Below are 288,358 nucleotides of genomic sequence, written 5' to 3'. Positions count from 1 at the left end.
CTAGAGAAAACCCGCATGCAGCAATGAAGACCCAATGCAGCCAAAAATAAATAAATAAATAAATAAAAACTAAATTATTAAAAAAAGACAGTAAGAAGCTACATTATAAAGATTTATCTGCTATACATTTATTCTGAATTATCATATTTTCCTAAAGGGTAAAATTATATTGGTATTCCTAAATGTAGACTTCAGAAATAAACCTATATATATATATGAAACATACATTGACAACTGTCAGAATATGACTTTGGACAAAATTGCAAATACAATTCAGTGGACAACAGTCTTTCAACAAATTATACTGAAACAATTGAATATCCATATGCAAATAATGAACTTAAATCAATTTCTGACATATACAAACATTTATTCAAAAAGACATAAATGTGAACCTAGGTCTATACTATTCCAGAAGTTTGGGTTAGCCAAATCCTTCTTAGATATGATTCTAAAAGCAGGATGCATAAAGAAATGACAAACAGTAATTTATCAAAATTTAAAAATTCTTTGAAAATATTAAATTTTATCTTTGAAAGACACCCTTAGATATTATTCTAAAACCAGAAACCATTAAAAAATGATAAATTGTGACATATGAAAATTTAAAAATCCTTTGAAAATATTAATGAATGAAAAGCCAAGGCAGAAACTGGGGGAAAAACATTTACTAAGCATATATCTGTTAATGGATTTACATCTAGAATATATATTGAAACCTAATAAGAACTTTCACAACCTAATAAGAAATAAACAAAAGAGTATAATAGATACATCATCAAAGAAGACATGCAGATAAAAACAAATACGTGAAAAGATGTTCCACTTCACTAGACCCTAGGGAAATGCACATTAACATCATATTGGAATATATATTAGAATGACTACAATTAAACAGCCTGCAACACTAGTGTTGGCAAAGATGTGGAGAAATTGGAATTCTCTGATTTCTCTTTTAAGAATGTAAAACATTATAACTACTTAGGAAGATAGTTTAGCAGTTTCTAAAAAAGTTAAGCATACACTTAGCATGTAACCCAGTCACTCTAAATCCTAGATATTTAATCAACATTAAAAAAATGTATATTGACTTTGGATCAAAATGATGGAGAAGGAAGATGTGGAACTCAACTCCCCCAATGAACACATCAAAAATACATCTACACTACATGAGGAACAATTCTCACTGGAATTTAGCTGGAAACTGGCAGAAAGACTCTTGTACAATGAAAGCTGTAAGATTCCACATGGAATCAGGTAAGAAGGAAAAAGAAGTAATCAAGTCAGGACTTGTTCCACTGGGAAGGAACTCAAAGGGAAAGGGAGAATACATGAGTGGAGATCTGCCCTGGAGAGAAAGTTGTTTGAGCCACATATCGGGCACCCCAGTCCTGGGATCTGACACAGGGAAGACAAGTTGGAAGGCTAATGGGACTAATAGAGGGGCTGTGGGAAGCCTGGACTCTGCTCACAAGGAGTGTACAAGTGCTGGCTTGCTCTTGAGACTGGGAGAAGACAGCAGATTGAGGACTGCACCAGTGGCTGCCTGGTTTCATGTGATTGTCCATTGTGTGCCCCAGCTTGAGCCAGATATGACGTGATAAAACATAGAGAAAACTGAAAATTGCCCACCAAAAAGCTATTGGAACTAATAATGAATTCACTAAAGTTCAGGATATGAGATTAATATATCAACACATAAATCTGTTGCTTTTCTATACACTAATAATGAATATCAGAAAGAGAAAGCAAAAAAATTCCCATTTAAAATTGCATCAAGAAGCCACCACAATGAGAAGCCCACCCACTGTGAATGAAGAGTAGCCCCCACTTGCTGCAACTAGAGAAAGCCTGCACACAGCATTGAAGACCCAGCACAACTAAAAAATGAATAAATAATTAAAAAAAAATAAAAAACAAAAATAAAAACCAATCAACCAACAACAACAACAAAAAAACCCAAAAAATTGCATCAAAAAGAATAAAACACCAAGGAAAAGTTAACCAGAAAGGTGAAAGATCTATGCTCTGAAAAATATAAAACACTGATGAAATAAATTGAAGATAGTAGAAAGAAATAGAAAGATATCTTGTGTTCTTGGAAGAATTAAAATTTTCAGTGTCCACAGTACCCAAAGTAATCTACAGATTTAATGCAATCCCTATCAAAACACCCACAACTTTTTTCATAGAACTACAACAAAATATCCTAAAATTTACATGGAGCCACAAAAGACCCCAAATTGCCAAAGCAATCTTGAGAAAGAAGAACAAAGCTAAAGGATCATGTTCCCTGACTTCAGGCTATACTGCAAAGCTATAGTAATCAAAACAGCATGGTACTGGCATTAAAAAAAAACAAATAGATCAATGGAATAGAATAGAAAGCCCAGAAATAAACCAATTTGCCTATGGTCAATTAATCTATAACACAGAAGGAAGAATATACAATATAGAAACAATTTTCTCTTCAATAAGTGGTGCTGGGAAAACTGGACAGATACATGTAAAAGCATGAGATTAGAACATTTCCATGCACCATATATAAAAATAAACTCAAAAGGGATTAAAGACCCAAATGGAAGACCTGAAACCATAAAACTCCTAGAAAAGAACATAGAGAGAACACTCTTTACATAAATCATAGCAATGTTTTGTGTGTATCTCTTTCCTAAAGCAAAAGAAGTAAAAGCAAAAATAAATAAATGGGGTCTAATTAAACTTAAAAGCTTTTGCACAGCAAAGAAAACTGTCAACAAACCAAAAAGATAACCTACTGAATGGGAGAAAATATTTGCAAATGACATGACTGAATACATAAAATATCCAAAATACATAAACAGCTCATACAACTCAATATCAAAGGAATAAACAAACGGATTTAAAAAGGGGAAATAAATAAATAAATAAATAAATAAATAAATAAATAAAGCAAAAAGGGACAGAAGTCCTGAACAGACCATTTTCCAAAGAAGAAATAAAAGATATCCAACAGGTACATGAATAAATGCTCAACATTACTAATCAACAGGGAAATACAAATCAAAACCACAATGAGATATCATCTCATACTTGTCAGAATGGCTTATCAAAACGTCCACAAATAATAAGTGTTGGCAAGGATGTGGAGAAAAGGGAATTCTCATACACCATTGGTGTCAATGTAAATTTGTGCAGCCACTATAGAAAACAGTATGGAGGTTCCTCAAAAAACTAAAATTAGAACTACCATATGATCCAGAAATTCCACTCCTGGATTTATACCCAAAAAACCCCAAAACACTAACTCAAAAAACTACATTTGCTCCAGTGTTCATAGAAGCTATATTTACAATAGCCAAGATACAGAAGCAACGCAAGTGTCTATGAACAGATGAATGGATAAAGAAGATGTGGTGTGTGTATATGGGTGTGTGTTTGTGTGTGTATACGATAGAATATTTCTTAGCTATGAAAAGGGAAATTTTGTCATTTGCAACAATTTGGATGGACCTAAAGGGTACTACACTTAGTGAAATAAGTCAGACAGAGAAAGACAAATATTGAATGCTATCACTTATATGTGGAATCTAAAAAATAACACAAATGAGTGTATAATAAAATAGACTCACAGATAGAGAGAACAAACTAGTGGATACCACTGAAGAGAGGGAAAGGGGTAGCGGTAGGATAGGGGTGTGTGGTTAAGAGATACTAACTGCTATGGATAAAATAGATAAGCAACAAGGATATATTTTACAGCACAAGGAAATATAGCTATTATTTTGTAATATCTTTAAATGGAATATAACCTATAAAAATATTGAATCACTATGGTGTACACCTAAAACTAATATAACATTGTCAATGAACTATATTTCAATTTAAAAAATGTATTTGATTAAAAAGTCTTGTCCAGGAATATTCAGACTAGCTTTATTCATAAAATTATTAAAAACTTTACACAACCCAATGTTTGTCAACAGGGGAAGAAACCCATCGTGTCATATGCACACAATGGAAGCCTATTCAACCATAAAGAAACAATCAATACATACAAATGAATAATTCTTGAAATAATTAAGTTTAGTGAAAGAAGCCAGAGACCCCCCCGATATATATATGTCTCTTTTGTATTTTTGTATAATTTCACTTTTATAAAATTTCAGAAAATACAGACTAATCTATAGTAACAGCACATCGGTGGTTTCTTGGGACAAGGGAATAAAGGCAGAGATGGGAAGCAGAGAAGAATTACAAACCAACAAAAGGAAACTTTCAGGTGTAATGAATATGTTCACTGTCTTGCTTATGATGGGTTCACAGGTGGCTATACATGTCAGAGTGTGAGAAATTGCTCACTTTGAAGTCATTTTATTTCAATTACACATTGATACAGTCATAAAATTAGAACTAAAGAGTTGCCCCTCTCCAAAGGATAAACAAGCTTAAAGGGGGATTCACAATTTTGCATTCTAACTCTAGATCTTAACCTTGTAACAACTGAACCATATCACTATATTCCCCTACAGTCATGGGAAAAAACAATGAGTACTTTTCTGGCACCCTTTAAGCCATGGGTTCCTAGCAAATCACTCTTGAAAGACAGAAACCTCAAACCTGAAGTGAACACTTGCTTCTTACAGCCCTTTTCATTTATCATTGTCCACTCACACCAGGCAATGCAGGGGATGGGTATAGCATTATGTAGACGGCTACAAGTGCTTTCTTCTCAAAATACATCCTTATGGTCCTGTGACTGGAACGAAAATGAAAAGGCAATTGCTGTGACACTTATTTTTCTCTCAGGATGTCTGGACAAAAAAAACAGGCTCTGCCCATCTTGGAGACTGTCTAGACATACTTGTACTGCAATTCACTCTAAAGGTTAAAAAAAATACAAGTCTCATGTTTTTCATTGTTTCTACTGCTTCCAAGATTACAGTAAGTCAACAAGGCAGCTTCCAAGCTTACTAGATTTATTTAAGTAAGAAGTCCATGGCATTATCGTCCTTTGAACCTCTAATGAGATTTTAGCAGATGGGATCTAATTTATAACAAGGACCTACACCCTGGATAATGAAACATAGCCTATTAAGAACTTACATAAACAAGGGCTATAATGCAATGCCAAAACAAATTATTCTGGTATGTTTTTTAAAATACAAGGGGCTTCTTCAAATATCATCAGGAATAAGTCATTCAGTGTTTCAGGTTCATACATCAACGCTGTTGCTGTCACTATGAAAAATTGGGCTTTTTGTTTACTTAAAATTTGAAATGCCATGATTTGGTATGTGAAAAATGAGGCAGAAAAATGAATGTCCTCCTGCTTGTGAAAGATGGGGATTTTATTAGAGCAAAGTAGGGAGGAGGAGAGGGCACTCATCTGCATTGGTAACACAGTGTTTACACAGGAAGAAATATAACAATGGGCAGGTCACTGGGGACAAGGGGGGCAGAATCACTTCCGGAGCTGATGACAACAGGAGCCAAGAATACAGCCTGAACCCAGAGCTGAACCACCTCTTGGTCCCTATACACACGTAGTGAATAAATGCATCATGAAGTAAGACTCATATTTCATAGCAGCATGAGACTCCCCAGTTAGAATGCATCTGTTAATAATAAAAATTTCCCTTCTGGAATGAGAGTTTAATAGGTCTTGTTCATGTCTTAAATAGGAGATCACAGCAATAAATCAGCATTATGATTTTAGTAGGTAGTAACATATGAAATAGAATATATTATTTCTGGCATTTAATTTGGTCAAAATTAAGTTAACATATTCACCCAAAGGGACAGATCGATAAAGGAATAATTATAAGCATACAATCCTAAGAAACTGTGTACATCATGCACTCTGAAAGTACCAATAAATTTAACATACATATTATCTTTGTTGCTGTAATGAAAAAATATTGAGTTATTTTTGCAACTTCAGAAGCCAAGTGTCTGTTTCAAATAAAATTTATCAAAGTAAAGTTTACAAAAAAAAAATAAAATTTAAACACTTACTGTGTTTTACATGTATTAATTTATTCCATCATTGAATTTCATTAGTTATAACATATGAGAATATTCAGTAAACTTTTTAAAGATAAACATTTCCATTTATGGTTTCAGAGAGTCATTTTAATTTTTGATTTGTATGTCAATTCAATTAAATGATTCCCACTGCCCCCCCATCTACTATACACACACATACAAAGACACACACATAGTTATTTATACATGAGTATCAATATTATCAAGACAATTCACCTGATAAAAATGCATATGAATACAGATAATATACACATAAATATGTACTTATGAAACACAAATATACAGGTAAAACAATTTTAAGAGCCATTAGAAGTAAGTTCTATATCTGACTTGTCTTTTATTTGCACCCATACTTAATCCAATATATTGCAAAAAGTAGGTTCTTACTAAATATTCATTGAATTAATGAGACTAAATCAGTGAAAGAATTAAATAATTGGCACTATTAAAGACAATGTTGGCAGACAGTTTGATGTGCCAGGCTCATAACCTAGGTAAGCATACTTAGAACACCCTCTTTTCAGAGAGGAATATTCAATTTATACTACAAGTCACAGATCATGTGCACTGAATTCCATGCATCCTTGTTGATTCTAGGTTTCTGTAAAGTACTCTTTACTGAATTCAGGACTTGTATTTACATTCTGATATTATTGTGTGGGTGGGTGTGTTTTTTAACAGTATTGGCTATGGGATTTTACCAAATGCTTTGTGGAACATATACTGATGTGTCATGGCATTTTCCACTAATCAGCTTATCTAGGGAATTACAGTAACAATTTAGTTACTGAGGAACCATTACTCTCCTTGATGTATATTCCTTGTTCATGATATATTATCTGTTCACTATATGTTTATTATGTTATTTTCCATATTTTTATTTACAATTATTTTATTTTCTAAGAAGAATGTCTGATGAAGCAAAACACATGTAGTTTTATAAAACTGTCCCAGGACCAATATTTAAAATAGTTAAAGCATACCAGATATATAATAAATTATTTTTTCATTTGCTAAGAAAAAATTACATAAACCTTTAGGAAAAAGTAAGTCATATCATAGCTTTAATGTTTTGTGCCAGTCAAATTTACATGCTATTATGTTTAGAATATTAATATATTTCATTTGGTTAAATAAATTAGGTAATTACCACACTGCTCTAATTACTATAGTTTTATAATATGTCTTACTGTATGGTGGTATAAGTCCTCCAACTTTATTCTTTTTCTTAAAGATTCCCTTGACTATTCTGGAGTCTTTGCATGGCTATGTAAAGTTGCTAATCTAATAAATAGTTACTGCAAAAGAAAAGAAAACAAAAGGGATTACAGATCTTCTTTGACTTACAATGGGTAGGTCTCAAAACTCATGGTAAATTGAAAATAGTGTAAATCAAAATGAATTTGACACCTAACCTGCTGAATAGCACGGCTTAGCTTAGTCTACCTTAAACATGCTCAGAACACTTACATTAAACCACGGTTGGGCTAATCATCTAACACAAAGCCTATTTTTTTAATAAAGTGTTGAATACCTCATGTAATTTATTGACTTCTGTACTGAAAGTAAAAGACAGAATGGTTGTATGGGTACAGATCGGTTGCAGGTGTGTGGGGTGTTTACACTCGTGATGGTGTGGCCGACTAGGAGTGGTGGCTGCTGCCCCTGCCCAGCATCACAAGAGAGTATCACACCTAATAATGCTAGCCCAGGAAAAGATCAAAATTCAAAGCACAGTTGCTACTAAATGTGTGTCGCTTTCACATCATGGTAAAGTAAAAAAATCATAAGCTGAACCATCTTAAGTCAGGAACCATCTGTATGTTGAAATTACATATTACATATATGTAACATATTAACGTAAAGAGAATTGTCATCTTTATAATATGGAATCTGACATTTCATGAATAAGATATATTCCTCCATTTATTTAGATCTTCTTCAATTTCCCTGAGCAATGCTTTTTTTTTTTTCATCTTTACCACTGGAGGCTTTACTAAAATAAAACAACTTAAACAAATGATTAGCCTTAATAACTGAGCAGCATAAAATATAAAAGCTGGGCAATGCTTTTTTCATTTTCTTGTGGAGGTCTTATAAATTTTATGTTAGATTTATTCCAAGATATTTATGTTTGTCAATTCAATTTTAAATGATATTGTCTACAATGCAAACACTATACACAGAAAAGCTGGAGTAGACATACTGTCAGACAAAGAAGACTTTAAATCATTATATTAAAATGAGAGATGTGATAACGACACAAGGTTAAGACCAATGTATCATATAACAACACTAAGATTGTGAACAATTAATATATGCAAAAATAAAGAAATGAGAAAGAGAGAAGGAGAGACAGAGAGAAACTCTATTTAATGCCAGCAGTTATCCAAAGAGTTAAAACTGGTTTGAATCTTCCTTTCTTTTTCCTTCCTTCTTTTCTCCCTCCCGCCCTCAATTCTTTCTTTCTCTCTTAACTTTTCAACAATTAATTGACTTTTGGCTTTTGGGGTCCTCTTATTTTCTTGTCCAGTCAACAACTCATTTTAAGTTTATGTTTTTAATATTTTTATCCAACATTTCAGCTATTTGTAGAAAAAGCTTTCTCAGTGTGTCTGTCTACAATAAGCAAAGACAAAAATGGATCTTTCTTTGTCACTTCAATAAAATATGAATCTAAGTTGGAAGGGTTTGTTGTAAGCTTACATGATAACTAAAAGGAAAGCTAGGGAAGTGAGTTCCTGGATTTTCCTCATGAATTTGACACTTACAAGGTGAAAAATTTCTGAATAATAGAAATGGTAAACAAATAATGTTCCTAAGCCAGATGTTTAAGATGGATTACACACTGTGAAGTTATCAGAAACAAATAATAGTTTAATATTAACATAAAAGTTTTTACTATTTTAGCTTTTAATGTGTTCATATTATGGATAAACTGGATTATGCTTTGCCATTAAAAAAAAAACAACTTGTTTTTAAGAAGTCCATCTCTAGGCCAAAATCCATCTTTCAGGCTGAACCATAGGCAATCGCGGGGCTTTCCCAGCAGGCCTCATGAGTGGAAGCTGCCCTCACCTCACCAGACTTGGTATACAATCAGTGTATGCAGTTTTCAAGAGGGAGCTGCAGTCAAGATCTCAGCACTCTTAGGCTAGCCATGCTCATGGGCAAATCTGAATTCCTACCCCAGGCACCTCCTACTGAAGAGCTCATTTTTGGCTGTAACTTTGCAGAGACCTCTGTATTAGGGGGCCTTGACTGAAGCATCTTTCCCACATCTGTAATCTACATTGCATGTCATCTGATCACTGGCATGTACCATTTTGTGGGAGAAAATGGAACACTGGGAAGCCGGCAGCTTTCTCTTTTGCCTCTTGCCTTCTCTATCACAGTAAGAAAATAAAGGCTTGTCACATTCAGTTGGACTCATTATGCTAAACTGACCACCTATAAAGCAGGCAGCTTGAAAGTTTTGCTTACATTACTTTTATTGAACTATTGTAGATACATTTCTTAATGATAATATGCCTTAGTAATGCTTAATTCAAGTTTACATGCCATCAGTACTTTAATATAAACTCTTCAGCAGAATAAATGCTACACAAAATGTTATTGAATGTTTTATTTAAATGAGCTAATGAATGTTGTATACATAAAATATTATATTCTACCATTATTATCATGTAGAATGATGCAGAAAGAATGAATTTGATCACAGGCATGAACAAAAAGAATATGTATAATCAAAATATGTTATAAGATACAAACAGGAATTTTTAAAATTGATAATATATTGCTGTATCATTCTTGAGACTGCTTAATAAGGTCAGTGAGCAATCACTGAGATAAGAGGATGGAATAACTATTAACTTTTCCCATTATTGAGGAAGTGGCTGGGACACAATATAGGGTGTTTATACAGTTTTTTATTTGTTCACATCATTTACTAGTCTAGTACTATATCCTTCAGTACTCAATAAAATATTTAATTAACCAAACATACTCTTTAGCAATATATGAAATGCAAAATAGTTTATGATAACACTAGTGCAAACATAAATGTAAGCACATATTTAAGAAGGGCATCATGTTTTGAAAACAAATTCAAAAAGCCAGATTCCTAGCAAAGGATTAAATGTCATTGATTCTAATACTGATTTGATAAGATTCATTCCCCAACTAACAAGAAATGTGATTGTACTAGAGCTAATAATTAAGAACAAATACCCAATGTTTATATTTTAGGTGTGAGAAATCATGGAGCTAGTAGAAAATTCTCAAGCTCTTTTCATTCAGAATGAAAAGCAGTTAAATCACTTAAATGCTGAACATCTTTGTTTTTCTTATACTGTTATGTATGACACGTGAAATAAGCCAAATCTGATTACTGGCACACCTTGTTTTGTGCTTCATTTTATTGCTCTTAGCAAATATTGTGTTTTTTACAAATTGAAGGGCTTTTTAAAAAAAAATTTTATTGGAGTATAGTTAATTTACAATGCTGTGTTGCTTTCTGCTGTATAGCACAGTGAATCAGTTATACATATACATATATCCATTCTTTTTTAGATTCTTTTCTCATATAGGCCATTACAGAGTATTGAGTAGAGTTCCCTGTGCTATGCAGTAGGTCCTTAATAGTTATCTATTTTATATATAGTAGTGTGTATGTGTCAATCCCAATCTCCCAATGTATCCCTCCCCCCATTTCCCCCTCGGTAACCATAGATTGTTTTCTATCTATCTCTGTAACTCTATTTCTGTTTTGTAAATAAGTTCAACAAATTGAACATTTTTGGCAACCTTGCGTCAAGCAAGTCTATTAGCACTATTTTTCCAATAGCGTCAGCTCATTTCATGTCTCTGCTACGTTTTGGTAATTCTGGCAATATTTCAAACTTTTGTATTATTATTATGTTTGTTATGGTGATCTGTGATCAATGATCTTTGATGTTACTCTTGTAATTTTTTGTTTGTTTTTGTACTTTTAAATTAAAGTATGTACATTGTGTTTTAGACATAATGCTATTGCATTCTTAATAGACTACAGTGTAGTGTAAACATAACTTTTATATTCACTGGAACACCAAGAAATTTGTGACTTGCTTTATTGTGGTGATCTGGAACTGACCCTGCAATATCTTAAAGCTATGCCCAAAAAGTTTTTGTGTGAAGTGACAGCATTACTGTAAGTTATGTACATATTTTATATGTACTTTCTGTGTAGTTGCAAAGTACTTCTCTGGAATTATTATCATGTGGTATTCTTTTGTTCCAGCAAGCAGCATTACCATAGGGCTTTTGTCACTGGTTTCCTTGCTCATTTATTTTGTATGGCAAATCTCAAGTTAGCTGTGAATCCAGGTACATTATTTTTCCCTTAAGCACTATAAGTTTATGAGTTATAATTCAGATTGCTTAACATATTTTGAATGCTTTCAATTTTAGACTTTCAACGGATCTAGAAATGTATTTCATTTGTTTACACATTTTATAAGAAGAGATAAGCCTGTAGCTCTTAAATATCATTCTCAAATTTAGACAATTTGTCATCAAAGCTTGTATTACTGTCAGCACAATAGGCTTGGGTTATTAAAAAATGGGTTTTTTTCAATTTTCTGATAATGTCCAAACTAAAGTATCTTTGCTCTAGTCCTAAATAGCTATACTGCCAGATTAAACAAACACTGTGATTCATTTGGATTGTGTCAATGATTCTTGTTTATTCCTTTAGCATGCTGGAAACTAAGCATTTGGGAACTTGCTAATAAGGCAGTGTATATCTGATTGAATTCTGCTGTTGTTTTGTTTGTTAATCAGAGGCACTTTGAAATCCTCAGTTTAAAATAAAACTTTAACCAAATTGGAGAAGAGAATCAAATACATAATACACTTTCCTTTAATCACTGTTCTCTTTTAGGAGCTTAGTTTGGTATCTTTAGTTCTGTAAAATGAACACACTGCCATTTTGTCATTAAATATCTTTGTGGAGCGTTAGTCTATTTCATATGTTTAGTCAATAAGACACCTCAAGATACATTTGAAAAGTGCATTAAAACATGTCTCAGTTGAAGGGCAATTACATAAAATCAAAAGCAATTTATTAAATACAATTTTATTAGTTTTGATGAATTATTATTATTTGTTGATACTAAATATTTTTAAGATTATGTGAATGACAAAGTTTGGAAGATTCTTATAGAGGAAATAAACAGCTTGTGTTTAAGCAATCTAAAATAATATTTGAAATTTAATGTAGGTTTTCCTTGGGACCAGGAATTCTGTAGCCTTTCAGAAGAGTGGTCCTGAGAGCACACAATCCTTTACATTTGGTTCCAACAAGTAGCCTCTTAGTACCATAGCCTCTTATTGATTTCCTTCTTCCTTGTCTCACTCCTCTTTTATTTTTGCTTCCCTGGTTTTGTATTTCCTAATAGAGGAATAGAATCTAAGTTTATGTCTTAGTTCTGATTTTTGGAAGAGTCAAAGAATTTGTTTTCAAAGCCCTTTTTCTATTCTAACATTCTCTTTCAAGGAACAATATTTCCAGGGTAGAAAATTTTAATTTCAAAGGTTTGTCATGATGTTACATCTTCTAAGCCAGGGGTCCCCAATCCCTGGGCCATGGACAGGTACTGGTCCACAGCCTGTTAGGAACCAGGCCTCAAAGCAGGAAGTGAGTTGCAGATGAGGGAGCAAAGCTTCATCTGCTGCTCTCCATCACTCCCTGTTGCTTGCATAATTGCCTGAACCATCCCTCCCTGCCCCCTGTTTGCAGAACAACTATCTTCCATGAAACCAGTCCCTGGTGCCAAAAAGGTTGGAGATTGCTGTTCTAAGCAACATCGATGCTACATAACCAATATAACCAGTATCTCAGAATCAATTATTATTAAAAATTCAGACTTCAATCACAAGGTTTCTATATATTTAGAATTCTGAGGGAATTCACTTTGGCATCACCTTAATGCTAAGACATTTAATTACACATTTGGAACAAAAATTTATTTTGCTCTACCTCATTAAACTGAATAATTATATATTTTCAAACAATAATTGCATGAAGTCTTCAACAGAAAGGAAAATTATTTGGAAATTACATTTTTGAAAATGACAGTGACATGAAATAAGTTTAAAGGGGCTTCTCAGGACTAAGTTAATAAGCACATTCAGCTTTATAATACATACCAACATTTAATCTTTAAAACTGCTGATATTTGGGCAACTAAACTTTAAAAAATAGTGTTGGCCATCATTGGTAAATTTTATAATAAATCACTTATATATAAAATATTCAGCATATGCTGGGCTGTGCAAACTGGCAACTGCTCAAAGTAAAATTTGCCCAATGTTTTAGGGTTATTTCCTTTAATTAATACCAAAATTGGTATTTGATGTTTGTGTATGCTTAAAAACCTACAGAAATAGGTGCAAACTCATTTCATTTCAAAGAAGTGTTCTACTGTCTCTGTGGAATTCTGGAATTTAAATGCAAACCTCTGAGGCTAAACAACTATGTTTCCAATTATGGAGTTTTACCATGACATGTGAGCACACATTTAAAAAAAATAATCAATATAAAGTTCTTTCTTTGTTGTCAAATAAGAAACAGTAAATTAATTTTGCCTTTGAATTATGTGGAATTGAATTATACAAGAAAATCTTGGCAATGTTCCTTCTTTTAATTAATGTTTTGTCAGATCATCAATCTTACTTTCTCCCTGTGTGTTAATACTCAATTTGTTTAGTATTTACTTAAGCCCACATCTCTTTCCTAAAGAAGAATTCTTATCTAGTTAGTTAAGATGTCTCTAAGCAGCATAACAAAAGCAGTGGGGATAATTTCCCACTGTATTTAACAACAAAATGAAGTGCCCAGTTCTTCATTTTGAAATCCAGAATGCTTTTTTTTTTAATGAATTAGATTAGAAGCCTACACATAAGTTTTACAGGTAAATATAATCTGTAGCACAATGCATGTTATTTGGAAAAATAATAATCTTAATATAATAAAAGTGTGTTTAATAGCATCTTTACACCTCTGAGGCAATATTATTTTTCCTTCAGAAATACAGACTGAGATGACTATGTTCTCAATTTGATCATAAAACTGAAAAAAAAAAAAAAACCAAAAACAATGTGTTTTATCCTCTGATCATTGGCTTTGCCCATTTCAGAAGCTTTATGCTGAACACATTAGAAGGTGCAATTACCTCATGGATCAGTGACTACTAAGCTGATATGCCATTGATTTTCTAAACCATGAGGTGAGGCAGAGCAGAGCTGAAGTGGCTCAAAATGTCTTAGCCCTGTTAGGTCTTTTTCCCCACATCTTTGCTGCCTCTATGCAGGGAAGAATCAAATGGGTAGAAAAGATTTTAGGAATATCTAGTCTACAATAAGCAGAGAAGAAAAATTTTCAAGTGTTAATTATGATGTAAAATTATAATTGTTTTTACTGAATTGCCTATTAGCAAATGATATGGACAAAGACTTAAGCATGAGCTGGGCTGCAAATAGGAATGAATGAACTCAGCAGAAAATATACTCTTAGTCTCTCAATTAAAACTCTGGAATTCAATGATTCAACATGATAAATTCCAAACTGACTTAGTATTTGAATAGTCACGTAGTATATGCTAATCCTTATAAGAGACAATTTTAAGTGCTAACACACATGCACACATAAAGAAGAGCAAAATGTAGAAAACTCAGAAGACAAATAAATTTAAATTTATATTTAAATAGATCAAGATAAAGGTAGGAATTATGACCAATGTTGTGGAAAGGATCACCTAAGTGAGTTCAATCCAGAGCTCAGCAAACTCTTCAAGTTTCATCTCTGAAACAAACTGAAGCAGTTTTCAGATATCTACTATTCTGGCTTTGAGGGTTTATTGGTAAATTAATCAGAATTGTAAATCTGTCACACACACACAAATATTTTTGGAGACATAGTGGTGATAAGTTTTATGAATGACTACCACTGACATTTTAATTTTTGTACATTAATATTATTTTCAGAATATCACAAAGATAGTTAAAACCAAAATCAAAGATTATCTGAAGAAGAAAGAAAAAAAAGAAGTAGGAAATGAAGGAGGGGGGAAGGAAGGAAGGAGAAAAGAAAGGAAGGAAGAAAGGAAGGAAGGAAGGAAAAAAGAAAGACACTATCATAAATAAAAATCCATATTTATCTATTAAAAAGTGTTTAGGGAGATGTTTCCTAACAAAGATTGCAGCTATTGAACACATCCTTCATAATGTCAGCACAGCAAAACTAATCTTTTTAGCACTTTTGATAGAGGGAACAGCATAAAGTTAAGGCCATCTTTCCCTTAGAGGAGAAAGGGTAATATTTGAGTAAATATTTGAGAAGTAGTATGTTACAGGGAGAAAGAGAAAAGACTAGAGTGAATACCATGTGGGTTTGAATCCCAGTTCAAGGACATGTTAATCATGTGACCTTTTCAAGTTACTTAATCCTTTTATGTGTCTTTTCCCCCCACAAGATAGGGATACTGTTTTTAATTTTCTAGAGAATTGCTGTGAGTGTGAGTTACAGAGCTCTTAGAACAGTGTCTGGTTTGGAGCAGACACTATATAAATACTAGAAAATAATATTATTTTTAATGAAATATCAAGGATGCAAATACGAACTCTGTAAACTAGATAGCGCCTGTTTGAAAACATTCTTCTTTCCTCAGATTTTGAGACACAAGCAAGTCTTCTCTCTTGTTATCATCCTATGTTTGTCTTCATCCTTATAGGCACTGTTTCTGACTTCCACAGTTGTCCCATAAATCTACTTGAAATCCTCCTCTTGATTTTGGCCAGTTCTGAGTTTACCTTCCCTAACACAAACCCTTTACATTCAAAGGGCCTCAATGTACCTTATGGCATGGGTGATGTCTATATAGTTTTATCCACTGCCCCCTTTGGCACTGTCTGCTTAAGTTGGTAGCCTTGCATATGATGACCTTTGCTAACAAAGTTTACCACTTGCTGAATATGCCAGCAAAGTCATTACTTGTAACTGCGCAAGCTTCTTCATAGACTGGTGTTGGTTAGAATCACTTTAGAGGCTTGTGTCTGGATTCCACACTGTAGACTGGGAAAACTCCCTAAGTCACCCTCACCACCTCTCTAGAATGTTTACCAAAATAAGTACCACAGACTAGGTACTTGAACACTTTTAAATGAATTAGGGGGGATAGACTGAGATTATGTTTTATATTCTGTCTTTGAATTCATAAGATATTTAGGTAAGACTATTTTAGGATGATTTTAATTCAAAATTATGACTCAATAAAAGTTTAAGTAACAAAATATATATATTTTATTATCTGGAAAAAGTGGCTCTATAAATAATAATTTACTCAAATACTTTAAATAACCAATATACTAGATTAATAGTACCCATTATGCTATCATTTTTCTGGTTTAGAAAATAATGATTTCTGTATTTCTCCACACATGATTGAAACTGAAACCTAATTGACAAATCAAATTTCTTAACATTTTCATTCCTGTTTTTGAGACTCTTAGGAACTATTTTCTTTTTGTCAGAGTTGAATGATCAGTAAATTATCCTCTGTTTTATCAGTTTTAAGAACTATAATTGGTAATGGTGCTTAAAACTTATAGGGGTACAAAAATAATAAAGCAAGACATTGTCAGAGGAAACAACAGTTTTTATTTTTATATATAATTGGTCACTAATTCCTGCAATCTCTTTTTAATTATGTTGAGAGTCTATGCCTTTCTCTCACTATATCCACTTTCTTGTTATTACATCCCCTTGTCTATGAGAGAACTGCAATTTCAACCAAATACAAATATGGCTGAAAAATAGATTCTCAGGCTAGTTAAAGGTAAAAGGTAAAAATAATGTGCTATAAAGACACTGTGAGAATGGGGAATTTTTACTAATCTATATTTAGCCTAGAAAATGCCAACAACTATTCTTTTTTAGAAGCTGACATAAAATTGATCTTTATGAGCAAAATGAGCAAAAAAATCAATAAAACTTGTCAGCATCTATCTGAATATTAGTGTATAACAAAATATATGCTTCTGCTGCATTTTTAATTTAATATTGCCATTCCTTCCAGTTTCATTTATTCTGTAAAAATGTAATATATTATTCACACACTTTCTAAGATAGCTTTTATAATGTCATGCTAATTCACTGAAGTCATTCAGTATGGAATAGTGCAATTATAATAATGGCAATAATTTGTACATCTAGATGCCATTGTGCTTGAGAGTCTAAAGGTATACTCATTTGTCCAGACATGGTATCTAAGTCGGCATGCGCATAGGAGTCATGCAATGAAATACTTGAGACCCATTTTCCTTTCTCTGCTGGAAAAATCTGTAAGGGAGAGATTGCACTTAAATCATGTGTGGCATGTAGGAATATAATTAGCTTTATGTGAAAATCTAGCCATGAAAATAGAATGCATTATTTGAAAACAGCAAAACAAAGAAATAATGACAAAAACACTTTTATTTTTCTTCACATTTAATGAGTGCTTTGTTATTGTTTTGAAGTCATAATTCCAAAAGTAATTTAACTAACCTAATAAATGCTCTAGTAACAATGGTTTCAGAACAAGTATTTTTTTTTCCATTGGAGTAAGGATTAGAATTCTGAAACTCTGTTAAATATATACTATGTTTTGAACAACTAAGTAAATGTATCTTCGATCATGAGTCAATTTCTTATGGTAAGAGAAAGAAGTGACAAATAAGGAAAGGAGGAAGGCTAGAATGAATGCTGTAATGCTGCATTTAATGCAAGTATCAATGCAAACTTATGGTTCTAAAATACATACGGGGGCAGAGATTCAGAAATAATATAAATATGTGTGAATACATGGGTTAATTATTATATTGAATTGTATGAATGTTAATTTCTTAGTTTTTTTAATTGTACCATGTTTTTGCCACATGCTAACATAAAGGGGAATCAGGTGAAGTGAATATGGGACTCTGTGCTATTTGTGCAACTTTTCTATAAGTGTAAAATTAAGATATAAAAAGGAGATAAAAGTAGTGGAGGTTACTTTCAAGCCTAATAAGTCTTACTTCAATATTTATTCTCTTCTTAATATGAAAGTTGATTGTAATAACTAAAAGAACAGTCTGAGACTTAGGGATTAATTTTCATTTAGGCAATAGCTCAATTTTGGGATGTCACAGGTTAACTCTACAATAAAAGGTAAACTGAAAAGAACAAGGGAGAAGAGAGTCACAAAAGGAGGGCTTTTTAAAATGTCTTACCACTGAAGGAAGGGAACTCTAAATATATCATATATATTCGTATATTATTTGTAGGGTTAGAAGTTTAAGCAGACTATAATAAATAATGCTATCTTTGTTGCTATAACAATTTGAAAACTTACTATCTTTCTTGAATACATAATTTCATACTTAATACATTTAAATAAATTATTTATTATTATATTTATTATAAACAGTATAAAAATGTATTTAAAGTTTTATAGCATATCTCAAGCACGCTTGATAATCTTTTTAAAAGCAGAGTAATATTACTTAGCATTTGTATTTCATTCTTCATGTAAGTCCTTTCTAAACATTAGGTTATTTATTCATAACAACCCTAAAGAGCAAACATAAAAATACTAAGGCAGAAATCTTAAAATACCTGTGCAGGGTTATAGAAGAGGTGGTATTCTAGTTCTAAGAGAGAATCAAATTTCCCTGTGCCTTGTAGCTTCTTCTACTTTCTCCCTATCATGTTATTTTTCAGTGGAGGGTTATGTGATGACATATATTTCATCACTGTTTTCTCATAATTTTGAAACATTGATAATTAATAATAATTATTACCATGAAGCAGACAATTCTTTAGTGACAGGTCTAATGCAATATGTCTGTGAAATGTGAAATTACAACCAAGTTATTTTCTTCAGGTATGCATTTTTAGATATGAAGGTATGGAGATTTCATTATGGAAAAATGAATGTGAAATATTTCATCTCCTTAACTACAACATTCAATTACTGTAGTTCTCTACTAAAAGCCATTCATTCATGATGAAAGAAAAACGGGGTCAATAAATATTCAAAAAAGGTTAACAGATACATGATTTTAAAGTACTTTGAAAATATAAATTGCTTTTAAAATATCAAATATTAGAACATATATTATAATTTTCTCCATGCAGAATTTTATAACAAAAACAAATTAATATTTAGGAAGACTAGGAGGAAATTTTCAATTTCAAGAGGTCTTATATTAAAGACGTTAAGTGAGAGTGAGGGCTAGATAAACAAAATGATCATTTGCACACACAATAGTCCTAATTTAACATTAAATTTACATGGTGACAAAATAGACCTAATTTAACATTAAATTTACATGAAATCTTATGATGTTAAGGGAATTATGAAAATTATTTGGCCAAAGTTGGGGATTTTATGACAATTTCAAGTGTAATAAAACATCCCACTTTGCAGAACAATATATAGAGGTAGTATGATGTGGCATATACTTCAGGAAAATTCACTCAATATCCATTTAGCCCTATGTCCCAGATGTCTCCTACTATAACAGTTGCAATGCTGCTACCACTATTTCCCAATCTGCATTGCAATGAGGAAAAGTCATGCAATATATATATACCATTACACACGTAAAAATAAGCAGGTGTTCTAGTCTCATTCTCCCTTCCTCCTACCTGGAAAATAGGTATAATGCCTGGGTAGTCAGCATCTATCTTGTGTACATGAGGACAAAGACCTTATGTAAAGAGAATACAACTGAATATAGGAAGAATTTGAGTTCTTAAAAGCATAATTAAGCTGTCACAAATCCTATACTATATTTTTGATATATAAGAAAAAAAAAACTTATTGATTGTTTACGTCAATGGAGTATGTTTTTCTATTCCTTGCACCGGATTGTAATTCTCCCCGACACACATGGCCTTAGGGGAGAGAAAGCCCATGTCTGATTCATCTTTGCTTAAGAGTCCCTGGCACAGAGAAGATATTCAGACATTGCTAAACAACTGTCGATGTAAGGTGTTGGCAATAGAGGCAACAGGACTCTTCCAGAGGGAACAGAGTACTTGGCACTTTACCCAGTTAGAATTCAAGCACAGTAATAAATCAGGGATTCATTCATTCTTTTACTCACTCAGCATTTATTTGGCACTATATTATTAGCACCATGCTATAGGAAGGGCAGCAACCTAAGGCCAATAAGCGTGTTTTAGTGAGTAAAGTTTTATTGAATACAATCACATTTGTTTGTTTACTTGTTGCCTATGGATGCCATGATGCTACAACAGCAGAATTTAATAGTTGTGATAGTGATCCTGTGGTCACAAATCCTAAAATGCTGCATACTGCTTATCCCTTTAAAAACACAGTTTACCAATCACTGAGCTAGAGGACAGAAGTGAGCAAAATGAAGAAGAAATGATTGCAGCATTCAAGGAGCTTAAGTATAGAGCAGTAGTTAGAAATACCAATGGACAATTTATATACATATATATTAATATATATATTAGTGCTAAGATAGCTAGATAGATGCACTAGTAATGGGAGAGCACATGCAAAAAATACTGTCTGAATGTGAGATTTAACAAAAGATGCCTGGAAGAGAAGTCTCCTGAACTGCAGGGAGAATAGTTAACACTAAAAATTGTGGAAAGTGAGTTTCTTGGGGAGAGAGAACGTGAGGATAGAGGCAAAAAACAGGACAAAGTGAACAGGAAATTATAAGCATTATTTTTTTTAGCATGGGATTTGTGAGGTGTGAAATATAAGAGGATGAAGGAGACAGAAACAGGGGCTGTGCTCTCAAGAGCCCTATATAGTTATACCTAGAAACTTGGAATTTATCCTGAAAGTAATTTAAACAAGCCAAAATTTAAAAAAAATTTTGGCTGCAGAGCAGATTTATTTATTACTATTTTTTGGAGGGTGCAGAGTCAAGATAAGAGATAGGTAAAGGAATGATAGAAGTGGGATGGCTTCTAACTGAATTTTGCTTCTAATTTATCTTCTTGTTCACCTTCTTAATCATTTTTGTATCCCAAATATCCAACACTGTATTGCATACTTTAGGAACACAATAATATTTCTTTAATCAAATTGATAAAGAAACAACATTAGGTACTAAGTAAAATAGGAAGCAGTAAAAGTAATTTTAAGTATTTAAAATTTTAATTTAATTAATTAAAATTAATTTTAATTTTGCTTAGAAGAAAGTAATGTGAATTGAAGAAATAGTGCGGGATTGTGAGTGTCAGAAAGAAAGTTCAAACTCTAAGCATCATTCTTGGTAACAGTGGCTATCTGATTACTCATAGGTGGTACTTTTTCACTGGAGTCTGAAAATGTAATAAAATTGTTATGACACCAATGTAAAAAATTTAGTATTCTCAAAATCTATAATAGAAAATATTGATGTAAGATGAAGAAATAAGATTTTTTTTCCAAGTTACACATTTAGAAGTAAAAACCAGAAATGTGAATTCTGATTTGCTACTCTAAATCAAACACGATTCTTACTAATTAGTGGAGCACATTGGATTATAAGGAAGAATCAGCTAAAATAGTGTCATATCTATGGGGGATTTACACTTGACATAAAACAGATATAATAAAAATTGAAAGAAAAAGAAGCAACTTCCCAAATATCATTTATTGAGGAGACTGTCTTTTTCCCCATTGTGTGTTCTTGGCATCTTTGTTGAAGAAAAGTGAGGTGCTATCTCATTGTGGTTTTGATTTGCATTTCCCTAATGATTAGAGATGTTGAGCATATTTCATGTGTCCATTGGTCATCTGTATGTCTTCTTTGGAAAATGGTCTATTTAGGTCCTCTGCTCATTTTTCAGTTGGGTTATTTGGTTTCTTAATGTTGAGTTGTATGAGTTCTTTGTATATTTTGGATATTATCTCCTTATCAGATGTATCATTTCCAATATCTTCTCCCTGAATGAAATATGAATCAGCCATGAGAAAGAAGGAAATTCTGCCATTTGTGACAATATTGCTGAACTGGGAGGACATTATTCTAAGTGAAACACCTCAGAGAGAAAAAGACAAATACTGTATGATCTCAATTAGATTTGAAATCTAAAAAAAAAACGCTGAATTCATAAAAGCAGGTAGTAGAACAGTGGTTACGAGGGACTGGGAGCATGGGGGAAATGTAGGTAATGTTTCTCAAATGGCACAAATTTGCAGTTATGGAAGATGAATAAATCTAAAGACCTAATGTACAAACATGATGATTGTACTTAAAAATACTGTATTGAACACTGAAAATATGCTCAGAAGTGTACATTTCAAGCAACTTGTCACAAACAAACAAAATGGTAAATATGTGAGATGATATGTTAATTAATTTAACTATGGTAATCACTTCACTATATATATATCAAATCAATATGTTGTACAACATATATACAATTTTTATTTAAAAAGAAAAACAGAAAACAAGGAGCTTTTATAATTGAAAAAATGAATGCATCATATTTGGAAATTTTACATGTATTTGCCTCAAATTCTGATTCTACCCTAACGAAAAAAATGAATGGAAAAATGATAAGCCTGAAATTGAAGACTTGTCATAAGCTAGCAAACCTGCTTTTAGATACTAAAGTTTTTCAAATGAATGCAAATTTTATAGCAATCAAATACTGGAGTGATGAAAGAGGAGGTTCTAAGAAGAAAGAGTGTATTGTATTCTGAGACAGCTTATTATTACCTGTAATATCTAGGAGGAAAAAGTTAAACAATGAAAGAGGGACATTCCTGGTGGTCCAGTGGTTAAGATTTTGCCTTCCAATGTAGGGGGTGGGGGTTTGATCCTTGATCAGGGAGCTAAGATCGCACATACCTCGCAGCCAGAAAACCAAGACATAAAACAGAAGCAATATTGTAACAAATTCGATAAAGACTTTAAAAATGGTCCACATCAAAAATAATCTTAAAAAAAATGGAAATATTAAAAGTGAATATTAAAACTGCAAATAAATGTGTCAAGGCCTCAGAAAAATGATGAAATAAAATTACTATCCAACATGTAAACTAGAAGAAAGATTCTAATAATAATAATAATAAACTTATTTATATTTCCAAATGCCAATTCCCTAGACAGGAAGGGACTTAGACAAGTTATCTAGTCTTCTGCCTATTCATAAGTCTTTAGATCAAAATGGAATATTCATTTTGGTTACCTGGATTAATACTTTAAAATAATAGCTAAAGAAGTAGAAAATTAGCTTGGGCTAGACAAAGAATTGTGGATGTTTGTATACATTTTTCCATAATCTTGGTTAAAAGAATTGTGTAAAATTACTCAAGTTTCAGGATTAGTTATTGGGATAGCATGAAAGTGATACAGATAACTGATCCAAAAAGCACAATGTATCTGGGGTGTAAAATTTCTATATAAAGATCCCTTCAAGACTCTGATGAGTTGTTAGGCTTGATAAGAATTATTGGAGCCTGGGCATCAGAAAGAACACTTTCACAAATATTACTTTGCATTCTTCTCTTATAATAGAGTTCGATGGAGTTAATACCACAGGATTAATTAAAGATACAGAGTCTGGGTAACAAAAGTTTTATACCTGTATTTGTGAATATTGAGTGAAAGTACAATTATTCTTATAATATGGCAAGATTTTTTTCATATTCATTTCCTGTTGCAGGACTTTATGATTCATTTTAAGTGTTCTAAGAAGTGTTGTAAGTTCCACTGTTACCAAAGATGCTTTCTTTAAAAAAAAAAAAAAAAAAAAGCAACACTGTTCTGACTACATATGGGGAAATAAAAAAGTATCAAGTGATCTTCAGGAAATGGTCAACACATTTAGAACTCTAGTCCTTTGAGCTGCATGGATTTTTCATTATTATTATTATTATTATCTCCTTTTTTAAATAGTTTTTCATATTACATTTTTTTATGTAGGTGTACCTACATTCATCTTAAAAATACTAAAAGCCTGAAATTAAATGAGGAGAAAAAAATAGGAGGGAAAATCCAGGTAGGGGGATTGGGAAGGGGAACCAAGACAAAATGTATCCTTAGTTGTGACTTACTCCAACCTAAGTTTATACCCCTCACTTGTTCCTTGCTTCCTTCAATGCATCCTATATGTCACAGTCATTCTACTGCTTCTTAAGCTTCTCTGTAGTGAAAGTTGTCCCACCTAATAAGTATTTTCCATAGACTATCCAAATAAATGAAAAAAATAAATCAAAGAATAATCCTTTTAACTCTATATGTAATAGCTAGAATGAAGCAAAGAAGAAAGGAAGTGGAAAGGAGGATGGAAGAGAGAAAAGAAGGAAAGAAGTGAATAAGGAGAGAACCTGGCAATACACTATAATTATTCCTTCATTTATATCTCTGAAAAAGTAAAAGCCATATAGTTCCTCTTTTCTTCTCAAATTTTATCTGCTTAGTTTTTTCATCCCTCTTTATCATGACTTCATTGACTAGTACAGCCTTTCTTCATTTCTCTATTCTCTGCTATCTGTCTGCATTGATAATAGACTCGGTTAATATCCTTTCCAATTGCTTTAAACCAAAAAAGAGATTGGAGCATTTATTTCAGTTTCCCTCTAATGCTAGAAAATGTGTGAACATGTAGTGGTTACTTAAGTATCACATTAATTTGCTATTTCATGTCCCTCTTTTTTTTTGAGAAGTGAATCATATAGATCTCCATTACAGCCAATGGTTTAATTACCAATACTCACCTATTAAATAGCTTAGGGTTGTAATTATTAGCAAAACTGTCACACTATTTTTTTTTCAAACTTCATGCTTCCTCTTGTGAAAGTAATTTGCTCTTACAACCAGGTACAAACAATAATTTGAGATCAAGATCTTAAATGGACCACCATTTTAGTCATACACTACCCTAGGCAAATTTGTCCTTTGGGATATTAAAAAATAAATAAACTTTATAAATCTCACAAAGTCTATATTTTTCAGACTTGTCATTGTTGGTAGGCCTGCTATTTTGTCACAAGTTTAAAGACTACTAAGTTGTTTAAAAATCATTTTGGTGGGTCTTAAATATTCAAAGGTAAATCAGCCAGTCTAACTGCTTCACTTTTACCTCTGTCTTCATGATAGACTCATAGATGTGTCTGAAATTATTTAGTTCATCTATATGCAAATACACATGGACCATCTTCCTAGTATGTTACAACAGAGAAAGCAATTGAAATGATACAGAGTGATTTTACTCATTCAAAACTTTGGTTTAAAGAAATAGGTATTGATTTTTTTATATAAAAATCTTAATATTTCTTGAATCTAAGTATAATGATTTATAAACATGCAGTCAGTTTATATAAAATGAATAACATCACTCAATAACTAAATATGTTTTATCAAGATCCTCTGCATTTAATATAAACCAAAATATTTATTATATCTTTAATAGCTTTGTCCTTGCCCTGACACTGAAAACCTCACAAAATATTATCAATACAGAAAGAGTAGACAAATTGTAGTTATAAATATAATATTCTAGTACCACTGTGTTATATTCTTTTTAAAAGAGAGCTTAAAGTAGGAAATATGTGATGCTAAACTAAGTAGTCTCAGCAATTATAGGTAGTCACTCTTGTAGCATTAACTGTTAGTTATTCTCATTCCAACATCTGCATAAAGAGTTGCTGCTAAAAAGATGCTGTCCATCCAGGGAAAGCACTTTCCAGTCCTACTCCATTCCTATCTCCTTTGAATGTAGGTAGGACTATGTAACTAGTTCCCTAGAAAAGCACTGGAGTGGAAGTGACGAGTAGCACTAAAGCACACTTTCAGGAGCAATAAAGTAGCGCTTTCAGTGCTACTTTTAGGAGGTCCTAATAAATGGTAAAAGAATACAGAGCAAGGATACTGGATCAGTCCAAGAATACTGGATCCATGATTTACCATATTGAGACAAAATTCATGCCGAATAACGAAAATCATATTTAGTTACTGTGAGAGTGAAATATAAACCTCTATTCTATAAATCAACTGAAATGTTGGGATTTGTTTTATGCAGCAGGTAGCATATTTTAAAAAATCACATACATAATTCTACCACTGCAATTTCCATAAAGTTCAATAAAGCAAAAAATTAATTTAGAATGTTCTGAATAGTTATTGAATAAACTCCTGCACAGAGTACTGATAAACTGAGAAAAGAAGTATGTCCCTCTCAAATTAATAACTAAATAATGAAACATTAGAGGCATTCACATAGTCACCAAGCATTGAAATTCATATTATCTCAATATTACATAAAATTATTCTAGAAATATAGACAATTTAGTAATAAGGAAATAGAATTATAGCATTCAATCATTACAAAAATACAGACATATTATGTCTTGGTGATACAATTGAATAACAATAAAAAATGAAATGATTAAATTACAAACATCATAGGATGCACTGAATGTTGAGTAAATTGACCAGATACAACAAATGTGAAAAAGGCAATAGTATTAATAATCAAGCAATAATAAATAAAAAACAATAAAATAAAAGCAGTTGATTTATGGAATATTATTAATAATATATGTAGAGAAATTGTATGAAAATAATCATAAAATTACAATTAATTTTTGAAAGTGTCCCAAAAGTCACAAGCTTATGTTGGAAATCCAAGATTTGACACAAATGAAACTGTTCATAGTGCATATAGGATAATATATTTTTTCTGTATTTTATTTAATTTATACATTGAATTCATTAATCTAATTTATAACTTAATGCCCTTTCTTGCATGATTATAAAAGTCCTTATATAAGTTATAGAATAATATACTTTTGCATTCAATTCTTGCATCTGTTGGTATGTAAGATTTGACTATAGATTTAATTCCTATGTCAGAAATCTGTCAGGTTTTAGTATTAGCATTAAATGTCTTTCATAAAATAAAGAGCAATCTTGAGAAAGAAAAAAAGAGCTGGAGGAATCAGGCTGCCTAACTTCAGACTATACTAGAAAGCTACAGTCACCAAAACAGTATGGTACTGGCACAAAAACAGACATATAGATCAATGAAAGAGGATAGAAAGCCCAGAAATAAACCCATGCACCTATGGCCAATTAATCTATGATAAAGAAGGCAAGAATATACAATGGAGAAAAGACAGTCTCTTCAATAAATGTTGCTGGGAAAATTGGACAGTGACATGTAAAAGAATGAAATTAGAACACTTCCTAAAACCAAGCACATGTAAAAGAAATGAAATTAGAATACTCTTTAACACCATACACAAAAACTCAAAATGGATTAAAGATCTACATGTAAGACTGAATACTATAAAACTCTTAAAGGAAAATATAGACAGAACATTCTTTGACAAAAATCTCAGCAATATGTTTTTCAATCCACCTCCTAGAATAATGGAAATAAAAAGAAAAAATTTAAAATGGGACCAAATTAAACTCAAAACCTTTTGCACAGCACAGAAAACCATAAATAGAATGAAGAGACAACCCATAGAGTGGGAGAAAATATTTGCAAACAATGCAACTGACAAGGGATTATACTCCAAAATTTACAAATAGCTCATGTGGCTCAATATTTTAAAAAACCCAAACAAGCCAAACAAAATGGGCAGAAGACCTAAATAGACATTTCTCCAAAGAAGACATACATAAGACCAAGAGGTACATGAAAAGATGCTCAACATTGCTAATTATTAGAGAAATACAAACCGAAACAATAATGAGATATCATTTCATACCAGTCAGAATGGCCATCATCAAAAAGTCTACAAACAATAAATGCTGGAGAGGGTATGGAGAAAGGGAACACTCCCACATTGTTGGTGTGAATGTAAATTGGTACAGCCATTAGCCACTATGGAGAACAGTATGGAAGTTCCTTAAAAAACTATATAGAGCTACCATATAACCCAGCAATCCCACTCCTAAGCATCTATCCAAAGAAAAACATGGTTCGAGAAGATATGTGCACCCCAGTGTTTATTGCAGTGCTGTTTACAATAGCCAAGACATGGAAGCAACCTAAATATCCATCAGCAGATGAATGGATAAATAAGATGTGGCCATATATACAATGGAATATCACTCAACAACGAAAAAGAATGAAATAATGCCATTTACAGAAACATGGATGGACCTGGAGATTATCATGCTAAGTGAAGTAAGTCAGACAGAAAGAGAAAAATATCATGATATTGCTTATATGTGGAATCTAAAAAAAGAAAAAAAAAAAGGTGATACAAATGAACTTATTTACAAAGCAGAAACAGACTCACAGATTTAGAGAATGGACTTATGGTTACTGGCGGAAGGGCCAAGGGGATAGATTGGGAGTTGGGAATTGAAATGTATACACTGCTATATTTAAAATAGATAACCAACAAGAACCTACTGTATAGAATAAGGAACTCTACTCAATATTCTGTAATAACCTAACTGGGAAAAGAATTTGAAAGAGAATAGATACATGTATATGTATAACTGAATCACTCTGATGTATACCTGAAACTAACACAACATTGTTAATCAACTATACTCCAATATAAAATTAAAAAAAAACTTACAAAACATACAATTAACCATTTCAAATTGTACAATTCAGTGGCACTTAGTATATTCACAATGTTGTTTAGTTTAAAATTGTTCATTACCTCAGTAAAACACACTGTACCTATTTAGTAATCACTCCTCATTTCTCTTTCCACCCATGCCCTGGTAATCTCTAATCTGCTTTTGTCTCTATGGATTTGCCCATTCTGAATATATTACATAAAAGAATAATATATGTCCTTTTGAGTCTGGATTCCTTTATTTAACAAAATGCTTTCATGATTCATCCTTGTTGTAGCATATATCAATACTTTGTTCCTTGTGATGGCTGAATAATAGGCCATTGTCTGAATACTACAGATGCATAATATGATGTATTTATCCCAGCCATCAATTAATGAACATTGTTTCCACCTTTTGGTTATCATCAGTATTGCTGCTATAAATGTTCCAGTATAAGTTTCAGTGTGGATGTATATTTTTATTTCTCTTGGGTCTAAATCTTGGAGTGGGATTGCTCTGTCATATGCTATTTCTACATTTACCTTTTTGAGAAGCCACCAAAATATTTTCCACAGTGGATGCTCCATTTTACAATCCCACTAGCAATGTATTGGGATTCCTATTTCTCTAAATCCTCGCCAATGCTTTTTTTTTTTTTTTTTTCAGGCATAGTCATGGGTACCTGTGTGACAGGTACATATGTTCTTTTATTTTTTTTAAAGAAATTTTATTGAGATACACTTAACATACAATAAACTGCATATATTTAGAGTGTACAATTTGGTATTCCAATCTCACAATTCATTCTTCCCCAACACTCCCTGCTTTCCCCACTTGGTGTCCATATGTTTGTTCTCTACATCTGGGTCTCTATTTCTGCCTTGCAAATGGGTTGATTTGTCCCATTTTTCTATATTTCACATATATGTGTTAATATATAATATTTGTTTTTCTGTCTCTGACTCACTGCACTCTGTATGACAGTCTCTATGTACATCCATGTATCTAAAAATGTCTCAGTTTCATTCCCTTTACAGCTGAGTAATATTCCATTGTATATATGTACCACATCTTCTTTATCCATTCATCTGTTGATGGGCATTTAGGTTGTTTCCATGTCCTGGCTATTGTAAATAGTGTGGCAATGAACATTGGAGTGCATGTGTCTTTTTGAATCATGCTGTTCTCTGGGTATATGCCCAGCAATGGGATTGCTGGGTCATATGGTAATTCTATTTTTAGTTTTGCAAGGAACCTCCATACTGTTCTCCATAGTGGCTGTATCAATTTACATTCCCACCAACAGTGCAAGAGTGGTCCTTTATCTCCACATCCTCTCCAGCATTTACTGTTTTTAGATTTTCTGATGATGCCCATTCTAATCTGTGTGAGGTGATAACGTCGTTTTGATTTGCATTTCTCTAATAATTAGTGATGTTGAGTAGCTTTTCGTGTGCTTCTTGGCCATCCATATGTCTTCTGTGGAGAAATGCCTATTCAGGTCGTCTTCCCATTTTTTGATTGGGTTGTTTGTTTTTTTGATATTGAGCTGGATGAACTGTTTATATATTTTGGAGATTAATCCTTTGTCTGTTGATTCATTTGCAAATATTTTCTCCCATTCTGAGGGTTGTCTTTTGGTCTTGCTTATAGTTTCCTTTGCTGTGCAGAAGCTTTGAAGTTCCATTAGGTCCCACTTATTTATTTTTGTTTTTATTAACATTACTCTAGAGGGTGGATCAAAAAAAGATCTCACTGTGATTTATATTGAAGAGTGTTCTTCCTATGTTTTCCTCTAGGAATTTTATAGTGTCTGGCCTTACATTAAGGTCTTTAACCCATTTTGAGTTTATTTTTGTGAATGGTGTTAAAGACTGTTCTAATTTCATTCTTTTACATGTAGCTGTCCAGCTTTCCCAGCACCATTTATTGAAGAGGCTGCCTTTTCCCCATTGTATATCCTTGCCTCCTTTTTCATAGATTAGTTGACCATAGTTTATCTCTGGGCTTTCTATCCTGTTCCATTGATCTATATTTCTGTTCTTGTGCAAGTACCATACTGTCTTGATCACTGTAGCCTTGTAGTATAGCCTGAAGTCAGGAAGCCTGATTCCACCAACTCCGTCTTTCTTTCTCAAGATTGCTTTGGCTATTCGGGGTCTTTTGCGTTTCTATACAACTCATAAAATTTCTTGCTCTAGTTCTGTGAAAAATGCCATTGGTGATTTGATCAGGATTGCATTGAATCTGTAAATTGCTTTTGGTAGTATAGTCATTTTCACAATGTTGATTCTTCCAATCCAAGAACATGGTCTGTCCCCCCACCTGTTTGTGTCATCTTTGATTTCTTTCATTAGTGTCTTATAGTTTTCTGAGTACAGGTCTTTTACCTCCTTGGTTAGGTTTATTCCTAGGTACTTGATTCTTTTTGTTGCAAATGGGATTGTTTCCTTAATTTCTCTTTCTGATCTTTCATTGTTAGTGTATAGAAATGCAAGAGATTTCTGTGTGTTAATTTTGTATCCTGCAACTTGACCAAATTCATTGATTAGCTCAAGTAGTTTTTTGGTGGCATCTTTAGGATTTTCTATGTATAGTAACATGTCATCTGCGAACAGTGACAGTTTTACTTCTTCTTTTCTAATTTGGAGTCCTTTTATTTCTTTTTCTTCTCTGATTGCTGTGGCAAGGACTTCCAAAACTATGTTGAATAGTAGTGGTGAGAGTGGACATCCTTGTCTTGTTCCTGATCTTAGAGGGAATGCTTCCAGTGTTTCACCATTGAGAATGATGTTTGCTGTGGGTTTGTCATATATGGCCTTTCTTATGTAGAGGCAGATTCCCTCTATTCCCGCTTTCTGGAGAGTTTTTATCATAGATCAGTGTTGAATTTTGTCAAAAACTTTTTCTGCATCTATGGAGATGATCATGTGGTTTTTATCCTTCAATTTGTTAATATGGTGTATCACATTGATTGATTTGTGTATATTGAAGAATCCTTGCATTCCAGGGATAAACCCCACTTGATCATGGTGTATGATCCTTTTAATGTGTTGTTGGATTCTGTTGGCTAGAATTTGGTTGAAGATTTTTGCATATAAATTCATCAGTGATACTGGACTGTAATTTTCTTTTCTTGTAGTATCTTTGTCTGGTTTTGGTACCAGGGTGATGGTGGCCTCATAGAATGAGTTTGGGAGTGTTCCTTCCTCTGCAATATTTTGGAAGCACTTGAGAAGGATGGGTGTTAGCTATTCTCTAAATGTTTGATAAAATTCACCTGTGAAGCCTCCTGGTCCTGGACATTTGTTTCTTGGGAGATTTTTAATCACAGTTTCAATTTCATTACTTGTGATTGATCTGTTCATATTTTCTATGTCTTCCTGATTCAGTCTTGGAAGGTTATATCTTTCTAAGAATCTGTCCATTTCATCCAGGTTATCCATTTTATTGGCATATAGTTGCTTGTAGTACTCTCTTATGGTGCTTTGTATTTCTGCAGTGTCTGTTGTAACTTCTCCTGTTTCATTTCTAATTTTATTGATTTGAGTCCTCTCCCTCTTTTTCTTGATAAGTCTTGATAGAGGTTTTTCAATTTTATTTATTTTCTGAACAAACTAGCTTTTAGTTTTATTGATTTTTGCTATTGTTTTCTTTGTTTCTATTTCTATTATTTCTGCTCTGATCTTTATGCTTTCTCTCTGTCTACTAACTTTGGGTTTTGTTTGCTCTTCTTTCTCTACTATCTTTAGTTGTAAGGTTAGATTGTTTATTTGAGATTTTTCTTGTTTCTTGAGGCAGGACTGTATTGCTATAAACTAGCCTCAGAACTGCCTTTGCTGCATCCCATAGGTTTTGGATTGCTGTGTTTTCATTGTTATTTGTCTCTAGGTTTTTTTTTTTTTTTTTTTTATTTCCTCTTTGATTTCTTCAGTGATCTCTTGGTTATTTAGTACCATGTTGTTTAGCCTCCATGTGTTTGTGCTTTTTACAGTTTTTTTTCCTGTAATTGATTTCTAATCTCATAGCATTGTGTTTGGAAAAGATGCATGAAAAGATTTCAATATTCTTAAATTTACCAAGGCTTGATTGGTAACCCAAAATGTGATCTTTCCTGGAGAATGTTCTGTGTGCAATTGAGAAGAACATGTAATGTGCTGTTTTTGGATGTATATTCTTATAGATACCTATTAAATTTAGCTGGTTTATCATTTTATTTAAAGCTTGTGTTTCATTATTAATTTTCCATCTGGACGATCCATCCATTGGTGTAAGCGGGGTGTTAAAGTCCCCCACTATTACTGTGTTACTGTTGATTTCCTCTTTCATAGTTGTTAGCATTTGCCTTATGTATTGAGGTGCTCCTATATTGGGTGCATATATATTTATAATTGTTATCTCTTCTTCTTGGATAGATGCCTCAATCTTTATGTAGTGTCCTTTTTTGTCTCTTGTAACATTTTTTATTTTAAAGTCTATTTTATTTGAAATGAGTATCACTACTCCAGCTTTCTTTTAATTTCCATTTGCATGGAATATCTTTTTCCATCCCCTCACTTTCAGTCTGTATGTGTCCTTAGGGCTGAAGTGAGTCTCTTGTAGACAGCACATATATGGGTCCTGTTTTTGTATGCATTCAGCCAGTCTGTGTTTTGTGGTTGGTGCACTTAGTCCATTTACATTCAAGGTAATTATCGATATGTATGTTCCCATTACCATTTTCTGAATTGTTTTGTTGTTGTTTCTGTAGGTCCTTTTCTTCTCTTATGTTTCCTGTTTAGAGAAGTTCCTTTAACTTTTGTTGTAGGGCTGGTTTGGTGGTGCTGAATTCTCTTAGCTGTTGCTTGTCTGTAAAGCTTTCGATTTCTCCATCGAATCTGAATGAGATCCTTGCTGGGTAGAGTATTCTTGATTGTAGGTTCTTCCCTTTCACCACTTTAAGTATATCATGCCACTCCCTTATGGCTTGCAGAGTTTCTGCTGAGAAATCAGCTGTTAACCTGATGGGAGTTCCCTTGTATGCTATTTGTTGTTTTTCCCTTGTTGCTTTTAATAACTTTTCTCTGTCTTTAATTTTGTCAGTTTGACTACTATATGTCTTGACGTGTTTCTCCTTGGGTTTATCCTGCCTGGGACTCTCTGCACTTCCTGGACTTGGGTAGCTATTTCCTTTCCCATGTTAGGGAAGTTTTCAACTATAATCTCTTCCAATATTTTCTTGGGTCCTTTCTCTCTCTCTTCTCCTTCTGGGACTGCTATAATGTGAATGTTGGTGTGTTTAACATTGTCCCAGAGGTCTCTTAGGCTGTCTTCAGTTCTTTTCATTCTTTTTTCTTTATTCTTTTCTGCATCAGTGCTTATCACCATTTTGTCTTCCAGGTCACTTATTCGTCCTTCTGCCTCATTTAATCTGCTATTGGTTCCTTCTAGTGTATTTTTCATTTCCATTATTGTGTTGTATATCTCTGTTTGTTCTTTAATTCTTCTAGGTCTTTGGTAAATTTTTTTTGCAACTTTTCAATCTTTGCATCCAATCTTTTTTCAAAGTCCTGGATCATCTTCACCATCATTATTCTGAATTCCTTTTCATGAAGGGTTCTGATCTCTTCTTCATATAGTTGTTTTTCTGACGTTTTATCTTGTCCCTTCATCTGGTACAAAGTCTTGCCTTTTCATTTTCTCTGTCTTTCTGTGGCTGTGGTTTTCAGTTCCACAAGATGAAATACTGTTGATACTGCTTGATTCTGCTCTCTGCCCTCTTGTGGAGGAAGCTGTCTAGGAGGTTCATGGGTGCTTCCTGATGGGAGGGACTGATGGTGGGTTGGGCTGGGTGGACAGAGCTCAGTAAAACTTTAATCTGATTTGGTGGGTGGAGCTCAGTGAATCTTTAATCTGCTTGTCTGCCAATGGGTGGGGCTGTGTTCCCACATTGTTGGTTGTTTGGCCTGAGGCTACCCTGCACTGGAGCTTACAGGCTCTTTGGTGGGGCTAATGGTAGACTCTGGGAGGGCTCACAGCAATGAGTACTTCCCAGAACCCCTTTCGCCAGTGCCCCTCTCTCTTCAGTGTGCCACATCTGCCCCCACCTCTGCAGACAACCTTCCAACACCAGCAGGTAGGTCTGCTTCAGTCTCCTATGGGGTCACTGCTCCTTCTCCCTGGGTCCTGGTGAGCACATTTTTTGTGTGCCCTCCAAGAGTGGAGTCTCCATTTCCCCCAGTCCTGTGGAGGTCCGGCGATCAAATCCTGCTGGCTTTCAAAGTCTGATTCTCTGGGGATTCCTCCTCCTGTTACTGGACCCCCAGGTTGGGAAGCCTGACGTGGGGCTCATAACCCTCACTTTAGTTGGTGGACTTCTGCAGTATAACTGTTCTCCAGTTTGTAAGTCACAAACCCAACATTTATGGGATTTGATTTTAACGTGATTGCACCCCTGCTACCATCTCATTGTGGCTTCTCCTTTGTTTCTGGATGTGGTGTGTTTTTTTTTTTTTGGTGAGTTCCAGTGTCTTTCTGTTGATGATTGTTCAGCAGTTAGTTGTAATTCTGGTGCTCCTGCAAGAGGGAGTAAGCACATGTCCTCCTACTGTGCCATCTTGATTGTTGTCTCCAATCTTGTTGTTTTAATTTTTGATTAAAGCCATTCCAGAGGATGTAAAGTGATATCTCATGTGGTTTTGATTTGCATTTCCATAATGTCCAATGATCTTAAACAGTATTTTATGCTCTTGACCATTTGTGTATCTTCTTTGGAGAAATGTCTCTCCAGGTCCTTTATATACTTTTAAATAGGATTGTCTTTTTTTGATGACTTGTAAGAGTTCTTTATATAGTGTGGACACTAAACTTTTATCAGATGTACAATTTGAGAATAGTTCCTCCATTCCATCAGTTATCTTTTCACTTTCTTCATAATGTCCTTTGATGTATAATTTTTAAAATTTTTTTATGAAGTTCAGTTTATTTTTTTCTTTGGTTCCTTCTGGTTTTGGTGTCAAATCTAAACTCATTGCCAGATTCTCAGTGACAAAATTTATCCCTAGTTTCTTCTAATAGTTTATTACAATTTTAACTCATATTTTTGTTGTGATTTATTTTGTTTTTTTCTATAGAGTTAAATTAAGCTCCAATTTTTTTTTTATGTGATTATTCACTTATTCCAGCACTGTTGAAGAGACAACTCCTTCCCTTAGTGAATGGTCTTGGTTCTCATGTCAAAAATCAATGGACCATAGATTTAATTCTGGACTCTAAATTTTATTCTGCTAGTCTTTATGTATGCCTACAACAATACCACATTGCTTTGATTACAGTAGCTTTGCAAGAAGCTTTGAAATCAGGAAGTGTGGGTCATCTGACCATTTTTCATGTCAATATTGTTTTGGTTACCCAAGGCCCCTTGTAGTTTCATATGAAAGCAAGTATCCAGCTTTTCCATCTTTGCAAAATATACTATTGGAAGATTGCATTGAATCTGTAGGCAGTTTGGGGTATATTGCCATCTTAATAATATTCAGACTTCTATTGCATGAATAAGGGATGCCTTTCAACATGAATTGCTTTCAACAATGATTTGTAGCTTTCAGTGTACAAGCATCTTACCTTCTTGGTTAAGTTTATTCCTAAGCACTATATTCTTTTGGATGCTATTATAAATGAAATTTTTGATTTTAATTTATGTTTCATTTTTTCATTGACAGCATATAGGAAAAGGACTGACCCTGCAACTTTGCAGAATATGATTATTAGCTTTAGTAGTTTATGTATAGGTTTGGGAGTATGTTTGTGGTTGTGGGTGAGAAGTTCTATAAGATTTTCTATATGTAGAATTATGTCATCTTGAGAATAAAAATAGTTTTATTTTTTTCTTTCCACTGTGGACCTCATTTCTTTTACTAGACTATTTGCTCTTGCTAGAACTTCCAGTACAATATGGAATAGTTGTGGTGATAGTGGCCATACTTTTCTTTTTCCCGATCTTAGAGGGAAAGAGTTCAGGTTTTCATAAATGTGATGTCAACTGTGTGTTTTTGATAAATGCTCTTTATCATGTTAAGAAAGCTCCATCTATTCCTAGTTTGTTGAATGATTTTTTTATGATAAATGAATTTTGAAAAATACTTTTTCTTCATTTGTTGAGATAATCATGGGATTTTTTCCCCTTATTCTATTAAAGTGGTGTGTTATATTGATTGGATTTCTTATGTTGAATGGCCTTTGTTTTCCTGGGATAAATCATACTTGTTTAGGTTGTATCACTCTTTTAATGTACTGTTAAATTTAATTTGCTATTATTTTGTTGAGGACTGTTGTATTTATATTAACAAGAAGTAATGATTATCATTTTATTACTTTGTATATCAGAGTAATTCTGGACTCATAGAATGTGTTAAAGAGTGTTCCCTCCTCTTTTATTTTTTGGGAAGAGTTTGAGTAGGATTGGGGTTAATTTTTCTTTATAGTTTGGTAGACTTCATCACTCAGTGAAGCTATCTGGTTGTGGACTTTGTTTGGAGATTTTTAATTACTTAATCTCTTTACCTGTTATAGGCATGTTTAGATTTTCTATTTGAGTCCAATTTGGTCATTTGTATGTTTCTAAGAATTTTTCTATCATCTAGATTATTTATTTTTATAAAAATTTTGTGATAGTATTCTCTTATGATCCTTTCAGTTTTTATAGGGTCATAGTATTGCCACTGTATTCATTTCTGATATTAGTTATTATATATTCTTTCTCTTTTTTTCTCCAGTTTTACTAAGAACTTATCAATTTTGTTTATCTAAAAAAAAAAAAAACCCCAACATTTAGTTTCATGTTTATTTCCATAGTTTTTCTAGTCTCAATTTGTTTACCTTGATCTTTATTATCTCCTTCCTTCCACTTGCTTTGTATTTACTTTGCTATTATTTTTCAAGTCCCCTAAGGTAAAACAAAAAAAATAGGTTACTGATTTAAAATATTTCTTCTTTTTTAATGTAGGCATTTATAGCTATACATTTCTCTCTGAACATTGCTTTTGTTGCATCTTATAAATTTTGGTGTGTTGTGATGTTGTTTTCCTGCATCTCAAAGTATTTTCTAATTCAGCTAGTGATTTCTTCTTTGACCCATTGTTTTTAAAATGATGTTGTTTAATTATCACATATTTTCCAGTTTTCCTCCTGCTGTTAATTTCTACTTTCATTCCATTGTGGTCATAAAACATACTTTGTATGATTTCAATCTTTTAAAATACATTTGAGAATTGTTTTATTGCCTAACATATGGTCTATCTTGGAAAACATTGCATGTGTGCTTGAGATGAATATATATTTTTCTGTTGCTGTGTGGAGTGTTCTGTGTGTATATTAGGTATAGTTGGTTTATAGTGTTGATCAAGGCCCCAATTTCTTTTTGATGTTCTGTGTAAATGTTCTATTCATTATTGAAAGTATGGTATTGAAATCTACAACAGTTTTTGTAGAATGGACTATTTCTCTTTTCAATTGTGCCAATGATTTTTTCGGTGTCCATAATAAGGTTTTACTGGAACACAGCCATATTCATTTAATATACTGTCTATGGCTGTTTTTGTACTGCAACAATTGACTTCAGAAACTGAGACAAAGATTGTACGGGCTTCAAAGTTTAAAATATTCACTATCTGGGCCTTTACTGAACAGGTTTACCGGAAAAGAATGGCAGAACCCCTAGAAAGACAGGAATTAATATAGGATTTTTCACACAAATTTTCCTTTTTACTTATATATTTGTAATTGATCATGAAAAAGCCCAGATATTTAACATAAAAAAGTGCTCTTTTGGTTTATAGGAGATTTTTTCAAATGGAAGAATATAAAGTCATCATGTTTATTGGTCATGCTACAATCAATGAGAAAAATATGGTAAAAAAAAAAGAAAAATGAGAACTATTAGGAGAACTATTAGGAACAGGTGGACTTGATCCTATGATTGCATAAATGACCTAAAATGGAAAATTTGAATTTGTGAGTAATTATGTCAATCAATTAAATTAGTTTAAAAAACTTCTATCTAATATGTGAACATTTGTTAAATCCAAATACTCATTCATGACAATATATATTAATACACTAAAACCACAAGAGAACTTCTTTAAAAAGATAAAGTTATTTTCTAAAATCTATCCAAGCATAATATTTAATTGTAAAACAGAATTCCTTTAAAGAAGTTAACAAGATATAAATTCACATTTGCTGATACTTCTATTCAGTATGTGTAAGCATCATGGATAGTAAAATAAAGCAGGATAAACAAAGATGTAAAGTTTAAAAGAAAAACAAATTTCAAATTTCCATTATTCAGTGATCAAATAACTAGATAAACCAAAAACTAAAATAAAAGTAAGCAAACTAATGAATATGATTCATACACAGAATTCAATAGCATTACATGTACTAGATACATAAAGTAGCAAATATAATTTTTGAAAAAAATCTAAACAATATAAATTAAAAGATACTTAGGATGCATATGTGTACAATATTTATTAAGAAAATTATAAAACTTTCATTAAAGATGTAAAAGAAGACATTGAAAAATGGAGACAAGTACCATATTCAAGAATGGACAACTGTAAATAACAGGAAAATATGAATTAATCCTGAATTAATTCTGTGAATTATACACAAGTCACACTATTTGGCAAGGGATAATTCTCTGGAACAATCCAAATTTCTCTGATATGAGAGCTTTTTTCTAGGTGATAAAATTCTTGTTTAACTGCACTTTGATTAATACATATGCAGTGTATATATTGGTATCAAAGAACAAGTGGTCTGACTGGTCTGACTTGGGTCTTGGGAAATTCAAAGAATGATACATGGCATAGTTATTCAATTATTCTGATAATACCCTGAAACTGCCTTTCACACACACACAAAGAAAAATAGGGTCCTTATAGACTAATTCCTAACTATGCAGGTAGTTAGGAGCATTTGAGATTCCTAGAAAATAATAAATTCAAAATTTCTTTATGTACAATTTCAATTTTTAAAGAGCCAAACAGAAGATCAGGTAAAGAAGAAAAATTTTGTTAAGTGTTTTTGTTAGTGAAATTTTCAGACTTATACTCATGTGTTCATTGGGTATGATTGTATCTTGTCCTAATTTTACCTCCACATTTCCCATGATAATTGTCATGATTAAGATTAGGCCCACATGCCCTCCATTTCTTTCCTTTTGTTCTCATCTGGAGTTGTTGCTATATTGACAATTATATAGATAATCAAAATGAACTAAACAGAGTCTCTGGATTATCAAATGGATAAAGAATGTTACAAATGTAAATGCATGAGAGAAATTCTGGCTGTTAGCTACATACAACTCCAATTTTTTGTCTGGGGATTTACCAACTGTCTAGCAGCAGTAGTCACTGAAAACTCTACATTTGTGCCTATTTTTCAAGTTTCTCACTGTTCTCTGCTCTGGGGGTAGGGGTGAATAAAACATTATACATTTTCCAAACAGTTTGTATTTTAATCAAAAAGATGGTATAAAATTTATGATTTGTCCTTAGCCATTATTTGTTTGCCAACTATTCCCTTCATTGTAAAATACAATCAAGTTTCCTGTTTAAAAGAAATATATGCAAGAGACAACATCAATGTGGGGGGTTCCTTAGAGGGATAAGAATTTCATGCCTAGGTTTATTCTGTTTTTTACTTATGTTCACTCAGAGAATAGGAGCACATAATATTTGACATCATTTTCAGATCAAAAGATAATACTGGACATTTCAATTATAAGCAATCATTACAAGGATGAATTAAAGTATTTAAAATTTAAATGGAGTAAAGCAAATTTGTAATCTCTGAGTTAAGTTATTTTTGCAATATAATTTATGAAGAAAGTTACTTATAATTCAAGCTATGGATAGAAAACAATCTTATCTAATTGTCTGGATATGATGACTTTATCTTTGATTATACTTCTTATCTGTATCAATAAGAAAAGCAAGAACATAATCCTCCAAACCATCATTTCATGACTTCTCTTATGCTTTTAAATTAGATATTTTCCTCAGTAATATATAAGCTAACCCTCGTCTTTCTTTTTTTACCTACTCTCATTTCAGTTTCTTGAAATGCTAATTATTTGAAATGAAATAAAAGAAATAATCTTTTTTTTCCTTTAAGAATTACTCAGGATAAAGAAATTTCTAAAGCTCAGCGATATCTTTATTAAAAAAAGATTTGTAATTTTAATTTTCAACAGACTAAAATGTTATAATTCAATGTAAAAATATTGCTAACAAACTGATTATTCTATATAATCATATTACTTGGAAATTGCCCTACATATACTCAAAATTAAGTAAATTATATATTTATTCAATCATTGTAACACTCCTGTAATGTCTAAAACCTAGTTTAATAGTAATGTTCATGTTTCATATGCTGCTTTTTGTCCTTGAAAAACAAAACATTTATGTATTTTTTATTTACTATGTCCACAGTGTAAGCATGCATGGTATAACATTCTCAACACTCCCATGAAAGTAATCATAGAAATATTTTTTACAAAAATAAAATGCTGTTACCTACATTGAAAATGAAAACCATCTGGAAACCGTAGCACATGTGTGGAGATTTCTTAATAATTTTATCGTCAAGTCAGAAGCCCTTTCTAAAGTAATCTATCATGTTCTTCTCCCTCTGAAGCAAAATTAAACAAACTATCTCAAGGGAAGAAACATTTTATATCTTATTCACTGTCAGTATTTAAATACAAGATATGAGATTTTAAAGATTGTTTCCCCGCTATGGGAACTATTTTCTTAGTGAGAAACATCATTTCTATTCCTCTCCCCTACATACTATCAGCTCTCCTTCCACTTCACCCCTTCAGAGGGTACAATGCTAAGCATCATGCATGACAATAAGGAGAGAGAGAGAGAAAGGAGGAAGTTCTTTTATACTGACACTTCATTCAGAGGAGGAGGGATGGTCCCTCCAACACTATGTTGTTGAGAAAGAACTTCAAACTCCATCAGATTCTCTAGGCAAGTTTTTTTTTAATTGAATGAAAGATTCTTTAACTTCTATAGTGCTTTACAATTTTCAAAAATTTAACACACATGATTTCATAGAATCCCATAATAACCCTCTTTTACCTCTTATTCCTATATTGCCCTTCCCCCCTTCGTTCTCCCCACTGGTTGGATATTACATATTTAACCACTAGATGTACAAACCTGGGTTCAGAAGAAGCAGGTTATGAGTGTTCACATGTATATGTTGGTGGTGAACAGGGTTGAAGAATAGGCAATAGAATATTTAGATGAAAACACACAATCCCATCCTTATTTGATCCCTATTGCCCAACCTAGTACTAGCAAACTGTACCAGAAATTGAAAAGTCAATCCTCACATGCATATAGAACCAAAGGGAACCCAGATAGCCAAAACAATATTGAAAAAATAAAAAAAATATATATTGGAAGATTCACACACCCAACTTCAAAACTTACTATTAAGCTGTAGTAATCAAAACAGTGTGATATTAGTATACGCATACATATGGTTATATACAATAGAATAGAATCCAAAGTCCAGTTATAAAACCAAACATAAATGGTCAGTTGATTTAAATTTCATTAATTTTCATAGGTAGGTGACAAAATTTTCTTCTTTTAAACTATTACAAATGCAAATATCATTCTTAACCTAAAGGCTGTATAAAAATAGGTGAAGAACTATAGTTTGCTGATCCCAAAAGGCAGTCTTTTTCTCTCAAATTCACTTCATTCTCTGATTTGATAAACTCCAAAAAATTATTCAGGTGATTTTCTCTAGTTTAAATATTTGGTTCATCCTAGTGATGATGAAAAATTACATCCATAAGTTACTACTCTTCCTGTAAATTACTTATTAACTAGAACAGTATTTTCTTTCATTTTGCTTACCACCCTGTTACTTCACCAGCTCTGTCACTCAATAGTCCAAGTTATAATCCTATAGATTTTTATGTTCTTCTAATATGTTTAATGTTTTCAGGGAACATGAATTCCAGAAATTCCTATACCATTGCTTGTAAAAATGTAGGCACTATGAAAATAGGAGTTATAAAAATGATTAATTCAGATTATCTTTCCACTAATAGCTTCATAAAAAATACTTTATTACCAATGGATTCTTTTCTATTCTAATAACTAAAGAAAACAGAAAGTCACTGAGGACTGAGACAACTAAGAAAGTCCATATTCAAAAAGTTCCATTGTGGAAGAACAGATACTTTTATTTTGGTCACATATGTAACACCTGCACTTAGAGGCTTCACATAAAGTGATCAAAATGTTTACTGCAATGATTAATTTGACACTGCTTGTTTTTGCAATTACATCTCCCAAATGCCAGAATAGGTGAGAAAAGATATATCAATAAGAGTAAAATTTGCTACAGACTTTTAAAGAAGACATGATCATTAACTTAAGGGTGGATAAGGAAAAAATACCTGAAGAGTACCTAGCTGTCTCTTATAGGCTCTGGTGGAAAGAGAATTAAAGCCTACTAAGGGAAAGTATAAATCAAAGTATCATTGGGTTTGTTCAAGAATAAAATAAGGATTTTCTACAAAGTAGCTATTCATCCAAGAAGCAAAGCATATCTTAGAGACCACAATAATTATTATAACCTTACTGTCTAAGAAAGAAATACCTACATTACAGTGAGGTAAACTGAGTCACAGAATTGCATAAATTGTTTTTGTGCTGGTTGTTGTCTTTTGCCTTTGCCCTTGCCAGAGACATCATTCTTTACAGCAAATGAGCGGTCATAAATTCATTGATCAATTAAACACATTTATTTCCTCCATTTTAACAGAAACTTCACGGCACTCCCAGAGGGACTATTTTTACAGCTGTGTTACTTCTTTTAATGAATAAATTATGAAGTTATCAAAGAAAGTCATACAATGTAACAGCAAAACAAAATATTGTAATTTTAAACCACTAGTATTACCAATGCTATTTTTAAGATAGGAAATTCACGTATTAACAACAGTGTAAAACATGATTAATTAGAGAATTGTGGTTAAATCACTGATAGGGCAAACCACATACACCTGACCTGCTCCAGAGAAACACTTGATTGCATGTGCAGCAAGGAGGTGCATAGAGAATAAAATGTTCCCTAGTGATTAGAGTATTAAGACCATTCCTTCATGCTTGAGTAGAAGACAATGACCATGCAGGCAAACAACTGAGAGATTGACTCAGTCTCCAAATAATGTTTGAATCAACTTTTCTCATTACTAATTACATAATAACTTTTATAACAAATATAACCTCACAACCATAAAATTCATAGCTAAAGAATGACCAGAATAAGTGTACATATATAAGCAACTGGAGATTCAAATGTTAGGTGCCAATTGCCAAATGCATTACATTTGATTTCATGCTATTTTTGAATTTTACTTTATGAAATTTTATATGCAACTATTTCACATGGAAGGCAGTAAAACTCACAGTAGAAAATAAATGCAATTTAGGCCTGTCTAAAAATGATGGAGAATTTTACTACTTCAAGTTATTAATTTTAAGATTCACAGTGGTAATCAAATGCAAATTCTGTGATTAAAAACAGTTATCAATTTGAAATACTTATATATAATAAGAAAAGAAATATATGTGCTATTGGTATAAGTGAGAGTGATAAAGAGAGAAAATGCAAGTGTGCAAAGAGTTCAGACAATCTGTATACTAATGTGGGTTACCTGAAGAGTAGAGAATAATCAGGAAAAGGACAAGGCTTATGAAATACATAAATCAGCTGAGTTAGTGTTTCCTGAAACAGGATATTACACTATAGAATTGGGGAATGTAAGAATATAATTTTTTTTAAACTACCCAATTGAACATGAAGGAAGAAATACACGAGTCAATAAAACAAACAACAGCATAAATTTTCTAAATATGTCATTGGTTAGAGACCAAGAATGTATTCCCTTTAAGAAATAATGAAGAAAATGCATCAATAAAATAGATGAATAGTGATAGGAAACATAATAAGTTGGAGAGAGAACACATAAAGAAGACTATCATTCCTGTAAGTATGAGATAAATTATTAAAATTCCAGGTTACAATTGAGATGTTACTGCAACATATTTTTCTTAAAAAAAAAAAGCATTTCGAAGGGACTAGTTTATTAAAAGAAAAGGCACAATGTTAAATCAACAGTAGAGAATGTATAGTCAATTAAGTGAGAATTGGTCCAGAAAGCCAATATAAGATAGATAAAAGATGAAACTAAGACAACAATCTCTGGACTTTGCTCAGTAATGAGAGAGATTCATACTAAGAAAATAGGAAAGTCTCAAGATGAAACTAAAAAGTGAGGGACAATTGGCAAGAATGTAGAAAGTCAAAATGCTCTTCCCATGTTTGTCTAGAAATTGCTCAGCTGAGAGCTTCCTGACAGATCTGGGAGGGGTGGAAACATTACTGCCTCGATCATCTTAGTTATTCTGTTTTGTATATAAGTGGGGGAGATTGACCGAAGAAAAAATATGCACTGTAGTTTCTCAGTTTTTCTAGGAGGACATCCAAAAAACTGAAGGATCAGTCTCAAGCATGTAGGAGTCAGGTGCCAGAGTTTGAACATGTGTTAGTAAAGTCATCTTAAATCTCATCCAGCCTCACTCTTCTTGTGAGTGATCCCAGAGTAATAGTTGTCTGCATAGATTCTTATTTATTGCAATGACTCCATGTCATAGTAACTTAAAAAATGCTATTCTGTCAAATCTCTGAAAAATACACAAGCTCACTGTTTTAAGAGCTATCCAATTAAGGAAAACATATGATAATCTTAATGAAAAAGAGCAATGGCAGGTTGAGACATAGGGTAGAAAGGATAAATGACAAGATTTGTTTTTCCATTATCCTTTCTTCAAGTTCTCCCAAAACTGGAGAAAAATGAGGAAACAAAAAACAGAGTCCCTACATTATCCCATTTATCCACATAACAAGTTAATTAGATGAATGCTATGATCTTCATTTTATACAAACAGTAACTGGGACTAACAGAATCTATAGTAGCTTATCCATTGTTTGCTAGTAAATGGTAGAACTGGGGTTGAAACCCTGGTGATTCTGCTAGTGCTTGATTTGATTAGGATGTTATTAAATCCGGAGGGACACAGACCAAAGCCTAATGGTTAAAAGCAATGACTTTGAAGCCATATTGCATGGTGTGTAACCCTGATCAGCCAATTCCAGCTGTGTAACTTGGCAACTTTCCAAACCTCTGTTGGTATCTTACTTTCTCATCTTTAAAATGGGCATAATTGAGCAATTCTTAAAGAGTTTTTATGAGCATTACATGAATTATTGTTTATAAAAATTAAGAAGAATGCCAAGCACACAAGTTCTGTATATGTTTGTTAAGTAACTTTTTATCTTCTTAGCTGCAGGAGGAATATTTGCATATGCTGATAAACAATGCTGAGAATCTTGCTCTAAACACTTCGTTGGGCTGCACTGTATACACTAAATTCTTCTTGATTTTTTTTTTTTTCATTTTTTGACCAGCTGCCATATGGTGCCAAATGCAAATACATAGGAGGTCATTAGGAATTTGAAACAAGTGTTTTAGGCACAATTTAAAACAGGACCACTTTTGTGGAAACTTTGACACTGTAAATAAGCAATTGGAAGTTGATAAATGTTTTATAGCATGGTAGTTTTGCTCATCCTCTTCTGGTTATTCCTACAGTTGACAGATTGTGCATGGATGATGAAACAAAATACTAACAAAAGGGATATTCCTTGTCCAGGTGTCTGTGATGTTGAAATATCCCCTGTGAGTGCTAAGAAAAGTTTGTGAATCACGTTTAAGATTCAAATAGTGTCACATTCATCAGATGTCCCAATATCCCTTCCTGTTCCATATTTCTCAGGGACTTCTTTATCTTTTGGGATTACTCTACCATTCTAATTTCTTCTTTATATAGAAGAGCAAATCATATGATATTACCATCATTGGATTATGTACATACTTGAGATGACAAAAGTAAAGATTGAACAAAAGCTGATGAGTGTAGAGTCAAATTATATAATTAGTATTGTCAAGCTGCATCCCTAATTTTAATTATGATCCCCCAAATGATAAAGAAATCTCTTATGTTTCTGAAACCAGGTAATCCCTTGTTGTCTCCTAGTTATATATTCCATTAACATCCTCCCTCCATGATCTTTCAAACACCTTTAAGAAAAATAAGAAAAAGATGTGTGACTTCAGGGAAGGTTTCACCATGATCATTTTTTAACATATGATTGCTGTCATCAAGGCCCATGTCTATTTCAGAGGAGTGGTTACCTTACAATATTGAGTCTGCAAAACATCCTACTTCATTAGTTCTGGCCAAGAGAAAGACCTGTTTCATTAGTCAGAGGAATTAACTCATCCATCATATAAAGTAACATAAAAACTGGACCTCTACTGCCACTCTTTCTTTTACAAATAATAATTTTTCCCTCTAATGTTCTCTATCCTATATTGATAAACAATTTTTTTTTACATCATTTTGCAGTTGATTCATGAAGAGCTCTGTCTTGCTATAACAAAATTGACTTTTAAAAAAGAAATGACTTTTATGGAAATATGAAATATGTGATGCCTTGATTAACATTTTACATAAAATTTTACTCTTTTTGTTATGCACCAATACTTTGCATTGAAACTTCAGTGAACTTTCTAAAAGGATATATATTATTCCATGTAAATGCTATTTCCTTAATCCTCACTTTACTTTGTTGTAAAATCTGATATAAAATAGTTTATATTTCAGTTAGTTGTGAAAACATGCATATAAAACCCCTAGCATAATGTCTGCATAGAGTAAATGTTCAAAACATTAAATATTGACTAAATATATTAAATAATTATAATTTTCTATCTAAAAATAATACCAGTATATACTTATTGTAGAAAAATTAATAATACAGAAAACTTCAGTGAAGGATATATACCTATGATTTCTTTAGAGATAAACACAGTTAACATTTTTTATGTTGCCATCTTGGATTTATTTTGTGGGAAGGTATGTATGTGTTTAGCTCTGTGTATTTATACTGACACAAATATGTGTCTATGTGTGCATATACCTGGCTAAAGTTATAACTATGTATACAGATACAAGTTATTTAATTAAGTTAAGATCATATGTTATTAACAAAAAATACAAGTTAAACATATATTTGAGTAAGCATTGTATCATGAAAATTTACATCATACCTAAATATTTTGAAAAATGTAATTTAGATGTCTGCATATTATTCCCATGATGTGGATGTATGAAAATCTATTAACTCAATGTCCTATTACTACCTGTGTATTTTATTTGCATTATTAAATGTTACAATTAACTATGCATTGGAATCATTTGCATATGAATTACTTGTAGGACTTCCCTGGTGGCAGTGGTTAACACGTGTTTGAGCCCTGCTCCAGGAGGATCCTACATGCCGCGGAGCAACTAAGCCCGTTCACCACAACTACTGAGCTTGTGCTCTAGAGCCCACGAGCCACAACTACTGAAGCTCGTGTGCCTAGAGCTTGTGCCCAACAACAAAAAGAAGCCACCACAATGAGAAGCCCATGCACCACAAGGAAGAGTAGCCCCTGCTCTCCGCAACTACAGAAAGCCTGTGTGCAGCAAAAAAGACCCAACGCAGCCAATAAAAAAATAAATAAATAAATAAATAAATAAAAAATAAATTACTTGTAAAATACCTTTTATTCATTAAATTCTTTTTCTGAAAGTATGTGGATACTAAAAGTTTTTTTAATTAATTTTTCTGGAGAGGAGTTTATATCAGTTTTAATAGATCTTTTTCAGAGTGAAAATGGGTTTTGGGGGATCATTTATTTCAAAACTACAATTTCACAGTTCAGGTGAGTAATCATCATATGTGTAAGAGCCTTGATCATAGTTACACTGATAGCAAGTACATGATTCACACATATATCTATTCTGATGACTCCCAGGACATTATGTGATCTGAACAATATCCTCCAAGAATAATTCAATGCTATTTAAGCAAATCCATATGGCCCTTCTACTTTCCTGAATTTGACCATAAGTGAAATTATCTTTATTTTTAACTTTTAGTTCAGGTAGATACATATTTTTACTTCTTCAGTCACATGTAAAATTGTTATTTCCTATTTCAAATGGGCTTGCTTTAGAAGATTACTTTCCAATCCCCTCAGAGGACCTGGTTTCAAGTGATTTAACTTCTGGTTATGAGCATTTCCTCCCACTAGATAAGTGTCATTGCCCAGAAGTAACAACTGTCTAATTATCACTATCAATTATGCCAGTGGAAGCAGACAAAGTTCTACTGATTATATAATTTCAGAACTGTTATTTTACCTTTCTAATGTGCTTCAGGGTAATGGTCAATGGCCATATCTTACTTTTTTTGCCCTAGTTCTAGCAGTATGGTTTAAACATCGGAGAAAAGCAATACATATTTGTTAAAAGAAATGGAATTAATTTTGTGAGGAGGATTTTGTTTATTACCAAATTCAAAGTTAAATTAAAACACAAATCAAATGTTTTTGTTTTATAGATACATTTTTAGATTAGACTAAAATAAAATTGACAATGAAATTAAAAACAAAAATAATGTATACTGCTACTGTTTGCAATTTATTCAATTTATTTATTCAACCCTCAGTTTATTCATAAAATATCTTTTTGCATGTGCAGAAGCCAAAAGTTAAACAGGGGTACATATAGTGTTCATGCATTTGAAGACAAGCTTTGATTTTAATGCTTAATAAGATGACATATTTGATGACTCAAGGCTATTCAAAAGAAGATGCCTGAAAAAAAATCTTGAACCAACTTTCTAAGTATATTTATTAATTAATATCAATATTGGTATTGGTACTTTAGTATATTGAATCCAAGGTCCTTTCATTTTTGATTTTCCCATATCCCCACCTTCTCCTTGACATTGCCTCCTCTCTAACTTTTGATATATGGGCATTGTTTTTATGTCAATCTTAATAAAATCATGGTGAGAAACATTGAAATAAAATTTGAATAGTCCTCTCAACTTAATCTATTCTGTAAAATAGTACTTTTATATTCAACAGCAGTCAACATAGCTTTTCTTTTTCTTTTCCCTTTTGGATTATTAAATCATTTATTTTCTGGATTGCATTTTTAGAGGTCTTGGCAGTAAAGATATATCACGACACCATGAATAGCCTTTGAGGAGACAACAGTTGTTACATCTTCCAATATATCACAAAAAGAATGGAATGTATTCAGCTATAGCTACTGTATAGAGTTAAATAAACTTTATATTAAACCTATTTATTTTTCAGTGATTTAGTTAGGCTTTTTTAAACACAATAACTTTCTTTCCATTTTTATTTTTCTTAGGCTCTAAATTGCACCCAGAATGTTTTAAAAGATAAATCAAAAGATACAATTTATCTCATATTTAAAGATAATAAAATTTACTCTGAGTTGAAAAAATAAACATATTTTGTTTATTTAATGTGGACCAAAATGACAGGTACATTTACAGAAAGCTGATAGAAATATCAGACATATTTATAAAACTGATATAGGAAATATAACCATTAAGGCTTGAATAAACTGTGCTAATCCAAAATGGACTTTAGCTTAAAGCATTACAGTTTTCCTCTTTTGAAATCGATCAAAGATCATCTAAGGCAATTTAATTTCCCTGAGAATTTAAAATTCTGGGTGTTGTATTTGTCAAGAAGCTCAGAGTATCTAGAGTTTTCTCTCTATCAAATCAAAAGTGCATTACTGCTATTCTTTGTTTGAGGAGAGCATACCTTCTTGGATTTTTACTGTTTTCAAGGCTATATTGTTGATTCTGTTATCATAAAGTACTCTGATACGTGGGCACAGCATTCCATAAGTTAATAAATAATAATGCTTGGCTAACCAGAGACACCAGAGCTTCTCTGCAGCATTTATTTCCTAGATTACATTTTCAGCACCCTCCTTTCATTATTTTAGATGCTATTTTAATTAAGTGGCAAATACTAAGAGGCAGGTGATTTTCCAGGGTGATGGCAAGGCCCCCTATCTATCAGTATTTTATCCTAGAATTTCAAAGTGATTACCATTTGAACTTGCATAGCAAGAAAGAAAGAACTGATGCAATTACAAAGAAGCAGATGCTGACTGCTCTTAGCATTGCAGCTGTGACAGTAATAAGACAAACTAAATCCATTCCCTTTCATAGCCATAACTTGATACACAAACTTTTGTATTATATAAACAAAATAAGAAGATACTAGGCTCATGTATAGGTATAAAACATGACTACCGATCCAAATTCTTGATTTGAGTGGTAGGTTGTATTATTAATGAAATAGTTGCACTGAACTTCTTCAACAATAGGCAGAATGTAGTAAGTTCTCACATACATGCACTTAACTGATGTTGGCAAAAATACACTGAAAATTACTGGGCATAATTTTCAATCAAAATAAATCCCAGATAAAACATCCAATACATTGTTTAAAAATGAATGTAAAAAATCGAAATCAATGAAATACTTAGCAATAAATTTAACTAAGGTGGTAAAATGTCTCTACTCTGAAAACTACAAGATATTAATGAGAGAAATTAAAGACACAAATAAATGAAAAGTTATCCTGTATTCATGGATTGCAAGAATTAATATTTGTTAAAATGTTTACAACCAAAAGCTATCTATAGATTCAATGCAATTTTATCAAGTTTCCAATGACATTTTTTAAAGAAGTAGAAAAAAATTCATAAAATTTATATGGAATCACAAAAGACCCTGAATAGCCAAAGAAATCCTCAGAAAGAAGAACAATGCAGGAGGCATCACACTTTCTGATTTCAAGCTATACATAGTTATCAAATAGTATGACTCTGGCATAAAAACAGACAAATAGACTAATGTAACAGAATCAAGAGCCCATAAATAACACCAAGCATATACAGTCAACTGATATGTGACAAGGGAGGCAAGAATACTCGGTGGAGAAAAAGCAGTCTCTTCAATAAATGGTGCTGGGATAATCAGATAGTCACATATAAGGGAATGAAACTAGACCCATATATTATACCACTCAAAAAAATTAACTCAAAATTAAAGACTTAAATGTAAGACCTGAAACCATGAAACTCCTAGAAGAAAATATAGGAATTAAGCTTCTTGACATGAGTTTTGGTAATGATTTTTTTGGATATGACACCAAAAGCCCAAGCAAGTGGGACAACATCAAACTAAAAAGCTCCTGTAGAACAAAAGAAACCATTAACAAAGTAAAAAGACAACCTACAGAATGAGAAAAAATATTTGCAAACCATATATCTGCTAAGGGGTTAATATCCAAAATATATAAAGAACTCCTACAACACTAGAGCAAAACAAAAACAAAAACAAACATCAATAACAACAAATAATCTAACTGAAAATGGACAGATGAACTGAAAAGAAGATAAACAAATGGCCAGTAGGCATATAAAAAGGTGCTCAACATTACTAATAATCAGGGAAATGCAAATAAAAACCACAAGAGATATCGCCTTATTCCTGTTAGAATGGCCATCATCAAAAATACAAGTGATAACAAATGCCAGCATGGATGTGAAGAAAAGGAAACCCTGTGCACTGTTGGTGTGATTACAAACTGGTACAGCCACTAGGAAAAATAGTATGGAGGATATGTACAAAATTTAAAATAGAACTACCCTATGATTTAGCAATTCTGCTCATGGGAGTATATCCAAAGGAAATGAAAAAACTAACTCAAAAAGATAGTAGCAGTATTGAAAATAGCCAAGAGATGGAAACAACTTAAGTGTCTATGGGTGAATCAATGGATGAAGAATTGTGGTATACAATGGAATATTATTCAGCCTTAAAAACAGAGAAAATCCCATCATTTCCAACAACATAGATGAAACTTGAAGCCATTGTGCTAAGTGAAATGTCAGACAGAGATATAAAAATACTGTATGACTTCTCTTATATGTGGAATTAAAAAAAGACAAAAAATTAAAACCCAGAAAATAAAACAAACTGAACTCATAGAAAAAGAGATCAGACTTGCAGTTGCCAGGTACAGAGGATGGGGTAAGAGTATATCAGAGGAAGGTGGTCAAAAGGTATAAACTTCCATTTACAAGATAAACAAGGACTAGGGATGTAATGTATAATATAACATGATGACTATAGTTAATATTGCTGTATGATATATAGAAAATGTAAGAGTATAATCCTATGAGTTCTTATCATAAGGAGAAAATTTTTTCCTTTTTCCTTTTTTTCTTCTTTTCTTTCTATTGTATCTATATGAGAACATGGATTTTTGCTGAATCGTTTGGTAATCATTTCATAATATATATAAATCAAATGATCATGCTGTATGCCTTAAAATTATACAGTGATATGCCAATTACTTCTCAGTAAAACTGGAAAATACTGTAGATTTTAGCTAAGTTATAACATTTGAGTGTTTGGGCCTCATTAAAAGTGGTTGTATTTTTAAATGATGTAAGGAGATGGTACAAATTTCACCATTCTATTACAAAAAAAACCTGAAGTGGAAAGATAGAAGGAATTTTCATTACTTGTGGTAATAAAGCCTAATTGCAGGAAAACAAAACAAAGGAATGCAAAAATCAGTATTTTCTGTCTTTAAGTTAGGCCAATAATACATGTTATGCAAGAGATGTGAGTAACCTGTCAAAATCAAATGTCAGTCATAAAAACAAGAAAATATTTATCCTACATGAGTATGCCAAATGGAAAAGCACTGTATTTCATTAGAGTAAGTGACGTGATCAAGACTAAATCTTTTTCAAATCTGAAATAAAGTAGGGCTTATCTTCACAATTTAGGTAAAAATCTAAGTAATGAAGGTACCTTAGTGCATCAAAGCAGTGGCTTGCCATTGACTTAAAAAAACTGTTAGTCTCTATAGTTGTTTTATGCCTAAGGAATGACTTAGTTAATACATAATTGTTCAAATTCTATGATAATTATTTCTGATCATTTTCCCACCTGCTTTTAGAATAGATTGCCACTCAGATCATTGCTAAATTTTATTATTCTTTAATTTTAATACCATTTGGGTTAGATCTAGGAATCTGATGAAGCATTGTAGCTACATAATATTCTATTTTGTATATGATAAATATATTATAGAAATTGTGCCCTATTGATGGAATTGATGGAAATGATAAAAATGATAGACTATTGTTTTCAATACTCTGTAAATTATAATTAAAATATAATTATAATTATATCTGCACAAATAATTTTTGTGCAGATGTAATATATAATTACATCTGCACAAATAATATGAATGTTACTTTGTGAGCTGGCAGGTATATAGGGACAATAAATTCCCCAAAGTGAGACTGTTGTCATGTAGGTAAACAAATGCCTTTTTAACATTTTGATATATTTTTCCAAAGTATGCTGCACAGGCATTATACCATTTTATACTCACCCCCAAAATTAGTGAGAAAGGATATATCCCACAATCTTGCCAACAAGTATATTGTCAAAGTTGGTATTTCTTTCAACCTATTAGATGAAAATGGCATCTCAGTGTATTGATAGTTTAATTTGTATTTTTCTGAGTGAGTGTGAGCACTTTTTGTTTTAGAACCATTTATCTTTATTTCTCTGTGTAATGTCCATGTATGTCCTTTCCTCCTTTTTTTTCTTTCTATTGGATTTTGAGTTTTTCTTATTCATTTCCTGGAGTCTTGTGTATATTAGGCCTTAGCTCTTTTGTCTGTGATGAGCTGCCAATATTTTTCGCCAGTGTATCATTAATCTTTTCATTTACTTACAGTATTTCGCTTTTTAGATTTTTAGTGTGGTAAACTTTATCATTCTTTAACTTATGATTTCCAGGTTTTGTGCTGCATTTTAAAAATGCTTATAGTGTTCCAATTTTTTTGTTCTTTTCTCCCCCAAAATATGTACCCACATTTACTTCTGGTAGTTTTATTATTTCATATTTTTAATTTAAGTTTTAATCCATTTGGAATTTATCCTGATGTACAATTTGGTGAAGTAATAAACAAAATTTATCTTTTCCATATGACTAACCAGATGTCTAAATATCATTTATTCAAAAAGTCTAATTTTATGCTGTAGACTTGAGACAGACCTTTATTGCATACTAAAACACTATGTATAATTGGGTCTGTTTCTGGATTTTCTATTCTGTTCAATTTTTTTTTCTCTCTGTTCATGTGCCAAATTCAAATTTCAACTATTGAAGATTTATAACATGTTTAGGGAAGGCTATTCCACTCTCTTTACTCTTTTTTTTTCAAAGCCTTTCCTAATATTCTTATTTATTTTATAATTTATACATTAGGAGCTGTCCACTTCATGAAAATAAAAGTATTTATTTCATTACAGTAACACACTTAGCATATTATTGTGTTTAAGAGCACAGACTATAAATTAAATCCCATTTCAATCTCATCACTTATACTGTCTAGCAAGTTATTTAACTTCTCTGTGCCTCAGTTTGCATACCTATAAATAGTGATGGCAAGAATACTATCTATCTTTTGGGCTTATTTGGAGGATTACACAAGTTAATATATGTTAAAATCATAAATTTTGCCTAAAACATAAGAATATAAATTCAATTATAGGTATTATTATTAATTGTATTAATATTAAAATTATGAATTAATATTGGTAAACACACACACACATACTTGCATTTGTACTTTATCTGTTTTTTCTTAAGCAGCTCTATTGTACCTAGAAGCTGATATCTCTGTGCTTCATTTTTATAGACTCCAAAAGGATAGTAATGTACCCAAGATAAGCAGAAATCAGATCATTGGCCCTGTGGGTCACCATGTTTTAGAAAACAAGTCTAACTTTAGTCCCTGGAGGAGATGCTCCAAAAATTTTTTTTGAAGGTCTCATTGATGATGGAGTGGTGGAAGTCTTGGTTACCAGGCCTTATATGAAATGTCTTTATTTTCTATCCAACCTGTTCAATAAAACGTAAGATGTGAGCTCTGCTTATCACAGTCACTGAGAGTTCAAAGCTAAAACTACAGTAGTACTATTAGTACAGGCAAAACCCAGCTGCCTTCAGTTTTAGAGTCACAAATATTGTTCTGTTCAACAATACCTGAAAAGATATGATACCATCTCTGCCAGGCTTGTGATTACAGACAGAGCTGCACCTGTGCTCTTCCACGCTGATGTTCCAGAAAACTCTCCACTATTTAGCTAAGATGGCCTCTATGGACCACATCTTTTCTGAGGCCCAAGAGATGGGCACATACATATTCTGCAATGAGAAGCATGTGTCTTTGAGGTATTCATGGTCCAACATATGATGAAGATAAAGTCCTCTGTTAGTTGCTCAAATAGCCTCTTTATCTTTCCTGTTAGATTTTGCTTAAATGAGATCTTCAGCTCTTTTGAGTTCAGAATTAAATGTCTGATGCATGCAACTAACTGAAGCAGCTACTAGCCTATAGCCAAGTATACCATACAACGTACTTATCGCCAGTTTGAAAATGCTGCTTAGCTGGCATTTATTGCCTAAGGCTACATCTCAGATTTTAACAGTAGAAACAAAGAGCACAAGCATATAAGTCTGCCTCATGACTACAAAATACTTCCAAGAGTTTAGAGTTTAAAGGGTAAAATCATGTATTGTTCACTGCAAAAGAGTCTTCATATTTTGTGCTTCCAAATGGATTTCCTTTTATAACACTGTTCTGGTTTTAATTTATCTACCAAATCTTCAGGAGTAGAGTCTACCCCTACAAAGTGTGAAAGAAGGAACAGAATGTATGCTACTTACTAACTGATTTATTTGAAAGAAGAAGAGGAAACAGACAAAAGCTACCTTAATACACCAATTATGTCCCCTCAAAATTTAACAATTAGATATGTCACTCTGGATGTCTTGTACTATAAATTTCTGAATTCTGTTTGGTTTCAAAGTTATTCTAATCTCATAAGAATATTTTTGTATTCCCTGGAAGATTTTGAGGAAGAATTAAATTGTGCCTTTGTTGAATGTTTGGTTGTCATTGTAAAATTATTTGGAATTGGTAATTTTGTACATTTGTATAAAATGCATAAAGGGCATAATACCTGAAAAATTAAAGTATTTCCTCCATTTGAGCACAGTGTTCTTTTTGTTAATGTACTCATTTTCTCTTGCCTCAGTGACTTTTTTCTCTTAATATGTTCTTTGCTAAGAGAGAGAAGTTAAAACCTTCTACTGTGATTATGATTTACAGAATTTTCATTATAAATATCAATTTTTAAATTTCTGCATTTTAAGGTTATACTATTAGGTATCTATAAATTTAAGGATATTACATTTTCTTTCTAAGGTTAAGCATTTATCTTTATATTGTGACTATCTTTACCTCTAGGAAAGTGTTTTTGCTTTAATATATATCTTGTCATAAATTTTATTTTGCTAGTATTATCCAGTTATCTTTTTTTCTTTCCCTTTAATAACAAAGTTTCAGAGCTCTCAGATGTTAGGTGTGTCTCTTTAAATAATAGAGGACTAGATTTTTAAAACCCAATTTCAAGATTGTTGTTGTTTTTATCAGCTCTTTTATTTCACTTAAAGTAATTGTCATTATTCACACATTTAAATTTGTTGCTTATATGTTATTTTATCTCTAATTTTTTCATGTTTTCTGTCTCATTTTAAAATTTCTACTGTAGTTTGAATTGGCCATTTTTTTCTTATTTCATAGTTTTCTACCAGTTTTCATGTGATATGTTCTACTTCTTTTCTTACAATGAGTACTCAAAATTTTAGCATATATATTTACACAAATAAATCCAAAATAAATCAATAATTGCTCTGAAAAAGTGATTCTTCGGAGAAAAAAGCTGACTCAAGATATGGTACAGAAAATGTAAAAGATAGTTCTTAAATCTCTTGTCATAACAGAAAGTAAGAAAACACTTAAAGAGTACTAAATTATATCAGAAGGACTCAGGAATCAAAGTGAGGTGACCCTACACTGAGCAAAGATAAGACAATTTAATCATCAGTAAGAATAACAACTGCAACAAATCTAAATGTTTCAAATGTGTGTTAATGCATGAGTTTATAGTGATACTAAAAGAAAAAATCACCTTAGGATGATACTAACTTTTTTATCTCTTTATTTTGAAAACTGATATCATTTTTTTCTGCCTTTCCTATAAAGGAGCACCTTAGAGTAATCGAATAGTTGATGATACCAAATAATTTCTCTTTGTAATTTTGTGTATAACAAAAATGAATTTCAGAATTAGAATATCATAATTTTGCATTCCATTAAAAATGGATCTAATATTCATTGTTTGCTAATATCACAAAAATGAGACCACCTTTTGAAATCAGAAGAGCAGTTTGAACTGAACTTGTCAAATTACTAGTCTTAAGGTCTATTTACCAACGTACAGAAATTACACAAGACAGAGAACCTATTAGATATGTTAAATGGCAGCATGGGAATGTAATTAACAAAATCCAACCCTTGGAAATTCTGTGAAATATATAGATATATCAACCAGCTGCAATGCTTGAGCCTTCTTTGAATATTTGTTTGAGCAAATAAAATGTTAAAAAGTATGACAAGGGAATTTGGACATGTATTGAGTATTTACTGATAATTATTGTTCTATTTTAAAATAATATACTGATGGTTTAAAGAATTCTTATATCTTAAAATATTGTCTGGATTGAATGACATAGATACTAGGATTCATTTCAAATTAATCTAACAGGGGATTTCTTTTGGAAGAGAGAATAAGTCAAACAAGATCAGCCATGCTTTCTTTGATCCTTGCTGAAACAACGCTAAATATATGAGTTTGTACTGATATTTTTCCATTTTAGAATAGTATGAGGTTGTTCATGATAAAAAGCTTTTAGATGTTTAAAGATTAATCTTCATGTTAAGTCATTTTTTCATTTGTTTACACACTGGAAATTTCTTTAGTCAGAGTTTATTGACAACTCCCTTAGTCTTTTTTTTTTGTTGAAGATTTTTTTCACGCTCAATCTAAAGATAATTTCCCTCTTTTTGGTAATAATACATGGAAAGGAGAAATGAGAAAAATGTTATCTCCCTCCTTCTTTACCATCTTCAGTCTGCCCTGAATAAAGTTCATTCCTCAGAGGGTTAACTCCTCCCATCCTCCTGGGTTGCTTCATCCAGCTGCCATCCTAAATTGTGGTATTTTGTTCAAGTCAGAAGCAGAGTAGTTTACTGTGTATTACACAGTAGAATTTAAGTACTCCACTAGAATTTAAGTTCTATGAGAAGGAAAGGTTTTTTTTCATCTTTTTCTGAAACATCTCTCTACCAGTTAGAAAAGAGCTTGCGATATTATGAACAACAAAAAATTGAAGGTGAGAATAAATGAATGAATGAATAATGAATGAATAAACTTTGTTATATGGGAAAATTTTACCTAAAGCCATTTATAGAAACCTCTTTAGTGACAGCAGTATCAAAATTTTGTTTTTATTATTTCCTTATAAATGAATAAAAGCATAAAAATGCACCAAAGACTATTTCTAATTAAATATTATCATTGTGAGATAAATAATGCAGTTAATATTATCATTCAAGACTTCCTAGTACTTGTGTTATTTTCTTTTAAAGAAATAAGACACTGTACAGTTATTTTTAAAAACTTTAAAATTAGAAAGAGTAATATGATCTATGCCAGACATTCTGCATGAAATACAACCACAAATTCATGCCTGATTTAGTGAGTGAAGAATGCCATTTTCTCAAGCATCACTGTGATTCATGAACCATGGAAAAATAACAAAAATAGCTTTGGAGAGGAACACAAAGGAATTTTATCTTTATCATAAGTTTGATAGGGATATTTAAGTCCCAGACATATGGTAATGTTTAGGGAGAAGAAAACTCATTTAAGTTATTATGATTTCCATAAGCAGAAATGCTTGGAATATTTTTAGGGAAAATGAATTTCTGCCAATCCATCAGAGTTTTAAACTCTGGTAACTGAGATTGCTTTCCTTTACATTACTTGAAATATATTTCCTGAAAATTATTAGTATTTGATAATTCCTTTTGATGCCATTGAAACAGTGAGCAGGGCAAAAATATTTCAGTCAGGAAAACTGAAAGAGAGAAACCAGGACAAAACATTTGTGAAATAGTACTTCATTGTTTTTAAAAACAGAAATTAAAAGCTTCCTGAGACCATATCTATACAGTTATTATAATCAATTTTGATAATTTTGAAATTAATCACTGAATAAGTGATGGATGTACCATCAACTGTAAACAACCTAAAAATCCCATCAACCATGCTGCAGTCAATTAAACTGTTGTGCATAAACGCAGCAAGGAAGACTTTCCAATGCTTCAGTCTCAGACTATTCATGAGTGTAATAGACCATGCTATTTCAATGCAAAATGCAGTCAGCTCTTTATTATCCTCACTAATGGTGCAGATAATCCAAAGTGTTAGATAATCCCCAAACCATTTATTGTGGCATAGAAATAGACCTTTTAAGGTTAAAAAAATCCTTTTTAAAATTGAGGTTGATTTATCCACTGAGAGTGAGACACATCTGAGACCTTTCTGCCCTTGCAGCTAGCAGACAGGAATGAAGGTTCCCCCAGCTCTCTACTAATACTCCAACTTTTAGTCCACATTTTTATTCAGTGAGGCATTATTTTGCAATGCTTTCATAGCTAGGTTGCTGATTCCTTTATTCCTTCCTTCCTTGCTTCCTTCCTTCCTTTTCTCCTTTTAATTTCTTTCTTTCTAACAAGTTGCCAAATAAGAGGTATGTGTTTTCATGAAAAGTAATGGATTCAAATTTCTTATAAGATATGCCATCTTGCACTTGCACTAAATAACACTAACTTTTGAATTGTGGTTTAAGAAAAAAATGTTACATTCGTTCTTTCATTACCATTCTTCCATAATACTCTTCTCTATGTGTTAACATTTCCCTTCATCTAATTGGCACTCAATAAATCTGCATTACAGTATTTAAAATTTAACAGCAGAATATGTATTCATTATAAGTATCCCTCCTTACAGAAGCATGAAGAATGAGAGGGGCACTACAAATTCTGTCATAAGAAAAGTTAACTGAGAAAACAGGGGGCCAAGAGAAAGTAAACTAGCTGAAGGTCAAGAAGGGAGCAGAAGAAGCAACTGAGAGGTGTTTTTTCCCCTCCCTTTTTTTTTTAATATGCTGTCTTATTCTTAATAGATGAATCCTAGAATCTTCTGCATAATGTTAGATAATACCATAGAATGTCTACATGAGTTTGAATTTAATTCTACAGTCCTGCTTCTCTTGTGCTCTCCCATCCTCAAAATAGTAAATTCAGGCTTAAAATTTGCTTGGCATTTTTTAAAACTAGTTTGTTTCCTAAACAGAAAGTCATGGACTGTAGGAAAAGACAGCTTAAGAAGTTTACTTGTTTCCTGAGGTATATCAGCTGGGGATTTCAAATTAATACTGGAAAGCACATTAAAAATCTTAATTGTTGAATAGAGAACATTTATTTCTCATTTTGTTTCTTTGTGACCACAGAGAAATATGTATTGAAAATTACATTTTCCATTAAATTATATCTACAGTGTTATGCCCAATTGCATGCTTCCTTATTCTACAGTCAGAGAGAACAATTAGAAATTTGTGTCTACAGTTACTCAATTTTTTATTACAAGTCAGTGCTTAAAAAAGGGAGTTCTATCTGGGACACTATTAAAATGAGGCTTAGTATAACTAAAATGACCACACGCTCAAGAAAAGTTACATTGATCTTTAGGAAACTCATTGACATCAACTAATAATGGTGTTTAAATCATGAAAGATGTGCACAGGAGATAAAGCTTAATATATACTGACAATTTTACTAATGCTTAATTTTATAACAAATTCAAACCCAAATAAAATCATAAACACAATTTTTAAACTGTAAAGAAATTGTATTTTAAAGTATTTATTGAACAAACTTTTAAAAATTGGCTACTACCCTCATCAAAATAGCAAATATCTTTTTCTGTCCTTTTATAAAAGAAGTTCTCTTGCCCCCTACATATAGTAGGAAAATGGGAACATAGTCCTTCAAGACACTTCCTACTGCCATCTCATAGTCAAACATGTAGTATCATTCATTTTTAGGTAATATTAGATTGAACTGTACAAAATCATCAATATTTGACCATTTCTTTTTTTTTTTTTTTTACCTAAAGAAGCTTGAAAGCTTTGTGTAGGTGAACATGTGGTAAAAGTCTTTTTTTAGCATTATAACATTAGAAAGTAAGACTATTACTTTTAAAAGGGAAAGTCATGAATAATAATAGATAACATTTATTGAGAGTTTACCATGAACCAGGAATTTTTTCACTACCTTTCTTCATTGCCACTGCTGTCCTAGTGGGTAAACATTATTGTTGTCCCTGTTTTACTGATCAAAATAATTGGTTATCAGAGTCTTTAAGTAACATGACCTAGATTACAAAGCTATAAGTGAGAGGTAGTGTAAAGTTTTTTACCTCATGCTCTTTTTTCTATTATGATATAGAAACATTTTCTGTATTTTTCCTCTAAATGAGAAGCCATGTTTCATAATGATGTTAACCTATGTTTTATTTCACATAAGAAATAAAGAAAACACATTCTCCCTAGGACATGGAAGTCCCTAACATGTTCCTGCTCCCTCAAAAGAACCAGAACTTAATATTTGCATGGAAAGCCATTTTCATTGTTATGTAAACACCATTTCCCTTTTATTTAAGGTGCCAAAAGAAACTGGTTGGAATTAGCAGGTACCAAAGACTAGGGTATTGTAAGATAGAAGAAAGGACTGAGAAAAGGGAACTTCATCATTCTGTAGAGTTAGGGCATCTCTGGAAGGGATGGATGGCTGAGATCAGAAGTCAGGGGAGGACAATTGTTTAAAGGAGAGGGACCAAAGAAGAGCAGGAGAATGGAATTTGGAGGTGGGAGTGTTCATAAGGGGCATCTTCCACATGTCTAGGAAGCATTAGGCCACTTTCTAAAGGCCTAGGCACCATGGAAGTGCCTTTGTGTGATAGAACAGAGCTCTGGGATGCAAAAACCAGTTAGACATTTAAAGTAAAGTAGTGCTTTAAATTTATCTGGGCCCTTTGTCATTCCCATTCAGCAATGACAGTGGCTGAAATAGTATTCTAAACATTCATGTTGTTAAGCCTACTTGATTATCATTTAATATATATCCGGTTGCAACTGTATTTCAGGCTACTTGGAGGCAAAGAGGATCTACTACTGATAATATTTAGTTGGAGGATATGTAAAGATAATACCTCCTGAAAAGATAGCTAGAGGAAAAGGAATTGAGTAGAAGGAGGGTTTACATGAAGCTAATTGCTTCCTGTGATTCTATTTACTCCTAGTGTCTCTTGTATTGCTAATTCTCTTACCAGCCAAACTTTCAGGTAGTGTTGTGTTAATTTAAAATTGCCTTTTCTACCTGCTCACCTCCCACTCTCTGAACCACCCTTTAGAATTTGGCTACCATAACTAATGTAACCCCTAAAAACACTCTTGCAAAGTAATAATTTTTTGTTACTAAATCTAAATGGTCACTTCAATTGTTATCTTTCTTGAATACTCAACAGCATTGACAACTCTCCTTATTGGAGTACTCTCTTACCTGAATCTGATAATAACTAAGTCTTCCAGTTCACATTTCTGATGCAACTCCTTTTCCTGTCCTTCTTGGCTTGTTTCTCACCCTTTTCTTTTCTCTTTTGTTTTCGACTTTCCTTGGCAAATTTCATCAAGCCCTTGATGAGTACATTTTGTCTATACATTTCCAGCTAAACATTTAAACATCTTCACTGGATGCCCCATGACCACCTTAACTTTAATTGATCTAGAAGAAAACTCATTATGTTCTCCAAAAAAATCTGTTCCTCTTAATGTGTTTTCATAAGCAGAATGATAGTAATCCTACCCAACTAAACAAACAAAAAATACACAAAATGCTGGCAGCCAGGTTTGACTTACATCTCTCCTTGTATCCCTTCAGTAACCAAGTTCTATAATTTTTTTTTTGCTAAATAGTTCTCCAATTTTCAACAACCCTACTAATTTAGATAACTGACATCCTTCACTTGAAGCACTTCAACAGTTTTCCTCTAATAAACTCTTTCCCTCACCAATTCAATCTCCATACTGTGTACAGAGTGATACCTCCAAAAACATACACTTGAATTGCTCTTTTTTAAAAAGCTGTTCACTGGCTTCCCATCACTCAACTGCTGACATTCAAATATGGTATAATCTGTCTCTTATTTACCTTTCCACTCATTTATTTAACATTATCCCATCTTCCATATTTAACATTTATCAGTTATTTAAAAATGCCACTGTTTCATCCTGGTTTATGGTACATGCTGTTTCCTCTCTCTAGCATACTTGCCCTCTGTCTCTGAACCCATCCACTTAGTGCTTGAAATACAGGTCTCCTCTTAGGTGTCATTTATTCTAGGATAGCATCCAAAATCCAATCTCATTTAGACCAAGTCTAGCCTAGATTAGAGGCTCCTTCAGTGTTATCTCATATTATCTACTTCCTTTAAACCCATCACACAATATTTTAGCTATCTCTTTATCTTTCTTTCTTCTCTTAGCTTCTAATGAAAAGTACATAGGGAATGGAGCTTTTATTATTTATCATTGTTTTGCTTGATCTTAGGAAAGTGCTAAAACATGGTGAGTGTTCAATAAATATGTGTCAAATGAGTAATTAATCTTTAGATTTAGATTTAGATTTAGGTAAGCAGCATCAGGTAATTTACTTCCTGAAAAAAAAAAAAAAGGAAGTATTTAGCCTGTGTTAAAGTTGATCAAATTCCTGTTTTCCTTTTAAGTGAATAAAAGAAAATTCCATGTTGCTGAAGGGTGAGGATTATGCCTACCTCTCTCTATGGTTTCTATAATATCAGCCTATCAATGAGTATAGATTGAATCAAATAAACAATTGTAAAATAAATAAATTGGTGCATGAATCATAAAAATTATATAAATAAAATCAAGGAAATATGTCATTTTCCCTGGATGTCCAAAAAATACCCCATTATGCCTAGTATATTATAAAATTGGCAATCTGCTTCCCTGAGTGATTTCCAGGCAACTGAATGAAGGAATCACCAATTATTACTAGATAAACTTAAGGATGAAACTTCAAAATGTAAAGCTGCAAAAATAGACTATAAGATTTATGGTTAAGATAATATTTCATATTGGAATCTTTGAATTCCAATTAAGTCTATAAAAACGTACAGAAAAAAAAGGCTAGTCTACACAGAATGATTTTTCTGCTGAATGTGTAGGCAGAAATACAGATGAGTTTTTAAAAAAGGACAGCCATGAATTTTTAGTTGGATCAGCAGCAGTTAAAAGCACTTAAAGACTTATGTATATATTCATCACACACACAGCCTCCAAATCTACATGTAACTGGTAGTAAAGTTATAATCACAGCAGCAAGAATCAAGAAATTCAAGTGCAAAGATAAACCATAATTTATACCATTGAATTTTCACTTCCTTTACCTGGTTCCATCTAAAATTCTTCCCAAGGATCTTAAGTCAAAGCTCTACCTGAGGTAACCTAAGATCCTCTGTAATCACTCAGGCAAAGTAGAGTCCCCAAGACCACAGAAGTGTATACCAATCTTTCACAGCAACATAATGTGCAGCGCTGTGTACTCAGGTGGAAAAAATCTATTTAAAATTGTATTACACAACTACCGCAAGTATACCTACTCAAAATTGAAGCTAGTTTTGTCATAGCTTGCTCACTGTAGATGTTATTTTCTTTAGCAATAATATTTAGAAATGCATTTGTGGTTATTAAAACAAGTGATAATATGCATACAACCATCACAGTAAAATCACTGGAAAATTGTTAAATGTGTTAAGAAACAAAATTCAACTGAGTAAATTATAAAGATCTTATTGGCTTTATTCAACAGTTCATGAATCAGGTAGCATTCCATTTAGCAGACAGAAATGAGCTCCAAAGAGCTGTACAAAGATGAAGGACTTTTAGAGGCAGAAGGGGGTGGGAACAAGAAAGTTATACTAGCAAAAAGTGGGTTGGTTGTGGCAAGGTCACTTCCTTTAGGGGATGGTATGTGGTCTGTTGGACAGATTACCTTACTAGGGCTGACCAAGTGATTCCTGATTGACTAATTTAAGATTCTATTTCTAGAAGAGACCAAAACTGTAATTATGTCCTTAGTTTGGTGATGTGGGCTTACCATAAGTGACTTCATTTGGGGTCTTTTGTCTTGCTTTTAACAAATTGTTCTTTAGGGTAGAAATCATATGAATTTATTTCATAAAAAAGTCATTATTCCAGTAAGACAAAAGTTTAAAGAAATTATAGCTGTCTTTTCTCCCCACACTTAATCATATTAGCAATCTAAGTAAAACCTTTTAAGTGCTTTCTGAAGTTATTGATTCTCCTTGTAAAAAAATCTATCTGAACTGTATCATAGAGTCATTAGTAGGTAATGTTATGCCTCACAAATTATATACTGGTAGAATTTACTGGTGAGGTAAGAGGATCAGAACTCATTGCCTATTCGCTTGACTAATTGTTGCTACTGTGTGCATTTTAGTGCATGCAGTTTCTGCAAAACAGTTTCTAATGAGGCCATTAGTCTTTTTCTTATATTATTCCCCTAATTCCTTCTATATTCTTTAAAACCCTAATCAGCAAAATCATTTACAAAACCACTTTATAAAGTAAAACAGTTAACTGCAATGTGGTATCAGTGGACTTAAGCATTATACCTTTAATATGTGTATATTATACCACTCAAAGGGAGTCAACTCCATATATTTTTTCAGTAAATAATAATAATGGTCTTAATAAGGTAATATGTATATTTGATGAGTTTTTAATGTAAAGCATATTTCCTAATATAGAAAATATACCAAAAGCCATCTTTCAGTACTAGTAATTATCTTCCCTAAAATCTGTTAAGAGCAGGAGCTTCCAAGTGAATGCTAATGAATTATGCATCAATGATTGTTTTTCAGGAAAATTCCACACATTCAAAAGAGTTAATATGGAATATGAAATAGACATGCAAATTAACTGTGGCAAGGCATTAAAAGTATATAAATGCTGGCCAAAATGGTTAAGTATTCCCAATGAAAGGGGATAACAGCAATTTAACAGATTTAAATTCTAGGCCCAAGGGTAACAAAAATATAGATCAAAATAGGATGATTCTAGCTAAAATTTTCAGAGCAATCATTGTTTTTATAGACTGATACTATACAACTAGTACTTCTAGGACCTAATGCTATTATCAACAAAATAATAGAAGTCTAGAGCCAATGTAAAACTCACATAAGCACTTTATATTTTAAATAACACAAAATGTTTATAATCTTAGGTATTACACTTTCATTTCAATAATACTGAACCTTCAATTTGCTTTAAAATATTCCAGTGGGAAAATTTCTATGAATATTTAAGTGTTCATTAGATATGTTGACTCTAAATTTCTCCTCTACATACTGAAATTCTAAATGATTCAAGCTGAATATCTGTAAACCCAAATATTGTATGTGAGTGTGTGCATATATGTGGATCTCAATATAATACAAAGTAATACAACTGCATTCTGCTCCAATTGCTCCAATAATTAATAAATAATGACTGAATTCTAAATCTGTGTCTAGAGTCCAGATCTTTTTTTCTGAACTTTAGTATGCATGCTCTCTATCTAGATGCCTCAACCATCTTTAACTTAACATATGAATGGCCCCTTAAGTGGACTCCTCACTTCCACGCTTCTTTTGTTCCTATACACAATTTTTCATTTGTACATTTGTTTGTACAATAACACCTACATTCCCTATCTTAGTCAAGACCATATTGGATTTGTCCTTGGACACTGTCCAGTCTTATTTCCCATAACTCAGCTACAAACTATTTTATGCCTCAGTTTTTTCACAAGTGTTCTTCCACCTTGCATGGAATGCTAGCCTCTTTCCTGCTTGTCTCCTGATAAATAATTATGCATTATCAAGTTAAATTAGGGTCACCTTTTATACAGCATCTTGCCTGATACACCACTCTCAGACACAGTACTATTTTGCATGTACTATTAAATTAAATATTTACATATCTCACTCATATTAGCCTGTCAGCTATCAGGATTTAATATTTCCAGAATATTCTCTAATTTATGTCTTGTTAGTAATACAACACATGTCTACCTATCTATATTCTATCACTTCTTTTAGGAAAGGGAGAAAACAAAAATCCTGATAAAAATAGGACATAACATTTTTGGAAACATTTAAATTCCATTTTTAAATATGGAATATCCCACTATATGGCTATACCACATTTTTTTTTCATCCATTCATCAGTTAATGGACATTTAGGCTGTTTCCACTTTTTTGTTTTTGTTAATAATGCTGCTGTGCAAGATTTTGTGCAACATATTTTCAATTCTCTTGGGTATATCCCTAGGAGTAAAGTTGTGGGTGATATGATAACTGTATGTTTAACTTTTTGAGGAACTGCCAAACTATTTTCCACAACAGCACTATTTTATATTTGCACCTACAAAGTATGAGGCACCTAGTCATCTTCCTGAACATTTGTTATTTTTCATTGTTTTCATTATAGACATCCTAATGGGTGTGAAATATGCAAAACATGGGTAAACTCTGAAAAAATTATGCTAAGTGAAAGAAACCAGACACAAATGCCACATTTTGTATGATCCTATTATGTAAAATGTCCAGAATAGATAAACCCATAGAGACAGAAAGTAGATTAGCAGTTCCAAGGGACTGGAGGTCATGACTGATAACAGTTATGGTGTTTCTTTTTGGGTAATAAAAATATTCTGGAAGAGAATAGTGGTGATGATTGCACAACCTTGTGAATGTAGTTAAAGTTACTAATTATACCATTTAAAATAGTGATTTTTAGTTATTTGAAATTCTATATTACATGAATTATATCTCAATAAAACATAGAAAGAATCATGCATACAAAGTGGAAAAAAAATAAAAGAAAAATTTTCCCCTCATTCCCAGTGTCTTCGGTAAGGAAATAAGATAGAGATAAAAAAGGAATATAGCAAGATTTGTGTCATGGTCACAATATTTCTGAGTTTCAAAAGCTCATAATGAAGGAGTTATTTGCTCCATGTTCTGATTGAAATCCTGGGGGAAGATTAGCAGAATGGTGAGTCCTCATCTAGGAAGAGGACCCAGAGTAGATGCAACCTTGAGAGCAAGAGCATGCAGAGCTAGGCCCTGAACTAACCTTCACTTCTATGTAGTGTGACACCAAGTTGAGAGAAGTCCTCCATGGGTCCTGATAGAGCAAGAATCATAGTGACTTCACAGAAGGCACTTGAGGGACAGAGACTCTCTCAGCAGCTGGATGGAGAACATGATCAAGACTCAGAGGTGTCCACAGTGCCAGTAAGATGTAAAAGGGAAACAAATGTCCAGAGTTGCATAAACCTAGACCAAGCCTAAAGAGAGACCAGACTGCATAATATACATTTCAATCTCAATGCCGATTTATCCCCTAATATTCAAGCTAAATACTTAAACAGTATAAAAATTTATGATATGAATGCCATCAAAATAAAGAATGACCTTGTGATAAAGGGTCATTGTTGTGACTTAAGCAGCCAAAAACAGGACACTCAAGGATATGAAAACCAAGACATTTGGACAAAAAAAAAAAAAAAAAAAAAAAAAGAAGTCCTTTTTATTTAAATATTCACATTCTGAGGATAGATAGACTTTAATAAATTAAACTAAATCTTGTTGTTCTTTATCTACCATCCTTATCACTAGGCAATAAATTTTGGGGGTTGAGAAAAGAGATTGGTGAGGCTTCCTTTACCTGCTTAGCTATCAACTAGGAGAAGAGCATTTCCAAAAGAGAGTGAATATGTAAGTGTTCAGCTTATGATTCTGATCCAAACCTATTCTCCTCTGACATGTACATTCCATTAGGTTGGATCTAACTGTATGTATGTCTTTCTAACTCCTTATTCAGTGAATTCATATTGGTAGCTTGAAATTAGCTACCATCCTTTATGAACACAGGTACTATTTTGGATAAGAGATTTTATATAGAATGCCTCAAAAACTCATCTCTTAACCAAAACATATTAACTAATCTAAAGAGGTAAGGGATTAACCCAAGAATATCTTTGTTAACCCAAGAAAATTTTGTTTTGTTTTCTCCTCTATTCTTCAACTCATGAAGAAAATTGGAGTAATCTTATCAAATAAGCTATATTTTCACTGTCCATCTAAGTACATTCTGGATGATTTATTTTCAGCTATACATCAAAGAAATAAATGTCACATTCAAGGAGTTTAAATGAAGTATGTAAGCAAACAATCACTACTAGGGAAAAAGATTTCTGAACCAAGACATTCAACATTTGTGGTAAAATCTCATAACTATTATACTACGATAGATAGATACATATATATATAGATAGGCATGTATATACATACATTCACACGTAAATTTACACACGTGTATATGTGTGTGTGTGTGTGTGCATGTATAAATGCACATACACCTAGATCTACTATCTTTCCTGCAATTAAATGTAACTATTTTTCCTGAATATTTTTCTAGGGCAATATTTATAAGTCTTCCATTTTTCACTTTAGATGGAAAGGAAAAATCTCCCCAAATCGTAATATCAAAGCTAAACATCACTAATGTTTTGGTACACAGTCTTACTAATTCCTCCCTCCCTTCCTTTCTTCCTTCCTTCCTCACTTTCTTTCTCTTTCTCCTTTTCTCTCAATATATGCTGCTATTCATACTGTTTACCAATATCTTTTTCATTTACTGACTAAATATGGAGCTAAATTCATATGAATTTAAAGCTAAATACATATTAATTCAGATGGATCTATATATGTGTGAATTTTAAAATGCATCATACTTTTTAAAGTTTAGGATGTAAAATAATATTAAGCCAAACCTTATATGATAGTCCTATAGGCTGCTTCTATTTTAAATTATTAGATAATACTCAAGGGCATCCTTGTATGTATGTCTGTGTAAATTTATTCAGATATTATTCTGAGAAAAAGTTTTAAGAAGTAAAATGCTCAGAAAAAATATCTGCAATTTAAATACTTCTAGCCAATTGCAATAAGGTTGAAACTATTTTTCATGAGTAATACATGACAATGCTCTATTCTAATATATTTGTAATAACTGCTTAACATTTCAAGTCCGTTGAAAGCTATTCAATTTTAGTAACAATTTTAAAAAATAAAAAAATAAAGGCACCAATGATAGATATTTCCTCTTCTACATGTTCAAATATGTATTGACTATTCATTATAAAAGTATATGAGAGTTATTCAAGAAATGCTATATTGGTGGACATAGATTACTTCCAATTTGTTGCTGTTATAAATTTATAGTAATAATTATCCTTGTGTTTAAGTCTTTATGTAATTTTCAGTTTTTATATTAAGCGTGAACTCCTAAAGATGGTATTGTCTGGTCAAATGGTGCATACTTTGAAAATAACTGACATAGGTAAATATGAACATTTATACATACACATATATTACTATGATCCTATTTGTCCTCCACAAAATTTTATCAACTCACACATTCATTAGTAGAATATGATTACCCTTTTGCCCATATCCTCATCAAACACTTACCCTGAAATTACTGCCACTTTTAATTTTCTGATACATAGTAACATAACTATTATATGAGTTTTAAAAAAGTTATTTATAAGATATGAATTTTGACATCACTCCTTCAACTGAAATGTTTATATTCTCTATATTTTTAATTATTCCTAAATCTGCTATGTCCAAAATGAAAAAGATGTTTAGAAAACTCAATTATATTTTTATTCTACTTTTTTATTGTAGTTAATGATATATGTTTTATATAATTGAGACTGAATAAATTTTTCCATTACAGGTTGAACACTTCAATAAAATAATACCACTTATTTCCAGCAATGCTATTACATTCTATTGTGTATTCTATATTGATATTAAAACATCTGCTTATTTTATGTTTACATTTTCCTGGCTTATCTTTGCTTATATTGAGTACTTTGTAATATGAGAGCATTTGAGTAGAGTTTTCAGTTTTAAAGACCTCATTAATCTTTATTTCATGATAGATTAGCTAATTAATATTTCTATAAGCTGATTTTTATTTGTTTTCTTATTTTTGCTACATATATTAAATATTTTTCTTATTCTAGCAAGTTTAGAGTGCATTTTTACTTATTATATAATGAATTGTATTTAAATATTTTCACATAAAAATTAGTATGATTTTTTAAATAATTCTGAGTCCTTTATTTAGATTATTTCAAAAGAGTTTGAACATGTTCTTTAGTAAGTCATATCCCTTGCACCCATTTATGGAAAGTAAATGAGTTTTTAAAAAAATCTGAGTATGTATTTGTATTATATTCATACACAAATTACATATTAGTTGGTATAGAATTATTATATAACCACTGAAAACTCTCAAAACTCTATGGATATTATTTTATTTCAATCTGATATATAATATTTACTAGGAGAAATCTACATTTAGAGAATTATATTTGCTTTGTAATTTAGCTCTTTGTTTCCTAACAGATTGCATTAAACTAAATATATTTAACAGGCCTATCTACACAATGGTCACATTTCTTTATTTTTCCCAATAATAATGGCAGCTTACTTAATGAGCTTTTCTACGTGTTTAGCACTAAAGACTTTTTCTCTATTAAGTCATTTCATCATCCTAACAAGTGTGGAAGGTAAATAATAGCATCTTTATTTTCAGGTGAAAAGAACAGTGGCATGGGAGAGCTCAAGTCACTTGGATCAAAGTTCACCTAACATGTAAACATGCCTGAATATGACTCCTAGTACCAGGTTCCTTCTGATGCTTTTCCCTCATGAAGAGTCATGTATTTCTTCATATCAGCTTTGTAAGGCCATCATATTTTTAATTAGCATTTATTGTTATGTTTCTGTTCTTTTATTTATGTACATTAACATTTTGGGGTCTATCTACTCTCATCACAGTGGTTGCCTTAATCTTTCGGTTCTCTGTATTTGGACTGGTAAAAGCTTTCTAGGCTTTATATCACCAGTGAAACCACTTGATGTGGTCATTATTACTCTGCATATCTTAGTGTCATTTAAAATTCTTGTATAGACTCAACACCTTATAATATTTGTCATTAACCTCATCATTTCCCTTTTTTGTTCTGATCTTAGTCTTTTATCCATTGTTTCAGAGCCACTGCTTTTTCTTAACTTCCTTGATGCAAAAAAGAGCATGTAATGTCTTTCTAAAATAATTTATTTCTTTTTTTTCTTGTATGTAATGTTGATCTTCTTTTCTGTTCTAAATTATTATCAAGGATTTCATGCTGTACATAACTTTTTCAGCTTTTTAATTGGCCATAGAATAATGAAGGTTGAATCTTTTAGTTTATCTTCGTGACTAATCTGGACCTTGTTAAAGGACCTTCCTTACTAACTAAGGTTGATGTAGATGTGTTGTACTCACTAATTTAGAATCATTTGGTAAAACCAAAGGATTTGAGAAAGTAGGCACAGGTATTCTTTCTGTTGTCATTGCCAACTAGGGCAAACATTTTGGAAGCTGATTTGGACATAAATATACCAGTTACACTAGCAATTCAACACTCTAAGAAGACGCAGTACTTTGCCATGCTTCAAATGGAAGGATATTTATCATAGCATTGTTTTCAATATCATCAGTGTATAAATAAAAATGAATCTATCTAAATAGGGCTAATTAAATTAATCATAGTACAGTTTTAAATTGGAATGCTATGTAGTCTTTAAAGCAAATGATTCACAACTATCTCTCCTGATTTGGAAATATCACTAAAATATGGTGTTAACTGGAAAGCAGGTGGCACAATAATATGTATTTTGTTTTAAAATAATATACACATCTCTGATTGGAAAGATCAGTAAGTTGGTAAAGGAAATGTAGCTTTCATTCTATTTTTTTGTTTCAGTCTAAATTACTTTATTCCATTCCTATTTTTTACTATTTGCTCCTATTAATTTAAAAATAAACAGAAAAGTCTATATTTAATATGGACTATATTAAATTTAAATATATTTAATTTAAATATATTTAATGTTGCATTCCTAAATAAATTTAAGGACTAATAAGGACTAATAAAATGTTTAAATAAATTTAGTTTCCCCAGTTCATGAGCTGACCTTTCAAATACATAAAGACTGCTGTTTTTTCCCACAAGGAATATATTCCAGTTTTTATTGGATGAAAATAAACAGAAATAGAAGTATACGGACATGGGGAATATAAAAGTATATATGTTATTCATTATGAAGAAAATAGAGTGACAATCATTGGCAAAGGTAACAGCATGCAATAAAGAAGATTACAAAATTTAAATCTTGGGATCATGTTTCTTTTCTTTATCCACTATAATGAGGAACACAATCTATGAATATGAAAATGATTAATAGTTTTGAAATATTAGCTGTCTGAATAGCTCCTGGCTCTTGGAAATGATATGATAAGTGGTTCAAAGCTGAGGACAAGGAAGCTAAAGTAAAGTAAGAATGCTTATGAAAATTTAGGTATAGTATCTTGAATTTAGCTTAAAGATGGCTAATCTCATGCAGAAAGGCAGTTTCAAAAATGTGCCGTTAATTTACTGTTAATGGCTATGGTAGTTTGACTTTTATTTATTTCCCCTTCAATATCATAAAATAGGTGGTTTCTTTCTTCAGAAATAAGCTTCTTGGCAATTTTACTATTAATGATTTTATTCAAGATAGGCAAATCTTTTATCAGCCATCCCCTTTACAAAATCAGAACTGTCATAAATTAATTAATGGTAGACATTTGAGTAGTTTCTACTTATGAATAAACCTGCTATGAACATTTCATGTTCAAGTTTGTATGTTTGTTTGTTTGTTGTAACAGACACAAGTTTTCAATTCCTTTGGGTATATACCTAGTAATGGAAGAACCTAAACATAGAAAGCTAATATTATCAGATATATAGGGATACATTGATAATAATACAATAATTAATTATAGGGGAATTTAGCAGCCCATTTACAACAAAGGACAGTTCATCCAGACAAAAAATTAATAAGGAAATAGTGGCCTGAAATGACACATTAAACCAGTTGGACTTAATTGATATCTATAGGTCTTCATACAAAAACAGCAGAATACACATTCTTTTCAAGTGCACATGAAACTTTCTCCAGAGTAGATAGCATGTTAGGCCACAAAAAAGTCTAAACAAATTGAAGAGGATTAAAGTTAAATCAAGATATTTTTCAAACCACAATGGTTTGAAACTAGAAATCAACTAGGAAGAAAAATGGAGAAAACACAGACATGTGGAGACTAAACAACATTCTACTAAGACACCAATGGGTCAATGACAAAATCAAAGAGGAAATCATAAAATACCTTGAGATAAATAAAAATGGGAACACAACTTTCCAAAATCTATGCGATACAGCAAAGTCAGTTCCAAGAGGGATGTCTGCAGCAATATAAACTAAATTGGAAGGCAAGACGTAAAATTATATTTGCAGATGGCATGATACTGTGAGACTGTGCATAAAAAACCCTAGTCTCCATGAAAACCTATTAGACCTAATAAATGATTCAGTAAAGTTGCAGGATATAAGGTTAATACAAAGAAACCTGTTGCTTTTCTATACACTAAAAATGAACTATCAGAAAGAGAAAGCAAGAAAATAATCCTGTTTAAAATCACACAAAAAGAATGAAATACCTAGGAATAAACTTAACCAACGAGGGCAACGAGCTAAACTTTTAAAAAATGTAAGATATTCTATTTGTAGTTTTTTAAGGAACCTCCAAATTGTTTTCCATAGTGGCTGTACCAACTTACATTCCCACCAACAGTGCAAGAGAGCTCCCTTTTCTACACACCCTCTCCAACATTTGTTGTTTCCAGATTTTGTGATGATGGCCATTCTGATCAGTGTGAGGTGATACCTCATTGTGGCTTTGACTTGCATTTCTCTGATGATTAATGATGTTGAGCATCTTTTCATGTGTTTGTTGGCCATCTGTATGTCTTCTTTGGAGAAATGTCTATTTAGGTCTTCTGCCCATTTGTGGATTGGGTTATTTGCTTTTTTGGTATTAAGCTTCAAGAGCTGCTTGTATATTTTGGAGGTTAATCCTTTGTCCATTGTTTCATAGGCAATTATTTTTTCCCATTCTGAGGGATGCCTTTTCGTCTTGTTTATGGTTTCTTTTCCTGTGCAAAAGCTTTTAAGTTTCATTAGGCCCCATTTGTTTATTCTTGATTTTATGTCCATGATTCTAGGAGGTGGGTCAAAAAGGATCTTGCTTTGATGTATGTCATAGAGTGTTCTGCCTATGTTTTCCTCTAGGAGTTTTATAGTGTCTGGCCTTACAGTAATCTCACTACTGGGCATATACCCAAAGAAAACCATAATCCCAAAAGAAACTTGTACCATAATGTTTATTGCAGCACTATTTACAATAGCCAGGACATGGAAGCAACCGAAATGCCCATCAACAAATGAATGGATAAAGAAGATGTGGCATATATATACAATGGACTATTACTCAGCTATAAAAAGGAATGAGATGGAGCTATATGTAATAAGGTGGATAGAACTACAATCTGTCATACAGAGTGAAGTAAGTCAGAAAGAAAAAGACAAATATTGTATGCTAACTCACATATATGGAATCTAAAAATGGTACTGATGAACCCAGTGACAAGAACAAGCATGCAAGTGCAGAGAATGGACTGGAGAACTCGAGGTATGGGAGGGGGCGGGGGGTGAAGGGGAAGCTGAGATGAAGTGAGAGAGTAGCACAGACATATATATACTACCAACTGTAAAACAGATAGTCAGTGGGAAGTTGTTGTATAACAAAGGGAGTTCAACTCGAGGATGGATGATGCCTTAGAGGACAGGGGCAGGGAGGGTGGGGGGGACTCGAGGGGGGGAGTCAAGGAAGGGAGGGAATACGGGTATATGTGTATAAAAACAGTTGATTGAAATGGTGTACCCCCAAAAAATGATAAATAAATAAATAAAATTAAAAAAAAGTAAGATATTGATGAAGGAAATTGAAGATGATACAAAGAAATGAAACGATACCTCATGTTAATTGATTAGAAGTATTAATATTATTAAAATGTTCATACTACCCAAAGCAATCTATTGATGTAATGTAATTCATATCAAAATACCCATGATATTTTTCATGAAACTAGAATAAATAATCCTAAACTTTATATGGAACTACAAACAGCTAATGAAATCTTGAGAAAAAAAGAAAAGCTCCCAAATAGGTAATGAAATCTTGATTAAAAAAAACAAAGTTGGATATGTCAGTGTCCCTGAGTTCAGACTATACTACGAACGTACAGTCATTAAAACATCGGAGGAGAATCAAGATGGCGGAGTAGGAGGACGTGAGCTCACTCCCTCTTGCAAGAACACCAGAATTACAACTAACTGCTGAACAACCATCAACAGAAAGACACTGGAACTCACCAAAAAAAAAAAACCACCCCACATCCAGAGACAAAGGAGAAGCTGCAATGAGACAGTAGGAGGGGCACCATCGTGTTAAAATCAAATCCCATAAATGCTGGGTGGGTGACTCACAAGCTGGAGAAGAGTTATACTGCAGAAGCCCTGAGGGTTCTGAGCCCCATGTCAGGCTTCCTAACCTGGGGGTCCAGTAACAGAAGGAGGAATCCCCAGAGAATCAGACACTGAAAGCCAGTGGGATTTGATTGCAGGACCTCCACAGGACTGGGGAAAATGGAGACTCCACTCTTGGAGGGCACACAAAAAAGTGTGCTCACGAGGACCTAGGAGGAAGGAGCAGTGACCCCATAGGAGACTGAACCAGACCTATGTGCTGGTGTTGGAGGGTTGCCTGCAGAGGTGGGGGGCAGCTGTGGCTCACCGAGGAGACAGGGACACTGGCAGCAGGGGTTCTGAGAAGTGCTCATTGGCGTGAGCCCTTCCAGAGTCCACCATTAGCTCCACCAAAGAGCCTGTAAGCTCCAGTGCTGGATTGCCTCAGGCCAAAGGACCACCAGGGTAGGAGCACAGCCCCAACCATTGGCAGACAAGCAGATTAAAGTTTCACTCAGCTCCACCCACCAAATCAGATTAAAGTTTTACTGAGCTCCACCCACCCAGCCCAACCCACCATTAGTCCCTCCCATCAGCAAGCACCCATGAGCCTCCTAGACAGCTTCCTCCACAAGAGGGCAGAGAGCAGAATCAAGCAGTATCAGCAGTATTTCATCTTGTGGAACTGGAAACCACAGCCACAGAAAGACAGAGAAAATGAAAAGGCAAAAGACTTTCTACCAGATGTAGGGACAAGATAAAACACCAGAAAAACAACTAATTGAAGAGGAGATAGACACTCTTCTGGAAAAACAATTCAGAATAATGATGGTGAAGATGATCCAGGACTTTGAAAAAGGATTGGATGCAAAGATCAAAAGGTTGCAAGAAAAGTTTACCAAAGACCTAGAAGAATTAAAGAACAAACAAACAGAGATATGCAACACAATAACTGAAATGAAAAAAACACTAGAAGGAACCAATAGCAGATTAAATGAGGCAAAAGGATGAATAAGTGACCTGAAAGACAGAATGGTGATAAGCACTGATGCAGAAAAGAATAAAGAAAAAAGAATGAAAAGAACTGAAGACAGCCTAAGAGACCTCTGGGAAAATGTTAAACGCACCAATATTCACATTATAGGAGTCCCAGAAGGAGAAGAGAGAGAGAAAGGACCTGAGAAAATACTGGAAGAGATTATAGTTGAAAACTTCCCTAACATGGGAAAGGAAATAGCTACCCAAGTCCAGGAATTTCAGAGAGTCCCAGGCAGGATAAACCCAAGGAGAAACATGCCAAGACATATAGTAGTCAAATTGACAAAATTAAAGACAGAGAAAAGTTATTAAAAGCAACAAGGGAAAAATGAAAAATAATGTACAAGGGAACTCCCATCAGGTTAACAGCTGATTTCTCAGCAGAAACTCTGCAAGCCAAAAGGACGTGGCACGATATATGTAAAGTTATGACAGGGAAGAACCTACAACCAAGAATACTCTACCCAGCAAGGATCTCATTCAGATTCGAGGGAGAAATAAAAAGCTTTACAGACAAGCAAAAGCTAAGAGAATTCAGCACCACCAAACCAGCCCTACAACAAATGCTAAAGGAACTTCTCTAAGCAGGAACCATAAGAGAAGAAAAGGACCTACAGAAACAACAACAAAACAATTCAGAAAATGGTACTAGGAACATACATATCGATAATTACCTTGAATGTAAATGGACTAAGTGCACCAACCACAAAACACAGACTGGCTGAATGCATACAAAAACAAGACCCATATATATGCTGTCTGCAAGAGACCCACTTCAGACCTAGGGACACATACAGACTGAAAGTGAGGGGATGGAAAAGAATATTTCATGCAAATGGAAATCAAAAGAAAGCTGGAGTAGTGACACTCATATCAGATAAAATAGACTTTAAAATAAAAAATGTTACAAGAGACAAGAAAGAACACTACATAAGGATTGAGGGATCAATCCAAGAAGAAGAGATAACAATTATAAATATGTATGCACCCAACATAGGAGCACCTCAATACATAAGGCAAATACTAACAACTATAAAAGAGGAAATCAACAGTAACACAATCATAGTGGAGGACTTTAACACCCCACTTACACCTATGGACGGATCATCCAGACAGAAAATTAATAAGGAAACACAAGCTTTAAATGACACAATAAATCATCTGGATTTAATCAATATCTATAGGACATTACATCCAAAAACAGCAGATTACTCATTCTTCTCAAGTGCACATGGAACATTCTCCAGGATAGATCACATTTTGGGTCATAAATCAAGCCTTGGTAAATCCAAGAAAATTAAAATTGCATCAAGCATCTTTTCTGACTACAATGCTATGAGATTAGAAATCAATTACAGGAAAAAAACTGTAAAAAACATAAACATATGGAGGCTAAACAATATGCTTCTAAATAACCAACAGATCACTGAAGAAATCAAAGAGGAAATCAAAAAATACCTAGAGAAAAATGACAATGAAAACACACCAATCCAAAACCTATGGGATGCAGCAAAGGCAGTTCTTAGAGGGAAGTTTATAGCGATACAATCCTACCTCAAGAAACAAGAAAAATCCCAAATAAACAATCTAAACTTACACCTAAAGAAACTAGAGTAAGAAGAGCAAACAAAACCCAAAGTTAGTAGACAGAGAGAAATCATAAAGATCAGAGCAGAAATAAATGAAATAGAGACAAAGAAAACAATAGCAAAAATCAATAAAACGAAAAGTTGGTTCTTTCAGAAGATAAATAAAATTGATAAACCTCTAGCAAGACTTATCAAGAAAAAGAGGGAGAGGACTCAAATAAATAAAATTAGAAAGGAAACAGGAGAAGTTACAGTGGACACCACAGAAATAAAAAGCACCATAAGAAATTACTAGAAGCAACTATATGCCAATAAAATGGACAATCTGGATGAAATGGACAGATTCTTAGAAAGGGATAACCTTCCAAGACTGAATCAGGAAGACATAGAAAATATGAACAAACCAATCACAAGTAATGAAATTGAAACTGTGATTAAAAATCTCCCAACAAACAAAAGTCCAGGACCAGATGGATTCACAGGTGAATTTTATCAAAATTTAGAGAAGAGCTAACAACCATCCTTCTCAAATTCTTCCAAAAAATTGCAGAGGAAGGAACATTCCCAGACTCATTTTATGAAGCCACTATCACGCTGATACTAAAACCAGACAAAGATACTACAAAAAAAGAAAACTACAGACCAATATCACTGATGAATTTAGATGCAAAAATCCTCAACAAAATACTAGCCAACAGAATCCAACAACACATTAAAAGGATCATCCACCATGATCAAGTGGGGTTTATCCCTGAAATGCAAGGATTCCTCAATATACACAAATCAATCAATGTGATACACCATATTAACAAATTGAAGGATAAAAACCACATGATCATCTCCATAGATGCAGAAAAAGCTTTTGACAAAATTCAACACCCATTTATGATAAAAACTCTCCAGAAGGTGGGCATAGAGGGAACCTACTTCAAAATAATAAAGGCCATATATGACAAACCCACAGCAAACTTCATTCTCAATGATGAAAAACTGGAAGCTTTCCCTTTAAGATCAAGAACAAGACAAGGATGTCCACTCTCACCACTACTATTCAACATAGTTTTGGAAGTCCTTGCCACAGCAATCAGAGAAGAAAAAGAAATAAAAGGAATCCAAATTGGAAAAGAAGAAGTAAAACTGTCACTGTTCACAGATGACTTACTATACATAGAAAATCCTAAAGATGCCACCAGAAAACTACTTGAGCTAATCAATGAATTTGGTAAAGTTGCAGGATACAAAATTAACACACAGAAATCTCTTGCATTTCTATACACCAACAATGAAAGATCAGAAAGAGAAATTAAAACATTATAATGTTGACACAAAAATAGACATGTGGATCAGTGGAACATAATAGAGAGCCCAGAAACAAACCCTCACATATTTGGTCAATTAATCTATGACAAAACAGGCAAAAATATACAACGGGGAAAATACACTTGATTCAAGAAGTGGTGTGAGGAAAACCAGACAACCCTATGTAAGGAATTAAATTAGAACATTTTCTCACACCATACACAAAAACAAATTTAAAATGGATTAAAGTCCTAAATATAGGACTGGAAATCATAAAATTCCTAGAAAAAAACATTACATAGGCAATGCACTCACTCTTTTACAGAAGGCTTAGCAATATTTTTTGGATCTGTCTTCTCTGGCAAAGGAAACAAAAGGAAAAATTAACAAATGGGACCTAATTATATTAAAATCTTTTACACAGAAACTGTAACCATCAAAAAAAGAAAAGACAGCCTACTGAATGGGAGAAAATATTTGCAAATGATATGCCTGATAAGTGGTTAATATCCAAAATATATAAACAGCTCATACAACACAATATCATAGGAGCAAACAACATGATGTAACAAATCAACATAACTATGAACAAAAACAGACTCAGATATAGAGAACAGACTTGTGGTTGCTGGGGGGGTGGGGGGGTGGCAGTGTAGGGGAGGGAAGGAATGGGAGTTTGGGATTAGCAGAGGAAAACTATTATATATAGGATGAATAAACAACAAAGTCCTACTGTATAACACAGGTAACTATATTCAATATCCTATGATAAACCAGAATATGAAAAAGAATATATAAATATACAACTGAGTCACTTTACTGTACAGAAGAAATTAACACAACATTGTAAATCAAGTATACATCAATAAAATCTTTTAAAAAAAGAAAAAGGAAAGAAAAAATAGGTGTTTTTCCAGAGAAGACATACAGATATCCAACAGGCACGTGAAAAGATGCTCAACATCACTTATCACCAGGGAAACTCACACCAAAACCACAAGATTATCACTTCACAATTGTCTGAATGGCTATCGTCAAAAAGACAACAAATAACAACTGTTGGTGAAAAGGTGGATTAAAGGGAAGCTTAGTACACTGTTGGCTGTAATGTAAATTGGTGTAGAATCAATGAAAAACAGTATAGAGGTTTCTCAAAAAAATAAAACCAGAACTACCATATTATCCAACAATTCCCTTCCCAGATATTTAGGAATGAAATGAAAGAAGAAAATGAAAACACTAATTCTAAAAGATATATGCTCCCTAATGTTTATCTCAGCATTAGTTACAATAGTCAAATAAGTACCCATCAGCAGAATACATAAAGAAGATGTGCTATATATGGAATATTACTCTCATTAAAAAATTAAATGTTGCCATTTGCAACAACATGAAAGGATATGGAGTGTATTATGCTTAGTGAAATAAATCAGACAGAGAAATGCAAATATGTATGTTTTCAATTACTTGTGGAATCTGAAAAAAATTTAAAAATGAGTGAATATTACAAAACAGAAAGAGACTCACAGAGTTGGAGAACAAACTAGTGGTTACCAGTGAGAAGGGCGATGAGGGGGATGGGCAAGATAGGGGTAGGGTATTAAGAGGTACAACTTCTATGTATAAAACAAATAAGATACAAGATTGCAATGTACAGCACAAGGAATATAGCCCATATTTTATAACTTTAAATGGAATATAATCCATAAAATTTTTGAATTGCTATATTGTATACTTGAAACTAATATACTATTGTAAATCAACTATATGCAATTTTTTTAAAAAGAGGGAAGAGGTATCTGTGGCCATTGAAGCAATTCAAGAAGTGAGAATTATTTGATTATACAAAATATATTTCATTCCTAGGTGGTAAAGTAAAAAAAAATAATATGTAGGTGAGAGGGTAATAATAGAATTGTATGTCTGTGCATTTCCTCTCTCTTTTATCATTGTGTATTTTCATATTTGTTAAAGGATATTTAACATGACAAAATTTATAACTTTTTATCATTTTACATAATGCAAAATTTTTACTATAACTTTATTTGCTTTAGAGCTGTGATTCTCAACTCTGACTTTACACTGTAATCATACTTAAAACTCCTAATACAGCCATATTCTCCTAGACCAATTAAGTCAGAATCTTTGCGAGTGAGACTCAGGTATCAGTATTTATAATGTTCCCTCTGTTGATCCAATGTGCAGCTACACAGTTCTGGGTATATTTCTAAATTTAAATCATTTTTTTAATAACTGTATCTCTGTGGTAAAACAAGATTTATCTGAAATTCATTAATTTCCCCAATTTTCCTTTAGCTTCATTTTCTTTGTTTAAATGCAATGGTATTTTAATCAAGTTTTTCTAAAGCAGTATTCTTTCTGTATCTTTATCTAACTACCTGCCTATCTATCTCTATTTTTGTATCTCTTTATGTTTAGATTACTCTCTACAACGTAAATAGATCTTGTTGGAGATTGTCTTCAAGTGTTAGGATTTCTGTGTGAATTTTTAAGTTTATGCACTGTTTTTCTATTGTTTGACATTGTTTAATACACATTCTTCATTTTTACAAAAATCAAAGTTTTATTTCTGAAGTCATATTAAATGATTTCAGTTTCATATTATTTGTTGTTTGATAATTTGGCACATCTAAATGTACAGTTATGGTTATCATTTAAAATATTAAATATTCACTTACAAATGATTGGAAATATTTTATTATAAGTATTAGACAATAAAATATCTGTCTACAATTTGGTGACTGGTTTTTATGTGCATGGAACTACAACAAGGCAATGGATATTTGCAGCTTAAATTTAACAGTTTGCAGCTTGCAATGGTGAAAAAATATGTATCTATGATGTTATTCTTAAATGGGTACACATCAAGGCTAAAAGAAGGAAATGAATATCCGTAATTAAATTTTTATATGTTATATCTTGCAATGGTGAAATAAATATCTGTCAATGACACGAATGTTAAATGGCTGTGTGTCAGAATCTGAAGCACAGAAATTAATATCCTCAATTAAATGTCTATATGTTGTATACGATTTTGACACAGAAATTCCTTACAACTTGAAATCCCTTTAAGAGTTTTTCTATCTTAGAAAAGATTAGAAGTGTATATTTGCCCTTTCTAAAAACATGGTAAGGGTGGAGCACTGAGAGAATTTAATTTACAGAAAGTCTGCAATTTTTAAACAGTAAATGACCCATGAGTCACTTCACATCTCCTTTAAAATTTTAATTTCCTAATACACTAAAAAGTTGAATCCCTTTTCCCTCTCATTTTTAGTCTTCTTTATCAATCGTCTTTAGCCACTTTCATTTTATTAAAAGTTAATAGGTAAAGAAATAACTAAGTATAATCATAAAATTAAGGATTCTATGCAAGAAAATTAATCAAGTTATAATGAAAAAATACTGGCATTTTAGCTTATTATATACATGCTTTATGTATAGTGTCAATGCTGTGAAAATAAATCAAAATTTTCTAAAAATATCTTGCTTATGTAGATAAATATTATACAATTCCGAATATTTTTAGGACTGCAGAGAAGTCCATCTCCCAGAGAACTCTAACTAGAGGACACTTCAAAGAATGTAGTCATAGGGTCACAATGCTGAAATTCATTTAGAGACTCTCTTTAGTAAGTACTTTTTCAAAATGATGTCTGTTTTGGAAATATGAAAATAGCGAAGAGTAAACTCAGTGATCATACCTTATTTAAGATTCTTCTGAAAATTCTGTAATATTTATTAACTATGAGAAATATGGATAGAAACTAAAGTTTTGGTGGTAAGCACACTGCAGTGTATACAGAAGTGGAAATATAATACTGTACACATGAAATATATAATGTCAAAAACCAATGTTACCTCAAAAATAAATTAAAAAATGTCAATTGTGACTATAATATTTAAATGGTAAGACTAAGCAGGTATGACAAGCTAATCCCAGAAATAATGAAATTTTATTATCTGCTGATTCTATATAGGAAACACACTCTTTAATAAATATAGATTATAAATTGTTATTTCTTCTCATGTGGTTTTCACAATAGAAATACATGGGTGAGTCAAAAATTATCCACACTCTGGTTGTAGAATTCATTTTAATTAACTTTTAGAAAAGACAAATACAAAAGTTTTCAACATAATCTCCTTGCTTTTCAATATACTTTGACCATTTTTCAACAGGCTTTCCTATTCCCTCATTAAAAAAATGTTTTAGGTTGAGCTGCGAGCCACAAATGCACCGCTGTCTTCACTTCTTCATCAGAAGTGAATCTTCGTCTTCGTAAGGCCGCTTTCAGGAGACCAATCAGGGGAAAGTCCAATGGAGCAAGATCAGGACTATAGGGAGGATGCTTTAACACCTCAAAACAATGTTTTTGAAGTCAACATTGTGGGCAGACGTGTGCAGACGTACATTGTCATGCAAGGTCACAACGCCCTTGGATAGCAGTCCTCTGCATTTAATCCGAAGTTTAGGCTTCAGCTCTTCAATAAGCATCTCACTATAATGAGCACTGTTGATTATTGAACGATTTTCCTGATAATGTTCCAATACTGGCCCTTGAGAATCCCAGAAAATGGTAAGCATCAATTTTCCAGCTAATGGTTGAAATTTTTGAAATTTTTCTTGATCAGCGATTGAGGATGTTTCCATTCCATACTCTGCTGTTTACTCTCAGGCTCATAGTGATGAATCCATGTCTTCTCACCAGTAATGATTCTCTTTAAGAAAGTTTCACCTTCCTTAGACTACCAGTCCAAATTTTGTTTGCAGATATCCAAATGTTTCTGTTAATGCTCTTTAATGAGTTGTTTCGGTACCCATCTTGCACAAACTTTTCGAAACCTAAGCCTGTTGTGTGTGGATTACTTCATTTTGAGGTGTTTAAGCATCCTCCCTATAGTCCTGATCTTGCTCCATTGAACTTTCACCTGTTTGGTCTCCTGAAAGCAGCCCTACGAGGATGTAGATTTACTTCTGATGAAGAAGTGAAGACAGCAGCACATTCATGTCTTGCAGTTCAGCCTAAAATTTTTTTTAATGAGGGAATATGAATGCCTGTTGACAGATGGTCAAAGTGCATTGATAAGCAAGGACATTATGTCAAAAAATGATGTATTTGTCTTTTCTAAAACTTAATCAAAATAAATGATACAGCCAGAGTGTGGATAATTTTTGACTTACCCTCATATAAATCTATGCAGCTTTATTTTAGTATATAGATAATACATACATATGCCTAGCATCAACTTTCTACAAATTTTGTTTTGTTAACTTACATGAAAATCAGCATTTTCAAATTCTAGTTGCCACTCACCAAATCACTTTTCCCTCAAGATTTCTCCATTTTGATGACAAGTCAAGCTGTTACACTATGCTTTCATCAAGCAGTGTCTGCACACGTATCCTGGCAACCACATGCTGTGGTTGCATTGACTCCTTGAAGCACAGGATGAGAAGGAACTTGCTAAGGTCAAGAAACAAGTTTTAAGAAAAAACTACCATAAATAATTTCTGAGTTGCTTTTGAGCCAGTAGCATTCTCACAAGCTGAGTCAATAAACTCTTAATTTTAAAGACATTTGCATTTACCACCCTAAATAAGAATGTTAGATTAAAAAAAGAAATGGGTTTTGGTTCTATGATAATGTAATACAGATCCAGACCCAAATATGGACACTACAAAATTCATTAATTGGATATTTCTTTATTCTAGCTTGGAGAGTGTTTCCATTTTCATGGTTTCTGTAACAAAATGTATCTGAACACTGAAAATATGGAATAATTTGAACACATTGACTAGTTTGTATATGCTGAGCATGCTAAAAAAAACAAAAACAAAAAACCCCCACAACTCTTCTTATTTATTTTAATTACCCCTGGCATCCACTCTGGACAGACTGACCTCTCAATTGCATCAATGATGATGAAAACTATCCAGTACCAATTACCATAAAAGTCATACACCTTCTCTAACTTGCTGCTTACAAGCTGAACGGGGTTAGTAAGAGGCACCTAAAAGCCTTCAATGGTCCATTTTCTATTTTCTATCAATTTAAAACACTAAAACATGTCCCAAATACTCAGCTAGACACATTTTTTATGTTATCACTCTAACCTCTGAACATGCAAACATACAGTGATCACATAAAAATTGCAAATGTTAATTAATATTTAGAAAACATATTTCAATGTACCAGAACACAAGAAAAAAAAGAATTAAAACATCTAAAGAAATTAGAAAAAGAACAGAATAAAATCAAAGAAACAAGAGAGGATATAAGGATAGAAATCAATGATAGAAAATAAAAATAATAGCAAAGATTAAAAAAAGAGAGTAAATGTAGTTGAAGATTGTTTAAGTTTTTGTGTTATTTTGACAAGACTGATGATGAAAAAATACAGAACAAATGAAGATAAAATTACTGTTACAAGGGAGATTTAAAATACAACACTGTAAAATTTATATGTTAATAAATTTGGTTAGTTGCAATGGATACATTTCTTGCAAACAAAATACCAAAACTAGAGAAAGAATAAATAGAAACCTGTAATGCATGGACTTACATGGCACTAATTTTATTTTATTTTTTATTGGAATATAATTGCTTTACACTCTTTTTTTTTTAGTAATTAAAGACTTCTGTTGAACTCTACTACTATTCCACATGTTAACATGGACATATTTTTCTATTCCTTTTTTAAAGTTGAACTATGGTTAATATACAATATTATGTTACTTTTGGGTGTATTACATACTGATTTGAAATTTGCATGAATTATGAAATGATCACTGTGATAAGGCTAGGAACCATCTGTCCCCATACACAGTTATTACAGTATTATTGACCATATTTCTTATGCTATATATTGCAACATTGTGGATTATTTATTTTCTAACTGGTGGTTTATACCTTTTAATCCCCTTCACCTATTTTGCTCCCCCACCCTTCACTCATCTGGCAACCACACTTTGTTCTCTTTATCTACAAATCTGTTTTTGTTTTGCTTTTTAGATTTCACATATATGTGAGAGTACACAGCATTGTATTTCTCTGTCTGATTTATTTCACTTAGCATGATACCCTGCAGAGCTATCCACATTATTGCAAATGGCATAATTTCATTTTTATGGCAGAGTAATATTCCATTGTGTGTGTGTGTGTGTGTGTACACATCATTTATACTTGTTCACCTATCAATAGATGCTTAGGTTGCTTCCACATCTTGGCTACAGTAAACGATGCTGCAGTGAACACTGGTGTGCATTTTCTTTTCAAATAAATGTTTCCTTTTTTTATTTTTTGTATAAATACACATGTGAAATTGCTGGATCATATGGCAGTTCTATTTTTAATCTTTTGAGGCACATCTATACCATTTTACATATGGGCTACACCAATTTACAATCCCACCTTTTCTCCCCATCTTTGCCAATCTTTGATATTTGTTGTTTTTATGATGATAGCCCTCTGACAGATAAGAGATAGTCTCTCACAGTGGTTTTGATTTACATTTTCCTGACTATTACTGATGTTGAGTATTTTTTAAATGTTTTTGTTGGCCATCTGTATATATTCATGTGAAAAATGTCTATTCAGGGCCATTGCCCATTTTTAATTGGGGTTGTTTTTTATCTTGAGTTGTGTAAGTTCTTTGTATATTTTGGATTCTAACCACTTATCAGATATACTGTTTGCAAATATCTTCTCTCATTCAGTAGGCTGCCTTTTCATTTTGTTAATAATTTCCTTTGTCATACAAAAGCTTTTTAGTTTGACGTGGTCCCATTTGTTTATTTTTGTTTTTGTTGCTCTTGCCTGAGGAAACAGACCCCAAAATATTGCTAAGACCCATGTGAAAAAGCTTACTATCTATGATTTCTTCTAGGACTATTATGATTTCAGGTGTAATGTTTAAGTCTTTAATACATTTTGAGTTTATTTTGTATATGGTATGAAAAATATTCCAGTTCAGTTCTTATATGTGTAGCTGTCCAGTTTTCCCAACACCATTTGTTGAAGATACTATCTTTTCTCTATTGCATATTCATGCCTCCTTTGTCATAGATTAATTAACTTATTAATTGACCTTGAATAAGCATGGGTTTATTGCTGGTGTCTCCATTCTGTTCCACTGATCTATGCATCTGTTTCTGTGCCAGTACCATACTGTCTTGATTACTGAAGATTTTTAGTATAGTTTGAAATCAGAGAGTGCAGGACTTCCAGCTTTATTCTTCTTTCTCAAGATTACTTTGGCTATTCAGTGTTTTTACTGCATACACATTTTAGAATTATTTATTCTAATTCTATGAAAAAATGCCATGGGTATTTTGATAGAAATTGAATTTTTTTCTGTAGATTGCTTTGGGTGGTTTAAAAAATTTAAAAAGTATTAATCTTAAAATCCATGAGCATGGTATGTATTTCCATTTATTTGTGTCATCTTCAATTACTTTCACCAATGTCTTATAGTTTTTAGAGTACAAGCCTTTCATCTTCTTTATTAAATTTATTCCCAGGCATTTTATTCTCTATAGTGTAACTGTAAGTAGAATTGTTTTCTTCATTCTATTTTTGATAGTTAATAGTGTATAGAAATTCAACATATCGATATATTAATCTGTATCCTGAAACTTGACTGATTCATTTATTAGTTCTATTAGTTTTGGCTGGAGTCTTCAGAGTTTTCTATATATAGTATGATGTCATTTGCAAATAGTGACAGTTTTACTTCTTCCTTTCCAGTTTGAATGACTTTTATCTCTTTTTCTTGTCTTATCACTGTGTGGCTAGTGCTTCCAAAACTATGTTGAATAAAAGTGGCAACAATGGGCATCCTTGTTTTGTTCATAATCTTAGAGAAAATGCTTGCAGCTTTTCACCATTCAGTATAGTATGTTCCTTTTATACCTACTTTGTTGAGAGATTTTTTTAAATCATAAATAGATGTTGAATTTCAGCAAATGGTTTTCTTGCATCTATTAAGATGATCATATTGTTTTTTCCCCTTATTTTGTTAATGTGGTGTGTCACATTGTCTGCAGATATTGGGAAACATCCTTGCATTCCTTGAATAAATACCATTTGTTCTTGGTGTATGACTCTTTTAATATATTGTTGAATTTGGTTTACTGATATTTTGTTGAGGATTTTTGCATCCATACCATCAGCCTGTAATTTCCTTTTTTGTGTGTGTGGTGTCTTTGTTTTTGTTATCAGTGTTATGTTGGCCTTGTGAAATGAGTTTGGAAGTGTTTCTTCTTTTTTAATTTTTCAAATATGAGAAGAATAGGTTTTAACTCTTCTTTAAATGTTTTTTAGAATTCACTGTGAAGCCATCTGGTCCTGGACTTTTGTTTGTTTGGAGTTTTGTTTTATCACTGATTCAATATATTTACTGGTAATCAGTCTGTTCATATTTTCTATTTTTTTCCCAATTCAGTCTTAGCAGAGTGTAACTTTCTAGGAATTTATCCATTTCTTCTAGGTTTCCATTTTATTAGCATATAATTGTAGTAATCTATCATGGTCCTTCATATTTCTGCAGAGTTGATTGTAATTTCTCTTTCATTTCTGATTTCAGTAATTTGGGCTCTCTCGTTTTTCTCTGATGAGTCTGACTAAAGGTTTATCAATCTTGTTTATTTTTTTCAAAGAATTCACTTAGTTTCATTGATATTTTCTATTTTTTGCCTCTATTTCATTTATTTCTATTCTGATATTTATTATTATTCATCTACTAACTTTAGATTCTATTTGTTCTTTTTTGCAGTTCCTTTAAATGTAAATTTAGGTTGTTTTAGATTTTTCTTGTTTCCTGAGGTAGACTTATATGGCTATAAACTTTGTTCTTAGAACTGCTTTCACTGTATCTAATAGAATTTGGATTTTTTTACATTTTAATTTGTTTCCATATTTTAAAATTCCCTCTTTGATTTCTTCAATGATCCATTGATTGTTTAATAGCATGTTGTTTAGACTCCACATGTTTGTGTTTTTGTAGATTTTTTCTTGTAGTTGACTTCCAGTCTCTTAGCATTATGCTTGGAAAAGATGTTTAATGTGATTTCCGTTTTTAAAAAATAAATTTATTTATTTATTTATTTATTTATTTATTTATTTATTTATTGGCTGAGTTGGGTTTTCACTGCTGTGCATGGGCTTTCTCTAGTTGCAGCAATTGGGGGCTATTCTTTGCTGTGGTGCGCAGGCTTCTTATTGTGGAACACGGGCTCTAGGTGCATACATTTCAGTAGTTGCAGCATGTGGGATCAATAGTTGTGGCTTGCAGGTTCTAGAGTGCAGACTCAGTAGTTGTGGTGCACAGGCTTAGTTGCTCTGCGCCATGTGGGATCTTCCCAGATCAGGGCTTGAACCTGTGTCCCCTGCATTGGTAGGTGGATTCTTAACCACTGAGCCATCAGGGAAGTCCACTTAATATGATTTCAATCTTAAATATATTAAGACTTGTTTTGTGGCCTAACATATTATCATTATGAAGAATCTTCCATGTGCACTTGACAGAATGCATCATTTTTCTTTTTTTTGGATTGAATGTTCTGTATCTATTAAGTGGATCTGGTCTAATATGTCATTTAAGGTCAATGTTTCCATATTAACTTTCTGTTCTGATGATCTAACTATTGATGTAAGTGTACGATTACTATTATTTATTGCCACCTACTTCTCCCTTTATTTGTATTAATATTTTCTTTACATATTTTGGTGGTCCTACACCTAAAGGTGCGTATATTTAAATTCTTGTTGCATTGATCCCTGCATCATTATGTAATGTCCTTCGTCGTCTCTTGTTACAGCCTTTGTTAAAGTTTATTTTGTCTAATATAAGTATTGCCATCTTTTCATTTCCATTTGCATGGAATATCCTTTATCTTCTCTTCACTTTCAATCTGTATATCTTTAGATCTAAAATGAGTCTTTTGTAGGCAGTATGTGTGTGTGTATATATATATGTGTGTGTGTATTTGTTTTGTTTTTGTATCCAATTCATCACTCTATGTTTTTTGATTGGAGCATTTAATTACATTAAAAATAATTATTGATAGGTGTGTACTTTTTGCCATTTTGTTACTTGCTTTCTGGTTGTTCTTGCAGTTCTTTTTTGTTTCTTTCTTCTTCTTTTGCTCGCTCCCTTGTGATCTGATGAATATTTTTAGTGTTATATTTGAATTCCTTTCTCTTTTTAGTCTGAATATATATTATAGATTTTTGGTTTGTGATTAACCTGAGATTTATATATAACAACTTATATATGTGTGATTATTTTAAGTTGATCTCAAGTTTGAATGTGTTCTAACAAAACTATGTTTTACTTCCCCCCACATTTTATATTTTTAATATCATATTTTACATTTTTTTGTTTCATGTATCTCTTAACTGCTTATAGTGGATATAGATGATTTTACTACTCCTATTAACTTTACATCTACTACCTTTACTGTATATTCGCCTTTAACAATGAGATTTTTCCTTTCATAATTTTTATATTTCTAGTTAGTATTTTTTTCTTTTTTCTTTTTTCTCTTTAGAAAATATCCTTTATCATTTCTTGTAAAGTTGGTTTAGTGGTAATGAACTCTTTCAGCTTTTGTCTGTATAACTCTTCAAATTTCTTTCATATCTGAATAATAACCTTGTCAGCTAATGCATTCTTGGTTGTAAGTGTTTTCTTTCATCACTTTGAATGTATTGTGCCACTCCCTTTTGGTCTGCTAAGTTTCCACTGAAAAGTCAGTGGAAAGTTCTCTTGCATGTAACTAGTTGAATTTCCCTTGCTACATTTAGATTCTTTCTCTTTAATTGTTTCTATTTTAATTACAATGTGTCTTGGTGTGGACCTCTTCAGGTTCATTTTATTAGGGAAGCTTTCAGATATTATTTCTTCAATAATTTCTCTGTCACTTTCTCTTTTTTTTCCTTCTAGGACCCCTATAATGTGAATATTAGTACCATTAATGTCCCAGGTGAATCTTAAGCTATTCTTACTTTTTAAAAATTATTAATTTTTTTCTGTTCAGCTTGGGTGATTTCAACAACTCTGTCTTCCATGTTGCTGACTTGTTCCTCTGTGTGAACTAACCTATTAATTCCTTCTAGTGTATATTTATTTATTTTATTCTTCAGCTGTTTGGTTGTACTTCAAATTTTCTCTTTGTTGAAATTCTCATAGTGTTCATCCATTCTTCTCCCAAGTTCAATGAACATCTTTATGATCACTACCTTGAACTTTTTATCAGGTAGATTGCTTATCTCCACTTCATTTATTTCTTCATCTGAAATATTGTCCTGCTCCTTAGTTTGGAATATATTCCTCTGTTTCCTCATTTTGCCTAATGTTCTGTGTTTGTTTCTATGTGTTAGATCAGTTGGTTATATTTCCCAATCTTAGAGAAATGGCCTGATATAGGAGACATCCTAGAGGGCTCAGTAGTACCCTATATTCACCAGAGCTACATTCTCTAGGTATGCCCCTTATGCAGGTTCCATGCACCCTTCTGTTGTGGCAGGGCTAACTATTGTGGGAGTGCTGGTAGGCAGGTCTGGGACCAGATCCAGTTGGCTACAAGGCTTTCCCTTGAGTGGTGACTGTAGGTCCACTGGAGGGTGGGGTATGATTCCCATGGAGTTGGCTACACAGCACAGAGATTGTAGGGCTGCTATTGGCCCACTGGTGGTTGGACTGGGTCTCCACATGGCTCTCTGTGCAGCCAGTGTAGGCTTGGGGCTGGCGTCCAGCCACGGAGAACAGGGGCTGTACATTCCCATATACTGTCTGCATGGACTGGTGGGGTTAAGGAATGGTGTCAGCCCACTTGAGAGTGGAGCTGGGACACTCACAGCTGTCTGCACAGCTTCATGGGGATTGTGGCTGCTGCCAGCCCAGTGGTGAACAGTAAGCCCTCAGGGCTAATAGGCTGCAAGGATTTTCAAATGGTTCTTCTCAGTGCCAGTGTTATCACAGTAGAACAAGCTCCTAAATGTGGACTTCTGCCTGCATCTCCATCCCCATGGAGGTTTTCAGTTGCCTCCTTATTCCCGGGGAGACTCTCCAATATCAGTAAGTGGGTATGACCTTGACTTCTTTCAAGTTATTGACTGTGTGCTGGAGTGTTTGAGAGTAATGTGCACCCTTCTGTTTCCTTTAGCCCTCTGGCTCTCCTGAACATAAACTCCACTGGTTTTCAAAGCCAGGTATTATAGGGCTTCTCTTCCCAGTGCAGGACCTACCCAGGTTGGGGAGCTGGATGTGGGGCTTGGACCCCCTCACTCCCTGGTTGGGGGCCTCTATGATTGTGATAGTCTTCCAGTTTGTGAGCCACAGACCAAGGATATGGGTCCTGACTAGACCACATCTTCACCCCTCCTACTCTTCTTGTGGTTCCTTCTTTATGTTGTGCTTAGTTGTGGAATTCTTTTCTGTTAAGTCTTCAGGTCATTCTCATGGATTATTGCTCTATAAGTAGTTGTAATTTTGGTGTGTCCATGGGAGTAGGTAAGTTCAAGGTCTTCCTACTCCATCATCTTGGCCATCTCCCCTTTTCTTTTCTTATACAATTGATCTTTATAAACACTATTTTCTCAATAGAAACTGAATTTGTAAGTATGTGAGAAAATAACAATTTTATCTATTTTGAATTTTGCACAGTATATAAAAGTGATTTTATATTCTGAAACCTGTACTTAGTCATAGATAATGATACAGTGTTCTTTTAAGATTTCAGGCAGAACTTAAGTAAATGTTGTATATATATAGATTATTTATATATATATATTTAAATATCAATGTATATATTTCTATGTATATAATTGTTTCTATGTATTTGTGCATCCTTATTATGTATGCATTTATTTATATATGTGATAAATACATCACATACAATAAACATATAGAAACAATTATATAAAATATAGAAAATTAATGGAAAATAAATATATAATGTTATATTAATAATTATAAAGTAAGTTTTAAAATATACTAATTGTGGCAGCCTTGATAATATAATTAGTGAATGATGCAGCTGCTGCACTTTGAAATCCATCACCACCGTTTTGCAAGCACACACACTCTATGGTCTCTCCCAGCCAAGACTCAGTGCAATAGAGATATGAGGGCAGACCTGGTTCAGGCACAAGCAAATTTCTCTAATGACCAACTCTGCCTTGAAGACTTCCCAGTGGGTTTGCCAAAATGCCTTAGACTTCACAACAGTTTAGGATATTTCCATCTAACTTTCTTTCTTCTCTGGCATTTAGGGTCAGACATTCACTGGACTCTCCGCCTGTCCAGCTCCCTTTTTATTTTCTCTCACATAGCCATTTCCTTTAATGAAATTCTAACATATTTAATCGTGTATTGGTGTTGGCTTCTCAGGGGAACTGGGCTAAAACAAATTGTACAATCTATCATGTACCACTAATTTATGTTAATCATTATCAAAACACAATCTGGGTTACTTCCAAGAAAATCCATAAGAAAAGGATCAGTAAATGTGTTTTAATAAGTTTTTAATGCATTTCAAAAAAGTTACTTGTGAATACAAAAAAGCTTGTACACTTAAGGAACATTTACAATAGGCTCTAGCATTAGTCTGAAGTTTATCTTTAGTGATATTTGGTACCAATAAGTATGGATTGTTTTTGTAGGCCATCTTCTAATAATTACAATATATTCTTAATTTTAAAAACTATAAAATTAACTGGATATCCAATAAAAAGAAATTTAAAATCACCAATATTCTTTAAATGGCAAGACAATTCTTATTATCATATAATATTCTTTTGAAGTTTGGGAGATTATAATTGCCTTTAAAAATCTGTTGAAATTTAAAGAATTTATCAGAATAATGCACATATGTTTAATTTTTTCCCAACATTTGTGTTGTGCACATATGTGTGTGTGCAGGATTATATAGCTTTATGCCTTGGAGACATGGAAGCATATGGCTTTGTAAGTTGATTTTATTTTTCACTGAATACATTGTAATGATTAGTGCATTATTCTTAAACAACATTATTAAATTACACAAAGTATGCTATCAATTTTATTTAACCAATGTTCTAATGTATGATTTTTAAATGATTTAAATATTATTAGGTTTAAATATTTGAGTAAATCAATAGTTACTTCCATAAGACACACTTTTAGCAGTAGAATTCCTAAATAAAAAATATACTCATTAAAAATGCAAATCAAAAGTACACTTAGGTACCATCTCACACCAGTCAAAATGGCTATCATTAAAAAGTCTACAAAAAACAAATGCAGCAGAGGGTGTAGAGAAAAGGGAACCCTCCTACACTGTTGGTGGGAATGTAAGTTGGGTACAGCCACTGTGGAAAACAGTATGGAGGTTCCTCAGAAAACTAAAAATAGAATTACCATATGATCCATCAATCCCACTTCTGGGAATCTACCTGGACAAAACTATAATTCAAAAAGATACATGCATCTCTATGTTCATAGCAGCATTATTCACAATAGCCAAAACTGGAAACAATCTAAATGCCTATCGACAGATGAATGGTTAAATATGAGATACATATATACAACGGAATACTACTCAGCCATTAAAAAGAATGCAATAATGTCATTTGTAGTAACATGGATGCAACTAGAGACTATCATACTAAGTAAAGTCAGAAAGAAAGACAAATACCGTCTGAAACCACTTGTATGTGGAATCTAAAATATGGCACAAATGAACCTATTTATAAAACAGAAACAGACTCATAGACAAACAGACTTGTGGTTGCCAAGTAGGAGGGAGGGAGCAAAAGGGATGGACTAGGAGTTTGGGGTTGGTAGATGCCAACTATTACATTTAGAATGGATAGCACAGGGAACTATATTTAATATCCTGTGGTAAGCCATAATGGAAAACAATATAAAAAAGAATGTACGTATGTGTATAACTGAGTAACTTTGCTGTACAGCAGAGATTGGCACAACTTTGTAAATCAACTATACTTCAATAAAAAATAAATGAATAGAAAAATACTCATAAAAATATATAGACAAATAGCTCTAAAAAAGAAAATAAAGTATCTGTTTATCTGAGCTTTCAATGTCACTAACTATAATTTATCTTAGTCTGTAATTAATTGAAGGTAAAATGTTATTTTATTATGTATTTTATTGAATTATAGGGAGGTTTACTGAATCTCTCCCTGTCCCTATAATTGCTTTTGTTTTCTTTTGAGAATTGTCTTTGTACTATGTTTGCCCATTTTCTACATTAATAAGTTGAATTGCATTCATGGATTTAGAAGAAATAACCTATTCTTGCCTTTCTGGGATAAATTCCCTTGTCTGTAACATATTGCTGAATTATATTTGTTAGGATTTTATAAACTTAACATCAATAAATTAGATATAATTTTTACTACTTTAATATTTATTTTTACAATGTTTTGGTATTAGTCATATTCTGGCTATGTGAAAAATAGTTTATACCTTGAAAGGATTAAATTTTAGCTTGTATACATCTCTGCAATTTTCTCAGCCTGGACTTTTATGGAAAGTATCATGTTAATTATTCCATTGATTTCATCCTTTTTAGGATGAAATTTTAGCATATATTACCATAGATTTAAGTAGTCTGATTTTTATTTCTAATTTCAGGTTAATTTCCAACTATGGGTTCCAATTGTACTAATCAGAAAATTTCTATGTATTCAAATGATTTCCAAGCAACAACAACAAAAAAAGTATAAATTTTAGACTACTAAGAGTGAATTAAAAGGTGGCATTTAAAGGGAACTCTCCTGCACTGTTGGTGGGAATGTAAGTTGGTACAGCCACTATGGAAAACAATTTGGAGGTTCCTTAAAAAACTACAAATAGAACTACCATATGATCCAGTAATCCCACTCCTGGGCATATACCCAAAGAAAACCATAATCCCAAAAGAAACTTGTACCATCATGTTTATTGCAGCACTATTTACAATAGCCAGGACATGGAAGCAACCTAAATGCCCATCAACAAATGAATGGATACAGAAGATGTGGCATATATATACAATGGAATATTACTCAGCTATAAAAAGGGATGAGATGGAGCTATATGTAATGAGGTGGATAGACCCAGAGTCTGTCATACAGAGTGAAGTAAGTCAGAAAGATAAGGACAAATATTGTATGCTAACTCACATATATGGAATCTGAAAATGGTACTGGTGAACTCAGTGACAAGAATAAGGATGCAGATACAGAGAATGGACTGGAGAACTCGAGGTTTGGGAGGGGGTGGGGGGTGAAGGGGAAACTGAGACGAAGCGAGAGAGTAGCACAGACATATATATACTACCAACTGTAAAAGAGTCAGTGGGAAGTTGTTGTATAACAAAGGGAGTCCAGCTCGAGGATGGAAGATGCCTTGGAGGACTGGGGCAGGGAGGGTGGGGGGACTCGAGGGGGGGGTCAGGGAAGGGAGGGACTACGGGGATGTGTGTATGGAAACAGATGATTGAACCTGGTGTACCCCCAAAAAATAAATAAATAAATAAATAAATAAATAAATAAATAAATAAAAGGTGGCATTTGATTTAAAAAATTAAAGAGATATTTAATCTCATTGCTTGTAAATATTTGACACATAATAAGATTACTTTATTCTTTTGTGTAACAACATCCAATTTTAAAATGAGTGATATAACAGAAGCAGAGATTTCCTCTTGGTTTTGCTTCTCATTTATTATATCATATAAGTTATTTTATTATAATTTACTTTTATAATATAAAAGAACTAAACATGTATTTTCTAAAGTGTTTTATAGTTGTGCAATTCCCAAAGTTGACTATCCCTAATTTTACAGTGAAATGTAAAAGTAGAAGAATGTTCCAGATATAGATCTGTGTCATTTGTACTGATATGATATTGAAGGCGTGGTGTAACAAATTCTTTGGGGAAAGCATACAAAAAAGAATGGAGGTGTGCCTAGTATTCAGTAATGTTCACACTTATGGAAAGGAAAAAAAGTGATGGGAGGGCTTCCCAGGTGGTGCAGTGGTTGAGAGTCTTCCTGCCAATGCAGAGTTCACGGGTTCAATCCCAGCTCCAGGAAGATCCCACATGCCACGGAGCAACTAAGCCCATGTGCCAAAAAAAAAAAAAAAAAAAAAAAAAAAAGTGATGGGAAACTAGCAACAGAGAGAAAATACTTATATATTTGATTTGATGCAGTATTAATGACATTGGTAGAGTTTAAAGTTCACTTTGAAACATATTTCTAATAAAGATGGATTATTTTTATTGAAGCCAGGATACTAGGCAATAGAGATAATCAATTTATATTTACTGCTTAAAAATTACTTAGATTCATTTAATTATCAATTAATTCTCTGAAGCCTTTTATAAATTCAACCTCAATAAGAAATATGGATGTTGAAAGAAAAGGGGAATAATTGAGGTATGTGGGAGTAGATTGTTGCTTTTTCCTCCTAAATTACAGAAATAATAGAAGTAATAATATTTCACATTTAGATTGCTTTTCCTCCTCAACTTTTAAAGCAAACACAAAGACTAAATTAGGTGTCTTTTTTTAAAAACCTATTCAGCCAAGCTCAAAATTGTAGCAAAAATAAAAGCCATTCTACTGCTTCTCTGATATATTCTAATAATTGCCAGTCAGTGGTTTACTGATTTCTTCATCTTATAACAAGTTGTATATTCCTTATAAACTGCATCTGTATCTTTCCATTGTTTTCCAGTGACTAAGGACAGGTACTTGACTACTGGCTTGGTGCTCAGCTGATGTCTGTGTGTCTCTGTGTGTGTTCAGGCATAGATATTTGTAAGACAAAGTGTTGACCAAAGGGCTACTGGCATTTATCTTTAGAGCAACTTCAGTGTATTATTAATAGGGACATTTAACAGAGACCTTGGCTCTTATTAATCAGAATAACATTCGTATCCAAAAGCTCTTTGGGAGAAGTTATCAATAAAGAATTTTATTGCAACATGAAATTGTGCCAGACCATTAATATAAAACAAATATAGACAGCACTTACAGATTGCAATTGGAAGTGGATGGGATGTCATTAAGAGAAAATGGATTAGAAAATGCTGAATCTCCACTAATCCAATTTTTGACAGGCCATAATTTGCAACAGTGATTCTACTTACAAGAGTTCTCTGCAGTAAACGATAGATAGATGAACAACCATAAATTCTAAACATTTTTGGATTGTAATATATAATTATCTGCTCCAGCCTTTTGCCTTAGCCTATAGCTTTCTTCCATAGATAAAATCTTTCTTAATATGATAGATTTACATGAGTATATCTAAACCATAACTCTTTGGTGCTTTCTAATTTATTGTTGATTTTTTCACTATAAACTTAAGCCTAAATTACTTTACTTTAAAAAATTTTTCTAAAATTATCACTCTTCTCTCATCTAATTTTATTGCACAAAATGAGCATTCTCTGCACTGCAAGTAACAGAAGCCCATTCAACCATCTTGAATAGAAAAGATTTTAGTGTGTCTCAAAGAACCCAAAGCAAGGATATAACTCATATTAGAATCTACTAGGAACCAAGTATTCAAATTTCATCAAGATAGTATATCTTCCTTTTTTTTTTTTTTGTCTGTGAATTCTGCTTCATTCTTCACTCTTGTTGCAGACAGTGTCATTTACTTCTTAGTACAGTTGGCAGATTAGTCACTGAGGCACATTATGTTGCACTGCTGGCATTAAAGACAGACTTCACTTTTTTGATCCATCTCTCCATGTATCTAGGTCTTTCTTTCTCTCTCTTCTTTCCTCCTTTCTTGACTCTTGTTTCTGTTTTCCCTTCCTCCTTCCCTCTTTCCCTGTTCCCTCTTCCATCTTCCTATGTATCTCATTTTTTCTTTCTCTCCATTCCATTTTTTAAAAAACTCTTAAAACTGGGAACAGGATTAGCTCAGATTGTGACAGGTGTCTACCTTGGAACAATTCCAGAAAGACAATATCATTTCATGTTAAATGGCTGCTTCTTAGTGTAGAATACCAATTAACAGAATTTCCTAGATAAGGTAAGTGAAATTAAGTGAAGGACCTCTCTGCAGACAAAGCAACTGGCCCATGCCTAAAATATATACCACCAGTGCTGTGAGAAATATATATATTTTTAATGTCTTCCTCAAATTTCACACTTCTTTATAAATTATATTAACATGTATTAATTATATTTGTATATTAAGATAAAGTATATTAATCATATTGAAGTATATTAATTTCCAAAGTTATATATTAATTGTATGAACTTCCAATTTTTATGTTATTCTAATGTCCAAAAATATACCTTTCGTGGTAAATGTTAAATATTTTATTTTTCCACATATTTACTTATTGTTTTTATTTTGTTTTCAAGCTCTCCAGTTAAATCTTTCTTTTCCTTTCCAATTTTTGTTTTCTTTTCTTGTATCCTTTATTCTTTAATGCCCAAACTAGTAAACCAGTGCTTCATTTAAAATCCCAAACACAGTGTATGCCAACTTTGCTGAAGCTGCATTTTTAAGATGAGTCTTTGGGGTATTTTTTTTTTTATTTAAGGGAAAAAATTAACAGGGTCATTCATACAAAATTTTGCACACCAAACTAAGCATCTAATTATGCTTTCTTACAGAAGATTTTGCTGTGCTCAAGATGTATGCTCTTTAAAAGCTCTGTAATGTTCTACAACTCCAAGTAATGACACTTTGAAACTTTATTTTTTTCCCCCTTGGAAAAATCAGTTTATCAACTTTAGTCAAAGAATAAACATGTCTATATCATGACACAATCTACTAAATCAATCATGTTTATGCTTGATTCTGGGAGAAAGTCAAGCTTGTGTCATTGTGAAGTTTAAGTGGCATAAGAAATTACCAAGAGTTACAGACTAAATGTTTCTGCCAATACAGATATACAACATAGCAATATTTTCAGAGCTTTGCTTATTGAGGTCATAAAACAAGATCTTTTTTAAAAAGTCATACCCAGTCAAAATGCCTGGTTTGGAAAGAACACAAATTAAGCTCCAACAAAGGATTTATTCTTCCCAAATAGATATTTTAACCTGTTAAGACAATATGTGTATATGTGTGTTTGTGTTTGTGTATGTGTGTGTATATATGTATACATATAAATGTATGAACATATATATGATTGCTTATGTAATAGTTTCTTTCCAGTGCATGAGTAGTTCTCTCATGGGTTTTGTAGTTTGAATGTTTTAACACTAATCCACCATAAAATACAAATGATTTACTTCTGTTAAACTACTCTCCAACACAAAATTCTCTACGGTGGCAATTTCGAAAGTGCATATAAATATTCCAGATACAAAATCTTAGCAGTGAAGTCAGTTAACCACAAATTGATCTTATAATTATAAATGCTGCATGTAGAACTCAATACATTTTTAATGCTCAAATTAAGACACACTAATTACACAGTAACTGCTAAATAAATGACATATAATTTAGAGTTATACCAAAGAGTGCTGCTCAGATTTAGATGCTTCTAATCATGGGGGAAACTTGCTCACTGCTGGTAAAATGTTAACTATGATGAACAAACTGGTGATTATCCAAGAAAAGATCTACTAATAGAAATGGTGAATTCATATAATTTCAGGTATCTTTTTTTCATTGACCTATTTTGAAGATTGTTTTTAAAACTTTTATTTCCATTTCTTGTTAATTTATTCAATGTTTCATAACAATGAAACATTCCAATTTTGAAAAATATTTTTTTAAGAAAGTCAAACGGATTACTCACAGAAGCAATATTTTGAATACTGATTATGTCTCAGAGTATAGTAAACAAATATCAATTTTATCCCATGCTGCTTCTAAAACTTATATGTTTTCAATGTAATTCAATGAAAAAAATGATAGTAAAAGAAATTTTGAATGAGAATTTAAAACTGTAAGTGAATAAAACAAAAATGAAAATGGAGCAAATTCTAAGTGCAAACTTTCTTTGAATAGGAATAAAGGAAGTGGTTAAGAAAATGGTTAAGAATAACAAATGAATTTAACAGTAGACAAGCCATTTACTCACTAGAAATATTGAATTTCTCTTCAATCAGAGATGGGTATAGAAGTCAACCATTCATAAGCCAGGGCAGTGTGGGATTAACTATTAATGAAAATGGAGATTGATTATGTCAGATATTCATTCATTGTTGAGTGTAGAGTCCTATAATTATTAGTTTTTTTTTCCCTTATATTCTCCCCAGCAGTATATTGTGGAATTTCTGGGGGAGTAATAGGGACCTTCAAGACCAGGCATTTTGAGGTAGTTTTTTCTTCAGTTTCAAAATACAGAAAAGTGCCTTAAAATAATTTAAGTAATAAGGCAATTTATTGACCAAATGCAGAGAAATCCCAATACGCTCAGTAGCAGGAAGAATAATTAGGCTTCAGATTTGGGGATAATCTTCCAGTCATTTATGACTAAGATGAGGTCACCTGGTGTATTACCATTTACTTTTACAGAAACCATGAATGGGACAGATTCACTACAAAGGAAGCTATGGGATTTTAGTCAATAACTGTAACACCTGCTGGGCAATAGGAATGTATAACATTAACGGTACAATATGGTACATTGACAGTACTCAAGTATCAAAATGGATAGATTCAATTACTAACTTTTAAATTTTGTGATGGAAATCCATGCTTCAATCCATTATAGTTTGTTCTCTTCTCCTACCAAATCAAAAGAATTTATCCAAATTAAGATTACTAATAATTTTATAATTGATAACTTCATACAGTATTTTATTTTATTTTGTTTTTTATTTTATTTAAGTATAGCTGATTTACAATTAAATGTTGTGTTAATTTCTGCTGTATAGCAAAGTGATTCATTTTAAATTCTCACCTTCTTTGATTGAAGAATAGCATTTGGCAGTGGTGAACTTCCAACTAATATTAAAACTCTTGCCGTTTTTGTTTTCTTCATTAACACTCTTACTAAGTTCTATTTATTTATTTTTTCTTTTTGTTGTTTTCTTTGCTCTCTTTTCCCCTCATGAGGTATATCCTATATTTGATTCAAGTTCCATTTAAGGTTGTGTTCTTTTTTAACTTAAAATATTCCCTTTGGTAATCTGATGTATCTTATTGCACACATAATCAGATATCACTGGAATGGTATGAAACTTTTGGTGTGTATGTATGGGTGTGGGTGCTCATTGAGATAAAGGTCCATAGATATCACCAGATTTTTTTTTTTTTTAGATCTATGAAACTTAGAAACACATCTCTATTTTATGCTTGTCTTCAAAGTCCCAAACTCATAATTCTTGCCCTTTAACCACCTGGTCAACCTGAAAACACTGCACAATCTCATTCTTAGCAAGTACAAAAGTGAATTTATTACCTATGTTCAAAAATATATTCTCTACTTCTTATTTCTTTAGACTTGCTAATTGAATTACCTTCCAATTTACTTGTGTAGTGTAACTTTTAGTGTTAAACTTAGATTTCTCCTTTTCTCTCATTTCCTAACATCTTTAACATTAAATGTAAACTCTACAGCTAACCATCCCAATTCTCCTTAGTTAAGGACTCCTTCAATTGCCTTTTAAACTTCTGAAATGATATTCTCCCTAATTGTTCTATTCCAGATCATCTTCCATACTGACAGCAGACTATATCAGTTCAATGGTTATAAATAAAACAAAATAAAACTCTGCTGGAAGATTTTAATCTATAAGAAAAAAACATGGCAGAGTTATCATAGCTTCTTTTCCAGCTGCTTGTGTCTCCAAACTTACTGTTATTATTACTCTAATTCTCACCATACTCCAAATAGTCAAGTCTTTCATATTGTTCCCAAGAAGGAATTACTTATGTTTTTACCCTTGCAAACTTCTGCCTGTCCTTTAAAACTCTACTCATCTCTTATGTCTTCAATGGAATTTCTCCCCAATCCCAGAATATGTTTGGCTAATTAAATGCCTTTTAGGTTCACATAGCAAATATCTACTCTGTTTCTCTTACAGTATTCAATAAGCTGCTTTACACTTGTATGAATTTTCAAGTTGATCTCTCATCATTTCTCAATTTCTCATTATAAACTCCTTGAAGACATTGCTTCCTACAATTCCTAAAGGTCTTAGATCATAAACCATACATTGAGTGAGCCAAAATGTACATTTGGTTTTTTCTGTAAGATGGTTCTGGTAGCACTTAATTGTCTTTAACTTCATTTGAAGCAATTTTGTTAGATTGTATGTGACAGCTGTCATATCAGTGTGCATTAAAAACAAAGCCTTATCAAAAATGGTGAATTTTTATGTAGTCATTTTAATATTGAAGATGGAAGAAAAAGAACAACATTTTCAGCATATTATGCTTTATTATTTCAATAAAGGCAAAAATGCACACACACAAAAAGATTTGTGCAGTATATGGAAAAAATGCTGTGACTGATCAAATATGTCAAAAGTGGTTTGCAAAGTTTCATGCTGGATATTCCTCGTTAGAAAATGCTCCATGGTCAGGAAGACCAGTTGAAGTTGATAGTGATCAAATCAAAATAATAATTGAAAACAATCAACATTATACCACACGGGAGATAGCAGACATACTCAAAATATCCAAATCAACTACTGAAAATCATTTTCACCAGCTTGGTTATATGAATTGCTTTGAGGTTTAAGTTCCAGATAAGTTTTTTGTTTTGTTTGATTGATTGATTGATTGATTGTCTCTGTTGGGTCTTCATTGCTGCATGCAGGCTTTCTCTAGTTGCGGCAAGTGGGGGCTACTCTTTGTTGTGGTGCTCAGCCTACTCTTTGCAGTGGCTTCTCTTGTTGCAGAGCACAGGCTCTAGGCACATGGGCTTCAGTATTTGCAGCATGTGGGCTCAGTAGTTGTGGCGCACAGGCTTAGTTGATCTGTGGCGTGTAGTATCTTCCCAGACGAGGGATCAAACCTGCATTGGCAGGTGGATTCTTAACCACTGTGCCACCAGGGAAGCCCTCCACCTAAGTTAAGTGAAAAACCTCCTCGACCATATTCCCGCATGCGATTCTCTACTGAAAAGTAATGAAATCGTTCTTTTTTTCAAACAAATTGTGACAGGCAATGAAAAGTGGATACTGTACAACAATGTGGAATGGAAGAGATTGTGGGGCAAGAGAAATGAACCACCAACAACCACACCAAAGGCTGGTCTTCATCCAAAGAAGGTAATGTTGTGTATAAGGTGGGATTGGAAGGGAGTCCTCTATTACAAGCTCCTCCAGAAAACCAAACAATTAATTCCAACAAGTACTGCTCTCAATTAGACCAACTGAAAGCAGCACTCAACAAAAAGTGTCCAGAATTAGTCAACAGAAAATGCATAATCTTCCATCAGGATAACACAAGCCCACATGTTTCTTTGAGGACCAGGCAAAAGGCAAAAACTGTTACAGCTTGGCTGGGAAGTTCTGATTCATCTGCCATATTCACCAGACATTCCACCTTCTGATTTCCATTGATTTTGGTCCTTACAAAATTCTATTAATGGAAAAAATTTCAATTCCCTAGAAGACTGTAAAAGGCACTTGGAACAGTTCTTTGCTCAAGAAGATAAAAAGTTTTGGGAAGATGGAATTGTGATGTTGACTGAAAAATGGCAGAAAGTAGTGGAACAAAAGGGTGAATATATTGTTCAATAAAGTTGTTGGTGAAAATGAAAAATGTGTCTTTTATTTTTACTTAAAAATCCGAAGGCTCTTTTTAGCCCACCCAATACCATGCTCATCAGGTAAATACGGGTACTAAATCAGATATGGAAAAGGAGAAACATAAAAGAACATCAAATAATTAGCACCTGTAGCTTTCTCATACTGAACAAGAACTCTCAACTTGAATTACCCTAGAGCCATCTTACTTTAAATGATACTTATATTGTATATTAATTTATGCAATGAAAGAAAAAAAACTTCTAACATCCCTTTAAAATTAAAGCTCAATTAATAAAGTATGAGAAAGACTGTAATAAGGCAAAAAATTTAACCATTTGATCTAATAAATTTACAAATATTTATATATATAAATTATATACAATAAAATAATTCAGATAATGTGAGAGTTCAGATTAGGTAGATACTTTTCTGATAATTATATTAAATTCACTGGCTTGACCAATGTGCCCTTTAACACCTGTGCTCTCAGTAGAATACTATAACCTATGCAGAGAACATGTTGTTAAATCCCTAACATCTTAAATCTGCCACTGCTAGAAGAAGAGATATATTATGAAATAAAAGTGGACAAATGGAGAAAATTTTATTTTAATTGATTTTTTAAGTCTCCAAAACCTCTGTAAGTAAATCTTGGAAAAATGCTTAAACCTATTATTATCCTTTTTAAACAAAGAATCAAAAAGAAAATCTTTTATTTTTAATAATCTTTCAGACAGAAGTCTTATAGTGAAATCCATGCAGATATTCTAAATGACATTCATAAAATGTTCCACAAAATACTCATAAATTTAAAAAAGCATGGATGTGTGATATCTATATAAAGTTTTACACTGTAGTTAATAATTCTCAATTATTAACCACATAGCTACATATTCCTACTACTGGTTGAATTCAACAGGTCATTAATCTGAAAATAAATATTATATGTCAAATTTTCCTTTAATACATTTTATTTACTTACTGATGTTATTTTATATGCTTTTACCTAGGATGTAAAGATTCTTTGATATAAAAATACAAAGCTATGCATTGCCTTTGAATCTTATCTATGTACATCAGAAAACTTCACTTAAATATTATTTTTGAGTAATTCAAGGTTCAGCAAAACTTTTCCATAAAGGGCTATGCTGTAAATATTCTAGACATTATAGGCACATATATTATCTGTCACATTTTTTAACCCTTTAAAATGTAAAATGATAACATCAGAAAAAAACCTAGATTATCTTGGGTATGATGATAGATTTTCAGATAAAATAAGGGCACTATCCAAAAAATTATTAATATTAGAAACCCTGATCTGCGAAAGGCAATTTGAAGAGAATGCTAAGATAAATTATAGACTGCAAGAAAGTATTTGCAGAAGATACTTCTGATAACCAATATTGAAAATAGACAACTAACTCTTCAAACTCAGCAATAAGAAAACAATCAGGGTGATACTAGCATTGTGACAGTGTAATGTCCCTCCTTTTTATCCACCTTTTTAACAACTAAAAATCAGCATCCATCCTTTAACAAAAGTACCACTGGGAGTTGTAGAATCCAGCACCGTATGCCAAAGGACCCGGGAGAAGTCTTGTCCACCTATACGTTGGGTATTAGGCCTATAGACTTCAGTATGGGTCAGCAGAAGCCAACATACCAGCCCCATCCTGCTTGGGCAAGGTTGGGGAAAACCTGGAAAGTTCTAGTTTAGGTGAAGATAAGAGAGACTTTGTGGAAGTCTAGCTGTCCTGATAAGAGATCCAGCACTACATTGGAGAAATAAAAGTGAGTTTGGATGCACTGGAGAAGGTAAGAGTAGTTTTGCCAGCACTGCCCCTCTTCTAAGGCAACACAGCACAAAGCTGAACTGGCCAGCATCAACCTCTCCCACAAAGGAAAAGGAAAGTAGTGAGTGAAAACCCAACCACTCTAGCTGTGCGGGATGCTGCTAAAGAAACTTTTATCTTACCAGCAGCACCCAGAATATTGTTCAGAACTCCAGCAGGAAGCCTGCACAAAGTTGCTGGGAGAACCTCGCCAAAGGATCTGTGGGCACTCCCAACACTCCAGTGCTAAACTCACACCTCTGCCTACCATGTGACTGGCTCCTTGTGAATCCTCCTGAGCACAGCAGCAAGACAGAGCTCTGGTGAAAAGGGTATCTGCTCAGAAAATCAGGGTGGGGTCTGTGGCTCACAGTGAAGGGATGATGTACTGGAAAAACCCACAGCTCTCCTCCTGTATGTATCCTTTACTTTTACACAGAACACTGCCACACTCACAAAACTTTTGACACCAGATATGTTGAGACTTTCCCCACAAAACAATTCTCTGCACTAGCTGGGTGTCCTACAATTTACTCACTTCTGATACTATTTACCTGGAAATAACATCAGATCCCAAAGGTGAAGAGCTAAGTCCAATGAGAATGTCACCCCACTACCACTTTAGATGTCAATCACAAATAGCAGATTTTCAGTTTTTCCACAACTTCTGTCTGACTTGGCTACATATTGGAGGTTTCCATTACTTCCTCCCACTTTGGATTAGATTAATTTGCTAGAGTGGCTCACAGAACCTAGGGAAATACTCAATTACATTCACCAGATTATAAAAGAATTTAATGAAGGATACAGATTAGTAGCCAGATGAAGAGATACATAGTGAAAGGATGGGAAAGGTCCAAGTGCAGGAGTTTCTGCTTCCATGGAGCTTAAATGTATTAGCCTCCCAGTACATGGCTGCCTTAACTAACCTGGAAGCTTTCTGAACCCATACTATTGAGATTTTTATGGAGGCTTCATGACATAGGCATGATCAATCACTGACTCCATTTTCAGCCTTTCTACTTTCTCAGAAAATGGGAGGAAGAGTTGAAAACTCCAAGCTTCAAAATGTGGCTTGGTATTTCTGGTGACCAGTTCTCATCCAGGAGCCATCTAAGAGCTCATCCAGATTTGCCTCTTTAGAATAAAAGATACTCCTATCACTTAGTAAATTACATGGTTTTCAGGAGCTCTGTGTTAGGAACCAGGGGCAAAGACAAACATACTTTTCTATTATTTTACAGATGGAAAAAGATAATTTATGCAAATATAAAACAAAAGAAAGCAGTAGTGGGTACCTACTTATATCAGACAAAGTGAACTTTATGCTAAAAATCAAAAGGAGAGACAAGTCATTATATAATGAATAAATGGTTGATTCATCAAGAAGATAAAATAATCACAAATATATACACATGCAACATTCAGGTGCCTAAATATATTAAGCAAATACTAACATCTGAAGGGAGAAACAGATAATAATACACATGTAATAGGAGACTTCAATATCTCACTCTCCACAATAGACAATACAGATAGACATAGATAGAAAATCAATCAGAAAACATTGGAATTGAGCAAAACACTGGACCAAATTGATATAAAAGAAGTTTATAAGACATTCCATTTGATATAAGTAGAATACAGATTCTTCTCAATTATACATAGAATATTCTTCAAGATAGTCATATGATAGGCCATAAAACAAGTCTTAGCAAATTTAAGATTCAAATCATACCAAGCATCTTTTCTGACCACAATGATAGAAATCAGTAACAAAAAGAAAGCTGGAAATTGACAAATATGTGGAGATTAAACAACATCCTCCTAAACAACAAGAGGATCAAAGAAGAAATCAAAGGAAAATCGAGAAATATCTTGAAACAAATGAAAATGGAAGCACACATATTAAAACATAGGGGACTCTACAAAAGCAGTTCAAAGAGGGAAGTTTATGTGGATAGGTGTCTACATTAAGAAACACATTAGGAACAACAGAGGAGGAGGGAGCGGCCAAGATGGTGGAGTAGGAAGACACTGAGCTCACCTCCTCCCATGGACACATCAAAATTACAACTATTTACATAGTGACTATTGATGAGAATGACTTGAAGGCCAGTAGAAAAGATCTTCTACAACTAAAGATATAAAGAAGGAACCACAATGAGACAGGTAGGAGAGGCAGAGATGTGGTAGGCATCCCCTGAGTAGGCAACCCACAAATAGGAGGATAATTATAATTGCAGAGGTCCTCCTCAAGGAGCAAGGGGTCCACAGCCCACATTCGGCTCCCCAGGCCAGGGGTCCTGCGATGGAAAGTCAAGCCCCCAGAACATTTGGCTTTGAAAGCCAGTGGAACTTACATTGGGGAGAGCCAGAGAGCTGTGGGAAATAGAGACTCCACTCTTCTCTTTTTTTTTTTTTTAAGAACTTTTATTGAGATAAAGTTAACAGACAATAAACTGCATATATTTAGAGTGTACAATTTGGTATCCCAGTCTACCAATTCATTCCCCCTCAACCCTCCATGCTTTCCCCACTTGGTGTCCATATGTTTGTTCTCTGCTTCTGCGTCTCTATTTCTGCCTTGCATTTCCTCTTTCATAGTCATTAGCATTTGCCTTATGTATTGAGGTGTTCCTATATTGGGTGCATATATATTTATAATTATCTCCTCTTCTTGGATTGATCCCTTGATCTTTATGTAATGTCCTTCCTTGTCTCTTGTAACATTTTTTATTTTAAAGTCTGTTTTATCTAATATGAGTATTGCTACTCCAGCTTTCTTTTGATTTTCATTTGCATGGAATATCTTTTTCCATCCCCTCACTTTCCGTCTGTATGTGTCCCTAGGTCTGAATTGGGTCTCTTGCAGACAGCATATATATGGGTCTTGTTTTTGTATCCATTCAGCCAGTCTGTGTCTTTTGGTTGGTGCATTTAGTCCATTTACTTTCAAGGTAATTATCAATATGTATGTTCCTAGTACCATTTTCTGAATTGTTTTCTTTTCATTTTTGTAGGTCCTTTTCTTCTCTTACGTTTCCTGCTTAGAGAAGTTCCTTTAGCATTTGTTGTAAGGCTGGTTTGGTGGGGCTGAATTCTCTTTGCTGTTGCTTGTCTGTAAAGCTTTTGATTTCTCCATCGAATCTGAATGAGATCCTTGCTGGGTAGAGTATTCTTGGCTGTAGGTTCTTCCCTTTCATCACTTGAAATATATCGTGTCACTCCCTTCTGGCTTGCAGAGTTTCTGCTGAGAAATCAGCTGTTAACCTGATGGGAGTTCCCTTGTATGTTATTTGTCATTTTTCCCTTGTTGCTTTTAATAACATTTCTCTGCCTTTAATTTTTGTCAATTTGATCTTGGCGTGTTTCTCCTTGGGTTTATCCTGCCTGGGACTCTCTGTGCTTCCTGGACATGGGTAGCTATTTCCTTTCCCATGTTAGGGAAGTTTTCAACTATAATCTCTTCCAATATTTTCTCAGGTCCTTTTTCTCTCTCTTCTCCTTCTGGGACCCCTATAATGTGAATGTTGGTGCATTTAACACTGTTCCAGAGGTCTCTTAGGCTGTCTTCAGTTCTTTTCATTCTTTTTTCTTTATTCTTTTCTGCATCAGTGATTATCACTGTTTTGTCTTCCAGGTCACTTATTCGTCCTTCTGCCTCATTTAATCTGCTATTGGTTCCTTCTAGTGTATTTTTCATTTCAGTTATTGTGTTGCATATCTCTGCTTGTTTGTTCCTTAATTCTTCTAGGTCTTTGGTAAACTTTTTGATCTTTGCATCCAGTCTTTTTTCAAAGTCCTGGATCATCTTCACTATCATTATTCTGAATTCTTTTTCCGGAAGAGTGCCTATCTCCTCTTCAATTAGTTGTTTTTCTGGTGTTTTATCTTGTCCCTTCACCTGGTACAAAGTCCTCTGCTTTTTCATTTTCTCTGTCTTTCTGTGGCTGTGGTTTTCAGTTCCACAAGATGAAATACTGCTGATACTGCTTGATTCTGCTCTCTGCCCTCTTGTGGAGGAAGCTATCTAGGAGGCTCCTGGGTGCTTCCTGATGGGGGGGACTGATGGTGGGTAGGGCTGGGTGGGTGGAGCTCAGTAAAACTTTAATCCAATTTGGTGGGTGGAGCTTATAAAACTTTAATCTGCTTGTCTGCCAATGGGTGGGGCTGTGTTCCCACCTTGTTTGTTGTTTGACCTGAGGCTACTTAGCACTGGAGCTTACAGGCTCTTTGGTGGAGCTAATGGTGGACTCTGGAAGGGCTCACACCAATGAGCACTTCTCAGAACCCCTGCTGCCAGTGTCCCTGTCTCCTCAGTGAGCCACAGCTGCCCCCCGCCTCTGCAGGCAACCCTCCAACACCAGCACATAGGTCTGGTTCAGTCTCCTGTGGGGTCACTGCTACTTCCCCCTGGGTCCTGGTGAGCACACTTGTTTGTGTGCCCTCCAAGAGTGGAGTCTCCATTTTCCCCAGTCCTGTGGAGGTCCTGCAATCAAATCCTGCTGGCTTTCAGGGTCTGATTCTCTGGGGATTCCTCCTCCCCTTGCTGGACTCCCAGGTTGGAAAGCCTGACATGGTGCTCAGAACCCTCACTTTAGTTGGTGGACTTCTGTGGTATAACTGTTCTCCAGTTTGTGAGTCACCCACCCAGCATTTATGGGATTTGATTTTAATGTGATTTTGCCCCTCCTACCATCTCATTGCAGCTTCTCCTTTGTCCCTGGATGTGGAGTGTCTTTTTTGGTGAGTTCCAGTGTCTTTCTGTCAATGATTGTTCAGCAGTTAGTTGTAATTCCAGTGCTCTTGCAAGAGGGAATGAGTGCACGTCCTCCTACTCTGCCATCTTGATCCTATCTCTGTCGAGACTCCACTCTTAAAGGGCACATACAAAATCTCACATGCTCTTAGACCCATGGTAGAAGCAGTAATTTGAAAGAAGCCTGAGTCAGACCCACTTGCTAATCTTGGAAACTGTCCTAGAGAGGCAGGAGGTAACTGGATCTCACCCTGGTGACATAGATGCTGGTGCCGGCAAATGCCATTTTGGAATCCTCTTTCTGGCTTATTAGCACTGTGACCTGGCACTGCTCACCAACTTAGCAGCAGCAGTACCAGGACATCTCAGGTCAAGCAGCTAGCCATGCCTAATAGAGGGCCCAGAACCTAGCCCCACCTTCCAGTGGGCTAACACTAGCCCCAGGACCTGTCCTCACCCACCAGAGGGCAGACACTACTTCTGGAACCACTGTGGCCCTGAAGTCTGCTATGTCAAACCTGGTCCACCCACCAGCAGGCCAGTACAAGTTCTGGGACCCCTGGAACTACAGCCCGACAATCTGGTACTATGCTCCATCTATCAGTGGGCCAGCAATAGACCCAGATGCCCTGAGACTAACCACTTGAGCTGGCTGCACCCACCAACAGGATGGTAGCCTCCACACAAGGCAGGACCTGGCTACCAACTGGACCAAAGCCAGCCATGCTTACCAGTATGCTCACAGTAGTTGGTCTGTCATAAGAGAAAGACTCACATAGAGGACAACTCTAGATCATATAGATCTAGTGACCAGAGGGGAGTGTGCTGCTGGGCTACATAGGATCTTTTGTACATAAGGCCACACCTCCAAAATTGGGAAAGTTCCACCACCTTACCAAATATATAGAAATAATATAGCAAATTACAAAAAAGGAAGTGAAAGAGGAATATGTTCCAAATGAAGGAAAAAAATAAAATCTTAGAGGAAGAACTAAGTGAAATGGAGATAAGCAATCTACCGGATTGACTTGAGGTAATGATTATAAAGAAGCTCAAAGAAATTAGAGAAGAATGGCTGAACAGTGTGAGAAGTTTAAGAAAGAGTTAGAAGGTATAAGTAGGTACCAAAGAGAACTAAAGAATACAATGACTAAAAATATATACTAGAAGGAATCAACTGTAGATTAGATGATACAGAGGAACAGACCATAATATTGGAAAACAGAGAGGTAGAAATCAATCAAGCTGAATATAAACAAGAAAAAGGAATTTAAAAATGAGGAGAGTTTAAGAGACTTCTGAGAGAACATTAAGCATACTAACATTTGCCTTATAGGGGTCCCAGAAGGAGAAGAAAGAAAGGGGCAGAGAACATATTTGAAGACATAGTAGTTGAAAACTTCCCCAACCTGGTAAAGGAAACAATCATTCAGGTGCAGGAAACAGGGAGTCCCAAATGGGATGAGCCCAAAGAGGTCCACAGCAAGACACATTGTAATTAAAATGGCAAAAATTAAAGATAAAGAGAGAAAATTAAAAGCAGCAAGAGAAAAGCAACAATTTATATACAAGGGAACTTCAAAAAGGCTATCAGCTGACTTTTCATCAGAAACTCGGCAGGCCAGAAGGGAATGGCATGATATATTTAAAATGATAAAAGGTTAAAACCTACAACCAAAATACTCTATCCAGCAAGGCTATCATTCAAATTTGAAGTAGAGATTGAAAGTTTTACAGACAAGTGAAAGCTAAAAGAGTTTACCATGAAACCAGCTTTATAATAAATTTTAAAGGGACTTCTCAAAACAGAAAAGAAAGTCCATGACTGGAAATATGAAAATTACAAAAGGAAAAATCTCAATGGTACAGGCAAATATACAGTAAAGGTAGATTAACAATTTATAAAGCTAGTAGAAACCATAAAAGACAAAAGTACTAAAATCATCTATATCCACAAGGGATACACAAAAGAATGTATTATATGATGTCACAAACAGTAAACATGGGGGGAAGTACAAAATTCAAGGCTGTTAAATGCATTCATACTAAAGAAAGCAGCTTCTTAAAATAATCATATATTTATAAATAGAGATATATTGATATATAAGCCTTATGATAACCACAAACCAAAAATCTATAATAGATACACACACCAAAAAGAGAAAGGAATCCCAGTATAATTCTAAAGATAGTCATCAAATCACAAAGGATGAGAGCAAAAGAAGACGAACAAAAAAATAATTACAAGAACAGCCCCAAAATGTTTTTAAAATGGCAACAAGTATACTCTATCAATAATTACTGTGAATATACATAGACTAAATGCTTCAATCAAAAGACATATAATGGCTGAAAACGAGGATCAAAAAACAAGTCCTATGGGTATGCCACCTACAAGATACTCATTTCACATCTAAAGTCACACAGAGACTGAAAGTGCGAGGATGGAAAAAGGTATTCCAAGCAAACTGAAATGAAATAAAACCAAGGTAGCAATGCTTATATCATACAAAATAAACCTAGACACTAAATAATGATAAAGGGATCAATCCAAGAAGAAGATATAACAAGTGTAAATATATATGCACCCACCATAGGAGCACATAAATACATAAACCAAATATTAACAGACATGAAGGGAGAAAATGACTGAAACATAATAAATAATATTAGGGGATGTTAACATTTACATCAATGGACCCATCATTTGGACAGGAAATCAATAAGGAAACACTGGCCTTAAATGACACATTAGTTCAGGTGGACTTTATAGAACATTTCATCAAAAAGCAGCAGAATATCCATTGTTTGCAACTTTACGTAGAATATTCTCTAAGATACATCATGTTAGGCTAAAAACAAATCTCTGTAAATTTAAGAAAACCGAAATTGTATAAAACATTATTTATGATCACAGGTGAGAACAGAGATAAATTACAAGTAAACACTGCAAAAAGACTCAAATTCATGGAAGCTAAACAAGAGGCTGAAATCAAACTAGAAATTAAAAATAAAAATACGTGGGGAATAATGAAAAAGGAAACACCACAATCCAAAAATCTGTGGACTATAGGAAAAGCAGTTTAAAGAGGGAAGTTTACAGCAATACAAGCTTATCTCAGGAAAAAAACCAAAAATCTCAAATAAAAATTGAGTCTTACACCTAAAGGAAAAATAATAAGAGGAATAAAGAAAACCAAAAGTTAGTAGAAAAAAATAAATCATAAAGATCAGAGCAGAAATAGATGAAATAAAGACCAAAGAACAATAAAAGAGAGTAATGAAATTAAGAGCTGGTTCTTTGAATAGATAAATAAAATTGATAAATCTTTAGCCAGACTCATTAATAAAAAAGAGAGAACTAAGACAAAATTAGAAATAAAAAAGGATGAGTTAAAACTGACACCACACCACTCCTGTTTTGTAGAAATGAGACAGGGTACTGATTTTTATACTGTTTTCTATAAAAAATATTTGTATTGTTGGTTCTCAAATCACCAATTTCTATGTAGATGATTTTACAAGCTTCTTTTCCATGTTTAACAACGTTTTTATAATAACCCTACTTTTAGTAAAGTTGGCACAATATTCAGCCAAAAAAAATTTACAGCTTTGTAATCAGGCCTTTTAGATCTAAGAATTTTTTAGAATCAGAACTGGTTGAATAGGGGCCTCTTAAAGAAATGGGGGAAAAGAAACTTTGCAGTCAGTTTCTTCATAACATTTTCAAGGGAAATTCCAGACTACCATTCCTTTAGGCTATAGCCCAAGGAATTAAATTTTTTGTTAAGTAGAACTTAGTCACTTGTGTCTGTGGTGTGACTTGTGAGGAATGTACCCCAGAGATTAACTTAAAATACTCGATTGGTAGCCGGTGAGCAGAGAGCTGCTGTAGGATCAGAGTGGGCTCTGCTGAGAGCAAACCATTCACAGTCTCCTGTTTGTACCTCAAACACCAAAAAGAGATAATGTGAGCACTCAAACCCAGCTGCTTTGTCAATTGTCAGTTTGACTTCTTTTGCTGTGGCCTTATCCAAGTATTTTGTGGGTAGAGTAACTTCTTAGAGAAAAAGCTGTCCTTAGTAGTTGGAGGAAGGAAATTTCCACCAAAGTAAAGTTTATGTGAGGTGAAGTGGACGTGCAAATGGTCCAGCTCTGATTCCGTTATTTATTAAGTATGAAGAATAATGGGGAATGCAATTACACTAAATGGCAGTAATACTACCAAGCTGTCCTTTCATTCGTTTTCTTTGAAGGAAATTGTTTTGATCAAACAGAAAATTACTTGGAAATGCCGTATTTTGCAACCCGCCTAGAAAATAGACCTTGGGCATCATTTTGAAGCTGTGAGCACAGGTCCTAGCATTATTGAGACGGCGCCCCGGTGTCCAGGAAGCTGCTGAGACTGCTTTTGTTGGGCAGTGTTGGGAATCCAGCCAAGAAAATGCATGTGAGGAACGTGGTGATGTTGCTCTGCCCTACGAGCCTGGGAGTGGTTTTTACTGTGCCGTATGTATTTAGATTTTGTCTTTGCCTCTTATTTATTTGCATTTACCTTTATTAAAATGATGGTAAAGTGAAATATTGAATATAATTAGGTTGTGTGTTTGGGTCTTTTTAGTCTGATAACCCTCAGCTGGTCATTCATTGTATGTTACTTGATACCCATTAAGTTACCCTTTAGTATCAACTGCTAACAGGCTTGCAGGTCTGTCGGCGCTGGCTTGTGTGTTCAGGAGGCTTCCATGTCTTCGGACACTTCTGTAGCTGAGCATCCCTGCTGGCCATGAGACATACTGCAGTTGCAAAAGAACCAGAATTAGATGTATATAGCTTGTGCTTCCCCACTGCCCAGTCCTTTCTCCGACTCATATCTTAAATCAGCATAAACATTTCTATGTGTATGCCACAAATGGCATTAAATTTGGATATTTTTCTTAGTTATACAAAATAATGTTCGTCCTACTAATGTTCTGGTGGTTAATACAGCATCTTTGAGTATTTGGTTGCGTGTCACACTGAACTTCATTCTCTGAGCAGTGTTGTTTCTAAAGAATAGATGTGTTAAAAGTTTTGATTTACACTTCCATTTCCTGATTAGACTTTGAAATACCTTCTGTAACCACCATTTTTGGCCCTATGTTTGTTGATTGAAAGATTGTAAGTTGGGAAACAGCTTAATCTGGAAAATGCAGCATGAGAACCAGAACCTCGTGGTGTGTGTTCAGCGTGGAGTCCCTCTGCTGCGGCCGGGGCGTTGGAGGAGGGTGCTGGCAGCACGTCCCCCTGTGCACTTTACTGCCTGAGCAATTTTGCTTGATATTTTTTGACTTTGAGCCTTTTAAGTAGTTTCGATAATAAAATTTTAAATGTCTCAGAATTATGTTTTATGTAACAGACTTATTTAAATGAAGATGTGTGATGTAACTTTTTTCTTTGAATCATAAAAATTTTGATTTTAATAAAAAAAAAAAAAAAATAAAAAAAAAAAAAAAAAAAAACTGACACCACAGAAATACAAAGGATCATAAGAGATTACTATGATCAATTATATGCCAATAAAATGGAAAACCTAGAATAAGTAGAAAAATGCATAAGAATGTACAATCTCCCCCAAAAAACAGTAGAAATAGAAAATATGAAAAGATCAACTACCAGTAATGAAACTGAATCAGTAATTAAAAAAAAAATCTTCCAACAAACAAAAGTCAGCACCAGATGACATCACAGGTGAATTTTACCAGCCATTTAGAGAGGAGTTCACACCTAACCTTCTCAAACTACTCCAAAAAATTGCAAAGGGAGGAAGGCTTCCAAACTCATTCTATGAGGCCAGCATCTTCCTGATACTACAATCAGACAAAGATATCACAAAAAAAGAAAATTATTGCCCAAATCACTGAAAAACATACCTGCAAAAATCTTCAACAAAATATTAGTAAACTGAATTCAAACAATAAATTAAAATGATCATGCCACCACAAGCAAGTGGGATTTTTCCTAGGAAATCAATGCTGGTTCAATATCAACATATCAATCAATATGATACACTACATTAACAAATTAAAGAATGAAAATCATATAATCATCTCAATAGATTCAGAAAAATCTTTTTAGAAAATTCAATATCAATTTATGATGAGAACTCCCCACCAAATGAGTATACAGGATGTGTATCTCAACATAATAAAGGCCATATATGGCAAGTCCACAACTAACATCATACTCAACTGTGAAAATTTAAAAGCATTTCCTCTAAGATGAAGAACAAGACAAAGATGACTAATCTTGCCATTTTTATTCAACATTGTATTGGAAGTATTAGCAATAGCAATTAGACAAGAAAAAAGAGATGTCACCTAAATTGGAAAGAAAGAAGTAACATTATCACTATTGGCAGATGACATGATACTGTATATAGAAAACTCTAAAGTCTCCATCAAAAAACTACTAGCACTCATTAAAAAATTCACTAAAATTTAGGATACAAAATTAATTAGCAGACAACTGCTGCATTTCTATACACTAACAAACTATCAGAAAGACAAATTAAGAAAACAATTCTAATTCCAATTACATCAGAATGAATAAAATGTCTAGGAATAAATCTAAGGAGATTAAAAAAAAACTTTTCTCAGAAAACTATAAGATACTGATGAAAGATATTGAAGATGACACAAACAGATGGAAAGATACACTATGTTCACAGATTAGGAAGAAATAATATTGTTAAAATATCTGTACTACCCAAGGCAATCTACAATTTACTGTAGTCACTACCAAAATACCAATGATATTCTTCACAGAACTAACAAATAATTCTAAAATTTGTATAGAAACACAAAAGACCTCAAATAGCCAAAACACAGAAAGAAAAACAAAGCTGGAGATATCATACTCTCTGATTTCAAAATATACTACAAATCTACAGTAATCAAAATGGTGTATTTGCTCAGAAACAGACACATAGACTAATGGAACAGAAAAGAGGGCCCAGAAATGAACCCACTCTTGTATGGGCAATTAATCTACAACTGTGAAAGCAAGAATATACAATGGGATAAAGACAGCTTCTTCAGTAAATGGTGTTGGGGAAACTGGACAGCTACATGCAAAAGAATCAGTCTGGACTACTTTCTTACACCATATGTAAAAATGAACTCAAAATGGATTAAAGACTTAAATGTAAGACCTGAAATCATAAAACTTCTAGAAGAAAACATGGGCAGTATGCTCTTTTGCATTGGTCTTAGCAAGTAAATTTTTGGATATCTCCTCAGGCAATAGATACAAAATTAAAAATAAACAAATGGGACCTTATGATACTAAAAAGCTTTTGCAGAGTGAAGGTAAACCAACAAAACAAAAAGCTGCCTACTGAATGGGAGAAGACAATTGAAAACAATATCTGATAAATAGTTAATATCAAAAAATCTACAAATAAACTCATACAACTCAACATCAAAAAATAAACAACACAATTAAAGAATGGGCAGAAAATACTTCTCAGAAGTCTGAAAAGACATATTTCTAAAGAAGACAGACAGATGGCCAACAGGCATATGAAAAGGTGCTCAACATCACTAATCATCAGGGAAATGCAAATCAGAAACACAATGAAATACCACCTTATACCCATCAGAATGGCTATTGTCAAAAATAAAACAAATGAAGAGTGTTGGCAAAGATACAGAGAAAAGGGAAAACTGTGTACTGTTTGTGGGAATGTAAATTGTGCAGCCACTATGGAAAACAGTATGGAGATTACTCAAAAACATTATGGCGATTACTCAAAAAGTTAGAAACAGTACCATACAATTCAGTAATTCCACTTCTGGGTATTTATCTGAAGAAAATAAAAACACTAATTTGAAAAGATATAAGCATCCCTATATTCATTGCAGCATTATTTATAATAACCAAGGTATGGAAGCAACCTAAGTGCCAATTTATAAAATAAATGGATAAAGAATATGGGTGTGTATGTGTGTGTGTGTGTGTGTGTGTATAAAACAATGGAATATTACTCAGCCACAGAAAAGAACAAAATCTTCCCATTTGTGACAACATGGATGGACCTAGTGGGTATTATTCTAAGTGAAAGAAGGCAGACAGAGGAACATAAATACTGCATGATTTCACTTATGTGTGGCATCTAAAAAACAAAACAATTTAACAAACATAACTAACTAGAAAAAAAGTGCCATGGACAAAAAGAACAAACAGGTGGTTGCCAGAGGGGAGAGGAGTGGGAAGAGGAGACGAATAGGTGAAGCAGATTAAGAGGTACAAAATTAGTTACAAAATAGATAAGCCATGGGTATGAAATTTGCAGTGTGGAAAATGTTGATAAAATTGTAGTATCTTTGGATGGTGATAGATGGTAACTGGACTTATGATGATTTTGAAATTTATAGAAATATCAAATCACTACATTATTTATCAGGAACAAACATTGTTGAAGGTCAATTTTAATTCAAAAACAAACAACAAGAGAACAGATTTGTGGTTACCAGAGACAAGAGGTGTAGGGAGTGAGACTTGGAGGAAGGTAGTGAAAATACAATCTTCCAGTTATAAGACAAATAAGTACTAGGAATGTAATGTAGAACATGAGAAATAAAATTAAAACTGCTATGTGTTAGGTATAGAAGTTGTTAAGAGAGTAAATCCCAAGAGGTTTTACCACAAGGAAAAATTTTTTTTCTAATTTTTAAAATTCTGTCTCTATGATATATGAGATGATGGACCATCAGCAAACTTATCGTGGTAGTTATTTAATGATGTATGCAATTCAAATCATTATGCTGTACACCGCAATCTTATGCAATGCTGTACGTCAATTGTATCTCAATCAAACTGAAAGAAAAAAAGAAACAACAGAGAAGCCCAATAAAGAATCTCACTTTATACCACAATGAAATAGAAAAAGGACAAGGTGGAAAGTTAGTAGAAGGAATTAAGTAGCAAAGATCAGAGCAGAGAAAAAGAAAGAGATTAGAAAAATAATAGACAAGATCAATGGAACTAAAAGCTAGTATTTTGAAAAGATAAAAAAATTTGACAAACCTTTAGCTAGACTATCTAAAAAAACAAGTGAGAAGACTCAAATGAATAAAATAAAAATGAAGGAGGAGACACTACAACAGATACCACAGAAATACACAGGATCAAGAGACGACTAATAACAATTATACATCAACAAATGGGATAATCTATAAGACACAGATAAATTCCTAGAAACATACCTCTTACCAGGACTGAATCATGAAGAAATAGAAAAATCTGAACAGTCCAATAATGGATAAGGAGATTAAATCAATAATCAAAAAACCCCAACATAGAAAAGCTTATGATAAGATCATTTTATTGATGAATTCTATCAACTTTTAAGAAGACTTAACTCCAATCCTCCTCAAATGCTTCAAAAAAAAAAAAAAAAAAAAAAAAAAAAAAAAACTGAAGAGAGAACACTCCAAAATTCATTTTATGAAACCAGCATTATCTTGACACCAATGTCAGATAAGGATACAAGAGAAGAAAACTATAGTCCACCACCTCTGATGAATATAGATGCAAAAATTCTCAACAAAATATTAGCAAACCAAATTCCAGAGCATATTAAAGGGATTATACACAAAATGATCAAGTAGGATTTATCCCTGGGATGTAAGGACAGTTCAACAGAAGGCAAATGAATATATGTGATATGCCATATTAGACAATGAAAGATAAAAGTCATGTAATCATCCTAATAAATGCATAGTAGGCATGTGACAAAACACACAAAAAAATTGGGTATAAAAGGAACATACTTCAATACAATAAAGGCCATATAAACCCACAGCTAATATCCTCAATGGTGAAAGGTTAAAAGCTCTTCCTCTAAAATTAGGAACAGGACAAGGGTACCCTTTCTCACCACTCTTAATCACTGCAGAACTAAAAGTTCTAGCTAGAGCAATAGTCAAGAAAAAGAAATAAAAGATATCTAAATTGGAAAGATGAGGCCAAATTGTTGTTATTTACAGATGATATCATCTTATATATAGAAAATTCTAAAGAATCAACCAAAATATTGTTGGATATAATCAATGAATTTAGTAAAGTTGTGGGTTATAAAACAAATACAAAAATCAGTTGTATTTCTACACACTAACAAGAAAAAAATTCTGAGAAAGAATTAAAGAAAAATATCCACTCACAATATATAAAAAACAATAAAAACTTAGGAAAAAATTTAACCAAGGAAGTGAAAGACCTGTAAACCGAAAACTATAAGACTTTGATGAAATAAAATTGAAGACACTAACAAATGGAAAGATATCCATGTTCATTATCAGACGAATTGGTATTGTTAAAATATCCATATTACCCAAAGCCATTTACAGATTCAATGCAATTCCTACTAAAATTCAAATGATATTTTTCCCAGAAATAAAAAAGCAATAATAAAGTTTATATGGAACCACAAAAGACCCCAAATAACCAAAGTAATCCTATTAAAGAAGAAATAGCTAAAGGAATCACAAGTCCTGATTTCAAACTATACTACAAAGCTTTAGTATTTAAAAGAGTATGACTTCAGCATGAAATTAGACACATAAACAGGTGGAGCAGAACAGAAAGCCTATAAATAAATTGTTGCTTATACGGTCAACTAATATTTGACAAGGGAGCCAAGAACACTAAATGGGGAAAGAATAGTCTCTTCAACAAAAGATGTTAGAAAAACTAGATAACCATATGCAGAAAAATGAAGTTGAATGCTTATCTTATGCCACTGACTTACACTAACTTGAAACTAACTAAAGACTTAAACATAAGTCCTGATACCATAAAACTTCTATAAGAGAACATAGGGAAGACAATACATGACATTAGTATGAAAATGATTTTTTAAATAGGACAGCAAAAGTATAAGCAACAAAAGCAAAAATCAATAACTAGAACTACATCAAACTAAGAAGCTTCTGAACGGCAAAAGAAACAATCAACAAAATGAAAAGGCCACCTAAAAAATGGGAAATAACATTTGTAAACCATATACTGGATAAGGGGTTAATATCCAAAATATACAAAGGGGGACTCATATAACTTAACAACAACAACAACAAAATAGTGTGACTAAAAGATGCTCACCAACACTAATCACCATGAAATGCAAATCAAAACTGCAATGAGTCACTACAATGAATTATCACCTCCCATCTGTTAGAATGGCTATCATCAAGAAGACAAGAGATAACAAGTCTTGTTAAGGATGTGGAGATGAGGGAACTTTATGCACTGCTGGTGGAAATGTAAATTGGTTCAGTCACTATGGCAAACAGTATGGAGTTTCCTCAAAAATTTGAAAATAGAAATACCATATGATCCAGCAATCCCAATTCCCAAATCCTAATATATATATTCAAACATGAGAAAGAAATCTTGCCATTTGCAAAACATGGATGGACTTTGAGGGTGTTATGCTAAGTGAGTTAAACCAGAAAGACAGACAAATACTATAAGAAATTATTAGTATGTGTAATCTAAAAATACTGAACTCCTAGAAACAGAGAGCAGAAGGGTGGTTATCAAGCGCTGGGATTGGTGGAATTGGAGAGATGCTGTTAAACAAAACAAACTTGCACCTAAAAGATGAATAAATTTCAGATATCTAATGCACAGCATAGTGATTATAGTCAACAATACTATATCATATACAAAGTTGTTAAGAGACTAGATCTTACATGTTCTCACCATAAGAAAGAAATAATAATTATGTGACTTGATGGAAGTGTTAGCTAACATTATGGTGATTATCATATTTCAATATATAATTGTATCAATTTGACTCATTTTACACCTTAAACTTACAGAGAGTTAAATGGCAATTACATCTCAAAAAATAAAAGAGAAATCTCTAAGTCTTATAGTCAACTCCCATGAATGTCCCTTTAATTACCTTCTAAAGTACTTGTTAATTACTTATTACTTACAAAATATATTTTATTAACTCTGCACAAAGTAAAGAAAAAAGTCAAACCTGACTGATTAAAAAATCAGCCAAAAATCTTAACAGATACCTTATCAAAGAAGATATATAGATGCCAAATAAGCATATGAAAAGATATTCTGTATCTCATGTCATCAATGAAATGAAAATTAAAATAAGGAATAGTGGGGACCTCAAATGCTGGCAAGAATGTGCAGCAACAGGAATTCTCATTCATTGCTGGTAGGAATGCAAAATGGTGAAATCACTTTAGGAGACATTTTGGTAGTTTCTTGCAAAGCTAAACATACTCTCACTATAAGACCCAGCAATCTCTCTCTTTGGTATTTAGCCTAAGGAGGTGAAAAATCTATGTCCTTAAAGAAATATGTACACAGATGTTTACAGCATTTTATTCACAACTGCCAAAACTTGGAAGCAATCAAGGTATCCTTCAGTAGGTGAACAGATAAAGTATGGTACTTCCAGAAAATGGAACATCATTCTGTGTTAAAAAGGAATGAGCTATCAAGCCATGAAAAGAAAGAGAGGAATCTTAAATGCATATTATATGCAGCAGCATAATATAGTAGGAGAATATGGGAGGGTATAAATGACTAATTTTCACATTTTATAGAAATGATGTGTGTTGGTAGTATGTGGAAACATTATTTTTACTATTAATCTTTATAATTAAATTAAAACATTTCTTAGAATGTTAAGAACTTTTAAAGTGATGAATACTTCCCAAAGTACTACAAAAATATATCAATAAAGCAAATGAATTCTGCATTAAAATAAAATGAAATAAACCCATAGGAATGAAATAGAAAGCATAAAATCAAGTAAGTACAAGCAGCCATATGATCTTGTCTAGTATGGCCAAATAATTTGAAATTTCACATTATATTCTACAACTTTCAAATTGAGTACTAAAAAGGGCATATATACTATATATATAACATGTATATCAAATATATATAATTAAAAGTCCAATTTTATTTATTTGTGTGTTTTTGTGTTTTTAAAAAAATTTAAATAATTTATTAAATGACAAAAACAGTATTTACCTCAAGTAAGTACTTGAAATGACACCTCAAGCTCATCTAGAAAAAGGGATGAACAATTTCTACTTCATTGGGTTATTTTAATGGTAAAATATGTTACCATCATTATAATATCATACAGAGTATTTTCACTGTCCTAAAATCCTCTGTACTCTGACTATTCATCTTTCCCCTTACTCCACCCCTGGCAATCACTGATCTTTTTATTGTCTCCATAATTTTGCCTTTGCCAGAATGTCATATGATTAGAATCATACAGTATGTATTCTTTTCAGATTAGCTTCTTTCATGTAGGAATGTGCAAGTCTTTTCATGGCTTGATAGCTCATTTCTTTTATTTATTTTTTAAGAACTTTTATTGTGATATAATTGACATACAATAAACTGCATATATCTAAAGTGTACACTTTGATATTTTTTTTTCTTAGTAGTAATGTATATAGGACAATCTCAGTCTCCCAATTCATCCCACCCCAACCTCCCCCTCTGCTTTCCCTTCTTGATGTCCATAGGTTTGTTCTCTACATCTGTGTCTCTATTTCTTCCTTGCAAACTGGTTGATCTGTACCATTTTTCTCGATTTTGCATATATGCATTAATATGCAATATTTGTGATATTTGTTTTTCTCTGACTTACTTCATTTTGTATGACAGTCTCTAGGTCCATCCACATCTCTACAAATGGCACAGTTTTGTTTCTTTTTATGGCTGAATAATATTCCACTGTATATATGTGCCACACCTTCTTTATCTAATCATCTGTTGATGGGCATTTGGGTTGCTTCCACGTCCTGGCTATTGTAAACAGTGCTGCAATGAACACTGGGGTGCATGTATCTTTTTGAATTATGGTTCTTTTTGGGTATATGCCCAGTAGTGGGATTGCTGGGTCACAAGGTAGTTCTATGCTTGGTTTTTTAAAGAACGTCCATGCTGTTCTCCATAGTGGCTGTACCAATTTACATTCCCACTAACAGTGTAGGAAGGTTCCCTTTTCTCCACACCCTCTCCAGCATTTTATTATTTGTAGACTTTTTTGATGATGGCCATTCTGACCAGTGTGAGGTAATACCTCATTGTAGTTTTGATAAAATCCTATTTTAGAAAGTTATGTCAAGAAAATTCAAAAATAAACTCAATTTGACAGTAATGGGAACTGACAGGCAGGATTTTATTGGGAAAAGTATCTATGAGTGATTAATGACAGTTATCTTCATTGAACACAAGACACACTGAAAAATATCACAAGTACAGTAAAAAGCAAAGTGTCAAAATATATAAATCAAAAAATGCATAAGAAATTGACTGCATAAGAATGGAGAATTTTTCTACTACTTGTCAGAGAATAAACAAACAACTCAAAAGGATCTGATTAAAATAAATTGTTTCAATAAACCCATGTCAAAGACTTGTCCTACAGTCTGAGAAATTTTGTTTCCATTTGAATACCTTTGGGGCATTTAAACTTTTATTACCATTTTGGTCACAGAAATCTCAGTAAATTGCAAAAATTAAACATTTAGGAAATATTCTCAAACCTCATTATGAAAAACTTGAAAATCGTAAAGAATCCACAATAAAACTACTAACTTTGAAATTAATAAGTAAGTAAATTGTTTCTATGAATTTGCTTAGAATGAATCCCCATAGATTGGATCTTTTGCTTCAATTATTATAATTTTCAAAGTGTTGTGTTTGCAGAACTGACTATCTCCTGGATACAAAAAGAAATATGTAACTTTTCGTAAAAGATCCTACCCAACATAATAAGAAAAATAAAATGAGAAATAAATGTTGTAAAAACCTAAATACAGTTCTAGTCCATGAATTTCTTACATGGAAGACTGGTTAAACCAGAACTGAGTGAGACAATTTTTGCATGAATCTTTGTTTGCTACTTCCTAGCTATGTGACCTGGGCCATTTACCTTACCTCTCTGAGCTTAAATTTCCTCTTCTTTCACACAAAGACATTAAGAATACTTGTCTTGTAAGGTTTTTTAACATATAAAATAAAATGTGTAAAATGCTTAGAATGTTTTTTGGCCCATATCATTATCTTATTTGGTTAATTGCTGCCAAGTCAATTAACAGTAATTTTAGTAGTATTATATGCTTGTTCTCAATCTGGGCAATTGGATTTTTGTTTAGAAATGCAGTATCCCAATAATTTTTGATTCTATGTTACTCAGATGATGACACGTTTAAACTGTCAATAAGTTTCTATTGTTAAGATAGCCAGGATTACTCTGGTTCATTTTATGTCTGAATCAGAATTTTTTTCTTTTTCATGAATTCTGGAAGCTACCCAATATACATCCCAAAGCATAATTCTTTTTAAATTTTAAAATTGTTTTCATAAATAAAGAGTCAGATTTTACTGATTGCAATCAAAGAATCCTCATTAGGACCAAAGTTATACCAAATGACACGTAGGCAAGATTGATTCAAGAAAAGTGGTATGTTCAGAGATGGCTACTGGGAAATAATAAAAGACATGGAATGAGAAGTTTTCAGTCACTGGCATATTAGAACCTAGGTTAGCTGCCTGAATCCCTGAAGACTGCTCCAAACTGACTATATTGACACTGGAGCACTCTTCAGAGATTCAGGCAGCTAACCTAGGTTCTAATAAATTTGGGGGTTGGATAATGTGAAAGAGAACTGGTCCATGCTAAGTGTATTGAACGTGAGAAATCTCTTGGTCTAAAAGAAAAAGCAAAGATTTTGAGAGGCAAGGTGGTTGAATCAGCTCATCATGAGTTTTACATGTATGCATACCTCTTTGGGTCCCCCTGAGAGGTACACCCACAACACTTTCCTCTCTTCCTTTCCTTGAGATCTACTATGGCTAGGGAGATGGCAAAATTCAAATAAACAAACCAAGGCAAATTTGCAATTTTCTTTAGGCCTGGAAGACTGGGGACAAGACAACAATCAAATGACATTCCAAGGGAGAGAGAAGCCCACTGAGGCTGAGCACAGAGGTAGTGGTTAATTACAAGGCAAAATGCATAACAGGGATTAGGTTGGGCAAAGAAACAAGATCTTTGGGAGCAATCAGTTTAATGGAGATCATAGTTAATTAATTATGGGATTGCCAGTAATTAAATCATTAGGAAACTCTCTGACATCTTAAGTGATTTGTATACTGAAAAATAACAGAAAGAACAGATAACAATCAAAATGTACAAATTTCAGATATGAATAACTAGATGTCTGAATGACAGCATTAAGCTAGACGTATCTTCCCCATTCTTTAGATGTGTGTTAATTCAGAGTCACAGAGTCCATAAATGAATAGTTTTCTTCATTTCTGTAAGGAAGGAGCATATAAAACACCACAAGCATGAACCAACTGTGAGACTTTACCTTCACTCCATCACTAAATTATATGTGACCATTTACCTAAATAACTCTAGACTAAGAACCGTGAACAGCCCAGGCTTTGTGAGATTATTGCACACCAGCTCTGAGCTAATTCATGTACCTGAGGACCTGCAGAAGTTACCATATTATTTTCCACAAAAGAAAGATATTTAAACTAAGTTTATGATTCAAAAGCTCAAATGCAGTTAATCATTGTTGGTATTATCTTTAAATGTGTTTCAAAATAATATTAAGCATATTTATGTACAAGTTAACTTAAAATATGTTTCAAGGTTCCCACGGTACAAACTTTTCATTGTATGTCATTTTGTTTAAGCTAGCAGCAGGATAGAAAATGTATGATGGAAATTTCAAATTGAGCATTTCTATATTTCTAGGGGAAACTGAAAGATTATGTGAGGTCGACGGCAAAGGTATGACCAATAGCATCAAGACCCACCACAACAAGGGGCTCAAAAAGACATTTTTGGTAAATTTATTCAACATATATTTATTGAGAATCTACCAAGTGTTAAGTGTGTTCTAGGTATTTACAAAATTTCAGGGAACTTAATAAGAAACAAAAAAGCCTTTTGTCTCCAAAAAGAGGCCTTTTAGTGGAGAGACATGGACAATACATTATATGTTGTACTGCATTGGAGAGTAATACGTGCAATGGAGAAATATTAATATAGTAAAAGGGGAAGTTGTGGTAGGTCAAAAAATGCCTCCCAGAACCTGAAAGCTATCTAGGGCAATCCTTGGAACCTATGAATGCCTTCTTATTTTGAAAAGGAATAATTTACAGATATGGTTTATTTGAGGATCCAGAGATGTATTAATTCTGGATTATCCAGGGGAACCCCACCTCCAATGACAAGCATCCTTACAGCAGAAAGACAGAAGGAGGGTTGGGACAGACAGGAGAGGAGAATACACAAAAGATGAAGAGGCAATTTGACCATGGAGGCAGATTGGAATGATGTAACCATGGGCCAAGGGTGCCTGGAGTCACCGGAAGCTGAAAGAAGCAAGGAATGGAATGTGCTCTACTGTCACCAAAGGAGGGACTGCCCTACTGACACCCTAATTTCAGACTTCTGACCTCCAAAACTGAGGCAACAAACTTGCCTTTTTTAATTCCCCATATTTGTGGTATTTTGTTACAGTATTCTGAGAAAACTAATACGGAAGTTATAGTAATACAAATATTGTGTAGATTTTTTAATTCTAAAATTTACTTGAAATTTTGAAGAAAATGTAACTAACATAGGATATGAGGAATCAAATTTTTTTCATAATTTTAGAATTACAGAAGAGATTTCCCAAAACGTTTACACCTGTAGCAAGTGCCCACATATCTGTCTAGGTACATTATTCCTTTCACCTTAAGGATGCTATAGCAGAAACATTTGAGAAGTAGGATATTAAAAGATTAAAAGCCAAAAATTAAAATCAAGAAGGGAAATAGTTTACCTGGTTGCATTTACTTAACCAATTTTTGCAAGTTAAAATTATTGAAGGAGAATAATGGATACTCCTCAGAATACAAGGAAAAGTAGAATGAAATACAATAAGGCTTGATAAATAGCCAATGAATCCTAGAAACTCTGCTAAACTCACTCATATATTATATGTCATCTCATTTAATTATTATCATAATCCTAAATGTAAACAAATGTTGGTGTAAGACTAAAAATTAAATATATTTCTTTTATCAGTGACAGTGGAAAAAACTCAACTATTACTACCCTGTTTGAAGTTCCTTTATTAAAGTTCTGTTCAAAATTGTGATATAAGGCAGAAACACTTTAATTGGCTTTAGTGAGTAAAAAAGTATGTGAAACATAGGATAAATCTAGAGGGACTCAATAAGCTAAGGACAAATAAGTGATCAAAGCTGAGAAGAAGTGTGATAAAATAAAGGAGCAAACTTTCCCTAATTCAAGCTTCTGCACTCATCCTCCTTGATCCCACTGGACTAAATAGCCATTTATAGTAAAACAAAATAATTCTTCATCTTCTTTAGCACCACTTCCTTCAGAGAATGCCATAGGTACATATTTCTAATACATACTGTGAGATACATGAGTTATGGAATGTGTGGTTACAGGATCAAAAAATGTTTGAAAACCAAAGAATGTTCTATGACTGTTCTACTTTCTTCCTGGAGAGTCACAGTGAACATCACCCATTTATAAGCCCTGAAAAATCCTGAAGTTAAAAAAAAATCTTGTTTAGTCCACTTGTCCAAATGCATTTAGCCATGGACTCTTTTTTTCACCTGACATCTGTTTTCCAGAGGAACTCACATTGGATAAAACTGGCAGCTCAGCCTTTTTTAACATGACAATGAGAATGATTATGAGGACAGTCTGGACCAAAACTTGTAAAAAGTCAAGGGTAAGCACGATATCTCTAGATTTCAGCTATTTAGATTATATCTTAATCTTGAACAAAGTCATAGCAAATTTATAGCACAATGATTTTAAGACTTTTATGCCTATAACAAGCCTAAGGTACAAAAATCAAGAAGGACAACACCGTTAAATATTGTATAAGAGGTTAAAAAAATTGGATATAAAACAAAATACCCAAGACATACCTGTATTCTGTCCTCTGGAAACAGCATGAAAGCTGTTGTGTAAAATTACAAAACAAAGACATCCAACCACCCAAATATGACTACAAGGTTTACACCCTTTTCCTTTTTCTTTCCTTCCTTCCTTCTTTCAAAAAAAAATTTTTATTCAATTAATACACTCTAAGCTTAAAATCTGGCAAAACTAGATAGTTTTTCTAACATAAGAAGAAGATGATCAAAATACATTTTCTCCAATTAGTTGCATTTACTAAAAATAAGGTTTTTTTCCCCCGTAGTTTAATCTGGCATGTCAATAACAAATTTTTTTATTAAAATGCTGGACTTCACAGGCAACAACCTATTTAAATACCCTTTGTCCCTTTCTTCCCCAAAGAGGCATCACCATCTGAATTTTCTCCAAGCTTGATAGTATACCCAAAACAGTATATTGAGTAGGAAAAGCAAAACAAAACAAAACAGAACCTAAAACAGAACCTAAGAGACAATTTCGCACATCTGTTCCTGCGTGTGTTCTTTCATTCTTTCTCATTTATAATTAATGAAAAATAATGGTGCTGACACAAGTTAATTACTATGAAAAATTACAGTTTATGCTATTCATTATAATAATGGCAAATTACTTGAGATTTTCAAACACTGTTCCTAAGCAATTAGAAGTGTTCATAAGGAGTTCACCTGTGAAATTTTTTCATCTGCGTTTGCATTCTATGAAGTGAAAGAACACCCAATGTTTTTCATTAGCAGCAGAGATAACATAGCAAGAGATATTAATCATAGAGTCCTGTACCTGGGAAAACATTTAAAACAAATTGGGATTGTGTAGCTGAAGCAGAGGTCAAAACAATACCCAGAGATACTTATTACAACCAAATTTTTCTTAACAGGTTCAAAGGGACTATTAAATCTGTTTCATTTAGTAACAATTTGGTATTACTAATTTGAATTACTATCTTGTCCTAGTTTACCAAAAATATTAATTACTGATTTAAAAATTAGAATTAATAGTTTCTAATTAGCACATGCAAATTAGGGGATTGTCCCTTCTCGAACTTGCTTTCCTTATAAACCCATAAATTGTAACACTAATGCAATAGTCCTCAGGTTATTAAGAATAATTTATGACTAAAAAATACTAATTAGGCCTAATATGCCTATGTAAATGAGCTAAGTGAAAAACATCCCTGTGAAATATGTGGTTTGCTGTAGGTTCAGTAGTAACCTAAGCAGGGAGGAGCTTGTTTTGTCTTGTTTAGCTCAACGACAATGTTGCTGTACATATACACCTATTTTGTTTCAGTTTTTATTCGTTCAAATACAGAAAAAAAATAAAAATACTTAAGACAGTGACAAATGTTCCATATTATTTTTAATATCTTCTATTAATTATGTCTTCAGGAATACATTGATTTAAGAATACACCAGTTACTGAGAGTAAAGACAAATAAATGTCAAGCTCTTTTGAAAAGGCAAAGAAAAAAAAGATGTATAAATTTTATTCATTAATATGTAGTTAGTAGTTGCCATTAAAATTAGTTTTGATCAAGTAGATCCTGAATCAATATCATATAACACCTCTCCTACAAAATGTTAACTGCCATACTTTAGATGATATCCTCTTTTCTAAACACGTGTGAAAAACTCCAATCAAGGAATAGAACTGAACGTGTTTAAAGAGACTGTCTATAAGAAAATAAAAGTCTTTGCTTAGTAAATCATATAATTTTAGCACAACTGATTAGAATATCAGAATTTAAAATTTTTAAGCAAAAAGGAAAGTTGATTGATTCATATAACTGTACTAAATGCATTTTCCCTGCTTTTACATGCTGATTGCAGTTAGTGAAGTTACTGCATCAGCATTTTTTCTTTCTCTGCTGTAGTTAGGCTGCTTATCTTTAGGTTGGTTGCATTCTCATCAAGATCTCTCCATGAAGTTCATCTCTCCATGATGAACACTAATAGTTGAAATGTCTATAAACCTTAAAATTTCCAGTGGTGGTGAGTTGGTGGTGTCGGAGTAAAAAGGAATGAAAATTCTATTTTCAAAAGTAAGAGTAAGTTGAAAGAGACTTATAAATTGTGTTTGACATTTAATTTCATGAATAGATGACTAATTTTTGATATATTTTATCAATTAGCTGTACATAAATGGTATTTCTCAGTACACTATCAATAAATTAATGAATCTTGTTTTGTCCTTATACTGGAACCATAATGTTGAAAATATCCTATCACTGAAGACATAACAGATAATTAGACATGTTAATTGCCCAGGATCAAACAGTTTTCAAGCAGTTAACATAGGAATCAAACAGAGATTTACCTTATTGAAAATCTATTTTACTATAATTTTTTCCAGTTTCTTTTTGAATAGATTTAATATTTAAATAGAATTAATAGGAAATAATTTTTGTAAGGAGTATAGTTACACTCCTTTTATTAAAAGAAGTCTTAAATCTTTCCTTAGTAAGAACATAACATTGTATACAGATATCTGAAAATTTTGCATCTCTTTGTTCCATATTTCAGACACTACTTAGTTACTAGAGATTATTTAAGGAAAAAATCTGGTAATATACAAAGGAGAGCCTGCACATTCAAGGGGGTTTATATTCAATGGTTCAGAGACTGATGTTATTTTGTATATTTAACAGTATTCTTTTTAATAACGACTTTGCTTTAGATGAGTAATTGTTTCTCAAGCGAACCAGATTAAATATTTTAATTTCAGTGAAATCACCACAGAATAATAAACTAGAAACTGGATTTTGAAAACAAGGACAATTTTACATTCATTTGTATATTATCAAATTTTATATTAGGAACTCTCTATATATTCATTCTATGAATTAGTTTCTATGTAGCATGTCCTTCTTCATGAAATGGTTTCCTCTTTTATGTTTAAAAATTCATGGGTCCAATTATATATAGAAAAATAATCATTTAATATATATTTTATCAGTTCTTTCTAAACTCTTTCTAGAATACAAACAAGATGTGATTTAATTATCCAAAAAGTTGAAACTCACAAGCTTTATAAATCAAATTGTAGGAACTCAGATGTGCAAGAAATTTTGTCATACAGTATTTCCTTTAAATGATATTAAATATGCATTCTAACAACCAATCCACTGTGTTCACACAGCACTTGGTTTCAGACAATGGGGAAGTTGTTCAAGGATCTGGGGGAAGGGGTGGCTTTAAGATCATCAGAAATCAGGAAAAGGACTGCAAGTCTCCAATATATAATAGGCTCATGTGATCATTGTTGAAGTTCACGTGGCCCCAGAAAGTGGCAGTAATGATTCTCTGAAAGATGTGGGCCTGGAGAGCTTGGGGAAGGCTCACCCAGGTAACTCTAGTAGCCCTTATACTTGACTGCATCCTAGAGGAAAAGGTATGTTTTCTAACATTAGTGCAGGTGTCCTGGGTGTGGGCAACAGTCCTGCAAAACCTCCCTAATTGTACCACACAGATGCTTCCCTTAAAGTTCTGCCTCTGTCCAAGTTGCCACTATAGATCATGATATAGGCCACTGCTTCCTGGAGGGCCTGAAGATGTCTGTTTCCATCCCAGTCTTGTAAGCCAACCATTCACTCTCCTCCAAAAGCTTTCATAACACTCCTTCCTCACAATGTATTCTCCTCAGAGAGGATTTATGTACACCCATGCACATGCACGTGCGTGCGTGCACGCACGCGCGCACACACACACACACACACACACACACACACACACACCGAAAAAGAGAAAAAGAGGATTGGCTTTAAGATTTTCCATGTAAATCTTGCCAGAGGCAATTTAAATACTACTATAAATTTTCTTTCACTACATAAGTAAACGTTTTCCTCATGACAACTACATACAGCACACATATTTTAAAAGTGCTTTTGTAAGGTAGAAAAAGGAGTGGAAAGAAGGGAGCTCATAAGTGTTGACTGTTATGTTTCAGGTGCTTAATATTATTCATCTCTTCTAATATCCTCACTATCCTTACAGCGTCATAACTTTTATCAATTTTTTTTTGAAATACAAGGAAACTAAAATTCAGTAAAATGAATTACTGAATTAACCAAATCAATTTATGCTTTCTTGCTAGTAACACAACTTCCATCTAAGCTGTGTTTTTTTTCTCTCACCCAAGACTCCATAGCATTTCCACTTTACCAGTGTTCCCAAAATTTAGCTATTTGTTATATACCAGACAATAATTTTGCCATGACATTGGACTACTTGAATACCTGACATGTCTACCAATTGCTGGATGAAGAGTTACGGTAGCCTCTCCTAGAATGTACTCTCATTCCATGGACAGATGACTTATCCATAACTCAAAACCAATCAATTCTGTGGAAAAACCTCCCATTTGACTCTTGGGCTCCAGAATTCCTCCTGCAGCCTATGGAATTCAGACATCCCTGAAAGAGAGTACAATCACAAAGAAAAGAGAGAAAGGTCAAGTACTCCATTCTTTAGATACCTCTAATTTTTATTCTTCAGAGAGATATCTCATATACCACATTGGAGTTGAAAAGTTGTACCTTCACTTAGAGATTAGGAGTCCAGATAGTAAGATTTGGAAAAATTAAAAACAATTTTTTCCCTCAATCCTTCTATAAGCAAATGAAGAAGAAGGAGAATCCAGAAAAAAAGTAAAAGACAATAAAATAAGGAATGTAAAGTATGGGATTAAAAACAACAGAGTAACTGGAAAGGGGCAGAGCCTAGAGAGGGGCATATGCTTTTACAGCTGGCATTACAAAGGTTGGCATTAAGGAGCAGGGGCCGGGGTATGGAAAGTATAATGTGGGCCTAGCAGAGAGGGCTGGATGCCTCGTGAGAGGTGGGTGTGGGTTTTTTTATGGGATGATTTGCTGAAAGAAGATGAGGGTCTGACAGAGTTAAAAACTTGAGCAGAAAGGTAAACTGCATCTAAGGTAAGTGACCAAGAGTGGGAGGATTAAGAAAACTTTAAAGAGCTGAAAATGGGAAGCAAACCTAAAAGTTCAAAGGTAGGAATGCTAAGGGAAGAGGTGCTGAGAACTGTGAAGCTATAATGATGGGATTAGGAGTAAGCTGACAATTTACTTCCAGAGAAATAGTGGGACCCAATGCTTTAAAGGAAGAGGAAGAGTTGAGGTCCTGACATTTAGGAGAGAATTACAGGGTTTTGGTAATGAACTCTGGAAGGTAACAACCAGGACACAAATGTAAGAAGCTCGTACAAAATCTTTTGGGTGGAAAAGACATGAGAATAAGATAGCTCCTCCACTTAGCACTATATTGGAAGCTCATCTCATGTGCCTCTTCTGATTTACTCATCCATGTCTTGGGTTCCACTGTATGAGGCTAACCAGTCACTATCCCTGCTGCACAGCCAGGATGAACAGCCATAGAACCAGTCTCTGGCTATGAGCATTGCTTCTGGAATTGTGTGAAAGACCAACTACAGGGCCTAAAATCTGCCTTTCATAGAGCCCTCTAAACAGGATCAAATGATTGCACCTGTACTTGAAGGAGAGTTAATTTCCAGAGAAGCAAACTGTAACCAGTGGGAATCAGGACACAGAAGGAGCCCAGAAGATACATTCCCTTTCCTTGCTTTCAAGGAAGCATGGCTAAGGCATGGTTCCCCTTGATGTGTGCCCAGAGGTCTTACATGCACCAGTTTAGACACAGAAGGAGACTGTGTCTCTTTCCAACTTTTCTTTTTTTTTTCTTTTTTTTTCAAATGAATTTTATTAAAAACCCTGGATATCCCTCTTTTTTTGGAGGGGGGTGGGGGGGGTGGGGGGCTGCAATGTGCATCTTGTGGTCTTGTGGGATCTTAGTTCCTTGACCAGGGATCAAACCTGGGCCCCAAGCAGTGGAAGAGCAGAGTCCTAACCACTGGACTGCCAGAGAATTCCCCCTTTCCAACTTTTCTTAAAGGGTCAGCCTGCACTGTTGTGCATGCATTCACTTTAGCTCACATCCTTCCTTGCCTCACCACTCTCTCTTCACCTTGGATGTGCACTCCCAAATAACACTGTCAGTTTAACCTTGTTTGGGGACCTGTTTCCACATAACTTTAGCTAAGGAAGTTACATAAAAACTATCTCTGAAATCTAAGCCATATTTTAGAAAACACTTCAAGGTACCATGTGGATTCCTATAGAAATAACAGAAAATAGTATTCAAATATAGATTCAAATTCTAGTATTTCTATTTGCCATGTGGCTTTTCATAGTGTTTTGTCTTACTAGTTTTTAGCCTCTAACAGGGACAATACCATCAGATGATTTAACTAATAATACATCACAGAGTTATTGATAATATATTTTAAAACTTAGAGTCAAAGCCATATTACAAGGCAAATTCAGTCAAAAGTTTTCATAACTAAGTAAAATTATTATTAAATTAATTATACACTTGATATTTATTACATTAATATAATAGACTGCATTACCATAAAGAACCATTTTATTTTATACTTTAATGTTTGAATATAAAATTGGAACCATTATAGAGGATGTCTGACATATATTTTAATGTAGTTTGTCATAATCTAATTAAATATGTAACTGCTATTTTTTAAATGTAAAAATTAAAAGTGGAGGAAGTGAAGGAAGGAAGAAAAGGAGGAAGGGCTGAAGAAAGGGAAGAAAGAAGGAAGGAAGAGAGGAAAGGAGGGAAGGAAAAAATGATAGAGGGAGAAAGGAAGGGAGAAACAGGAAAAAACAGTAAGTTTACCTACAGAATGTAAATATCAGGAAATATGACTAATTATTTGTAATTAACTATTATTAGACTAATTATTAGACTTAACTGAATTTCAATTTTAAACTAAATTTTTAATTTTAAGGATCAGCTAGTAATCCATTTTACTTGTTGGCATCAATTGCATGGAAGAAATTTATTTTTCTGTTAATCTTAATTTTAACTTTTCATAAATATACTCTTCATTTTGCATAAAAAAAGAATGCTGAGGCAAACACATTAGGTTGTAACTGAGGTCTATTTTCAGTTCTATATAAAGGTGCTTGATTAAAACAATTGAACTCATACATGGAATCTAACACACATTCTTGACTGTAATGGTTTTACTCCATTTACTCCACTAACATGTAGATATGGTGTAATTAAAATCAATCAAGGAATTCTAAGGTATGCCAAATAGTACATTTTCCATTTCTAGGTTGGCTTCAGAATTATTGATATGTGGAGTGTTCCTCATTCATGAAAGGAAAAAGCTCAGAACAAAATATATGCTCTTGGGAAGAGAAAATGACTACAGAAGCCATTCCCCTGAACTTTTGAACTAACTAAACATACACTATTTTAGGATAACTTGCCCACTGCAATACTTAATAGGCTTTATCACTGAAGTACACTTCTTCTTACTATCTATTCTAATCTCTTACTATAACAGGAGCCCATGTTTTACCTATTAATTTTTTTAATCTACTGCTTAAGAAAATGTATAAACGTAGAAACACTGATTATATAATTATTTCTGTGTACTAGAAAATTTTCATTTTTAAGAGTTTATACATTATTGCATTTATCTAAATTTCCCCTAGGGAATATCTAATAAGGGCTATTAGATGATGTAACATCACTGTCCCTGAATATTTCTGGAATTTTCTCCAAAATCAATATTTTAAAACATGACAATGAATGTATAGTTTAAGCCAGACAAAAGAAGAGACCCAGGAGTTCACTATTACATTTAAAACTTTAGAAACCGACCATGATTAAAGTCCAGAATCTGCCTACTTGACTGCTCCATCATTGTGTTTTTAGCTGTCTTGAGAGTCCCAAATACATCAGCTTAATTCTCTGGAGTTTATAATCAATTGTGGCTGCAAAACACATGGCTTAATTTTCCACTGAAGTTTAATGGTTTCCTTGGGCCTCCCCCTCATGCCTTCTCAAACTGGTTTTATCACTGTAATATAGAGCAATGGAATTAAATACGTAAATCTTTGGCAGCTTACAGGTTTGCTTTTCTTTTGAGTCGAATTAAAATAGCATTGAGTTTAAAACTTGCAAGCACAACTAGCTTTCACTCAACTCTTCAAGAACTGAATTCCCATGCAGTATATTTTATTTTGAATATCCACTTCAAAATTCAGAACATGACAAATTCAAGAATATATCAATTTCATAGATCAAGTTAGGAAATCTGAAAGCACAAAAGTAACCATGTATTAAAAGGAAGAAAATTTGTACAATTTATGTGGGCATGTAGCCTTTGAAGAAATGGTGGCTGATATTCTATTCTATCAATTGCTATAATGTGAAAGGCATCTTCCTGTTAACATTATTGTTGCTATTGTTATTTTTCAGTATAAAAAACAACAAAAGAGAAACACAACTAAACTGGAGGTTATAATTTTGCAAAATACATATAGGAATTTAGAGGTATGATGTCAGTTTCAAAACACCTCTTTAGGGACAAATGAATGTGCTATACACCATTGAATTTTGGATATTTGCCAGGCTTTTACAAATGAAATTACCAATTACATAGCTGGGACATAGTTATTTGTTCTTTAGTGTAATTTTAAAATCTCAACATTTCTTAGTGGCTTATGATTATAGTACATCTAATATATATTTCAAATTTCTTCCATATTCCTAACATAAATATATAATAAAATAATAAAAATTAATTTTAAAGGAACATTCAAGTTATAAAAATAAATAATTCCAAATCATTTAAAAACTAAGAGAGAAGAAATGATTTTTTTCAGTTAAAACTCAAATATCACAGCTAACATCATACTCAATAGTGAAAGACTGAAAGCTTTTTCTCTAAGATTGGAAACAAAACAAGCATGCCTGCTTTCACCACTTCTATTCCATATAGTACTGGAACTTCTAGCCAGAGCAATTGGGCAAGAAAAATAAATAAGACTTTCAAATTGGAAAAGAGGAAGCAAAAGTATCTCTGTTTTCAGGTGACATTATCTTATATATAGAAAAGCATAATGATTTCACACTACAAACAAAACAAAAATTATTAGAATTAGTTAACAAAGTTGCAGGATACAAAATTAACACAAAAATCAACTGCATTTTTATACATTAGCATTGAAACAATTCGGAAAGTAAATCAGGACAACAATTCCATTTACAATAGCATTAAAAAGATTTATATTTTGAAAAGTAAATGTAACTAAGTATACAAAAATTTTTTACACTGAAAACTACAAAATGTCAAAAAACATTAAAGAAGACTTCAAGAAACGGAAAGACATCCTGTGTTCATGGATTGCAAAATATAATATTGTTAAGATGTAAATATTATACAAAGCAATCTACACATTCAATTCAATGCCTATTAGACTCCCAATAATGTTTTTGGCTTAAGTAGAAAAATTTGTCGTAAAGTTCAAATGGAATCTCAAGGGACCACAGGTAGCCAAAGTAATCTTGAAAAATAACAAAGTTGAAGGTCTCACACTTCCTGATTTAAAAGTATATTATAAAGTTACAGCATTTAAAACAGTATAGTACTGGTATAAAGACAGATATTTAGACCAATAGATTAAAACAAGAAGTCAGAAATAACTATATATATATATAGTTAAATGTTTCAACAAGGGAGCAAGATCATTCAATGAAGAAAGGACAGTGTTTTCAAACAATAGTATTGGTAAAACTTGATGTGCATATGCAAAAGAATGAGGTGGTCCCTTATCTTATACCATACACAAAATTAACTCAAAATTGATCAAATACCTAAATGTGAGAGCTAAAACTATAACATTTTTGTAAGAAATTATAGGGGAAAAGTTTCATGACATTGGATTTGGCAATGATTTCCTGGATAGGATATCCAAAGCACAGGTAACCAAGAAAAAAATAAAGTGGACTATACAAAAATTGAAAACTTCTGTTCATCCAAAGGATATAATCAACAGAGTGAAAATGCAACCTAAGAAATGAAAGAAAATATCTGAAAATCATATATCTGAAAAGGATTTAATATACAGAATATGTAAAGAACTCCTACAACTCAACAACATTAACAGTAAAGATAAATAACCCTATTTAAAAATGTGCAAAGGACTTGAGCAGACATTTCTCCAAAGAAGATACACATGTAACCAATAAGTGTGTGAAAATATTCTCAACATCTCTAATCATTAGGACAAAGCATTAAGACTACAATGAGATATCACCTCATACTCACTTGGATGGCTATTATCCAGAAAAAAATAGCAACAAAAAAATAGCAAGTCTTGAGGATGTAGAGAAACTGGAACGCTTGGGCACTGTTGGTGGTAATGTAAAATGATGCAATCAGTATAAAATCATTAATTAAAATTTAATTACAATGTGATCCAGTAATTATACTTTTGCATATATAGGCAAAATAATTGAAAACAGGAACTTGAATAGATATGCACTAATTAACATAACAGCATTATTCACAATAGGTGAGGAGTAAAAGCAAACTAAGTGTTGATTTTAGGAGATACTTTAAAGATTCAGGAATCAAGAAAGTATGGTATTGCAATAAGGATAGCTATAAAAAATGCTTAGAAAGAATTGCAGTTCTAGAAATAGACTGACACACATATATACAGTCGATTGGTTTTGAAAAATATGCCAATGTAAATAACTCACTTTGGGAAAGATGGCATTTTTTTAAAGCTCTTTATTGGAATATAATTGCTTTACACTCTTGTATCAGCTTTTGAGGTACACCAAAGGGAATCAGCTGTATTTACACATATATCCCCATACCTGCTCCCTCCCATGACTCCCTCCTGCTCTCCCTGTCCTGGCCCTCTAAGGCATCACCCATCATCAAATTGATCTCTCTCTGTTATACAGCAACTTCCCACTAGCTATCTATTTTCTGTTGGTAGTGTATATGTGTCTATGCTACTCTCTCACTTCGTCCCAGCTTCCACTTTGCCCCCCACACTCCCCCCAACCCCGTGTGCTCCAGTCCATTCTCTGCATCTGCATCCTTATTCTTGCCCTGTCCCTGGGTTCATCAGTATCATTTTTTTTTTTATTTTTTTAGATTCTGTATATATGAGTTAGCATACAGTATTTGTTTTTCTCTTTCTGGCTTACTTCACTCTGTATGACAGACTGTAGGTCTATCCACCTCATTATATATATCTCCATTTCATTCTTTTTATGGCTGAGTAATATTCCATTGTATATATGTACCACATCTTCTTAATCCATTCATCTATTGGTGGCCATTTAGGTTGCTTTCATGTCCTGGCTATTGTAAATAGTGCTGCAATGAACATTATGGTACATGTTTCTTTTTGGATTATGGTTTTCTCTGGGTACAACTTACAGTGGAACAACTGAATATCCAAATGCAAGTACATATATTTATGTATATATTTGAGATATATATATATATATATCAACACAACATATATACATATATATATATCAACAAAAACTTGATCCTACCACAGATCATGAACAAAAATTCAAAATTTAAGATCTTAAATGTTATAGATAAAACTGTACAACTTCTAGAAGAAAAGAAAGGAAAAAATATTATACATCTTAGTTTAACAACAGCTTTCTTAGATGAGAAATAGAAACATGAACTACAATAACATTTTAATTGACAAATTAGAGTTTTCAAACTGAAAACAATTTTATACTTTATAGTAAACTTTAAAAAATTAAAATTTCAAGCAGCTGATTGGGAGAAAGTATTTGCAGAACATAAATCTGATAAAAGATATGGGTCCAGGATACAAAGAGCCATAAAATTTTACAGTCCAATAATAAAGTGGCAATCATTCTGATTAAAAAAAAATGGAGAAAATAACTTAAATAGAACTCCTGAAAGAAGATTTACAAATGAAAAATAAGCACATATACAGATGCTCAATATCATTAGTCATTAGGGAAATACATGTGAAAACATAGTAAAATATTAGTACTCACAGCAGTGGTAAAGTTAGAAAGATTGACAATACTAAATGCCTCATTAATTGATAGTGGGAATGAAAAACAGTACATATTTGAAAAATATTTTGGTGTACTGCTATAAATTTTATACACCTCCCCTAAAGTCAGCAATCAACTATTTTTTATTTACCCAAGGTCAATGAAAATATTTGTCCACAAAAAGACTTGTACTCAATTATTCATAGCAGTTTACTCATAATACCCCCCAAAAGAAACAACCCAAATACTCATCAAAGAATAAGAAAAACAAATCTGGTATGTCCCCAGTATGGAATTCTACTTGGTAATAAAAACGATGAAACTAGAGATATACCCAAGAATTTGAATGAATCTCAAAGTCATTAAGCTAACTGAAAGAAACTAGATGCAATACTATGTACTTTTAAATATGATTTATATGAAATCTTTGATAAGGTAAAATTATAGAGCATAACAGTGTTTTCAAAAGACTACTAGTTGAGGATGGGAATTGAGTATAAGGAGGTACAGAAAAACACTTGGCATGATATATAAGTTCTAGTTATGTTACTTTATACATTTGTCTAAACTCATTAAACTAGAAAATTTGATTGTAAGTAAATTATTTTTAAAACTTATTAACTTATATATCCTACAAACATGGACTAGTTAGAATGTCAGACTAGAAATCACAGTTTTTCCACGACATTGTTTTGAGTCATAGCCATTCTATTATATTATTATGATTTTTCATTGCAAATAGAGTTGTTACATTTTAAGTAATGTTCATGAAATTACACTGATAGTAAAAAACCTATTCTACTAAGTAAAAATTTGAAAAAATACTGATGAAATTAAAGACAGAGAGAAAAAATATAAGTACAAATAGGCTGAAATTGAAATAATATGAGGGATTTGTTTTAGTTTGTTTAAAAAAGAAAGAAACCAGTCTAAACATTTTAATACCTGGTTATGAAAATTCCAACTGAAAATAAAGAGTAACAATATGGAAATATTAAAATATGAGTTTATAAAATAATGCCTATATTACTATGAAATTTAAAGGACTGGAATTAAAGCATCGATTTTAGTACTGTATATTGCTTCCAAACACTGAAGTATTTCAATCATGTTATTAAAAAATCCAATCAAAGATAAAATATAATGACTTCTTTATGACCTTTTAGGTTTTTTCCCAATGGTCCCAGCACTGTGTATCATTGGTTGTAAAACATGGTATCACATCTTTGAATAACCAGGATACATTTGGCTAAGTGGTATTTGATTTCAATGCTACAGTTTCTAAGGAAGTTGTAAAAGTTTTTGAAAAAGCTGCCTTTCCTAAGATTAAACATTTTGTGTGATTGTGTCATGAGACTTTTAATATTCCCTACAGTAGATATTTCATCATTGATCTGAGCAAAGTCAGAGCATGGTAATAACATCTCCTTATTTTCACAGCTTGAATAAACCTAGAGTCACAAACCAGGAGAGTCCCCCTTGTATTGCCAGAGATTTTCATTCATTGCTAATATTTATTGGTACTGTTTTTTTAGGGAAAGATTCATTAGCATTTATATTGCTGTGATTTTTACCAACATTTAAAATGACTATCTAGACCTTTTAGTAAGAGAATTCTACAAAACAAAAGGGTTATGTAACACATATGGCACCCAAGGGAAAAAATGATAATACAGTAAAAGAAAACAAGGGATGTGGCTAGAATTTCCATAGCCTATGACAAAGGGTGAATTTAGTAGAAAATATAAATTTTCAATTTTGCTGCTTTCTTCTCTTTCTTTAATAATGTAAGAAAATGTGAACCCTCAGGCAAAGTGAGAATTATATAAAAAAAGTTAATATAAAACAAATTTGAGGAGAAGAAAGATAGTGGCAAAGTAGAAGGACGTGGAATGCATTCCTCTCCACAGATGCATCAGGAATATTTGCCAATGATACAATGGACAAAGGATTAATCTCCAAAATATACAAGCAGCTTGTGCAGCTTAATACCAAAAAAGCAAATAACCCAATTCACAAATGCGCGGAAGACCTAAATAGACATTTCTCCAAAGAAGACATACAGATGGCCAACAAACACATGAAAAGATGCTCAACATCACTAATCATTAGAGAAATGCAAGTCAAAGCCACAATGAGGTATCACCTCACACCAATCAGAATGGCCATCATCAAAACATCTAGAAACAACAAATGCTGGAGAGGGTGTGGAGAAAAGGGAACTCTCCTGCACTGTTCTTGGGAATGTAAGTTGGTATAGCCATTATGGAAAACAATTTGGATGTTCCTTAAAAAACTAAAAATAGAACTACCCTATGACCCAGCAATCATATTACTGGGCATATACCCAGAGAAAACCATATTCCAAAAAGAAACATGTACCACAGTGTTCACTGCAGCATTATTTACAATAGATAGGACATGGAAGCAACCTAAATGGCCATCAACAGATGAACGGATTAAGAAGATGTGGCACATATATACAATGGAATATTACTCAGCCATAAAAAAGAATGAGATGGAGCTATATGTAATGAGGTAGATAGACCTAGAGACTGTCATACAGAGTGAAGTAAGCCAGAAAGAGAAAAACAAATACTGTATGCTAACTCATATATATGGAATCTAAAAAAAAATGGTACTGATGAACCCAGTGACAGGGCAAGAATAAGGATTCAGAGAATGGACTGGAGGACATGGGGTTGGGGGGGTGCGAAGGGGAAGCTGGGATGAAGTGAGAGAGTAGCATAGACATATATACACTACCAACTGTAAAATAGATAGCTAGTAGGATGTTGCTGTATAACAAAGGGAGATCAATTCGATGATGGGTGATGCCTTAAAGAACCAGGACAGGGAGAGCAGGAGGGAGTCATGGGAGGGAGGGCATATGGAGATATATATATAAATACAGCTGATTCCCTTTGGTGTACCTCAAAAGCTGGTACAAGAGTATAAAGCAATTATATTCCAATAAAGAGCTTAAAAACAAACAAACAAACAAATTTGAGGTATGGAAAAAAGAAATAAAACTTGCCCAATTACTGTAAGAAACTTTCTCTCTTTTGAAGTAATAAGATAAGCCATCCAAAAAATAAGTCACAAGGCAGCAGACTTTGCTAACAAACATAAGAGAAAATCAAGAGTGAAACAGGAGCACAGAGGAAGAGAAAATGTCTCTGAATAAGGGTTAGGGAAAGGTTGGGCAGAAAGGCCTTAAAGAATGTGCCACATACATGGAGTGATGGAGAACAGTTAGTAACTAGAACCCTGTATATATCAGGAAAAAGGACTCCTGTGTTGTGAATTCAAGGAACTTAGAAACTTTTCCCCTTGTTCATTTTTTCTTTCCTTTAGAAGACCTCAGCCTTCTCAGTAAGACTCATTTGAATGTATTTATTAAAACATTATTTAAAACATTTAATCATTTGTAGTTATTGAAAAATAGTAAAAATGTTAAGGCAAAATCAAAGTTTATAGAAAAGAGCAAAGAAAAAACATATCACTCATGTTAACTACACTGACAGCTGTTGTTACATCTGATGTATTTTCTTTCTGACTTTTTTCTATGCATTTGTTTATACAGGTGTAATTTTTATGCTTCACTTTTTCTTTGATAGCATATCATATATATTTTCCCATGAAGATACCCAAATAACAGGAAATATTTAGTCAAAATGAAATGACAATCTTTTCCAATTCCTTTTACCTTCAGAATTCAAAAATAAAAGCTTATTTTCTGTAGATAAAAAGGAAGAAACAAGGAGGCAGCAGAGGTCTTTGGGCCTTGAATTTATCAGTTTTGTGGTTTCAATGCACTGCTATATTTTGCTTGTGTGTAGAGTGATTTTGACATGAACATATATTTCAAAAATTATTATAATACTTTATTAGCAAAAGTGTAATTTCACCCACAGCCATCGTGTTCTATCAGGAGAATCGTGTAGGAGTAAAAGCAACTCTATTTCACTACAACAGATCATCACATTAGCAAAGGCATCCTCATGATAATTATGATGTGTTTTAAATAACTACACAATTGTTTCTATGAAAGCTGCATACTATTAAACCATAAAAAGTACAGCAGAGTATTAAAATCTCAAAAGTGAGAAATGAAGCCTAATTCATAAGGCTTCCCAGGAGCCATTGCCTTGGCATTGGGTTGTGATACTGTAGACCTAAATGGGAACTCAGTGATAGCTAAATATTAAGCATAGATTACCTATTTTAACAGATGAGAAAGCTGAAGGGCTAGCAAGCAGAATTTGTCCTAAAATCTGTTTTTCCTCATTCCCCATCTAGCTAAATTTCCACTCTCCAATGACAGTGGCTAAGTTTCAGTGAGTTCACTGTGGGAGTAACTGTTTCACTGAGAAGAGTGGGAATACAGAGCAAGCTGGGAAACAGTCATAAAGAGTAGCTCAGACTTACTAAGCTTACATAAACAAATCCCCACTAATCTCCATTATTTATAGCAGAAATGTCAAATCGTTTTTATTTCATCAGAATTTTTGAACAATTAGTATTGGCTACTGGAAAAATTACGTCAAGGAGGATTCTGAAAAAGTGGCATGAATGTTCTGCTAAATTGGTACAAATTAGAGGAGGGAATGATATAAATATTTCCTATATTTGACTTAGATGCAATTTTAAGTAGATTAAAATAATCATTTTTAATATTGGCATATGCAGTAGATCAATGTATTGTTTTCCTGATGACTAATGCCTTAGTCATCAACAAAAGTAATGATGGTGTATATACTGTGGTTATTTAGGTCACACTACATACAATAAATGCCTCTTCATCAGGACACCAATTAAAGTGTGGGTTTTAAATGCCCAGAGACATTTAAAAAATTAATTTGCCTGATTTTTCTGAAGAAAAACATGGGGAGAAGAAACAGAGCTAATGGTTGACTACAGACTTAGGAAAGCATCTTGAAAGGTACTGGTGGTGGGGAGGGACACTTAGAGGTACCAATTGGTCTTTAAATAAGTCTTTCCTATATGTTCAATTTAACTTATATTCAATGCACAGAAGTAAAAAAATAGGAAGAAGAACATAGTCAAATATAATTTGTCAGGGTCTCATAAGTCCCTAAAAACAAATTTAAATTATTTACAGACTTCAATAACTTATTAGGTAGTCATTTGGACATGATGTAAATATCACAGCAAGAAGAGAGGTTTGGGGGTAACTATTTGTGAGTTGGATATTATAAATAGCACTCAGTTTGAAGGGGTTTAAAATATATAGCTTGGGTATAGGTAATAGCTCTACATCATTTTTGTATAAGATGGATGCAAAATAGAATTATATTCAACTAAATTTTGTGTGAGTTGGTTTCTGATAATGTATTTTTCCCAGATTAGTCACATTAATTAAATTCTCTTTAGTTTACAGCTCTCTTAATTTTTTATTTTATATATAAAATATAAATATTTCCTCTTAAATCATAATAGTGAAAACATGATAAAATATGATTTTGAAAGAAATAAAAGTCACTATGGTAGCTAAACAGACTGTTTCAGTAAGCTTACCTTGGTCCTAAGACCCATTTCTAATCATTATGTAACTATTTGCCTGATGCCTTTTCAAATTTGAATTTTAAAGCATAGTTGTTGAGGAAGAATACATACAAACTTAATCTTTCCACAATGGTATTGCTTTAATATATTATATTTGATACAGATTCTAACAAACTACCTTCACTTTTTTTTGGATATGACTTCATAATAGGTGTCAACCACTGCAGTATGCTGGTAATTTTAACAGTGCCCCTAATCTATTCCATATTTTCCAAAGATTCCTAAAATGCTTCCCACGTGAATGTGAAGATTAATATAAAATCAGGGTTTTGTTTTGTTTTGTTTTATTTTCTCAAGATGAAATGAAAGCTCTGTACCTTGCAGCTGGCTCAGCCTTCTAGATAAATGACTCTTGCCTGCCAACCTGTACATACTCATTAAGCTTAGAATGTGGAGCCAATTTAGTCCATAAAAAGAAAATAGGTAAGTGAAGAAGAAAAAAGAGAACAGTATGCCATGGATAGGGTATAAAAATGCTGTCGTTGGCAGGCAAAGGAGTAAATGGAGCTCAGCTGCTAGAACAAAAGGTATCATTCAAAATGAAATTACTGTATCTTAACCCTGAGTGCACTTTTACAAGGACTTTTGCTCCCTAAATTGAGAAGAGGGAAAGCAAGTATTGAGAAAGAGTTACTAATGTTAAGATTAATCAATGACATGCATTAGCATACAGTTTACCACATGGAAATATTTCTTTAAAAACTAATAAATGAGAGAAAATGAGGATGTGGCATCAATTCCATTGAGTATTTAGAGGTTTTTTTGTTAGTTTTATTAAGAAAAACATGCCTCTCATAATCTGAGAAGAGGGGAAAACATGCAAAAGTTGAAGCTAGTGTTTATTTTATTTAATGCTATAGGTTTCTTTTTCTGAAAGTGTGTGTAAGAGTACAAATACGAGATGACCAGCAGCCCACAGCAGCCCTTGCCAATTTTAAAATCATTGATGCATAAGGAAACATCTAGAAGTACATTTTTCTTAGTAATATTATTATCTTCCACTCTGTTAGGATAGAACATAAAGAGAGAGATAGAGAGGAGGGGAGAGAGAGAGAGAGAGAGAGAGAGAAAAGGGAGAGACAGAAAGATTGTCATTCAAGATAAAATTTTTTTTAAATTATGTATGCAAAATAAGTCATTCTTCCTTTGGGTACTTGCAAAGTCACTGATTATGAAATATCAATCAAATGGCAACAACCTAATTTTATTTTAATTCTGAAGTTGACAATTAGGGAGAAAAAGGAGTAGCAAATTGTGTTGCTCATGTCCTCTTAACCCAGACACTTAAGATACTTAACAGTAAACATGTTTTCTACAGGATGTTAGAAGACTCTAAGACTTTCTCTTCTGAAAGATGTTTTAGGTTGGATAAGCTATCATGCTGTAAGGATGGAGCAGGGTGGATGTAAGCAGAGACTGATGATTAGCTGAATAATTAGCTTTTACTACAATCACCACCCAGTGTCCCCAAAGATAGGAAGAAGTTCACCAAAATCCTCATATAAAGTGTACTTAGACAACCAATGTTTGTTTGATTTCTTCCGTACCTAAGAAAGGGCACCTCTCTGTGAGGCATTTCAAAACCCATGATTTACCCATGATGCCACATACATATACACAAGGAGAGTCAAGAGAGCACACAATGTACCACTTTGTCAACTTTACCTGGGTTAACAAAATATGAAGTGTGGGTTTTATGACTATACAATTTGTAATACTAGCAAGCAAATAGCACCAGGCACAAAAAAACAGGGTGGAATAGAAATTTGAGTGATTTATGCTTCAAAAGGACTCACTGATTGTATGTTTGCTAAACATATTTTAATTTTAGTACAGACTAAAGGATAGGTGGTGAATGAATACAATCAGTGAGTCCTTTTGAAGCATAAATCACTCAAATTTCTATTCCATCCCATTTTTTGTGCCTGGTGCTATTTGCTTGTTAGTAAACAGATGAATGGATAAAGAAGATGTGGCACATATATACAATGGAATATTACTCAGCCATAAAAAGGAATGAAATTGAACTCTATGTCATGAGGTGGATAGACCTAGAGTCTGTCATACAGAGTGAAGTAAGCCAGAAAGAGAAAAACAAATACTGTATGCTAACACATACACATGGAATCTGAAGAAATGGTACTGATGAACACAGTGACAGGCAAGAGTGGAGATACAGAAATAGAGAATGGACTTGAGGACACAGAGCTGGGGTGGGGGGTGAAGGGGAAGCTGGGACGAAGTGAGAGAGTAGCATAGACATATTTACACTACCAACTGTAAAACAGATAGCTAGTGGGAAGTTGCTTTATAACAAAAGGAGATCGACTTGATGATGGGAGATACCTTAGAGGGTCAGGACAGGGAGGGGGGGAGGTAGTCACGGGAGGGAGGGGATATGGGGATATATGTATAAATACAGCTGATTCACTTTGGTGTACCTCAAAAACTGATACAAGAGTGTAACACAAATATATTCCAATAAAGAGTTTAAAAAAATGATATGTTTAAGATCTATCTTAAGGACTTCCCTGGTGGTGCAGTGGTTAAGAATCTGCCTGCCAATGCAGGGGATATGGGTTCAATCCCTGGTACCAGAAGATCCCACATGCCACAGAGCAGCTAAGCCCATGAGCCACAACTACTGCAGCCCATGTGCCCTAGAGCCTGCATGCTACAACTACTGAGCCCACACCGTGCAACTACTGAAGCCCACATGCCTAGAGCCCATGCTCCACAACAAGAAAAGCAACTGCAATGAGAAGTTTGTTTGCTACAACTAAGAGTAGCCCCTGCTTGCCACAATTAGAGAAAGCCTGTGTGCAGCAACCCAATGCAGCCCCTCAAAAAAAAAGAAAAGAGAAAAAGAAAAGATCTATCTTAAAGTTCTGCCTTCATATTTATTAGTGCATACCTATTTTAGTGGCACTAGCTATTATATGGCTCCCCATAACATGCATTAACCATAGGTCCATTTCCAATGATGGCCTTCTAGGTCATCTGTAGATCCTTAGTACTATGAAATAAACACACAATGTAAATATTTTTACACATCAACTTGAAATCCTTTTCAAAAATTTTTGTTCAACTGACCTCCTTTCTGTTCACAAGGTAAGGAAACCCACCAGTACACAAGGTCAGTCCTTCCTCACTCCACTCTTATCCCCACAAGAGCAACTAGTTGGCTTCCCAGGCCTGAGGTAGGACTAATTGGAAACAAACCAATTCAAAAAACAGCTGAGGAAATCCACCCAAGCCAACTAGAAAAATCAATATAATTCTTTGTTCTTAACTACTCTGGCAAGATCCCACATTCTTAATGGTCCAACAAGAATCACTACATTTTAAGGAGGAAAACACATATAATGTGGGAGAATGGCTATGCAAATAAGAAAAAAAAAAGCCCTTTAATGCTTGATGAAACAAGAGATCTTTGAAAATTTTTAAAGCTTTATGATAGGTAACCTCTGTGTAATTTTGAGAAAATGAAAAGGATGCTAAGAAAAAAAGTCTCCTTAAAGATAAGAAACAGACCTTCAGAATTAGAAGTATAATTTTTGAAATAAACTCAATAAAATTCTATGATACAATGTTAAAGAAACATTCAAGAATACAGATCAATGGATAAATAAATATTTATTTAATATATGTTAATATGTTAATTATATATATGAGGAAAATAAAGACACATAGTACCATATCAGCAGTTTTTATTTCTAAGTAATAGAAGATGCAAAAACAGAAAATGAAAGGTTATACATTTTGCTATAATAATAGAGGTTTTGTTTTAGAATGGATAAGATATATAAATCTTATATTGAAAAGGTCTATAAGATACTGAAAAGGATTAAGGAAAAAAGTTGCATCCCCAGATAACTGAATTAATACTTTAAATACTCAAAATCAAAGAAGTATTTCACAGGTATTTAAAAGAATGAAGGACTTTTTTTTACAAGAAGTTTAGTTTTCTTCTGTACATCAGGAAATAAGGCACAGATTAATGTGATAAAATTTCAGTGATGCAGACTTGGTTTCCCTTGTTTCTCACTGTACATAGAAAGAAAAGTAAAGAAGCTCAAGTCTGATACGTGATAAGATGGTTAAAGGAGATACAGAATGTGGCAAAATGGCTAAGGGAAATAAATGAAGAATGGTAAGTAACTTTGAAAGAGTGGGCATCAGAAAAATGATGCCTGTAAGACCTAATTCATTTAAGAAGTGTCTGTATTTATATTAATACTTCACACCATGTTAGTTATTAGTATGTAAGCAGTTAAAACAGTATGTAGTTTATGATAAATGGCATATTATGGAAAACTTAAGGAAGGACTGAAAGAAGACATATTTGATATTTTGATGAATATTTGCCAATTACTATATATATATATATAACAAATAATAATTATCAATGTGATAAGAAATTTCAATTCATTAAAATAAAATTCAATGAATATAGTCTGATTTTGGAGAGCACATAAAGCAACTTTTTTTTTTTTTGCTTTTTTCTTCTATGCTTTTAGAGCATTCTATTTCAAGATGAGGAAGAAAACAAAATCTATGAATTTTTTTCAGCAGACTTATTTTTCCATACTCCAGATTGCTTAATCACTGTTACAGAAGAAAAAAAAAGTTTTCAGTAAAAAGCATAACAGATGTGATTTCACCATGAGAAAATACGAAGCTGAGTCAAAAATTATCTGCACTCTGGTTATATTAAAACTTCTGTTGGCCACACTGTCTTATCAGTGCTCTCCATTCAAGGCTACTGTCTCCCCAGTCACTGCTGTGCAGGTGTGAATGTGTTACATCAGTTCATTTGTAACTGTGGTGTGAGCAAAAATGGATGGCCCACTTGTGATTTGCATGAAAGAAGAACAGCGTGCAGTGATTTGTTTTTTTGTGGTCTGAGGGTGTGCTGTCTGCACACTTCTGCCCACGCTGTCGACACTCTGCAAAAACTTCGTTTTGAGGTGTTAAAGCATCTTCCCTATAGTCCTGATCTTGCTCCATCAGACTTTCACGTATTTGGTCCCCTGAAAGCATCCCTACAAGGGTGAAGATTCACTCCTGATGAAGAAATGAAGACAGAAGTGCATTCATGGCTTGCAGCTCAGCCTAAAATATATATTTTTTTTTTTACTTTTTTTTTTTTTTTTTTGGCACACGGGCTTAGTTGCTCCGCAGCATGTGGGATCTTCCTGGAGCTGGGATCGAACCCGTGACCTCTGCATTGGCAGGCAGATTCTTAACCACTGCGCCACCTAGGAAGCCCCTAAAATATTTTTTTTTAATGAGGGAATACAAAAGCTTGTTGACAGATGGACAAAGTGTATTGAAAAGTAAGAAGATTATGTTGAAAAATGATGTATTTGTTTTTCTAAAAGTTGATTAAATTCTACAGCCAGAATGTGGATAATTTTTGACTCACCCTCGATATATTTAAATAAGATGTGATATATGTTATGATGAACACATTAAACCAATGAAAAGTAAATCATCTCTATTCATAATAAATTGAAGAAACCATATGAATATCACTGAAGTCAAAAAGAAAATTGCCTAGCACTGCCTAAATCAATTGCTTAAAATTAAAACTGAAGAAATAACAGAAAGATAAAAGCTGGATTTTCCCCTTCCTCCACCAAATAAATTATTGCCATAAATATCACTTCATTAAAGAAGAAGAAGAACAAAGCCTTAAGCAACTACATTTGGTCCATGAATATCTTCCATGTCTTACAAGTAACCCTAAAGGACTATTTTATGAACAAAAATTCTTATCAATTAGTAAACTTCCAACACCTCCATGTAAATAAGGCTGATTTCTCAAGGGTCTTGGGAAACTTTGGGAGAAAAAAAAGGAAAAAAATATAGGCATATTATTATATATACTTCAAAATACTTCCTTTTGCTGTAATTGATTAAGCATCAAATGATATATTTTATTCAAGAAATAGGCAAGCATTTTATGTCTTATGTTTGATATTTCTATGCTGATTGAGTAATCTCAATTTTATAATAAAATTTTCTGAGTGATATTTTGATATTTAATTTTTAATAATTTCATCCTAACATTTATTCACATCCATTATGATTATAAAACAAAGTCTAGATTGTTTTGATTTTTTCCTGTTTTTGTTTTACTTTTCAGAATAAAATAGAACATACCTACATATTTTAATGTCATTTTGGAAAAAATTGGAAAAAATCTGAATTGTTCCTCTTAATTTTAAATGTAATCACAGAAAATTATTTTTAGAGTATTAAATATTTCAAAACTTAAACACCTAGTATATTAAGAAGCTAGAAATGTATGAGAGGCTTAAAATTAAGGGGCACTAGGCAAATAAGTTTTTTTCACACTTTTTAAAGTAATATCCTTTCTAAGTAATTTACCCTAAGATCTACATATTAAAGATATAAACTCCTTTAACAATTTAACAGATGCCTTGGTGGAGTTTTGGTATGCAGAATTTCAAAAAGAGAACAGAACAATAATGACAAAAACAAACAAATAAAACCCCCAATAGCAACAAAAAACAGCTACCAGAAAATTTGGGACCCAGAAGACTACAAAAGCTGCCTAGGAAAGAAAAGTATCTAAAAAGATATTTGCAAATTAATTTTGAGTTTGAAAAATTCTGTCAGTTATGGTGTCTTGATAAATGGGCAAACTGATATACAGCTCTGGGTTTTCTGTATGGAAAGTTAATTTATTAATAATGATGAAAATTCTTACGATAATAATAATGGTGTTGAAGTTAATAAAGGTTCGTCTCTGAAATATTTTCTATTCTTATCACATTTCTGGAAACAGTTTCTTACTGATTTGTAGAAGGAAAGATTTTAAATGTTCTATCTAGACTAGCAAGGAAAAATCAGAGAGGTGGGAGGAGGGGACTAACAATTATTGAGTACCAAGGATGTGCCATGCTCATTATATTCACTATTTAATTCAATTCATTCAGTATTAGTATAAGGTCACTGAGGCAACTTCAGGTCAGGGAATTTGTCCAAGTTAACACATCTGGGTAAGAGACAGTAAGGAATCAAACTCATCTGCCTGACCTTAATATCCATACTGATTCTACTCTAATTAGACACTTCCATGCAGAAGCAAAAATCTCTCAGATGTTACTCTGGCTTCTGGACAGATTGTGCCCTGAAAATGATTTTATATAGCAATATTGATGATAAATTTAGTCCGTAAAACTGCAGCACAGACTGAGGCAAAGACTGCAGTTTCCATAGCCAACATCCATTTTTTCCTTTCACCCACAAAAAGTAATCCTGATTTCATTAGGGGTAATAAGCCTGTATTTTCCACTTTCCCTGTAGATGGGTGTATCCGTGTAACGCAGCTCTCATCAATGGGATATAGATGAAAGTTGTCAGCCATTAAAAAGAATGAAATAATGCCATTTACAGCAACATGGATGGACCTGGAGGTTATCATATTAAGTGAAATATAGTATGGTAAGTTATCATACTAAGTCAGACAGAGAAAGACAAACATGATATCGCTTATATGTGGAATCTTTAAAAAAATGATACAAATGAACTTATTTACAAAACAGAAACAGACTCACAAACTTAGAGGACAAACTTGTGTTTACTTGTGGGGAAGGGTGGGGGGCATAGATTGGGAATTTGGGATTGACATGTGCACACTGCTGTATTTAAAATAAAATGCATTTCCATGAAAAAAAAAAGTTGACTGTACCTTTGACAAGCTTTTTAAATTGTATGAGTGAAGGGATGGAGGATGGTTGACTTCAAAGTTGTGTGACATTTTCCCCTTGCCCTTCTTGCTGTCAGGAAAACTGATGCAGTGCCCAGAAATGAGAAACCATCTTGGAACTACAAGTCAACTGTCACAAGTTAGGAAGAAGTGATTAAAACATCAAGGGATTCTAGATCTCTGACAGCATTGTGGAGTCATCACAGACTCAGACTACCTTTAGCTACATTTCTCATAACAAGGACAAAAAAAGATAATACATTAATTACTCAAGCCAAAATTGTTTTCAGAGTTTGCAATTTATAGATTAAAATAAAACCCTTAAACAGATGCCAATGTACAAGAAAGGCTATCTCTCAGTCATTGTGTTTATGTGGCAGAAAACATCCAAACAAAAGTTAAAAAAAAAAAGGTCATTTGAAAAAAAATTTTTTTTTCAATATCTGGAAATTTTAATGTTATAAAAGATACACACACAAGATTGGTCCTCTATCATGTAATTAATCCATGCTTCAGATTTCCACTAACCATCTTAAAGAAAAAAAGCCATTTTTAGGAAATATACTTGTTAATTACAATGATGAAAATACTACAGGTATAAAAATATTTGGGTCCTGAATGACCTAATTTATTCCATCATCCTACAATGTCAAAGAATTATATACAACTGCTCACATGCACTGTGAAAGTAAAATGCCATGGTACCTCAACCTTTTGCAATTAATTTTTATGGAGAATAAGAATAAACATTCTATAAAACACCATGGAAACATAACTATATAAGTAAGAATATCAATATTTCATAGCAAAATTATATAAAGTTATCATTAATTTAGCATAATGTTTTCACAGTGTTGACAGCATTTCTCATGTCTTTAATCACCAATTATTAATTTTATAAGTATAGATATATTTTGGTCAACTCTTTTGATAAATATATTAACTGTATTTTTATATTGCATGTGATACAACTTGATTATAACATCATTGAACTTGAAGCATATTTTTAGAATAAACTAACATAATTTGCTTAATAAATTGAAGTTTGAACATGTAAACTAAAGTTACAAGGATTATGTCCATTCAATTTTTACTGAGATACATGACAATGTGTAGGATGTGATGTTATCATGGTAAAATATTTTGTTTTTAGGTTTTAAAATATAGAAATTTTAAAATATTTTCTTGATGACTCAATTACTTAAAATAATTTTAATGTGTCCTTTGGGAATTTAATTCCATAAAATTTCCAAAAACACAATCAGAACAACCATAGTTTGGAATTAATACTTCCATTCAACAGATGCCACTTAACAGAAGGAACGTAATAATCTGTCATTCATCTTAAAAAGAAGACATTGAATATATAGTTTCTTTGTGTTTGTTCAGAAAACTTACATACAGTTTTTAACTGGATGTCAATCAGAAAAGATTGACGGGACTAATTCATTACCAAGGTCAGCCTATTATCCTTCTCTAAGGGTTGTATCTAAACACTTAAGGAACACTTTGGGAGAGAAAGGAGATGGTATGCCACTGAGTAGAGGAAAGGACTGAAAGGGAGACTCATACTCTAAATAAATACTGGAGTCAGGCCACTCTATCTTTATCTAAACATCAATAAACAGAATACTGTTCAAAGTCTTCATCTCCGCAAAACATAGCTAAAGTAGCCTAACATATTTTTTTTTCCTCCGATTTTAAACTCATTTCCTCTGTGAGGAGCCACGTAGTTAGCTGGATGCCACCGATTATTTATTTTAAATACTTTCATTTCTTCTCTTATTTATTACTGTTACTTTAAGTACACCCAGATGATTAAACTTAACATTATACTTAAAAAAAGTAAAATATTTTCTGTAGGATTAAATATATTTTCCAGTCATACATAATAAACACATAGGATTTATATGTTCTTTTAAAATTTATTTACATAATACTCATCTAAATGAGGCTCAACAGTTCTAATGTGTTTGTGTGTGTGTGTGTTTTGCATTTGCTCAAAATCTCAAGTTTACAAAAATGTAAGGACTAGACTGTTTCAAAAACTTGACAATATTTATATTTTTATTTTCTTTAAGCATTAATCCACATTGGAACTCTAGTGAATATATTAATGATTATAAAACATAGTAATATTTAGCACAGTTGGATAAATTTGACATCCTGATCTCCAAAAGAAACGTATTTTAACAATATTAATATTGAGTTAGTTTGCCAAAACATGGAAGGTGGCTCATAAAATATTTACTAAGATTGAACTCTAGGAAGATGGCTAATAATGGCAAATAATAGCTATTTGAACTAGAAAAGTAAAAAAAAAAATAAGAAATGTTCTAAGTGATTTTTTTAGATACCATTTTTTTCTTAACTTATTAAGGGCAGGGGATTGGCGGGGGATCAGAAAACACTGCAGTGTTTTAACAAATGCAATTATATTACTTGACATAAATATCTTAAATCCTTCTAGAAAAGTAAAAATATCTCCCTTTGAATTTGCATTAGCATTCTCTTTTCTATTACTTTTAGCCAGCCATTTAGTTAGGGTTGAGAATTTCAGTATTCCTATAGGAATACTGGTTTTCTTTCAGCACTGATGTTTATTATGTTCTTTCTGGAAGACAATTCCATAAGTTTGATGTATCATATTAATTTGTTTTGTAGGAGTTGATCAATTAACTTGAGAAAACTCCATGTAGTGTTGATTCAATCATATAACAAGTGTAATTTAATATAAATGGTGCATAAGACATTGATTTTGCCCAACTGCTCTGTAGAATTAGTGTCACTAAAGAAAGCAGCCAAGCTGAACTAACAATATTAAGCATTTGTGCAATTTATCTCTTGCTATAATGAACAGTAAATGATATAATGACCAACAAGATTAATGATAAAGCAAACACAGTAGTTAGAGACACGCTATAGAAGACCAGTTCACAATGTTACTTGGTGATCAATAATTTGAAGATTAATTTAACCAATAGGAGTGTAAAATCAAGCAAAAGGGAAAATGGAAAACTCTCCTGGAACATATTCATTGCTATATTCTTTTAAAAATATATTCAAAATTGCGTATGCTCTAATTTATCATATTTAAATCTTATGATAAATTTATCTTCCAGAGTTTTAACCTAAAATTATATATTGTGCCAAATAATTCATTTCTTTAAATGTCCCTAAACTGATGAAACACTCCAAACGATTAGGGATGGCTCCTGATTCTGGTACAAAGGGAGAGGATATTTATCGATAGTAATCATTCACAACTATTGTGCTTTCCTTCCAGTGGCTTTGCTGAGTGTACCTAACTAAAGAAAGAAAAGTGTGTCCAAGAACAAAAACATGGGAGATGTATAGTAGAAACCTCTTAATGGAAAATATTAAAGGTAACCAAAAATAAAATCTGGTTTATTGTCCTTTCTTGTCCTTCTCTCCAACTGATTAACTCTCTCTGGCTCTCTCATAAATTCTAGACCTTTACAATTAAATTAGGGACTACATGGCAACCATACATTAAACAGTAAATGGAAACTTTTAACTTTCAAATTCTGTTTTCCTAGAAGGAAGTAATCCAGAGTAGTTCAAAACCTCACAATAAGTGGAAATGGTCCTTTTGACTCCATGTCTTCCATGGAGTGAAGTGGCTGAAAGATAATACTCTGCAGTTCTTTTACTCAACCTGTCTGTTCATGACTTGAACTATAGCCAATAGTTACTTCCTCTACAAAGGAGAGTTAAAAGTATTATTTTCATGGTTAACTCTGCTAGAAAAATAAAGAATTTGCATCTTGGGCTCTATTTGCACTCAAATAAACTATACAGACTTACTATGTAAATAAATTTTTATAGAATCAAACACATTATTAGTTTCTATGCTATTATTATGGAAGAGCATCATCTTCTGAAAAAAGAAATTAGGACAGTGTTTGTGGTCAAATGTACAGATGACAAGTATTTTAAAGCATGTGATAACATGATATAATAATAAATAAAAACTTCATTCACTGAGATCTCACTATGCCTCAGGTACTCTTCTAAGCACTTTAGATGTAAAAACATTCATCATGTTAACTCTCTGAGACAGGTACAAATTTTACCTCCATTTTGTAGATGCTGAAGTATCAATAAATGCAAGAGAAGTAAAGTAACTTTCTAAAGATCCCACAGTTATAAAATGGAAGATTTGCAGTTGGCACCAAAACTTGCCATATTTACTATATTATAATTTCTGTTCAGTTAATATAAAAGAGTTTCCTCATTCCACTTCATTTTTCTAAAAATGCAATCAAAGGTTTTTGTCTCTGTTGTATTTTGTTTTGTTTATCCTATACTTAAAAGAAATCTATACCTTGTCTTTTATCTAATTAAATTCATGTGCTTGTGAAGAACAGAATTTCATATGTATTGAAGAAGCCAAACATCCTAGCTTCAAGAAGGGCAGTAACAGTATTGAAACAGAGCTACAGGTTTTTACTCTAATATCTACCATTAACATCCCCTATTACTCCCTACACACAATTATTTTCCTTGTGCTACAGTTCCATTTTTTTTCACTGTGTGAGGTCATGTGTTTAATTTACAGCTCCTGTTCACTTATAAATTTTGCCTCTTTATAATTATAACTTGCATTTCCTCAATAATTTGGGATTCTATGAATACTTATAACATGTTTACCTTGAACTCTCATTCCTAACTGCTTAATTTCCATTTCTGAGAAAGGATGTCTGATTGGTTTAGCCGATTCTGCAGACCAGATCAAATGAGACTGGCTGATATATAGACTTGCTATTCTTGGGTCAGGTGCCTACCTCTGGTCCAGCTGTACTGTTACAATGAGGTGGTCATGAGTACTTTTTGGTTAGGGTCAGTGAGTGAGTTGGGTGAGGATCATTTAGAAGAGGCTGCAGGCTGCTGACTCCCATGCCAGGGTCTCTAGCATAAGAGCCATTGATCTTGGACATCACTATTTATGAGCATTCATAATTTGCAAGTGTAGCATGGCAAAAACCAAGAATGACCCAAAAAAAGTGTCCAAGAGTTATTTTTCACTGTTGTTTTAGTCATACATTGATTTAAAATATTAGATGAAAAGGCACTGTGGAAGAACAAGAGAATTCAAAAAAACTATTTTATTAAGAAATTTCATTTGATCCATACAGTTGTATAATTTTGAAAGTTACCAGTTCCTACCCACTAATACTAATTTGTCTCACTGAAAAGATACTGGAGTTTTATGAAATCAATCAGTGATTATAGAAAGGCCACTGGAAAAGAATAGGAACTAAAAATTAGAGCACTGTGTGTATTAATTTTTTAAATCAGGGGTTGGTAAACTATGATTGAGAACCAAATTCAGCCCATTGCCTGTTTTTTGTAAATAAAGTTGTTTTAGAACACAGCCACACTCATTTGTTTATGGATTGTATATAGCTATATTGGTGCTGCAATGGAAAGACTGAGTAGGTGTGAGAGAGTTGTGACACAGGCAGTATGTTCTGCAAAGCCTACAATATTTGCTATCTGGCCCTTTACAGAAAGTTTTCTGACTTTTGTCTTATTGATCAGAAAATTTTAGAAGATAAAAGGAAAATAAGTTGTAATGAAATTATACTCCTGACACTGCACAATTTAAATCTTTCCCTTATTTGAATGTTGGAGTTTCCAGAGATGTTGAGACAGTAATTATCTTATCATTATCTATAGGTTAGAAAATAACTTGTGAGTAGGCTTAGTATTTCCTTTAATGGGTAATCATCTCTCCTTTCATTCACATTGAGAAGAGGCTGATCATAAGAAAGAAGATGAAAATGCATAAAGTAAGCTTTATATTGCTAGATGAAGAAACATCCATTCTTCTTTGGCCTTCACTTTTTTGGCTTTTGTCTTTTGGAGGGTAGATGTCTGGCTTCTGAATGGAAAGTGCATCCATCATACGGAAGCTAACCAAGATACAGGATGCAAAGTACTGTCTGTAACTCCTAGTGAAATGCAATTGTGGGAGTTCAGAATACCAAGGTCTATCTCACACTCATATTTTTTTCTGTTATTCTCAGCACTTATAAATGTCATTTGAATGGTCTAAAATGTTTTTAATCTGTATAATTTGGTATTGACTAAAGTAATGTTTGTAGGTTTTAAAAATAAACCCCACAATTTCAGTGGCTTAACACAATAAAAGTTTATTTCTAACTCTTAAAGCAGTTCAATATAAACGCTATAGTTGGCAGGCAGATTTCCCTTATGTGGTTATTTAGAGACCAGGCTTTTTCCATTTTATGATTTTTCTATCACATCACTATACCTGGATCCCTGGAAACCATAGGAGGAGGGATAGTTGAGCAGCTGCTTCACCTATATTATGGAAGAAAGAACAATTTTTTTGTTGTCCATTTTACTGTCTATACCCAAAAATGTTCCTATAGTTTAGTTTCCCATGACCTATAGTTAGGACAAGGATTCCCTGAAGCCATCTTGGTAAAAAGAGGGAAATATGTAAGGAAGAAATGAATCTTGGGAATGAGTAACGAGAATATGAGGCCAAGTCAAACATCATTCTTGGTGAGTCATTTTTCACATTATCAACCTTCATTTACTTGACTTTATTTTATTAATTAAGACAGCAGTTTCTGTGAATAAGCCAAAATAAAATAATGTGGAATAAATGTGTACATATACTTGTGGGGCAGGAAGAAGTACAGACTTTGGCATTTTGGTAAATAGCATTAATATTTAGGAAAAGTGAAAATACATGAAAAAGAAAAAAAAAAAGGCAGAAAGCGTCCAAAACAATCTTTGTCGTATATTCATATGTGGTAGAGAATTCCCCAATTATGAATAGATTTTTCAACAAAAATAACTGATTTTTATTAATGACCTAGCATTTATATCCCTAGTAGAGTTTTACTATAACTATTTCCATGTTTTTAATAGAGAAAACAAAGGCTGTGGGAAGTTCAGTGATTTGCCCAAATTCACACAGTCAGTAAAGGAAGACATTGATTTTTAGCCCAATTTTCTGACTCTTCATTCTATATTTTGTCTGTTATACTACATAGTCTCCATAGAGTCAGGACAGGATATTTTATGGACTCATCAATATAGGTCAAAGTGCTGAGTTTACCATACCATGCTTGCTTCTTTGGGGGGAGTGTGTGTGTGTGTGTGTGTGTGTGTGTGTGTGTGTGTGTGTGTGTGTTAGAAGCTCAGACATTTGCTTTTCTTAGTTCAAAAATAGGTGGAAGAACTTCATCTACAACTCCCTGGAAGAAAGTGAGCCAAATCTGATAGATTGATGACTTTACTCTGTGTGACTGGGTCAGACGGAGTTAATTAAGCACACTCAGGGCCCCTAAGCTAGAAAGTGCTTTTGGATGGAGTTCAGAGAAAAGTCCCTGAAGCTAGCATGGAGCTGGCTCCAGCTTCCTCATGTTGGCCAATACAAATATTATTATTGGTCCTATTAATCAGTTACAGTTTTTGACTCTGTAACCTTCTAAAGGCAATATATTTCCATAATGCTGTGTGAAGTATTTCCTTCTATTTGCTCAAATGGATTTGATATTAATTTCTTCTAAGTTGTTTATACATACTTTGTAAAAACAGTAAAGAAACAATATGGATAAATTTTTACAACATCTTTCTTAAACTTTCATGACTCATTCAATTTCCACTTCATTTCCTCTATCTGGGAAACAGGAAAATACTGTCTCTTTTTAATATATTTCTATATTTACTTCTTATAAATGGTACTATGAGTACTGACCTTTTCAGGATATCTTTTTCCTGATGACATATCCCTTCACTGCAATCACCAAATTAAATGCAGTACATTGGATTGGGTTTGTTTTTACATTAAGATCAAGTTTTGTTTTTTATATACTGAGAAGTATCTATAATATACATAATCCATTTTAGAAAGTTTTTTCAATTTTTTTCTTTTAATAGAGCTTTACATATCAGAATATAATTGTGGAAAAAATCACTAAAGTATTTTTAACAACATATCTGTGGGTTATTTTATATTATTATATGCCCTTACCATTGGCTTTATTTGGACTTCCTTGTAACCTCTTATAAATAAGAAATTTTTTAACTAGTAGAAATGACTTTAATAGTATGAGCCAATCTCACTTACTCACTGTCTACTTCTTCCTTTAAATCATTAATGTGTATAAACACATGAGTAAATCTTGAGTGGTTTCTCATGTTTCTCATAGATAACATTTCTAAACATGGAGAGACAGAAACAAGAACCCCAGGTTTCTACCACACAAGTAGCTAAGCCTTTAGCAAATGTCTTTAACTTGTTTTTTAGCTTGATATAAAGCAAGTGAGTCTTCAGCTTGATATAACGATCATAAAAAGCAAGTAAATCACTGATTTGCACATATTTATGCACATATACATATGCTTCAAAGGAGGGTCTGTAAATTTCAGCTTTGATGGTGAACTGAGGTCTTATGGGCGAGAAAGATATTGAACAACTAATATTTGTTAGTATGTTGACCATGCATATGAAAATGACTCAATAAATGTTTATTTTGTAATATTTAGGGCAATTTCAAATTATTTAAACTTCAACAAAGTTCAGGAAATATATAGAACAATTTTTAAAACTAGTTTTATAAAATGTATAAAGTTAGGACATTTTTATGGTGTCACTGTATGCTTTCAAGCTTCTCAAAGGAAACTTCTTTCATAACATTAACACTATTGGCTGGCCTGAGGTGTCAGGCACAGCCGTTTTGTACTAGGAACTCTGGTCTGAAGCGCCAGGTGCAAGGCCTCTAGGTCACACCCTATGAGCAAATGAAACTAGATGAAGCATGAAGAAAAACGGGAAAAAAAAGGTTTGAAAGAACCTGTCCCTATGGATCACCTGATTAGATGAGTGTTTCTACAATAGAGACTACAGACATAGGGGACCACTGGGGCCTATGGGGACAAATACACACAAGACTAATACCAGATCACAGTCTGAGCTCTCCACAGTCCTCTCCACAGCAGGGGCAGAGCCATACCTAGAAATATTAGAGGACTTTTTGGTATACTTATTTTATTTCTGGTTTTAGGTATTTGTTAGTTAAATATTTGCTGTACATATGTGCATGCGGATTTGCTTGTAATTGGTATAAGTACTCTCTCCTTGCTTTTCTTTCTTATCTTGTTTTCTCTTCTCATTGGTTTCTTTTCATTGTCTCTTTCTGGAAGCGCAAGTGTACACATCTCCTTGTGTGATTTTGACTGATTAGAGTTGCTTTCACCAACAATCTTGGGGATCTGTCTGCCCTTTACCTTTCTTCCCTTTTTTCTTCTTTTTATTTTCTTTGCTTTCCTTCTATCACCTTTTTCTCCATGCCGTGCAAATTCCAGGGTCTTGGTGCCCTGGCCAGGGCCAAACCTGGACCTCTGAGACAGCAGAGCAGAGTCTAGGACATTGGGCCACCAGAGAATTCCTGACCCCATGGAATATGAATCAGCAAGTGCTCCCCCAGAGTTCTCATTCTCAACAACAAGTTCCAAACCCAATCAAAGGCCAGCAAGCTCCAGTGCTTGCCACCTCAAGCCAAACAGATCAGAGATAAGAGGAACCTCTACTAAGCAGAATAGGGAAAGGAGACAACAAACATCATAAATTGCACAAAATGAGAAAACAAAGAAACATGTTGCAGGCAAAGGAACAAGATAAAAATCCACAAGACCAAATAAATGAAGAAGAAATTGCAAAACTGCCTGAAAAAGAATTCAGAGTAATGATAGTAAAGATGATTCAAAATCTCAATAACAAAAAAGAGAAAATACAAGAAACAGTTAAGGACCTAGAAGAACTAAAGAGCAAACAAACAGTAATGTACAACACAATAACTGAAATTAAAAATACTCTAGATGGTATAAACAGCAGATTAACTGAGGGAGAAGAACCACTATGTGAGAATGGAGGAAATAACTGCCACAGAGAAGGAAAAAGAAAAAAGAATAAAAAGAATGGAAGACAGTTTAAGAGACCTCGGGGATAATATTAAGCGTACCAGCATTCGAATCATAGGCATCCAAGAATAAGAAGAAAAATAAAGGATCCAAGAAAATATTTGAGAAGAGCATGGTGGAAAAATTTTCTCACATGGGAAAGGAAATAGTAAACAAGTCCAAGTTCAAGAAGTTCAGAGAGTCCCATACAGATTAAACCCAAGGAGAAACACACTGAGGTAAATATTAATCAAACTAACAAAAATTAAACAAAAAGAAAAAATATTAAAAGCAGCAAGAGAAAAGCAACAAATAACATATAAGGGAAAACCCATAAGGATAACAGCTGATCTTTCTGTAGAAACTCTACAGGCCAGAAGGGAGTGGCAGGAGATAATTAAAGTCCTGAGAGAGGAAAACCTACAGCCAAGAATACTCTACCCAGCAAGAATCTCATTCAGATTTGACAGAGAAATCAAAAGCTGTACAGACAAGCATATGCTAAGAGAATTTAGCACCACTAAACCAGCCTTAAAACAACTGCTAAAGGAACTCCTCTAGGCAATAAGACAAGAAAAAGACATACAAAAACACAGCCAAAACAATTAAGAAAATGGTAATAGGAACATACATGTCAATAAATACATCAAATGTTAATGGATTAAATGTTCCAACGAAAAGACACAGACTGGCTGAATGGATACAAAAACAAGACCCTTACATATGCTGTCTACAAGAAACCCACTTCAGAACTCGGGACACATACTGACTGAAAGTAAGGGGATGGAAAAAGATATTCAATGCAAATGGAAGTCAGAAGAGAGCCATAGTAACAATACTCATATCAGAAAAATTAGACTTTAAAGACTATTACAAGAGACAAGGAAGAACACTACAAAATGATCAAGGGATTCATCCAAGAAGAACATATAACAATTGTAAATATCTATGCACCCAACAGAGGAGCACCTCAATATATAAAGCAAATGCTAACAGCCATAAAAGGGGACATCGACAGGAACACAATAATAGTAAGAGACTTGAACACGCCACTTACATCAATGGACAGACCATCCAAACAGAAAATAAATAAGGACACACAAGCTTTAAATCACACATTAGGCCATTTTACTTAATTGATATTTATAGGACAATCCATCCAAAAACTACAGAATACACTTTCTTCTCAAGTGCACATGGAACATTCTCCAGGATAGATCACATCTTGGGGAATATATCAAGCCTCAGTAAATCCAAGAAAATTGAAATCATATCAAGCATCTTCTCTGACCACAATGCGATGAGCCTAGATATCAATTACAGGAAAAAAAAACTGTAGAAAATACAAACACATGGAGGGTAAACAATACGCTATTAAACAACCAAGAAATCAGTGAAGAAATCAAAGAGGAAATCAAAAAATACCTAGAAACAAATGACAATGAAAACACAACAACCCAAAACCTATGGGATGCAGCAAAAGCAGTCCTAAGAGGGAAGTTTATAGCAATACAGTCCTACCTCAAGAAACAAGAAAAATATCAAATAAACAACCTAACCTTACATCTAAAACAATTAAAGAAAGAAGAACAAAAAAACCCCAAAGTGAGCAGAAGGAAAGAAATCATAATGATCAGATCAGAAATAAATGAAAAAGAAATGAAGGAAACAATAGCAAAGATCAATAAAACTAAAAGCTGGTTCTTTGAGAAGATAAACAAAATTGATAAACCATTAGCCAGACTCATCAGGGAAAAAAGGAAGACTTAAATCAACAGAATTAGAAATGAAGAAGGAGAAGTAACAACCGACACCACAGAAATACAAAAGATCATGAGAGACTACTACAAGCAACTATATGCCAATCAATTGGATAACCTGGAAGAAATGGATAAATTCTTAGAAAAGTTCAATCCTCCAAGACTGATCCAGGAAGAAATAGAAAATATGAACAGACCAATCACAAACACTTAAATTGAGACTGTGATTAAAAATCTCCCAACAAACAAAAGCCCAGGGCCAGATGGCTTCACAGGTGAATTCTATCAAACATTTAGAGAAGAGCTAACACCGATCCTTCTCAAACTCTTCCAAGATATAGCAGAAGGAGGAACACTCCCAAACTCATTCTATGAGGCAACCACCACCCTGATACCAACACCAGGCAAAGATGCCACAAAAAAAACAACATTACAGGCCAATATCACCAATGAATATAGATGCAAAAATCCTCAACAAAATACTAGCTAACAGAATCCAACAGCACATTAAAAAGATCATACACCATGATCAAGTGGGGTTTATCCCTGGAATGCAAGGATTCTTCAGTATATGCAAATCAATCAATGTGATACATCATATCAACAAATTGAAGGATAAAAACCATATGATCATCTCGAGAGATGCAGAAAAAGCTTTTGACAAAATTCAACATCCATTTATGATAAAAACTCTCCAGAAAATGGGCATAGAAGGAAATTACCTCAACATAATAAAAGCCATACATGAGAAACCAAAAGTCAACATTGTTCTAAATGGTGTAAAGCTGAAAGCATTCCCTCTAAGAGCAGGAACAAGACAAGGATGCCCACTCTCACCACTAGTATTCAACATAGTTTTGGAAGTTTTAGGCACAGCAATCAGAGAAGAAAATGAAATAAAAGGAATCCAAATTGGAAAAGAATAAATGAATTGTCGCTCTGCAGATGACATGATATTATACATAGTAAACCCTAAAGATTCTACCAGAAAACTGCTAGCACTAATTAATGAATTTAGTAAAGTAGCAGGATACAAAATTAATGCACAGAAATCTCTTGCAATCCTATACGCTAACAACAAAAGTGCAGAAAAAGAAATTAAGGAAACTCTCCCATTCATCATTGCAACAAAAAGAATAAAATACCTAGGAATAAACCTGCCTAAGGAGGCAAAAGACCTGTATGCAGAAAACTATAAGACACTGATGAAAGAAATCAAAGATGATACAAACAGAAGGAGGGACATACCATGTTCTTGGATTGGAAGAATCAACATTGTGAAAATGACTATCCTACCCAAAGAAATTTACAGATTCGACGCAATCCCTATCAAATTACCAACGGCATTTTTCACAGAACTAGAACAAGAAATCTTATGATTTGTATGGAAATGCAAAAGACCCAGAAGAGCCAAAGCAGTCTTGAGAAGGAAAGATGGAGTTGGTGGAATTAGGCTTCCTGACTTCAAAGTATACTACAAGGCCACAGTGATCAAGACAGTATGGTACTGGCACAAAAACAGAAAGGAAGATCAATGGAACAGAATAGAGAGCTCAGAGGTAAACCCAAGCACATATGGGCACTTTATCTTTGACAAAGGAGGCAAGAATATACAATGGAAAAAAGACAGCCTCTTCAATAAGTGGTGCTGGGAAAATTGGACAGGAACATGTAAAAGAATGAAATTAGAACACTTCCTAACACCATATACAAAAATAAACTCAAAACGGATTAAAGACCTACATGTAAGGCCAGACACTGTAAAACTCTTAGAGGAAAACATAGGCAGAACACTCTATGACATACATGAAAACAAGATCCTTTTTGACCCACCTTCTAGAATCATGGAAATAAAATCAAGAATAAACAAATGGGGCCTAATGAAACTTAAAAGCTTACGCACAGCGAAAAATACCATAAACAAGACGAGAACACAATCCTCAGAATGGGAGAAAATATTTGCCAGTGAAGCAACTGACAAAGGATTAATCTCCAAAATATACAAGCAGTCCATGCACCTTAATACCAAAAAAGCAAATAACCCAATCCACAAATGGGCAGAAGACCTAAATAGACATTTCTCCAAAGAAGACATATAGATGGCCAACAAACACATGAAAAGATGTTCAGCATCACTAATCATTAGAGAAATGCATGTCAAAGCCACAATGCGGTATCACCTCACAGTGGTCAGAATGGCCATCATCAAAATATCTAGAAACAATAAATGCTGGAGAGGGTATGGAGAAAAGGGAACTTTCCTGCACTGTTAGTGGGAGTGTTAGCTGGTACAGCCACTATGGAAAACAGTTTGGAGGTTCCTTAAAAAACTAAAAATGGAACTACCATATGATCCAGTAATCCCACTCCTGGGCATATACCCAGAGAAAACCATGATCCAAACAGAAACATGTACCATAATGTTCATTGCAGCACTATTTACAATAGCCAGGACGTGGAAGCAACCTAAATGCCCATCAATAGATGAATGGATAAAGAAGATGTGGCACACATATACAATGGAATGTTACTCAGCCATAAAAAGGAATGTAATTGAACTATATGTAATGAGGTGGATAGACCTAGAAACTGTCATACAGAGCGAAGTAAGCCAGAAAGAGAAAAACAAATACCGTATGCTCACTCATATACATGGAATCTAAAACAAAACAAAACAAATATGGTACTGATGAACCCAGTAACAGGGCAAGAATAATGATGCAGATATAGAGAACAGCCTTGAGTACACAGGGTTAGGGATGGGGGGCAATGGGGAAGCTGGGATGAAGTGAGATCATAACTTTGACATATATACACCACCAAATATAAAATAAATGTCTCTGCATAACATACGGAGACAAACTCGATGATGGGTGATGACTTAGAGGGCCAATATAAGGAGGGTGGGAGGGAGTTGTGGGAGGGTGGGGATATGTGTATAAATACAGCTGATTCATTTTGGTGTACCTCAAAAATTGGCACAGCAGTATAAAGTAATTATATTCCAATAAAGAGCTCAAATAAAAAAAACACATGAACACTATCTCAGTGTCTTTTTACCTATCACAATGTCTAAGCCAATAATGAACTCAAAAATATTTATTGAATCAAAAATGAAAATTTCTCAAGGATATAAGGCACCTGTCAGTCAGAGGAGACATTTAGGTTAATTTTAAAATCTAGAAAATACCCATAAGATCAGGACCCTTTGGTAGACATGTAGAAATTATAGGTTCTTCTACAATTTTTTTGTTTCTATTCTTTTCCCTTTCCATGACTAATAAATCTAAGATGTTTAGATTTCAGATTAAAATGTCAAACTATTATCTGCATAACAATTCCAACATTCAGACAGCAGAAGAAAAAATCAAGAAATTCTTGTACCCCTCCTGCTCTTTTTTTTTAAAGGACAAATTTCCACCATAATCCCTCAAAGAAAAGGTTATAATGGAAAAATATAAAATAAGAATAAAAAATAAAATAGTATGGGAGGGTGTCTATCAGTGATGCAGCAAATGGAAATGGATTAAACTTTGAGTCAAATGTCTCTGTAGCAGGGGACAAAAATCTGATTCTTATGTTTTTTAAAATAGATTCACTGAAAAAATCCAAAAAGATTAAAAGCTAAAAAAATTTTTTAACAATTATAAACAAAAGCAATCACATAAGCATAACAAAAGTTTTCTTGCATTAGTATCCCTCATCCTAAAATATCCTCAGGTAGTCATATCTAGATAAGAAAGGGCGGGTTAGGGTGCTGACCCTCTGCTCAGTCAAAAATCCAGTTATAATTTATACTCAATCATCTGTATATGTGGTTCCTCTGTATACTGTAGATGTTTCCTCCTTACCTGCCATTCCTCCTCTGTGAATTCAACCCACCATGGATTGCGCAGTACTGAAATACTATTGAAACAAATCCATGTATAAGTGGACCCACACAGTTCAAATCCATGTTTTTCAAGGGCCACCTGTAATTTTAGTTTCTTTAGTAAGCTTAGACTTATATGGAATGATGAAACAGTAAATTTTCATGGTAATTTTTAAGTAAACTTTACCTCAAATTGATTTATACGTTTTTATTTTTGGTGGAAAATATACTCTTTCTTTTGATTTAAGTTTATTGAAATTTAAAAATTAGTAAATATGCTGTGCCTGCACTCAATACTTTAAGTTATTATATACCTATCTTTATGCCAAGAAAATATAAATTATGTTAATACTTGGTTTAAATTTGTTTTTAAACTTGGGGAAATTCACAATATAGGAAATCCAAATTAATGAAGCAAAACTAATCATATAAACCTTCCAAGTAATCAACAAAATAAATATTAAAAAGTGAAATCACATTTCTTACAAATTGAAGTGATAAGGATAACACATATAGTGGTCATTTTTGGAGAAGAAATGAAGAAACTGAATTTTTCTAGAACTATGTAGCTTAAAAAATAATTTTATATAGTTGTATGTATATCAGAGAAAGTATGCAGCAGTATTGTTTTTAATTTATGAGAATGCAAATGAGATTTAGAGAAAAATCTAAGAAATCTGTTAAATTATGGTATATATTTATAAAAATACCACTATTGGGTAGGTAAAAATAATAGCAATGGGGTAGAACAATAAAATTATGAGAAAAACAGATTAAATATGTCATACTCTCTACCTATATGTGTGGCTATACATAAATATTCTGACTTTCTCTTCTTCAGGCACATGGTAGAATTCATCTCTCACCCATTTGAAGTTAGGGTATATGACTTTATATGGCCAATTGAACATAAACAGAAGTGATATGTGTCCCTTCCAAGCAGAAGCTCAAAAAGCCAGCACATTCTTCACCACCTTTTTTTGCTCTACCCAAGAAATAATGGCCATTCTGTCAGCTCGTATCTCAGAGTAAAGAAAACAAGTGTATGAATAACAACCTTGTAGCTGACTGGTGATGGACAAGTAGCTTAAACAAGAAATTACCTTTTAGTCTTTTAAGCAACTGAAACACTATGGTTCTTAACACAACATAATCTAGTCAATCCTGATATTTGTTGAAGTGGAATATGACATGTTAGAAATATAATTTTCAGGTAAACCTATTCATTTTATGGATTTTAATATTATGGAATTAGAAATAAATCTGGAGAGATATAAAACTTTCAAAATCTTGATCTCTAACCTATTAGCTGGATAAATATGGATTATTTTAATTAGCCACTATTGTTACACTTCATTCCTGCTTTTAACTACTAACCTATAGCTTTAAAATTATTTTCTGTTGATGTCAGTAGGAATTTTGTTTATAGTCACTTTTGACCATAATAAAGTAGAAAATGTAAGTTTCTATCTAGATTGTAAGATTTAGGAAATTTCACATTTTTGATTCAAAGTATTGAATGTGGAGGAATCTGGCCAAAGTATATATAAGACTATGAAATTCTACAAGTCCAAAGACAAGAGAAGATCGGAAAACTCTACCTCTGTAGTTGAAATAAGTGAAAAATTTGGAGGAACCTGAAGAATATCTATCTATCATTTATCTATCTATCATCTATCTACCTGTCATCTCTTTATCTATGTACTTTTTAAAAGTTAGACAAGTCAAGGAGGGCATGAATGGTCCATCACAGCATAGGGATATAACCAATTATCAACATTATCTGAGCCATATTGTCCCTAAAAATGGCATACCCTAAATGTGGTCTCTATAAATGACATACCATGAAATAATAGTCATTTTTACTTTTTGGTTGAGATTTCAGGCAATGCTTTTGTTTATATATGTACTATATTTTTAACAATTCAAATATATGACTCAAAATAATATTTTTAAATTATGGGTCTTTGTTGTTAATAAGCAATGTGTAAAGTGATTGGTTAGGGTTAAAATTAACTTACAATTGAAGTCCTCTGCAACACCCCCTTTTCCTAATTGAAAAAAAAAATTGAAAAACTGATAACATCTTATAGAAATATAAGTTAAACTTTTATTTGTTTTTCATTTGGTGGAATAACACAAAGTATATTTTCAGTTGAAAATGAAGTAAGGATTTGGGAAATATACAACCAAAAAGTCTTAAAATTTGGGAATGGAGAGAGCATTGAAAGATTCAGTGATTTAGAGGGAGAACTTTTTGTTTGTTGTTGATAGATGGATGCCATATCTCTAAGAAGTATGGGTCACTGTATCATCAAGGATATTAAGGAAAAATAGCTCCAGGAACTGGTTGATGTCTCTCTTACTCAATGCATTAGTTAGAGCTATCTTATTTAATTGGGGAGTGATGAATTAGAAATAGTCTGAGCCAATGCACAATCATGAGATAAAGTGGATGAAAACAAAATGTCATATTATTAGGTCGTCAATGGGTTATTTGAGAGAAGCAACTTGTAGGGAAGTGGTTCTTATTCTAATTTTGGTTCTGAAATAGTCACTTTGTTCAAATGATTAAACTCTAAATCATGTTCATTTACAAAATGAAGGAGTAGGAAGAGCAATTTATTTTACAGTCTCTATTCTGTATCTCTCAAAGTCATAATTTGAAATATAACTTTAAGCTATATGGATTCTGAGAACAAAATTTATCTTAACACAGCAGATCTTTGCATGACTGTAATTTTAGCACTCAGGGATCATTAAGGAACTATAAAAACCATCCCACTAACTTTATGTCACTTTTTAGAAAGCATTTAAGAAGAGGGGCTGCAGGCTAGACCTATAACCATGTTTGACTGTTTTAATTTTAAGTGATTATACATTTTGTTAGTTTACAAAGAACTGGTTCTCCAGTGCAAAAGAGTGGCAGTCGACACCACCAACGGCAACATTTGTAGCTGCAGTTACAAAGGAAGTAACTACATCTGTAAAAGCAGTTACCAAATTTTAAACAACATATAAAGGTCAGATATTATTTTCTGCATTTCCAATTTACAGTTTTTGTTCTTATAAAATGTGATTTTTATTTTCCCATTTTAGAGATGAGAGAAAGAGGGATAAAGATGAGTTTTTATTAAAGGTGATGTCATTTGCCCAAGGGCTAATCATTTTTAATCACATGCCTTCTCTTCAGAAAATGCTGCTCCTTAAATACCTTTCTACTTTCTTACATGAAGCAAAAATTCATCCACACTGTATTAGATCAATATAGTGTTTCTGTTTCAAGTGAATTATTCAACTTTGTGTACCATGTGTATATGTGTGTGTTTTAATTAATCTGAACCATTTGACCAACATTGAGACATGACATTTTTTTCAAAACTAATATCTGATGGCACAGTGCTGTCATTCCTAAAGGGTGGATATGATTAACATTTCATAAGACAAGCATTTCAGCACTTGCTCATATGTTTTTTAATTTTTAAATTTTCATATAATTTGACTTTTTTGGTTGTTAGATTATGCACCAATATATCTGAGTAAGGCATGTTTCCTCTATTCAGTGAATATTTGTCTTTGGATCTGATGTTTTTTAACACCCCTCCATGCTGAGAATTATTTGGTTTGGTTTAAAGAAATGAGTTTTTTTGTAATAACTTTTGTAAAGGCATTTATATCCTTTCCCACCCACTTACATTACAACTTTGAGATATTGCTTTTAATTAAGTTCATGCTTTGATAGCCATAACCAGTCTATATAAAGTATACAGTTACTTAGGAACTATTGTTTAGGTTGTAGATTTGGGGAAAAAATGCTGATAATTAAATCATATAACTTTGATATAAAGAAAAATTATATCAGCTAAACATCAGCAGAGTAATTAAACACTCAGGAGTTTAGTGTCATCCAAATAGAATGTAACTTGACTGTTACAATTAAGGTTAGAGGAGGCTGGAAAAAAAATCTAGACTTTATAACTGGAATAAACTAAAACTTCCATATATACAAAGAACATGTTGATGTCCAAACTGCAATATTTTTCAATATTACAGATAGAAACATTTAGTTACTTGCAGGAGGGCATGCTAATAAAGAAAATTATCTAATGCTTTTGTGGAAAAATATTGCCTGATATAACTTTTTTACTCAGCCTAAAATAAGACATGAGCAATAAAGAAATAAACATTGTCAATTTTTTTCTCAAGTGTGGGTGTTTAAAAAGAAGCAAAACAAATTAACAAAGAACAACATAGACATTTAAAATGTGTTAGAATGTAGGTCAGGACAACTAGAAAATCTAAAAATCCTAGCAACAAAAGTTTAGAAAAGAGGTATTCCTTCCACTCTACCCCCATTAATATTCTTGCCTCTTGTGATATTAATTTCCATCTATTTCAAACAAGAAATAGTTCAAAAGAACTTTATTAGTCACAACTGAATTATTTTATATTTATACTGTAAAGAAAAATTCTGCAAATGTGATCTCGTATAGAGAATCATTCATTTTCTTTCCTCACTAGGTTCAATTCCAAAATATAAATCAATACTATAAAATATTGTAATATATGATTCTTTCCTTTCCAAGGAATTTTTTCCCCTACTTTCAGGGCTCAGAGGTGAGGCGAAAGGCAACCTCTTTGTTAACAATGGAGGATATAAAATTGTCATTTAGGAAAATCTTTAAATAGCAAAGTCCATCAAAGTGCCCAGCAATTTCCTTTTTTCAAATTCTATCAAAATGTGGATTTTTTTTTTCACTGAAAGCAGTTTCCAAGTAGTATAAAAATATTTTAAGTTCTTAAATCTTCTTAACATACAAGCTTAAGTCATGAAATCTTAGAGAAACTCAAATATTTTTCATTTATTTTTTCTTTTATATCAGTAAATATTTCAGTGGGCGCATAAGAGGTAACTAAATTTTAAAAATTAGATGTTTAAAAAACTGTCCATCAACTTAAAATTATCTGAGCATGAAATAAAAAAGAAGGAAACCCACTATATTTTTCTTTTATCTTTTCTCATAAATTTTATTTAGGGCTTTTTTTTCTCATTGAACTTATAACTAAATGTTTGTAGCCTTGACCAATATCTTTCCATTTATCCCACTCCCCAGCCCCTGGAAACCACTCTTTCTGTAATTTGACTATATTTTCGAGATTCTACATATAAAAGTGAGACCATACAATATTTGTCTTTCTCTACCTGGCTTATTTCACTTAGCATAATTTTTCCAGTTTCATTCACATTGTTACAAATGGCAGGATTTCCTCATTTTATGGCTGTATAATATTCCATTGTTTATATATAATATAAGTTCTTAATCCAGTTATCTATCTACAGACACTTAGGTTGTTTCCATGTTTCAGCTACTGTGACTAAGACTTCAATGAACATGAGAGTGCAGATATCTCTTCAAGATACTGATTTCATTCCCTTTGGCTATGAAGTGGGATTGCTGGATCACACAATAGTTCTATTTTTAATTTTTTGAGAAAACTTTCATACTGTTTTCCATAATGGCTGCACCAATTTACATTCTCACCAAAAGTGTACAATGGTTCCCTCTTTTTCATTCTGGTAGGATACCAAAAAAAAAAAAAAAAAATCATTGCTAAGACCAATATCAAAGAGGTTTTTCCCTATGTTTTCCTCAAGGATTTTATAGTATCAGGATTCATGTTTAAGCCTTTAATCTCTTCTGAGTTAATTTTGTAAGAGGTGTAAGATGGGGGTCTAGTTTTATTCCTTTGCATGTAGATATCCAGTTTTTCTAATACAGTAGCATTTATTGAAGAGATCATAATGCTAAACAATATAGATACAACAGTAAATATCTTCTTGGTTATTCTGGTATCTTTGGGCTGGATAGGGATGAAAGAAATGATACTTTCAGAGTTTGGATAGTTACTGTGTTATATTTATACTTCTATATCTCACTTGTGCTCTGAACTCCCTAGGCAAAATTCATATAGTTCCTTTTGGTTCTCAATATTGATATTAGTGCTCCCTTAAATAAATGTTTTATACATTTTGACCACTAAATCTTCAATATTCAAAAATAAGCCAAATACTGGGCTTCCTAGGTGGCACAGTGGTTAAGAATCTGCCTGCCAATGCAGGGGTCACGGGTTCAATCCCTGCTCTAGGAAGATCCCACGTGCCGCGGAGCAACTAAGCCCCTGCACCACAGCTATTGAACCTGTGCTTTAGAGCTCATGAGCCACAACTATTGAGCCCATTTTCTGCAACTACTGAAGCCCACGTGCCTAGAGCCCGTGCTCCGCAAAAAGAGAAGCCACGGCAATGAGGAGTCTGCGCATCACAATGAAGAGTAGCCCCCACTCACTGCAACTAAAGAAAGCCTGCGCACAGAGAAAAGGACCCCACACAGCCAATAAAATAAATAAACAAACAAACAAATAAATAAATTTATTTATTTATTTTTAAAAAAAAGCCAAATATTAACAACACCATCACTGTGATGATCTCCTAAGAATTGGGTTCTTATATTCTCCACATAGAAATTTAAGTTATCATAAGGCAATATTTAACAAACAGAATTCAGAAGAATAAAATAATTGGCAAATAAATTAATGGCATTTGGCTCTTGTATTGTTTATAAAAGAAATGTCAATGGAGATCTTAGTCTGTTGGTATATAAAACTCTAAATTGAATACAAACACATAGTGCTGATCTGGAGCTTCAAGTTCCAACTTTTAAAGATCTAAAAACAATAATACACCTTTCCTCCCCTTTGAATTACCTGAAATGTCATTTAACACTCACATAGTGTTAGCAACAGGAATTTAGACCTGTGCAATGCTTTCTTTGACTATCTACACAGGAAGCAGCACATTTTTGTGACTTCTGAATTTGGAGACACCCATAGAGCCCAGAAGGCTCTCCCAATATTAGTCAAAACAAGCAATATCTACCTAATCTATCTCCTTTTTCCTTGAATCCCAGCAAATAAGTATTAAATTTCTTCCTTTTGGAAAAAAAAATAAAGATACCTAATTTATGTACCTAGTCTTTCCTAATTGCTTTATGAATTTTCTTCGTCATGAAAATTTAATAGTCATTCTGTCAAATGGATCACACAGAAAGAGATGCAAAATTCTTCACTCTTGCTTTTCTACTTATCGCATATTCTTTATTGTTTCTTATGTGTCTGTTTCTCTTCCTTTGCTTCTCTTACACAAAGAATAATGAATGCAGTGCAAACTATAGCCATACTTTCAAAAAGATTACTATTAAGTGCTAAATTGTAATGTTATCTATTCTCTCCATTTCTCCTTTAAAAAGTGGCTGATTTCCTGGAGTTAATAAATGACTATTTAGCAAACACACATGCACACACATACACATAACTCCTTATGTTAAGATTTAAATAACAAAAATATAAAGATACTAGATGCTTGGTGTTCAATGTCAGGTATAGGTAGATACACTTAGTTTAGCTCATTTATTTCTCCTAATCATCTATGCCAATCTACCAATAAACACTCTCATTCCAGAATAATGAATGTATTAAAAAATTAAGCCACTCTTTCTTAATCTTATACTTTCATTTACTCTTTTCAACAAAATTTCAGGATTAAATGACTGCATGATATTTTTTATGTAGTCCTAGTGTCAAGTAATTCTTCTTGCTAAGTCCTCTTTATTGCAATTTATAACCATTCACTTTATCCAATATTCCTAAGGTAATCATTCAAATTCTGAGAGTTTCTGGTATCTTTCTTTACAACTAACTGCTGCAGATATTGTATTCATATATTTCCCTGCTTTTTAAATACATTATGCATCTTGGCAATATATAGGAAAGCCAAGCCAAAAAATTTCCATCATGTTACATTGCATTAAATGATTTCTCTTTAACTTCACTTCTCTATAAAGTCATGAGGAAAAAACCACTAAAACTAAATGAAGCATATAGTATTTTTAACATTAGGATGACCATACCACAACTTCTGTGTTTCTACATCTCTAGAAACAAGAACAAATATCCTCTATCTTCTATTTAATAAATTGTATTGTGATGTTACTGAATATTTAGTATTTACTAGTTAGGCTTCATGATAAAAACATCACATGGATTTACTTATACCCTTCAAGCTGATTTTATGTGACCTTTTAAGTTATTTGTCACATTTCCATATGACATAACCAATCCTTATGGAGATTAACTAATTTATCTGGATTCACCAAGGTAAAGTAAGATATGAACCCAAAGCAAGTCTGACACAGAGGTATATCATCTTAACTGGAAATAGGATATTAGGATATTGTATTTTCCCACTCACATACCTGAATCGAGGGTAAACTCAGCTCAGAGTACATTTTTCTTTTCACAATTAAGAAGTGATGTTAAGTTTTTTTGTCTCTATTTCTTGCTATATTAGCATTGCAAAAAAGGATCAGTTATATCTTTCTTTTAAATAATTATATATTTAACCAAGTATAATAGAACAGATGACAGAAGCAAAAAGCAAACAACACTTTTTTTTTTAAAGCTCTTTATTGGAATATAATTGCTTTACAGCCTTCTACCAGTTTTTGAGGTAAACCAAAGAGAATCAGGTGTATTTATACATATATCCCCATATCCCCTCCTTCCTGTGACTCCCTCCCATGCTCACTGTCCTGGCCCTCTAAAGCATCACCCATCATCAGGTTGATCTCCCTTTGTTATACAGCAACTTTCCACTAGCAATCTATTTTACATTTGGTAGTGTATCTATGTCTATGCTACTCTCACTTCATCCCAGCTTCCCCTTCACCCCCCAACCCAGCCCCGTGTCCTCAAGTCCATTCTCTAAATCTGCATCTCCACTCTTGCCCTGTCACTGGGTTCATCAGTACCACTTCTTCAGATTTCATATATATGAGTTAGCATATGGTATTTGTTTCTCTCTTTCTGGCTTACTTCGCTCTGTATGACAGTTTCTAGGTCTATCCACCTCATTACATATAGTTCAATTACATTCCTTTTTATGGCTGAGTAACATTCCATTGTATATGTGTGCCACATCTTCTTTATCCATTTATCTATTGATGGGCATTTAGGTTGCTTCCACGTCCTGGCTATTGTAAATAGTGCTGCAATGAACATTATGGTACATGTTTCTGTTTGGATCATGGTTTTCTCTGGGTATATGCCCAGGAGTGGGATTACTGGATCATATGGTAGTTCCATTTTTAGTTTTTTAAGGAACCTCCAAACTGTTTTCCATAGTGGCTGTACCAGCTAACACTCCCACTAACAGTGCAGGAAAGTTCCCTTTTCTCCATACCCTCTCCAGCATTTATTGTTTCTAGATATTTTGATGATGGCCATTCTGACCACTGTGAGGTGATACCGCATTGTGGCTTTGACATGCATTTCTCTAATGATTAGTGATGCTGAACATCTTTTCATGTGTTTGTTGGCCATCTATATGTCTTCTTTGGAGAAATGTCTATTTAGGTCTTCTGCCCATTTGTGGATTGGGTTATTTGCTTTTTTGGTATTAAGGTGCATGGACTGCTTGTATATTTTGGAGATTAATCCTTTGTCAGTTGCTTCACTGGCAAATATTTTCTCCCATTCTGAGGATTGTGTTCTCGTCTTGTTTATGGTATTTTTCGCTGTGCGTAAGCTTTTAAGTTTCATTAGGCCCCATTTGTTTATTCTTGATTTTATTTCCATGATTCTAGAAGGTGGGTCAAAAAGGATCTTGTTTTCATGTATGTCATAGAGTGTTCTGCCTATGTTTTCCTCTAAGAGTTTTACAGTGTCTGGCCTTACATGTAGGTCTTTAATCCGTTTTGAGTTTATTTTTGTATATGGTGTTAGGAAGTGTTCTAATTTCATTCTTTTACATGTTCCTGTCCAATTTTCCAAGCACCACTTATTGAAGAGGCTGTCTTTTTTCCATTGTATATTCTTGCCTCCTTTGTCAAAGATAAAGTGCCCATATGTGCTTGGGTTTACCTCTGAGCTCTCTATTCTGTTCCATTGATCTTCCTTTCTGTTTTTGTGCCAGTACCATACTGTCTTGATCACTGTGGCCTTGTAGTATACTTTGAAGTCAGGAAGCCTAATTCCACCAACTCCATCTTTCCTTCTCAAGACTGCTTTGGCTCTTCTGGGTCTTTTGCATTTCCATACAAATCATAAGATTTCTTGTTCTAGTTCTGTGAAAAATGCCGTTGGTAATTTGATAGGGATTGCGTCGAATCTGTAAATTTCTTTGGGTAGGATAGTCATTTTCACAATGTTGATTCTTCCAATCCAAGAACATGGTATGTCCCTCCTTCTGTTTGTATCATCTTTGATTTCTTTCATCAGTGTCTTATAGTTTTCTGCATACAGGTCTTTTGCCTCCTTAGGCAGGTTTATTCCTAGGTATTTTATTCTTTTTGTTGCAATGATGAATGGGAGAGTTTCCTTAATTTCTTTTTCTGCACTTTTGTTGTTAGCGTATAGGATTGCAAGAGATTTCTGTGCATTAATTTTGTATCCTGCTACTTTACTAAATTCATTAATTAGTGCTAGCAGTTTTCTGGTAGAATCTTTAGGGTTTACTATGTATAATATCATGTCATCTGCAGAGCGACAATTCATTTATTCTTTTCCAATTTGGATTCCTTTTATTTCATTTTCTTCTCTGATTGCTGTGCCTAAAACTTCCAAAACTATGTTGAATACTAGTGGTGAGAGTGGGCATCCTTGTCTTGTTCCTGCTCTTAGAGGGAATGCTTTCAGCTTTACACCATTTAGAACAATGTTGACTTTTGGTTTCTCATGTATGGCTTTTATTATGTTGAGGTAATTTCCTTCTATGCCCATTTTCTGGAGAGTTTTTATCATAAATGGATGTTGAATTTTGTCAAAAGCTTTTTCTGCATCTCTCGAGATGATCATATGGTTTTTATCCTTCAATTTGTTGATATGATGTATCACATTGATTGATTTGCATATACTGAAGAATCCTTGCATTCCAGGGATAAACCCCACTTGATCATGGTGTATGATCTTTTTAATGTGCTGTTGGATTCTGTTAGCTAGTATTTTGTTGAGGATTTTTGCATCTATATTCATTGGTGATATTGGCCTGTAATGTTGTTTTTTTTGTGGCATCTTTGCCTGGTGTTGGTATCAGGGTGGTGGTTGCCTCATAGAATGAGTTTGGGAGTGTTCCTCCTTCTGCTATATCTTGGAAGAGTTTGAGAAGGATCGGTGTTAGCTCTTCTCTAAATGTTTGATAGAATTCACCTGTGAAGCCATCTGGCCCTGGGCTTTTGTTTGTTGGGAGATTTTTAATCACAGTCTCAATTTAAGTGTTTGTGATTGGTCTGTTCATATTTTCTATTTCTTCCTGGATCAGTCTTGGAGGATTGAACTTTTCTAAGAATTTATCCATTTCTTCCAGGTTATCCAATTGATTGGCATATAGTTGCTTGTAGTAGTCTCTCATGATCTTTTGTATTTCTGTGGTGTCGGTTGTTACTTCTCCTTCTTCATTTCTAATTCTGTTGATTTAAGTCTTCCTTTTTTCCCTGATGAGTCTGGCTAATGGTTTATCAATTTTGTTTATCTTCTCAAAGAACCAGCTTTTAGTTTTATTGATCTTTGCTATTGTTTCCTTCATTTCTTTTTCATTTATTTCTGATCTGATCATTATGATTTCTTTCCTTCTGCTCACTTTGGGGTTTTTTTGTTCTTCTTTCTTTAATTGTTTTAGATGTAAGGTTAGGTTGTTTATTTGATATTTTTCTTGTTTCTTGAGGTAGGACTGTATTGCTATAAACTTCCCTCTTAGGACTGCTTTTGCTGCATCCCATAGGTTTTGGGTTGTTGTGTTTTCATTGTCATTTGTTTCTAGGTATTTTTTGATTTCCTCTTTGATTTCTTCACTGATTTCTTGGTTGTTTAATAGCGTATTGTTTACCCTCCATGTGTTTGTATTTTCTACAGTTTTTTTTTCCTGTAATTGATATCTAGGCTCATCGCATTGTGGTCAGAGAAGATGCTTGATATGATTTCAATTTTCTTGGATTTACTGAGGCTTGATATATTCCCCAAGATGTGATCTATCCTGGAGAATGTTCCATGTGCACTTGAGAAGAAAGTGTATTCTGTAGTTTTTGGATGGAATGTCCTATAAATATCAATTAAGTAAAATGGCCTAATGTGTGATTTAAAGCTTGTGTGTCCTTATTTATTTTCTGTTTGGATGGTTTGTCCGTTGATGTAAGTGGCGTGTTCAAGTCTCTTACTATTATTGTGTTCCTGTCGATGTCCCCTTTTATGGCTGTTAGCATTTGCTTTATATATTGAGGTGCTCCTCTGTTGGGTGCATAGATATTTACAATTGTTATATGTTCTTCTTGGATGGATCCCTTAATCATTCTGTAGTATCCTTCCTTGTCTCTTGTAATAGTCTTTACTTTAAAGTCAAATTTGTGTGATATGAGTACTGCTACTCTGGCTTTCTTTTGATTTCCATTTGCATTGAATATCTTTTTTCCATCCCCTTACTTTCAGTATGTATGTGTCTCTTGGTCTGAAGTGGGTTTCTTGTAGACAGCATATGTAAGGGTCTTGTTTTTGTATCCATTCAGCCAGTCTGTGTCTTCTGTTTGGAGCATTTAATCCATTTACCTTTAATGTGATTATTGACATGTATGTTCCTATTACCATTTTCTTAGTTGTTTTCAGTTTGTTTTTGTAGGTCTTTTCCTTCTCTTGTGTTTCCTGCTTAGTAAAGTTCCTTTAGCAATTGTTGTAAGGCTGGTTCAGTGGTGCTGAATTCTGTTAACTTTTGCTTGTCTGTACAGCTTTTGATTTCTCTGTCAAATCTGAATGAGATTCTTGCTGGGTAGAGTATTCTTGGCTGTAGCCTTTTCTCTCTCAGGACTTTAATTATCTCCTGCCATTCCCTTCTGGCCTGTAGAGTTTCTGCAGAAAGATCAGCTTTTATCTTTACAGGTTTTCCCTTATATGTTATCTGTTGCTTTTATCTTGCTGCTTTTAATATTTGTTCTTTTTTTAAATTTTCATTTGTTTGATTAATATGTGCCTCAGTATATTTCTCCTTGGGTTTATTCTGTATTGGACTCTCTCTGCTTCTTGGACTTGATTAATCATTTCCTTTTCCATGTTGGGGAAGTTTTCCAGTATCACCTTTTGAAATATTTTCTCTGACCCTTTCTTTTTATTCATTTTTCTTTCTCTTGCTCTGTGGCAATCATTTACCCCATTCTATCTTCTAACTCACTTATTCGTTTTTCTGCCTCAGTTATTCTGCTGTTTATAGCATCTAGAGTATTTTTAATTTTCGTTATTTTGTTATCTATTACTGTTTGTTTGCTCTTTAGTTCTTCTTCATCCTTATTAACTGTTTCTTGTGTTTTCTCTATTTTGCTATTGAAATTTTGGATCATCTTTACTATCATTACTCTGAATACTTTTTCAGGCAATTTTCCTATTTCCTCTTCATTTATTTGGTCTTGTGTATTTTATCCTTCATCTGTGATATATTTTTTTGTTGTCTCCTTTTCCTCCCACTTTGGATGGGTGGGATTGTGTTCCTGTCCCACTGGGTGTTTGGCCTGAGGTTTCAAGCACTGGAGTTTGTAGGCTGTTGAGTATAGCTGGGTCCTGGTGTTGAGGTGAGAACCTCTGGGAGACCTCACTCTGATGAACATTCTCTGGGAACTGGGTTTCCCTGTTAGTCCTATGTTTTGGACTCAGAGCTCCCACCTCAGGAGCTTAGGCCTGACCCTGGGCTTGTGAATCAAGATCCCACAAGCCATGTGGTGCAGGAAAATGAAAAAAATTTAAAAAAAAAAGTAGAACAGCAGAACAATAGCAAGACACAAAATATGATATTAGGAAACTAACATGTGTTAGAAAAACTTTTTTAAAAAATGGAGCAACAACTGGGAGGTAAAACAACTGCAATAGCCTAAGTGAGGAGGTGGGAAGAAAAAAAAAAAAGAAAAAGAAAAAAAAAAGCCAGAAAAGGCCTTGGCTGTGGGCACAGGACTTAGACAAGGGCAGGGTAGGGGAGGAGGTTAGGCAATGGGCAGGGCCTATGCTTAGAAAAGGCCCTGGGGGTGGTTGGGAATGGGGCTTAGGCCCAATGAGGCAGAGGGGCCCAGAAATGCCTCTGGTCCTGGGAGCAAAGGACCAGGTCAAGGTACCCAGTGGGCTCCCTGGGCCTGAGTTGTTGGGAGAAATGCTAGGCACCTCCCCTAGTCCTCCAATCTTGGAGGGTCCCTCCCCCTTGGGTTCTCTTCTTCCTCACCCCTTTGCTCCTATTCCCCTAGGACCCTCACAGCTGCAGGGGCACTGGAAGGCAGGAGACCAGACTCTGATGCCCAACAGGCTTACCAGGGCCAGCTGGGCTAGGGCACTTCCCCAGATCTCCCAGTCTCGTAGGGTCCCTGTCTGGCTCTCTTCCTCTCCTCAGGCCCCCCGCCCACTCTCCTAGGTCCCAAGCAGCTGGAGGGGGCCCTGGAGTGTGAAAGACCAGGCCGGTGAGCTTGGCAGGCTTCTCAGAGCTAGTGGGCAGGGGAAATACCTTCCCCGCCTCCCTTGATCCTCCAGTCCCAGAAGGCCCCCTCCCCTGCCTGCCTCTCCTCTTCTCCCCTGCTTTCCTTCTATACCCCTAGGACCAGTGAGACCTAGAGGGGCCCCAGGAGGACTGAAGACCAGGCCTGGGGGAGCAACAGGTCTCCCAGTGCCAAGTGGGTAGGGAGATTTCCTGCAGCGTCCCTCTGATCCTCTGGTCCTGCAAGGTCCCCCCCACTGCTGTCTGCCTCTCTTCCTCTTTACCTCTCCTCCCTCCTTCCCATGCCTGTAAGACCCACTCAGCCAGAGAGACTGAGGGACCAGACTCGGGAGCCTTGGAGGCCCACTGGGCCCAAGTGGGCAGGGAAAAGGTCCTCTGCACCTCCCCTGGTCCTCTGCTCCTTGAACGTCCCACCACCAGTCTGCCTCTCTACTTCTTCCCCTGCCCCACTCCAATGTCCCCAGGACCAACACATCTGGGAGGGGACCCTAGAGAGTTGGAGACCAGGCCCGGGAGCCCAGCAGGCTTCCTGGGCCAGTGGGCAGTGGAAATGCCTTCCACACCTCCCCCGATCCTCTGATCCCAGAGGGTGCCTCCCCACTTCCACCTCTCTTGCTTTCCCCCCACTGCTTCCCTCCTATACTTCTAGGACCAACAGCCGGGAGGAGCCTTGGAAGGTGGAGGACCTGCCCAGAAGAAATACCTGGTGGTGCCTCCCCTATTCTTCTGACCTGGAGAGATCCCTTCCCACCCCCATTGTCTGCCTCTCTCCCTCCCCCCCACATGCCCCCAGGACCCTCGTGCTGGAGGGGGACCCGGAGAGTGAAGGACCAGGCCCAGGAGCCCAGTCAGCCTCCCTGGCCAAGAGGGCAGGCGAGATGCCCTCTAGCCTCCCCATCCCCCAATATCAAAGTCCCCACCCCCACCTGTCTGCCTCTCCACCTCCTCACCCCTCCTCCCTCCTTCCCACACCCCCAGGACCCAGGCAACCCAGAGGGATCCCTGGAGGGTGAAGGACCCCGCTGGGGATCCCAGCAGGCCCCCAAGCTGGGGAGCTCAGCAGGCCTCCTAGCCTCCTAGGTGGGAGAAACCCAGTTTCAGTTTCCCAATCTCCCCAGCCCCCAATAGTCCCTCCAGGCAGGAACCTCCCCCCTCACCCAGCCACCCACCAGGGGCGGCGGTCCCATCCAGCTTCCCCTTCCTTGCCCCCCTGATTTCCCCCAGGCCCTACCCAGTTGCTCTAGGGTTCCTGTGGTCTGCTTGGGCCTCAGGTCTGCCCCCTGGCCTCCGGCAACTGATCTATTTGTGGAGAGATGCAATCTCCGTGCCGTCCCATGCCTCCATCTTGACTCCACCACCCACCCACCCCGCAAAGGACACTTTTAACACACTATTTTAATTTAACTTGACATCTTTGTACCTTAGTATACGAGCTTTTTTTAACACAACTGCCTTCAGTGCAATCAATTTCTGTAGCATTTTAACATGCTATTCTATACAAACATTTCTTTTATACACACAGTCCACATATTTACCACTTATTAACAAAATATTTATTGTACCATACATCATAGATCATGTAACATTTCCCAGTTGCTAGGAATATTTATTTTCAACCTAGTTTTGTTATTATTAAACATGTAATCATTAAGATTTTTAATAATACATGACTTTTTTTTCACTTGAAGTTTATATAGCCCTTTAAATTTACAGAATTAGAGAGATAGAAAATAAAATTTTATGTTTTTATTACTTAACATTTTATAGACAAGGTAACTGAGAACATGGAAAGTTTATTATCTTGTATAATAAAATATAAGTGACACAAACAGACCTGACATTAGGACCCCGGGTGCCTAGCACAGTGTTCTTCCTCTGAGGTTATAAACTTTATATTGACATTATAAATATGGTAGCTTAAGACTAGCTATAGAAATACCATGATAATTTTAAAGAATGTCTCAAATGACTTTTAATCTATAACTTCATAGAAACTATAAAGAAATGCTTGTTTTCTCTTTATTTTTAGTTTAAAAGCTATGGGTAATTAAATAAAATGTGTAATTTACTGCATCTTTCATGTTTATTTTGCTTTTCTGTAATCACAAGGTTTATTTAAAGCAAAAATAAAACTTTTCAAAGAAAACTAAAACTTTTTTTTCTAAAGTAAGTGTTGAGCTCCAGACAGACAATATTAACACAATTTATAAGATATGCTAAACTTGTAGCTACTAAAATCTGCTAATGCAGCATTTGTGCAGAAAAGATAGGTCAGGAAATTCAAAGTGATGACTGTGTACTATTGTTCATGCAAAACTATATTCCAAGTGACCAGGTCACCATAGAAACTAGATATATATGTATACATAATACATATTTTCTAGATTTTATGCATTGAAACTACCAAATTATATTAACTTTGTTTATATGCATTCTTATTTCTATTATAGGCTTAGATCAAATTGTATTCACAGTGTTTAGAACACATGAGACCTACTTAGATAACCAAATGCAAGGAAAACACAGCCTGTGTCTTTTTGGGGGTCACTGAATTTTTTTCAAAATCTTATTATTTTTATTTAAATTAACATTTCTTGAATATTCCATTAGGTTAGCAATGTATTTGGCACAATATTTTTAGGCTTTAAAATATATGGGCCATTGTAATTCTCCTTTTACATATATGGACCAAATTATGATTCTATCTTAATAAAATAGGTTTTTAGAAATTGTCATAGAAATGTATTTTTATTCCAATCAAGTTTTTTTTTAATTTCCTTCTTTTTAAGAGGATATATTTATTTAACTCAATGAACTGCTTATACACATTATTCATTCATTAAAATATTATTTCCTTGAATAGTCTTAGATTCAAGAAAGATAACACAAGGTAAATGTATGTAGGTAAGAAGAAAATAGTGTTTTCTATTTTAAAACAGCCTCTTGTCCATAGACAAATCTGGGTAATAGGCAATACCGTACAGACAGTCCCCTGCTTCGTCTACTCAAATCTAGTTCCTTTATTAGTGCTCTCCAAATCATCACAGCACACTCATCCTATCTCTTTACATATACTGTGATCTCTTTCATTCATTCATTGAGCATTTTTACTGCCTATTTTGTACACAGAATTATGCTTGGTGATAGAAGTAGAGTTCGTATTCTAGGTGCTTAGGTGCTCTAGACACACCTGGACACATAATGGCAACAAAGCATAAAAATGCTAAAATAACAGCATGTGTAAAGGGTTGTAGAACCACACAAGAGGAAACAATTAGTTCTGCCTGGAAAAATCTGGAAATACTCATAATAGAAGTGGCTTTTGATAAAATACTTGACAAATAAATTAGGAGAACTTCAGCGGCAAAAATAACTAGTGAAAGTACACAAAACTGGAAGAGTAGAATGAGTCAACAAGCAATAATGCTGGAATCATAAATTAACTGGTATGAATGCATTAATTATGAAGACCTGAGGATGAATTTATAGACATCAAGTTAGCACTTTACCAACTGAAAGGGAGTAAGTTAAGGACAAGAAGTGAAATAGGGTTTCTAGGTGCAATGGAAAGAATCACATTGTCTTGAACTGAATATTTATCTATAGAAAATATAGATATGATGTATCAATCATTAAAAAAAGATTTTTAAACTCTTTAAGGAAATACTAATAAAGCACTATTTCAAGATATTTTAATGCTGCTACTTCATCTGGTAATTTTAAAAATATTTAATATGCATAATGAGGGAGGGGAGTCATATTTTCAAAAAAATGCACTTCATAGGCTGGGAACAGGAAATAATGGTTCTGGCTGCACAATACGACTGCCCCTTGTCCTCTACCTTCTACTAGCTATTGTTTGGGAAAACTTTGGCCATCTCTAATCCCTAATTTAATCATTTCACGTTGGTGAGATGAAGGATGTAACACTAGTGGTAAAAAAGTTCCCTTCTCCTAAACTTCTATAGCCCGGTCCCATTTTTCAAATCCCTGTGTCCCAGCAATAATAATTTTCAACAGAAAAGACAATTGGATGAATATATGTTAATAGTTTTATTTGATATATTGCTAAGTATACTAAAGAGGAACTTGCATTTCATCATTTTATCTTTATTCTATCTGGTTCAAAAATAGGAGGTATGCTGCATCACCATATATGGTATGCAATATTTTTCTTCTGTGTAGACTTTCCAGGAAAGTCTCTGTAGAAAACAATTCCTAGTTGTGAGGTCTTCAAATTCAAGCATAGTTATGGAAATCTTCCAACTTACAAAGGAAGAAGATTAAGTCTCAGTAACTTAAGTATATTTATTTTATCGTTAAAAGTTCAACTACCTCAAATTTTCATTCATGATTATATCATGTATTTTAGTGCAAACAGAATATTCATTAAAACATGACACTTCCTTTAGTAAGTCATGAATTCTGTTTTAACTAAAAAAATGATGATTTTAGTGGACAGCATACATACAAAAGTAAAATTTTGAAACATTTGCAAACTAATTAGTTATACCTATATTTTTACAGCTGCAAGACACTAAAAGTGTATAGGAACATTTGCTATGTTACAGCATCTCTCTCTTTCTCTCTCTCTGTCTCTCTCTCTCTCTCTCTATATATATATATACATGCACACACACACATATATATTTTCTCCCCTCATGTGACTAGTTCTATTAAATTCAGTTATATAAGAGAATAACTGGGGGAAAAAACTTATTCTAATCCAACATTGCCAATGCTCTTGTTTAAAGTAAAACTTTTATGTGAAAAATGAATGCACTAAGTGTAGTGTTCTTTTTAATATAGATCATTTCAAAATAACTGCCTCAAGCTTGTTACTAGCGTCTTAGAAGTGTCACTAGAAGAACAGTGGGAACTTTAGCAGAGGCCTGACAGAAAAATCTCTTCTATCTCTTATTTCTTGTTCTAATTCACTTTCTACTTTATTAATACTTAGAAAGTCTTTTTACAGAGTGTTACTTCTTTCAACATTTGATACATAAACTTCAGTCCTTCACATGAAAAGGAGGGTCTGGCAGAGTGTACAATGGAGTAAACTTCTGGGCATTTAATTATTTGTACTTAGCAAAGACTATAACAAAGATACTCTTTAAATCTATGTCTGTGTTTATGTGTATGTATGTGTGTCTGTGTCTATATGGACATCTAAAAGTATTTGTGTATCTGTATCCATGTTTTTCTATGTAGTCTCAGAGAAGAAATCAAATTTTAATCTACTAGCTCTTCAAACAGTGAAGAAATATTTGGCCATGTTGGAATTATTCAGAAACCATATAATTAATACAAAATCATAAGTAATGAACTTTTTGAGCAATATAAGGAATTTTTTTTTTTTTGAGGAGAGTTTATGTACATTCTCGTTGTGTCTTCTGTTCTTATCTAGAACCAGATTCCCCCAGTAAGATGATAGGACACTAAAGAACAAAAGGTGGGGCTGGGAATCAAATGTAACTTTGTTAAAATCTCCTCTATTTTCTTCTTATGCGTTGAGCATAGAAAAAGCACTTGAATTCTACGAATTTCAAAGTCTAGATGAGTTAAAAAATGCTTTTTCACAGAATAATAAAGCATTATAAATTAAAAAGAACTGTAAATTACCAAGAATGGAACTTCATACACTGCAAGGGCCTAGTTTATAGACAAAATGTTTTAATTATTTTGTTTATAAGGTTCTCTAAAAATGATTATTTGGAAAAAATTTAAAAACTTGTTTGTATAATTAAATGGCCTCATATAATGAATTATCTAATCTCCTGAATACATGATCTCTACAAATAAAAACTCTGATAAGAACATAAGAGAATATAAATCTTCAAAGAATTAATAAATGACCGCAAATGAAGATCAAATATGCTTTAATTTGTTTAGGAGAATTTACTAAAGCATTTTGAATTGGAGTCTTGGCAAATGCATTAGATATATCTGTTAATTTACTTAACTAAGGCTTTTAGAACAGCTATTTAATCACAGATACATACACGTACTTATACTTCAAAAAATAATCCCTTATATTAATTTGTTTCTGTGATGAAATGTGAATAGTTTCCTTTTAAGTGTATTCTGAGTTATTTGCTTACATTAGCATGTATCACCATGGTTCTCAACATTAGAACAAACCAGGAGCTAGATCTGTTGACCTTAAATTATCATTTAGTAAATTAGTAAATTACAGGGAAAAAAACCACTCAGAAAATTGTTAATGTAGGAAAGGTAGACTACTTTCCTAAATGAGTTCTCCTTTGCCTTTTCCTTAAATGTTGCTTTCCCATAGACCTCTATCCTCAGACTTCAGATTTTTAAACTAAGATTTTCTTTACTTTCACAACTTCATGAATTCCTATATGTGAATATTTTCCAACTATGTATCTCTAGCACAGATCTTGCCCTTGTACTTCAAACATATGTATTGAACTGCCTTCTAGGCATGAATAACTGGTGTCTCATGGGTGTATCAAAACCAGTGCCTACAACTGAAAGCATTAATTTTCCTCCAAAAATCAACTATATCACCATCATTGGGGTTACACAATCATAAAACCTAGAATTTGTCTTCAAATAATTTATTCCTCTAGTCTGTACATAATTGGTAACACAGCCCTATTTCTATACCTGTTTAACAACTTTTATATCTTCCTGCTCTATCTCCACTGATGCTACCTTATTTCAGGCAAACATCTCTTATACAGACTATCACTCTAGTCTATTAACTAGTCTAGATGCTTTTTCTTTCAATATTTGGCAGAGAAATCTTTCTGAAACTAATAATAATAACAATAAAAATATCACAAACTACCTGTGTTTTACAACTATGCCTAGAGTACTGAAACCATATGTCAAAATATACCAACACTGGGACACTGTCTAGCAGCTTTTCAGTCCAAAAAGAACTGGCCACTCATTTTTGCACCAACTATAAAATTTTAAAATGCTTTTTTTTTCCATAAAAAATATTCTATTTACATAGTATCTAAATTCTCTTTGGCCACAACATTATGTTAAACTCACTGAAAGCTGGAATCATACCACGTCTCCCACTGAGTTTCCTCAATTCCTGTGCTTAGAACAGTAATTGACAGAAAGTAAGTGTCTGTCACTGCTCATAGAATAAATTAATTCCCAAACAGTACTTATTAATCCACTTATCAAACAAAATGTACCAATATTCTTGATGCTCAACCTAGGGGAAAAATAAATTGAGGTTGAAATTCTGGGGATAAAAAAATAATAAACATTATTATTATAATGATATTGGTGATGATTAAAAAATGCTTCAAAGTATTCTGAAAGAAACCAACTCTGTGGGCTTGTGGGATGGCAGGGCTGGGGGTGGGCATTTGGGGATAAGAGGCAATGTAATGTGAAAAATTATAACAATAGGCAAGTAATGATTTTCAAGGATGTGTTGTGGAACTTATAAATGATATTTGTAAATATGTGACCCAATTGCTGGCAACAGTAAACTGGATTAGAGAGTTATTATGTATTTCATTTTAAGTTGTCTTTTGACCAAGAGAAATAGAATATTCTTAAATTGATTCTAAGTATTTATGGTTATACCTCACTTATCTCACATTATTGAGGAAGGATATTGTTATTTATATTAATGAAAGAATCAGATAACTGAAAGTATGCTTAAAAACTAAGTATTAGGGGGCAGGGGGTGAAGGGGAAGCAGAGACGAAGCATGAGAGTAGCACAGACATATACATACTACCAACTGTAAAATAGATAGTCAGTGGGAAGTTGTTGTATAACAAAGGGAGTCCAACTCGAGGATGGAAGATGCCTTAGAGGACTGGGGTGGGGAGGGTGGGGGGGACTCGAGGGGGGGGAGTCAAGGAAGGGAGGGAATATGGAGATATGTGTATAAAAACAGTTGACTGAACTTGGTGTACCCCCCAAAAATAATAAATAAATAAAATAAATAAAAAACAAAACAAAACAAAACAAAAAAACTAAGTATTTACGCTATATTCACAATGGCACCATGAAGAGCTCTGCAGAACTTCTCCCTGGAGAAATGAGCAAATCTGGTGAAAACCACTGATACAAATAAATAAAGTTTCTGAAAATTGGCCTAAGGAAACACTAAGGGCATTGTATTAAAGGAAACAAATATTAATTTAAGAAAATCTCCTATAATTCCACAAGAACAGTGGAAATCTATGCATTTGAGTCACAACCCTTTCCTCGCTCTCATCACCCAGGTCAACTTGATGGAGGCTACACTTGGGTAGGTGTGGCCAAGAAGCAGAGCTTTCCCTGTCCTCATCTCCCAGTCAAAAGCTGCCATATCTGAGAAGGTCAGGTCACCAACATATCTTATCCCCTTCAACACTAAGTTGAAGGAGCTAAGTGCCTGGTGAGTCCAATAGGTCAGGAGCTCCCTTTTATCTACCAAGCCCCTACACATCAGACAGAGGTTCTACACCAGGCATGCCTAGCCAAAAATATTGGGGCAAAGTGCCTTCACTCCAACCTGCTTGTTGGGCACATGTTCCATGCTGGCAAGGCAAGCTGTGTGGACTATAGGCTACAGCCACATCCAGCACATAGTAGTGGCTCAGAGAATGTTTCCAAAAGTAGAGGAAATCCACAAAAATAGAGAGCTCTAAAGTTATTCCCAAGGTTGCTGACTTTATTTGAAACAAAATTTGGGGAAGTTCCCTTGTAAAAATACCTTAATTAAGGCATTCCATAATCAAGATAAACCACAGACCATCTAGTTGACCAGAGAAACAAAGAAAAGAAAGCCAAGACTAGCCCTGTTGGGGTCAGAACACTGCCATCTCTGGGTGACCATGTGTATTCTCACGGCTGTACCCTCCAAGGACACCAAAAGCTGACACTATGGTAGAAACTAATTTCACTAGTATAGCCAAGTCTCAAAACAAATAAACAAAAAAATAACATGAAAACAAGCCCTGGGGAGGAAAGAAACCAACCCAGAGTTGCTAAAATAAATGCTGAAAATGTCCTGTTTTCAATAAGAAATTATGAGACAGGCAAAGAGCAGAAACTATGACCCATACATGGCAAATCAAACAAACACACAAAAAACAAGACAACAGAAACTGTGTCAGGTTTAACAGGTAGACTTCAAAGTAACCATTATATATACGTTCAAGGAACTAAAGTAAGCCATGATTAAAGAAGTATAGGAAGATATAAAGAGAGTGCCTCATCAAATATAAAATATGAATAAAGAATTAGAGATAATTTTTAAAAGCAAATGAAGGCTCTGGAAGTGAAAAGTACAATATTTAAAATTCAAAAGTTTTTAGAGGAACAAAATGATAGAACTGAACTGGAAGAAGAAAGCATCAGCAAACTTGAAGGTGGATCTATGGAGAATATTCAATCTGAAGAATAGAGAGAAAATATAATAAAGAAAAATTAACAGAGCCTCAGAGAAATGTGAGACTCCATTAAGTGCACCAACATAGCATAATGAAAGTACCACAAGGAAAGGAGAAAGAGAAAGGACCTGAAAAAGAAATATTCAAAGAAATAATGGTTTAAAATTCCTGAATTTGATGATAAATATTAACCTATACATCCAAGCATCTTCCAACCCCAAATAGGATAAATGCAAAGAGATTATACACAAATACATGATATAAGAAAATACTGAAAGACAAAGACAAAGAGAAAAATTTGAAGGCATCAGAAGAAAAATCACTCATCAATTACAATAATATTAACACCTGATTTCTAATCAGAAACAGTGGAGGTCATAAGGCAATGGGAAGGCATAGCCACAGGGCTGAAGAATACAACTGTCAACCAAGCAAAATTACCTTTCAAATATGAAGGTAAAATAAAGACATTCCCAGATAAACAAAAACTGAGACAATTCTTGTAATTGCAAAGAAACTGTGCAAGAAATAATAAAAGAAGTTCTTTATGTTGGAAGCAAGAAAATCTAGATGGAAACTCAAATTCATGTGAAAAACTAAAGAGTACTGGTAAAGGTAACTATGTAATTATAAAATACCATGTAAATTCATATTTTTTGTTTTTTTCTCTTAATTGATTTCAAAAGCAATTGTACAAAGTATGTATCTAATTGTACTGCTTGGTCTATAACATATAGAAATGTAATATGTCAAAGAAGCACAAAGGAGGTGGGTAAGAGCAAGATGACTCAAACCCATAGGAACAAGTGAAGAGAACTGTAAATGGTAATTAAGAAGGTAAATATAATAAAATCTATAAATATACAGTTGCTCTCAATTCTTTTCTCAGCTTTTATAATTGACACGAAATTATGCCAAGTAATTCATAGCAGTGTATTGTTAATTTTGTAGCACATATAAATGCAATATATAAAATAATAGTATAAAAGTAAAAAGACAGAATAGAGCTATATATGACTAGCATTTCTACATCTCAGTGGAACTTAATATAAATCTGAAGTAGATTCTGATAAACTAAAATGTATGTGGTAAGCCCTGGAGCAATCACAAAGAAAATAACTCCAAAATGTAAGGAAAAAAATAAATATTGGGTCCAAAACATAAATAAGTTATCCAGAATAAACATTTATAAATGTATTGCCTTCTTTCTTAACCAAAATTCTCTGAACATATATTAAATCTTCTTTGGCAACTTAAGGCCATCATTATGAATATAACTGACAATGTAAATAAGTACCAGTGGCTACAGAACAATGTGAAGTTGAAATATATAGAACCGTTTACTGTTAATCTAACTTCCTACTTGCTTTTTCCTTTTGTTATTTATCAAGTAGTAATCCCCTCTTTGTGTTCATATCACAACACATGTTAAGTGAGATTTATTGATTTATATACCTGTCTTATTTCTCTTTATTCACAGCAAGCAGCTCAGGGTACTGCAAACATTAAACACTAAATAAATGCTTGAGTAAAGGCTAAATAGAGATTTGGAGATTAACCACTTGAAGTGGTTAAGAGTAAGGACTCTATTTTGAATACTTACTAACGCTTTTGCTGGCTGAACTTCCTCCAAAAATGTTATTTAAACTCTTCTTGGTTCTGTTCTCTCACTTATCAAATGGAGATAAATATAGTGCTTAACTGGTAAGGTTGCCATGAGGATTAAATGAGTTAGTATCCAAGGACAGCACTCTGAACTGGATCTGACCTACAATAAACAGTATATGTGCTTGTCTATATTATTCATGTATGGATATGCTAACACTTGTTTTGTTTGCTCTGGTAAATCTTTTAATACTTTATGTTCTTAGTAAATCTGAGATAGATGAGCTTATCAGATAAATCACTTCTGAATAAAACTTCACATTTACTTAGTTCTTTTCTATTTGCCTTTCTATTCTCCTTGTAGGCTACTCTAATTAAAAATAGGAAAAAAATAACCACAAAACATAAGACATTTGTCTTTGGAGAGATTTGAGAATATGACTAAGAAGACAGGGAGATCTTACATTGTAATATTAATTTGATAGTAAAGACTCGGTCAAGACAGAGACTTATGAACAGCTAGGATCAGATTTTCTATACTGTTTTATCCCCTTGGTATTCAACGTTTTTGCAGTCTTGTCACAATGTCTTCTTCATGCTCATTTGTCTGCTCTCTGTTAAATGTTCTGATGCTTCATGTCAGAAAGAGAGTGTTGTAACTCATAACAAATGACAGAGGATCTGTATTGTGGAATCTCATTGACTGACAGTTGACAGTAACTTACAGAAATTCTCTGCTTTCTGAGTGTTTTAAAAATTATTTTAAATTCACCTCAAAGAAACTGTGATAATCCTAAAGAGTCTTGCTGAGTATCAATAACTTAAGAACAGCATTGAAGAAAATGGACTCCAAACTTACTTAATGTTTAATTTATCATGTCTAATGTATATAAGTGGCTCAAGCATGTCACCAACAATTTTTTCTGTCTAGTATGTAAGTCTTTAAGTTCCTATTGAGTCTTTTGCTTTGGAATTGTAAAAGGTATGATAATCTCTTCTTCGTGTGTTCATGCTACTCACAAACTTTGGAATCCTGTGGTATGTGTCATATTTTTCAAATAGGTATTCTGTCAGGGACCTAGGACTAAGCTTTCTTGATGAGAAAGGGAATGGAATGTTAAGGGAGTGCAGAAGCAGAATATTGAATTACTTCTACCAAGCAAATGCTCCCACTGAAACCATGCAAAATATGTAAGAATATTTCTGGAAAGTAAAAAACAAACAAAAAAAACAAACATTTTATACAACCTGAGAAAAATGTTCTAAACCTATATGATCCTTGATGTTCTCATCAAGGTAGGTGGTAACTTCTTATTAATATCAAAACATAACTTAAAACTTAATTCTTATGTTAGAAGTGGCACATTCAGTCTGGAAGCCCTAAACATAGTGGTCTCTGTTAGGTAGTATTTAATAATATTTTGATATGCTCAATGTGCACAGTTAGTGAAAATCCCTAATTTATTCCTGAAAAATTATTTATATTCTCAAGATTCCAACTCACATACAGTTTCTTCTCCCAGTTAGAGATGATTTTAATAAAATAGCCTAATCCAGGGTTTCTCAACCATGGCACTATTAACTTTTAGGGCTGCTCAATCCTGTGCTTTGAGGGGCTGCCTTGTCCATTGTAAGATATTTAGCAGCATTCCTGGTGTCTATCTAGCACCCTCCCTCAAATTGTGATGATCCAAAATATATCCAAACATTGCCAAATGGTCTAGTCTGAAAAGAAGAGTGTTTTAGTTTTTAATACTGTGCAACAGATTACCACAAACTCATTGGCTTAAAATAACACAAATTTATGTCACGGTTTCCCTGGTCTGGAGTCTGAGTTTGCAGAGTTCTCTGCTCAGGATATCACTAGGCTGAAATCAAGGTGTTGGCAGGAGCTTCTATTCTCATCTAGGGCTCAGCAAGAAGGATACCATCTGCAAGTGAAGGAGAGAGGCCTCAGGAGAAAGCAACCTTACTGGTACCTTGATCTTTGGCTCCTAGCCTCTAAAATTGTGAGAAAAATAAATTCTGTTGTTTAAGCCACTCAGCGGCGGTATTTTATTACAGAAGGCCTAGCAAACTAATACAGAAGACTATTCAACTGCCTCAACCTGTGGCAGCAAAGCAGTTGGTTCTCAAGAAGCTACTAGGAAGCCAAAGTGAATTTCACATCAGGATGCAAATGCCTCTGGAAAATCAAAGCTTCTCCTCTCCCACTTTCTAAATCTCATGTGTTCCTGGTTATTGCACAGGAAAGGGGATTCTGGAAAATAGAGTTTCCAGCTTCTCTTCTATCCACTGAAGAAACTTTAGAAGATGTTATTGGTGAATCCAAGTTGAAAACAATGAAACATAGTATTGATCAGAAATTTGTTCCCAAATCATAGCTTGCTATTATTGTCCTTGTTTCCTCAGTGGGAGCTGTATTTGTGCTACAATTTAACCTTCTTTAGCACTCTTCTTTTTCTTTGAAGTGTGTATTTCTTCCCAGATGTTTTATTTCATTAGGAGTTGCCTAATCCATATGCTTTGGCTGTAGTTTTCACGTGGCTACAGGGTCTTCTTGGATTTATTCTTACTATTAATTTATCAATTTGTATTTTTGGCTTGCTCATTGCTTTATCTCCTTGGATAACTTGAAAGATAGTAATGATGATTAATTACTCTTTTGCTATGGATTTACTAGTCAAAAGCTGTCAGAATCTATAGCAAGTGGGAGACTTGACTCTAAGGAGTCTTCTAAGTGGCAAAGACAGGGTTTCTCAGTTTAGGAGGCAGAGTATAGAGCATGAAGGACTCCTTAGGCCAAAAATGCATCCTCTGGAAGTCCCTGAGGAAAGGCTCTCTTCAGTATTTGCAGCAAAGCTTTTCACTTTCAAAATTCCAAAGTAGTAAAGACCTCAAGCCCTCAAAGCTGTCCAGCTCTGGAGAGGCAGGGCATTTCAAAGGCAATCAGACTGCTGCTGTCTCTCCCAAAAATGGAAGAATGGAAATTTACAGAGCATATTTAATAAAAAAACAAAAACAAAAACATAAAACTCCTCTCTTCCTAAAGCATTCACTAGGATTTGACATTTTGAATTTATAATATTTTTAATAACTTACAGACAGGAATATATGACACAAATGGCTAAATATTTCTTAGACTACCAACTTAATCAGACTCCACTCCTTGGCTAATTATCTGAATTTTTTTCCCACTATCTAAAAGAATTTTAAATTTATACAAATAAATTAATGAAAGGACCAGAGCTCAAAAGGAGATGGATGACCATAGAGTATAAAAGGATTCCTCATTTGTCATCTTGTTGAAATTCAAAAGAACCAGCCAGTGGAAGAAACCTTCTTTCTGGATAGCAGTTTTCTATCTTTTACACCAGTTGCCTTAATAATAGATAATTATAGTCTGTCTACAGACTTCCTAGAGCTTAAATTGGATATAATTTTATTCATTTCCTGCCTTAAGTCACTTTTGAAATTTGTTGAAAAATTTTAAACATCTGCTTAATTCCCCTGAAGAGGTGGCTACATTTTATTATAAGTGAGGCAATCTGTATGTTTAGCTTATTTCTTGTATGTGTATATTCAGCACAGTGATTTGATATAAATGGGCCTATACATCTAAATCATACATTTACTAGTCATTTGCAAAGTTCAGAGATTTTTTTAGAATTTAGAAAGTTAAGATTACAATTTTATTATGGCTAAAATAAGTGATGCCAGTGTGTTCTTGTCCATTTGATTTATTGGCTCCAATTTCTATACATATTAAAAATGGGCACCTACTTGTTCTGGGAGACAGAAGCTTTCAAGCAGCATGTCTTACTTGCTTTCAAGTCAAACTTACTTTTATTCTTTTGGCAGCTGCTCACGCTTATTACTACATAATTGGCACCAACAGCTGCCTCTGCTGTGTAAACCATATGAACATCACACGATCCAGACTCTCACCATCTCATTTAGTATTAGCTCACTTTTTGTGCAATGATGTGTGTAGTTACAAAGAAAGCAAACCAAAAAATAGTATGAAGACTATTATGATCTTGAATTCAGAAAAACTGTGGTCTAAAAATATTCCTTTTAGCATCTGAATCTGATACATTATCATAGTTTCCTTAAAGCCATGTATATATTCATTTTCTACATAGTTTGGGTTTGCTTATAAATTAAAGGAGAGAATAAATTTTAAGAACAATTCAAATAAAGTAACAACATGAAAGATTCAACTTCTGCGTTCAGAACTTAAGCATAAATTATAACTCTTTACCTTGCGAAGCACAATTTTAAATAATGGACAGGAAAGACAAGGCTAAGTAGAGCTTCATCAAGGTGTTATCTTGAGGCATATGGAGTTTTATCCAGTTGAAGATGAACTGAAATCTCTAATTCAGAAGTCTATCTCCTTCTGCTACCATAAACCAAACATTTATCCATCTGCCCCACTCAGTGGGGTGAAGACCTTTGGCCCATAATAGAATTCACCTTAAGTATGTTCTTTTAAAAAACAGATGTTCCTCTTAATCACACCCAGTTAAATGTGCAGTAAGCTTAGGAAATACATCCTGACTAACAAAGATACATCTAGAGTAAACAAGACCATTCAGTTCTTTGCAACCAGTAACCTTGCTTGATCACTAATTCATTTATTCATGTACTTCATGTGATGATATTGAATATCTTCTAGTGTCAATGTACCACATTAGGGAAAATATAGGATATTTGGGTCTAATAAGTGATATTAGTCCATGCATATTCTAACAGAAGATAATAGATAAGATAAATATGAATGCAAACATAAATGTGTATTATATGTATAAATTAATATACATGAATGAATACATACAATATAATTTCAGTTACTGTAGCTGAATTTATTATCAAAAAACAAAATATTTTAAATGATTAATTTCTAATAATCTTTCTTGAAAACACATATTTAAGTTTAGCCTGATTTTTTTACCTCATGAAATTGTAACAAACAAACATTTCTAATATAATTTGCTTATCTGCTCATCTTTATCAAATCTATTACTATAAAGAACCAGAGCATCATGTCTGGAATAAACTGTTTCATGGTTTTAGCTCTTTCACCAACCCATTTTCAAATACTCAAGCATATTAAAATATATCAGCTTCCTAAAATGAATTTTAGATATCATGATGTTGTTTGGAAAAGTAGAGAAATATCTTGTTTTTTCTTAACAATCTAGTTCCTCAAGGCAAATTATTTACAATATCAAACCTTGCTTTGCAAATATACACCCACTTTCACAAAGCTATACACACACACAAAACACAAACACATTTTATCTTCTGTTTTGAGCCTTCATTCCTAGATGATGTTCATTAGATTTGATAAAGTGATTAAACCTACGTGTGTGTGTGTGTGTGTGTGTGTGTGTGTGTCTGTATTTTAAATTGGGCACTCTTTATGTATTTATAAATAATTTATCTATGAATCTTTTTTTCACCTTTGTAAAAGGGAATACGCTAAGCATGGGTGAAAAAATAACTAAGTCATAGTCCTTGCCTTCTAGAAGTACACATTCTTGAGGGTTAAAGAAGTTTCCTCTATTTTTATTTTGCTGAGTGTTTTTTTTTAATGAATACATGTTGAATTTTATAAAATGTGTTTTCTATTTCTTTTGAAATTACCATTTTTCTTTTTCAGTATGTTAGTATGGTGAAATGTATTGCTTGATTTTGAAATGTCGAACTAGTTTTTCCTTACTGAAATAAACTCTACTTGACTATAATATATCATCTCTTTATATATGGCTAGATTTTATCTGTTAATATTTAGCTGAGGATTTTGTATCTATATTCAAGATGAATATCTGCATTTTCCTTTCCTTGTAGTCTTTATCTGGCTATGATATCAGGATGTTGGACTGATAAATTGGGAAATATTTTCTCCCATTCAAATTTCTGGAGATACTATGTAGAAAACACATGACTTCTGTCTTAAATATTTGGTAGAATTTACCAATGAAGCCATCCGAGACTGAGATTTACTTTGTTATATATTGCACTATTCATTTCATTGAGAATAAATTTTGATAGTTTGTATCTTTTAAGGGATTGGTGCATTCCATCTAGTTTTTTTCAAATTCACTGCTGTACAATCATTTGTAATATTGTCCTACTATTAATTTAATATCAGAGGGGTATGTATTATATCTTCTTTCCTTTCATTGTTAGCCTTACTAGAGGTTTATCAGTTTAATTGATCTTTAAAAAAAATCAACAAATGTTGGCTTACCAATTTTCTCTACTGTTTGGTTTTTAATTTCACTGATCTTTGCTCTAATTTTTATTATTATATTCTTTATTTGCTGTAGGTTTATTTTGCCCTTCTCACTCTAATTCTTAAGGTGAAAACTTAGTTTATTGATTTTATATCATTCTTTTCTTCCAATATATGCATTTAATGCTATAAATTTCTAAGAACTGTTTTAGCCATACCCAACAGGCATTGCTATATTGTATTTTTATTGAATTCAAAATATTTTCTTATATACCTAAGACTTCCTCTTCACCCATAGATTGTTTAGAAGTATATTGTTTAATTTCCAACTTTGGGCATTTTGGGGGATTTTCCAGATATCTTTTTGTTGTTTATCTCTAGCATTTATTATGGTCAGAAAATATGCTATCTATTTACATGGTATCTATTTTATTAACTAAAATAATTACTACTTCTTTTGCTTGTCCTTCATTTCTGAAGTTACAAGATTTCTTCTGGAATCATTTTTCTTTAGCCTAAGGAACTTTCTTTAAAATTTTTTTTTGGGGGGGGCATCTGCTAGTGACAGATTATCTTATTTTTCCTTAATCTAGGGATGTCTTTATTTCACTGTCATTTTTAAAGGATATTTTAACTGGATACAGAATTCTAGCTGGATACAGAATTCTAGGTTGAGAGAGGGTGGGATCAAGATGACAGAGTAGGAAGATCCTGAACTCACTTCTTTCTACAGATACATCAAAACTACAACTACATATAGAACAACATTCTCTAAAAACAACCTGAAGACTAGTAGAACAGCTCTTCTACAATTAAGGATATAAAGAAAAAAATGATAATTGAGATGGGTAGGAGGGGCAGGCACATGATTTATTCAGGACCCATAACCCAAGGGGGCAACTCAAAAAAAAAAAAAGGGAATATCACAAACTCAGAGGTCCTCCCTAGGGAAAAAGGGGTTTGAGTTTCACATTGGGCACCCCTGCCCTGGGGATTGGCACAAGGAATATATGCCCCCTTAACTAGTTCTGAAAAACAGCAGGACTTTTGACCTGGAGAGCTGGAGGTCTGTAGGAAATGAAGTTTGCTCTTAAAGGGCTTACACACAAACTTACTTGCTCTGAGTCCCAAAGCAAAGGAAGCAGATTGAAAAGTGTCTGGCACTCTAGTCAACTTGCCAAGACTGCCCAGGCAACCCCCTTGAGATGACTGAAAACAGAAACACAGCTTTCCAAAATCTATGGGACATAGCCAAAACAGATCTAAGAAGGAAGTTCCTAGTGATACAGGCCTACCTCAGGAAATGAGAAAAATCTCAAATAACCTAACCTTACACCTAGAGGAATTAGGAAAACAAGAACAAAGAAAGTAGTAGAGGAAAGGAAATAAAAAGATCACAAAAGAAATAAATAACATTGATACTAAAAAACAGTACAAAAGATCAATGAAACTAAGAGCTTGTTTTCTAAAAAGATAAAAAAAAGATAAACATTTAGCCAGAATCATCAAGAAAAAAAGAGCGAGTACCCAAATAAATAAAATTATAAATGAAAGAGAAGTTACAACCAATATCACAGAAATACAATCACCAAATTACATGCCAAAATTGGACAATGTAGATAGAAGAAATGAATAAATTACTGGAAACATATAATCTTCCAAGACTGAATCAAGAAATAGAAAACCTTAACAGACGGATTAACAGTAATGAAATTGAATCTATAGTTAAAACTCGCAACAAACAAAAGTCCAGGACCAGATGGCTTCACAAGGGAATTTGACTATACATTTAAAAGAGAGTTAATAGTTACTTCTCAAACTATTTAAAAAAATTGAACAGGATGGAAAACTTCCAAACTTATTCTATTAGGCCATCATTATCCTAATATCAAAACCAGACAAAGACACTGCCAAAAGAAAAATTACAGACTAACGTCACTGATGAACATAGATGGAGAAATCCTCAAACAAAATATTAGCAAACCGAGTTCAACAATACATTAAAAAGATCATACAACGTGATCAAATGAGATTTGTTCCAGGGATGCAAGAATGGTTTAATATCTGTAAATAAGTCAACATGACACACACCATATTAACAAAATGAAGGATTAAAACCATATGATCATCTTGGTAGATGCAGAAAAGGCATCAGACAAAATTCAACATGCAGTCACAGTAAAAGCTCTCAACAAAGTGTTTATAGAAGGAACATAGCTTAACATAGTAAAGATGATTTATGAAAAACTCACAGCTAGCATCATACTCAATGGTGAAAATCTGAAAGCATTTCCTTTAAGATTTGGAACAAGACAAGGATGCTTACTTTTGCCACTTTTATTCAACATAATATTAGAAGTCCTAGCCACAGTAATCAGAGAAAAAAGAGAAACAAAAGGCATCCAAATTGGAAGGGAAGAAGTAAAACTGTCACTCTGTAGATATCATTATACTATACATAGAAAACCCTAAAGGCTATCCCCCAAAACTATTAGAACTATTGCATGAGTTCAGTAAAATTGTAGAACACAAAATTAATATACAGAAGTCTGCTGCATTCCTAAAAACTAATAATGAACTATAAGAAAGAGAAATCAAGAAAACAATCCCATTTACAATCACATCTAAAGTAAATAAATACCTAGGAATAAGTTTAACAGGAGGTAAAAGACCTGTACTCTGAAAACTATAAGACACTGAAGAAAGATGTTGAAGATAACACAAATAAATGGAAAGATACACTGTGTTAATGGATTGGAAGAATTAACATTGTTAAAATATCCATACCACACAAAGCAATCTACAAATTAAGTGCAATCCCTATCAAAGTACTCATGGCATTTTTCAGAGAACTGGAACAAATAATCCAAAAATTTATATGGAAATACAAAATACTGCTAAGAGCCAAAGTAATCTTGAGAAAGAAGAACAGAGTTGGAGGTATCAAGATCCCTGATTTCAGACTATACTAGAAAGCCATAGTCATGAAAACAGTATGGGGCTGGCACAAAAACAGATATATCAATCAGTGGAACAGAATAGAGAGCACAGTAATATACCCATATACATATGGTCAAGTAATCTACAACAAAAGATCCAAGAATATACAAAGAAGAAAAGACAGTCTCTTCAACAAGTGCTGTTGAGAATATTGGACAGCAACATGTAAGTTAACTAGACCCTTTTCTCACACCAGACAAAAATAAACTCAAAATGAATTAAGTATTTAAATATAAGACCTGAAATCATAGAATTCCTAGATTAAAACATTGGCAGTATGCTTTTTGACATCAGTCATAGCAATGTTTTTTTGGATGTGTCTACTCAGGCAAGAGTAAAAAAGCACAAATATACAAATAGGACCACATCAAACTAAAATGCCTTTGCATAACTAAGGAAACTGTTAACAAAATGAAAAGGCAGCCTACTGAATGGGAGAAGATATTTGCAAATCATATGTCTGAAAAAGCACTAAAAAGGAATGAAATGGGGTTATTTGCAGAGACATGGATGGACCAAGAGACAGTCATACAGAATGAAGTAAGTCAGAAAAGCAAATATTGTATATTAACACATATATGTGGAATCTAGAAAAATGCTACATATGAACCAGTTTGCAAGGCAGAAATAGAGACAAGGACGTAGAGAGCAAATGTATGGACATTTGGGAGATTTGGATCGACGTATAAACACTAATATACACACACACACACACACATATATATATAAAATAGATAACTATGAGAACCTGGATCTGTACAGCACAGGGAACTCCACTTCGCTGAACAGTAGAAACTAACACAACATTATAAAACAACTATACCCAAATTAAAAAAAAAAAGTATTGATATCCAAAATATAAAGAACTCTCACAACTCAATATTTAAAAAAGAGTGTGTTTTTAAAATAGGTTGAGTTATAATTAGCATACAATATTATGTTAGTTTCAGGTGTACAACATAGCAATTCATATTTTCACTAATTGGGATATTATCACCACAATAAGGCCAATTACCATCAAAAAAAGGGTGGGTACAGAGGATAGGAATAGGCATTTTTGCAAAGAAGACATACAGACAGCTAAAAAGCAAATGAAAAGATACTCGACACCACTAATCACTAGGGAAATGCAAATCAAAACCACAATGAGATACCACCACACTTTTCAGAATGACTCTCATCCAAAAGACAGCAAATCATAAGTGTTGGCAAGGATGTGGAGAAAAGGAAACCCTCCTAAGAAATTGGTACAGCCACTATGGAAAACAGTATGAAGAGTCCCCCAAAATAAAAAAAATATATATATAACTAACATATGATCCAAAAATTTTTCTCCTGGGTATTTATTTGAAGAATAGGAAAACACTAATTTGAAAAGATATATGCACCCCCACGTTCACTGTAACATTATTTACAGTGGTCAATATATTGAAGCTACCTAAATGTCCATATTACTCAGCCATCAAAAAGAAATTTTTCCATTTGTGACACTGATAGACCTAGAAGGTATTATGTTAAGTGAAAATAGTCATAGACAAATACTGTATGTTTTCTCTTATAAGTGGAACCAATAAAAAAAAATGTACAAATACAACAAAACAGAAACTGACTAAGTGAACAAACTAGTGCTTGCCAGAGGGGAGGGGGTGCAGAATGGATGAAAAGGGTGAAGGGGATTAAGAGGTACAAACTACCAATTATAAATAAATAAACCCCACAGACATAATGTATTGCACAGGGAATACAGTCTATAATATTGTAATAAATGTGTTGTATAGTGTATAAAAATATTGAATCACTGTGTTGCACACCTGAAACTAATATTGTAAGCCAATTATACTTCAATTAAAAAATAAGAAATCTAGATTTGAAAATTTTCTTTATCTTTTCATGGTTAATCTGGTTAGAGGTTTATGAATCTTACAATTTTACTGGCATCTGCAGTGGTTCCAGTGTCAGTTTGATTTTCAAATGCTTTGCTGTGTTTCAATGGACTGTCCATTAATTCCATCAGGGTGAGCCCAGACTTGTTTACATTTATAGAAAATTTGAGAGCTCTCTTCTCTTGCTCACTCCTCTCCAGGATTTGCTCCACATTTTCTGTACCTTTTGGAGCCCCTTATTTATTTCCTCAGTAATTTTGCTTCTCATGCTGCAAAGCAGTTCCATTCTTCTGGAGCTACCCTCATAGATAAGAAAACTGAAAAAAAGTGGGAAATGTCCCCAAACTCTATGGACAACAGAATCTCTTTTCTACAACTCCTCTGTCCAGGAAAATGGTTTTATCTTGAGCTTTTATAGGTGTCTGTGATATTCTGCACTACTGATGCCTCATTAGTTTCTAAAATCCTCTCTTCTGGATTTTATCCTACTTCAACAACTGCCTCAGCTCAGTCTTTAAGTGGCACTTCTGTCAATTCTATCACATTCTTCTATGGTTCCTCCTATTTTCCAAAACTCAATAGATTTGCGTTTGCACAAAACTGACCCTTACTTAAACTTTTCTCCCATATTCCTATTTGAATAAAATGTTTCCTGGAAATATTTTCAAAAAGTATAGCCTTTGCTGCTCAGTAAATTTTTCTGTTATTTCAGCATGAGCTACAATTGCTTACACTTAGAGTCATTCAGCATGAAGTGAGCAAGTGAACCAGAAATTTGAAATATTGCCAAAGAAAGTAAATGAAGAGATAACCAGTAGGTAAATAAGCCACATCATTGTGTACTTACCAATTTTTTTTTAATGTACTTGGAAAAGTTTTGTAGCTTTAATGCAATTTTAAATGTGTTCTTGGAAAACAAAAATATTGCAAGTAGTATCAGTCCTAAATAGTACTATCTACTATCAGGTTCAAGTGTCTACAAAATTAAAATTACTTAGTGTTTTGGACAAAAACTTTGTATGCTGTAGTCTTTGTCTTATGAGATGAATTTACTCCCTAAATAATAAAAACTTGTTAATTAAAAATTGGAAATTATGATAATTAAGGTAAGCTTAATTGAAATACATATATGCACCCTCAAAAGATTACTTTCTAAAGTGCAAATCAAGATACTATTTAGCCTATTTTCAAGTAAAAGCCAGAAAATTATTTTAATCCATTTTAACAGTGGTTTTATTCAAATATTGAATATGGCAATAAAATAACTTTTGTCTGTGAGTATCTTTAGGCTCAAAACAATTTTTTTCCTCCACATCTGTGATTGAGTCCCATATTCCTCAACTGCTGTCAGCAGATTATTATATGTATATTTTATTTCATGTCATTTCTTCTTAAATGTTCTATAATTCAGACAACTTTTATTTCCCAATTGGGCACAATTAATGATATTTTACTACAAATACTGAAGTGTGAAAGTCAGTGATAATTAAGAGCTTTACAATACAGAAAGGTGAACTGAGAATTCCTTTGCTGAAATTATGAAAGAAGAAAACACTAACTCTGCATATGGTGAGAAGAAAGAAATTGAATGGGAAAGAGAAAAAAAAATAGAATAAACAGAATGTACAATTTTATACACAGAATACAAAACACAACATTTGAAACTTAAGAAATGTCAAATTCCTTCTGCTGGTGATAATTCAATGCCTCTTCTTATTTTAATATTCTCCCCCAACAAAATTTGATTTCATCTATAAAGACTTAAAGCATCTTAATTTTTATTTAAATATTTTTGGAAGATAATATTCTAACACTAATACATCCAATAGCTTAAAAACCTTAGCTGATTATAGCTTCTATGAACATTTTATAGCATACTCTTTACTAAATTATATGTTTTGCTACTATATATAAAATAAATTCCTTAAGGGCAAAAAAATCTGTGTTATTCATCTATATATCATGAATAATGCCTAACACAGTGTCTTGAGCACAGTAGGAACTAAATAAATGTTTGTCGAGTGGATGGGAGGACCAGATTTTTTAGGGCATTTGATAGCTCAAGCTGTTGTATGTATGTGTCGCAGAATTGTCTTTTCTCAGAGTCAAGACATTTAGAATGCACCTTGCTGCATTACTTGAGAGCATTTTTTTTATTACTTGTACTAACCCAGGCCCAAGGAAAAAAGGAGATATGAGTGGTTTTATTCAAATATTGAATATGGCAATAAAATAAATTTTTTCTGAGTATCTTTAGGTTCAAAACAATTTTTTTCCTCCACATTACTCTCTTTCCTTTTTTTTTTTTTTCTCTCTCTCTCTCACACGCACGCACACACACACACACAGAGTAGAGGCTTTCTTCTGTTTTCTGGTCATCTTTTAATATCTTCTTATATTTGTGAATAGGGATTCAAAAGATTGATTGAGAACTCTCAGCATATGACTGGGGCTTGTCAGCTATGAACTTTATTGCAGGATGAAACCTCTGAAAGCACATTCTGTGTACTTTCACAACAAACTGATCCAGTTTTAATTTTCAATTTAAAAAGATCTCACTGCCCAAATACTGAGAGTCAAATATTGAAAAAGATTCTGGTTTTCAGCAGAAACTATGTATTCTGTTACGCACTAAGGTTTTCTTTGTGATGACCTTGTCCCCAAAGTAAAGCTGTCGTTTCCCAGGCCAGTCTCACTCTTTTAACCTCTCCAGAAAATGAAATGATTTCTCTCTAGAAGAGGCTGTTATTAGGCTGTGTAGTGTTAAGGAGCTGTAGCCATCACACTGCTTCTTAAACTACTTACAACTGCTCTTCCTCATTGTAGCCATCTCTTTTGCCCAAACTGCCAGCAGTACCTGATGCTCCAATTCCTGAGGCTATAAGAAATTCCATAATGAAAGTCAGAATGAGTCTCAGTTTGTACCATGTGATTAAGAATTTGGATTTCTCAGGTCTGACAATTCAGGTCTGTCAATTCACTGACTACTATTCCATCCGCATTCTAGCTTCCATATTTGTTGCTCTTGTCTGCCTTCTAGTTCTCTCCATCTTTGGAATTTCATGCCCTTAAAATAGTCCCCTTAACTTTGTTTTTCAGGATTTTGTTATACTGTTAAAGTACATACCAACATACAATCCATCATTTTACCTGAAAATCTCCACATCGCTCTTACAAATATAGAATCAAGATATTGGTGAAAACGTATTCCACTCATGAAAAAGCACACCACAAGTTTAATTTCACTAGGGACATTTAATCTACTAATTCTACTAATAAGTCAAAATGTTAAAAAGTTGATCAAGAAAATTAGAATTTCAAAACAAATAATAACATCATTTAAAAAAAATGTCTACCTCTTTGAAAAATGAAGAGGAAAATGTGCTAAAGAAAACTCATAGAATGTTTAAGTTAGAAAAAAATCACAAAGTATTTCCTGCTTTGTGTTCCTCAATATTTCTCCCTGCGTCCTCCCAGAAGAGAAGTCTCATTGTTAGACTCATCAAATCTGCCACTTAATCTCAAAGGCAAGTGTGAGATGTAGCCCTAATGCTTTCTGCTTTGTTGTGCCTTAGGAAAGCACATAGTACAATTGATTGGAATGTAATAAAAATACATTAGCTGTGATATATAAAATCAACATGTGTTAGCTTTCATCATCAGAATAATTATATCCCTTCTTAAGTAAACAATTTGAAATTTTAGAGTAAATGATTAATTGAAACTTGAGTTACCAATGATTATAACACTAGCTATATTGCCATAGTTGTGAGAGGATAAAGTTTATATTTAATAAACATAGGAGGACATAGCTTGACTGTAATAGTGTTAGTAGGTAAGATTCTTATATGTGCTGGGATGGTATGTAAATTCATCAAATAGTAGACATGTTTGACAGAATCTCAACAGTCTTTGATATTGTGATTTTATATTAAGTAAATTTGGTAAACTTGTCTGGCCTAAAAAGATTGCTTATCAAAGAAATGTGATGCATCCAGGTCTCAGTGACTGCCATTAACAATATTATGTTAAAGAGTAGCATGTATATTACTTTATAAATTATAAGGAATTCCAAATGCAATATTTCATTGATAGAACTAATCTATGAGTGAAAAAAATTATATCCATTCCCAATTTACAATGGAGGAAACTGATGTTTAAGGAAGTTAAAATTCTTACTCAATGTTTCATACAAAAAAAAATGACATTTTGGTTCCTCATATAGGCTTTCATTTCCCTACTGTGCTTAATATATATAATAAAGACTCTTCCAGGTTTTTTCTTTTCTTAACCTTTAAGTATTCACTACCTTGTTTCTCCTGCATTATTCCAGCAAATCATCTCAAATAAAAATAAATAATATGTTCTGGCTGCAACATCATTTTGATAATAGAGAAACTGAGACACAGAGAAGTTAGGCAACTTTTTCAAAGTCACACAGTAAGTATAGGGTTAGTATAGTAACTCAAGGCACTCAGGCTCCACTGTCCTCAAATTAAATGTGTGAAGAATCTCCTTCCCTGTAAATTTGTACAGCCACTATGGAAAACAGTATGGAGGTTTCTCAAAAAACTAAAAATAGAGCTATCATATGACCCAGCAATCCCACTACTGGGCATATACCCAGAGAACACCACAACCCAGAAAAGAAACATGTACCACAATGTTCATTGCAGCACTATTTACAATAGCAAGGACATGGAAGCAAACTAAATGCCCATCAATGGATGAATGGATAAAGATGTGGCACATATATACAATGGAATATTACTCACCCATTAAAAGGAATATAATTGAGTTATTTGTAGTGAGGTGGATGGACCTAGAGATTGTCATACAGAGTGGAGTAAGCCAGAAAGAGAAAAACAAATACTGTATGATAACTCAAATATATAGAATCTAAAAAAATGGTACTGATGAACCCAGTGACAGGACAAGAATAAAGATGCAGATGTAGAGAATGGACTGGAGGACATGGGATGGGGGGGTGAAAGGGAAGCTGGGATGAAGTGAGAGAGTAGCATTGTCATATATACATTAACAAATGTAAAACAGGCAGCTAGTGGGAAGCTGCTGCATAACACAAGGAGATCAACTCGATGATGGGTGATGACTTAGAGGGCTGGGATAGGGAGGGTGGGAGGGAATTGCGGGAGGGAGGGGATATGGTGATATATGTATAAATACAGCTGATTCACTTTTTTGTACAGAAATAACTGGCACAACAGTATAAAAGCAATTATATTCCAATAAAGAGCTTTAAAAAAATCTCCTTCCCAGTTAAATAAATCTCCTTTGTTGTTAAAATCATTTAAAAATGTTAATAAATGAAAATATATTATTGCCTATGCCTTCCATTGAGCATAAATAACATCTCACAGAGAAACCCAAACAAAATGTTCGGCCAACCCAATATATGCAGGAATGATAGATATGAAACACAAGCGTCAACTAAATTATACAGTGATTACCAAACACAAGACTTATAAAGAAAAAGTGTTCATATGAGTGTAAGTACCTCATGCTTAAAGCTTAATTGAAGTTATCTCTTAAATATGATGTTAAAATGAATCTGATTTTAAAAACACTGGGACGAAGTGAGATAGTAGCATTGACATATACACAGTACCAAATGTAAAATAGATAGCTAGTGGGAAGTTGCTGCATAACACAGGGAGATCAACTCCATGATGGGTGATGACTTAGAGGGCTGGGATAGGGATAATGGGAGGGAGTTGCGGGAGGGAGGGGATATGGGGATATAAGTATAAATACAGCTAATTCACTTTGGTGTATCTCAAAAACTGGCACAACAGTGTAAAGCAATTATATTCCAATAAAGACCTTAAAAAATAAAAAAATTTAAAAAATTAAAATATTTCTATACACATGACGATAAAATATAACTAAAATAAAATTGAAATATGTGTGGCATTAGTAAGGTTAGCCTTTGGTAGCTTAAATTTACTTTCATTTTCAAATGTTTGAGAATATCAGTAATTTTAATATTACTTTAAAACGGCATATGCATTTGATACACTTATTTGAAGAGGACAAAATTGATGCTTTAAACTCAAGTAAATAGAGACACTTGTGCATCATGCAATTGATTATGCTTTACAATTGCTAATATAATCTCAAGTGAATATGCTTTTCCTTTCCAGGTTATTGACTTTCAATTAAATAGCCAGCATAAATTAAACAGTTGCAGGTGAACAACTGGATCTTAATTTCTTCATTTGACTTTTAAGTACATGTATTTAAGATTATTTAATTAAATTTGCACGGGTGTCTCAAATTGACAAACACATACACTGAGGGCTTAATGGAAATGGAATTACCTCCAACAAGTGTTAAGTTGGAAATAAGCTCCTTTTGCAGAAATACTATGAAAAACTAAGATTAAAGGCTTCTGAAGACACATTGGCATTTGGAGGACCAGAGCCTAGGAAACTTTAATATTACTTTGAATCATTCTGTATACATTTGCTAAGCATGTTTCAACAATTCTTCAGAGAAACAAAATAAGACATTTGGGAGCTGTATTTCCTACTTAGACTGATAGAGTCATTGTACTCGACTTGAATTTCAGGCAGGACCTATAGCTTTCCTCTGAATATAAGCCTTGCTGTGCCCCTCATAAGCAAAGGAAATGAAATAAGCAACAGAGCCTTTCAAAGCATTGACTTGTGCTGTATATTCACAAGTGATTTCTAAGGAGCAATGATACTCTAAGAAACTAATTTGTGTGGATTCCCTTTTCCCTTGGGTACCACATCACTTCCATTGTAGAATCAGGTGGTTTGGCATTCATTTGATTTATGGAACTCAGGATTTCTCTATCCCTTATGGACAGACATTTAAGTGTAGAGTCAGGACTGTCATACTGTTTCTTGGACTCACAATATTTGCTTTCTTATTATTTATTAAAGTCTTACATACAAACATCTGAATGAACTCTCACTCCGTCTCTCCCACTCCTGCTCTTTCATACACATATACAAAAATATATCTAAAGTTTCATGAAGACACAGAGCTGTGTAGTAAAACTAGATCTCATTTGGACAGATCTGTGCTTTTCCATGATATAAACTGTCATACTCAGAGTTTTGACATACAAGATCAAGAATATAAGCACAATACACAATGGCAAACATACAGAATTTTTTTTTTTGAGTAGAAGGATAGTAGTTTTTTATAAGTTTAACTATAAATAGAAGTGTGGAAAAAACAATAAAAGTTTGAGACATTTAAGTGACTTACCATTGCTTTAAAAGTCAATCATTACATTTTAGAAATTAAAAATAATTTCAGTTATATCAACTCCCATTATAAGTAGAATGAAGAAACCATACATGTCCATTAAAATTATAATTTATATTATTAAAACATATTAGAGATCACTATAGTAAATTTTCCAACTATAAAAACCAGTATAGTTTAAAAGAAAAAAATGTCATGGGGATTTAATATATAGCATGATGACTATAGTTAATAGAACTGTATTGCATATTTGAAAGTTGCTAACAGAGTAAATCTTCAAAGTTCTCATCACAAGAAAAAAAAATTTGTAACTATGTATGATGACAGATGTTAACTAGACTTACTGTGGTAATCATCTTGCAATATACACAGATATAGAGTCATTATATCTACACTGGAAACTAATGTTACATGCCAATTATACTTCAATAATAAATAAATATTAAATAAATAAGTAAAAAAAAGCCAGCTCTTCCTCCTTGCTTTTCCCAGCTCCAGAGAATGTTAGCACCATCCATACAATAGCCCAAGTCAGAAATCTTAGTCATCCTTGGTTCTTCTCTTTTTTCACCCTCTATATCTCTCAGGATATGGTAGGCATATTACAGTATAGCAAACACCCCCTCAATTCAACATGGCTTCACACAGTGGAAGTTTATTTCTCACTTTGACTACTGAGTCTGGGCTGTGCCTCTGCTCCACTTTCTCACACTGACTCTGGGTCTTGGGCTGATAGATCAGCCACTAATTAGAACATTCTTGGTCACCACAACAGAACTCTAAAAGGTTTCATCCTGGGAATGTGATGCTCAGCCTAGAAGCAGCGTACATCACCTCTACTAGAGCTGATAACTTGGCCTATCACTCAACAAAAGGAGGATAGGAAGTACAACCCTACATTGTGCCCAGAAGGCAGAGACTAGAAAAATTAATAAGCAGCATTAATGACTATCACTGTGTCTTAAGAGGGACTCCCCAAAAGCAGGCGCTAAGATAAGGGTCCATATGAAAACGATTTATTAGGAAGTGCTGTCTGGAAAAATAGAAGAGTAAGAGAGTGGGGAAGAGAGACCAGGAAGAGGAGGAAGCCAAGCAAATATTTGACATAAAGTCCTATGTAGGTCAATTTAGGCTCAACTCCACAAAAAATTTTGCAGACAGTCTTACCTCCGAGCAGTCTGGTCTAGGTGTGAGGACGCTGGAGTTGTTTCTACTTCTGTGCCAGGAGTCATTTGCTAGGGCTCTTCCCAGAGCGATGTAACTCCCAGGTATTTCTGGCTTTTCTTGCAGGTGTTAGCTGTTGGCAGTGAAAGCACAGCATGAAAATGGTAAAGAGATCTGAAAGCATACAGGTGAAGCACTGACATCATCTGCCACACACACACACACCTCAGACCAATGAAAAATGCTGTTGTTGTTGGAAGACTATCTTCCCTTAAAACAGAAATATTTTAGATTTCTAATTAAGGAAAACTTTTTTTCCATCCACCATTTTTAGGCTTATAATTCATCAGAGTTCAATTAAAAAATAATTACAGCTCATTAATTTACTAATTTTGAATTAAGTTTTTGCTTAATATTTTCCAGTTTTCATTGTTCTGCAGATAATTCAAATTTCTTGACTGAGAACCTCAGTCTGAGAACATATTACTATTTAATATAGTATTTTGCATATATTCAGTTAATGGCTGTAAGGATAATGACAAGAATAAATTGCCTTTTTAAAGTCTACAAAATGTATCAAACTTAGCATTGACCCTGAAGTAAGGATGGAAGTAAGGTCTACTATTAAATTGTTTGTCTTATTTTGAAGCTTCAGAAGAAGCTTCAGAATGGAGTCCTATGAAATTGCATCTTTTCTTTAAATGAGTTTAGAGTAATATGTTTAAGTTGTACTTTGTAATAGCAATAAGTAAAAGCATTGATTCTACTTTGTCAGCTTAACCTATAGTGAATATTATGAATCAGTAGCAAGTCTTCTCCATTATTACTGAGTCTACATGCCATTAACAAATACATGTCAAAAATGTTAAGGAACGTGTTACCCAGCATTCTAATAAGACAAACTCTACTCTCCAATGATTTCATCCTAGTCAACACACTCAACTTTAAGGCCTATTGTGTTGTCATTAATATGTTTAAAATAAATACCATAATCCCATGTTGTTAAGAAAATGACATAACCTGAAGCATGAAAAGCAATAATACAAGATAAAGTCATTCTATTTCAACTTTTTGAAACTAGACTTTAGCCATGAAGTAAATTTAGTTGTCAAATAAGAATGAAATCATTCTAAGTGCCTTGAAGATCAGACCCTTTGTTGGACATCAAGTAAAACTCTTATTTAAACTTACAGAAAGACATGTATCTTTCTCTTATTGAATCTATGAATAATAACCAGAAAGATTAACTGTCTCAAAGAACAAAAGAGGATAAGTCCATACAATACAATTAATATCATTGTTTTATGAAAGCAAATTAAGAAGATATATTTCAAATCTAGATATGCTCAATAAGTATACCAACTATATGTCTACAATCTAGTCAAGAAAGAGTCGAATATGCCCATAACAGACAATTGCTTTAAATACATACACAAAATTGGTAGACTAATCAGATACATACATGATGGTTATCTAGATTGGTAAAAAAAAAATTGAGATTGTAAGAAAGCTTCTACTCAGCCTTTCCAAGAAAAGACTCTACAATTAGACATCTCAATATTTTGCTTTGTTAAGGAAAGATGCCATCTGATGTGTAACTGTAATAACTGATTCCTTGAATTTCTCCTGCAACAAAAGGGAAGTTTAAAAATGGTTTCTGGAAACTCAATTCATGAGTCCTAAGCTAAATGAAACACAATAGAAAGTGTAACAGTATTTAAAGAAATGTCATAGGTTGTTTATTTTTTCAAACATTTTACAAGTATTATTTGAGCTTCCTGTAATGAACTTAGACCTCTGCAAAACACTGAGAATAGAGCAGTAATCAGACAGTTGTTCTTCCCACCTTCATAAATCTTATATTCCTGTGTGTTTGTGTTAATTATGAGTGATAATTCTATAAAAGATAATTACAGAATGCTTAAAGGGTACATTATACAGATGATGAAAATTTCTTTTTCCAATCAGTGTCCTAACGCATCTCTATAGTATGTTTTCCTGTATTTAATAAATAACAGTGCTAAGACTCTACTACATCTAGTAAAAAGCCCAATGGGACTTCATAAGATCAATTTTTCTCTTCCTCCACAAGAATGGAAATTAAATAAATGAGAATAAAGGCAGATCAACTTCTTTAAAACGCTTTCCCTTTTAGGTCCTTCAGGGCCATGTGCACCAAAAAATGTTTCCACCCTTATTTTGAAAGAGTTAACAAATGTCCTTTAGTGCTTGATTTACCACTAGCTACTGGAGAAATTAGAACTTCTTGAGATATGATCAGCTAAGTGCTTTAAAAGAGCTATGGTTCAAAGCTGTGCTATATTGGTATAGAGGGGTATTCTCTGCTTTCTTTAGATTCCTGCTTAAAAGGCTGATGATAATTTTCTACCTGAGCTTTTCAGGCTACAGGATGTGAAATGCTTTTTTATTAGCAATTCTGTGGTATATTTGATGTAGTAAACTTTCACCATAGCTTACCCCATCTCCCACTGATGTTGAGAGTAAAACATAAAACTATAAATATGAGCTGTCCTTGTATACCATTTCCTTAAAAAGTTTTGAATCAGTACCATTTAATGGGAAAAGTTATTATTAGTCATGACAGATCAAAAGGCCAACAAAATTACTTGCTACAATATGTGCAGTGCAAAGGCCTCAGGTTCAGCAACTAAAACTTTCTTTTATGATGATGACAGAACACACTTATTTTTCAAGCCTATGCTTCCCAACCTGACAGTCTGCTGATAAAAGCGAGTTATGAATTGTGACTTTAGTAGCTTCCCATTAAGACTTCTATTCCCTCTAAGCAACAGAGTCCAGCAAAGCAACTGAGTCAACATAACACTCAGAAATTTTAGCATTTTAAAAGGCCAAGCTGGGTTAAAATGAGAGAGCAAGAAACAAATTCTCTGATCTATCTCCTCTTGTCTGATACTAGGAAATGTAATCTGATTGTATCTCAAAAGTATCCTTGTCCCATCCTTCATCTTAACCACTAGTAGAATAATGTTAATATTTATACAATTGATTTTAATTATCTATTAAATAAAATGAATTCACCCTGCAACCTGTTCTATGTAACTCAAATGTAATTGTATTAGATCATATTTATTCTCTTTTCTGCTAAATACTTTTAAAAGTCAGTTTGGCAACATATTGACCATACCACAAAGTAGATACATAGTCAATATAATGAACTTGGTATGGATTACAAAAGGTAAAATCATGTATTTGCTTTAAAAATTAATGTTTGATTAATCAAGGACATACTGGGTTTCTTTTTTTCCCTTTTACCAAACTGTCTTGATTTCCATCCCCACCCATCTCCCCCAGCCCCCGGCAACAACTTTTGTACTATTGATATTTGTTTCTATGAGTGTAAATTTTTTAGGGACTTTTATTGATATATAACTGACATACAATAAACTGCATATATTTAAAGTGTACAATTTGAATTTTTTTTCTTAATAGTAATGTATGTATGGCAATCTCAATTTCCCAATTCATCCCACCACAACCCGCCCCCCCACCCCCGTTTTCCTCCCTCCGTGTCCATATGTTTGTTCTCTACATCTCTGTCTCTGTTTCTGCCTTGCAAACCAGTTGATCTGTACCATTTTTCTAGATTCCGCATATATGCATTAATATACGATACTTGATTTTCTCTTTATGCATGAATGTAAATATTTTAAAGACCCACATATAAGGGCTACCATGCAACTTGTCTTTGTCTTGTATGGTTTATTTCACTTAGCATAATGCCCTGAAGGCCCATTCATGCTGTTGCAAATGCCAGGATTTTTGTTTGTTTGTTTCTCATGGCTGAATAATATTTGATTTATATATAGCATATTTTCTATAGCCATTCATCTTTGATGCAGACTAGGTTGTTTCCATATCTTGACTATTTTATATAATGCTGAAGTAAACATGGGAGTGTAGATATCTCTTTGATATCTTGTTTTCATTTCCTTTGGATATACAGTTGACCTTGGAACAACATGAATTTGAAATGCCCGGGTCCACTTAAAAGTGGATTTTTTTCAATCAATACCTACTACAGTACTACAAAATCCATAGTTGCCTGAATGACAAACCTTGGACAGTAATGATCAACTGTAAAGTTACAGTGGAATTTTCAACTGCACAGGGATTGGCACCCCTAACTCCAGCATTGTTCAATGGTCAAGTGTACATCCTGAAGTGGGATCGCGAGAACAGATGGTCGTTTTATTTTTAATATTTTGAGGAATCTCCATACTGTTGTCTATAGTGATTACACCAATTTACATTCTTATCAACAATGTACAAGGGTCTACATGCTCACTAACACTTGTTAGCTCTTGTCTTCTTGATGATTCCCATTCTAACAGGCCTGAGGCGATATCTCATTTTAGTTTTGATTTTCATTCCCCTGATTATTAGTGATATTAAGTGCCTTTTCATGTACCTGTTTGCTATCTTTATACTTCCTTGGAAAAATGTCTATTCAGTATCTCTGCCCATTTTTAATTGGATTAATTGTGTTTTTGTTTTGTTTTGCTATAGAGTAGTATGAGTTCTTTCTTTATTTCAGATATTAACCCCTTATTAGGTCTATGATTTGCAAAAATTTTTCTTCCATTCTGTAAGTTACCTTTCCATCTTCTTGGTGGTTTTCTTTGCTTTACAGAAGCTTTTTAGTTTGATGTAGATACACTTGTTTGTTTTCGCTTTTGATCTCAAATCCTAAAAGTCATTGCAGACACTGATGTCTAGGAGTTTACTGCTTGTGCTTTATTCTAGGAATTTTATGGTTTCAAGTCTTACATTTAAGTCTTTAATCTACTTTCAGTTGATCTTTGCACAGGGTGTAAGAGAAGGGTCCAGTTTCATTCTTTTCATGTGGCTGTCCAGTTTTCTCAACATTTTATTAAAGACACTATTTTTTCCTCCATTGTATATTCTTGAATTCTTTGTCATAAAGTAATTGACCATCTATGCACACTTTTATTTTGGAGCTCTCTACTCTGTTCTATTGGTCTGTGTCTTTTTTTATGCTAATACATACTGTTTTGATTACTATAGCTTTGTAATATACTTTGAAATCAGGAAGTATGATACCTCTAGTTTTGTTCTTCTTTCTAAAGAATGCTTTGGCTATTTGGGGTCTTTTGTGGTTCCATACAAATTTTAGGATTGCTTATTATATGTCTATGAAAAATGTCATTGAAATTTTGATAAGCATTGCAGTGAATCTGTAGATAACTTTTGATAGTATTGATATATTAACATTTTAATTCTTCCAATCCATGAGCATTGGATATCTTTCATTTTGTTTGTGTCTTCTTCAGTTTCTCTCATCGGTGTTCATAGTTTTCATTGCACAGATCTTTCACCTCCTTGGTTACATTTATTCCTAAGTATTTTATTCATTTTGATGTAATTGTAAATGGAATTGTTTTTCTAATCTCTCTTTCTGATAGTTCATTGTTAGCGTATAAAAAAAACAGAATTTTGTGTATTGATTTTTGTACCCAGAAACTTTACTAAATTATTGATTTTGTTCAGTTTTTTTTTGTTGTTTTTTTTTTTTTTTGTGGACACTTTTGAGTTTTCTGAATACAGTCGTACATCTTCTGAAAATAGAGACAGTCTTATTTTTTCCTTTTTTGGATGTTTTTATATTTTTCTTGTGTGTAAGTTCTGGTTGCATAAAAATGGGGAGATGAGCATACTTATCTTGCTCCTGATCTTAGAGGAAAGCTTTCAGCTTTCACCATTGAATATGATGTTAGCTGTGGGCTTGTCTTATATAGACTTTATTGTGTTGAGGTATGTTCACTCAACACCCAGTTCTTTAACAGGTTTTATAGAGAAAGGATGTTGGATTTTGTCAAACGCTTTTTCTGCATACATTAAGATAATCATATGATTGTTATTCTTCATTTTGTTAACATGGAGTATCACACTGATTGACCTTTGTATTTGAACCATCCTGGCATCTCTGCAATAAATCTCACTTGATCGATGGGTATGATTTTTTTCAAATGTACCTTTGAATTGTTTGTTAGGAACTTGTTGAAGATTTTTGCATCTATCTTAATCAGGGATATTGGCCTGTAATTTTCTTTTAGTTGTCCTTGTCTAGTTTTGGTACCAGGGTAATGCTCAGTTTGTAAAATGAATTTGGAAGAGTTCTCTCCTCTTATAGTTTGTGGAAAGTTTTGAGAAGGATTGCTACTAACTCATCTTTAAATTTTTGTTAGAATTTACTAGTGAAACCATTTGGTCCCGGGATTTTCCAGGACACAGAAGTGTTGGGAGCTTTTTGATTACTGATTTAATCTCTTTAGTTGTTATTAACCTGTTCAGATTTTCCATTTCTTCATAGTTCAGTCTGGTATACTGTAAATTTCTAGAAAAGTATCCATTTTCTGGATTGTAAAATTTGTTGGCATATAATTGTTTGCAGTAGTCTTTTATAATCCTTTGCATTTCTGTGGTATAAGTTGTAATGTTTCCTCTTTTGTTTGTAATTTTATTTTTTGAGTCATCTGTCTTTTTTTTTGGGAAGTCTGGCTAAAGATTGTCTATTTTGTTTATCTTTTAAAAAATTATCTTAGTCACATTGATATTTTCCATTGATTTTTTATTCTTTATTTCATTAATTCCCTCCCTGTTTTTTAATATTTCCTCTTTCTCCTAACTTTGAGCTTTGTTTTTCTTACTTTGCTAATTCATGGAGGTGTATGTTATATTGAGATCCTACTTTTTTCTTATTGTAGTGTTTATAAATTACCCTCTTAGAATTGCTTTTGCTTCATCCGTGTTTATTATGTATTTTTGAAGAACTTCTCAGATTTTTAATGTGCTTTTCTCCCTGATTTCTTTAGATTAATCCTAGAATAGACATTAAAACATTAAGAAGGTTTATATAGGTCCAATCCTCACCTGCCAATGCAATGGCCTACCAAGCTTTTGAAATTCATTATTATTTAGACTGGATTATTTTCCTTTCCTGCCTTATTTTGTTATGTTTCCTCTATAAAATGGGACCAATTCATACTTGGTTCTTTACTCTGCCAGGTTGGGTATCAGTGTGTAGAACGAATCAAATTTATGATTTTATATATATAATTTGTGCATTACCAACTACTCATTATGAACAAGAATTAGAAATGACACTAGAAGTACATTCTAATTTTAAACTAAAAATTATTGCAGTTTCAATTACTTTTACATTTTTTAATATGGGGAATAGATTTATATAAATAATAGTAAAATTTTCCAAAATTAAAAGATAATTTTCAAGTAAAAATTGTACTTCTTTTATATAATTCTTGTTCCATATTTGCAAGGAAAAATTAATGATTCAACTAAGAGAGTTTAATTAGGCTAAGCATTATTATTATAGAATTATTTACCTAAATTGAGAAGTCTCTTTTAAATAAAATTGTGGAACAAGTTGCAACAATTTGTTCAATCATTTTCTTAGTGGTAATCTTTCTAATGAGTTGTTAAAATATTAAAATGAAATTTTATTTGAAAATGTAAATATCACATACATTAATAATGTGCTCTATATAACTAATTAAAGAGACTGAAGAATACTAAATAAATTTTTGATGAAAAGTATTTTCTCATGCAGTTATACTAATCTTGGAAGTTGTTATTTAAATTATAAAATTAATTCCCTATTTCAACTCAGCAACAGAGTGTTGTCTATTTTTTCATACACAATCCTGACTCTACTGGGGAAATAAAAAAGGGAAAAAAGAAAATAACATAAATATGTCCAATTGAGGAGTTCCAAACTGGATTTTTAATAGTGATTATTCCATTTGATTTCATTCTGGGGTCAGATCTGGGGACTAAGCAGAGTTATAAGTTTTAGGCTTAATGATGTACTGAAGTGAGGGGAGGCAACGTTCCCTTTAGAAAAGGTCTCACGGTCAAACATATGATCACTTTACTTAAAAAAATAAATGTATTTTCCTCGCATTCACTCTTGAAGATTTAGTCCACTGTTTTATATTGAGGTCTGTTTAATCATTTCAACTCTCTTATTCCATAGAGAATTTTATCACATAGTCTAGGCATTTAGTGATGGTACATATTTGTATTAGTGATGGCATACTGCAAGTTAATTCCTTATTTTGAATTCCAGTACCAAGGGTAGTATTTTTTTCCAAAGTTGTTGGAATACAATTAGCATATTTATTAACACTGATCCTCTGTTAGCTTCTCTAATAATATTTTATCCTACTATTTGTTGCATTCCTCAGACAAATCTGAAGCTTTTTAACATGATGATTTTAATTGTATTATGAAGACTAATACCTCCCAGATTGGTTTCACTTTTTACCAATTTAATGTATAAGTAATTATGAAGAACTTCATAACAGGTTATTCACCCTTTGAATTCTATCATCCTTTCTGTAGATATTAGCATTGATTTGTTCAAATAAGATGACATTAAATTTCAAGCCAAAAGTAGACAAAGTAACAATAAAATTAAACATGGATATGTGTGTTCATGTGTACACGTATTCTTTCAGCCACAAATTGCTAAAGATAAGACATGAAATCAAATATTTCAGTCAAATATACTTTTTAGGTTGAGTCAAAAGTGGACTTTTTTCCTGCTTACATCCCTTTGTAAACCATGAGAGAATCAAATTTAAGCTGAATTTACACAGCCATTGGTTTGTTTAGCATTAGAAAAAGGGAATCACTGCTATTTTGTATGATTACCAGTATATTCTGAACTCTGTATAGACATCTATGTTTCTAACTGGGAAAACTGATGAGAAGTTGGATATAGGGAAGCATATTTAGCTGCTATCTTACAAAATTGAGGGGGGGAGTTTTGGGGGTTTGGGGGGTAATGCAGTTGTATAAGTTCAGATTAAAATATTTTTCTGAAAGTTTTAGAGAATGAGTCATTATATCAGTTCATTTACTGGTTATCAATAACTGTGGTTTTTAATGTGTTGTGTAGTGTGTCTTAACTGTAGAGGATCATAGATGTAAAACATAATCTTTGACTTCAAGAAGCTTATCGCTTAAAAGGGGAATCTGGCATATGAAAGAACATAAGATAGAGTAATGCATGCTATGAAAATGAAATATGGGAACAAAAAGTATGAGGTGAAGGTTGGGGAAGATTCCTTGGAGGAAGAAACATTTCATAAGAATATTAATTGAACATTAGGCATTATTCAACCTTGAAAAGTGTCATGAGTTATTCCAGACAAAGGAATTAGCATAAACAAAAAGAGCAATAAAACAGCCTGCCAAATTTTGGAATAAAAAATATATTGTCTTAAATCTGTGTATATCTTTGTGTATCTGTGTGTATGTGTGTGTCTGTAACAGAGTGAGAGATGAACAGAGAGAGGATAGCAAGACAGAGAAAAGCAAACCTGAAGATAGATCTGAATGTCTGAATACAAAATCAAAGACTAGCTTATGATAGTTTCTTGATTACCATGCCAAGGTATGTGATCAGAGTCTGCCAAAAGATATTAAACAGTGAGTTAAATAATAATGGCTATAAAAGTAATAATAAAGAAAGCTATTTCTCTTTATTAACATTTTGTGTATTTTGGACAATGTACTAGTGTTTTTTTACATATTTTGCTTTTAGAAAATAATATTACATAGTTGAAATATTAGCAAACTTGGATTTGAATCTTAGCCCCACAACTTTCTCACTCTGAAATTGTCTAGTGTGGTTTTAAAAAGCATGGATTCTGAAGTTTAAAATGCCTGCTTGAATCCTTGCTTTATCATTTGCTGGATATGTGAACTTGAATAATTACATAATTCCTGTGTCTCAGTTTTCATATCTACAAGTAATCTCCAGCTCATGAGAGGATATTGTGATGTAAACACCAAACACTTATACTAGTGTTTGCCCCACAGTAGGCACTCAGTAATAATATTTTTTAAACAAGCCTATAAATCCATACTTATCACATTATTTTTCCCTTATGATTTATCACAGAAAGTGTATTAATCCACAAAGGATACAAGGTTAATGTAACAATTTTTTCCCATAGTCATCCATCATTTTAAATATTACACAAATATTTAGTATGGCTTAAAGATAACCACTTTTACATTTCTATCTAGAAATAGCAGTTAATAATACAATATTAAGAGAGAGTAAGAACTAGCTTTTATCTCTTTACTAAGATTAACCTATTTTTTCAATTATTCTGCTGTTTCTAGAAAAATTTGTTAGCAGTTAGAATGTAAATAAGTATAATTCTTCATATTCTAATTTTAATTTTTAAGTAAAGCATATAGCTGAGACAATTCATAAAAAGACAGAATTTGAAATATTAAGGAAAATGATGCTAATATGTGTTAGTATCAATTTCAAACATAATGAACATATACTCAAAACATGCTTCTGTCTGTAGTTTACCCAATATGTAACTGTTATACACGCAATTATTTAAACTACTTCTAATCTAACATTTTATTTACTTACAACTTTTGATATAATAAAACCCATGAAATGCTTTCTGCTTTTTGCAGTATGTGTTGCTATTTTTACTAAATATAATATTTACACTTTTAAATGGTTCATCTTCATTCTGATATAATTTGTGAAAAAATATTTTAAAATTCTTCATTTTACAGTTAATAATGATTTCAGTCCCTCTAATAACTTTTAATTTCTATTTCTTAAATTATGAATTCAAATACTTACTTGACAGATACAGTCATAATTTTTGTTCTGAATTTTTTCAAAAAATTAATATTGATGTTAGCTGTATTTTGTGATATTTGCAATGATGCTATGCTTAGTAAATATTTTCAGATAAGAAAGATGAAGCTCAGAGAAGTTCAAGAATTTGCTTAAGGCAGAGAGGCAGCAGAAGATTTTAAACCCATACCAATCTTATTCCAAAGTCTATAATGTTTTATAATGCTCCACTGTCTCTCAATTAAATGGGGCTTTGGAATATTCTCTGATGGAGAATGGATTTAAGAAAGGCAAGACTAAAAGGAGAAATACTAGTTATGGGCTCTTCCAGAATTCAAGCAAGAAATCATGAGGAATTGAACTATGATGGTCAGAATAGAGAGAAGTGTATCGAAGAGTCTAAAACAGGTTTAAGGACTGAATGTGAAACATTGATCAAGGAGAGCACATTGGACACCTCTTGTGTACCCTGTCAAAATCTATCTTCTCCTACTTTTCACCCTAACCACTAATTCACTACTACCACTAAAACCACCTTCTAAGCTTTTGGAATTTATTATAATTGGGGCTACACTGTTTTCCTTTCCTGCCTTACTTTGTTATGTTTCCTCATCTATAAAATGGAATAAAAACTAAATAAAGGTATATAAATAGGCACTGTTCCTAGCACATACTGATCACTGTGTTATAATTAAGTAAAAAGACAAGGTACCTGGTGAGGCAGAATTTTTATTTTTTACTATTATAATTATTATTAAATCACAAAGTAATTGATATATGGCAAAAGAACACAGGAGCCAACTGAAAGAATTTCCATTGGTCAAAACTGGAACAATCTGAATCACCAAATAAATAAAGTGTTGGTTTATAGCCCCAGGTATGAAATAAATACCCAACAGTCTATACTGATAATAAATACAAAATTACGTAAATAAATACACAGATAAAAATACTGAGAATAGACATATATTTCTTACAGAAGAATTTAAAATAATTTATGTTGATATTTTGTCCCCCAAGACTGTGGAATAAAACTACCCACTCCTTAAATGTGGGCTGCATGTAGTGGCATTTTCCCAAAGCTAATGTTTGAAAGGGGGAAGCAGAGTACCTTTCCATGAGAGAAACCAGGCAAACGCTATCTTAGCCAGTTGGTCCAGGTTAATATGAACAGTAATAACTCATGTTAATAATAAGTTCTCTTATGATATGATGAGAAAGACACTCTACCTCTGTAGTCTTTCTCCTAAAACCTAATAATCTCAGTATAATTATGATAAAAACATCACATGAATCTCATTTGAATATATATACTACAGGATACCTGACTAGTACTCCTCAAAACTGTCAAGGACATTAAAATCAATGAAAGCCTAAGAGACTGTCATAATCAAGAGGAGCCCTAAGCAGTAATGGTGGCTGAATATAATATGGCATCTTTGATGAGAGCCTAGAAGAGAAAAAGGATGTGAGGTAAAGACCAATGAAATCTGAATAAAACATGGACTTTAGTTATAAGAATGAATCATTATTGGTTCCTTAATTTTGACAGATGTACCATATTAATATAAGATGTTAATGATAGGGTAAAAGTATGTTGGGTATAAGGGGATTCTCCCTATTTGTAATTTTTTTTGTAAATCCAAAAGCATTCTAAAGTTAAAAAGTTTATTAAAATGCTCAGATGTTTTTCTTTGTCAAAGACTCTTCCAAGAAAATAAAAACACAAAGATACAGAGTGTGAAAAGTATTTGTAAACCATATATCCAGCAAAGAATTTACATTCAAATTTTTTAAGGAACTCTCAAACTAAGCATTAAGAAAACAACCCAATTTAAAAAGAGCAAACACTTTAACAGGTTTTTTATCAAATAGGATATATACATGGCAAATCAGTACATTAAAAGATATCTGACATCACTAGTCATCAGGGAAATGCAAAATAAAGCCACAGGTGATATACCACTGCATACCTATTAGAATGGCTAGCATTAAAACTAGTGAGAACACCAAGGAGTTGAGAGGTTGCAGAGCAACAGGAACACTCATGCTTTGCTGGTGGGAACAAAACATAGTATGTCAACTCTAGAACACCATTTGGCAGTTTCTTATAACATTACATGTATGCAGACTGTATGAGCCAGTAATTACACTCTGGAGTATTTACAGTAGGGAAAAATAAACAATAGCAACTCATGTTCACACAAAAGGTAGTAGCTCTGTTCATAATCACAAAACCTAGAAATAGTCCTATTTTTCTTCAGTAGGTGAATGAACAAATTGTGGTGTAACCATACTATACAATACTACTGAGCAATAAAAATGGAATGAACTGTTGATACATGCAATAGCATGGATGAATCACAAAGGTATTATTCTGAGTGAAAGAAGCCAGTCTCAAAAATTTATGTACTGTATGGTCCTATTTATATATCGTTTTCAGATAGACAAAAGCATAGCAGTGTAGAAATCAGTGGTTGTGAAGAGATAGGAGCAGGTAGTGTGACTATAAAGAGATAGCAGAAAGAGATTTTTGGAATGAAATAATTATTTTGTATTTTGATTATGATGATGGTATACAAATCTATATATGTGTTTAAGTTCATAAAATTGTATACCAAAATAAAGTCAATAAAAACACCCCTCTGAAATAGTCAGACACTGAATAAATACAAGTGTTACTTGTTACAAAAAGAGGAAGTAGAAAGATCTGAAAATACATAGCTTGAACATTTATAGAAGGCAGTCAAAGAAGTGCCCTAGAGGTATCCCATTGTGGAATGAGTGAAAATCATGCAAAACAAGAATGAGGAAGATGTTGTCAGGCAAATGGAAAGCTGTGGGAATTAAAACAGAATGAAGACTCAAAAAATTTGGAGAAAACCAGCATTTTGGAACACAAAGTAGAGTGACAGAGGGAGTTGATAAGGCTGGAAAGGTGGGAGGCAGCAGATCTTCAAAGACCCTATAAACTAAGGAAAAGCATGTGAAACTATTGGTGGATAAATTTATTTTCTTAAAGGTTAACAAACTTGGACTACAATATATCTTACTGCATGAAGACATTGCTTAAAGCAGCAATGCCCATTGGGTTTAATTTACAAAGCAGTGAAGTGCTACCAAGCTAGTTTTACACCAGTTTATATGAGAAGAAATAGACACCTTTTTATTACCAAATACTGTTACAGTGGCAACTATGCTCAGACTTAAATATTAATCACCAATATCGCATATGCCATACATAATTGTGCTCATAAATATGAAAATATGAATACATAAAATGTACAAAGTGCATATATAATGTAAAATTTAGGAAACTATGAAATTCTATGGCTGGAAGGAAGCTTAATGGTCATCTCTTCCAAACTAGAATACTATTTCTCAGGGCAGGTATGTAAGATGATTTAGAAGCCACATAGACAGATACTTAAAATTTTAATAGCTATCTATTTATTTTAATATGTAATAGAAAACTAAGCTATTACTAGCATACAAATGCCTAGATTTCATTAGTATGATCACTTAGGTTGAAGCCAAATTTTTTAAAAGTAAATAAAATTAAAGTTGATCTTTAAAAAAATATAAAAATTTATAGCAGAAATAGCATGCCAATATGTGAATAGCTGAAAAAATTTTACACAAATATGGACGTTTAAAAACCTGTTCTTATAAAGCACCTTAAGTATTTATCCAGTCTCTAGTAGCACATACTGCTTAATGAAGCAGATTTGTTCCAAGACAGCTCTTTTCATTCTTTATTTTTCTAGTTAGGTACTAGGAAAGCCATTCTTTATGCTAAACTAACTATAATTTTCAGCCATTGGTCATATGTAATTCTTCAGGCAATATAAAATAAATTGACTTCTTTTCTTGCGACCTATAGAACTTTGAGCATGAATTGGTTACAATATAATTGCTTATGCTGGTAAAGACACACAAGGGGTGTTATTATCACTACATTCACCTATCTGCCTAATAAGGGAATAAATGTCATTTTGGACTCAGTGTAGAAGTTGTCCTTCCCACTAGAAGGAGCCAAGGATAAGTAATATCCCTACTATTGTCCTCTATATCCATCTTGTCTAACTCCATGGCAATGAAGAGAAAAATAAGAGTCCCTGGAAACAGAGGTTACTCAGAGAAAGGGTAAAAGGTACAAGGTCATACAAACAGAGAAACCATTTCCTCACCCAACAATTGAAAACAGAGCTACTCATCCAAGTTCTCTGTCTTTAGTGTGAGTCCATTTATTCCACATATTTATTATTTTACCTTTCTTATTTAGTAAAGCAAACCCCTTCTTCTCTATTTAAATAGATGTGTATGTTGCCTAGGGAGATTTCAAGCATGTAGTGTGGTTATTGTTCTAGTGGTCAGAACCACCAGAGAGGTGATATACCTTAGAAAGTAGTTCATTATCTAGCAGTTTTTTCTTTCCACAAATGCCACAAATTATACTTCCAGATATCTCTCAGTCCCAAAAGCCAGATTCCTCAGATGCATACTTCCCCCTATTTCTGCCAGTTTGATCTTGTGAATATCTCCTGTGTCAGTTCCAACTACAATCACTTGTGTTTTGTGGATTTTTTTGAGCCTATTAAAACTGGATTCCTTGTCTTTAGTATTCTTGCTTATTAACAAATGTGGTCATAGAAAATAAAAAGCTAGCTTTAAACATTCACCAAACCCCATATTTCTTTGGCTGCTTGGGAAAGAATTTCCCTGCCCCTTTCCATACCCCATCACTGTATATAATTCCCACATGAGATTCCAGAAGAGCTGGAAGCATCAGCTAAAGAAAGGGTGATGAAGAGCAGAGCAAAAAGACAGAAGATGCTGATCACACCCCTTCTACCTATTCTTCATGTTTTTCACCTCAAGCAAGTTGGAAGGAGATGCTGGGTGAGAGGAAAAATTACTTTAAGTAAAGTTATGAGCTTTAACTCTTACATTTGATGAGGCATTCTAATAACTTAAATTTGATTGTTTTGTGACAAATATTGATCAGTTCAATTAGAATTATATAGGTATTAAATATGTTTTTCCTTGGGGCTTCTCATTAAAAAGGGGTAATAAAACCTTAAATTACAAAATACTAAAAGTATAGGCTGTACTAAAATCCTGCCATTTTACATGTCCACTGTTCTGAACAGCTCATTCTGATAATAAAGATTCACATTTATTGTCATGGTTACTGACTATTGAATGAATTCTGCCAATGACCAGTCAAATGGAACAATAAAACTGCATATTTAGTGTAGCCAGAAATCTGGTTTCACAATCATTTTGTTCAAAAAGGAGAATTTATACGTGCATAAAGTAAATAAGAAGTCAATAATATGATAAATATTGAAGAAGATATATATAGTTTTATCTACTAGATCAGTTTATGTTATAAGAGGCACAATTATAGGTTAGAAAACCTGATTCTTCTATTGTTTAAAAAATAACTCACATAAATTGAACAATATTTATTTTTTGTTTACATTAAATTTTCCATTGAGCCAGCTCAAGTTTTAGAAACCAAATCTTGTTCTCTGTTCTCTGTATCTATTTATCAAAATTTAAATTTCCAAACATGAAGAAGCATGAACATTTACTTACTTACAAAAAGAACTTCATCCACAGACTAAATCAAATTTAGATATTTACAAATACCACATTTTTATAAAATAGAATATAAAAAGTAAGCTATCCAATGTCTGAGAAGACCCCCATGATTTACTAAATAAGCCTAATTCCTCTATACTAGAATGAGAATAGTTAGGGGACTCTGCCATTGAATATTCCTGTAGCCTTGAAAAAGTCATATCTCCTCTTTAGCTTCTTCCTTTTTAAAAGTAAAGGAATATGACTGGATGACCTTTACATAAAAATTATAAATAGCCATTCATTCTATTTCCAACTTGGAGACAATTTTTTGGGCTCCCTTGGTCAAGAAAATGTCTATGTCTGTGTGTGTAATATGTAGTTTAACTTCTTACTCTTTTAAACTATGCAACTAGGAATAAGCAGTAACAAAACCACACTACTGAACAAAACCATAACTTACAGAAAGAGGCTTAATGTTTGGAATGCACTGTACAGTAAGCACCGTTCTTTCTCATTGCATTTTGTCCTAATGACACTGCCTTTTTTAACATCAACATAGTATTAATCACAGTGTGGAATACAGATTCTAGGGAAAGTCTGCTAGTCATCTCCCGCGGATTCACATAAAGGATGTTCCTCTCATCCAAGTAATTCCAAAGGTGACAAATATTACAGATGCTGAATTTATGGGAGTGCTTGCTCCCTGTTTATTAACTCATCCATCTTGTGAGAAATAAAAGGACTAAACAGTGAGACAAGTGGGCTTTTCTTATCCTGTCAGCTCAATGATGTTTTAAAGTAATCAATATCTATAATTACTAAATCCTGCCAAGAAAATTTAACCCTTCACTGCCTCATTGTTGTGTACCCAATTCCTAACATGACAGGACAAGTAAATTCAAAGTTAATTAGAAAGAACACAGCTTCGATTATAACAATGATTTTTTTCACCAAACCCATGCTAATGTACCTACATCACATCCTACCTTATTTACAATATATTTGTGTATCAGATGTTCTTAATCTGGAACACATGAAAAAAGGAGGTCCTTGTGTTCTTAAGTATCCAGTCTTGATATATAGCATGCTGGAGGTCTTGTAGTCAGGTGATCTCACAATTTCAAGGTCTGGCAGACTCAATGCTAATCTAATAGGCTTGAAGTATTTAGATGTAGGGCACTATTGGAAAAAAGAAATTAAAATTGTCTTCAAAGAGTTAAAAAGCAGAGGTGATCTGAGTTTAAGCAGATTTTAACTAAATTCCAGTCTTCAAAATAGAGCAAATTAAATCCATGTTATGTGAAAGATGCAAATAATAAATATGAGAGTGCAAATCATTGGAAGATGAAGCAAGAAAATAATAAGGAACAACCCAAAGACAAAAGTGGTTTCTTTGAAAGATCTTTTAAAAATATATAGCTCCTAGTTAGACTGATAAGGAAAAAAAAAGGAGAGAAAACATAATTCTCAATGTCAGAAATCAAAAAGAGGACAAAAGTGAAGATTCTATAGATATTAAAAAGGTAAAGAAGAGCTATTATTAGCAATTTTTCTCAATAAATGAGACAACAAAGATGGACAAATTAATTATAAAGCAGAGTGTACTGAACTAAGAAATGTAAAATCAAAATAACCTCCTAATTAAATAAATTGAGTGCATAAATTTAAAAAGTTTTCACTAAGAAATCTCCAGCCCTAATTGGCTTCACTAGTACATTCTGACAAACACACAAGGAAGAAATAACAGTAACACTACAGAAACTCTTTCAGATAGTATATGATGAAGAGTCTCATTTTAGAAGCCACAAATAAAAATCTGAAAAATTTAGAAAAAGACAATTATAGACCCATACCATTCAGGAGTATTGCAGGGTTTATTCTCAAATGTCAAGGTTAATCTAAGTCTTATAAATCAGGTAATATAATAAGCCATAATTAAAGAATGAAAGGGAAAACCACATTATCATCTCAGTAGATTCGGTAAAAGCATCTGACTAAAGTCAAAACCCAATATCATTGATGAACATAGATGCAAAAATCCTCAACAAAATACTAGCTAACAGAATCCAGCAACACATTAAAAGGATCATACACCATAACTAAGTGAGACTTATCCCAGGGATGCAAGGATTCTTCAATATATGTAAATCAACCAATGTGATATACCGCATTAGCAAATTGAAGAATAAAAACCAAATGATCATCTCCATAGATGCAGAAAAAGCTTTTGACAAAATTCAACACCGATTTATGATAAAAACTCTCCAGAAAATGGGCATAGAGGGAACTTACCTCAACATAATAGGGGCCATATATGACAAACCCACAGCCAACATCATTCTCAATGGTGAAAAACTGAAAGCGTTTCCTCTATGATCGGGGAACAAAATAAGGATGTCCATTCTTTCCACTATTATTCAACATAGTTTTGGAAGTCATAGCCATGGCAATCAGAGAAGAAAAAGAAATAAAAGGAATCCAAATTGGAAAAGAAGAAGTAAAACTATCACTGTATGCAGATGACATGATACTATATATAGACAATCCTAAAGATGCCAACAGAAAACTACTATCACTAATCAATGAATTTGCTAAAGTTGCAGGATACAAAGTTAATGCACAGAAATCTCTTGCATTCCTATACAATAACAATGAAAGATCAGAAAGAGAAATTAAGGAAATAATCCCATTTACCATTGCAACAAAAAGAATAAAATACCTAGGAATAAACCTACCTAAGGAGGCAAAAGACCTGTACTCAGAAAACTATAAGATACTGATGAAAGAAATCAAGGACAAGACAAACAGATGGAGAGATATACCATGTTCTTGGATTAGAAGAATCAATATTGTAAAAATAACTATACTATCCAAAGCAATCTACAAATTCAATATAATCCCTATCAAATTACATCAAATTTTTCACAGAATTAGAACAAAAAAAATTTACAATTTGTATGGAAACACAAAAGATGCTGAATAGTCAAAGCAATCATGAAAGAAAACAAACAAACAAACAAACAAAACAGAGCTGGACAAATCAGGCTTCCTGACCTCAGACTATACTACAAAGCCACAGTAATCAAGACAGTATGATACTGGCACAAAAGTGGAATTATAGGTCAATGGAACAGGATAGAAAGCCCAGAGATAAACCCATGCACCTATGGTCACCAAATCTATGACAAAGGAGGCAAGAATATACAATGAAGAAAAGAAATAGTCTTTTTACATTGGAGAAAAGAAACACTTTTCAATTGAAGAATAAATAAGTTGAACACAGAGTTACTATATGACCCAGGTATATGACCTAGTTATATAATTTGGAAAACTGAAAACACATGTCAAGACAAAATTTGTTTCTAGCAGCTTTATTCCTAATAACAAAACAATGGAAACATATGTCCATCAGCATGTGAATGGATAGAAAAATTGTGGTATATTGAATGTAATATGATTTGACTATAAAAAAGAAATGAAGTACTAACACATACTACAATATGGATGAACCTTGTAAACATGTTAAGTGAGAGAATCAATACAAAAAAAGCCACGTATTGTATAATTCATTTTATATAAAATTTCCAGATTGTGAAAAATCTATAGATACATAAGTCCAATAGTGATTTCCATAAGCAGTGGGTGGAGATGGGAATGGGGATTAACTGTGAAAGATATGAGATTCCTTTTAGGATGACTAAAGGGTTCTAACATTATATAGTGTCACTACCACTGTTGCATAACTCTGTGAATATACCAATAATCACTGAATTGTACACTTTGAAGTGTGAATTTCATTTGAGGTATATTTCAATAAAGCTGTTCAGTTTTTTTAAATTGCATATCTATGTACTAACAATGAACATGTGGAACCCAAAATTAAAAATATAATACTATCACAATTGCTCCAAATAAATGAAACCTAGGTATTATTTAAAATATGTGTAGTATCTGTTTAACAAAATTCTGAAGAAAGAAATTTTAGAAATACCCAAGTAGATGGAGAGATCATTTTCATGGATTGGAAAATTCAACATAGTAAATAAGTCAGTTAGTACAAATTGATTTTTTTATAGAAACAAACAAGCTTTTTATAAAATTTATATGTTAAAGTACAGACTCGAGAATAACGAAAATAATTGTGTTAAGCATAAAACTGTCCTTCCCACCCCTGCACAAATATATTCACATCATAATCCCTAGAACCTATGAATATGTTGGATTACATAGCATAAGGGAATTAAAGCTGTAGGTGGAATTAAGGTTGCTAATTAACTGACTTTGAGAGGCAATAATCACGTGATCGAGCAGTTGCATACTTAGGTATTTATCTCAGAGAAAGAAAAAGTTAGCTCACACAAATACCTGTACACTAACATTTATAGCAGCTTGATTTGCTATATCCCTAAACTGGAAACATCCGAGATTTCCTTAATCAAGTCCATCATTTAAACTGTGATGTGTATATATATGCAATAGAATACTACTCAGTAATATAAGGGAACTAGGTAGATACACCTAGATATACCATTAATACCATAACATTTTTTAAGAACTTTTATTGAGATACAGTTAACGGACAATAAACTGCATATATTTAGAGTGTACAATTTGGTATTTTTTTTCTTATTAGTAATGTATATATGTATACATGTGGCAATCCCAGTCTCTCAATTCATTCCCCCCCCACCCTCCCTGCTTTCCCCACTTGGTGTTCATATGTTTATTCTCTACATCTGTGAATACCTTAAAATTAATCTTCAGGGAATTACTCTGAGTAAAAAAATAAAATAAAATAAAATAAAATAAAATAAAATAAAATAAAAAGACAATTCCCAAAGGTTATATTGAGTAAGGTTCCATCTAAGTAGTATTTCAAATGACAGAATTTTAGATGTGAATGACAGATCACTGATAGATTAGGGATGGCCTTAGGGTGGATGGGAAGGAGGTTAAGACTTCAACGTATTTTTTCTGGGGAACACAATTCAATTCATACAGTGTTCTTAAAGCACCTTAAATAAAGTATTTCACAATAAATACTTTATGAATTCATAAATTTAATGTTAAAATGGAATTCTACCATCTTTACTAGAAAGGACATAACATATACTTTCATTTTGTACTTTCTGGTGGTGATTCAATAGGTGAGATAGAAAATATGGAAAAAGAAAAAAAAAATGTCTCCACTTTGAAGACTAGTTCAGATTGGTGTAAAGAAGTCTAGCAGTGCTCTGGTAAATTGAATTTCTGTACTGATATGTCTGAGTCTTTGGCAATTTAAATAGAACAAGAAGAATAGAATAGAATAGAATAGAATAGAATAGAATAGAATAGAATAGAATAGAATAGAATAGAATAGGAGTAAAAACGAAACGAGTATAACCACTTTTGAAATCATATGGAAACAATGTAACACCAGTCAGTTGTGATCATTCTCATCAACAAAATTTAAAGCACAGATTTTCTGAAATATTGTTTATATTGTGATTTTTGAAGAAATTCTAATAGCATCATTATAGAATTCATAAGAAATTTTAATTAGGTATTCTGTGTAAAAGATGAATAAATAGTTCCAAAACATTCCAGCAAATTCTTTACAAAGCCTTTATGTTTTGCTTTGTTTTTTCTTGACTACTATGTGAAACACCTGGTTATTTGTATTATTAATGTCATTTAAACTGTGTTGTTTAAAACCAAAAATATCAATTGATAAAAATTCTCTGGCTACATAGGTACAATGTAAGCATATTTTGAAAAGTAGCTGTATTCATATATTTGTTAAGTAGTATTTTATTTGGATCATGCTGTTTTGTGAATATGTGGAACAGTTCAGCCTAGAGGGTATTGTTATTCCTAAAGGATATGATAAAACTATCTTTATTCACATCTGTCTCTATATTTTTGTCTATCTCTATCTGTATAGCTAAATTTTTACTATAATGTGTAAATTCACTAAAGATCAAGAATTTCACCTTTAAATATTTCACCTTTAAAATATTCTTGTAATATTCTTGCTAAATTTAACTATGTATAATGATAAATGTAATTAGACTTCAAAGCACATTTGTCATACTCGTTCCTTTTATCCTCTGCACTTAGAACAGTACCTTGTACTAAATTTGGCCTTGGAAATGCTTGTTAAGGAATGAAGCAAGTTCTGTTATTTTTATGGTAGTTAATCCCAATGTCTGTGATAAAGAGAGATTAATCATCTTTGAAATTAAATAAAACCATGGAGGGAAGAAGTGTGTTTGCAAATTTATTAAGTAATAATGATAGCCTCTATTTCCATCATTCTTTAAAATTTACAAAATAATAAATTTCACATGGAAGATTTAATATCAGTCTCATAAATTATAGGAAATATGTATACTATATGTAATCATTCTTATTTTACAGATGACTAATTTTATGCTCAATACTTCAAACCTCCCCTGAGACATACAAACTCACACAGAACAGAGACAGGATTGTAATCCAGGTCTTCTGACTCAAGTACCATAACTCTTTGCATTACTTATTCCCTGTGCAACCTCTATTGACACTGGTTCTCAACCCTACCAGACACAATGATGCTGTTTTAAAAAAATGTTTTGAAAACCCTTTTTTATCCTGCTGAAATGGTCATAAACAAAATGAGGAACATATTCACATAATTTCAAAATAATGTATATAATGCTGCTCATCATTACAGAAGAAAATAAAGTTATAATGAAAGAATGTGTATTTCAAGATGTATATACTTAAAAAGGACAACACTAGAACATATACTGAAGGAATCATATATTTGCACCAACATGTAGAATAACCATGAGTGCAGACTGAGATAAATTTATAAAACTGAAGACTCCAAATTTTCTCAGTTGTGAATAATTATTAGCAAAATTCCAAACATAACAATGTAAAATTTTCTAAAATATAATGCTATTTGTATTCAGGGAAATTTTACTGTATATTAATATTCAGCTAACACTACTTCGTATTTATAAATAGACTTTGCATCTATTTGAATGTAGGTGGGGAGCATGACCATTCCTCGCAGTGTATCTAACATCCTTGGCCTTTGCTCACTACATGCTGGTAGAATACCCAAATATTATGGCAACTGACACGGCCTGCTGAATTTCACAGTGATACCTAGGTGCTGATATCTCTTATATTGTGCATCCTTGAACATGGTATGGGGCAAGACAGAGTGAATGGGGGCTTTGGATGCTTCACATTTCTGCTGATAGAGTGTTAAACACTGTTAAGACCCCCTATATTCTCCCTATACTTTCCACTCAGAACCACTTTTGAAACAGCTTATGACATTCTGCACTGCTTATGTTCAGGGAGCTTGCTTCCTCAGGAGGACAATATAATTGACATCAGGTATCAATTATGTGAATGCCTAAAATCATGAAATAGTTAAAACAGGACTTATAATTCATATAATCAAAAGTGCTCTCCTATTCATGAGTATATCCTCAAGGGTCAAAGACAGAGCTTTTATTTTAAGCTGTGTAGAATCTAATTCAAGTCCTATGGTCAGAGTTATGGTGACAGGCCAAGATATCACTTGTAGAGACTGCCAACTGCAGCTTCTGTTATTGCACTTGTCAAAATATCCCAGTGGGGTGGAAGATTTATTAGAATTTTCTTTCCAGATAAATCCCTGTTGTGAATCAAATTATTCATTTGGTATTGAACAGTATTTTAAGTGACAAATCTGGAATTGCTTAAAAAGTTATTATTAAGACACATGTCATATATTTTCATAACAAAATCAGAATGCCCCAAAAATCAAATGAATGGAAAATGTGTTTTGTTGAATTTCCATTGTTTATATGGTTTGACTTTCATGTAATGTTATACCTTATTTGCTTCAAGTACTACAAATCTTACTTGTAGTTTGATAATAAGTATATTTCATTTTGATCTACTGAAAATTGTTAAGGATTTCAATAAAAGATTTGGTTCATTGGTGATTAATGGTCCTAAGAATTCTAAGATTTACTTCAGTATTTTGTATGTGTATCTAAAGTCTTCAACTAGAGAAGCAGACTGAGAAAGTTTAAGCACTGTTAGTAATCCCTATTTGTCACTGGGCCCTTGAGTGTTTTTCTAAATTTGATGAATGAGGTGGATAAAAAAGAAGGGCCTCGGGTTCTCTAAGGGAGGATCAACTCCGTAGATAAGTGATGGTCCAGATCTCCCCATGGGTCTTGTCTGGGAGTGAGGTTTGGAGCCACTGTAACTTTTCATTAGAAACTAAGCAGGTATTGTTAGGCATTTGATCTTCTAATGAAGCACAACATTTGTGCGCTTTGAATTTTTCTATTTTGATGTAACTGAATCACAATGATTCACATGTACACACATACACATAAAAACATATTTGCTGCATTTGGAGGTTTGTGAAACTGAATGATTCATACTTAAAATTGAAAAATTTGATTAAAGAAGGTTTTTAAATGTGTATTTACTCTTACAAAAAAAGAGACCCTGTTGTAGCATGGCAATCTGTACTTGTATGTCAATAAAGAACAGCAGAAACTAACACAACATTATAAATCAATTATACTCCAATAAAAAATTTTTAAAAAGAACCTATGAAAAATTCCATGGCTACTTACACAATCCCACCAATGAAAACAGACAAAAAATATGTTGGGGGGCTCTATTGCCCTCACACATATTCAAAAGTGACCCTAAAACAAGCATATGTTTCCCACCCTCTAACTAAATCTCTCTGACACTCCATTTACTTCACTAATCTTAAAAACACACCTTACAAAGTTACAATTCATTAGATCTGTGATTGCTTAATATGGAGGACATCTGGGAACAAGTTCACTTAACATTTGGGACGTATCACATCATTAATCGAAAGAAAAGTTGATGAGTCCCTGAGTGTTCAATATGGCTGGACTTCACAGGCCCATGAATCATTGCAAGGCTGATTTTACATGTGTGTACACACATGCCAGAGTGTATACACACACACACACACACACACGCACACACACACAGTGTAATCAAGGACTGAGAAGATTAGAGAAATAGAAAAAATAGACAAGAGGAAATGTGACAGAAAAAAATACAAGTGTCTCAAATATTTACATAAGATCGTGTCAGTATAGTATTTATAGTACCTACTATGTACAAGGAAAAGACACATAGAATAAAATTCCAGTTCCCTTACATAATCAGCCTGATGCCACATCACTTGAGTTCTAACTTCCTGTCAGCCCCTGTCACCTGTTACACCTCCCTTGGTATACTGTGCTACAGTAACACTAGACTTCTTTTCCCCCAAATCTATAAAACTCTCATGTCTTTCTTGCATTATGAATTTTACACCTGCTACTCTATTTGCATGAATTTTCTGGTTCCAACTTTTCACATGGTCAATTTTCTCCTTGTGCAGATCTCATAAAAGATTACCTCCTCAGAGATGTCACTTTGCCTAAAGTTATCTGTCATCATATCTAAAGTAGCTGACCTCATTTTGTCATTCCTAATCACCATGTCATCTCTGTGTGATTACTTTCATAACACTTAATGTTATTTTAAATTATCTTATTTGTTTAATAATGTATTTTTCTTTATGTTAGGTTGTAAGCACTATGTGAACAAGTACCTTGACTTCTTATACCCTGCTATGCACCTCAACCTAGAATATAGTAGGCACTCAATAAACATGTTTAAATAAATTAATGACAGATAATAATAACAGACTAACAGATAGTGTAACAGAATTGGTTACATATTTTTGTTGGAAATTATGGCCATGCTTTGTGAGGGTCCTTCGTCTGCTGCATGCTCCCACAAATGTGGTTGGTTCAGATTTAGTCACATTCAGTCGGAACTTAGGGGAATTACTCTTAAAAACAGACTGACTGAGGAGTCTACCAGTTTAGTAAGATAGTGCTAAAAAGATTAATATCTCATCAAAGTTTCCATTAAACTTGCCACAGACCAGTGCACCCTGACATTAAATGATGATGCTGTTGGACTGCTGACTTTTCTGTCATGGCTTTGTTTAAAATGATAGCTTCATTGTAGCAGCAAAGGGGCAGATGAAAGAAGAAAGAATCATCAGGGCTTTCTGCCTTCTAGTTTGCTGTTTAGAAGAAGAGAAACGTGAGTCTTTTGAATTAGTCACAGTTCTTTGGGAAAAGATTTTGAATAAAACTTTCTTCTTTAGCAAGTAGATACAAAATACTTTGCTAAAGCAATAGAAACAAAAGGCCCCTACATCATTACCTCGTGATATTTTACTTGGCAAATACATGGCCTCAGAATGCCTTGAAAACAGGAAAGAAACTAAATATTTTATAGAATTAAAATGAAACAAACCAGTACAACAGCAGCAGCTCTGTCTAAACTTTAGCAAAACAACAAGATTACTTTGAACAACCCTGTTTTTATTCTCAATCTCTCCACCAGGGAAATCTGTCTGGAACTCGGCAGGACATCTGAGGTCTACTTACTCTCTTCCCTTCCTTGTTACTTTTTGAAAGGCATAGTTAAGCCTAAGAAAAACAAATCCCCAACAAAATGTATTTCAAACCTGACCTAATTCTGACTATGCCACATGAGCATTTCAAGTACATATTTACCCTACAAGATTAATCTCATTTTGAGCAGTTATTCAGACGTGTAGATGTCAGTACATTAAAGCAAACAAACTCAGTAATATAATTGCACTTTAAGTTCCTATCACAGATTGACTTCTAAGTGTAAATTTACATATATTATGTTCTTGATATTTTGTTCTTCCTTTTATCACACTTAAAAATAAATAAACCTTTATGTCTGAAAAATTACATTGTGGTCAATAAAATTATTTTTTTTAAACTTTTTTGGGCTTGTCATGGAGCTAGATGCATCAGACTATGGTAGTCTTTTGTCAGAAAGTTTCAAAATAATATCTTCCCTAAGTAGCTTTTATTATGGGTTAAAGAAGACATATTTGTGTACTCTCAGTAGTTACACTTTCATTTTAAATCAATAAATTGTTACACAGGTTATCCTGACAGATCCATACCTCAATTAATCTCCCAGAGCTAATCAGCCTGAAGAAGATATAAAATTATACTCACAGACACAAAAAACTGAAAAGAGAACCATGGACTTGTGGTGCAGTAAGAAGCAGATACTACTGAGCTGGTGTCTGATCTATCAATGGTCACTCCTTCTATAGTACTTTATCTGTAACAGTAGTTAACAGAATCATTTATTAAACTGAATAATTTTAAGATATACTAAAAATCCTGGAGTAAATATTTCCTGTATTAATTCTATTTGTAAGATGGGAGAAGAGAATCAAGCATATTTAATATCCTGTTCTTATCGTTATTAGATGTAAGGTATGATTTGAATTGTATTGGGAGGTGTTAGATTAATTTGAAGAGTGATAATTAATTAGTGTTTTCTATTTCTTCTTAAATGAACTTGTTTTATTAGCTTAATATCTACCTTAAGTTCATAGTACACCACCCCTCCTGTGGATCATATCATATATATTGTCCTGTGTAGTACTTTTCCATTGTAGACAAATATCTTTTTATCTTTGTTTTAAATTTTAGCTCTTTTGTCTTTATCTCTTCCTTAATATGTGCTTAGATTTTTGTAATAATTCAATGAGTGAATTAATAAGTTTTTATTAATTTGCTCTGTGGCAACTGCTCTTCAATCACTGAGGATACAATGATTTAAAGAGAGATAACGTGCCTGGTTTCATGAAACTTCCACTATAGTGGGGAGAGGCAGTGAAAAAGGAGGAAAGGTAAAGGAGAACAAAGTAAAAAAAAAAAGAGGGAAAGAATGAAGTAAGGAAGAAAGGGAGAAATGAAGGAAATAATACAAATGTAGCAAAGAATATTAAAATTACCTGGCAGTGTAAGTGCTATATAGAGAAATAAACTAATGTAAGAAGAAGAATAGTAACTGGGTGACTACTTTAGGTTGAATGATGTGGTCAAACCTCGTTAAAGAAAAAAAACATTCTGACACTTTTTTAAACAGTCAAGAGGACTTTATTCAAGATTATTTAATAAGAATATTGCAACAGGGAAGAGAGGCCAGGCTCAATCACAAACACAGAAAAGATAGCTGGAGATTTATAGCCAGTGAGTAGAGTGAGGGGATCAGTGGATGGAAATTACTAAAACAAGACATCAAGGGTAAGGTGATTATTGCTAAACTGATTGACAGGATTCTTGTTGAAGGCAGGACAGGATGATCAGATATCAAGGGTCAGTGATTGTGTCTAAACTGGCTTAATAGAATTCTTGCTGAAACTGGGCTGGGCAGGCCAGGCAAGGACTCGGGCCAAGTTAAAGACTAGTTGAAAACAGGTTTCAGAGGAGCCTGTCTAAAGTTTGATCAAGGACAGAGTCTTTGTCAACCCCTTTTTGCTTAAATTTAAATTAAATTACTTAAGTTAACGTAGAGCTTAATTTAAGATCTAAGTATTAGTTAAGGCCAGATAAGCAAATAACAAGGTTAAGAACATTACAGACAGAACAGCTAGAACAGATGTTCCTTAAAAACTAGTTAGCTTTAACTAGTTTAAACAGAAAGAAGCTGTGTAACTGGAGCGAAATGATTGAGGTAGGCAATATCTATAAACCAGAACAAACAGTTTGGACAGATTTATTACATATTTTGAGAAAATAATCATTCTAAAATAGGATTTGCATCAAATGTAAGGAATTAGGAAAAACCAAAGATCAGAAATATCTTATAGATTGTTGCCTTGAAAAAACTTGGTGAATTCTGATAACATTGGCTGAAGTTGGGAGACTGTGGAGAAAATGAATATGTAAAGAAATATTAGATTTTATTCAGTTTAAGACACTATTTCCAATCTTAATGAGCAGGTCAGTTAGGCAGTTAGAGATACCAGTCTGGATTTTATGGGTGTGCCCAGGGCTTCAGATGCATGTGGGAGTCATGAGAAATAGATTTTCTTTAATACCTTCAAACCAAATGATGCCACATAGAGAAAGAAAATGAGAGAGGACATAGGACAAAGATTATAGGGCACTAGGACAATAAGTGATCAAGCCCAAGAGAGGAGAAAGCAACAAAGTATAAATAAGTGTGTACCTAGAGTTAGAAAGAAATCCAGAAGATTGTGGCATCACTGCAGGCAAAAATGAAGCATGAATTTTAAGGAGTAAAAGGTCAATTATATTTCGTCTGAGAGTTTAAGTGGTAGCCATTGGTATAATTTATTAGAAAAATCGCCACGGGTTTACTGGAATATAATCCAATCGAAGAATGCAGGAAAAGGCAAGAATTTATTCAATTATTTCATGAATATTTGTTGTGGGGTGAAGATATGGTGTGGTAGCTGCAGCAGGATGTAGGATCAATAGAGAGAATTAATTTTTAATATAAGAAATACTATATAAAAGGAAATAACTATGTTTGTTTCCTAACGGGAATGATCCAATTGAGAGTGAGAAATTAATGAGTGTGAGAGTTCTTGAGGTGAAATTGGTTAAGATCCAGAATGGAATGAAGCCTTAGATAGAGTTGGAGATACTTAATGTACCCTCATCTAAGGAAAGTGAGAAATTAAGGAAACGGACTATCAAATTTGTTGGTGGGAAGATGAGGTAGCTCTTGTCTAATTGTCCTATTTTAGATGAAGCTCATCAGCTACAATGAAGTTAAGGACAAGGTATATAGCATAGGTTTAAGAATACAGAAGAAGAGATATTGCCATTTAAAAGCATAGAAAAGCAACATATCTTGTAAGGGGTGTAAACATTGGATTACTTTTGAGTAAACATGACTCACAATGAGACCTTGTCACAAATTCCCACTAATATATATTAGAATGTGTGTGTGTGTGTGTGTGTGTGTGTGTGTGTGTGTGTGTGTGTGTGTGTGTGTGTGTGTGTGTGCAGGGGAGGAGGTCAAGTTATTTTGATATTCATCGATGAGTAGACTCAAAAAAATATTTTTATTGTTTAAGGAACTATATTAATACTTGAGTAGTGGGATAAATATGTGTAAGACAAAGCACAGGATCCACAAAATGTGGCAGATTAGCTTACAATTAGGGTAAAATTTCAAGTAGATTTATGCTAAATGAGAAACAGACATATATGTGCAAAAATGTATAACTGTGAATAAGCATTTATTTGAAGAAAAAATTTTATGGGAGCATAAATGAGAAAATCTATCATCTACCTTTCCATCTGTCATCTATTACTTAGTGAAAATATAGAAAAAAAGAGTAAAAGGTTTCACTTTACTTGATGTGGGTCTTGAAGCTTCAAAAGAAGGGCAGCATGGAGTGAAGACATGACTCGGTTCCTCTCTCTCAGTTTTTATCTCTTTTATTATTACATCATAGAAATATTCCTCTTTTGTTACTTTAGTTGAATTGCTATTACTTCTATGCTAATAACTTTAAATTCTTAGCTCTGTTCTCAAGCTCTTGTTTTATATTTCCAGAATGAATTTCCACTTCAAAGTCTTATCTTCACCTCAAAATTAAAGCTTCTAAAACATGACTCATCATGTTGTTCCATTATTAAGATCTACTTGTATTTTAAATCTTTCCATCCTAACACAAAGTAGTGATCTCTTTCTAGAGGTCCACTCTTATCCAAGTAAACACGAAAGCTTTTTAATGCTTCCTTTGAAATATTTCCTGAAATGTTGCTGCCTTCCATTTCTTCAACTCCCTAGAATGAACTTTTATTCACTATAAACCTAATTAAGGCAGTTGCTTCAATAATGGTCAACTACATGGTCCACTTTTCTTCCAATTCACTCAGCATGTCACTATCAAGTTTATCATCTGGAAACTTTTATCTTATTTATCCTTTGCTAGCAAGTCAGTAATTTAGCCATAAATACTTCTTTGTGGAATTATATTATTTTTCTGACTTAGTAGATGAAGTAGCAAGCAATGATGCCTATACTAATGCCTATACTATTAACTTGATGAGTTTACATTTAATCCTGAAGGTCCTGGAGTGTGACTATGACATTTTTTACCAACAAAATAACATAAGATTATTGCCTGTGACTTACTAAACTATATAGCAGCAAAATAAAAAAAAAAATTGTTATGACACATATACAGCATTCCAGACAAGAAATTAATAGAGAATATAGGTGAGTGAATATGTTAAGGATTTTTAATGTCAAGGATTTCCTCTAATATCTAACAAATGTAATATTTTATATCTCTGGCCATTCCTTTGATCAATCTGTTGTTGCTTACTCATTTATCTCTGTGCTGTTTTGCAAACATACTCTAAGAGAATATGTACACTTTCATTAGACTTTGCATCTAATTCCATAAGATAACACCTTCCTGCAGCAGGTTTTCTCTAATGCCTAGAATAAATGTTAGCAAGTAGAAATCCATGTGGTATTGTCACATCTTTAAGCAGTAGACTGAAAAGCTATTGATTCATGAGACATCTATGTTATACCCTAAAATGAAATGTACTACACATTTTAATATAACTCTTGAATGGAATATCAATTTTTATTTCTCCACATTTCTACCTAAGAGAAAAAAGTTGGAAATGCTCCATTTACAAATCTGCTAATTTGTGTGTGCTGCCTTACACATTATAATACAGAAAATGCTTAGCTACTGATGCAAATAAAAACTAAAACAATGGTTTTTCTCTGGCATGGTGAGCAAAATTGAGTAATGTATTTATAAAGCAAAGGATATAGATAAGAATAATGCAGGTATAATATTTTTGTAGAATGGATTTAAATAATAATTCTATAGTTAGTTCATGCTTTGTTGATTTTTAATGATAAATACAGAAAACATTAACATTAAGTAAATGGATAAAAGCCTGAAAGAAATTAATTTCAACATAGAGATATTTCATTTGTTTTATGTAATATAATTATTTTTTTCTTTATACTTTCACTAGGCATGAATACTTTCATTGTAAATAAAAATCCAACTGTTTAATAATAAAACTATGTGATCAACTTACATATGGCATCGTATTTGGCAACAGAGACATGTAACAACATCAAACGACTACATTAGATGGCATTTTCATCCATCTGAATCATTTATTGACCATGCACACATCAATCAGTGTGAGTCAAACAATACTAACAATAGACAATGCTCACACACATACACACACACACACACACCCATACAACTGAAATAAAATGTTACTTTTAAAGGTTAAAAAGATTTCTTTTGGCTATACAAAAATAAAAGACTATCTCTTTTTTTCTGCAAGCCTGTAATATGAGGAGGCAGCATAATATTGAACTGGGAAAGTAAACAAGAACAGAAGTCACTAATTGAGACCATTTGTTAACTGGAATTGAAAACTAGCATTCTAGCCAAGTTAAGATGTAACCACAAGGTCAGGCTGTCTCCATTCTCTTTGATCCTGTTTACCTAGTCAACCTTTTTCTTCTCTAGATTCACTCTTCACCCTTTTTCACCAAGATCTGCGGTCTTGATTTTTGAACTTTGTTACACTATGTTGATAGGATCCCCTGGCTCTCTGGCTTTTGAGTGGGTATAACTAATGAGAGGCACCAACAGGAGAACCAAAGGCAGGAGAAGCATGAAGCCCAAGATATTTTTGTCTTAGTTCTCTCCCACCTGGTTCCCTGTGGATTGACGGTGGATGGAGTCCTCCACTAAGGTCATAGGCTCCACTGGCATAGTCCTCTCCTAACAAATGCCAGCTTTCTGTAAGTTTTGATAACTCCTGCTTCTTCTTGCTTCTTCATGAGCAGATGTGGTCACAGGTTTATTTCTATTGTTATCCCAAGAGTACACCATGATTCTTGATTTCCATTAAACTGTCCCACACCTTTGTAATCAGTTATTTTATTACAGTCATTTTATTACATTTATCTTTTTTGTTGTTGTTGTGCCTATCCCTATCTTCTGGGACACAGACTAATAAAAGTAACTAACTGGCACTAATCTGGTGTTCAAAATAATTGACTGTGGCAATATAGAGTGAAGATATAATCAGAAAATAAATCATGATAAACCAGTTATTTATATTAAAATACTCTCATTACTCTTTGACTTTCACACTTTATCCTTTTTATTGTCTTATTCAATTAATATACAAATATTTGTGAAATACCAAACAAGGGATTAAGAGTATAATAATGTAATAAAATTTGGAGATTTCTTGCTTTAATGGTATCAAAATTTTGTTGAGGATATAACCAATCTCTGATAAAGTGACATGTAGAATGAGACCTAAAAGATGAATAGCAGCTGAGCAGTCTAAGAGTTCTAGGCAGAAGCAGCAATGTGTAAAATACATTCTAGAAGAATGTATAAAGTTAAAGGGATTTAAAGGAAGTCTACCTCAGGAAAGATACTAGTACTTGATGAGACTGGGGAATTTAGTAATAGCCAGATCATAAATGCTAAGAACTGTGCAATTTTAATAAGTGCAATGGGAAACCATCAGAATGCTTTAATGGAGGAGTGATATGATCAGATTTGCATTTTAGATTTCTCTGACTGCTGTATTGGAAGTGGATTAGAGGAAGCAATGAATGGACACGGGGGAATCAAGTGAGGTGAAGATGACCAGTGCATTTGTATGTGGGAAGACATTCTGGAACCTTTTTGAAACATTGAAAATGTTGAAGTATGTGTGCCGAGCGATGGGATTCAGAATGTCCTGCTTGAGCAGTGGAGGAGCTGAGGGTGCGGGGTGTGGAGACTAATATCACCCTGTTTGGTCCTGAGGGATGGCTGGTTAGCCAAAGACGGGTAAGATTCCTCAGAGGAGGAACAACCTAAGACAGGCACAGCCGCAGAGGGGCCAACAGGGGTGGTGCATAGAGCCTTCCTTATATCACCGTGTTTGGCCCTGGAGGATGACTGGTTAGCCAGAGACGGGTAAGATTCCTCAAGGGAGGAACAACCTAAGACAGGCACAGTCGCAGAGGGGCCAACACGGGTGGGGCACAGACCCTTAATCCTTTTGAGAGAGGTCTCCTTCCCCCAGGGCTGCTTTGCTCTCCACGCCCAGCTCAAATCAGGACCCAGGAGGCAAACAAAGATCATTGCCCCCAGTCATGTGAGGCCTTTGATTGTTTATGGGATTAACCTGGGAGTGTTAGACCCTTAGGCTATGCCGAGAACTCAATAAAAGCAACGTGGGATCAATCAGCAAGGCTCTTGATCCTAGAGGTCTTGAGTCCCCCGGTCCCATCTTTCTCTTCAGTCTGTGTCTGTGTCTTCTTCAAGCTTGCGGCACCCGTCACTCACCTCGAGTCGCCGAGTTGATCCTGGCATTTGTATAGGGGAGAAATTCTAACACAGAGACAAGGAGCTAAAGAGCATCAAAAAGTCATCACACCAATACAATTACAGCTTGGCCATTTTAATTTTTAAGGAGCATTTTCTCTATGTTTTTGGTTACTTATTTTAATTAACTTCTTATTCCTTCTTACTTTTTCCTATTCTCTTCAATGAAAAGATTCTTAATATTTTGTTTGTCATAGTCCCCATGAGAAACTGATGAAAACATTGTTCTTTTGCTCAGAAAATGATTAATAAGTGCCCATACATAAAAATCTCTGTGCTCATATTTAGCAGATTCTTAACCAAAATATATACATGGACCCATAAGTAAGGAACACCTGAACCGCAAGGAAATAGTAAACACTCTCACTGGGTAAGTAGAATCAGGTTTAAATCATTGTCTTAATGTTCATATCATAAAAACAATCTGGATTAACCATGGATGTGAGCATATAACTGTGTCAAAATGTAAAATATGGGCAATAATTTTAGAAATATTAATGAATCTTTGATGATGTATTTTTTTGTCCAGCCAGCCTGAGGCATCAAATTATCTATGATTTCTATGTTTTTGTTTGTTTGTCTGTTTTTGAGGAGATGGTTTGGGCAGAGAGAAAGGGAATGCTTTACAGTTATTTTAATAGGAATGAAGAAAAAATACAAATTCTGATCCAAAATAGAATTTTAATACACTTAGTATGGCTAAAATTTTTAATATAGAAATTATTACATCCAAAATCCTATTTTACAGCACCACCACATTCTTAAAAGCCATGCTTATATAGAGAGAAACGATTCTGAATTTCTTATCAAATCAATTATCAACACTGAATGATTCAGATCAACTTTCAGCCTCAATGGAGAAAGGATAGACTTTGTGCCTCTAGTATAAGCCATGAGGGTCTCTGTCCTAGGGAGGAGGATATAAAATAGATTAATCCCAATTAAAAATGGAAGGAAGAGCAAAAGAATTTCCCTTCTGACAAGGATCATTATACAAGAAAAAGGAAAAAAGGGGAGGAAAGATGTGTGTGTTAGTGATCTCTGCTCTTCAGTCTTCAACAAAATGTGATTAAGGTGTGTGAAGTTACTTTAAGGAAAAAAAAATAGGTACTGGAGTTTTTCTTGAACTCAAATTTTATGCTCTTGGAAGAGATCATGTTATAGGCTCCCCAGACTAGTCTGGGTGGGACATCAAAGTAAAATAATTGGTATATAAAGCCTAGGAGTTTTTCTTTTCCCCTAGTTTTCCTGAGTCATAGCGAGACCAGGAAGTTCCTGATTGTCCCTGTGGGAGGTGTGGTATTTAGCTAAGGAGCTCTAACCAAAAGGAAATTTCTACTGAAATGTACAAAGTGGTGGTGACTGAAGTGTGGCAGAGGAGACAACCTGGACTGGATACTACGTGAGTTTGAATTTGAACTTAAAGAAATCCTCAGCAGTGAAAGCAAAGGCAAAGTTGGATGAAAGCCATCCCAGGAGGTTACAGGACTGTACTAAGGAGAGGGAGAGAGAGAGAGAGAATAAGAGAGAGAGAGAAACATGAGTTTCTTCTGCTGCAACCATTGGAAACTAATTTTGACCTAATTTTAAGGAAAGAAACTAGTCACAGTAGATACTAGGATTGAGGGCAGTTGAAAAATATCAAGTCCAAATCATCAGAGGAACTTTCTCTCCCTCAACAAACAGGACACAAGGGAGCGCTTAAACGTCCAGAAGAGGATGAAAAGAAAGAAGTTCTTAAAGAATGGACATTCATCTAAAAGAGAAAGAGCTACTTAAAAAGAATGCTCAAATTGCAGGATCAAACTAAAATTACTGCAGTTAGTCAAAATGTATAGTCTTCTACTAAAATAAATTAGAATCATTTAGGAAAATGCAGACATAGTATTTTTCTGCTACACACTTGTCAGTAGTATGGACAAATCTGTGAACTTATTTAAATGGTTTACAACACACTAAAATCTTTTTTTTTTTTTTCTGTTGCGTGAATAGCACTATCCTGGAATAATTCAGAGGAGAAAATCTATTATATTAGAACAAGGAGTTTAACCAAAGACAACACCATATATAGCTTACTCTGATCCATGCATATACTAACTGTGTATCCTGGAAATGTGACTCCTATCTCATGATGATGTCCTTATGATTGAAAAACCATAAAAGATAATTAAATGGTAATTAGAGGTAGAACAATGAATAGTTTAATTAGCTCTAGCTTGGTAAAAGAATTGGGAAGATACTTGCATAGAGTTCATGCAATATGATACAATATGGTTTAACTAAGAATAAAAAATGATAGGAAAAGATTAACAATAGCTTTGTGATTACGGATACCTTAGTAAGTCATATACCTATAGGTTGTTATTGCTTTTCTTGCTTTATTTTTCTTCCACTGACCTTTGTTCAAGTCAGCCAAGATAACAGTTCACTTAAAGTTGCACATCCTTTATGCCTCACTTGATTTACCGTTGTACACCATTGCCTTGAAATACTTAGGAATTGAGAAATGGTGGAAGATCAGTTTCTTTCCTTGCTAAAAAAATTTAATCTGTTACTTATGTGCTCTAACTTCCCCCTTAATATATTTCAGAAGGGTTGGGCCTGCTGGAAATGATTTGATTGGAAAACTTTCTTATCTGCACATGAAGATTAACTTGTTATCTGACACTAATGTAAACTTCTTATGAATACATTAAATACACATTTCACACTATAACACTTGTTATGAGATGTGATTGTGCTAAAACATGTCCTAAATGTAAGGCTTATCAAAGAAAAACAGAATTGGCTAAGGATAATGAGAAAATGAAGTGACAGAGAAGAAAAAAAAAGGCTTTAAAAGGAATATATCTGCCTGTTCAATTTGATAATGCCCACTCAACCTATATTACATCTTCCTGTTTCACCTTCTTTGACTTATGAATCCAGAGAAGCCAGAAACTTGAGTTTAACTCCATCCTCCATGGCATCTGATTATGCAACATTCATTCTGTCTGGGAGAACTTGTATTAATTTCAAAGTTTTGAAGATGTTCTTATATAGAACAAAAATTTGTTGTATATATAATATAGCTTAAAGTAGGAACATAATCATAAGTTACAAAAGAGTTTCTGCAGGTTAAGTCTTTCTTTGATATGAGAAAAAGTGCATTTTGGAAACAAATGAAGAAAACGTGCTTTAGCTCAAATAATTTTGACCCAGAGAACTGAAAGAAGAAAAGAGTCTCTCTCTCTCTTTCTGTCTCTCTGTGTCTCTGTCTCTGTCTCTCTCTCTTTCACCACCACAGCTTTATCATGCTGCCTTAACCATTGAGACAGAACATGGAATTTCAGGGAAATCTCTACTTGGTTCTGTAGTCCAGCATTCCAAAGGAAACAGCACTGACACCAGATTGTGGATATGAAAGCTCAATACTCTGGCAATATTGTGAACTAAATAGAACTTTATATGCTGGCATGAAACACTGTCATCCAGCCAACTGGCCACTTAACCCAGAAAGGTAAGAATTTTCCTGGATCTGATCCTCTCCCTTTAACATCCAATTGCCCTAATTTCTTTAAAAAATACAAAGTATTCTTTGTTACTTCATGATACTGCCTTAGGTTGTAGTCTCACCTTTTTTTGACCTTGGCCATTGTAAAATCCTCTTTATTCTCTCTTCTTTCTATCTTATCCCCACTGGGATATTGATGATTTGGTATCATATTCCTCCTCTGCGTAAAACTTCTCAATGACTCCTCAATCTCCTGTGCATATAAGGCCATTTCAGCTGGCCTAAGTGTCTGCCAATTTTCTCTTTGTTCAATCATGTATTTGCCTCAGTAGAAAAATCTCCTGCCTCTCTTTTTCCATTGTACCTTAGTCATATATTTATTATACTATAAATTTGACAGGCTGTGCTGATTGACTTGTCCACATGATTTCTTCTCCACTAAACTATAAAAGGGCAGTTTTAAGAGCAGGAATAATATCTTTTCAATTTTTTATTAGTAATATTTAGCAGAGTGACTAAGCATGTACTCGATAAATAATTGTTGAAATGAATAAGTGAATGAATTCAAGTTTTGCTGCTTTGATGAGAAACCTGCATCTGGTGTTCTAAGTCACTGGTTTATGTGACTTTTAGGAATCTAGCCTGTTTGTAAGTAACAATCTTTTTTTGTTCTTTTCTTTGACTTTCTAAATTAAATATTAATAATTCAATTTAGAACACTATTTCAAAACGCATACATAGTGCACGATACTATGGTTGCAAAGACACCATCCCTGACCTTCATGTTCACAATCTCATTTCTGTGCCAAGGAAACAAGACTTATAAATACAAGGACACTTTGAATCAAAACAATTTAATTCCTATTGAAGCTCCTTTATTCTACATTCTCCATGATGCAGCCAGCTGATTGCTGTGTTTCCTGTTTGGCATTATATGAAATTCTATTATCAGTTTTCTGGCATTAGTCTGTAATAATTTTTGATTCTGTGATGCATTGCATGAAATATGGAATAAAATATATATATAAGTATATTTATATATATCCTAAATATTGAAGTGGTTCAGTTTTGTTATCACTGCAATAACCTTTATGGCCTCAACATTATTTTGAAATAAGAATGGAAACTTTACTGATAGTATGTATGCACATATGTTTTTCTGGCAAAGAAACAGAAGAAATATATGCATCCAGCACATATGTACACTCTTTCTTCTTTATTTCCTTGGAGGAAGAGGTGGGATTTAGCCTGTCAGTGACATCTGTGATGTGCTTGTAATGAAAAGAAATCTGTATGCAATGTGCAACATTACTGGAACATCTGCAATTTTTTCAATAGCAATTATAAAATTAAATCTTCACTGCATTTTTAGGATATCTACTTCAGAACCACATGAAAACTGTTGCTATTCTTTGCCTCTCCAAATCATTCTTTCACCTTGCCATTCAGTATCACTGTGGCCATGTCCATCTTTACAAGTCGAGCTCTGTTCATTTTATTCTGTATTTCAAAGGTCTGTCAAATATTTTTGCTCTTGCAATAAGAATAATTCCTTGAGCCTAAGATGCAATATCTTCTACAATTCCTTTCCTACTGTTATGTTTTCCTCTTTCTCTACAACGGCACCTGGTTTCAGCTTACCTGGTCTGCTGTTCATAACACATGCATTTCATATCTCTGATCCCATACATCATTTTTATCTTCATATTTTAAAACTTGCCCAAGATGGTGGAGTAGGAGGACATGCGCTCACTTCCTCTTGCAAGAGCACCGGAATTACAAATAACTGCTGAACAATCATCAACAGAAAGACACTGGAACTCACCAAAAAAGACACCTCACATCCAGAGACAAAGGAGAAGCCACAATGAGATGGTAGGAGGGGCGCAATCACGTTAAAATCAAATCCCATAAATGCTGGGTGGGTGACTCACAAACTGGAGAACAGTTATACTGCAGAAGTCCACCCCCTAAAGTGAGGATTATGAGCCCTACATCAGGGTTCCCGACCTGGGAGTCAGCAACAGGAGGAGAAATCCCCAGAGAATCAGACTCTGAAAGCCAGCGGGACTTGATTGCAGGACCTCTACAGGACTGGGGGAAACAGAGACTCCACTCTTGGAGGGCACACAAAAAAATGTGCTCACCAGGACTCAGAGGGAAGGAGCAGTGACCCCATAGGAGACTGAACCAGACCTACCTGCTGGTATTAAGGGGTTGCCTGCGAAGGTGGGGGGCAGCTGTGGCTCACCGAGGAGACAGGGGCACTGGCAGCAGGGGTTCTGGGAAGTGCTCATTGGTGTGAGCCCTTCCAGAGTCTGCCATTAGCCCCACCAAAGAGCCTGTAAGCTCCAGGGCTAGGTAGCCTCAGGCCAAACAACCAACAGGGTGGTAACACAGCCCCACCCATTAGCAGACAAAAAGATTAAAGTTTTACTGAGCTCCGCCCACCAAATCGGATTAAAGTCTTACTGAGCTCCACCCACCCAGCCCTACCCACCATCAGTCCCTCCCATTAGGAAGTGCAAACGAGCCTCCTAGATAGCTTCTTCCACAAGAGGGCAGACAGCAGTATCAAGCAGTATCAGCAGTATTTCATCTTGTGGAACTGAAAACCGCAGCCACAGAAAGATAGAGAAAATGAAAAAGCAGAGGACTTTGTACCAGATGAAGGGACAGGATAAAATCCCAGAAAAACAACTAAATGAAGAGGAGATAGGCACCCTTCCAGAAAAAGAATTCAGAATAAGATAGTGAAGATGATCCAGCACTTTGAAAAAAGACTGGATGCAAAGATGGAAAAGTTTACCAAAGACCTAGAAGAATTAAAGAGCAAACAAACAGAGATATGCAACACAATAATGGAAATGAAAAATACACTAGAAGGAACCAATAGCAGATTAAATGAAGCAGAAGGACGAATAAGTGACCTGGAAGACAGAATGGTGAAAATCACTGATGCAGAAAAGAATAAGGAAAAAAGAATGAAAAGAACTGAAGACAGCCTAAGAGACATCTGAGACAATGTTAAACACACCAACATTCGCATTATATGGGTCCCAGAAGGAGAAGAGAGAGAGAAAGGACCCGAGAAAATACTGGAAGAGATTATAGTTGAAAACTTCCCTAACATGGGAAAGGAAATAGCTACCCAAGTCCAGGAAGCACAGAGAGTCCCAGGCAGGATAAACCCAAGGAGAAACATGCCAAGACATATAGTAGTCAAACTGACAAAAATTAAAGACAGAGAAATGTTATTAAAAGCAACAAGGGAAAAATGACAAATAACATACAAGGGAACTCCCATAAGGGTAACAGCTGATTTCTCAGCAGAAACTCTGCAAGCCAGAAGGGAGTGGCATGATATATTTCAAGTGATGAAAGGGAAGAACCTACAACCAAGAATACTCTATGCAGCAAGGATCTCATTCAGATTCGACAGAGAAATCAAAAGCTTTACAGACAAGCAACAGTTAAGAGAATTCAGCACCACCAAACCAGCCTTACAACAAATGCTAAAGGAACTTCTCTAAGCAGGAAACATAAGAGAAGAAAAGGACCTACAGAAACAAACACAGAACAATTAAGAAAATGGTAATAGGAACATACATGTTGATAATTACCTTGAATGTAAATGGACTAAATGCACCAACCAAAAGACACAGAGTGGCTGAAGACATAGACTGGCTGAATAGATACAAAAACAAGACCCATATATATGCTGTCTACAAGAGACCCACTTCAGACCTAGGCACACATACAGACTGAAAGTGAGGGGATGGAAAAAGATATTCCATGCAAATGGAAATCAAAAGACAGCTGGAGTAGCAATACTCATATCAGATAAAATAGACTTTAAAATAAAAAATGTTACAAGAGACAAGTAGGACATTACACAAAGATCAAGGGATCAGTCCAAGAAGAGGAGATAACAATTACAAATATATATGCACCCAATATAGGAACACCTCAATACATAAGGCAAATGCTAACAGCTATGAAAGAGGAAATGCAAACACAGGGACACCAAGTGGGGAAAGTGGGGAGGGTTAGGGGGGCATAAATTGGGAGATTGGGATACCAAATTGTGCACTCTAAATATATGCTGTTTATTGTCTGTTAACTGTATCTCAATAAAAGTTCTTAAAAAAAAAAAAAAACTTGCCCATGCCTCTCTGCCCAATTTCTACTATTCTTTGAACATCTGTTTTCATTTCCCACTTCCTCCATGAATATAGTAACCACCCTTAGCTTTAAGCTACTGCTTGTTCCTGTGTTTGACTTTTTAATTAGTGTTTGTTTGCTTCAATTGGCACATGTTTAAATACATTTGTTAGGTTCTGAGTTACTTTGCCTATTGCCGTATACATGCTGAAACCACCCTCGCACACACAGAGCTTGCCCACCAAGATACTAAATCAACAACAATATCACTTCCTTGAGGAAATTATAGCCATTAGGGCTGCCTTCAAAAGCTTGAATACCCCCTCCAAAATAAAGGTAATGAGTATCAGCTGTATACTCAGGACAAATTACAGCAGCAGTGGTTGTAGTTTTTCCTTCAAATCCTCCCATAGAAAGCTTTTTCCAGAAATTGTGATGAATTAGGTACAATACCACATATTTATGTAAAAGTAAAATATTTGAGTATAATCAGCTATTTTATATATCAATTTTCATTGACTTAGAGGGAAAAATGTGTTCTAATATATTTGTTTTTCCATGTTTGCTTTAGCTCTTCTGCTACACTTGTACTATTTGGCATGTGTTTTAATAAAATTTTAACAAAATGGAATACCTATTGCAACGTGTTCAGCAATGTTATTATCCCTAGTCTGTAAAAATGTTTTGACAGTTTACTCAGAAATTGTGGTTCAATCTCTGTTCACATGTTTATTTCTTTGATTAATAAACTCTGAATTAGGCATGTTGGGGTATAAAAGTCACAAAAGATCCAATCTGTGACTATATCATATTTTTAATTTCATTAAAAGGAAAAACAATATGAAAATATGCATGTGTAATAGTTTGAAAATCAACTACTGGCACTTACAGACACTCAAATAAAAGTTCTAATAATTCAAAAAGGTAAAGGCGAGAACTAAGGGAACATTTGACTAAGTAAAAGAAAATGACTATTCAAAAAATAAACCCGCAGAAATGCTTTACCAGCTGCTGTCAATGTTAGCTAATTACTCCATGCTCCCCCTTCACCCAGGGATTACCCTTGGATGTACAAAGATGCATGTGGAGGCCTTATGGTTTCCTCTTCCTGCTCTGAGGTGGCCCTGAGCCAACCAATTGCCACAAGGGAATAAAAAGTTCTCCTCTTGCTTCAACATGGTACTACCTCAGTGCTGCAATTTATATATCAGCTCTTCCCTTTGTAATCAAACAGTAGCCTGTCTCCAGCTAAACAGCAATCTTTACTTTTTTTCCTTCCTTGACCCTGCTTGCCTCACTTCCCTTCCCTCACTCCCACAGTATAGCACTTGATCAAGAATCCCCATCTCTGGCTTTCTTGTGCGGAACCTTACTTGGGGTAAATCCTTGGTACAAACTTAAAAGGAAACTGCTATTCCCATTCAATTATAAGCCAGTCAAGATTCTCAGACTGACAATCCAGGGGATATGACATATTTCTCTGATATACAGAATGTCATCAGATTATAGAAACGATTTGAGTTTTGAATAGATATTTCATAGAGTATTTTCCCTAAGAATTTTTTTAACTTTATTTATTATTTTTTGGGGTACACCAAGTTCAATCAACTGTTTTTATACACATATACCCGTATTTCCGCCCTTCCTTGACTCTCCCCCCCTCAAGTCCCCCGAACCCTCCCTGCCCCAGTCCTCTAAGGCATCTTCCATCCTCGAGTTGGACTCCCTTTGTTATACAACTTCCCACTGACTATCTATTTTACAGTTGGTAGTATATATATGTCTGTGCTACTCTCTCGCTTTGTCTCAGCTTCCCCTTCACCCCCCGCCCCCTCCCAAATCTCGAGTTCTCCAGTCCATTCTCTGCACTTGCATGCTTGTTCTTGTCACTGAGTTCATCAGTACCATTTTTAGATTCTGTATATGTGAGTTAGCATACAATATTTGTCTTTTTCTTTCTGACTTACTTCACTCTGTATGACAGATTGTAGTTCTATCCACCTCATTACATATAGCTCCATCTCATCCCTTTTTATAGCTGAGTAATAGTCCATTGTATATATATGCCACATCTTCTTTATCCATTCATTTGTTGATGGGCATTTCGGTTGCTTCCATGTCCTGGCTATTGTAAATAGTGCTGCAATAAACATTATGGTACAGGTTTCTTTTGGGATTATGGTTTTCTTTGGGTATATGCCCAGGAGTGGGATTACTGGAACATATGGTAGTTCTATTTGTAGTTTTTTAAGGAACTTCCAAATTGTTTTCCATAGTGGCTGTACCAACTTACATTCCCACCAACAGTGCAGGAGAGCTCCCTTTACTCCACACCCTCTCCAACATTTGTTGTTTCCAGATTTTGTGATGATGGCCATTCTGATTGGTGTGAGGTGATACCTCATTGTGGCTTTGACTTGCATTTCTCTGATGATTAGTGACGTGGAGGATCTTTTCATGTGTTTGTTGGCCATCTGTATGTCTTCTTTGGAGAAATGTCTATTTAGGTCTTCCGCCCATTTGTGGATTGGGTTATTTGCTTTTTTGGTATTAAGCTTCATGAGCTGCTTGTATATTTTGGAGGTTAATCCTTTGTCCGTTGTTTCATAGGTAACTAATTTTTCCCATTCTGAGCATTGCCTTTTAGTCTTGTTTATGGTTTCTTTTGCTGTGCAAAAGCTTTTAAGTTTCATGAGGTCCCATTTGTTTATTCTTGATTTTATGTCCATGATTCTAGGAGGTGGGTCAAAAAGGATCTTGCTTTGATGGATGTCATAGAGTGTTCTGCCTATGTTTTCCTCTAGGAGTTTTATAGTGTCTGGCCTTACATGTAGGTCTTTAATCCATTTGGAGTTTCTTTTTGTGTATGGTGTTAGGAAGTGTTCGAATTTCATTCTTTGACATGTTGCTGTCCAATTTTCCCAGCACCACTTATTGAAGAGGCTGTCTTCTCTCCATTGTATATTTGTGCCTCCTTTGTCAAAGATAAGGTGCCCATATGTGTTTGGGCTTACTTCTGAGTTCTCTATTCTATTCCATTGATCTTCCTTTCTATTTTTGTGCCAGTACCATACCGTCTTGATCACTATGGCCTTGTAGTATAGTTTGAAGTCAGGAAGCCTGATTGCACCAACTCCATTTTTCCTTCTCAAGATAGCTTTGGCTATTCGGGATCTTTTGCATTTCCATACAAATCGTAAGATTTCTTGCTCTAGTTCTGTGAAAAATGCCATTGGTAATTTGATCAGGATTGCATTGAATCTGTAAATTGCTTTGGGTAGTAAAGTCATTTTCACGATGTTGATTCTTCCAATCCAGGATCATGGTATGTCCCTCCATCTGTGTCATCTTTGATTTCTTTCATCAATGTCTTAAAGTTTTCTGCATACAGATCTTTTGCCTCCTTAGGCAGGTTTATTCCTAGGTATTTTATTCTTTTTGTTGCAATGGTGAATGGGAGAGTTTCCTTCATTTCTCTTTCTGCTCTTCCATTGTTAGTGTATAGGAATGCAAGAGATTTCAGTGCATTAATTTTGTATCCTGCTACTTTACTAAACTCATCAATTAGTGCTAGCAGTTTTCTGGTAGAATCTTTAGGGTTTTCTATATATAATATCATGTCATCTGCAAAGAGTGACAATTTGACTTCTTTTCCAATTTGGATTCCGTTTATTTCTTTTTCTTCTCTGATTGCTGTGACTAAAACCTCCAAAACTATGTTGAATAATAGTGATAAGAGTGGATACCCTTGTCTTGTTCCTGTTCTTAGAGGGAATTCTTCCAGTTTTTCCCCATTGAGAACGATGTTGGCTTTTGGTTTTTCATATATGGCTTTGATTATGTTGAGGTAATTTCCTTCTATGCCCATTTTCTGGAGAGCTTTTATCATAAATGGATGTTGAACTTTGTCAAAAGCTTTTTCTGCATCTATTGAGATGATCATATGGTTTTTATCCTTCAATTTGTTGATAGGATGTATCTCATTGATTGATTTGCGTATATTGAAGAATCCTTGCATCCCAGGGATAAACCCCACTTGATCATGGTGTATGATTTTTTTAATGTGCTGTTGGAGTCTGTTAGCTAGTATTTTGTTGAGGATTTTTGCATCTATATTCATCAGTGATATTGGTCTGTAGTTTTCTTTTTTTGTGACATCTTTGCCTGGTTTTGGTATCAGGGTGATGGTAGCCTCGTAGAATGAGTTTGGGAGTGTTCCTCCTTCTGCTATATTTTGGAAGAGTTTGAGAAGGATAGGTGTTAGCTCTTCTCTAAATGTTTGATAGAATTTGCCCGTGAACCCATCTGGTGCTGGGCTTTTGTGTGTTGGGAGATTTTTAATCACTGCCTCAATTTCCATACTTATGATTGGTCTGTTCATGGTTTCTATTTCTTCCTGGTTCAGTCTTGGAAGATTGTATTTTTCTAAGAATGTATCCATTTCTTCCAGGTTATCCAATTGATTGGCATATAGGTGCTTGTAGTAGTCTCTCATGATGTTTTGTATTTCTGAGGTGTCCGTTGTGACTTCTCCTTTTTCATTTCTAATTCTGTTGATTTGCATCTTCTCCCTTTTTTTCCTGATGAGTCTGGCTAATGGTTTATCAATTTTGTTAATCTTCTCAAAGAACCAGCTTTTACTTTTATTTATTTTTGCTATGGTTTCCTTCCTTTCTTTTTCATTTATTTCTGGTCTGATCTTTATGATTTCTTTCCTTCTGCTCCCTTTGGGGTTTCTTTGTTCTTTCTCTAGTTGTTTTAGGTGTAAGGTTAGGTTGTTTATTCGATCATTTTCTTGTTTCTTAAGGTAGGACTGTATTGCTATAAACTTGCCTCTTAGAACTGCTTTTGCTGTGTCCCATAGGTTTTGGGTTGTTGTGTTTTCATTGTCATTTGTTTCTAGATATTTTTTTATTTCCTCTTTTATTTCTTTAGTGATTTCTTGGTTGTTTAAGAGTGAATTGTTTAGCCTCCATGTGTTTGTATATTTTTTTCTGTAATTGATATCTAGTCTCATGGTGTTGTGGTCTGAGAAGATGCTTGATATGATTTCAATTTTCTTGAATTTGCTGAGGTTTGATTTGTGACCCAAGATGTGATCTATCCTGGAAAATGTCCCGTGTGCACTTGAGAAGAAAGTGTAGTCTGTCATTTTTGGATGGAATGTCCTATAAATATCAATTAAGTCAAGATGGTCTAATGTGTCATTTAAAGCTTGTGTGTCTTTATTTATTTTCTGTTTGAATGATCTGTCCATTGATGTAAGTGGGGTGTTCAAGTCTCCCACTATTATTGTGTTCCTGTTGATGCCCCCTTTTATAGCTCTCAGCATTTGCCTTATGTATTGAGGTGCTCCTATGTTGGGGGCATAGATATTTACCATTGTGATATGTTCTTCTTGAATGGATCCCTTGATCATTATGGAGTGTCCTTCCTTGTCTCTTGTAATAGTCTTTACTTTCAAGTCTAATTTGTCTGATATGAGTATTGCTACTACAGCTTTCTTTTGACTTCCATTTGCATGGAATATCTTTTTCCATCCCTTTACTTTCAGTCTATATGTATCCCTTGGTCTGAAGTGGGTTTCTTGTAGGCAGCATATAGAAGGGTCTTGTTTTTGTATCCATTCAGCCAGTCTGTGTCTTTTGGTTGGAGCATTTAATCCATTTACATTTAAGGTGATTATTGACATGTGTGTTCCAATGACCATTTTCTTCATTGTCTTGGGTTTGTATTTGTAGGTGTTTTCCTTTTCTTGTGTGTCCTACTTAGAGAAGTTCCTTTAGCACTTGTTGTAAGGCTGGTTTGGTGGTGCTGAATTCTCTTAACTTTTGCTTGTCTGGAAAGCTTTTGATTTCTCCCTCAAATCTGAATGAGATTCTTGCTGGGTAGAGTATTCTTGGCTGTAGGTTTCTCTCTTTCAGGACTTTCAGTATATCCTGCCATTCCCTTCTGGCCTGCAGAGTGTCTGTAGAAAGGTCAGCTGTTATCCTTATGGGTTTTCCCTTATATGTTGTTTGTTGCTTTTCTCTTGCTGCTTTTACTATTTTTTCTTTGTGTTTAATTGTCATTAGTTTGATTAATATGTGTCTTGGTGTATTTCTCCTTGGGTTTATTCTGTATGGGACTCTCTGTGCTTCTTGGACTTGGTTAATTATTTCCTCTCCCATGTTGGGGAAGTTTTCCACTATAACCTCTTCAAATATTTTCTCAGACCCTTTCTTGTTTTCTTCTTCTTCTGGGATGCCTATAATTCGAATTTTGGTACACTTAATGTTATCACTGAGGTCTCTGAGACTGTCTTCTATTCTTTTTATTCTTTTTTCTTTTTCCTGCTCTGTGGCATTTATTTCCCCCATTCTATCTTCCAACTCACTTATTCGTTCTTCTGCCTCAGTCATTCTGCTGGTTATAGCATCTAGAGTATTTTTAATTTCAGTTATTTTGTTATCCATTGCTGTTTGTTTTTCTGAGTTCTTATGAACTGTTTCTTGTATTTTCTCTATTTTGTTATTGAGATTTTGTATCATTTTTACTATCATTACTCTAAATTCTTTTTCAGGCATTTTTCCTATTTCCTCCTCATTTATTTGGTCTTGTGGGTTTTTTTCCTGCTCCTTTGCCTGCATGGTGTTTCTTTGTTTCCTCATGGTTGTCCAAACTTTTGGGGTTGCTTGTCCTGGCAATAGAGGTGTTTATAGAAGACTGTCCAAGCCTCAGACTAATGTCCAAGTATTGGATTAAACAAACATTAAGTCTAGGAAACACATACATGTATAAGACACACGATTACTGAATCCATCAGGACATAAGGCTCTAGAAAGACCTGACAGAACCCCAGTGTGCTATCAGATATTCAAAGAGAAACCCAACAGAAATTGACAACTGAAACAGAACAAATCAGAGACAAAAGCAAAAGCAAACAAACAAACAAATAACACCTTACACATACAAACATTAATCCAGGGAGATTTTGTAAGCTAGGATCAAATATAGAAAAGAGCCAGAGTACCACCAGAGAGAATGGAGATTCTCAGAATGTAATTAGACAACTGTACTAAGAACTAAGATAAAGACAAAAACCTAATATTAAATACCAAGGTGGTGCATCATCTGGAGAATAGAGCAAGGAGTCTGAGCAGATCGATACTGTTGCTTATAAGTATGTTAAGATAAAATAAACTTAAAATGGTTGGAAGAAAGGGGAACAGAAGAGTGTAGTGTGGTTGGAAATATGCAAATAAAAAGAAAGGAATAGAAATGTATAAAAGATAGGGATGAAAGGAAAGTATGAGAGATATATTGTCCATACTACCAAAAACTTAGCTAGATATAGAAGTATATAAAAAGGCAAAAAAATAAAAATAGAATAAAAATATCATTAAAAAAATTATGTTATAAAACTTGTAGCTCCCTTAGGGCTAAGATCGTACTTAATAAAGAAAAAAAATAAAAAATAAAAAGCGAGAGAGAGAAAGAAAAAAAAAAAAAATCCAGAACTGATCCCAGAATGGACCAGTTCAACAGGATTGATACTATTATTTCTGTTTCCTTAGAGTCTCAGCTGTAAGTGTCCTTCTACTCGCCTTGGGTTTTTTTTGGCATTATTCCGTGACCAGCAGAGGTTCCTTTATTGTTCGTCTGTAAGCCTCGGTGTGTGGGGAGGGAGAGGGTACAATAGTGGCTCCTTCTCCTGGGAGTGAGTGAGCAGTGGTGCTCTGTTGTTTCAGTCAGGCTTGGAGGTGCCTGTTGCAGAGGGACACCGGTGGCTCAGGTGTAAACAGAAAATCTTAGAGTTGGGCCTCTCTCAGGTTTTTTTTTGTTGTTGTTGTTGTTTTTTCTCAGCAGCCTCCCTGCTGCCATCGTTCCAAGGGGTTTTAATCTTGCCCCGCCCGAGTGCCTGAGGGTGCTTGTTATCCCTGAGTGCCTTAGGTGGCCCACAGGGTGTCTCTCCACTGCCTGTTGCAGAGTCTTGGAAAGAGAGAGAGAGGCTATGCGCATGGCTCCTCCCCGCCCGTGAGCCTGCAGCCTCCCGCTGCCATCATGGCCGGGCAGCTCTCAGGGGCAGGCACTCCTTGCCATGGACCTCTTCCCTCCAGTCCTCTCGGTCCATCACCTTACTGGCAACAATGTTTCTCCCCCTGAATCAGCTCTCTGGTTCCCACGCTCCCGCTCCCGGACCCTCTGTTCAGCTGTGGATCGATGTCTCGGTCCGGGAACGCTGAGCTGCGGTATGGACCCTCCGTATGTTTCTCACTCCCTCCCGTCTGCCACAGCTCCGCCGCTTCACCCTCTTTGAGCCGTCGTAGATGCCTCCCTACTGGTTATGTCGGGCTCCCTGCGGTCCTTTCTGGTGTCCGAGGCCGTCTGCTGGTGTTCAGCTGGTTCTCTGTGGGAATTATTGCGTCCTTCGGTCTATATTATTTATTTTTAATGTGAAGACCTTCCTTTAGTATTTTTCTTGGAGCAGTTATACTGGATCATCTGAAATAAACTAGTTGTTGGAATTATCAGAAAAAAATCTTTAATTCAGCTATCATAACCATTTTTTATAACATAAAACAAAATAATATTAAAATAAATGCAAAGTGAAAAGTTCTCAGCAGGAAAATTGGAAAGTAAAAGAAAAGGAACAATTCAAAATTTTAACTGAAAATTACCATATCTGAAATTTATAAAATTCACTGTAGTAGGCTCAGTATCAGAATGGAGATGACAACAGAAAGAGTCAGTGAACAAGTGAAATTTTCAATAGATCAATAGAAGTTATGCAGTTATGTACTGGGTTAGATAGCATCCTCCTAAAATTCATGTTCTTCCCAGAACCTTAGAATATGACCTTATTTCAAAATGGAATCATTGCACTTGTTATTATTTAAGACAAGTCAAACTGGCATAGGGTGGGCCCTTAATCCAATATGACTAGAGTCTTTATAAGAAGGGGAAACAGACACACACATGAAGAATATCATGTGATAACAGAGGCAGAGTTTAGAGCAATGCAGGTGCAGCTCGAGAAATGCCGAGAATTGCTGGCTACCACCAGAAGCTATGGAGAAGAAAGGAATGATGCTACCCAGATTCTGATGCGGAGCATGACCCTGATGTCCTCTTAATTTTAGACTTCTAGCCTCCAAAACCGTGAGGGAATAAATTTCCATTGTTTTAAGCCACATGATTTGTGGTACTTTGTTACAGAAGCCCTAGGAAACTGATACAAATGTGAGGAATGGATTGAAAAAAAAAAAAAAAAGACTGAAAAAAAGAAAAGATTCACAAAGACCTGCAAGGCAATATCAAAAGAGCTAATGGTCTTGTCACTGCAATCTCAGAGAGCTAGGATAAGATGATTGGCACATCAAAAGCATTTGAAGAAATAAATTCTGAACATCTTGTAGAATGGTTGAAAAGCATAAATGGAATGATTCAAGAAGTTCAGCTGACACCACAGAGGATAAACTTCAAAAAATAAAGAATATAAAAACCCATTCAAATATATTGTAATCAAGTGGCAGAAAATAAAATATAAAGAATAAAACAATAAAAGAAAAATGGCATACTATGTATAAAGGAATGATGACTCATGATAGCAGATTTTTTAATAAAAAACATGACAGTAGAACAATATCTATAAAGTATTAAATAAAATGTTAACAGAAATTTTTATATCCAATGCAAGTATTCTTTATATATAAAGCTAAATTATAAAATTAAGGAAAACTAGGAGGATTCATCACTAGCACAACTGTTTTAAAATAAATGCTAAGGAAGGGAGGGAATACGGGGATATGTGTATAAAAACAGTTGATTGAACTTGGTGTACCCCCAAAAAAATAATAAATAAATAAATTAAAAAAATAAAAATAAAATAAAATAAAATAAATGCTAATGGAAGGCCTTCAGGTTGAAGGGAAATGATTCCAAAGGGAAATATGGAATTTCAGGAAAGAGAAAGCAACAGAAATAGTAGATATCTGGGTAAATATAACAGTCTGTAATTCATCTTTGAAATTCTCTAAGTATGTATGGTTGATAAAAAACAAAATAAAATTGTGTAGGTGATTTTCAATGTATGCAGATATCACATATATGAGAAGAATAAAATAACGGGTTGTGGAAGAGACCTTATGTTATTTTTAGGTTCTATGTTTTACTTACGATTTTATATATTAACTCTATGTAGACTAAAGTATGTGTATATTTTCCTTAGAAATTACTATTAGACATTTAAAACAAAGCGATACAGCAAAAAAGCCAGTAAATTGATTAAAACGGGACAGTAAACCATAATGAAAAAGCAAAAAATAAAAGGCAAGTAAACAGGGAGCGGAGGGAAAAAAATACACACAGAAAAAAAATTAAAAGGCAGATCTATATCTTACTACATCAATATTTATATTAAATGCAGGTGGTGTAAGCACACCTATTCAAAAACAGAGATTTTCAGATTGGATTTAAAAAAATTGCAAACAATATGCTGCCTACAAGAAATCTACTTTAACTATTATGATCTAAATAGGTTAAAAGTCAATAATAGGAAAATTATGCCATGTGAGAATTGATCAAAAGAAAGTAGAAGCTGATCAAAAGAAAGTCTGATATTAACATCAGAGTATATTTCAGAACAAAGAATATCACCAAGGATAAATCAAATCATTTCATAATGCTAAGGGCTCAATTTATTAAGAATATAAACAATCATAAATGTATGTACTACTAACAGCTTCAAAATATGTGAAGCAAAAACTGATATAACTACAAGGAAAATGCACATCCATTTTGCACACTATTAGACAAGACAAAGGCAGAAGCTGTAAGTACACAATGAAGGCAAGCCTGTCCAATCTCATTTGAATAAAAACACTATTAATACATTTTATTTTAAAAAGTTAATTTAAAAAGATGTGGCTGGGATACAGAAGTTTCCTGGGCAAGTTGAGATAACATGTATGACCGTCTATCCCATGACTCATACTTGTGACTTCTGTAATCTCCCTCCTTAATAAATGTCACATGATTTACATAATACTTATGGCTTAAAACGTACTAAAAATTTAAGGCTCACATTTGGCATCTTTTCCTTCATACTCTATATCCAATCTATCAGCAAGTTCTATTAGTTCTAACATCCTAATGTTCCAATAGAACATAACACCAAGTTGATATGGTGCCACAGATAATGAGCTATATAAGATTTATAACTCAAAACAAAGAAAAAATCACTCTTTAAGCAAAATATCAGATGTCTGTATATAGTTTGTTGTAAGATTTGCAAAAATAATTCCATTATTATAGTATAATAATTCCCATAGGTGAACTAGATGTGATGACAAATTAACTTTATTTACATGATGTTTTTAAGTGAAGGCAATCTAATTAGATCAACTTTAATTGTCTCTAGAGGAAAAGAGTAGCTATTGATTGATTTCTCAGAGGACAGAAGATAATTCATTAAAGTTGTCTCCTTACTTGCTAAATTTAACTAGAAAAGGCTTATACGTCCTCTTTATACATTCATCTGTCAGTGGACACCCATGTTGCTTCCATATCTTGGCTATTGTAAATAATGCTGCAATTAACATTGGATGCCTGTATCTTTTCAAATTAGTGTTTTTGTTTTCCTCAGATAAATACTCAGAAGTCAAATTGCTGAATCATATGGTAGCTCTAGTTTTAATTTTTTAAGGACTCTCTATACTATTTTCCACAGAGGCTGTACCAATTTACATTCCCAGCAATAGTGCCAATAGTCCAGGAGGGTTTCCTTTTCTTTACATCCTTGCAAACACTTGCAATTTGTTGTCTTTTTGATGATAGCCATTCTAACAGGTGTGAGGTAATATCTCATTGTGGTTTTGATTTGCACTTCTCAGATGATTAGCAACATTGAGCATCTTTTCAAGAGCCTATTGTCCATCTTTATGTCTTCTTTGCAAAAACATCTATTCAGTTCTTTCTTCTTTGTTCTAAAACTGCATGATGTCAACAATCTTTGAAAATTAAGCAGATTTCTATTATCAACTTGGACTTGCAGGTCTGAAGGAAATATTTTTAATCATATTCTTTAAGACTGAGTTGTATGAGTTCTTTATATATTTTAGACATTAATGCCTTATCAAATATACCATTAGCAAATATCTCCCATTCATTAGATCACCTTTTCATTCTGCTGATGATTTCCTTCACTGAGCAAAAGCTTTTTAGTTTGATGTAGGCCCTTTTTTCGTTTGTACTTCTGTTGCCCTTGCCTGAGGAAACATGTCCAAAAAACTGTTGTGATGACCAAAGTCAAAGAGATTACTGTCTATGTTTTTTTCTGTGAGTTTTAAGGTTTCAGGTCTTACAATTAGCTCTTTAATTCATTTTGAGTTTATTTTTGCATATATTGTACAAAAGTGTTCTAGTTTTATTCTTGTGTGTGTAGCTGTCTAGTTTTTCCAACACCATGTATTAAAGAAAGTTTTCCTGCTGTATATTCTTGCCTCCATTGTCATAGATTAATTGGCCATATAAGTGTGGGTTTACTCTTGAGCTCTCCATTCTAGTCCATGAATCTATATGTCTGTTGTGCCAGTGCCACTGTGTTTTGACTACTATAATTTTGTAGTATGGTTTCCAATCAGGGAGAGTAATACCTCCAGCTTTGTTCTTGTTTCCCTAGATTGCTTTAGCTGTTGGGGTCTTTTGTGGTTCCATACAAATTTTAGAATTTTTTTTTCTAGTTCTTTGAAAAATGCCATGGGTATATTTATAGGAATTGCATTGAATCTGTAGTTGCTTTAGGTAGCATGAACATTTTAGTAATATTTATTCCTCCAATCCATGAATACAGTATATATTTCCATTCATTTGGATTGTGTTCAGTTTCTTTCCTCAATAACTTAAAGTTTTCAGAGTATAGTTGTTTCACATCATTAGTTAAATTTATTCCTGAATTTTGAAGTTCAAGGGAAAAAATGAGTGAGCAAAAAGGGTTATCAAAAAATCATCAATGGTCATTCAATTATTGTGTTACAGATTCTGATACTTTATTTGCCTGTTCAGAATACCATTTTGAATATTGTTTATTCTCAATACATATTAATTTAGAAATAAAACTTATGCATCAGTTACTAAACTAGATGGTAAGGTGATGTTTACAACTTTTTGTAATTTTGAGTATTATTTTATTCTGTGATGATGATGCCACTTAAATGTCAAAGTAATTGTTACTTTGGCTAAGAAAAATATCCTCTGAGTGAGTCATCTAATATAATTATTGAATGCACAAATTTTCTAGTGAGACCTTTGAACTATAAAGAAATGTTTAAAGGATTCAGCCATAATGTTCAAAAGGGTGATTAAATGTGATAACTATAGAAGTATGCACCTAGATAGAGATTATAAAAATGTGTTTTATATTTGATATTTATGTTAGAATATTGAAATTTTATGTCTTAATAATAATTTTATACAATTTTATATAATAATAGACGCTGATTATTAGGCCATTGAACCTATAAAAACTAATTTAGGAAATGTTATCCTATCAACTATACATCTTGTTCCTTTATGACTTACTAATCAATTTTATTTTTCCATTTCCATATTCTTTTTTGAGTGTTCCTTTCAGTGCCACCTTGATAAAAGATGATATGAATACACTGACAGTAAAATGAAATGTGTATATCTATATACCAGATGGAAAAAAAATCTGTTAAATAATTTTCTTTATGTTAAAAAGAAATTGAACGTGGTTTCCTAATAATATTGGTGGATATCAAGCAAAGTTGAACAAGAGGTCAGATAGTTTACACGTGCCATTTGAAGAAATTAAATGTTTCATTAGAATATATTTAGAAATAAAACATTTGGAGATCAACTTGATGATCGATGATGCCTTAGAGGGCCAGGATAGGGAGGATGAGAGGGAGTCCTGGGAGGGAGGGGATATGGGGATATAAGCATAAATACAGCAGATTCACTTTGGTGTACCTCAAAAACTGGTAGAAGAATGTAAAGCAATTATATTCCAATAAAGAGCTTAAAAAAAGAAATAAAACATTTCATTTTCAAGTAACAAAAATGTTATATGGTAAATATAAGAAAGATAAAAGAAAATTTTCATAACTTTTGTGTCTATTATAAATGATAATCCTCAAAATGCTCTCAGATTTCTCATTAATTTTTGTAACTATTGGTGATTAGTGTGTGACATCAAATCCAAGTGTTAGCCTTATCTGAATTATTTCATGTACAGAGAACTCAACCCATCAGGGCCAACTACAGTCTTTTCAGGTCCTACATAAAATGTATATAATATGTCATCAGAGGTTGAATTGCATGTATCAAAAAAGATAAGTTGATTACAGATTCAATACAATGCCTATCAAATTACCAATGGCATTTTTCACAGAACTAGAACAAGAAATGTTACAATTTGTATGGAAACGCAAAAGATCCCGAATGGCCAAGCAATCTTGACAAGGAAAGACAGAGTTGGTGGAATCAGGCTTCCTGACTTCAGACTATACTACAAGGCTACAGTGATCAAGACAGTATGGTACTGGAACAAAAACAGAAATATAGATCAATGGAACAGAATAGAAAGCCCAGAGATAAACTATGGTCAACTAATCTATGACAAAGGAGGCAAGGATATACAATGGAGAAAAGGCAGCCTCTTCAATAAGTGGTGCTGGGAAAACTGGACAGCTACATGGGAAAGAATGAAATAAGAACACTCCTTAACACCATACACAAAAATAAACTCAAAATGGATTGAAGACCTAAATGTAAGGCCAGACACTATAAAACTCCTAGAGGAAAACATAGGAAGAACACTCTTTGACATAAATCATAGCAAGATCTTTTTTGATCCACCCCCTAGAGTAGTGGAAATAAAAACAAAAATAAGTAAATGGGACCTAATGAAACTTCAAGGCTTCTGCACAGCAAAGGAAACTATAAGTGAGACGAATAGACAACCCTCAGAATGGGAGAAAATATTTGTAAATGAATCAACAGACAAAGCATTAATCTCCAAAATATATAAACAGTTCATCCAGATCAATAACAAAAAAACAAACAACCCGACCAAAAAAGGGGCAGAAGACCTAAATAGGCATTTCTCCAAAGATGACATACAGATGGCCAAGAGGCACATGAAAAGCTGCTCAACATCACGAATTATTAGAGAAATGCAAATAAAAACAACAATGAGGTATTACCTCACACTGGTTAGAATGGGCATCATCAGAAAATCTACAAACAGTAAATGCTGGAGAGAGTGTGGAGAAAAGGGAACACTCTTGCACTGTTGGTGGGAATGTAAATTGATACAGCCACTATGGAGAACAGTATGGAGGCTCCTTGCAAAACTAAAAATAGAGTTACTGTATGACCCAGCAATCCCACTACTCCCAACAATCCCATTCCTGGGCATATACACAGAGAACACCATAATTCAAAAAGACACTTGCATATAGAATGGAATATTACTGAGCTGTAAAAAGGAATGAAACTGGGACATTTGTAGAGACATGGATGGACCCAGAGACTGTCATACAGAGTGAAGTGAGTCAGAAAGAGAAAAACGAATATCATATATTAACACATATATGTGGAATATAGAAAAATGTTACAAATCAACTGGTTTGCAAGGCAGAAATAGAGACACAGATATAGAGAACAAATATATGAACACCAAGTGGAGAAAGTGGGGAGGGTTTAGGGGGATAAATTGGGAGATAGGGATTGACATATAAACATTACTAATAAGAAAAAGAAATACCAAATTGTACACTCTAAATATATGCAGTTTATTGTAAAAATAATTAAATAAATAAATGAAAGATAAGTTGACATCCTATATCCCAGTACTTCAGAACACAACTTTTTTAAAAAATAGAGTCTTTGTGGATGTAATTAGTTAAGTCAAGATGAGGTAACATTGGAGTAAGGTAGGCCCTTAATCCAATATGACTAGTGTCCTTTTAAGAAAAGATAGTTACAGAGAGAAGATTGCCGAGACCAGCTCTGTGACTCGAGGTGAGTGACGGGTGCCGCAAGCTTAAAGAAAACACAGACACAGATTTAAGAGAAAGATGGGACCGGGGGACTCAAGACCTCTAGGATCAAGAGCCTTGCTGATTGATCCCATGTTGCTTTTATTGAGTTCTTGGCATAGCCTAAGGGTCTAACGCTTCCAGTTTAGTCCCATAAACAAGGGTATCTTTGAAATAAACACACAAAGGCCTCACATGACTGGGGCAATGATCTTTGTTTGCCTCCTGGGTTCGATTTGAGCAGGTGTGGATCTGAGCAGGGTGCAGATTTGAGCTGGGCGTGGAGAGCAAAGCAGCCCTGGGGACAGGAGACCTCTCTCAGAAGGATTAGGGGTCTGTGCCCCACCCCTGTTGGCCCCTCTGCGACTGTGACTGTCTTAGGTTGTTCCTCCCCTGAGGAATCTTACCCATCTCTGGCTAACCAGGCATCCTCCGGGGCCAAACAGGGTGATATGAGGTGTGCAAGTGAGAAAGGGGCTGCGCCCCCAGAGAGGGTCGATATTCTGTTTCCACGGTAGCCTATGCCCCCATGGTCTCCACGCCCAGCACTCTTAGCTCCTCCACTGCTCAAGCAGGACATTCTGCATCCAGTCACTCGGCCCACATACTTTAATTACTTTTAGTAACATTTACAAGGTTTCAGAAAGACTTCTGAATGTCTTCCCACAGAAGATGGCATATGAAGTTACAGACATAGAGGTATAATGCCATGTGATAATGGATGCAGAGATTGGAACAATGTAGCTGCAAGTCAAAGGACACCAAGGATTGATAGCCATCAGAAACCAGAAAAGGCAAGGAAGGATTCTTCCTTATAGGTCACATAGAGGAATCCAACACATTGATTTTAGACTTCTAGCCTCTAAAGTGCGAGACAATAAATTTATGTTGTTTTAAGCCACTCAGTTTTGTGATACTCTGTCACAGCATTAACTCTTCAGTATGATTTTTATATATGCTAGATCCAGATACAGCCAAATAAGCTAATATCTCTTTGGAGTTACTTGCTGAGGTAATCTAAACTAGTGGTTCCACTAGCATCAAAGATAAATTCATGTTGCAAAGAAATCTGTAGGAATGGGCAGAAAAGTGTGAAACTATCTCCAAGCCATTTTGCACAGACTGTAAAGTAGCAACATGGTTGCTATTGATGGTTCTAATTTGTAATTTGTTGTGTTATTATTGTGTGTTTTAATTTATTTATTGTAAATCTCTTTGATAAGTTCTACATGGAGTGATTAGCAATAATTTGTTTTACATTATTCATTTCCTAATATAAATTTTACATACTTAATAAATGTAAGTAAATTCTCATAACATAAATTCAACATAAAAAGGATAATTACCCATACCTCTCTTGCAATGTAAAATCTATGCATATAAGTAATACCCAGATGAAAGTATGAAATGAAAAGTATTCAGATAACTCCCCTCTTTGCAAAGATGTCATGGTATGCAAATATGATAGTATTTAACATGTCAGCGATCTTCCAACCCTTGAGGACACAAAGGAATTTCAGCAGAAGATTTTCTGTACTCACTTTTTTCCCACACTAAGAATTAGACTTAAAGTTATTCTAGAATTGTATATATCTTGCTACAGTGAAAAGGAATATCTTGATTTTTATTATTAAATTGGAATAGATAGGGTAAAACAATTTTTTAGTTTTTTTTAAAGTATAACCCAGTTAAGAAAATAAATGAACACTGAAAATGTTTGTCATAATTTACTAGATGAAAGACAAAGAAGAAGAAATAAAACCCAAAGTTAGTAGATAGAAAGAAATCATAAAGATCAGAGCAAAAAAAAAAAAAAAATAGAAACAAAGAAACAATAGCAAAGATCAATGAAACTAAAAGCTGATTCTTTGAAATAAATAAAAAATAAATAAATAAAATTGATAAATCTTTAGCCAGACACATCAAGAAAAAAAAGGAGAGAGCTCAAATCAACAAAATTAGAAATGAAAAAGTTGAAGTTACAGTGGACACCACAAAAATAAAAAGGATCATAAGAGATTACTACAAGAAACTACACATCAATAAAATGGATAACCTAGAAGAAACGGACAAAATCTTAGAAAGATACAACCTTCTAAGACTGAACCAGGAAGAAGTAGAAAACATGAACAGACCAATCACAAGTACTGAAATTGAAACTGTGATTAAAAATCTTCTACAGACATAAGTCCAGGACCAGATGGCTTCACAGGCAGATTCTATCAAATATTTACATGTAACTTTCTGAAACTCTTCTAAAAAACTTCAGAGGAAGGAATACTCCCAGGCTCATTCTACAAGTCTACCATCACCCTGATACCAAAACCAAACAAAGATATCACACACACACACACACACAAAATTACAGGGCAATAACACCGATGAACACAGACACAAAAATCCTCAACAAAATACTAGCAAAACAAATCCAACAACCCATTAAAAGGATCATACACCATAATCAAGTGAGATTTATCCCAGGGATGCAAGCATTTTTCAATATCCACAAATCAATCAGTGTGATACACCACATCAAAAAAATTGAAGAAAAAAACCAAATGAACATCTCAATAGATGCAGAAAAGCTTTTCACAAAATTCAACAATGATTTATGATAAAAGCTCTCCAGAAAGTTGGCATAGAGGAACCAACTTCAACATATTAAAGGCCATATATGACAAACTCATAGCAAATGTCATTCTCAATGATGAAAACCTGAAAGCATTTCCTCTAAGATCAGGAATAAGACAAGGGTGTCCACTCTCACCACTATTATTCAGCATAGTTTTGGAAGTCCTAGCCATGGCAATCAGAGAAGGAAAAGAAATGAAAGGAATCCAAATTGGAAAAGAAGTAAAACTGTCACTGTTTGCAGATGACAGGATACTATACATAAAAAACCCTAAATATGTAACTGGAAAACTACTAGAGCTCATCAATGAATTTGCTAAAGTTGCAGGATACAAAATTAGCATGCAGAAATCTCTTGCATTCCTATACACTAACAATAAAAGATCAGAAAGAGAAATTAAGGAAATAACTCCATTTACAATCACATCAAAAAGAATAAAATACCTAGGAATAAACCTACCTAAGGAGGCAAAGACCTATACTCAGAAAACTATAAGATACTGATGTAAGAAATAAATCATGACACAAACATTATGGAGAAATATACTATGTTCTTGGATTGGAAGAATCAATATTGTGAAAATGACTATACTACCCAAAACAATCTACAGATTCAATGCTATACCTATCAAATTACCAAAGGCATTTTTCACAGAATTGCAACAAAAAGTTTATAATTTGCATGGAAACAAAAAAAGACCCTGAATAGCCAAAGTGATCTTGAGGGGGAAAAAAAAACAAACCTGGAACTGAAGGATCAGGCTCATTGACTTCAGATTATACTACAAAGCTACAGTCATTAAAACAGTATGGTACTGCCACAAAACCAGAAGTTTAGATCAATGGAACAGGATAGAATGTGCAGAGATAAACCCATGCATTTATTGTCACTTAATCTATGACAAAAGAGTCATGAATATACAATGGAGAAAAGACAGGCCCTTCAATAGTGGTGCTGGGAAAAATTGGAGAGCTACATGTAAAAGAATGAAATTAGAATACACAGTAACACCATACACACACAAAAAAATTCAAAATGGATTAAAAACCTTAATGTAAGGCTGGATACTAAAAAACTCTTAGAGGAAAACATAGACAGAACACTCTTTGATATAAATTGCAGCAAGATCTTTTTCAATCCACCTCCTAGAGTAATGAAAATAAAAACAAAAATAAATGAATGGGACCTAATTAAACTCAAATCTTTTGCACAGCAAGGAAACCATAAACAAGAGGAAAAGACAACCCACAGAGTGAAGCAATTGACAAGGGATTAATCTTCAAAATATACAACATCTCATACAGCTCAATATCAAAAAACAAAACAAAACAAAACAAAAACACCCAACCCAATCAAAACATGGGTGGAAGACCTAAATAGACATTTCTCCAAGGAAGACATACAGCTTGCCAACAAACACATGAAAAAATGCTCAACATCACTAATTATTAGAGAAATGCAAATCAAAACTACAAAGAGGTATCACCCCACACCAGTCAGAATGGTCATCATCAAAAAAATCTACAAGCAATAAATGCTGGAGTGGGTGTAGAGAAAAGGGAACCCTCTTACATTGTTGGTAAAGAATGTATATTGGTACAGCCACTTTGGAGAACAGTATGGGCATTTCTTAAAAAACTAAAAATAGAACTACCATATGATCCAGCAATCCCAATCCTAGGCATATATCCACAGAAAACCATAATTCAAAAAGATACATGTACCTCATTGCAGCACTATTTACAATAGCCAGGACATGGGAGCAACCTAAATGCCCATCAACAGAGGAATGGATAAAGAAGATGTGGTACATATATACAAAGGAATATTACTCAGCCATAAAAAAGAATGAAATAATGCCATTTGCAGCAACATGGGTGGGCCTAGAGATTGTCATACTGAGTGAAGTAAGTCAGATAAAGACAAATATCATATAATAACACTTACATATGGAACCTAAAAAACAGTGTACATACAATTGAACTTATCTCCAAATAGAAACAGAGTTGCAGATGTAGAAAAGGTAAGTGGGGGGAGGGATAAATTGGAAGATTGGATTGACATATATACACTACTATATATCAAATAGATAACTAATAAGGACTCTACTCAATATTTTGTAATGGACTGTACAGGAAAAGAATCTAAAAAAGAGTGGATATATGTATATGTATAACAGATTCACTTTGCTGTACACCTGAAACTAACACAACATTGCAAATAAACCACAATATAAATTTTTAAAAAAGAAAAAAATCAATTTGTCGTCTCGATTTTGATAAATTTATTCAACTACACAGAATATTAATTAAATACCATTGGTTAATAAAAATAAGTATTAAATATAGAACAATTAACTTTGAAAGCACACTAAATATATGTTATGAAACTGATATTTAATATATAGAATAGAGACCTCTTTTATAGCAATATCATAAAAATGCTTTAAATTACTGTCTACTTGACTAGATGGAAGTCTTGTCTTCTTAGAAATTTCTCTACATGAATACTTCTCAGAATTCCCATTGCTTAAATGTATAAGGTAATGTCCTTTAAATGTCTTTCCCCATGCTTTGACTGTTGTAGGGTTTTATATAAAGTCACAGAGTAGTATGGACTAGAGAGCAGTAGGCATTGCTTTCAGTTCTATAGAATGACTCTAGTTTCTGCTTGTTCAATTAGATCATTTCTCTACTGAACAGTCCTAAGTTTCTGTATTTAGTGTCAAAATGTGTGTGGCTGCTAACTTGCTCAAATATGCCTACCTCTTTTACATTCCCAGTACAGAATCAGAAGGGAAACAACTATGATATTTTAGGTCAGTTGCTTCAGAAACTGGGCACCCAAAAATCATTTTGGGTCCATAATTTCAAAAGTATGGAGGACAACTTGGTAATATAAATTGAAATCATAAAATATTGTAAAGTCTTTGAACCATCTTATAATTTCTGGAATTTATCCTAAATTAACTATCTTGAATAGAACAGTTATTTTATTTAACTGAACATTCAGAATATCATTTTTTACAAATATTTAAAATTTTAAACTAAAAATTTTTTAGCAATGATTATAATTAAAATACAGTAATATGGTAGAATGTGTTTATACATATTTAAAATTATGGCCCAACCAATAAAAATTAAAGAAGTGAAAAAGCCCTGCAGCCCCAAATGCACCATGCTTAATTGGTTTTACATGCACAATATGCCAAACATTCATGAAATAGTCTGTCTACAATATATAAACTGGTTCAGGGAATATATAAGAGAAAAATATAGCTAATGTATTTTATCAGATGAAGTAAACCTTGATTACATAACAGGAAAAAAGGATACTGGAAAATGAAATTGGGTCTAATTCAAACTGTTAAATAACACAAAAGCCAAAAGAAAAAAAAAAGGAGGACAATTGAAATTATACCAAATGACCAGGGAGTGTACCCCAGATTCATGAAAATGGTTCAATATTTTTCTCCCTTTCACTTACTTAGATACCCTCAAACAATTTCAAAAAGCATTTTGACAAAGTTCCACAGCCACGTATGATAAAATGAACCAATAAGCAAATAAAAACAAGCAGCTTTTTAATAAAAAAGAGGAGTGTATTTCCTCAATCTGGCAAAAGATATTTACCAAAAACTTAGAGCAAACATCATATTAAATGTGGAAACTTTATAAAACATAAAACTAAAATCAGTAACAAGACAAGATGTTCACTGTCAATGCTGTTCAGTGTTTTGGAAAACTTAGCCAACACATGTGAATGCCCATGAAAATAAATAATTTTTAGTGAACAAAATTACTTATTTGTGAAGAGGAAGAAAATATATTTCAAGTGAGTCTAAGGATCTCTTCACAAAGTATAAGAATATCAAGTTATAAATATCATTTTAACACTTGATATATAAATTTCAAGTGTTAAAACAACATGCAATTGTGCAACTATAGCAGTTTATTAGAAAAATAGATTAATAAAACAGAATAGAAATCCCAGAAACTCAGACCTGTGAATATGAGGAGCTGCTATATAATGATGTCAGCATCCCAAATCAGTGCATTAAAATGACAAATTCTGTAACAGGTGAAAATTTCAACTGCAGGTAAGCTTGTAGAGAAAATGGAATTTGTATACATCGCTAATGACGGTGAAAATTGATCAGTTCACTATGGATGATAAAAATTGATTGGAAAGAAAAGGAACAATAAACTCATAATTGTAAGATGTTTTTGAAGTCTGAAAGGGCTCACTTCATTACAGGCAAACTTATGAAAGACTTATCTGTAAAATCCATATAAGGTGCCTACCAATTAAGATAACTTTGCATGGGAAAATTTAGACTACCTGTCACTCAATCCCTCTTTTGAAAGGTTTTTGGTTTTGTTTTGTTTTTTTTCCCCAGAGTTTACTATGCTTGGTATCACATGTTCCAATTACCTGTGTAAATATATTTGAGGAAAAAAATTGAACAATCCCATTAATAGGATAATGAGATGCTGACATTTTAATCAATAGGGTCACTATGTATTGGATGTTGACAACTGAACCAATCAAATCTATCTTGCTTGGGTGTTTATATGAAAATGTGTGGCCAGGAATTCAGAATAGTAGAAACAATAACAGATAGTAGCTGGATTTCCACAGCAAAGAGACCTAAAGTAAGGAGCAATGCTAATCTGAGAGTGCAACCTTTTTATTAGAATATAAGCTATATTTTAAATGATGTTATATCTATATCACAATTTCTTTATCCATTCATCTGTTGATGGAAACATAGGCTGTTTCCATATCTTGGCTATTGTCAATAAGGTTGCAATGATGATGGGAGTGTAGATATCTCTTAGAGATACTGATTTAATTTCTTTTGAGCATATACCCACAAGAGAGATTATTGGATCATATGGCAGTTCTATTTTCAAGTTTTTTGAGGAACCATCATAGTGATTTCCATGACTGTACCAATTTACATTCCCACCAACTGCGTACAAAGTTCCCTTTTCACCACAGCCTCACCACAATATTTAATCGCTTGTCTTTTTTTAATCTATGTCTTTTTTTTTAATCCATCCTGACTCGTATGAGGTGATATCTCTTTATGGATTTAATTTGAATTTACCTGATGATTAGTGATGTTGAGCACCCTTGTACGTACCTGTTGACCATTTGTGTGATGTCTTTGGAAAAATGTTTATTCAGGCCCTTTGCTTATTTTTTAATTGGGAATTTGTTTTTTCTGTGTGTATGTTGTTGTTGTTTTGCTCTTTAGTTGTATAAATGCTTTATATATTTTGGATGTTAACCACTTATCTGATATGTGGTTTGCAACTATTTTCTCCTGTTCTATAGGTTGTCTTTTCATTTTGTTGATGGTTCCCTTTGTTGTGCAGAAGCTTTTAAGTTTAATGTAGTCCTACTTGTTTGTTTTTGCTTTTGTTCCCTATGCTTTCTGTGTAATATCCAAAAACACAAAAAAAGTTGCCAAGATTAATGTCAAGGTTTTTTTCCTAGGTTTTCTTCTAGGTGTCTTATGGTTTTATGATTCAGGCCTTACATTTAGATCTTTAATTCATCTCAAGTAAATTTTTGTGGGTAGAGTAAGACAGGGATCTAGTTTCATTCCTTTGCATGTTGGTATCCATTTTTCCCAACATTATTTATGGAAGAGACAAGTATTTTCCTATAGCATAGTTCTTGTCATCCTTGTCAAAGATTAGTTAAATGTACAGGCATATTTTATTTTATTGCACTTCACTTTGTTGCATTTGACAGATACTATGGGTTTTTTTGTAAATTGAAGGTTTATGGCAATGTTGCATTGAGCAAGTCCATTTTTCCAATAGCATTTGCTCACTTTGTGTCTCTGTGTCACATTTTGGTAATTCTAGCAATATTTCAAACTTTTTCATTACTATTATATTTGTTATGGTGATCTGTGGTCTGTGATCTTTAATCTTACTATTCTAACTACAGATGTTGCAAAAATAGTGAGAGAAATAAAATTGAGAAGCGCAGCTTGAAAGATGTGACGAATTGCTGCAATCTCATGATAAAACTTTAAAAGATGAAGAGTTGCTTCTTATGGATGAGCAAGAAAGTGGTTTCTGGTGAAGATGATGTGAAGATGTTGAAATGATAATAAAGGATTTCAAATATTATATAAACTTAGTTGTTAAACCAGTAGCAGGGTTTTAGAGGATTGATCCCAATTTCGAAAGAAGTTCTACTGTGGGTAAAATGCTATCAAACAACATCACTTGCTACAGAGAAATTGTTTGTGAAAGAGTCAATCGATATGGCAAACTTTGTTGTCTTATTTTAAGAAATTGCCACAGCCACTCAACCTTCAGCAACCACCACTCTGATCAATCAGCAGTCATCAACACCAAGGCAAGACCCTTCACCAGCAAAAAGATTATGACTTGTTGAAGGTTCAGATGATGGCTAACATTTTTTAGAAATAAAATATTTTTAAATTGAGGCATATACATTGTTTTTTTAGATATAATGTTATTGCACAATTAATAAACCAAGTATAGTGTAGACATAATTTTTACACAGGCTGGGAAACCAAAAAAAGGCATATTCATTTCTTTTGAGGTAGTCTGGAAAATAACTAGCATATCTCCAAGCTATGCCTGCATATGTGTGATTTATTTCTATGCTGTTTATTCTGTTCCATTGATCAATGTCTGTTTTTATGCCAGCACCATGTTGTTTTGATAGCTATTAGTTCATAATACAATTTGAAATCAGAAAAGTATGATGTCTCCATCTTTGTTCTTGCTCAAGATTGCTTTAGCTATTCCAAATAGTCTTTTTAGGCACCTTACAAATTTCAGGATGGTTTTTCTATTTCTGTGAAAAATGTCATAGGAATTTTTGTAGGGATTTCACTGAATTTGTAGATCACTTTGGGTAGAATGAACATTTTAACATTATTAATCCTTACAATCCAAGAACACAAGATATCTTCCTGTTTATGTCTTCTTCAATTTCTTATGGTTTTCAGTGTTGAGGTCTTTCACCTCCTGGTTAAATTTATTCATAATTGTTTCATTGTTTTAGGTGCTATTGTAAATAGGATTTTCTTAATTTCATAAATCTTAATGGATTTTAATTTCTCTTTCAGATCGTTTATCACTGTATAAGAACACAAATGATTTTTGTATATTAATTTTGTATCCTGAAACTTTACTGAATTCTTGGTTAGTTCGACACAGTTTTTTTGTTGTTTGTTTGTTTTGGTGAAGTCTGTACTGTTTTCAATACATCAGATCTTGTCATCTGTAAACAGGGTTAATTTTATTTCTCTGGTGGATATTAAAAAATTGTTTTCTTCATCTTGGCAAGGTGATTTGGTGTGCCCAGGTGCATCTTTCTTTGTATTTATCCTGCATATGTTACCTGAGGTTTTTTTGTTGCTTGTCTTTTTTTATGTTTGAAATGTTTCCACAGTTTGAGAAAATATTTTCCATGAGCTTTTTAAAAATATCTTCTCCTTATTTCGTCTCTCCTATTATTTGAGTACTCGATTGTACATGTGTTATATCAATATTTATTGACAATATATCTCAAATACACATTTTTATGTTTTTCACACTTTTCTATTGGTAGTTCATTTTTACAAATTCTACTGACCCTTTGTTCATACCTATAGATTCTTTCATCTAATGTATCAAAATATTGTTAAACCCATCAAAACATTTCTTCTTTTGATATTTTCTATTTCTTTCTTTTTCATTGGTACATATTTTCTACTTGCCTCTCTCTGGTGCATCCTCTTTCTGCACATGAATATTATCCATATTTTCCATTTCTGCATTAATATCAATGTTAAAGTATCTTCCTGATAGTTCCAACTGTCAGGTCATCTCTGATTTTTCATTATTGTTTCCTTCTTCTCTGAGCCATGTGATTTATTTAAATTAGTAATTTTTATTTTTATAATAGAGCATGCCATTTATTGTGGAGAACTGATAGTTTGTGGCATCGACACTCTCTCTTATTTAATTCAGCTGTATTTGGACTTTGTTTCAGTCATAATTTGATTAACTTCCCTTTGCTTTTAAACATTTTGTGTATGAAATCAGAACTGTCCCTTCAAAAGGGCTTAGAGTTTCAGCAATGACAGAGATCTCTTTTGGGGGTTTCAGATTGTCTGCCATGTGTTGGTGTCATTGGGAAGTTCTCTTTCATCTCCAATACCATTTTGGTCTTTCTGTACAATGTGAAATCTCTCTCACCCCTATTTTCTTGCCACTAGCTTTTAGTAGTTTATGCCTTGTACTTGGTGAAAATTACTAAGAACTGTGAAGAATGTGAAAATTTTCTCTATTTGCAAGCTAACACTTTAGCCTTTCATAATTTCATGGATGCTGGCAGAGGACAGGACATTCCTGGGTCAGAGATAACAGATTTTATTACTCAAAAGATAGCAGATAGTATGAGTTTTATGTTCACATCAGATCCCTTTCCCAACTAAGTCCCTTGGCAATAAGGTGTAAGTGGGCCCAGCTGGGTGCTATACACACAGTGGGTACACATGACAGCTGTGAAGTTAGGAAACCCAAATCTTTATGGTGGGTTGCAAGCAAACCTGCAGACTCTTTGCCACAAAAGGAGATTTTACCTTTATTATACTGGACAGCAAAATATTGGTCCTCATGTTTAGAGGCAGACAGCTATCCCTACCTTCCAAGGCTTTTTGTTATAAAACATTCTTGAAGAGTGAATCCAGAGCAGAAGGCTGTCAATGCTTCTGATCGCAAGATTTGTAAAAATGCAAGAGACCCAGGGACTGGCTCTCAACAAAAATCTTCATTG

This window comes from Hippopotamus amphibius, chromosome 1 (genome assembly GCF_030028045.1).
Source record: "Hippopotamus amphibius kiboko isolate mHipAmp2 chromosome 1, mHipAmp2.hap2, whole genome shotgun sequence".
In the NCBI taxonomy this organism is placed as follows: domain Eukaryota; kingdom Metazoa; phylum Chordata; class Mammalia; order Artiodactyla; family Hippopotamidae; genus Hippopotamus; species Hippopotamus amphibius.
The sequence above is the reverse complement of the archived record's forward strand: the minus strand, read 5'-3'. Positions refer to the sequence as shown.